This window comes from Ictidomys tridecemlineatus, unplaced genomic scaffold (genome assembly GCF_052094955.1).
Source record: "Ictidomys tridecemlineatus isolate mIctTri1 unplaced genomic scaffold, mIctTri1.hap1 Scaffold_417, whole genome shotgun sequence".
Taxonomy (NCBI): domain Eukaryota; kingdom Metazoa; phylum Chordata; class Mammalia; order Rodentia; family Sciuridae; genus Ictidomys; species Ictidomys tridecemlineatus.
The window spans coordinates 1-288,358 of NW_027522702.1; the positions used below are offsets into that span (position 1 = coordinate 1).

Below are 288,358 nucleotides of genomic sequence, written 5' to 3' on the forward strand. Positions count from 1 at the left end.
TGCAATATATGTAACCCTAAAATGTCATGCGACAGTGAATTTAATTCTGTATCAATAAATCTATAGATTGCTTTGGAATGAAAGTGACCACCTGTGAACATCATTGAATGAGATATCTGTAACAGCTAGCTATTTAAGCAAGGTAGCATCAGTCCTGCTCAGGAGTTTCCATGGTGTTAATACAACTAATACAACTAATAGGTATAACAGCAAAGCTGGAACCCAGGTTATCTGATTTTTAAATTTTTTTGTCAGAGTTTTTAAATTTTACTATTTTTGTCTTTTTTAATTTTTTATTTATATATGACAGCAGAATGAACTACAATTCTTATTACATATATAGAGCATAATTTTTCATATCTCTGGTTATATACAAAGTATATTCACATCAATTCGTTTCCTCAAACCTGTACTTCAGATAATGATGATCATCACATTCCACCATCATTTATAACCCCAAGCCCCCACTTCCCCTCCAACCCCTCTGTCTTATCTAGAGTTTGTCTATTCCTCCCATGCTCCCTTTCCCAACCCCACTATGAGTCAGCCACCTTATATCAGAAAAAAACATTCATCATTTTTTTTGGGGGGGGGCATTGGCTAACTTCACTTAGCACTATCCTCTCTAACTCTATCCATTTACCTGCAAATGCCATGATTTTATTCTCTTCTATTGCTGAGTAATATTCCATTGTGTAGATATGCCACTTTTTTTATCCATTCATTCACTGAAGGGCATCTAGGTTGGTTCCACAGTTTAGCTATTGTGAATTATGCTATGTCAGAAGTTATTTTAATGATAAATCTTCCAGCACCTGATAGAAGGTTGCCTTATTCAGGAAATGCAACTTTTCTGAACAGGTTTCATTTTTAGATGATATAATCTCAAGTCAAATAAATGTTAAATTCTGCTTTCTTCAATTTCAGAAAAAAAGAAATGCAAGAAATGGCAGAGGTGGGTGGCAAGAATGACCTGTGAAGGGCGTGGGGTAGGAAGAGGAGTGGAAATAAAGCCAGAGACTTTCCACTGAACAGAATGGGCGGGGCTTGTAATGGCTAATTTGAATTGTCAACTTGATTGCATTAAGAGATACCCAGGAAGAAGAGGCTTCTGGGTGCATCAGTGAGGGTGTGTCTAGGAATGATTGGCATGTGGGATAGCCAACTGGAATGAAGACCCTCCCTAAGTATGGGCAGCACCATCCAACCCATGGGAGGTTTGAATGGAATAAAAACTGAAAGAATAAGGAAGCAGCACCAGATGCAGGCTGCATTCTTCTTGAAGGGATTCTTGATTGCTGCTGCAATCCCCTGAGGATATCAGACTCTCACTTCTTCACTCTTCCAAAGTGGACTCTGCCAGTGATTCTCCAGAAGCCTTTGGTCTTGGGCTAGGGTAGCACCATTGATCCCTCTTGTTCTGGGGCTTCAGCCTCTTGGACTGAGCAGCTGCTGGTTCCTCCAGCTCTGCAGCCTGCAGATGGCCACTGGGGACTCTCCAGCTTCTGGTCACTTAAGCCAACCTAATAAGTCCCCTTTCTATAATCATACCTCCTGTTGATTTGGTCTCTCTAGAGGACCTTGTCTAACACAGGGCTCCTGGATTAGAAGCAACCTCAATTTCTCCATAGTTTTCCTTTGATAAAAAGGAAAGTGTATTTTTACTCTAGCAGACATTACCTTTTGTGTGGTCTAGCTTTTAGCAATTTGCGATGTCTGTTCTCTCTGTCCCTTCATGACTTTTAAAGCGCCACAAAACCTACTTCAGCTTTCTCCTTGAACACACCGAGATTCATTTCTTCACCTGCCATTCTGGAAAATTCCTTCTTCATTCTTCAAATCATGGCACCACGCAACCCTCACTGGGTTTCTGCTTTTTATAGCCTGTCTTCTCCACCAAGGCCTGAATGTCACTGTTACAATCCCCTTTCTCGCTTGTCACTTTGGCTGGGATGTCACTGATTTCCTGTCTCTGCCTAGCTTTCTCTGGCTCTGCGGGCCAAGTCGCTGTCATGCCTGGCTTCCACATTCAGTGGGATTCGCACTTCATTATTCTCCTCTCTGCCCCCTGGACCCTTAGAAACTCTCTGTTCCCAGCCCCCTGCTTCTGTCCTCTCATGCAGATTTCCTGCTGTCCTTTCTCCCCAAATTGCAAGAATCTGTGGTCCTCTAGGCCCACATTCTCCTCTATTCCACGTCTTTGCCACCGGTGCCAACTCTTGGCGCCACCTGCTATCATTCACTTGGATTTCTAACTGGCTTGTTAAGCAGAAAAACTCATTGACTTAAAATGCAAGCTTCATTTTGTTACTGTAAATGGAGCAGCAGTGTCAAAGGTAAAGGATGGAAAGGTATTGTAAACATTCAGATGGTAAAAGGGGCCCGGGGTCATTAACTCCTTGCTAGGAACACTTGACTGCTGTAGATGCCAGCCCTGAGCCCTACTCTGTCTTTACAAAGTGAGGTAATTGTAGAGTTGAAGTGCTGGTATTGATGTATTGGAATCTGCCTGAGAATTTCAGTATTCTCTCATCAGAGAATGAAAAGAGATTTCATAGGGAATGCCAGTCCCCTGGCTCACTTGCATCCTGCCCAGAGCCCATCCTGAGGTCATTTCAGGGCAGCTGGTCCTGCTCACAGAGATGTGACCTGGAAGGAGGGCAAATCACTTACAAGAAATATTGATCAAGCCTGGTGCAGTGGCACATGCATGTAATCCCAGTGGCTCAGGAGGCTGAGGCAGGAGGATTTCAAGTTCAAAGCCAGCCTTAGTAAATTATTGAGGCCCTAAGCAACTCAGTGAGACCCAGCCTCTAAATAGAATATAAGAAAATATGGGCTGGGGATGTGGCTCAGTGATTAAGCACCCCTGGGTTCAATCCCTGGTATAAAAAAAAAGAAAGAAAGTAAGAAAAATTCACCACTCTGCTCTGCACCCCATTTTCCTGCCTTTACCCCTCTATATTGAATCATTAAATGAAAACCTGTGATGTTCCTGCTGTATGAAAATCACTGGGATGAGTAGATAAACTCAGTTGGCCTGAAGATACTAAAAGTCAGTGCTTAATATATGTTCAGAAAAATATCACCAGTATGAACGTTTATGCATTTTCTGGGTTCAGCACCCCAAATGTTATGCATCTCCAGCGTAGTGAAAGAGCTGGGAAATGAACTCCAGTATAACCCAAAACAGGGGGTGACAAATACCATAGGGAGGTCTAGCTGAAATGTTATGGTGGTCGGACTAGAGAAGGGTTCTGTCTGTCAAAGAGGAGTCCACTATGATGAGGAGCAAAGGAAGAGGAATTCCATGGTGATGACCCTCTCCCTGAAGCAAAAGAAGTGTCCAAGCCCTATTTAGTGAACACTTAGTTTTCAGCAGTATTTATCCCAGTGTGATCTGGTGCTATTTGAGAAAACCTGATGTGATGAAATGTGGTTTAAAGTTCATTCAATCAAGAGCCCTCCCCCCCTCTCTCTTTCTTTGTGCCCGGGATTTAACTCAGGGGCACTCAACCACTGAGCCATCTCCCCAGCCCTATTTTGTATTTTATTTTTAGAGACAGGGTCTCACTGAGTTGTTTGGTGCCTTGCTTTTGCTGAGGCTGGCTTTGAACTTGTGATGGTACTGCCTCAGACTTCTGATTCACTGGGATTACAGGTGTGCACCCCCAAGCCCAGTTAAAGCCCTCTTTCTCATTTAGAGTCAGGGTGGAGAAAGCAGGATGTAGGTGGGAGAAGGTGTGAGATGGGTCCCTTCAGGGCATCTGTCTGAGGGTCTTCTTCATACTTGCTTGGTTGGTCGAGGAGAGGTTGGGGTGTCTATCTCTACACATCTTAGAGATGTTTGGCTCCCATGATGACTTAAATGCTTCCCAATTCTAAGATGACCAAAGAGTCAGCTGCTCATGGCACAAAATGCAGCACCTGCTTTATTTTTTTAGATGGGTTAAGTTCACCTCTGCATTAGGAGGTCTAGCTAACTCTATGCTATCTAGTTTCCTCTGAGGCCTGGATCTCAGAGCTGGAAAAGGCGATTTCTGTGGTTATTCTTCATATGTATTTCACATGTGCAATGCAAAATAATAATAATACCAAGGACCTCAGTTATTAGGGTCTCAGTATGAAATGTCAAGGACACTAACTCTCCTTTATATCTGTACCCTCTTTCTACCTTTTCCAAGTGAAATTATTTTGCACCATTTTCTGAGAGGCTTGGATGGTATGTGCTACGTTATTATTTCCTTATTGATATTGGAATCGTTTTCTAATGATTAATAACTGGGAAATGATTAGTAATGAGCTAGAGTCTTTTTTAGACATTGCATTTTAATACAATTTACAACTATAAGCCATTGGCTTCTTTTAAACAGTTACAAACATGAATATCAGTGTCGATTAGGAATGGGTTTCTTAACTTCGGACAGCTCTTAAATGACATATCCATTTGTAAGAGTGCTGTGGCTTTCTCATTTATACCTAGAAATACAGAAAATCTAACTTATTCAAAGTTTATTAGATGAAGTACTTGTGTTTTTGAAGTTTTAAAAGCAGTAGCTACAGTGATGTGAAATATTCTAACTACACCTACTAGAATGACTCCTTACAAAGATTAATTATGTGCAGCTAATAAGAAAACAGTAACAAGGTGGAATTTAGAAACTAAAGAATTGAGAATTTAAACACATGGTGCAGGGAATGTTCATGCACACACATATAGCTGCCTTTTTTGTTGTTGTTGTTGAAAATCCACATTAGAGCACTTGTGTTGAATTATGTCTCTTAGGCCATGCTTTATCATAAGGCTTTCATCAACAAAGTGAAAATCTCTTAAAATTGTCATGGATTTACTGTATGTTTATTAGTATCCCAAGTGGCATCTCTTTCTTGACCACATGCTAGGTGATTAATTATACAATGATTCTGTGCATTAAGGCATCTCTCTCAAAAGCTTTTCAGCTTTTGAACAAATGAATGTTGCTGTCTCTTAAAGGATTCAAGGATGACATTGACTTCTGAGTTTGCCATTTTATGAGTAACTAAAGAGAAGAATGTATTGATCAACTCTGATATTAAATGTCTCAGACTTTAGAACAGTATAACAAGTATTTTAAAAGCTTTTCTCGTCTTTGTTCTACCACTTCATATTAAGATGCTGAGTATAATATAGAAGTACATATGGAATATAAATATTATGTGAGCATATTATACAATTATGTATAATTGGGCTTCCTCAAGTAATCTTTTTAACATACTTTTATTATACATACAATATACTATTATTATAGAAATGATTATTTCTGCTTAAAGGTGATTTATGGTTGGGAAATGCAGATATATTATGTGTAAAATTAAATATTTTTCTAAAAAAGTATAACATCAGATGTTCATGAATTTCGGAAATAAAAATACATAATGCCTAGCTAGTTCCTAAGAGGTAGGCTATATCTTCTGTTTGTCAAAGTATTTACTCTGAATTGTTGGTGGAGCTAACTTTTACTGAGGTTTCTCTGTTGCCAGGTACTTTATTACCAAGGTTGCCATCAGAACCGGGAATGACATTACTCACTATCAGGATTGAGAAAATTGGTCTGAAAGACACTGGACAGTGCATCGATCCCTATATTACAGTTAGTATAAAGGGTAAATAACTGGCAAATTGCATTATGTTTTTTCTCATATGGGACAAAGTTTTTGACAGGGGATGGTCTTGTATATGTGACAACTTACTTTAATGCATTCTATAATGAGGCAAAATCCTAGAAGAGATCATAACAGAACATAGTTCGAAAGACTTACAAAAAATATTTCCTACTTATACACTCACTTTTGCTTTTGAGTTTGTATAGATTTTTGCTCTTCAGATTCCATCTAATGTGCAGACTAAACATACACATTGTCCTTAACAGCAGCTACAGTCTTCAGGATATAGATTAACAATAGCACCCCTCACCTTCTCCTATCCAGTCTATATTCATTTCTCTCCACAAAGCCCCATTTCCTATTTTCCCATCTCTCCTGCTTCAGCCCCTTCTTCTTCCTGTGCTACTGAGGTATCTACTTAGGTGAATCCTACAGAGGCAGATGAAAATCAGGGGACAGGGAAGTAGGGTGCAACCACAACATCCATGCCCTGAAAGCAATCCCGTGGGATGATGATGTGATTAAGGAATAAATTATACCATTTTACAGAAATAACTATAGTTAGTACAAACGGCTTATTTTAATCTGTAGTTTTGCACCAAAGGAACAGATCGGTGCTGAAATTAAATGGAGGAACTTTTATCAATTGCAGAAATAAAGTCAGATCCATGGGTTCATTAGTGCTAATTAAAAGAAAAATATGACCACAAAGAAAAACATTTATTTAAAGAACATAATCCACAGCACTAATACTGGTACACTTTTAAATTCCGAGGTTACCAGTTATCAAATATATAGTGTACCGGAAAATATTTACATTGTTTGATAGGCCATTTATAAAACTGCATACTCATTGAGAAAGTATACTTAAAACACAAAAATATTTAATGATGTTGTAAATGTTAAATTACCTTTGCATATGTTATACTGAAATATTTTTATGTAAATATTTTTTTAATTATTAAATGTACTAAATTGTTTTTTGAGCTTTTTGAGACACATAAATGAATAACACATAAACACTGAGGAGTTATTAAATGAGTCCATGTTGAATTTGACTAAACTGAGATTTTTAAACCCGGAAAATTAAAACTATATATAACGTGCCATCTGGTTGTTGTAAATTCAGGGTATGTTGTAAACAGTATAACCAGAATTTAGATAATATATATGAAAAATTATTCATTAACCAAAGGGTTTTTGTTGGCTGTTCTCATCCATTTTTGGTTCTTAACAGGGAAATTATGATAAGGTTAGGTTTAAAGGCTTTTCTAAATAAGTCATATACTTGATCAAAGTTAGAAATTGGTGGCAGAGCTCCATTGTGGCAAATTATATACTCCAGATTTTTTTTGGCATAGAAATATATAGTGGGATATTCCCTATGGAAAAAAAAAACATGTTTGTTCTTTTTACCACTTCACTATGAAGATCAAGTTTTGTCCACTTGGCCATGTAAAGGCTTCCTACCACTTCACTATGAAGATCAAGTTTTGTCCACTTGGGCCATGTAAAGGCTTCCTTGTCCCCTTCATGAGGTCTCCTATCCAGTCTATATTCATTTATCTCCACATACCCCATGAACTTTAACAACTCTCACATACTTGCTCACACCAAATAGGAATCTCTTAGCCTGAGAATCTCCTCTCAGCTCTTTCCATGCCTCTTTAGGAACTGTAACCTTTGCAGTTTCTATATTTTCCGTCTGTATATGTGAATGCTCATAAGCAGAAACTTAATTGTTTCTCCAGATCTGAATGACATAGATTTAACTCCTGTGCAAGATACTCCTGTGGCTTCAAGAAAAGAAGATACATATGTTCATTTTAATGTGGACATTGAGCTCCAGAAGCATATTGAAAAATTAACCAAAGGTTTGTAATTATCAGTTACTGACTTCTTAAGGACACAGTACTTATCTGGGTTTGTGTTCATAGTATACTTAACACAAGATCTTATGTCACATAGTTATGAATATTGACTTAAAGTCAAATCAAAATTTTTTTTAAAATATGAGAATTAGCAGTTGCATTATCTAGTTGTGTAATAAATGTGGTTAAATATTATTTGATAGGGAAGTTTTTCTCATAATACAGAGTTAAGGAAGCAGGTTCCCTAATAATTACCTTAAGTCCTTTTAGGAACCTAATGATTACTTTCTAACAGTTAAAGAATTATTTTTTTTTCTTTCAATAAGATGCATTGGGTAAAAAGATACTATAACTGGCAGTTAGTTTGTAAGAATATGGAAAGGACAATCTGGGCGTGGTTTCAGGAGGGAGAGAAATGATATAAGGTAGAATTTTTTTTAAAGGAACTCTTAAATTTCTATTCTATCTAATACAGGTGCTTATTGAAACCATTTCTATAGGTACTGCTGATACTTAAGTAACTTCTGTTTTTCTTGTGGTATTTAATATTTTATATTCTTTGGTAGTTTATGATTCTACCTGTGTACATAACTTACATTCTTGCTATACATTTTTGTTGTACTTTGTAGAATTAAATGATATGGAGAAATGTCACTCAGACATGCTAGTACCAGAGCTTGGAGTGACAGCCACAGTGAGTTATCAACAGTTGTGTCATCAGACTGTTTGACACATGTTACTTTGTAAAATCATAGGCTTCTGGTGACACATAAGAAATGTGTGGTCTCTGGCTTATGTTGTTTGTTTTAATTCCTTAGGTGCAGCTATCTTCTTTGAATTCAAACACTACAAGCCTAAAAAAGGTTTACCAGCATCAAGTGTTTTGCTTTCATGGAGATGGATGAGATTAAACCTGGGCCAACTGTAATAGAACTGTAAGTGATATACATATAGGATTCATACTGTTCTAATGGTTACTAGTTCATGTTTCTTCTTAGTCCCTCTTATCGAGAATGTAACATTGGAGTAGATCAATCATCAAAGTATTTTAAATCTATTGTGGTTACAGATACAAGAAACCCACTGACTTTAAAAGAAATTGCAGTTATTGACCAAGAAACCACTTTATCTTCATCTACATCAAACTTTGCACAAGGAATGATTCTGACATGAGTAATGTGGAATTTCTGTGAATTTTACCACTCAGTAGAAACCATCATAGCTCTGTGTAGCATATTCATCCTTCAGGAGGCAGGAAGTGAACCATATCTATAGGCCAGTGAGTCCATTGCAAAGCTGTACCACAGAACTAAAGTCCAGCACCTCATTGTTATGACTCCTTTAGATACAGATTTATTGTAGATTTTGAAACTTGTTTTTACTTTTCTATTAATTGTGCAATTAATAGTCTGTTTCCTAATTTACCACTGTTCCTACCCTGCTTCCTGGAACAATATTGCTGTGGTAGGTATGCTCATCTTCAAACTTAATACAGCAATAAGAATGTGCTAGAGTTTACACATTTGCTCACTTTTGCTCCAATATGGTCTTTTGATTTGAATTAACTTCAAACTTTTGAATTGAAGTGGGTAGGATAGTACTAGATTGCTTTGAAAGGAAATTGGATCAGTTATGGTCTGTCTTTTAGGCTGTTCCTTAGAGCTGGCCTAAATTCACCCTCATCTGATAGTTCTACTTAGAAATAGTGTGCCTTGATCAGATCAATATCTTATATGGGAGTGTTCCCCAGATTGTAGCTGTGATTTTTTTCCAGATGACCAGATTGTTTTTCTGAAAGTGAGCATATTTTTAGTCATGTTGATTAGTTGTTCTATATCACATTGCTATTGTTTCTACGGTTAAAATTAAATGATTCTAGGGTTAACATTAAAACTATCTCTCTCAGAATAATTACAAATTTTTGAGTGGGTTTACGTCGTCTAAATCATGTCATCTAAAAATAATTGAGTCAGATGCTAATGAGATACTGCAGGAACAACTGCTGTTTTTCTGACAACTGATTGTGAAACCTTAAAACCTGCATACCTTGTCTTTATAAAGTGATGAGTATGCAAAATTTGGAAAGATATTCTATTTTTTTAATATAGGTAGATACGACTGCCATTTATTTCCTATTTAGATATATTGACATTCATATGAAAATAAGCACGTCATTAGCCTATTATAATTTCACTATTTACATTACTTTTAACTTGATGAGACATAAATAAAACTGTCATAGTACACAAGGTGGATATTTGATACACAGAAAATAAAGATTTGTGAGGAGCTTTTTTGTGGGTTACATGTAGAACCCATGTATTTTAATATTCACTATTTTAAATGAACAATGCATGAAGGGAATGCAATACTTGACCTATTTTTAAACTAGTGTAAACCCTAATCATACCATCAATTTGCTTTTTAAAATGAATAACAGTTATTTTAGCCCTTGCACTTCAAGAGATCTAGTCTTTAATTTTTCAGTTGTCTGTTAGGTCAGTTTTGTTTACTAGATGAATGTTAATAAAACTATATGAGCCTGAAAGAATTCTCAACCAAATTTAGTCTTTTCTTTCATCTGGATTGGGTTAATTTCACAAGTGCAAAAATAGTTCAGTATACAGTAGTTCTAGGAAATGAAGAATTTGCATTAATAAAATGTTCACTCAACCGAAACTCTGAGTAGTCAAAATTTCCAGACTGTAAACTTCTCAAGAGAAGGGCCTCATCTTCTCCATGTCATGTAAACTTTCCAAGGTGCTTGGCAGCACTCTACTCTGTACCCTGTGGAGTGCTCAGTACCTTTTTGTTTGATGTTACTGATGTTTGATGTTGCTCCCTTAAAATCTACTATTAAAATGTAGCAAAACTGATACATTGTTCTTTCTGTTTTCTCATACTATAAAATATGTATATCAAAGTGATAATTTAAAAAAACAAACTTTTTTTGGTTGTAGATGGACACAGTACCTTTATATTTATATGTGGTGCTGAGGATCAAACCCAGTGCCTCACATGCAACCCCAGCCCCTCAAAGTGATAATTTATATGAAGAAATATTTAGCATCCTTCACATAAGAATGCTTTTTTTTAACCTCGATTTATTTATGTGGTGCTGAGGATTAAACCCAAGGCCTTGCCTGTGCTAGGCAAGTACTCTACCACTGAGCCACAACCCCAGCTGCCACCAAAGAATGGGGTTATATGGAAAAAAAGAGGATGCTTTATATGAATGTCTTTCATCAGCATTAAACAAACTTAAATTGAACATTGTCGTCAGCTTAGCTTTAATTCAGACCTGATTGACCAACCCCCCCCCCCCAAAAAAAAGGTGATTTTATCTTGAAGCAGTTAACACAAAGCAATCTGTATCTCACAAATTAGTTGTTTAAATTTACTTTCTAGTGTGGGAGGGGATGAGTCACTGGACAATAATTACAACTATAGCAGTAATACTTTCAGGTTGAAACACTACTGCTTCACAAATTAAATGATTTTAGTAACTAAACTGAAACACAATTTGCTGGAGAGGACTTCTAAAACTTTTGAGATACAAAAGTATAATTGAATCAGGGGACAGTATTCTCTACACAACCTGTATATTGGCAGATACCTTGGGCTTTGCTACAGAAGTGGTACAATCAGATGGATGTAAGGAGAGGCAACTATAGGTGGGTTCAGAACTGCTCAGATAAACTACGTAGAATGCATTATAACTTACTAATAGAATAAATACAAAAAAGGCTTTAGAGGGAAAACTACTGTTGCTTTGAATAAAATAATAAATCTGCCTTTCCTTGAAAATCTATCTTCCTAGCTGACATCACCTTTATTTAAATGCTATTTTAAAATTAGAAGTTTTAGTAACTTCAGCATTGCCTTGTGTCATGTAGAGGTTGAAAGATACATTCAAAATTGGTGTTTGTGACTTAAATTTTATTTTACATGGTTAAAAATGGCATAAGCTATTATATGGTTTTCCTCTTACACACACAGCTGCTGCTTCTAATATTAAATGGAGGTTATGTAGATTGAATTCTTCCTAAAGGACTCAAATTCTTTTTATTCTGAGTTATCTTCAGTAGTTTAGAGATTTTGTTTCACACTGAAGCTTTTGCCCCTATTTTGAGAATACTTAGGGGACATAAAAAGAACAATGATATGTTATGTTCTAGGTTTTAACAATCCTATTACTTTCTAGAATTTAAAAGAATGGAAGAATATGGTCTAGCAGTAAAAAAAAGTACTAGGCTTTTATAATTTTATTTAAATCTTAAACCTCTTAAAATGTACTGTTAAAATTGCCGTAATTAATATTACAGTTCTGGAGAGCTAGTTCTTAGAAACATTGCTTTAAAGACAGTAGTTACAGATTCAGGATTTGCTTTAATTGATTTTTAAATAAAATATATTTGAGTATCTATCAAAAAAGAATTTAATTCAGCCCATATTTGCTGATTATAGACATTATAAGTTTATGAGTTTCATTCATTCTTAGAGGATTATACTTTTCTAATTTTTTTATCATATTCCTTGAAAATCAGTGGCAAGGTATGGGAAAGAGAAGAGTGTGTTGTGTACATTTTTAAAAAGAAATTTCCTTATTTTATAGACACAACATACCACCTTATATTTTACTGTTATAATGCAATAATGGCAAAAGCAGTAGAACTTCAGGTCAAACAACTCTTGCTACTAATGTAAACTCATTCTCAGAAAACCATTCTCACATAGACAGTGGTTAGAAAAAAGTACAGGAATGTGCTACAAAAATAGAGCCACAAGACTTCTCACAAGTAAAAGAAATCCTCTATAGAAGTCCACAGTTGACCAAGGTCCAGCCTCCTTAACAGTGAGCAACAGGGAATATGCTGCCAAGTCACCATCTTCAGTTCTGAGAGTGAGTTTACATGCTTCCCCAATGGCACAAAGTCTCATGACGATCCAATGAATCAACAGACACTTGGGAAATATTAATAAACAATTTTTTATGAACTATTACAACAAAGAACTTCAGCAAGAAGGAAAATGAAGTTTATGATCTTTGAGTAAACATTTTTAGCGTAACAGTCTCTGCGACCAGATATTGAAAGAGAAAAAAATCAAGCTTATAAAACACCATTTCTCTGTTATCAACTGCAATACACTAAAAATAGGATAATGGAAATACATGTTCTTAAAGCATTTCCACAAGAAATGTCCATAATTATGACATTCTAAATCATTTAGCAATTGTATATGCTACATTAACTAAAACAAAGATATTCCTTATTGCACATTTTAAAATTGGAAGAATACTCTAGCTTAAGTGGGGATATTTAGGGGGAAAATATTTTGGCTCAAAATATATACTGCGCCAAGGCAGCTTTATTCTAAAAACATAAATCTTTTAAAATAAACTTTTATATTTTGAAGCCAATAATCCTTTAACTCGATGAATAGTTCATAGTCCATTTTCTGACTAAGTATCAGAGGTTAATTTTACAGGCCCTGTTTTAAGGCCTGTGAACATCCCTCACACCTGAGAATCAGGTGTAGGTGGAGCTTCATCTTTAAAGCCTGAAGGCATTAAGTCTTTTGCAGCAGGTGGTGGCCCATAGTCTTGGGGACCATGAGTTGGAGGTGGTAATGGGGCACCAGAAATGAAGTACTCTCTTGGGCCAAATGAGCCTAAAGGTCTAAATGGTGCTGGTGCAGGTTCTGGAAAAAAATCACGAGGGTCAAAAGGCAAATCCCGTTTTCCAGGTGAAACACCTGGTGCATATTCTCTGAAGCCTATTGGTGGATGAATACCAGGACCTGGAAAATAAAAAGGAAGTTATGTAAATACCCAGAAATTTCTGAACTAGGGTGATTTCAAGTATGTTGATATTATAGTCTTTAATTTCTCTCAAGCCTAGAACATCAACTGGTGAACATCCTGACTTGCCAGATGAGGCAAACTGAAATGGAACAAGTTTAGGTTATAGACTTTGGCCAACCAGCCATGAAGCAACATATTAAGGATTTAAATAAGGCTCTACCTAGCTCCAGGCTTGTCGTTTTTCTTTTCCTACTATATAATTGCAGAATTATTTCTATCTCACAAGAGCTCCATTTATATTTGGAAGTACTATATTACCATGAAAAGATGATAGATTATGAAATAAGAACTTTACTACATCAAAGAAATTTTGATAAAAGGAAATCCCACTATTTATTACTCTATCCATTAAAAATTCATGAAGTATTTCAGCATGGACTTTACACATGCCATCAGAATCAAGGTGCAGGCCCTCCAGGAAAAGGCCTTCCACAGCCACCTAATTAAATCAGCAACATTTATTAGATCACTGTTAAATCCTCCTCTTTAACACTTCCCTCTGACTTTTCTCAAGGTAAGGAGGGTTTGACTTTTCCTTTTCTATATTCTATAACCTACTGCTTATGCTTCCATTATGGGTGATTACAAACTTTATGTTGTAGGATTTTCATATCTGTGACAAAATTTTAAGTTATGGCATGCATCTCATCCACCTTTCCATCTATTGCAGTGCATATCAACAGATTTTCAACAAACATCTGCAGAAGTAATATTTCTGGCTTTTCTGTATATAGCCCCTTATCCTTGTCTATGAGAGATAGCTATTGCCTATCTCAGTATAAGATTATGTAGTGTCCCATATGTGCCAGAAAACTTGAGGAAAAGTTAAAATGTACTCAGCTTTATCCTTTCATTGTTAAGACCTGAGATAGCAACCAACTGTTTTAGCAAGCAATAGAAGTGGAAGATGAATGTGATTTATAAGTCAATCACTACTATTCAGATCATCATACCAAAAGGTGGAGGAATTGGCTGAGGCCCAAAAGGCCCACCGAGCTGAAGTGGCAGTCCATACCGAATGGGAGGTGGTGGAGGCCATCCCATTGGGGGTCCCATGGGGGGGCCCATGAAGGGTACCCCTGAGAAAGGAGGGGGCCCTTTCATAGCCATATGAACCTGCAATTTAAGATTTGAAAGAAGTTAAAAGTTTTAAAATTCCTATGTATTAAGACAAAGTACCAACACCGATAAAAGCTAAAACCCAAAACAGGCACCTGTCCAGAGAACACCATCAGTGCAACAAAACTCTACCCACCCCTCCTGTGTATTCCCACTGACAGCTTACAGAAGTTGGAAGGATTCCACAAGAGGGACCAGTTTGTTACTGATTATATCTGCACAGGAAAGGGAAAGGCAAGAGGACTGGCAGAGGTTGTTAACAGAGGTGATTTCTGACCAGTATGTCATGCTGTATTCACTAAAATCTATTTCAAAGGGACTCCCCCCCTCCCCATCACTTCCCTTTCATCACAATAGCTCATTACTTCCATATTAAGAATGAACAGAATAAAATGAAAAATCCATTCTCTACCCATGTAATAATAGCTACTATTCAGAGTATCTTCGGTAAGTCTTTCATATATTATTCAACCTCTGAGATCTTTAAGTAGACTGTCTTGTTTTAAATAAGAGGGAACAAAAGCAAATGGAATATCATAATTTGTTGAAGACCACACTGCATATTAAAGAAACTCAATCCCAGGTTTGCCTCCCAAGCCATGCTTTTCCCACCTCTACTCCTCTCTAACAATGGGTCTTTGCTCTCTTTTAAATCTTCTACTACAAAGGGGTTTGGGGTCTTATCTAAGCTGCCCTTAGATTTCTCCAGAGATGTATATTCCTAGAATATATATACACTGGAACTTGAGAAGTATTTTCCATCACAGTGCTATATACACAAATTAGGAAGAAAAGGCTTTAATATTTACTTTCATTTACTGTACACCATTTGAGATATTGATTTATCATTTCCTATGAGTAGTGGGTTTGAAACTAAACAATTAAAAATTTATTTTATTATAGAGCTTCAGAAGACCTACCAGATATAATAGCAACACAGTTACAAGAGAATACACTTATGTGAACAAATGAGACCATTGCTTGGGACTGGCTCAAGAGGTCATTTCAGATTATCATTGTTTCACTGAAACAGTATTTCACTTTCAGAAAATCTGATACCAATCTAATTCAAATCACTCAAAATAGGGTTTGCACAAATGGAGGAATTCTTAAATAACATTCTTCCAAACAAAAATAAAAATGATGAATTATATAATTTATAATGAATTTACTTTGCCTTAGAAGATTCAACACAAAACACCATATAAAGTTAGAGTGATAACTTTTTACATTCTGTAGTTCATTATAGTTGTACACACTTAAGCAACATTCCCAAGTTAAGGAGAAAAGTAAGCTCAATATTGCATGCAGTTTAAAGCAAACAAGATCAGTGTCATGCTCTGAATATCCTTCCCAGAAATGCACAGAATAAAACCCAATTCAGTTCTCAACCTCTAAGTACTTACTCCAACTGGATGCTCAGTCAAAGAAGTAATGGTGGAGACTGAGGGGGTCTCAGGTTCTTGGGGAACAGTTTGCTTTTTAAAAAACAAATGGGATAGTACAAATAGAACACAAAGAAGGATAAAGCAAAGAGAAAGTACTGTAGGAAAGCTACATGTTCCTGCATGACCACATGATTCACAGTAACTACAAAACTTACCTTGCCCTCATTCGTCACCTTAGCTGGAGAAGAACTTCTGGAGCTGCTGTTCATGTGAGCTGGACCACATCCTGGGTCTGCTAGAGATCAAAGAATGGATTCAGACTTATTCTAACATGAAAAGAATAAAAATCCTCCATCCACAATTACAGATTCTTTGAAATTACTTGGTCCTTTACCAGAGGCAACGGGTTTCCCAGATGCCTCAGAAGACCAGTACGAGGTAAAGGTCCATCCATTGACCCTTAGGAAAGAAAGATCAGAGCCCTTGTATGTATTTTTCAGAAGAAATAAACCACTGGTGGACAGGTCAGGGTTCAACAATAACTGGAAAGCAACATTAAAAATGGGTTGCCCAGGGGTTGGGGTCATAGCTCAGTTGTAGAGTGTTTGCCTAGCATGTGTGAGGCACTGGGTTTGATTCTCAGCACACATTTAAAAAATAAATAAAGATATCATGTCCATCTACAATTAAAAATATTTTTTTAATAAAAATGGGTTGCCCAATACATAAATCACAATTTATGAAGAGATTTAAGTAAAATAAAGAACTGCCTTGGGTTGATAGAACAGCAGATTAATAAGTACTGGTCCTAAACTTTAAGCTATAGACTTGAAGTATGTGTAGGCTGTTTTTTCTTTAGTCTGTATAACCTGACTTCCAATCTTACCAAGACTACAGTCCTATTTAGAATTGGAAATAAGACTCAGTATTTCATGTTGGAAATATGTATGCTACATAAAGTTTAAGGCTACTTTTATAATATTTTGGAAAGGAACACCATAGAGATTTAATTTAAAGATAAAGGTTTACACTTCACAGTGTAAAATTTAAAAGAAAAAAACAATACAGGGACCTCCAGGAAAAAAAAAATGTTTTCTATTCTAGAACAGATTTTACAGAAAACATTCACAAAGATAACGTAAGAAATTATCTTCTATGTATTGTACAGGCCCAAATTCTATGTTTTTATTAGAATATTCAAAAGGGAAAAAAAAACAAAACCTTGAAGCAGTTTACTATAAAGCAACATGTGAATGCTCACCAAATCCGTTTCTGGGCATATCTTTTTGATTAAGAGTAGCAGAAGGAGGTCTTCCAGCTTGCTCTGCCATCAGTGGAGGGGAACATTCTCCACCACTCACTGGGGATGGACCAAAAGAGCCATTATGGTTCAGTGGACCTAAAGACAACAATGCCGTGTTACTACTTTAAGGTAGCCTTCTCCCTGACACCAACCCTCACCTCCTGCTTTAGCAAATCATTCAGATTATTTCATAACCATTACACACAGAAATAAAAAGTAATTTACATACATTCTGCACCAAGAAATAAAATAGCTCCTTTTACAAAGTGCCCCCTACCTCTCAGAGGAGGATTTTGTAAATTTGGTCTTCCCAGCATAGGTTTTACAATCATGGGTTCATCTTGCTGCATTGCCATCTTTTGGGTCATTTCCAATAGTCTTGAATATTGAGAAAGAATGGGCTGAATTATGAAACAGCAATCTATTCCTTCATAGATAATATCTAGCATAACCTTAAAACACTATAAAACATATAGTAAGATACCAAAATCACATACTTCTGTCTCAAATTAGCAGCTTCCCTTTTCTCTTCAGCTATAGCTCTTTCTGCAGAACGAGCTTTGAGCTATTAAAGAGAAAATATTCAAATTCAGTTGCTGTAGGCTATGCACAAAATGAAGAAAAGGGGGAAAAAAATCTTACCCAATTATCATGAGCTTTCTTCTCCTGCACAGCAATCTGAAAAAGACAACACATTAAAAAAATATGTTTTTAGGGACTCATTATAATAGCCTATAATTGTCTGTATTAGATACAAAGAATTCTGCAACTACAGGACAGTATTAATTACTACCTGGTTTTTAAATGAGCGCTCGGTTTTCTGTAGTTCTTCTTCCAGTTCTTCAATTCTCCACCTAAGAATTACAACAATTGAATAACATTTGAAACATTCTGACCATTTTCCCTTTATTCCATCAGCTATACTTTTAAAGACTTTATCATACATAAGAAAAACATTTCTATAGTTATATGAATCCAGTGTGATCAAAACTAATACTACAGACCAGGTGCAATGCCACATGCCAGTAATCCCAATGATTGGGAAGCTGAGGCAGGAGGATCACAAGTTCGAGGTCAGTCTCAGCAATTAAGTGGAAACCTATGCAACTGAGACCCTGTCTCAAGGGAAAAAAAAGGTCTAAGGATGTAGCTTAGTAGTAAAGCACCAAAAATAAATAAATAAATAAAATAAAAACCTAATACTAATAACTTCTTTATCATTTAATTGCTAAAGATTCTGAATGATAAATTATAATTTCTATAACTGTTCATCAGTGTGTTCTCAAGTAATTCTGCTAGAAATATCTTCCTCCTTAAAACATTTTTTATTTTTTTCAAATTATATCCATAGAAGATTTCCAAGGTCTATCAAATGCCACACTTTTGTGGGTCTTGATACATCACACAGCAAACTGATTTCTTAAAGAATTACTACAACAATCAAAACCCCCAGAATTGTTTGCATTGACCAAGTTCCCTATGGTCTTTCCCATTGGGTGTAAGTAAATTTTTTGTTAACATTTTTCATTTGTAAAGTTGAAATTTATTTTTTCTCCTGTGTGAATTGAATGTATTCATATCCTCTCGTTATTTATACTTCCATGCTATTTTCTTCTATCTACATAATGTAAAAAAAGATTAAAAAAGAAAGCTAACACTAGATCATTAGACATTGACACCCTCCTTTAGAAACTGAACTCACTTGTAATTTTTAACTTCCTGTACAGCGGAAACCACCGTTTCATCTGCAGCTGACAGCCGCTGCTCTTTTTCTAGTCTCTCATATTCTTCGTGGCTTAGTTTCCTAAAATAAAGCCAGTTATCAAATCAAAAGTTTCTCTTTGTAAATATCACTTCCCACAATTCTATAAAATGCTTAGGCACATAAAATAGAAATTCAAACCTGCAATTTCGTAAATCAAACTCTGGCAAATCACTTACATTTTCTAACTTCTCCTCTTAATTCTCTACTTACCAGTAAATAAAATAAATGTGAAAACAACATGTGCCCCAAGGGCAAGTATCCTGTGTGTAAGATAATAAAAACTCACTTTACTTTACTTCAATGTGGAAGATCAGGACTGATCAACCTAACATAATTAAACATATTAGGATAAAGCAGGGGATAATTCTTTTCTTGTTTCTGCCATGGGTAGGACACTAAGTATATCTTTGTCATGGAGGAACTCTTTTCTCAATCCAAGACTGGTACCATAATAAAGATATAGTCAGTCAAAGAAAAAATCTTCTAGAATATGTCTTTTTAGCTATGCAATTAACGACAGAACATTTTTCACACTTTAGATATCTATTTCAAAAGAATTGCAATTAAGCAAAAAGACAAATCTGAGTTTTGATAATGTCTGAAAAGAAGCCAAACTGACCCACGATCAGAGTATTATCTACTGACAAGTTTTAACTCTGATCATGAAACTCAAGATGTTCATCTACTGAGACAAAGGTAGCCACATTTAATGATTTAAAAAATACTATTTTCTGCTATCCTTGTATTACTTTAGCCATAGTTCTAATTCAAAAGATAATTAAATTGAAACTTAATTTTCCATAAATCAGAAGAACTATAGTAAAAAAGGATTATTGATACCAAATAGAAAAAGGGGATTATATATTCTTATATAGCTTCTCATTTAATTCTTCAGCAAGTATTTTATGAGTGGCTATAATATACTAGTTACCTTGTAAGATGCTAAAGAATAAAAGAGCTCACTGTTTCAGGTACAAATGACACCTAAAGGAATATAATAATTTTCCCCACTGGCTTAAGAAGGAATATGGAGAAAACTGAATCTTGAAGGACAGAGAGAATTTTGTTTCCAATTATCAAAGAGTTAGTCTGAGAGTACTAAGAACAATCAAAACATCTTTATAAGAATATAAAATTGTGTTTGAAAGGATCCAAGCTAAAAAGGCAGTGAAGATATATGTATGTGGCCAAGATCCATTAGAAAAAGGAATCTCAGAATTACAAGTAAGGCTGGCACTTTAAGGTACTTTTCTCCTAGGTTTACTCACATATTGAAGATAACACAAAGATATAATGAGTCTGAACTAAGCCTTCATCAAATTCCTGGGCTTAGGGGAAAAAACAAGTGTTTGGGGCTACAAATAAAGGGACCCTTAATAAAAGCCCTAGCCTTTGAGTTTAGATTAGAAAGTACTGCACACTTAAGTGATGAACAGGCAAAAAATCCAAAAGGAATAATACTGAAACATTGAAAAGACAAGTCATTTTTGAATTATCTTAATTGCTGACTAAGTTTAAAGTGACAGACAATCTTACTCAAGTAACCTCAACACTTTTCTATAAAAAGATAACTTCATCTTAGTCCTCAAATTTCATCTATAATTATCACAACAATGTTAGCCAATCAAAACTGATCAGGCACTCCATAAGACAAAATTCTGTGAGAAAAAAATCCCACAGAAAAGGAAACCACCTAATGGGGTTATCCACACATGTTTTAAAATCACTGTGCTTTATACAGTCAAAAAAGTAAAGTCAAGATTATGAATTTCAGGTTTGGGAATATAGTTTAGTTGTTAGAGTGCTGCCTTTCATGCACAAGGCTCTGAGTTCAAACCCCAGCACCACAAAAGAGGAAAAAAAAAGATTATGAATTTTGTCAAAGGATTAGAAACTATAAAACCAAGAAATAGTTGAGTGTGGTGACCTACCTACAATCGAAGATACTCAGGAGGCAGAGGCAGAATGATGAGATTAAAGATAGCTTGGAAAGCAGTAAGACACTAGTCCCTTATGAGAAAGAGCAAGGAGTCTGGGGAGGTAGCTCAATAGTAGAGCACATGGCTCAAGGTCCTGGGTTTGAGCTGTAGTACTGAAATAGGACTGGGGTTGTGGCTCAGTGGTGAAGCACATGCCCCACATGTGTGGGGCACTGGGATCAGTCCTCAACACCACATAAAATAAATAAAATATTGTGTCAGGCTGGGGATGTGGCTCAAGCAATAGTGCGCTCGCCTGGCATGTATGCAGCCCGGGTTCAATCCTCAGGACCACATACAAACAAAGATGTTGTGTCCGCTAAAAACTAAAAAATAAATATTAAAATTCTCTCTTTCTCTCTCTCTTAAAAAAATTCTATAAAAAATAAAATAAAATATTATGTCCATCTACAACTAAAATAATATTTTAAACCCTGAACTTTTTAAAATCCTAAACTCAATGAATGATTTTAGCAGCAGATTTGGGAAGTAAAATAAATCCTAGCGCTTTTAAGACAGGTCAGAAGAAAATATCCAGAAGAAGTAAATCCAGAATGTAGGAGGCAGGGGAAATCAAATTCTAATATGCATTATTATAATCGAGAGAATGAGGTAAAATCAACATTTAAAAAAAGACTCAAGAAATATTTAATGGTCCCAAACAACATAACTGCAAGAGGAAAAAGTGGGTGGGGTGGGGAAAACTACACCTAGGCACTTCCCAATAAAACTGTTAAAAAACCAGAGAAATGACTACAGGAACTAGGGGAGGGATAAGACCAAACAACAATGATAATGGACTCCTTAAAGAAAAAATTTAGAACAGATGGTAATTAATTGGATATTTTTAAATTGCTAAAACTAAGTAACAGTCAAAATTCAGTAGCCAAAAGAGAGATCCTTTAAAAATGGAAACTGGTTTTAACTCTAATCATGAAGTTCATGTCAACCTAATACAGATTATAAAGGTAGCAATATTTAGTGGATAAAATACTATTCTGTTTATCCTTGTACTACTTTGATACACTAATCAAATCTATCATTAAAGGACAATGTTCAAATAGAATGAAAATAATTTCAAATATGAAACCAACAGTGTAGAATGCAGAACTACAGAAACTTTAAATATGTGTATAAATTGAATGAATGTCTTATGGAGTTCACAGTATATGAAGTACTAACATACAATGCCACAACAGTTATCTGATTCGGGAGCTACTTAAAGCCCATAAAAAAAATAATAATAAACCTATTAATCTATGTCAGGTTTTTATTAAATCCAGAATATATACCATGGCCTTTAAATTATGAGAAGATGAATAAAATTATAATTATAATTATATAATTACAATTATATAATTATAATTCCATTATAATTTATGATTACATCAAGCTTATACAGGGGATGAGGAAAATAATTAAAAATATTTAAACTATTAAAAAGATACAAGGAAGAAAAAAAGAACAGGTCATCAAATAGAAAGCAAATTCTTCATAAACCACAGGCACATATTGACATGGACAGACATATTTTAGAAAGTCCACTCAAGCAGCTATAGAGAAAATTACTAAGAATTTGAAATAAATTATATAAAAATATAAATAATGGAGAATGAAGACAGATGACCTAGGTTAGAAACAAAAAAGATGACACAGGCATGAACTAACATAGTACCTGGGGATGAGTAAAAAGAGTACAAACTACAGATGATGACTGAATGAATTTTGGAGGAGTTGAGAAAAATAGTGCTATAATTTAACTGCATTACAAAGAAAATTAATTGCCATTTAGGTCATTCATATTACTAGTAGGGACAGAGAAAACAAGTGTTCTCAAATAAAAAGTGATAAAATGAGAAATGTTTCTTTGAAACAGGCCAGGCATTTAGAACTGGCCTGAACAAAAATTTGAGATTCTAAAAAGGTCGCTTGGAGATCACAGAATTTTAGAAAAGTTAATGGAAAGGTTTTAATATTTAATGCATTAATTAGGCAACAGAAGTCAAAATACCTAAAAATAGTTAGGTCTATAAGAAGGTCTGTCTTTGCTTTAACAAGATATATATATATATGCCGAAGAGTAAAATCAGATGCAAACAAACAAAATCTGACACAAAAAACCTATTTTTAGAGAATTCAAGTATTTTTTGTGGATTAAAAATTTCAAATGAACTTTCAAAAAATAACTAGCTCCACACTGAGAAGATTAATATATAAATATATACTACAAACAAGTACTACTGTAATCATAACTCCTAAGGTCCTTGCCACAGTTCAATTTTTAGTGTGAACATCTGAGATATTCAAGTCCAAAACTTGTACCATCAATAAGTAAATATTATTCCTTTTTGAAGTTTTTATTCTACTAAAACATGTCATTCCAAATCACTCAGTATTTTTAAAGGTCCAGAGTTAGAGATAAAAGTTCAAAACATTAGAATTACATAACTGATCACAATGAAAGGTAATTAAAATAAATAGTGGGATCATAGAAAGGGCCTAGATCTTTTGAGAGGTATTTCCACATCAGTGACTGTTAATACCAGTTTACCACTTTCTGCCTTCATATGAATTTGACAATTGATTACGATGTCCTCACAGCCTTAGTTTATGGTTCCAACTACCTCAGGACTCTTAAGACTGATGATGGAAAGAAAAATGCAACTTATAGGAAACAAAACACAAAGGAGAAAAGACAAATCTCTACTTATTACAACTAGAAAAAATTGTAAATAATCTTAAGAAAAGATAAAATTATCTGTTAGTTCACACAGTGATAACAATAACAAACAATGAAAATCTTACTTTTGGAGTGCCATCTCATTTTGCTGGTAGAGTTCATTTAAAATCTCCACTTTCTGCCTAAGAGTTTTGCATTCCTCTTCCAGTTCAGCTTTAGAAGACCGTAGTGAATTGCAGTCACTTTCTAATTTCTTTATTTGGTCTGTAAAGGATAAAACAGCTTATCTCTATATGTGTACAAGGACTTAAGAACTTGTTTGAGGGAGTAGTGCCAAGAAAAGTAAGAAGCATGAAAGCAAGAAGCCATTCTTTATCTTTCCAATAAAATTTTAAGTCTTTTCAACATGGCAATTTCTTCTCAAGAAGAACCCACCTTCTAGATTACATATTGTGGACATCAAGGTGCTTTGCTTAAGTTGTAAAAGTTTTAGATCCTCTTCAACTACTGATATTGTAGTTTGTGTCTAAAAATTGCAGAAAAGAGAGGTATTCTTAAAAGTGAGGCACAGGAAGAATTCACAGGCACTATGGGACTCTTACAAAGAACTATACCCGAGAGACATCCATCATCTGCTTAATTTGATCTTTGATCTTCTCGTTCCGATCACCTAAAAAACAAAAGACTTTTAGCTTTTCTTTTCCTTACTTTTAACTCTATATTCTCCTAACTTCCCCAAACTAAAAAATGATTGTGTTCAAACACCGGAAGAAAAAAAAATCAATTAAATAATTAAACTGATTAGACTAATGACTTTTAAGAGAATTGCAAGCTTAGATTTAAAAAAAAAAGAAAGAGGTGAATTTCAGACTGGGGTTGTGGCTCAGTGGTAGAGTGCTCACCTAGCATGTGTGAGGCACTGAGTTTGATCCTCAGCATAAAAATAAATAAAAGTACTGTGTCTGTTTTTTAAAACAAAAGGTGAATTTCTAGTTTGCACAACTAAAATGTTATCTATGTTATTCTTGTAAGATAAAAGCTTTTCTTCTCTCTCAGATCTATCTTCACCTGGGCAAGTAAGTGTCTTGTTTAGAAAGATTCAATCCTCTATTTTCTCCCTGAATCTACTACCAGGTGTGGTTTGAAATACTTGCTATGTAAGCAATATCCAACTTGGGAGAAAACATCTGGAAATATTTTCCTCATCAGTAAACACTGTTACACTCCCTCTCTAGCTTTCTGATAGTCTCTAGCCTCTGTTCTCACAGCCTTAGTTTATGGTTCCAACTACCTCCGGACTCTTTTTTTTTTTTTTTTTTTTTTTTAAAGAGAGAGTGAGAGAGGGGGACAGAGAGAGAGAGAGAGTTTTAACATTTATTTATTTATTTTTCTTAGTTCTCGGCGGACACAACATCTTTGTTGGTATGTGGTGCTGCTGAGGATCGAACCCGGGCCGCACGCATGAGGGCGAGCGCGCTACCGCTTGAGCCACATCCCCAGCCCCTACCTCCGGACTCTTAAGACTGACTGTGGACTTAAAACCACAGAGCCATAGAGATGATGAGTATCAAAATCAAGTATCATCTGCATAAGTTAAGAAATAAATTTCTCTTACTGTACAATGTTCAATACTTAGAGGTTTAGGATGTGACTATTGTAGCTGCAGTGTACTTACTAGTTTTCAATGGGATAGAAAAAGTCAAGTGTTCTTCACATGCCTATTGCTACATTATACCCCAGCAACCCACCTCTGCCAATGCAACAGACATATCTATAGATCCAGTGATATGTGTCTACAACCCTGAAGCTTAAGAAGAAATTCAGCCAGCTGAAAAGTGGCATCTGTATACTTAATTAAAGACAGGAAAGCAAAAAAGGATTCAACCTCCCTGAGACTGATCTTACCTGCTAACTCTCCATTGGTTAATTCATCTGACTCATCTCGACTTTGATCCTCAGATTCAGATTCACATTGTAACCGATTCAACTGTGTGATGTAATTAGTTAGAGCCTAGAAAAGAAGCAAAAGGTTGGAAGACTCTCAATTTTAATTCAAAGATTTCAGGAGAATTCATGAGATGAAACATGTATTTGGAGTATAAACTTACATTAATAGTATCATCTTTAAGACTAAGCGTTACTTGTAAATCTTTCTGTGACTTCTCAAATGATTTCATTTGTTCACTGAGCTCAGCGTGTGATGTACTCCAGTCTTTCACTTCCTGCTGCAACTGAAAAGTCAAAACAAATGAATTCCTATGGGTTAGGGAGGGGTTTCTGCACTGGATACATCAGGACTACAAGACTTAGACAAAGAAATACAGAGCCATACTCCTCGGTGGCCTCCCTCAATCGAGGAGGTTGAGACCTTGGTTAAGGAAGAGGGCAGAGTGGCCTCAACTCTCACAGCTGCAGTAAGAACATCAGAGCTATCAGGAAGTTGAGCCTGTTTATTGCATTCCCCAGAAAATTGCTGCCAATTCAAATAATTTATCTCCAGCAGGAATGGCTGGGCACATATGACTGTCTCCTAAATTTAGATTCCTTATCATGTAATCTTCCCTTGGCCGGTGAATCAGTAACTACTCAAAAGAGGATCATAAAATACTTAATTTTCTGGTTTAAAAAGTTTCTTTGAGGCTATGCAAGTTAATAACTGATTGACATTTGATAAGAAAAGCAATAATCCAAAAATCCAAAACAGATGGAGACCATATATATGCACTCAATTTGGGGAGCATTGTTTAAACTTTGCATATCTAGAAAAGGTCCTACATGAATATTCCTTACCTCAGAAACAGATCCAAAAAAGATACAAGATAATGATATTCACTTCTCTAGTTTACATTATGTATGACATCAAATTTTATTTACCTCCTCTTTCTTCTTCTTAAGCATGGTATTTTCTTTCTGAAGCTGACAGCATTCCAACTTCACCTTCTCTTCACGAAGCTTAGCTTCATTAAGGACAATGTGAAGCTAATGCAAAACACTACAGTTAGTGAATTAATTCCAAAGAAAAAACAAAGTTATATTTTCCCAAACCACACATCATACAGTTCTCATTTTTTGCACATTTTAGCACACCTCAAATTTTTGGTCTGCAACAAAACTAAGATATAGTATTAATATCCGTTAGCAAGAGTTGGCAGCTTTACCTCTGAAAGTTCAGAAGTATTCACTGAAATGACATCTTTAAGCTTCTCTATAGTTTTCTTATTTTCCATTATCTGCCAGGTGAAAACAGAACACAAAATATGCATTAGGATTTCAGTAGAAATACTGATATATATATGTGTGTGTGTGTACACACACATATATATACTAAAAAGATAAACACAACAAAATTTTTGTCAAGCCATCCCATTACATTTCAGGTAAATGCAGGGGATCCAGCTTTGGACTAAGCAAAAAATCAAGAACTGAAAGAGATGAGGGAAAATGAAGTCATAAATATTTCATGGCATCCACAACCTTACTGTTTATGAGATAACCAGAAAAAAAGGTCAAAGTATAGAAAATCATAATGCAATAAGTAAATAAAATGTTTTAAAGCATAGAAAATTAACTAATTAATTACTGTTTCAAGTAAACCAGTTCAAATTAGTAATTTTTTTCTAGTGATAGAGAAAAAAATTTCCCAAGATCATTTTTAAAATTTTCTTATCTGAAGTAAAAAATGATAAAATTTAAGGAAGAATAGACTAATCTCACATACAGAAGAAATACAAAAAATTTATAAATATACCCGCTCCTTAAGGAAGTGGATATAACTCTGCAATCTTTGTTTGCAATGCCTGGGATTGAATCCTGGGCCTCATGTATGCTAGGCAAGTGCTCTACCATGAGCTGCATCCTGAGCTTGTAACTCTTCATACTTTAACTGTGGGCTGTGCATGGTAACTTCCAAAGAATACAATATGAAAAGGATTGGAAAGAATTTTTACAGTGGAGAAATCTGATAAATACTACCTCAGCTAGGTGATCAAGCTTACTTGGGGGTAGGATATTTTAGAACACACTCTCTACTATCTTTTGCAACTTTTATGTAATTATAGAAACTTATAAAAATTGAAAATGAAATAAATTTTTTTAAGTACAGAAAATTGATTAATTCATTACTCTTTCAAGTAAAAAGTAAACAAATACTGTTCAACTGGACAATAGTTTTTTAGTTGTTCTGCATGTTTCCAAGGGTAGAGCAAAGCAATATGAAAATTATCCAAGGTTGAGAATAAAAATATTTCCTAGGCCCATAAAAATAATTTGTTGTATCAGTACTTAAAAGTTCCACAAAATGGGCAGAAGTGGGTTCAACTTCCTTGGCTCCTAATCTTACTTTAGTTAACAGCTAGACTAAGTTTAACTTAACCAATTTTACAAAATATTCCAAAAGCCAAATTGCAGTAACACTTAGCAGCAAAACTCTTACCAAGTCCTGATTCTTAGCTTTCTGTTCTTTCTCAGATTCTAACATAACATGAAGACTTTTAGCTCTCTCATCCAGAAGTTCATTAGCTTTTTCAAGAAGCTTCATTTTATCCTGGAAAAAATAGGTGTCAAGATTACTCACTCATTACATTTACTTTTGAGTTTAGAATGTAATTCCCCCCAAAAAAGGGATTTTTACCTTGTAATTAGTTGTTTCATCAGAAAGAATCATTTTTTGTTTCATGGTTTCTTGAACCTGTTTCTTTGATTCCTTCACCTATGCAAATAAAGCATTCAGAATTAAGATACACAAATTATAGTGCTACTATACAAGTTACTTCCAGACAAGTGACCCTTTCCAGAAGAAAGCAGTACTTAATACATGACTGCTTATAATTTGGATGATTTGTAGGAAATAATGAAAAAAATTTTAAAATACGATTTTTAAATTAAAACAGGTAGAAATGATTCAAGCTAGAACCAAGGGAGAAAGAAACAAAAAAATAATTATACCTTCTGTTCATAATTTGACAATTTCTGCATTAGTTCTTCATTTTCTTTTATGAAATTGTTCACCTTTTTGGAAATTTGCTGTTCATTGACTAAAAGGGGGAAATATACAAGATTATTACAATCACTAAATGAAATTCAATTATTCAATCTACTAAAAGCAAAGACATGTTATATGGTACTATGAGGAAATACTTCTTAGCATAGCTATTATGCTTTTAAAAAGAAATCTATGCTTATTAGCAATAAGAGTATAAAAATTATTAAAATTTAAGAAAAATATAAGAACAATGATATTTTGCTGGGCGCAATGGTACACACCTGTAATCCCAGTGGCTCAGGAGGCTGAGCTAGAAGGATCCCAAGTTCAAAGCCAGCCTCAGCAAGAGCGAGACACTAAGCAACTAAGTGAGACTTGGTCTCTAAATATAGGAGGTTGGGGATGTGGCTCAGTAGCGTGCCCCAAAGTTCAATCCCAGGTACCCCTCCCATCCAAAATGATATTTCAATTTAAGCTTATTTCACAGATGGGAAATACAGTAAAGTGTTGTAGCTTGATATTCCTCCCTTCTCAAAACACTTTCTTTTCAGAAAATGGAATCATTTAATTCTTTGCAAAGAAAAACAGAAATGAAAACATACTGATTCACATTACCATTCTTTAAATTATCTACTCAATTACTTTATGCATGATTAAATCATTAGCATAGAAATACTCTTCAAATGTAATACATCTGCATTATATCAATATTCAAAGTTAATCTGCCCCAAATTAAAACTTATCATCTCCCTATCCACAATTTGTTCCTCCTCTTTATCTCCTATCTCAGAGTTGGAACCATCATCATCTACTCTATTATCCATGCTAGCAACCTAGGAACAGTAAAATTTTCAGGAGGTAAAAAAGATAATAGACATTAAAAGTCACTGTATCTACTTCTAACATACATAAAACACACATCAAACACCAATACAAAGGGTTATTACAAGTTTAAGAGACCTAAAAATTTACCTTGATATACTCTATCTTTTACCTAGAAGAGAGAAAAAAGATTAAATTTGATATCAAACATCTGCTCAATAGAAACAGCATTCCTAAAACAACAATCAGAATCATAACCAAGTGAGAATTTAATAACATTCTGGTTCAGGATAATAATTTATAGGATTAAAAATAAGTAAAGGTTAACAAGCCTTTTAAATTTAATTGGTAGTGATATTTCATAAATAGCCTCTGACATAAAAACACTAAGATATGCACCTTATTTCACAGTAAATATGTGTGTGTATGTGTGTGTGTGTGTGTGTGTGTGTGTGTGTGTGTACTCAAAATCATTTACTTGACAATTCTAAATAACCAGGATAAAGTCTAGAAACAATGACTATTCAAAAGGAATCTGAGGAAACAATATTAAAGGCATAATCTTTGTACTAAGATATGCCACTTTCACTCACCAGAAAACATCTTAGAACTCCAATTTAAATTTGGCTATTGGCTGAATTTAGAAACTAAGAGGCTACATCATCTTATTTCTGCAAACCACTAAATGTATAGCAAGAATTCTGAAAGGGAAGACTGCTAGAAGAAAATGCACAAGCAACAAGAGAAATGACAATTAACATATTCTGGAAAGGACAAAAACAATCATTTCCAAAAGACAGCAATAAACTACCTGATAATAAAACGTAAGCAGAAATTTTTTTAAAACATCACTAAATTTCTTTATAACTTAGCATATTACTTGTCCTTTCAAATGTTATAAATGGTGATGGGATACTCAGATGTGTCCATGGATCATCCATGGGATCTTCGTAATAGGAAATTGCATTCAGAAAACTCCAACACAGAAAGAAATGAACATTTCTTTAATGTCATAGCCTTGCTAACCTTTTACTCAAAATGACAACAGAGGAAAATGGGAAGTAGCATAAAAGCATTCATCTAAGGTAAGGACTAAAGTTCCAAAGTCAAATGCTGAAACTGAGGAGCAACAAGCTAGGAACCAGATCCCACATAACCTAGTGAAAAGAGAAACAGGTACCAGGGTTTTTGAAATGAAAGAAACAAGAGAGAGAAATATAAAATGTTGTCATGTTTTTCCCTTCTCTTTATCCTTCTATTTCCTTTTTCCTTTTAGCTGAGAAAAAGTTCAATGAGATTAGAAAATTCCTCACAGGAATCCAGGCAAACGATTCTTCTATTTAAGAAGGGAATACTTTCTAGGAGATTTTACACTCAATTGTACAAGGAGAGGAAACTTATCTTAACAATGATATGTCTGATATAATTAAGAAATCAGAAAAAGAACAATCAGATTTGAAAAGATTTGTATCCAATGCTTTTGACCTCTTTAACTGTTAGGCTTTTCATATGCAAAGTCCATTTACCTAAAATAATTTTCTTCCAATTATGTTAAATAACTATGAAACAGAATGACCTACAGTACAAACATAAGTATGTATAAGCATATATATATACACACACACACACACACACACACACACACACACACTTATACATATATGTACACATATACACAGAGATAGACTAATTCTGCTCAGGAAAAAAAAAGACTTAATGAACAAAACATTTAATGGATTTTTGGACAACACATAATCTATACTTCCAAATAAAAAGGTATTTTCTGAACATATGATCAAATCATAAAATCTGGGAAAAATTTATATAAAAGACTGGAAAAATTATCTCATCTCCTTTTTCTCATTTTACTGTATTTCTTTGCAGCATTTCCCCCTGTTTATATGTGTTTATATTAACATACAGTTCATCAACATTTAAATCTTAGTTTCTGCTTTTTTTCCCCACTTCACATTTAATTGTGAGCATTTTCTGTACCTCAAAGCTTTGAAATAAATACATCTGCCTACTATTCCATTAATTGAACATACAATAACCCCTAAATGAATTATGTTGTGCTAAGTCTTCAATCTAATACACTGTTCCATTGAAAAACATTACCAAAATCTTCAAAGCATAGTTATTTCTTTAAGATAGATTACTAGACATATATGCTACATAAAAGGATATTTATCTAACCTATCCCATCTTTTATCCCACTTTTAAGACTTCTGATACATATGAAACTACTGGTCAGGATGGCTGTAAGAATTACCAGTTCTACCAACTGCACCCACACTAAATTATTTTATAAGGTTAGTTTGACTTAAACCACTAATTTGTGTTTTAGCAACTGAAAAAGAAAAAAAAGGGGGGGGCAGTGACTATATAAAATAATCCTTGTGCTTATGTGCTGAGGTATAAGTAAGTTAATTTACTCACAACAAGAACAGTTCTCCAAAAGAAAATGACAAAGGATACAATCCCAAAGAAAACAGTGAAAACTACAGGCTTCCATGGTAGTCCATAAAAATCAGGCCCAGGTTGAGTATCATCAGGCAATGTAGTAAACAGCTGAAACAGACAAATTAGAAGAAATGGGAAACCTTAAATTTATTACAAAACAGTCACAAAGAATCATGGCAATTCTAAACCAACCTCCTCATCAGAAATCAACCTCCTCAATATTTTCCAATAGCTTCTTCAAGAGAGAGGATACTGGCAGTCTCACATTTTTTGTTGGCTTGCAGTGTTTTCAAGTATAATGAATCTAAATACTTTTTTAAAAAATATTTATTTATGTATCTTTAGTTTTAGGGTGGACACATTGTTTTGTTTTTATATGGTGCAGAGGATCCAACCCAGTGCCTCATGTATGCTAGGCAAGCGCTCTACCACTGAACCACAACCCCAGCCCGAATCTAAATACTTTAAATTGAGCATACATTTCCAGTTTGTAACAGGCCCTATATCATCACATTGTCTAACACCTGGCTAGAATCCCTCTGGATCATTCTTTTCTCTTAGATAACCTGGTTTTTATAATTTAAAAATTCATTTAAGACAAAAACTTAAATATATGAAAGAACTAATTAATTTTATGGCAACAAATAAAAACAATGATGATATAAGATTTTAAATCTTACTTCCATTCCACTCTTATATAAACAGATAAGTGACATGTAATTTCAGACAACTCTTGAAAACTGGCTTAAACTTCTCTGAATTTAACATCCTTCTATAAAATTCAAAGCCTAATTTTAAATGGTTGCTCAAAGGCAGTGCAGTAAACACCTGCCTACTCTTCCCTGTTTTCACCGCCCTCTACACGTAATAGGAGATAACTGTCATTTGGGCCCAATTCCCCAGCAGTCTCCGTAGGGAAAACACCTGTAGTAACCTTAGCTGTTTGGATTGTTGGCTGCATTTCGGAACATACCATGAGGTTGTCACCTCTATTCCATCAAAAAAAAAAAAAAAAAGTGCAAGTGGGGAAAGCTCAAGTACACTCTCACCGGCCTCGCTTAACAATACACTCAAGTCCTGCCTGCCTTGGGCCCGACACACTCCATTTCTCCGTTGCCACGACAGTCAGTGCACCCACTCCGCCAGAACTCAGCCACCCGCCTGCCAGAGCTGGGGTCCCTCCCTGGGAATGGGACCGTCACCTCCAGTAGCTTGGCAATGAGGGCTGCGTAGAGCACCGACAGGGGTCCCAGGAGCTCCGGGTCCCCCGGGAAAGCAGTGACAGAAGGCACAGTGGCAGGTACTGAGTCCATGGTGTAGGGACAGCTGAGCGGAAGCAACGCTTCCATGCAGAACAGCACAGGACCCTCTTTCACCGTTTCCTACTTCGGTAGGACCCAGCGCAGAGGGCGGGTACTGGGAGTGAACTTTGCCTTCCTCCACCGCAGGCGCTTTCCGCCCAACGCAAGTAAAACGCGTCATCAGAGGAAGCCCCTGGGCCCACAGCAGTGAGAGGACAGAGGATGCAGAGGGGCGGGCAGGGAGCGGAAAGAACCAACTGCGGAGCCCAGCGGGGGACAGCGCAAGGAGAGCCCAGCAGAAGAGTCCAAATGAAAGGACTCCAGAAGGAAAGAGGCTCACCTGTCCCCGGAACTGGGAGAGGACCAGCGATTTAGAAGGCCCTGGAGGAAGCCAGGGAACTAGCAAAAGGGGATTATAGGCAGAGACTAGGAAAAAGGAGAAAGTCAGGCCTCCCAGCTCCTCCCAGAGCAAAACCCTTTTGTCAACGTGTTGAGACACCAGGTACCTACCTGCCCCAAAAGTGCAGACAGAAGAGGAGAAGCTTCTCCTGCTCCCTTATAAAGGACTACTGCTTGGACTGGGCTTTCCTTCCCTGCTCAATCCAGTCCTGTTACTTTCTCCAATTGTGGATGACACTCTTTTTAAAAAGCCTTACCCTAAGGAATCATGTCATTATCACCCCACTCCGGTGGCTTCATTTCTGGATGCCACATTTTAAGGTTGCATGACTTGTGGAAAAGAACAGAATCATGAATAGCCCCCAAAAATCACGTGCTAAAAATTGAAGAAACTGGGGACGTTTAACTTGGGGAGGGAATGAACATATGTGGATCTTTAAAAATCTGTCATCAAGTTGATTATAGTCAATTCAAAAGAACAAGAATAAGCAGGAAAGCACTGAAAAAGAAGAGCAATGAAGGGTACAGGGAGGGCAGACTATATAATTAATTCATGTACCCTCGTCCAAGCCCAAGAATACATAGAGATTGTGGGACAGAATAGAGAATCCAGAAACAGAACCAACTGGACACTTGGGGTACAATAAAAGTTAGTTTGGGGAAAATAGACTTTCTAATAAGTAGCGTTACCACATGGAAAATTATAAAATTGGATTTTTCTCTACTTATTCAAAAGATAAACTACAAATGGATAAGAAACATGAATGTAAAAATAGAAAATAAACAAGTACTAGAAAATATTGGGTGAAATTTTCTATGTATTATGAGTGGGCAAAACCTGCCTCATTGAAAAAATCTTTCCTGGCTGTATCTAAACCTGCTACACACACACACACACACACACACACACACACACACACACACACACAGTTTGACAATGACAACCTGAGAAAAAATATTTGCAACCTATTATTGTCCAAAGAATCATGTTCCTGAAATATAAAGAACATTATAAATAAAATGGCCAGCAAACCTATACAAAAATGGGCTGAAGAAATAAACAGATCTCAGGAAAAGAAATGCAAATAGCTATAACATATGGAAACATGCTCTGCTTAGCTCATAATGAACAAAATACAAATTAAACCACACCAAGATACCATTTCTCACTTGCATTGGCAAGATCCAAACGTTTGACCACATACTCAGTAGGTGAGAGAATGTGGGGGAATACAAATTCTCAGATAAGTATACAAAATGATACAACCCTTATGAATGAGATTTGGCAACATCTCCCAAAACTGCTTATATATTTACCTATTAACTCAACAATCGCACTTTTTTTTTTTTAACTTTTTCAGTGCTGGGGAAGGATATCTAGGGCAAGTGCTCTACTGCTGAGCTATAGTCCCCCAGCCCTAACTTCTAAAGATACTGGGAATACAACAACAAATGTTTAAAACTTGTATTTACAAAACTATGTTATTCAAGCATTAATTATAATAATACAAGATGGTCACAAAAGGCTGAAACAACCGTCATCAATGAAAGTTGTTGAATAAACCAAAGAAGAAAGAAAATAATTTTAAATACTGCTAAGAGCTGGTTTCCAGAATATATATTTTTAAAATGAAGTAGAGAAAAATATTTGTAGAATACTAATTGTATCTTAGAAAGTGAAAAAAGATGAGTATATTATTTCTTATAGCTTTGAGGTAAAATTGACATGCAATAAATTACATGTATTTAAAGTGTGCAATTTGATAAATTTTAACATGAAATTATGAAATCACCATTATAATCAAGATAATATACACATCCTTTACTTCCAAAAATATTCTCATTCTCTAGGTAATTCTGCCCTTTGTCACCCTTCCTTCTTGCCCCCCACTTTCCCATTCCTCCAGCAAAATGTCTATCTTAATAGATTGCTTTGTATTCCTCAAGTTTTATGTGTATGGGATAATGTATTTTCTATGGCTTCTCTTATTCAGCATAATTTGAGATTCATCTACATCAGTTTATCTATCATCTATTTTTATTGCTGAGTAGCATTTCATTATATGTACATACCACAATTTGTCTATCATCTATTGATAGACATTTGGATTTTTTTCCAGTTTGGGGCTTTTACAAATATAAAATTCCTCCTATTGCTATATAACTTATCTTTTCTTTGGAAAAGAATGGTTGGATATGACTGGTATATGTTTACCTTTTTAAGAAGGTGATTCTACCACTTTATATCCCCACCAGCTGTGTACCCATCCAGTTCCTCCATCTCCAACCACTCAGCACAATTGTCTTTAATATTAGATATTTAATAAGTGTGTAGTGGTAACTCTTATGCTTCAAAATTGCATTTCCCTGATAATTATGTCAAGCATTTTTAATGTCTTTATTTACTATCTGTTTATCTTCTTTGATGAAGTGTTATTTTACAGGACTATATTTTTTCTAATGAGTTCTAAGAGTTCTTCATATATTCTTGATGCAAGTCTTGATAAATGCTTTACAGTAATTTCCTCCCAGCTTGTGTTTTGTCTATTTCATTCACTTCAAAGTGTATTTTGAATTACAGAGGTTTTAGTTTGATGAATCCCACATTGTCAAATCCTTTTTAATGCTTTTGTTGTCAAATTTAAGAAATCTTTGCCAAACCTAAGTTCAACAAAAATTTTTCTCTTATTTTTTTCCTAGAGGTTTTGTAGTTTTGAGTTTAATATTTAAGTCTGTGAGTTAATTCAGGTGTCTAATGCAAGGCATGGATCAATATTTTGCATATAAATATGCAGTAATTTCAGTACCATTTGCTGAAAAACTTCCCATTCTCTACTTGTCTTTCCATCTTTGTCAATGACTGTTGCCATATATATTGTGTATCTATCTCTGAATTCTTGGCTCTGTTCCAATGTTTTGTCTGCAATCCTGATTACTGTAGCTTTAGAATATTTTTTTTTCTTTTTTTCCTCTTCGTATGGTACTAGGGATTGAACACAGGACCTTGCATATGCTAGGCAAGTGCTCTACCACTGAGCTACATCCCCAGGCCTAGATTAAGTCTTGAAGCCACGTATTCTAGGTCTGTTGCAATCAGCTTGTCATTTTCTACAAAACTCTGCAGGAATTTTGATTGGAATAATGTTGACTCTGGTGATTAAACTGGGATGAATGGACACCTTAGTCTTCTGACTCATAAATTAGGTATATCTCTCCATTTAGGTTCTCTTTAATTTTTATCAGCAATATTTTATAGTTTTTAATATATACATTTTAGTTTTTGCCACGTTTATGTTTAAATACTTCATATTTTTATTCTATTGTACATGGAAATCTTTAAAATTTCAATTTCTAATTATTCATTGTTAATATATAGAAAATATAATTGCTTTTAGATGTAAATTTTATCTGTCAACCTTACAATAGCTTTTTTCTAGATCATACCAGATTGTATCTATATATATTCATGTTATCTGAAAATAAAGAGAATTTTATTTCTTTCTTTCCAATCTGAGTGCATTTTATTTCTTTTTCTTGCCTTAGTATACTAGCTATTTCCTTACTGCACCCCAGTACAATGCTAAATAGATGTAATGAGAGTGGACATCTCTGTTTGGTTTCTGATCTTGGGGAAAAGTATTCAGTTATCAACCATTAAGTATGAGGTTAGCTGCATTTTTTCAGAGGATATTTTAAGCTCCCTTCTATTCCTAGTTTGTTATTTGTTTTTCTACATCAATAATAAATGCTGAGGGGCTGGGGTTGATACTCAGTGGTAGAGCACTTGCCTAGCATGTGTGAGGCAATGGGTTCGATTCTCAGCACCACATATAAATAAGTGAATAAAATAAAAGTCAATCAAAATCTAAAAAAAAATTTTTAAATAATAATCAGGGCTGATTTTTTTTTACATGTCGATGGGATTTATTGTCACCTACTTGTACATGCACACAAAATAACAATATAATTTGGCCAATATTACTCCCCAACATTTCCCCCCTCTGCTATATTTTTTAAATGCTTGTTTTGTATCTCTTGAGCTAAACAAGAGTATGGGATATGTGTATGGAATAATGTATTTTCTATGGCTTCTCTTATTCAGCTTTTAGGTACATCAATGTGGTAATTTTCATTGATTTTCAAATGTTAAATAAATTTTGGATTCTTGACATAAATCCCCATCATCAGTCTAGTTTTTGTCTATGATGTATTTTCCTTTTACATATTGTTGTATTCGACTTAAATTTTTGTTTAGAATTTCTGTACAGATTCATTGGAGATCTCTTGAGAGGTATGTGATTTTCTTTTCTTGTTATATCTTTGTCTTGGTTTGGTGTAGTGATAACACTGGCTTCATAGGAGAAATATTTCCTTGCTTTAATATTCTACAAGGGTTTAGTATTACTAATACTATTAGGAATTAGTATCATTTCTTCCTTACAGGAATTGGATCACCAATAAAGCTATCTGGGTCTTATATTTTTTTCTTTGTAGAAAGGTTTTTACCTATACCTTCAATTTCTTTAATAGTCAACAAGGTTTATGAAGTTGTCTGTTTTTCTTGAGTGAACTTTTGCAATTTGTGGCTTAAATAGAATTTCTTCATTTCATCTAAATTGTCAACTTAATTAACATAAACTGTTCATAATATCCCCATTATCAGTCTAGTATCTGTGAAATCTGTAGTTATATCCCTTCTCTGATTGCGGATATTGGTAATCTGTGTCTCCTCTTTTATTTCCCTCACTAGATGTTGATCAATTTTATTCATCTTAAAGAACTAGCTTTGGGTTTCATTGATTTTCTCTTATTTTCCTTTTTTAAAATTTTACTGACTTATAGTCTTTATTATATCTTTTTTTCTTGCTTACTTGGAGATTAACTTATTTTTCCTTTTCTAGTTTCTCATAGTAGGAACTAAAGTCAATGACTGGAGACTTCTTTTTTAATAAAGCTATCTTGGGCCTGGTAGTGCTATAAATTTTCCAATAACGCTTTAGTGACATTGCACAAATGGATATGTTGTTTTCAGTTTTATTGAACTCAAAATATGAATTTCTTCTTTGATTTATTTGACTCAAAAATTATTTAGCAGTGGGGGCTAAGGTTGTAGCTCAGTGGTAAAGTGCTTGCCTCACATGTGTGAGGCACTGGGTTCGATCCCCAGCACCACATAAAAATAAATGTACTGTGTTGTTCATTTATATATATATATATATTTAGCAGTCTGGCACTAAAGTTTTCAAATATTTGAGAAATTTCCAGATTTTTCCATTATTGATTTCTCATTTTATTGTGTTCAGAGAACAAGCTTTGCCTGACTTTGAATACTTTTATATTTACTGATAATTTTTTTAAGATCCAGAATACAGTTTATCTTGGTAAATGTTCCATGTGCACTAAGCTCCTTGGGAGTTTTCTATAAACATCAATTAATTTCAAATGGATGGATTGATTATGTCATTCACACTTTCTACAATCTTACTTTTATTTTTCATTTTCTGCCAATTGCTGAGGAGAGGATATTAAAATCTCTAAATGTAATCTATAGGATTCATCATTTTCCTCATAATTCTATCAATTTTTATACTTCATGTATTTTGAAGGTCTAATATTAAAAGTACAAGCATTTAAGTTTATTATATAATCTTGACTGATTCCTTTATCATTAGGAAATAACTTTCTTTAGTCCTGATGATATATTTTGCCCCACAACCTCTTTTGGTTTAATGTAGCTACTCCAGATTTCCTTTGACTAGTGTTTAACATGAGATACCTTGTTCAATCATTTTAATTTTGACTTCTTTGTGTCTTTCTTTGTGTCTTTACAGTGTTATTCCCTTAGACATCTATTTGGGTCTTGCTTCTTTAGGCAATATGACAATCTCTGTTTTTAACTGATGTATTTAGATACTTTCCACTTAATAGGATTACTGCTGTGCATAGGTGTAAGCTTAATATAATCTTCTATTTGTTCCTTCTGTTCTTTGTTCTTTTTCTTTTCTTTCTGTCTTCTTTTGCAGAAATACCACTATCGGTATTTTTAGTGATTCCTCTATTGGCTTATTAAGCTATAACTCTGTTTTCTAATCTTAGTGCTTCAGGGTTTAGAATGTACATCTTTAATTTGTCACAATATACCTTCAGATGATACTGTATTACTTCACATATTCAATAAGAACGTTACAATAATTACTACCCTTCTGAGATTTATACTGTTGTCATGTATTTTACTTTACATGTTTTCTAAATCCCATACCACACTGATGTTTGTCTTTAAACAGTCAATGACTTTTTAAAATGTTCAAATAAGAAAAATTATTTTAAATATTTATGCACACAGTCACCATTTTCAGTGTTCTTTACTCCTTTATTCCATTATTTCCATCTGCTGTCTTGGTGCAAGTGTAGGGTGAATTCTTTCAGCTTGTATGTCAGTACAAGTCTTCATTTTAGAAAGATATTTCACTGGGCATGATATTATCGGCCAACATTATTACTCTTCAAATATATTAAAGGTATCACTCCACTATATTCTTTTATGCCTAATTTCTGACAAGAAATCTGATGTCATCCTTAGTTCTTCTCTACATAAATGTTTTCTCTAACTGCTAAGATTGCTCTTTATCACTGGTTTTGAGCAATTTATTTATGATATAATATACCTTGATATAGCTTTATTCATGCTTTTTGTACTCTAGTTCCTTTTAATATCTTGGATCTGCAGATGTACAGTTTTCACAAATTTTTGAAAATTTTTGGCCATCATTTCTTAAAATATTTTTCTGAATACCTCTCAACGCTCAACTTGAAACTGTCCCACAGCTCACTGATGCTCTGGTTCACTTTTCTTTAACAGAAGAAATTTTCCCTGTGTTTCATTTGGGGTACTTCTCCTGTTATGTCCTCAAGTTCACTAACAATTTCATCACAAATGCTTATTCTGACATTAATCCCATCCACTGTGTTTATCATATATTTTCAACTCTAGAAGTCTGATTTTCTTAAAATGTATCTTCTATATCTCTTTTTACCTTTTTAACACACGAAATATAGTAGTAATAACTTTTTAAAAAATGCCATTACCTCATTCTAACATCTCCGGCAGTTCTCGGTTGGCTTTGATTGGATGATTCTTCTCCTCATCATTGTGGATTGTATTTTTCTTGCTTCTTTGCATGCCTGGTAAGCTTTGATTCGATGCCATACATTATGAATTACTATTCTTAATATTTTGTATACAATTAAATTACTGGAAACAATTTGATTCTCTTGGGTCTGAATATTTGCTAGGTATTACATAAATTGTAATAGTCAGTCCGAGGTAACGCCCTTCTGATTATTCTACCCAACTTCCTTAGATAGTTTTTTCCAGGTGCTATTCTGGTCCCTGTGTTAGGACCTGTTCCTTCTAATCACTTAAGATTGTTTCTATGACTTGCTAAGCAGTTTCATCACACTTATGTGCAGATCAATACCCTGCTGAACACTCAGAGAGCCTTTCACAGATTTCCAGAATTGTCTCTCAATGTAGCAACCTTCTTTTGGTACTCCACCCTGTGAATTCTAGTCACTTCGGTTTTCCTGGAATCTCAGCACCATCTCTCAATTCATGGTATCCTCTGGTTCTGCCTGACTTCCCCTTCTTTGTCATGGCTTGGGAATCTCTTAACATAGTAAAAGCTGGGACAACTAAAGAGCTCACAGCATTTGTTCCTTATGTTTCCAGAATCATTCTTTGTTGCTTGATCTTCAATGTTGCTGGATCTTCAAATTTTATCTGTTTGTGGGTTTTTTTTTCATATTTATTTTAGTTGTTTCAGTTGGGAAGGTGAAGCCAGTACCTATATAAAGCTATCATAGCTAGATGTAAAAATCATTTGCTTTTCTTTTTCTTTTTATGGTGCTGGGGATTGAACACATGGCCTCATGTATGGTAGGCAAGTGCTCTACCACTGAGCTACATATCCCTTTTCTCATTTGCTTATTTTTTTAATAACAGAATACATAATGAAATAAATTTTAAAAGTTAACTATAAAAGAGAGTAACATCAGGGTAGACAGAACTGGGACAAAAGCTAGAATTCTTTCAAAATCAGGCAGGAGAATCACAAGTTCAAAGCTAGCCTCAGCAACTTAGCAAGTCCCTACGCAATTTAGTGAGAACTATCTCTAAATAAAAAATAAAGAGGCTAGGTATGTGGCTCAGTGGATAGGAGCCCTGGGTTCAATCACCAGTACTAGAAAACAGAAACAACTTATTTTTACAAATTAACTTTGGCTCTTCTAAATATTTAAATAATTGTAAAATAAACAAAAAAATCTTTATAAAGTAATACCTAAATATTGAAAGCAAAAATGAAACAACCTGTGACATCAAGTTGGTGACAAACCACAGAAATGAATTAGTTCAAACATACCTTAGTGGGATATAGCTTAAAGACAAGAGAATTTCATTTCAGGAATACATTCCTGAAAGTATTTTAAATAACATAAATATAGTCTTGTGTTGCTTAATGATGGGAATAAATTCTGAGAAACACATCTTAGGCAATTTCAGCATGTAAACATCATTGAGCATACTTATACAAACCTAGAAAATATAGCCATTTCCACACGTAGGTATTCATATATGGTATATCATCGCTTTGGGGATAAAAACCTATAAGATATTATTATACTGAATTCTGTAGACAATTGTAACATTGTAAATGTTTATATATCTAAACATATCAAAACACAAAAAAGATATTAAAAATACTAGGTGACAAGAATTTTTTAGCTCCATTATTATGCACTAATGACCAAAATGTCATTAAGTGGCACAAGACTGTAAACAATTATACTGATGTCATTGAAAACTGGAACTCCAACATCAGAGAAAGAAAACACAAATCTAAGATAGATGAAGTGAAGTAAAATCTTTCCTGAATTTTCATGGGAATTATCTAAATGACATGATGAAAAATCCCCACATATTTCTGAGCTTTGTTCACTAAAAAGGCCTACAAATGACAGTCAATTTGAGCAATAAGCAATCCTGGTACTTGGAATGTAGCCTCTAAATATCATTTCCTATTGAAAGGAACCAAAGTTCTTTTAGAGAAATAGTTCCTTCAAGGTCTGGACAGGGAATGTTTAAGATGAACTTGGAATATCTCATAGTTCAAAAGCAAGGGAAATAGGTAACAATGACCACTAAGTGGTGGCAAAGGGTCCCAGGAGCCAAGATAAAGAGGCTTCTACAAGGCAAAAGGGGGAGAAATTGAGCATCAGGTAAGAACAATTACTATTCCTAACTGGATTAAACACACCAAATATTTTTAAATGCATGACGTCATATTGACTCTTAAATAAAAGTTAAAAAGATTTCAAAAGCCCCTTTGGGTATCATTTGATAATGCTAGAATACCACCTTACTATTCTGAAAAGTAATGAAGAAAAGGAATCAAATGTTTATCTCCTGCCTTAACTATACAAACCAAATATCTGTGTAAAGAATAATCAATCATAGCCAGGCGTCGTGGCACACACTTGTAATCCCAGTAGTTCGGGAGGCTGAGGAGGGAAGATAGCAAGTTCAAAGTCAGCCTCAGCAAAAGCGAATTGCTAAGCAACTCAGTGAGACCCTGTATATAAATAAAATACAAAATAAGGCTGGGGATATGGCTCACTAGCCAAGTGCCCCTGAGTTTAATCCCCAGTACAAAAAAAAAAAAGAAAGAAAGAAAGAATAATCAATCATAAATTTTTATTTGTATAGGCATCCCAGCCTTTAAATGAAGAAAGAAAAATCCCAGCAACTCAGACCATTGCTATTTTGCAACCTGTAATATATTAGCAAATCTCACCAAGGTCACTGTTGACTAGTAGTCAACATCAAAGGAGAGGACATGCAGATGTCAATGCAATATTTTATTAAGTTTTCATAAGAAACAGAATTGAACCTAAACCTGACTACCAATTTCCAAGAAATATAAAGCAACAGAGAAAGGCTGAGGTTGTTAGCTCAGCACTTGCCTAGAATGCATGGAGCCCGAGGTTCAATCCCCAACACCACCAAACAAACAAACAAACAAAAAAAAGGCAATAGAGAAAACAGGTTAAATTGTTGTACCAGGGGGATGTCATTTATTCACCAAAGCTACAATATATCCTAGAAGTCCCACAAACATATTTTTTTCAATTATCGCAAAAAGTTACAACAAAAGGATAAATCAATAGAGAGTAACTTATATGAGACTTGTTCTCCCACTGAAAGCAACCAGAAAGTTGGAATATATATATATATATATATATTTTTTTTTTTTTGGTATCAGGGATTAAACTCAGAAGCACTTGATCACTGAGCCACATCCCCAGTCTCAGCCCCATTTTGTATTTTATTTAGAGACAGGGTCTCACTGAGTTACTTAGCACCTCACTTTTGGCTTTGAACTCATGATCCTCCTGTCTCAGCCTCCCGAGCCACTAGGATTAAGGCATGTGCCACCATGCCCAGTCAAAATATATTTTTAAAGAGCTATTTTTCAGATAGAAAGCCACAAGGGACATGAAACTGTCACCCCTAAGAGCAGGAGAACAAATAGATGAGCATTTCACCTGGAGGCACCCTCTAGACCTCAGTTTGGGAAGGGGAACCCAAATAGGGCATAACAGTCTCACTGAGGAGAGAGAGACCAGAGTTCCAGGAGATTAAGCAGCCAAAAATATGTAGAGAAAACTACCAGAAAGATGGGAGCCACAAAGAAAGAGAGTTCCAGAAATCTGCATGGAGGTGGTCTTCAGTTTGTGGCTACATTCTAAGCAGTACCTGCGAGGGCCAAGAACAACTATAAGCTAACCAATCCCACAGTTGGCACTGAGCTGGGAGAAGTCTGGATTCCAGCTAGCCAGAGAGAGTTGACATACAAAAACAGTATGGTCAACAAGCTCATGAAGAAGTATTTGATCCAGGCATCATGGCACATGTCTGTAATCCCAGCAACTCAGAAGGTTGAGGCAGGAGGATCCCAAGTTTGAGGCTGGCAACTTATCAAGGGCCTAAGCAAGTTAGTGAGACCCTATCTCAAAAGAAAAAAAAAAGTTCACTCAATATCATTAATTATCAGGAAATAAACTCACAAAGACATACCCACTAGAATGGCCCAAGTGCTAGTGAAGATGAAGTCAAGTGGAAGTCTCCTAAATTGCTGGTGGAAGTATAAAATGATTGTGGTCATTTTTTAGCATGGCTTGACAGTATCACATAAGATAAAAACATACATTAAACGTAGGAGGCAATTGCACTCCTAGATATAAATGAGTCAATTTATAGTGGCATATATATGAAATAGTACTGTAGGAAAAATGAATCTATAGTTTAAAAAAAAAAGTTATCAGTGGTTGCCTGGAACAGGTGGTGAAGGAACTCACTGGGAAGGATCCCAAGGAAACCCCTTTTCTAGTGAAAAAACTGTTCTATATCTTGATTATGGTAGTTTTTACATGGGTATCTACATTTGTTAAAACTCAGAGTGTGCTTGCTTTGGCAGCACATATACTAAAATTGGAACAATACAGAAAAAATTAGCATGGTCCCTGAGCAAGGATGACACCCACATTTGTGAAGCATTCCATAGTTTTGTGGAACCAACCCTTCAACAGATGAATGGATAAAGAAACTGTGGTACATATATGAAATGGAATATTACTTATAGTCTTAAAAGAGAAAAAAATTACGGCATCTGCGGGTGAATGGGAATATCAGGTTAAGGGAAGTAAGCCAATCCCAAAAACCAAAAGCTGTATGTTCTCTCTGAAAGTGGATGCTGACCCATAATGGGGGTAAGGTGGGTGGTAAGAGGCATGGAAAGAATGGAGGAACTTTGACTGGGCAAAGGGGAGGTAGGACAGGTGACGGGGCATAGGGATAGGAAAGATGGTGGAATGAGATGAACCTTATTACCCGAGGTACATGTAGGAATACAAATGTGTTGTGTACAACTAGGAAAAGTTTTGTTCCATTTATATACAATGAATCGAAATGCATTCTGCTATCATGTATAACCAATTAGAACAAATTAAAAAAAACTCACTGATATTAGCTATCAAGGAATTACTGTTAAGTTGGGTGATGGCCCGTGGGTTCATTATACTACTCTCTGTGCTTTTCTTTAAAGCTTTTCTAATTAAATTTATTTTTTAACTAGTACATAGAAACAAACATTATAATTATTGAAGTAGGTAACATGACATTTTGATGCATGATTACACTATGTAACGTTTAAATCAGTTAAATATATCTACCTCCTCAAACATCATTTCTCTATGGTAAAACTTTCACAACCTTTTCTTCTAGTATTCTAAAATGTACAGTATGTTATGGTTACCTATAGTCCCCTACTATTCTCTCTGCTCTTATTTGAAAGTTTCCATGATAAAAATACTAAAAATAATTTTTAAATTAAGATATAACTTCAAATATTTAAAGGATTTCTATGTAGAAAAGAATTCAGTTTTATAGAGGAAATCATGTGGAGGAAAATTTGGAGTCAATACAAGGATGAACTAGACAACAGAAGAACATATAGCCTTGTAAGAGAGTGACTCATGCTAGGAAATACTGGTGTACAGGCCTCATAACTACTCGTCAGGGCCACAGTAAAGAAAATAACAGCAATGAGTGAGAAACTAGACTAACAGCCTTCCAAGGTTTCTTCTAACACTAAGATTCTACTAAGATTCCATTGATCAATGAACCTGATTGGTGCACATCTCCCAAACACATCAGAGCCTATTACTCTCCAGTCCTATCAGATATCATACTACTTGTTTAAGATTTTACATTGATTTGTTCATAATTTTTGCATATATTTGTTAAGTCCTTTTCTTAAGGCTTTCAAAAATCACAATCATGCCTTACACCTGTTAGACTCTTTTAGTCCTCACACAATGTCCTGTACATACAGGGCCATCAAAATGCCTTTTTGAAATCTCCTTTCAAATCAGTCTTTTAACATTGTGCCTCTTCTTTGCCACTCACGTCTATGTCTTACCTATCACTGTACAATCACTGACACACCTGCACCACATTCGTGTCCCCTGACCTAGACCTAGAGGAGGGCTCTGTGCATACCTAAAAATATGAATAAAGAAATCCTTTCCATATCGTGAGGCTGTTAACTTTCCAAGTGATGCTGATTCATTCTGATAATCAAATTATGACTGTGGAAGACTGCTTTAATCACTGGAAATATCATTATTCTAACTGCCTGGCTTGTACATACCCCTTACCCAGGTGGCTGCCACCATCATGAACAAACATGGAGCCAACTGAAAAATGATTTGTTTCTCCCCACCACATCTTTTCCACCCTGGTGGTCTTTCCTCCCCAGGTATTCATTGATTTATACCACCTTCTGACTGCCTACATGAGAATTAGGGGGTGCGTAGGGGTAAAACCCTTCAAAATGCCAGACACCTCACCAGACATTTTACCTTGTCAAATCATTTAATTCTTATGATTGGAGTAAGCATTATCTACATTTTTCAGATGAGGAAAACTTTTTTTCAAAAGTTTACTTATTTGCCCAAACTTCTAAATGATAACCTTGGGATTTGAAACCACATCTACCTGGCTTCAAAATCTATACATTTTACAAGGAAAACAACAACATCATCTTTCTTACACAAGCCTTGAAATAACACAATCTACAGGAAACAACTTCAGTTGAGGAGGATTACTGTCACAAAGGCCCTAGGACCTCCAACCTCTAAAAGCTTTCTCATTCCTATAATTAAATTCTAAAAGTCCAATATCAACAAATACCAATGGGGGGGAGGTAAGTCCTAAAATGCTTAGATAAGCTTCTAGACAGATTAAATGTCTTGTTTGAATCATGATTTTCTTTAGAAAGATCAGCCTTAAGTGACTCTTTATAAGAAACAGATCTAACCTAATTCCTTTTCATTCTTAAAACTTTCTAAGGATCCCCACTATTAATGGTCTAATGCTACTTTGGCTCATGACTTCAGTTAAGATTTGCTGGCCTCTCCAACAGGCCCATCCCCCTCCAACTTCACACTTTACAACACCAACTATTCACATTCTCCTGCCCTCCCCAAATATCCTTTCTTCATGTTTCCATTTCTCTGAACACATTTCTTCTGACTGCCAGCTTCCCCCACCACCCCAGCCTGTCTAATCAACAACAAACCACATGTCAGACTCCTGTTTGCCCTTTGCCTGTGCTTCAAACACATCTCAACCACTTTCTGACCTTATTGATCACCCTTCCAACCATAATAAATGCATTTATGGACAATAATGTTCTACCATTGAATAAATACCTCTCTTTCTGCCATTATCTTACTGTGTTTCAAGTGAATGCTGTTATCTCCCTGCCAGAATGAAAGGTTCTGAGGGGAAGAACCAAGTTTTTATAGGTGTGCAAATGTCCAGCCTTGGTAGACAGCAAATCTTCCTCATGTGCTAAACCAAGTAGCCATTAAAGCCACACCCCTATGGCTTTTGTTACAGGAGCTATCTACTCAAAGGATCAGGAGTAATTTTCATAAAGACATTTTAAGTTCTTCACTTCATGACCAGAAGCCACTTAAAAACTAATAAATAATCAACATTCTAATTGAAGAAACTATGTCAAACTTACCATCTTAGACAAATAAAGCAAGAATGAATGTAACAAGAAAAGTATGGTGGTGGCATCTTCTGGCTCTTCCACCTTTATCTCTAGTTGGTTTTCTGTATCAGCAGCATCAACAGGAGTACCTTCTGTTATAAGTAGCTCTAAAATTGAAAGGGGAAATGGCTATTTTATTTTATGCTATAGAATAAGAATTGTCTCTCTTCAGTTTCAATATTCATCGAGTGTTTCACTAAATATATGAGTCACAGTGCCTGGAATATTTGGCTCTCCTAAAGACAATTAACACAGAGAAGAAAACTTCATAATCCTAATTAGAGCTATTAGACCCTTCAATTATAAAATGAACAATCTCTAGTCTACTCTCCACTACTTCAATGGCCATAGAACTGCTACCAGAACAATATTCACTCAAGGGAAAATTTAAAACCAGAGATATATAGACCAGGGTCACATTCAACAAACATGGATTTAGTGCTGGTGAAACCTTGTGTTTAAAATTTTAGGAAAGCTGAAATAGAGGGAGTCTTGGTTTGCAGATTTGCAGGTGGAATGAGCCAAGGCTTAACACAGTATCTGGCACCTGGCAGAGATACTCAACAATTATTTATTGAATGCACAGATGACAGCTATTTAAAAAGAAGACAGTAATATCAAGAGAGACTAAAGGGAATTGGATACAGACCTGCATTGAGGCTCTGTGAATGAGGTAGAATACCAGTAAGAACTGAGAGCTTGTAGTGGTGGAATTTCAGTATGAGTTACAGCCTGGGGTACGTTTGATTAAAAAGCAGGAGTCCAACATGCAGTTATTAAGAAGTTGGACCAGTTGCTTCTAAGGTCTTTCTCAACCCTGAGATTCCCATTCACTACTATTTTTTTAAGCTTTTGCCTAATTTTTTTTAGTTTAGTTTTTGATGGACCTTTATTTTATTTATTTGTATGCAGTTCTGAGAATCAAACCCAGTGCCTCACATGTTAGACAAGCGCTCTACCACTGAGCTACAACCCCAGGCCCTCCATTCACTATTGGTCTATGAATTTGACTGCTGGTGAAGTCTGCACCATAGGCTCAGCATCTCAGCAAACTGAGCGGGCTGGCTGAGGCGCCGGCAGAGCCGGAGGGGACACACGCAGGGTCCTGAGGCTCTGTCACTCCTGCGCCCCACCCGTCATCCTACGACCCCCTAGCCCAGCCCACGGGGCAGGGGACCGGGGGATCAGAGCCCCATGTGGCCCCAAAGAGCCACCACGGAGACCCTGGGCTGCCCGCCCACCTGTGGACTCACTGCTGCATTCGTCGTCTGCACAGAGTTTGTGCTTCCACAAGGGCCAGCCGGTGCTCGGGTCCAGTTGGCCCGGCACTTGCCAGGTCAGCCACAGCACGAACAGCAAGAAGAGCAGCACTGGCGCTGCAGCCATGTTGTGGTCACCTTGGGGAGTCGGTGACAGGGTGGAGTAGGCTGTGGTGGGCTTCAGGGGGCGGAGGCGGGGCTCAGGGGGGCGGGTGGGGTGGGTAGCAAAGCACAGAGGGGTGGCGCCCGGGGAAGGCTTAAGCCTTTCCCGGGTGACACCTCAGCAGGGATATCTGGGGGTCAATCCACAGACTCTACTGGAGAACACACGGAGCTGGAGCTCCGTCCTTCTCTAGTCAAGACCTTCTCATGGACTGAAGACCTTCTCCTCTAGTCGCTGCCTTGGCAACTAGAACTCTCCTTCTCATCCAATCACCTGCCTTTGCTCCTGTGACCTCACAAGCGACCCTCCACATGATTCTAGTAGTCACCCCCCCATCCCCCCCCCTGCCAACTGGTCCTTTCTGGCTTTCCTTAATGTCTCATTTCTGGTCCATCCTAAACTAGCCCACTCCACTTCACCATCACTCCCATCCCCCATTCCTGGTCTGGTACCTCCTTTTCTGAACTACCAAATCCCACCCATGACTTGTCACAGCTAGTCTATGGTTCCAGGCTCCCTCCCCTTCAATCTCTTTGAGGTTCCTTGAAGCCCCACCCCAAGATCCCTCTGATTAGGAAAGGGGAAGGTGAATAGAACTGTGAGTGAGGGTGTAAACTGGAGACAGTGGCCTGCTTTTTTTTTAAGGTGGGGACAGGTGGGGGCAGAGAGATGGACATTAGTCTTCAGGCTAAGATCTTGAGATTCTTATCTTTATCCGTAAGGGAAGAAATTATTTAATTCAAAAGCATATTTTTAATTCTCATTTTGTGCTACCAAAGCCCTAGCATGGTGTGGGAGTGGATGAAAATCAAAAGACAAGATATCTGGTCCTGGTCGGAAAAAGTCCACAACTTAGTGGGAACCAACTGACAAAACCGATTGTCAGAGAAGAAAGCTAGTAGCTAACATTTCTTGAAAGCTTTATGTCCAGTTGTTATTCTGAAGGAAATTTTATTTTATTTTTTCTGACCTCTAAGAGGGATCTTACATTTTTCTACTTCCCTTTCCAAGACTATTCCCTCTTTTGCACTGTGTAATCTTGAATTTAAATCTGAATTAGTTGCATTGATTTTCCCTTGTGTTAATAGTCAAATTATGATACAATTTGAATTATTGAAATGCATATGGAGGGGTTTCTTTTCTTATTTTTAATGAAAACTCACGTTTTTTAAAATTAGCACCTAGGGGACTATAGGTGGAGACTTAATATGTAGAGTCATCAGCATGATAATTGTGATTAAATAAACACAAATCAGTTCATGACAGATGATTTCACTTACTATTATAATCAGCTTTCTCCTCTATAAAACAGCACAATTAGTCCTAAATTGACATTCACTAATTGTATATTAGAGTTTCAAGGAAAACAATGAAGAGTTGGTAACTAGCATAATGATTGAGATGTGTTTTGACATCAGTAATTATTATTATTTTTAAGATGGGGGTCTTGCTATGTTGCCTAACCTGATCTCCAACACCTGGACTCAAGCAATCCTCCTGGCTTGGCCTTCTGAGTAGTTAGAACTACAAGTCACCAAACCAGCCCAGTAATTATTGTTTAGTAGATCTCTTTTTGGACACTAAAATCACTACTAATATGATTGTATATGTTTGAAATTGGTTTTAGGAGCAACATACAGATTTGATGCAATTCCCATCAAAATACCCATGAATTGGTGTGAATATACTTAGTATACAATGAGAGATATGAAAAATTGTGCTCTATATATGTAATATGAATTGTAAAGCATTCTGTTGTCATATATAAATTTAAAATAATAATAATAATAATAAATGTCATTTTTCCAGAACTAGAACAAACAGTCCTGAAATCCATTTGGAAGAATAAAATATTCAGAATAGCCAAAACAATTCTAAGTCAATAAAGCAAGCTGGAGGCATCATCACAATACCTGACTTCAAATTGTACTACAAAGCTATGGAAATAACCACTGCATGGCTCTGTCATAAAACCAGATACATAGACCAATGGGAAAGAAGAGAAGACACAGAAAAAGATCCAACACAGTTAACACTCATCTGATTCTTGACAAAGATGCCAAAAACATATTGGGAGAAAAGACAGGCTTTAAACAAGTGGTGCCAGGAAAATTGGTTATCCATATGTAGACAAATAAGATTAGACCCTGTACAAACTTGAAAGAGATCAAAAGCCCAGGAATTAGACCAGAAACTATGCAAATCCTTGGAAGAAAATATACATTTGAGACTCCAGCATATAGGTACAGGCAATGACTTTCTTATTAGAACTCCTAAAGCTCAGAAAATAATGACAAAAGTTAATAAACAGAATGGCATCAAATTAAAAAGCTTCTGCACAGCAAAGGAAACAATTAGTAACATGAAGAAAGAACCTAATGAATTGGAAAAAATATATTTGCTAACTACTCTTTTTTTTAAGAGAGTGAGAGAGAATTTTTTAATATTTATTTTTTAGTTTTTGGCGGACACAACATCTTTGTTTGTATGTGATGCTGAGGATCGAACCTGCACTGCATGCATGCCAGGCGAGCGTGCTACCGCTTGAGCCACATCCCCAACCCTGCTAACTACTCTTTGACACAGGATTAATATCCAAACTATATAAGAAACTTTTAAAAACTTAACACCAAAACCTCAAATAACCTAGCTTAATTGGGCAAATGAATTAAACAGATACTTCTCAAAAGAAGAAATAAAAATGGACAACAAATCTATAAAAATGTTCAACATCATTATCAATTAGGGAAATGCAAATCAAAACTACAGTGAGCTTTCATCTCACTTTAGTCAGAATAGCAGCCATCAAGAATATGAACGATATGGGGCTGGGGTTGTGGCTCAACAGCACATTGCTTGTCTAGCACGTGCAAGGCCCTGGGTTCGATCCTCAGCACCACATTAAAAATAAAGAAATAAAAATAAAGGTATTGTGTCCAACTACTTAAAAAAAAGAATATGCACAATAATAAATGCTAGAGAGAATGTGGAGAAGAAGGGACACTTTTTTCTCTGTTGATAGGATTATAAATGAATATAACCACTATTGAAATCAGTATGGAGGTTCCTCAAAAGACTAGGCAGGAGACCACCATATAACCCAGCTATACAACTACTCAATGTTTATCCTAATGAATTAAAGTCATAATACTAGAGTAGTACATGCATACCCATGTTTATAGCAGCACAATTCACAGTTGCCAAACTATGGAACCAAACTAGGTGCTTATCAAGGATGAATAAATAAAGAAAATGTGGCATATACACACAATGGAGCTTTATTCAGCCATAAAGGTGAATTATGTCATTTGCTGGAAAATGGATGAAACTTGAGAACACACAAAATAAGCTAAACTCATAAGATCAAGGGAGTCTATGTTTTCTCTCGGATGTGGAAGCAAGAGAGGAAAAAGGAAAAAAAAGTGAAAATCAAATGGAGATCAGTAGAGTGTAGGAAAGAGACCAGGAGAGGGAGGAGTGAAGGGAAAATACTGGGGAATGATATTGGCCAAACTGTAGTGTTATATTGTGCATGTGGAAATATGTAACGACAAATACTGCCATGATTTACGACTATAATGTATCAACAAAAAAATGGAAAAAATAAAAGAAAGCAAACAAAAGAACAAAATTGCTTTCATGTATATATGTATGTATGTATGTATGTATACAGCCTAGCCAAACATCTATTGTGAGCATAACATTAATACTCTGGAACAGTGTTGAGCAAATCATACCTGTAAGCCTGACACTGTTTTTTTAAATTGTTCCCTTTATTCCTTTTTTCTTTCTTTCTTTCTTTCTTTCTTTCTTTCTTTCTTTCTTTCTTTCTTTCTTTCTTTCTTTCTTTCTTTCATTCATTCCTCTCTCTCTCTCCCTTCCCTCCTTCCCTCCCTCCCTCCCTCTCCCCCCCTCTCTCTCTCTTTCTTTCTTTCTTATTTCCCAGGCTGGCCTGAACTCCTAGGCTCAAGTAATCTTCCTGCCTCAGCTTTCTGAGTAGTTGTGACTGTTGGAGCACACCACGGTGTCCAACAATGACACTTGCTTTTGTAAACAAAGTTTTATTAGAACACAGAAGCTTATATTATTTACCCATAGTCTAGGCTGTTTTTGTGCTACACTGGCATTTGAGTGGCAATTAAGACTTGCCTACAAAGTCTAATATGTTTATTATCAGTCTCTTTTCAGAAAAAGTTTGTTGATCCATGATTAGATTATAGACTAAAGTCAGAAGAATGAATACATAAACATTTCTTTTCTTACGACTAAAATTGGCTGTATGAAATGAGATAAATGATCTATTAATTGCCAAGATATATGTCTCTTCCCTATAGAAAGTGTGTATTCAGGACTAGAAATCTTGGCACTGTGTCATGTCAAATGTAGGAAAAAACCTGGCAGTTCATTTTGATGAGACTTAAGAAATTTCTTTTCCAGGGCATTTTGAGGTGTATCTAAAATTTGTAGATAATACAGGGAAGAACATTTTAATCTGCAAATAGATTATGTTCATTATTAGTTTGTAATCATTTCACAACTATCATATAATATTAAAGCATCATAAGAGACTGCCTATCATAATAGAAACTTTTATGACTCTAGCCATTAACTTGTATTTTTCTACTTATTGTAGACCCATACTTTTAAGCTAGTGCTATTGGTAAAATATATGATTATTTAACTCTGATTGCCTTACTAATTTTGACCAGTTTATTTTTCAGATATCCATTTTGGGGTTTACTCTTTCAATTAATTTTGGGTTCCATGGGCAATGAAATTGTTGTTGAGTATGTAAGATGTTGCAGTTTCTATGTAAGTTCACCTAAGTTCTTCTACCACTATTGATGGGCAAGGATATAACTAATTTAGTACTTTTACTTGAAACTGTTATAGTTCTACTGTACGGGATTTGTTTTCCTGACACAAAAGAGTATAAAACTAGAAAAACTAAACATTTTCAGGTATTAATTTCAGAGAGATGAAGCTCAAGTAAGATGGTGGTCATACTGAGTTAAGGAGAAAATTATCAAAGTGCAAGATTATCATAGTGGTTGGAATTTTGTGGACAAGAATGTCTGAGCTATTTATGGTGGGTGCAATGTGATTATGTGTGTGTGTTAGAGAGAGAGAATACTAAAAGCCTGGAGGAAATTTATTTTTGATATGAATGTACCAGATGAGACTCTTTAAGTCTTAGCAGAGTTTGACTGCTATAAAGGAGACTGAAGATGATGCTAAATGGCAATGTTGGAAGAAATTAGGTTTTCAGCAGAGTCAGGTTGCAGCAGCTTCACTAATATATCAGGTACTTAATTAAGAGTTCATAAATAAGCCTTAGCAAAAAGAACCACACAAAAAAGAGTAAAGGGAAAATGGTAGACCTAAATTTGAAACCAAAATTGATTCATGCTGAAAATGTATGAGGAAGCCAGAAAGGAAAAAGGAAAAGATAAGTGTGTGTGTGTGTGAAAGGAATCTGAGGGCAATCAAAGGGAGATCAGTAGAATAGAGGAAAGGGATCAGGGGAGAGAGGAAAGCAGGTAAAAGAGAAATACTCAAGAATGATATTGGCTAAGTTTTATCACTATATTGTACATATGTATGAAAACATAACAACAAATCCCACCATTATGTACAAGTATAATGCACCATGAAATATGGAAATAAAGAAAAATACCAAACCTAGTGAGGCACGGAATATGCTTATAATCCCAGTGACTCAGGTGGATGAAGCAAGAGGATCACGAGCTCAAAGCCAGCCTTAGTAAATAGAGGTGCTAAAGCAGCTCAGCAAGACCCTGTCTCTCAATAAAATACAAAATAGGTCTGGGGATGTGGCTCAGTAATTGAGTACCCTGAGTTCAATCTCTGGAACCAAATAATAATAATAATAACAATAATAATAATAATAATAATAATAATAATAATAATAATAATACCAAATCTAATATGATCAAAACAATTCACCAGTAATTAGCCTGCATGACACATAAAACAGAATATCCTTTATAGGAAGAAAACATAATCCAGACTTCCTATGATGTATCATCTATAAATGACCAGAATATAATTTAAAAAATTTTTTTGGTACCAGGGATTGAACCCAGGGGTGCTTAACCATTGAGCCACAACCTCAGCCCTTTTTTGCATTTTATTTAGATACAGGGTCTCATTGAGTTGCTAAGTGCATCCCTTAGTTGCGGAGGCTAACTTTGAACTCTTGATCCTCCTGCCTTAGCCTCCTGAGTCGCTGGGATTATAGGCATGTAGAATATCATTAAATTTTGCCAGAATGCAAAGAAGATAGAAAAATGAGAACCACAAGAGAAAATATCACATATAAAAAAAGTTCCGTGAGCTGACCCAGATGTTAGGATTAGCAGAAAAAATTTAAATAGTTTTTATAACTAATTTCAAGGAGTTAAAGAAAAGCTTAATCATAATGAATACGTAGATATGGGTGTCAACATATAAATGAAAAATTTCTTTTTAAAGAAATAAAAAGTACGGTATTGGAAACGAAAAATTCATGAAACAAATCTATCATCAGATTGTATAGTGCAAAAACAGCAAAAAGTTAACTTGGAGATAGACCAATAAAAATTATCTGGTCTAAAAATTAGAAAGAAAAAAATAGAGACTTGGTTACTATCAATACAAAGTGACCTAACATACATATAATTACATTTCTAGAAGAATAGAGGCATAAATTGTACAGAAAAAAAATATTTAAGACAATGATGACTAAAATTATCCCAAATTAACAAAAAAGATGTCAAGAGATTTAGGAAACTCAGTGAATACTAAGGTTAGTTACAAAGCAAATCACATCTAGATGCATCAGAGTCAACTGTAAATGATCAATTAGAAGGAAAAAGGTCTTGAAGGCAATTAGAAAAAAGTGGTGTGTTATGCATTGGTAAAAATGACTAAAATGATAGCTGACTTCTTATCAGAAATGAGAGGTTAAAGTTAATGGAAAGGTTTAAGGTGCTAGAAGACAAAAACTGCTAATCCAGGATAAATCTCTTCAAAACTGAAAGCAGAATAGACATTTTAAAATAAATAAAAAGTAAGAAAATTCAATACCAATAGATCTCTACTATTAACAATGCTAAAAGAACCTCTTCAGGATAAAAGGAGATGATCCATCAGGTAGAAACAGATGCACTGTGTGTTTTAGTTAACTGTGTAATAAACTTAATGGTTTAAAATAAAAATTCTTTGTTATTTTTTCCTTATTCTATGATTTGGCTTTACATAACCTGATGAGTCCTTTGCTCTAGGTATTTATTACTGCTTATGTGGTTTCCTTTCGCAGGGATTGTTTAACCAAAGGTAGAACTGACAAAATCCTCCTACCTCAGCCTCCTGAGCCACTGGAATTACAGGTGTGCACCACCACTCCTGTCGGAAAGCGAAGCAAAATCCAAAGGACCACCAGGTAAAGTGACATCTTACTCCCCTAGTCCAGCCGCCGTCCCCTCTCCACAATCTCTATTTGCAATGGAAATCTTACACCTTCTGGATGGGACAGAATGATGCAAATCTCTGGCCAAACAAATGGGAAGGCAGCATCCTATAGTCAGTTCTTGGTTCACTTCCGTTAGCCGGTACCGGCTCAAGGGGCGGGCAACTTCGTTCCAACCTTCAAAGGAGGAGTTGGGGCGGGGCTAGGTTTTGCGCATGCTCCCAAGGCAGGTTTTGGGGCATGCTCAGAGCAAGCCCACGCTCACAATTTCCGGTGAGAGCTTTCTTCTGGAGTGGAGGCGGTTTCCTGCGGAGCTCCGGCGGTAGGTGGGTGAGTGCCGCGAGTATAATTGCGAGCTTACTTGTTTAGAAGACAAAAAGGGTGTGCTTGGATTTACCCGTGTTTTCCTTCCGAGTTTTTTCCCCTTATGCTCTAAAACCTTGGGTTCTGGGAAATGTGAGCCAGCTGGAGAAGCTTTGGTTACTGTGGCAACCATGTGTTACTGATTCTGGTTTTTGAGGATTTGAAAAGAGAATTTGTGTTATAACTCCTCAAAGTACATGCTGGGTCGCATTCAGAGTCACATATTATTTCAAACTTAGGTGTTTAACCCCGGAAATTGACTTTAAAGGATTTAATTCTGGTAGTAATGTGGAAAAGCAGTACTTTAGGCAGGGTAACTAGTTAGAAAGCTAATGCAGTGATTAACACAATTTCAGGGTGTTGTAGAATTCCAGAGAAGAGGAAATATTGTAGAAATTCTAGGTGGTAGGATCAGAAGCTTTAATGCTTGGGTCGATGTGGGAAATGAGGGAGAGAGACACTGAGCCTCTTGAGGATTAATTCCAAACTCGCTTTTGCATTTGTATTTCTAGTTTCGTTTGCCACCTGCAATATCATTGCCTCCTACCTATCTCTTGTCCTAGTTCTAGTCATGCCTAGTAGTTTTATGTTCTCTGAATTTCCTTGTCCTCATTTTGTGTGTGTGTATGTGACCTTGGACAAGTTTCATAATTTCACTCCCTTAGTTTTTTCAACATAATGTGGAAGAAAACAATTAGTATGTAGTGTGAGTGTGTGTGATTCTGTGTGGGAGGGATAGAACCCAGGGCCTCATGCACACTAGTCAGGCACTGTACCACTGAGTTACATCCCTAGCCCCAAATTAAATAATAGACCAGGTATGTAGTAAAGATCCAATAAATATTAGCTACTACTATTTGTATTGTATTTGTTATTTGCATTTTATTGTTTCTTTCTCTAGGCTTGAATTTTTTAAAATTAAGGGGAAATATCTTTATGTGCTTGAAACATAGTAATAGTTGAGTAATGGATTATTTATTTTGGCTGCTTCTGACATAATTAAATGCTTTTTGGGTATGTGGGGGGGTACCAGGTGTTGAACCCAGGGGCACTTAACCACTGAGCCACTTCCCCCAGCCTTATTTTGTATTTTATTTAGAGACAGGGTCTTACTGAGTTGCGTAGGGCCCTGCTAAGTTGCTGAGGTTAGCTCTGAACTGTGATCCACCTGGCTTTAGCCTACTGAGCTGAACAGATTACAGGCCTTGGCAAATTTATTCTTTACTTTAAAAGAACTGCCAGTTGCAGGTTGGAGTTGTTAAATGGGTAGAGTGCTTGCTTAGCATGTGTGAGGCACTGGGTTCAATCCTTAGCATCACATAAAAATAAATAAATTAATAAAGGTATTGTGTCCATCTACAACTAAAATATATATATAATTTTAAAAAACCTACAATGCAGTTAGTTAGCTTGTCCATTTATACAAAAAGATTCCCTGTGGTTTTGATAGGAATGATAGGACTCTGTAGACTAGTTTAACAATAGTGGTCTTCCAACCTGTGTATCTGAGGTGTCTTTATATTTATTTGGGTCTTTTGAAATTTGTTTCAACAATATTACTTTTCAGATGGAACTTTTCATCTCTTTCGTAAAACTTACACCTTTTATTTTTAGTTTTTGATGCTTTTACAAATGGCATTGTTTAGCTAATTTCATTGTTTGCTTCTTCATTGTAAATTCATTTTTTGTATTTATCTTGTACCTGGCAACATTGATGAATTCATTTATTAATTCTAATAAATTTTAATGGAATTTTAGAATTTTCTAGACAGAAAATATAGTTTTCCTTTTCAGTCTAGATGTCTTTTCTATAATTTGCTGAAAGCCCTAGCTAAAACCTCCAGTATAATGAATAGAAATAGTGAGAGGGGACATTCTTATCTTGTTCTTGATTTTAGGGAAAAAAAGCATCCAATCTATCACTATTAAATTTCATGTTTACTGTGGGTTTTTCATAGATACTGTTTAATCAGATTGTGGAAAGTTCCTAGATTGTCCATGGTCACAAGATGATCATGTAGTTTTTGTTTTTTGGTCTACTGATTTGGTTTAGATCAGTAGATCTTTATTTACATTAAGAGATTTTCAGTTGTTAAGCCAACCTTGCATTCCTAGAGTAGATCCCACTTGAGCATGATGTATTATTCTTTTAACAATAGCTCAGTTTACTATTGTCTTAACAGAAGTTCTCAATACTAAACGACTTTTCTCTCTTTTTTTTTTGTGATGCTGGGTATTGAACTCTGGGCCTTCACCAAATGACTTTAAAATTTTTTTTATCTTCGAGCAGATGAAAATGATTATGCATACAGTTCAGCAACCCAAAGTATGCTCAGTGACAGCTGAAAGACATCTGTAAATATTTGTGGATTGATTAAAACTCCTGGAGTTTGGGACCCTTTTGTGAAGAGTTATGTAGAGGTAAGTAGATTTTTCATAAAATTGTATTGGTTTTATTTTTGTCTTAAGCCTATGCGATATTGCATTTCTAATTATCTTTATTGATCAGGAGGAAATTTAATGAAGAAAATTGTTAGGGTTAAGGGTTAGGGGGTTAGGGTTTAGGGTTGGTTAGGGTTAGAGGGTTAGGGTTAGGCGTGAGGGTGGGGGTGAGGGTGAGGGTTTAGGGTTAAGGTTAGGGTTATGGTGGTTAGGGTTAGGGTTGGGGGTTAGGGTTAGGGGTTGGGGTTAGGATTAGGGGTTAGGATTAGGGGTTAGGGTTAGGGGGTTAGGGTTAGGATTGGTTAGGGTTAGGGTGAGGGGTGGGGTTAGGGTTTAGGGTTGTTAGGGTTAGGGTTGTTAGGGTTTAGGGTTAGGGTTGTTAGGGTTTAGGGGTAGGGTTGGGGTTAGGGTTAGGGTTAAGGTTAGGGTTAAGGTGTTAGGGTTAGAGGGTTAGGGTTAGAGTTAGGGTTAGGTTTAGGGGTTAGGGTTGGGGTTGGGGCTAGGGGTTAGGGGCTGGGGCTAGGGCTATGGCTTAGGGTTGGGGTTGGGTTTAGGGTTTAGGGTGAGGAGTGAGGGGTGAGGGTTTTGGGTTAGGGTTAGGTTTAGGGTTTAGGGTGAAGGTGTAGGTGTTAGGGTTTTGGGTTGAGGGATGAGGGTGAGGGTTTTAGGGTTAGGATTATGGTTATTGTTAGGGTTAGTGTTAGGGATTAGGGTCAGGGCTTGGGTTTAGGGTTAGTGTTAGGGTTCGGGGTTAGGGTTGGGGTTAGGGGGTTAGGGGTTTGGGTTAGGGTGGTTTTGGTGGTTAGGGTTAGGTTTAGGGTTTACGGTTAGGGTTAGGGTTAGGGTTGGTTAGGGTTAAGTTTAGGGTGAGGGGTGGGATTAGGTTTTAGGGTTTTGGGGTTGGGTTAGGGGTTATGGGTTAGGGTTTGGGTTTAGGGTTAGGGTTTGGGGTTAGAGGTTAGGGGTTCAGGTTAGGGTTAGGGTTGTTAGGGTTAGGGTTTAAGGTTTAGGGTTAGGGTTGTTAGGGTTAGGGGTAGGGGTAGGGTTGGGGTTAGGGTTGGGGTGGTTAGGGTTAGGGTGTTAGTGTTAGAGGGTTAGGGGTTAGGGTTAGGGGTTATGGGTTAGGGGCTGTGGCTAGGGCTAAGGCTTAGGGTTGGTTGGGGATGGGGTTGGGGTTAGGGTTTAGGGTGAGGGTGAGGGTTTGGGGTTAGGGTTAGGTTTAGCTTTAGGGTTTAGATTGAGGGTGTAGGGGTTAGGGGTGAGGGTGAGGGTGAGGGTTTTAGGGTTAGGGTTTTTGGGTTAGGGTTTTTGGGTTAGAGTTAGGGTTTTTGGGTTAGGGTTTTAGGGTTAGGGTTAGGGTTTTGGGGTTAGGATTTTAGGGTTAGGGTTAGGGTTTTAGGGTTAGGGTTATTGTTAGGTTTAGGTTTAGGGGTTAGGGTCAGGGGTCAGAGGTCGGGGTTAGGGTTTAGGGGTTAGAGTTTAGGGGTTAGGGTTTAGGATTTAGGGTTAGGGTTAGGGTTGGGGTTAGGTTTTAGGGTTTAGGGTTAGGGGTTAGGGTTATGATTTAGGGTTAGGGTTAGGGTTGGGTGTTAGGGTTAGAGGGTTAGGGAATACTCTCATGGACAAAGCAGATAGCAGGCAGTCTTTAAAAAATTTTTAAATTGAGTTATAATTAGTAAATTGGAATATACGGACAGAATGTGTCAAAAATGCATTTTTGGAGATCTGTCAAAAAAGCAAAGTATAATTTACTGTATCAGTTTGAATTTAATCTTGATTTTTCAGATGATGTCTAAATGTTTATTTTCATAATAAGCTTCAGTTTCTCATTTTTTGTTGTCTATGTGAGGGGAAATGCTGAAATATTTAGTTAAGAAAAACACTTTCAATGGAAAAATTGTAGACAACCAGTTTGGATGGCATGCATGTTTTAAAACCAATATTGACATGATTCTTGGACATAAAATGATTCAAGCATAGAAACCAGAACTGTTATTACCCAGACAAGGGATTTAAGTGCATACTTCCCGTGATACTTCCTAAGAAGTATGACAACTATTTGTTTTCAGCTCTGACCCAGTGTTCAGGAGTGCCTGTTTCTTCAAAAAAAAATCTCCCCAGCCCCTCAAGCAAGAGAATGTTGACCATGAAGGCAGCAAGCAAAGAGCTCAGAAACACAAATTCAGGACCCGAAAGCCCTCAGTTACATTACTCCCAGAGTGCTAAATACCTGGAGGCCTTTAGGTTACAGGAAGAAAGTTCAGGAGGGCTGCATCCTTTCAACAAGACTGTCAGCAGCATATTTATAACCTGGATTTCTAGTTACTGTAGACCAATAAATAGACTGATGATTTTTTGCAATTAATTATAAAGACCCTGATATAGAGAACAGAGCAGCCCCATATTAGACAGCACCAGACAAGAATGGTTTAAGACACACTGAACATAACCCTAGACCAGAGTCAGTTAAACAAAGACACAAATCCTAGCCCAACCAGAAAAGATACAAAAATATTAGTACAAAGATGTGATTGTATATCATACAGACGTCTCCTGAAGTGGAGGTATTGTAGTGCACTAGTCTGAGCAGAGTTGGCTCAGATCCCAGCTTTGGCATTTTCTAACTATTGAACCTGAGAACAGGAAACTAGCTATTGTGTGTCTCACAGTGGGACTTACTTTATTTGAAAGCCTCTACTCTGGTACCCACCAGGTTGCAAATGGACAGCAAGTAAGACCTATTTTTCTTATGTTCCTCATTCTCTTGTTGCCCTAGTTACTCCTTTGAGATGAACGAGTAAGATACTGTATATGGTTCTCATTCTGCTGTGTCACGTTCAAATAACCTTTATGTTTTCTTCCTAACTGCAGAGTTTAAAAATCTCCTCTGGTCAAAGTCAAGAAGCAGTTTGTGGAAGGATCTTCCCTTTGTATTTTCCATGAGAATGTGTGTGGTAGAAAATTCCTGAGCACATGCAGAGCACCAACTGCAAAGGAGTCTGAGAGATGTAGTTTTCAGCATTCAGACTATGAACCAATCCCAGGTATTGTCCACCAAAGTCTGTAAAGATAGGTCAAGTTGGAATGGTCACCAACTGCTGGAAAAGATTAAGAAATTATTAGAAGTGCTAAGGAAATTAGAATCATGCTTTCAATGTCTTAAGAATTTGATTTTCCCTCAAAGATCACATAGATTGTATACTACTACCATTCTAAAAATTTATGTGTTTATTTTACATTGTATTACACTAACTGCCTGTTATGGTTTAGATATCAAATTCTCCCAAATTCCCATGTGATAAAGTGCCTTTTGAGGGGTAATGGAATCTTTAAGAGGTGAGGGGCCTAGTAGGAGGTCATTGGGGGTGTTCCCTTAAAAGATATACTAGGACCCCAATCACCTTCCTGCTCTCCAGCTCATCAGGAGCTAAGTAGTTTTGCTCCACCATGCACTCCCACCATGGTGAGCTGACTTGCCATTGGCCCAGAGTCTTGGGGCCGACTGATCATAGACTGGATCCTCTATGAGCCAAAAAATAAGCCTTTTTTTCTTTATAAGTTGATAGTCTCCAATACTTTTTTATAGTGACAGAAAGCTGACTAAAATACAGTCCTTTTACTTTTTTTATATTATAGGTCTTAAGAATGTGATTCAAGAAGAAAATTGAAAAACAACTACATGAATGCTTTATCTAGCTGTATAAGAGATTCTTTTTCACTTCATGGGTGAAAATGCTAAATCTGAAGACCAATGAGTCTTTAAGTCAAATAACTATTTTATTAGTTTTCATACAAGGAATGATGGACAACCTGTGGTCAATTATGATCAATTTAGCTTAAGCCATTTGGAAATAACCACAATTTCCTATTCAAAGTTATCTGTTCCAGAAATTATGGAATGACATTATCCACAATATGATATGAATTAGATGTCATAAACTTGAGATTTCATAACCTATGAGTAAACATTTGAGAGTAAGGCAGTTGGATTTATAAGCAGTTAAAACACAAAATAAAAATTTAAAGGCTGGTCTACAAGTTTTAGCTGGTCATTCACGTTTCCCTAATGTTTCTTTCTACTTGCCAAACAAACATCATAGCTCCTTTCTCATATCAAATGTCCTCTGCCATTTACTTAGCACTAGGACCACACAATAAACGAGCACTGCATTCTCACTTTCCAATCTCATCCTACTGTTATCACTAACAGAAATCCTTATTAAGATTGATATGTTGCTTCTGGGACCCATGACAAGCAATCATTTACATTTACTTAAATAGGGAAAAAGAAAAAAAAACTCTATTTATAAAACTTAGGAGTGGAACACAATACCCTCACCCCTCAGAATTGTGATTATTCTAAACCCTAGGTCTTTCACATATTTTTTCTTCCCATTTATGTACACCACTTTGTCAGGTGTTTTAGTCATCATTTTTACTGCTTTGACAGAAAGACCTGACAAAACAAATTTTAAAGGAGAAAGAATTTATTTAGCCTTCAATGTTTGAGAGGACTTCATCCATAAATGGCTCTGTTCATTGTTCTGGGCCTAAAGTTGAAGCAGAAGGGCATGGTAGAGGAAAGAAGCTCAGGACTTAGCACCAGACCTCAAAGAGACTTGTTTGAACCTACAAGTGTCTAGTGACCTACCAGTTATTTGTGCCCAGTCAGACTGCAGCACCCCAAGGGCATGAACCGGTGATCTATTTCCTTCAGCCACTCTCCATCTGATTATGGTGATAGCCAGATTAATCCATATCAGTTGTCAGGTTAAAGCTTTCATAATCTATGGGCTGGAGTTGTTATTCAGCAGTAGAGTTCTCCCTACCATGTGTGAGACACTGGGTTTGATCCTCAGCACCACCTAAAAATAAATTTATTATTTTTTTAAAAAAAAGCTCTCATAATCCAATCATTTCACCTCCACATTTCTTTGCATTGTCTTACATAATAGCTTTGGGGGGATACCTCATATCTCAAACATAACCTCATGCTTCTCTATTTGTAAAGTATCTGTGAAAACTAGAAACATAAGTGCATAGTAAAGAAACGTTCCCTCATCCTTAAATGTCAACAAACACAGACACACACACACGCACATACACAAATGAATATTTGTGCTTCTTTTTTAAAAATTTTATTTTTTAGTTGTAGGTTGACACAGTACCTTTTATTTTTTTATTTTTATGTAGTGCTGAGGATCAAACCTAGGAGGATCAAACCCAGTGCCTCAAGCATGCCAGGCAAGCGCTCCACCTCTGAGCCACAACCCCAGCCCCTTGTGCTTCTTAATCTCAGTTTATTCAAACAACACTCATTTTAAAGATATATCTGGCTCCTAATTTGAATGTATTCCTGAATTTATTTCATTTAAAAAAATGTGTTTACAAGGGATTCTCTCTTGGTAGTTGCAGAAATGGAAACTGGACATAGTTTCATTGGGTGTATAAAAATAATTCAAATGTCATGCAGTGATTCTGTTTTTAATTGGACAACTGGGAGCCTGGGATGATGAACTTTAAGTAAAGATTGCTCAGCATCAGTTGTTACATAAAGCTGCCAGAGAAGCAAAGGAACATTGTAAATGAGTCCTACTACCTCAGGTCTTAGAGAAAATTTTTAAAATGTCTGATCAGGGAAAATTAAAGAAAATTAAAAAGAATGTATGGACAAATTACAAAAGAATACATGTAATTAAGTCAAGTCATAAGGAGTTTAATGCACATTGGTATGTTGCCTTATAGAGCTATTTTCCTTTGTTTAAATATCTGCTTTCTAGTGTGTAAGAGAAAAAAAAAGTAACACTTTTTGGAGCTTGCAATGTTTGCATAAGATTGCTCATAGGTTTCTTGCACCAAACCTTATAATAGCAAAGTATATTTAGTTTTATAAATTACTTATAAAGCAAAGTATAATAGCAAAGTATATATAATAGCAAAGTATACACATAGTTTTATAAATTACTTATAATAGCAAAGTATACAATATCAAAGTATTGAATATTTCTAGTATTATGGTGGTTTACATCAAGAAATCAATGATTCTCCAAATTCTGAAATTTATTAAGATTTAAAATATGATTTTGGAGAATATTACTTCCTTAGAAGTTTCTCTGATAGTTGGGAAAATAGAAATTTTACAGGACATGAAAGCTATAAGTGTCCTTGGAAGTCATCCAAACCAATACACTTGTTTTATAGCAGAAAAACAAAAACAAAAGCAAGTTACAAAGAAATTCAGTTGATTGACTCAGGATTGGGCAATTAAGTAGCATAATTACATGTTTCAAACTTATGTGTCTAGATCAGAGTTTTACAAATAAACTTCACCTTAAAACAGTTTAAAATGTTTAATGTATTCTTAGCATATTCATCAAAAGTAATATGCATCAAGATTTTTTAAATTAGGAAAAATAATTATTATATTTTCTCAAAATATGATACATGTTTGAAATAAGAATTTAATACATCCAATAATGTATATATAACATCATACTGATATAATGCATTTTAATATGGTTAACATTTTGAAGTGATACATAGTTGCTACCAATTATTCATTGCCATTTTCATCTCTATTCATAACCCTCCCCAAACCACTTTCCCCACTCAGAATAAATTCCAAAGTCTTTGCAATGTCCACCATTCTCACTGCTCTGAACATCTTTAGCTTCATCTTCTAACTTTCTCTTCTCCTCCCCAAGCCCACTGGACTCCTCAACCATCCTACAGTTCCAAGGTCATTAACACTACTGGCCCTTATGTTTGTTCTTTTCTTGACTCGGCCACTAGGTAGTCCATGGCTCACTCACACGGCATTACATCTGCTCTAACAACTACTTATTCGAGAGACCTTCCAGTAATACACTGTGTAAAATTTTATCCACTCATGTCATTGCACTCCAACCTCCTAAACTGCTTTATCCTGCTCTCTACACTTATCATAATCTAACCTATTAAGTGTATGTTCATTTCTTTGAGATGGAAGTCCCTCAACATCAGTTACACAAGGGCAACTACCTTGTCTGTTTTATTTCCTGCCAGACACACAGTGTTGCTGAGAATATATATTGATTCAATATATTAGGATTTCACCTAAACTCAAACACTTCATGGAATTCGTTTTGAGAACTGCATCTTCAAGCCATTTTCTAAAATAAATAAAACAATTTCAATTTTATCTTGTTTAGTCATATTTCCACTAAACAAAACTACTCATCCTGACTAGTGATACTTAATCCATATGCAAAATATTTGAACCAAAAAAGGTTGATATATATAAAAATAAACTTTAATTAAATTTTGATAAGAAATATTTGAACCTTAGCTAAATGGCTTAAACATATCCATGTTTATTTGTTTGAAAATGTCATCTAAATATACCCCACAATGAGGAATTATATTGTTTACCATATACATTAGCAATATTTTAGAAATATAAATACTTTATGTAAACTTAATGTCACTAATAATCCTTACCATAGGCAGATTCTGCTTCTTGTAGATATGCTCTGAAATCTTTCTTGGACATCTATGCTTTTAATAGAATAAAGCTTCTGAGCATTTAAGTATTTTGAATATTCTTGCTTCTCATCATAAATTACTATCTCAAAAGAGTTTAATTGGAATAGATTTTAACTACCAAATGTCACAGAATGGAATGATAATTTAGGAGCATATTTGTACCTTTAAATACATTTCCACTCATTATGTCCTCTATCCGATATTGCATTAAGCCACAGAAAAGGTGACTCAGACATGCCATTAAGATTGCCAAGGCTTAAAAAGCAGTACAATGGATAAAAAATGTATTACTCAAATGTGTCAAAATGGAACCCAATTATGCTTGATCTTAATAAGTCCATTACAAGCTATATTAATTAATAAAGCTTGTCAATCATTAAAAGACATTGCTTAGAGATATTTAATGTGTTGGGTTATTTTAAGATATGAACAATTGAAATAAGCTGTCAGCATATGTTCAAATGACAGTCAATCAACTACTGTTTATTGAGTAAAGTGCTGAGTGAAGGACCATTATAAATATGAAGATGAATAAAGATAATTCTTGCTATAAAGGAACCAGAATTCAAGTTGACTGTTAGTCTTGAATTTTTTTTTATTTGTAATTAGGTAGCTAATCTAATTTTTAAATTTATTTTTGATTTTTCCTCTCTCATTTTTATATTGCATATGTATATTTCCTTCATTTACCAATTAAAAATAAATTATAAAACATGCTTTTCCTTTCTTTTCTACATCTACATAGTATTTTGTATTTATATATGACAGCAGAATGAATTACAATTCTTATTACACATATAGAGCACAATTTTTCATATCTCTGGTTGTATAATATTTTAAGTGTTTATTCACCCAAGCTCATAAACTGGATAGAGGAGGTGTAAGTTCAAGTTGCAGTCTAACCCATGTGACTGACAGAACAAATGTACAAAATAAAGGCTCAGACCACATCGGCATGTGATGTTCTCATTAATGTGCACCTTTCCTTGCTGAAATAAATATGAGAAGCAATAAGTTAGTGTTCCCAACTCTCAAGTAATGATTCTTATCATTTTCCGGGAATCTATTAAGGCATGAAGATCTTACACACATTATATAATTTTCAAAGTAATTCTGAGGCAGTCATTTAAAATAATTTAAAGCTGATTAAATTGATGGAGAGAGATATTAATAATTTTTGCCTAAATTACACAATTAGAAATTTTTATAAAGATCTATAAAACTCCAAAGAATATAGGCAGAGCTGCTCCCCAGATATTTCATGTACAAACTCATTCACTCTCACAAAAATTTAGTGAGATATGAATATGATTTCTAAGCTCACTCAATCTTTGAAGGTCTAGCTCAGTTTACTCAAATTCTTTACAGTGGCAGTTCTGTGTTCACTGATATCAAATGACCTGTGAGTTTCCACAACTTCTCTCTTTTCATCTTCTGATTGACACTTATATTTTGGGCCAGATAGATCAGAGGTATAATATAAGAAATTCTAGTTCTTCAGACACACTATAAGCATTATTTAATGTGGTAGTGATGTGATATCTCCAGAAAAGTGTAGGTCAAATTCAATCATATTCAATAAATAATCATTGTGAACTTTATTAGTAAACTTCAACTCCCTGATAATTTTACTTTCTCATGGATAGTTCCCTGAAGTATATCCCCTGAGTAATTTTATAAACCTATACCTTGAAAATTGTTCTATGCAATAAAAAATTTTAACTATGAAGTAAACACATTAAATTACTCATATTTTCCATTATATCAAAAATTAAATTACTCATGTTTTCCATTATATCAAAACAATCCAGCTGTTATATTAGTAAGTGTACTAAAATGTATAATTATATATTCTAATATATATGTTGAACACATATACATTCACTCACATATTTTCAAAAGTTACCTCAACTTTTTTAAAAAAAAAACATGGTAGTTGTCAATTGACTTTTATTTTATTTATTTATATGGCATGCTGAGAATCAAACCCATTTCCTCATGCGTGCTAGGCAAGCACTCTGCCACTGAGTCACAACCCCAGCTCCTATATGAGCATTTTTAAGATAATGCAATTTAAAATAGAGTTGTAAGTTTCATAGTTTAATAAAATAACAAAAGGCATGCTTTATACGGGTCTTTGTGACATATGTGTCATTAGGTAGAAAACAAGAATGATGAAGGAAGTCTTGAGACTCAGAATGTGGGTCCAGAGCCTAATGGTTCTTTGAGAAGCGTTCATTCCTTTCTCTAGGAATCCTCCATTCTCTGATACCCTAAGCCAGCAGATACACAGTATAAAAAAATGGCTTAACATGAAATTCTAAGATACAAGAGCTAGTCATCCTAGGGGCTTAGTATGGGCCAGCAGCACTCTAGTCTTTGAGACATTGCCTGTCAGGTCCTACTATGGTTTCACTATTAGATGTCTCAAAAAGCTCACATGTGAGACAATGCAGGAAAGTTTAGCAGTGAACTGACTGGGTTATGAAAGCCTTAACCTAATCAGTGAGTAATCTCCCCTGATAGGGAGTATCTGAGTTGTGACTGTAGGCAAGTTGGGTGTGGCAGGAGGAGGTGGGTACTTGGAGGTGTGCTTGTGGGGTATACATTCTGTCCATAGCAAGTGGAATCTCTGTGTGTGCTTCTCAGTAGCCATGTCTTGACCTGAATTCTTCTATCATATCCTTCTGCTGTGATGTCGTGCATCCCCTGGAGTCCTGAGGAATGGAGTTCACCATCCATGGTAAGAGACATCTGAAACTGTGAGCCCCCAAAATAAACTTTTCTCCTTTAATTGTTCTTGTCAGGTCTTTTGGTCTCAAGAATGAAAAAAAAAAAAACAACTAAAACAGTTCCTTCTGACAGCATTGGAAAAGCAGCCCATCCTTCATCAAGGAACAAAGAAGGAAATATAAAAGGAATTTATTTCCAGGTGTAGTTCTTGGTTCTCCTGTTAGAAAGTTGAGGGCACCTTGTGGACTGAGTGAAATGGTGGCTGCTGTAGTCAGCTCAGGCTGCCATAACAGCATACCACAGACTGTGGGACTTAAACAACAGAAATTCATTTTCTCACTGAGAATTCCAAGATCACTTTGCCAGCCAACTCAGCTTTTCATGGTGGTTTTCTTCCTGACTTTGGATAACCATTTTTTGCCTCTATCATCACATAGTAGAAGCAGGCAGGAGGGAGAGAGGAGAGAGAGGAGATAGAGAGACAGACAAAGAGAGGGAATTTTGGAGGCTCTTATTATAAATACACTGATCCCACTGGATCAGAACTCACCTTTTGACCTCACTAAAACTTAATTAAAGGTTAAATAAATCCACTCAACCCACAGAAATATGGTAAAAGATGATAAATAGTTGTTTTAATCCACTGAAATTAGAGAAAATTTTTTACAGTAATAGATAACTAGATACCCCTATTCCAATTTGTCATGTATATATAATAATATCAGACCTGGCCACCACATGGGTGACTGTGTCCATGAAGGAACAATTCAAAATTCCCACTCTTCTTTGCGCATCCATTTTACCATCTGTGAAACATCATAATAGGACTAAGTCAGATTTTTTTTTAAAGAGAGAGAGAGAAAAGGAATTTTTTAATATTTATTTGTTTAGTTTTTGGTGAACACAACATCTTTATTTTTGTGTGGTGCTGAGGATGGAACCCAGCGCATGCCAGGCAAGCATGGTACAGCTTGAGCCACATCACCCAACGAGGATTTTTTTTAAATTGTATTGATTAAAAACAAATGACACTCTGGGGGATAGCTCATGTCATTGCAGTTAGATGGTGGCTGGGGTTGCAGTCATCTGAAGACTAGACTGTCCTGGTCATCCAAGATGGCAGCCTCTTGTGGCTGGCAGTAGTGGTTGTTGGTCAATCAGTATGCCTGCATGTGGTCTCTCCTCTTGGCTTGTAAATCTCATAGCACGTTGTTTGGTTTCTCAGATGGAACAAGTCAAGACTAAGTGATCCAAATGGAAGGATACAGAAGCTGCTAGGCCAGTTGATGGCTGAACCCAGAATGGACACAACTTCTTTTCTGCCATATTCTAGAGGTCTGTGTAGTTGTAGATCACCAGGATTCAAGGAGATTAAAAAGACTTCATTTCTTGGGAAAGCAGCAGAAAGTAGGTGACAAAATCACATTGTGGAAGTGCATGTGGGGTGAGAGATATTGCAGATGTCTTTGAAAAGGGGTAAGACCTTCTGATATGCCATCTTTTATTATCTTCCTCTAAAAGAATTTGCAAACATTTGTGGTAACCTGCTGTGGGAAGTGAATGAAACTGTAGCCTTTCCTCTCCAACTCTGACAGTCCTGGGGACAGGAGGAAGAAGCATCTTAGTTTACAGAATCATAGAAAGGGTGAACAATGCTTCACTCTCTGGCAAAGCAGGAGTATTAAATATTTTTAAAAATATTGGTTACTGGAGCAAGCATGTACATACTAATAATGGAATTTTTTAAAACTTGTATTTTGGAAATGTTCATAATAAAACATCCTGTACTTGAAATTAAAAAAAAAGTAAAGCCCCTCCAAACATTGTCAAATAGCAGATTTGTCAAATAGTCAAATTTAGAACTTCATTACATGAATGTGGGAAAACACAAACATTCAACCCACAGAAGGAACTAAATTAATGGATGGGGGGAAGTTGTGTGAAGATGGAGGTTTGGGATTTCCTACTAGTTGGAACTGTGGGAGCAACAAAAGTCATAGAAATCAGAGTTATAACACTGTATTAGCATGGCAGGAAAATAGTATTACCTATACTATCTACATATTTACAAAAATTAAACAGACTTCAAAGTTATTAATTATAAGTTGATGAAATTAAACAGGTATTTATACAAATAAGTCTATTTAACTGTAGATAAAATACATAATGGGTTTTATAGTAATCCAATGTTTTCATTTGCATTAGGCTTTTGTTGTTGTTGTTAATCTGGAAATAGATTCTAAGAGTAGTACATTAACAAAATATTTTAACATTCACCCTTATAAAATGATAATAAAGGACCAGAATTACTAAGGAAGTAAAGACCTGCTTATTGTAAAAACAGACTAATTTTCCATGTTTATCTTTTCAGTATAACATCATCCATCATTGTTAGAAATCTTATGACCATGTGCCCACCAGTTAATTCATTGACATGCAGACCTTTGACATTTTTATTTTTCTTCACATAATCTTTCCATTCCAAATTGTCATAAACAGTTTTATTGGTGATCCTATCCTTTGAAGAGCATCTTTTCTCCCCCATAATATAATGAAAGTAAAGACAGATTACTGCCCAGAAAAGGTGGAAATACCCTGAAAGCCAAGAATGAATAAAATGATCTCAAAGAAGGAAAAGTGAAAAAAATACAAATGCTTTTTATAAAAATGTTTAGCTTTCTATAAAGTACTTGAATTCTATATAAATAAAAGAATTAATTATACATAAGTACAACCAAAACATTCAAATTAAATTTTTTTCAGGATCTATATATCCTAATATCTTCTACGTGGTCATTAAAGATGAATATCAAATTTTTTTAAAGTTAAAGGAGAAAGGTAGAAAACATAATGTCATTTAATATTCAACTAACATTGTCACCTATGTCAATCCTGTTTTGGTAATAATCATCAACTATATAACAAGAGAATTTCTATTCCAATGTTACATAATATTCTATTTTTTTATAAATTTTACGGAATCAATGAAATAATAATAACAGAAGTATCATTATAATAATAGAAATATCATTTATTATAGATAAATAATATTTATTTCATATTACTACTAAAAAATTTCAAACTTTTTATTTAACTTTGCTTGTGCTAATTTTACTAAGTGTAACAATTATAAGATTTTCCTTTTATGTGCTTCAACTTACTTAAGACACCATATGCCGTGTGTATCTTACTCTGGAACCATGTTTATAGATTTTGTGCTCCGGCCCTAAATAACACTTAATGAAACTAAAATATGTGCTTTGCATTTGGCTAGATGTATACAAGGGTTATACTTCCATTGTACATGATTTTGAAAGAATATATAAAAAAAAACATTTTCTAAGTATAAATACTTTGTGATTTTTCTAGGTATAAATATTTTGTAATATTTATGAGCTGAACACAATGAAGATGGGATGATTCATTGAGCTTTGGTATTTTGAGGCTAAGAAAAAGCAAAGATAAAATAAATAAATAAAAGAACTCAAACCAAAGATTTATACTCTTACACTTATCCACTGAAATAAAGACACATCATAATTCAAATATGTCAGTTGACAAGAAATAAGCTTACACTTACAAAAACTGACAATATATTTATCTTAGAGAAGTGTAAATTAATTAAAAGTTTTAAATATGCTCATAATTATCCTTGACAGCTTCTTAAATGACTTCCAGTTATCCCTGCATAGGGTATTAGTACTCTTTGGTAATCTCTTGAGTATGGAGTGGACCTAATGATTTGCTTCTCAGGAATTAAATACTGCAAAAGTGATGTAGTCCCAGCAACTTGGGAGGCTAAGGCAGGAGATGATGAGTTTAAAGGCATCCTCAGCAATTTATCAAGGTTCCAAGCAACTTATTGAAACCCTGTCTCAAAATAAAAAATAAAAAGGGCTGGGGATGCGGCTCAGTGGTTAAGTGCTCCTGCATACCAAACAAAGAATCAAACAAACAAAATTTTTAAAAATGGTGTGGTACTACCTGTAATAATAGATAATCATTTTTAAAAAAGTGTCCTAATGTCTTGGAGCTTCTTTTGCTCATTCTGATGAAGCCAGCTGCTGTGTTTTGGCCTGTCCTATGAGGAGTCCACATGGCTAGCAGCATCAATAGCCACCAAGGAACGAATTACCTTACTCAGCCTGTGAGACATGAACCTGATCAACAGTCACTGAGAGAGTTGGAAGGGGAGCCAACCCATATTCAAGCCTGAGATGATGCTTCAGCTCAACTCTTGCATTGCAGCCTGTAAAAGAAGGATCCACCTAAGTGACATCCATATTTTGGATCCACAAAATCTATGAAATAATATGTGTGTAATATTTTTAGCAATTAAATTTTGAATAATGGCATACAGCCATTGATAGCTAATATAAATAATATTTTACGTTAGAGTCAAAATAATGTTCTATTTCACAAAATGGTTATAATCTGCCATTTTTCAATATTTCTATTCTCTAGTCCTTTGTTACAAAATCTGAGAATTTGGGAAGAATGTAAATATAAGATTCTTTATTATTATTTCTTTGTTTAAATTGTATCTCACTTACTTCATTGGATTACTAAATTAATGCCTAGATTTGATATTAAATTAGTAAATAAGAATTGTAAATATTACATCATACATGCATAGACAAGTACCTAGCTCAGTGCTGTTCACTATTAAAAATGTTAGAAAAGAGGAGGAAACAGATGTTTGTAGGGGATGGAATGCAGGGAAAGCAAGCCTGGAGTCTCAGCTTAGCTACTGTTTATTGGCCCATTTGGGATTTTCAGATGGACCAGAGGGGAGTGCTTGGGGGCTAAAGTTTTCATACACTCCAATAGAAAATGTTCAATCTCTCAGCATCTTTCACAGATTTTTATTTTGTTTATACCAATTTATAAATTTTGTTCAAGATCAATTCTTAAACTTTCTGTAGGAAAATGTTTAGTATGTCAGAATAAAAATAAAAGTGTGAAATACACATTCACAGCCATACATTTTCAAATTTAATAAGCACATGATTTTGACAGGGCTATAATTTGAAAATCTGAAAACAAAGGTGTGGAATGATGAAGGAGCACATACTCTGAGTTTTGTATATTAAAATTCAAAAATTTAGGAGCAATAGAGAATACTGATATGAAGCATCATTTTGCCAAATTATCATAATAGATTAAAGATATTGGCAAATCTTTTGCTACTCCTTTCATTGAGAGTGCAGGAAAAATTCAATTCCCCTTTAAACAAGCTGGATTAATTAATTAGCTTGGCAAGTGGAATAGGGTGAATTGGTCTAGGATTTTCAAAGAAGAAAGGGCTCTTAGCTTTCACCAAAACCTCTTATAATGCCAACAACTATATGAAGCCAGCAGCTACTTAAGAAACTCTGAAACCCTGAGATCATATAGTGAAGAAGCTGCAGGTAGGTCAACAGTGTGAGCTGAGTCTAGCCTTACAGCTATACACATTGTGTGGGTGAAGTCATATTGGATGCTGCAGACAACTCTTAGCTAATTGAGTGTTATAGAGTAATGACATTAGAAGCCGAACAATTACCCAGCTGAACTCTCCCCCTAATTCTTGATGGGTCATAATAAAATGGTGGTTGTTTTAAGCTACTTAACTTTGGAATAGTTTGTTACATAATAATCAATAACTGGAAATATCAACATACTTGCCTAATTTATTAACATAGTAATTAATTTATTAATTAAATAACACCCCCAAAAAGAGAAAAAAACATTTTGCAATATTATCTAGAAGTGACAATTAAGGCTTCTCAAATACATGAGATTAAAAATGTCATTGGAGATCTAGAAGAAAATCACAATAGATAAATAAATAAGACAACGGTAGTCTGTTCAATATGCTAATTGTGTGACTTTAGAGAAATTCTATATTCTGCTTGAATTCTATATTCTGCTATGTAATTAAATATGAAAATGAATAGAAAAACGTGTGAATACAAAATACATATGTGATTGTGTTATGATTATTATATTTGGATATAGAAGTTATGAGTTAAAGAATACATTCATTTTGTTGTTCCATGTAGACTGCTACATTGAATGAAAAAAATTTCATGCCTGCTTCTAATAGACAGGATAGACATAAATAACCAGATCAAGAATGTTCCTGAAAAGATTCATAGCTCTTTATATAGCATGTATGTTAGTACAGAAATAATAACCCCCTGACCCAAGACGAGAAACATGAACATATCTTTCTTCAGGTTGATACTGAAAACTAACAAAGGTATTAGTTTGGTGTACAAATTCCTACAGCATTTTCTTTTTAAAAAACCTCAGTTCACAGAACTATCTTGTATACTGAGTAGGACCCTATGATAGATATATTCAACTTGATAAAACTCTATTGATGATTTTCCATAGTGATGCATAAACATGGTTTTCAAATAAAGGAAAGAAAAACCTAGGCATATAGAAGATTTAATGAGAAGGATCCATCTGGTAGCTGCTTCAATCACAGTTTTTCTTAGTGGCAACCACATTTACTTGTTCATTTCTCAAATCTTTTTGTGTTTCCCTCATGTCCCCAATATTAGGCTTATACTACTACTTCATGATTTATGTTTCTTGGATAATGAAGACATTTAGACATTTTCTGTTGACAGTTTTTCAGTAATGATTAGTGATGAGAGATAGATTGTGTTTCTCATACTGTTCCATTCCCTTGCCTTTCTCCTTAATTATTCTTAGTTTCTTAATTCTACTATTCAAATTCAAATGGTACACTTAATTTTTTTATCCTTAAACAAATAATATTAAATTTTAATACAAAATACTTACAAAATCCTGATTAACTCAATTGCAACAATTCAACATAATATTTAATAATTTTCTGAAAATGTATCAGTTTTAAAATTAAAGTTTTTAGGTATTTTTAAAATTATTCACATGTGATGACATCAGTTTTCCAGAATGTACTGATCAGATATGTGTATTTTAATCCAGATCATTTCCTTTAACACCCAGTAAAAATTTTTTTCAGTGAGGTGTTTGAAATATATGTATTTTAGAAGAATCATATTGGAAAAAAAATAAAAGAGATTTTACACTGAAGAAAATTCCTCGGTGTGGCTTGTTAAGAAAATATGTCTCCTCAGTCTCAGAGGCTGGCACATCATAGTGTGATGCTTTCTCTCTACTTGTATGAATCAGCATGATGCCTCAGCACAGGAAATCTATAATGTCATAATGTTCCTTAAATACCACCAAAAAGGTAATTTTCAAGTTAAGAAAGAAACAGGCACTTTTTGTTAGGAAAAAAAATAATTAAAATATGTTTAAATGTTTTTATTTTTATAGTAATTAACAATAGACAAAATGCTTAAGGTCATCTCTACAGAATTAAGTATTAATTACAGAATTTGCACAATGAAAGTGTTTTTGTTTTTTTCCTTATTCCAATTACCTTGTTTGCTTCCCAGATGTTATGGTTTAGATATGCAGTGTCCTCCAAAATACTCATGTATGAAACAACACAAGAACATTCAGAGGCTAAAGTATTAGATTATAAGAGATGTGGCTTAATCAGTGAATTAATCCACCAATATGGATTAAGTGGGTGGTAACTCTAGAAGGAAAAGTGTGGCTGGAGGAGGTAGGTCACTGGAGCCTGCCTTTGTGAATTATATTTTGTCCCTAGTGAGTAGACTTCTCTCTCTGCTTCCTGATTGCCATATCCCCTTCTTACCCTTCTGCCATGATTTTCTACCTTACCTTCAACCCAGAGTTATGAACTCAGAAAACCATGGATTGAGACCTCTGAAACCCTGAGTCAAAATAAACCTTTCCTTCTCTACATTGCAACCAATAGCTGATTAAAACGCCAAATAAAGTTTCTTCAACAATCTGTAGAGATATACCCTTCTTTTCTTTCACATGAAAGGTGAACATTTAATTTTGAATAATTAAAGATAAGGCTTTGTCCATATTACATTCAGTGGTTAATATTTTTCCTTCTTTTCAGTAGATAGAGGCAAATGTGTTTCTATTTGTTGCTCACAAAATGAAGATGAGTTTCCTTTGCCAGATTTTCTTTCTGAGCTTTTAAATGCATGACTAAAGATAGTATCTTCTTGGAAAAGTTATATGTGTTTGATTTCTCATCTACCTGTGGTGAAACTCTTAAACATTTCTCTTGTTTTAGTTTTCAAATAATATATTTCCTTAAATATTTCTGTTATATCACCATTTCACACATGTTTTATAAACAAAATAATTTCCAGTTTTTAATTTAATTCATGAAACTTTAGTATCTAGCAATAAAACACATTATATGTCCTGAAAATATTCTCATTAAAAACACCAAAGTAAGATAAATGATATGGAATAGTCACAGTTTAAATGTGTAAGTAGATCACTAATAATTAAAATAACTCTATTTGGGGAGATTCACAAATCTTCCAAACGGTGTCACATGACAAAGAGAAAAACTCATCCCTTGACACATAGAATTAAAACTATAAAACACAAAAGATGCCAGGGAGATTTTAAACAGTGACAGAAAGAAATAAAAGATGACCAGGACTAACACCAGAGTTTTGAAAAGTCATTTTCAAGAAAGAATAAATAATACCTTTCAACCTATGAGAAAAACAATAATTGAAAACCTATAATTTTGTACATGGTCAAAGTATTATTATAGAAAAAAGCAGCATATAAACATTCGCAGAGAGGTAACATTCAAATCTGAGAAAAATCTCAAGCATGTCTTTCAAAAGGAAAACAAATACTAAAGGATAAAAATGAGTTATAAGGAAGAAAGATCTTCAAGGCAATAATACATTAATTTCAATGCAAAAAATAAGAGAAATGTGTGATTCTGGGCAAAAATAAATGTAAAAATATAGGAAAAACATCCTCCCATATGCACACTGACATAAAGTTTCACTAGCTATACTGGCATCCCCTACCCAATCTGTAGACATGAAATTTGTCATTCATATTAAGGATATAGAAGAGATTTCAAGTGATATGAAAATACAATGACTTTCCCTATATGGATGAATGTAAAATTTGTATGACTTGGAAAATTTCTTCTAATAGTAACTGAAGAAAAAAAATATCATATAACAAGTAGAAAATGTTTCATCAGAACTTTCAAATCTATCCCCCAAAAATACACACCAAAAAAAAAAACTATAAGGAAAAAAATGGTGATTTAATTTTAATTGTCAAAACATTCAAGAAATTGATAAGTACAAACTAAATAAGCCTTTTAAGAAAAGTAAGGGAAAGCTGTTACCAAATTAATTCTGTTAATACTATGTAATAGAAAATGCTTCTTGAAATAGCCAATTAGCTGATTGTTGTTGATCAGCAGTTGGATTAGAAGTTTATACTAGAATGTAAATCAACACACTGCTTACTTCCCTGAGAGAGGTTGGCTTCGAATGTCATTTCAACTAAATTGGCATGCTTAGTTATGTAGTTGATTTACAAAGGAAGGAAGGAAGGAAGAGAGAGGGGGAGGGAGGGAGGGAGGGGAGGAAGGAAGAAAGAATGATGAAAGTGGAGAAGGAAGCAGAGAGGGAGAGAAATGAAAGTAATCCAATAATATGAACAAAATACAGCTACAGAAAATTGAAGGAAGAGGAAACGTGATTTGTGTGTAAAAATATTTAATCTCAACAGTAATATGAGGATTGCAAGTTAAAACTACTATAAGAAACCATTTCACACTAAGAGATTGGGAACGTTTAAGTCTGACAATAACATGTTTTGACAAGGATATGGAGCAAAAATATTTCTGTGTCCTGTTATTGGGAATTTAAATGAATACAACCAATTTGAAGAGTAACTTTATGATATCTAGATAAACTTAATATGTATGTGTGTGTATATATATATATATATTTTTTTTTCAAAACCCAACAGTTTTTCTCTAAAGAGGCAGCTGTACAAGGCCATATGCTCATAGAATCACTTATAATAAAGAAAATTTAGCAGCAACCTTTAAATTTTTATATTTAAAGGTAATTTATATTTACCTTTATATTTTCATAAAGTAAAAAGGTTCATACATAAGTGTGTGTATATTTATATGTATATACACACATATATGTAGAATTTATTCAATATGTGTGAGATGGATGATCATTAGTAAGATAGTCAAGGTGTATTATTCTCAAAATGACATTGAAGAAAAATTAGCAATTTGGAAAACAATATAGACAATAAAACATTTGAATGGATTTTAATAAAATAGATATAAAGTATATTTTAGAAATAAAGCATAATGTAAGTTCTTACCAAACTGTAAGAATACTGAATTAAGCAAAATGATTACTATTTAGAGAATATTTCAATGGAATTGAAATATTTTATTTCTTAAGTGATTGAACCACACTTATTCTTTTAAATATTTTAAGACTACAATTTTTGAACAAAATTGCCATCAAATTATGCAATATTACACATATTGAGCTCAATTCAGTGGAAGTGAGAAAAGTTGGTAATATTCTAATGAAGAAAATGTTGATATTAAGTGGACTATGTATATGGGAAGGATCTTCTGAAAATTTCATCTGCCTAGTAACAGGAGTCTAATTATTGTGCTGAATCAGAATTTCAGTAGTAGAAGCTGACCTTTATGAGAGGAAAAAATCTGCTTATGACTAAAGCTATTGAGATCTTCAGGAAGACAAATAAAACAAGATTGAGAATAATGGAATTTGAACCTTCAAACTTGATCTCAGCTAAGCTCAGCTTTATTAATTTCAGCACTTACAAAACCTACACTACTAAAACTCAATATTTTATATGTATGCTGTATCTCTTTAAGTCTTTTAAAATGTTTTTACAAAAATTTCAATGAGAAAATTATTAGTATCTACATGTATCTGCATGTTTGTGTGCACATACATATGTATTATATAAGCACATATGTGTTTACTTTCTAAGAATGTCTAAGAGTACACAAAATTGTGAAATTAACTAAAATACATGAAAACAGAAAAGTTAACCCACAAAATTGTGAAATTAACTAAAATACATGAAAACAGAAAAGTTAACTAAGTTAGAGATAGAATACCTCTGTAAGTAACCTGAATCAGATCCTGTAACATTTGATTCAAATGTATGATATGTCAAGATCATTGTATTGTCATGAGCAACTAATTAAAAAAAGAAAAATAAATAAATAAATAAATAAAAAGAGTAGAAAAGAGGAAATGAATATCAGTTCTGCCTATTTAAGCAAAGTTTCTAAAATCATCTGGTGCACTCTATACATTGCTAAGAAATCCATATGTAGTAGCATTTATAAATCTTTTACACAGTGTTTAATAAAATCAGTAGTTTTTAACCACATTATCACTGAGAGAATTGAGCCCAATGTAGGGCAAATATATGATCTTAGTTCTGGATAGAAACTATGTGTCACATTGTTAGTTGGAATTACCTACTGGTATTCCCAGGACAAAAGGTCTTGTCAGGGCATTGTTTCATCAGAATCTTCATCATCATTAGTACTACCACCACGATTAACACAAAAAAGTTATGTACAATTTAGAAAACATTTAAACATGCTTAATAACTCTTATGTATGAGTGTGTGTGTGTCCAGGTGGATGGATAGGAAATATCTTTTTAAATTATTTTTGATCTGAGATGGATTGTATTGTTCTTGCAGCAGGATTGACTGACAGGTCTTTTAAGCAAGAAATCAGTAGTTACTTATACCTTTTGACAAAGTCAGTCTAGTTGATTTGAGGAGAGTAGTTTGTAGAGGAAACTTAAAGAGTCTCAGCTGACAGATGATGATGGTTTGTACTTAGTTGGAAAATAGTTACCAAAGATGTTGATTTGAGATTTACTACCATGTAAAATGATATCTAGAACCATGGGATTTAAATGACAACACCTAAAACATAGGAATTGAGTGGAAAGAGAAAAAGTGAGGGATAGGATCCTAGTGGGTACTCCACTACTTACAGGATGATTCTAGAGTGAACCTCCAATAATGGTGCATCATCTTTAATGGAGGATGGTGTGGAGTAGCCAATTAAAGTGTTCTAAGAGGTAGATAAGAGTTGGATAATTTTAATACTGCTTTTTATCTACGTCCTTGGAAAAGTAGCAACCATTGTCTGATGTCACAGGTGCTGACTTTCAAAATACTGCTAGTCCAATGAGGTCCACATTGTTCTGGGAACAAAGCTTTCTACTTTGTATTCAGGGTATTTACAACTAGATACCACAGCATTTCCAATGTAATTCACTTAGAATTGTAACTGCCTGGGTTTTACTTCTTAATAACTTTAAGTCCAATGATGAGTCCTAAAATTTTTATTTCAAGTATTACTGTATAACACATGAGAAAATTTTCAATTAATATTCCATCAACAGCTGGGGGTATGGCTCAGCAGTGCTCACCTAGCACATGTGAGGCCCTGGATTTGATCCTCAACACCACATAGAAATAAATAAATAAAGGTATTATGTCCAACTACACTAAAAAATAAAGATTTTTTTTAAAATCATTCTATCAAAAGTTTTGTGATGTGTATGTGAAATTTTATTTCTTATTTATATATCAATTAAATGATAACCTTTAACAACGTAATTCCTTCTGGAAGAATTTGTGCATAAATAAGAAAATAGGCAAGTAAATAAATCTGATTCTCATTATCTGTTCACACATTTTGGGTATATTGAATTTGTTAATGAGATTTATTTTCTTTAATATAATAAACTGTAATTTAGATAAGTATTTCATTACTATTATAAAAGTAATTATGGGCATATTAGTTTGTTTGGGCTACCATAACAGAGTGCATTAGACTGTGTGACTTATAAACAACAGAAATTTGTTTCTCACAGTTCTAGAAATACAGAAGTCCAGGCTAAGGCACCAGGCTTGCCTGATGAAGACTTGCTTCCTCATTGACATGCCTTCCCACTGCATACTCACATGGGGAAAGAGCTAGCTCTCTGGGGTCTCTCTGGTAAGGATAGTCATCCCATTCACGAGGTTAGAGTCCTCATGACCTAATGCTATCATATTAGCGATTCAGGGAATCCAACATTCAGACCATAGCATATGTAAGTATAAAGAGGGTAAGATCATATCCTTATCTTGATTATTTGTCTCTGTTTATATCAAATGTACAGTATCATTGTAATATTTTATAAATTTGAATAAATTTTTGATACAATTAGCAATCCTACTTTTAAAATTTGATCCAATGATATTATTCTTTTATAATATAGTAGACACCCCCCACCACCACACACACACACATACATAAATAATAAACCATCATGGCACATGTCAATGTGCTGAGAGGTAAACCACACTGAAATGATTTATTTTATTGAAGTTTAGATATAAATTGATAGAGCACTGATAAAGCACTCATTAAATGTCTATGCTTTTACACCTCCTTCAATTCATCTGACACTTCAGAATATCACTATTGCAAAGATTATGGTTGGATAAAACTCTGCAAAGTCTGAAGTGTGCTCTGTATAATCTTCCTTCTGATTCATTTAATGTAACCTTTATGCAGTTAATTAAAGATAGAACATGTTGACATGGAGAACATAACATGATTCAATTGAGAGTGTTGCATATTATTAATGTTTAATATCTTTCTCTTCAGGCAAGAGCCATACTTGCCTTGCTAGACTAAAACTCTTATAACACTCCAAACAGTATGTGTGTGTGTGTGTATGTGTGTGTATATATATATATATATATATTTGTTTTTCTAATTTAAACAAGCATTTTATAGTAATTTAGGAACTATAGTTGTTAATTTAAAACTATGAGTTTAAAAACTACCATTTATTATGTGTATAATATGTGTAAAGTGAAAGTTTATTGCATGCATTATTTCATTGACTCCTACCGATTCTATAAGGTAGATGCATATCATCAAAATTGGTATATGAGAAATTTGAGTCACAAGTTTAATAACATTGTTACCAAGTTGGTAAGCAGACCACAAATCTAAATCAATATCAACATTACTTTAAAAAATAATCTTTTGTGTTTGCATGATTTTTGAAACAAATACTCTGCCAGGAGAAGAAGTTAAACTTAAAAAAAAAGAAGAAAAAAGGAGAGGGAAGCTTGTTAAAAGTATAACTGCGTTTGTGTATAGTAATAGTAAAAAAATAAAGTACACCAATTAATGTTTATTAACATCAAATTTAATGTTAATTAAATTGACCTATATTTCTAGATTACAATTGTTAAGGGAAAGATGAATTGCTAATACAGTCACCATTATAACATGGTTGAATCTTTCTGTTAGTATAAAGTTAGTTTTAGTAGTAGTTGAATGTCCATTAAAACAGATGATAATAACAATATTGTGTATTTTAAACACTCCCTATAGCCAGGGCAGTGGCACACACCTGTAATCCCAGTGGCTCAGGAGACTGAGGCAGGAGGATTATGAGTTCAAAGCCAGCTTCAGCAGAAGTGAGGTGCTAAGCAATTCAATGACACCTTGTCTCTAAATAAAATGCAAATTAGGACCCAGAATGTGGCTCAAAATCAAGCATCCCTGATTTCAAACTCTGGTATCCAAAAAAAAAAAAAAAAAACCTCCCCTTAGTGTTTTTTTCAATTTTTTCCCACCGTTTAAATAGTCAGAATGATTACTAACCCCATTTTTGAGATAGGATCTTTGTGGTTCAGAGATGTTAATCGTCCAAGGTCACATATCTAGAAAACAAGAGACCAAATGTAAATATGTAAGCTGTGTGAGTCATATATATGCGTGTGTGTGTGTGTGTGTGTGTGTGTGTGTGTGTGTGTGTGTACAGGTAGGTGCCTATATTAGGTGCCTATATGTTTGTATGTATATATATATATATAAAATATATATGAGTGTATGTATATGAATGCATATATATATATATATCAGTATGAACCAGGAAGTGAGCCTTCACCCAATGCCTCGATTCAAGCCTCCAGAATTATGAGAAATAGGTTTTGCTGTCAAAGTCACATGGTCTGTGGTATTTTTCTTATAGCAGTCTGAAAAGATTGAAATATACATACACACATCTATTCACAAATACTAGACCCTTTTTTTGCTCCTTTTAAGTTAGTATTTCTGAAAACAATGATTACTGTGAAAGTGTCTTTTACTCCCATAAAGAGTAAATGGAAATCTTAATGGGTGATTCATTTCCAGCTACTAATACATTCTTTGAAAGACATATTGCTAAGCCTTTATTTGTTATATTTAGAACTTAATCACCAAAGTAAATTTTATGTATGAAAATTATGGATGAAACTCTGTTTTAGCTAGCATTGAATCCTCAAACATTAAGGAATTTGTTTTACTCCTGTTGGTCTAAAAAGATAAGAGATTTACTTTGTCAGTAAGTATAAATTAAAAAATATTGATAGCAAGGATATATTCTAGTGGTAGAATGAAAAATCTGCAGTGAATTTTAATAATATAACCATAAATTTTAGAGGATATTTTCTTTTTTTTTTTTTTACTTCTTAAATTCATCTTGTTTAAAAACCATGGAACACCTGATTTAGAGAGTAGAATGCATATGACTAATACTCTGACCCCATAAAAGCAAGGGAAGAACTGTCAGAAGTGGAAAAAAGGAAGGAAGAATGAAGGGAAGGAGTTGGGACAAACTACAGACCTCTGTTCATTTACTCATGATCTGTAAGTCAGCATCAAGATGATGAATTGAGAAATACAAATTAAAGCATAACCTCCAAAATTATAAACATAATTTACAATGAATTAAAACTCTGCACCTATCAAATTCAGGTGGTGGTAGGAAAGAAGCAAGAAGGAAATTGAATTTAGAATAAATATAAAGATATATTATTTTCAACATTACAATGGCAAGCAAAAAAAGAAGTACCAAAATAAATATTTTAGTTCTAAAGGATAAACTAATTTTTCTGTTTATCTTAAGCAAACAGCTCATATGAAACTAAAAATTTCTTGGGTGCACAATCTACTGCATCCAGGTTGTTAGTAGTAAGCAATTCTACTCAAAGATTGAATTGTCAAAGGATATGTTTTGCAGTTAACTCTCCGTGGTAGACTCATTGATTGCAGTTTTGCACGAAAGTATCCTTTAGGAATCATATATAGGTTTCTTTATGACAGAGGCAGACTGGCTCCCACCCAAAATAACTCCCAGGATAAGATAATGTCTTGCATGCTTCTGGATCAGAAGTCTAGGACTACATCAAAGTATGTGTTTGGAAAATAAATATAAATCAAACTGTTTTTTGAGAAACTGACAATGACTTTAGATATTCTTGTGTTTAACCTCCATATTAAATAGAGGACTCCATCTAGACTTAAAAGTGGTATTTTTATTTAATTATATAACAAAATGTTAAATTTGATATCTGTGTGCTTTTTACATAAAAAATATGCTTGGCTTTAAAATATTAAAAAGACTCCCCAGTTTAGGAATCTATCAAAGTCAAAGCCATTGATAATGGTCTATTATTTCTCCTGGAAAAACTCCACTTAGCCAATTGATAGTAAAGTGGGAATAATATAAAATATGTCAAGGCAAACATTCATTTCTCAATTTTCTCTACATCCCAGCTTTGTATCTTATCCAATTACCAGCAAAATATATTAGCAATATTTTTGCATATTAATGGTAGAAAAGGCTTCATAGAATTATAGATTTATGATTCACAATTATGAGTTTGGTAATTGAGACAAGTGAGGCTTAAATAATACTCATAAATAACACATGTGCAAAGTAGTTTTTTTCAAAATATCCCCTATTAAAATAACATTTGTGCAAAGTTATTTTTAAAAATTTAAAATTTTAGGTCATGTGTCAGATTATATGAGACTGAGTATATAATGTTTTATGAAGAACAAATAGGATTTTCAAATCTTCTCTCCTCTTTATTAATTTTTAAAATGAAATAAAGCAAAAAATGATATAGCTCTGTCTCTTTGTAATGATTTACGGTAAGACCTGATATGAATATATTTAAATATGCATATACATATATTTTTTTAAAATATATAGGGTACATAGAAGCTTTGTAAATGTTCTTGCAAGGAAAATTAGTATTTTTAAAATAATGTACTTTCTTGGAAAAGTCTTAGGAAGTTCATAAAATATCCTATTCCTCTTCAATATGTGTGGTAACATTACTCACATAAAAGTTGTTGCCTTGGTTTTAGAGTCTCCTCACCATGGACAAAATGTATACACCAAAGCACACCCCCAATGACTCACATCCTTCAGCCACACTCAACTTGCCTACAGTAACCACCCAGCTAATCCCTATCAAGAGACGATTCTGATTAATTGGGTTAAGACTTCCATAACCCAATCATTTCACCTCTAAGATTTTTGCATTGTCTCACACACGAAATTTTTGGGAACACCTCACATCTAAACCATAATACCAGGTATATTCTACTTCAAAATCATTTTGTGGCTAGGAGTTTATCATCCTGCTAGTGAATGCCACAAGCTTGAAGGCTATGATATATGGTCACTAATTTGTTTACAAGAAAGTTTTGATTTCAACCATTCTTCTGACAGGTAGTTTTCAGTAGAGAGAGAGAGAGAGAGAGAGAGAGAGAGAGAGAGAGAGAGAGAGAGAGAGAGATGCAGACATGTTGTCAATTATGTTCTACTCATTTGGATTACAATAAATTTAATAATTTGTTTGCCTTAAAAATATTTAAGAGCATGGTTACTCACTGCAATGACTGGAGAAAAATATTTGAAATGCATATATCTCACAAAAACTTTATATACAGGATATATGAAAAACAATAAATTAATTAAAAATGACAACACAGGAAAAAAATAAACATTCAAAAGAGACCACTAAATAGAACAACTAATGGATAATAAGCCTATGAAAAAGTATTAAATTGCAGAGAAATACAAATTGAAACAATAAAAAAATACAATTACACACACAAAACACAAGAATGGCTAAAATCGAAACACACACATAAAAATGCTAGTCATTTGTGAGAATTTAAGATTAGAAATCTCATACACTTGTGCTATTAGTCTATGCAAGTGCAACCACTTTGGAGAGCTGCCTGAAAGTATTTATTAAAACTGAACATATGGGGACTGGGGTTGTAGCTCAGTGGTAGAGTGATTGCCTAGTATTTTGCAAGCACTGGGTTCAACTCTAAGCACCACAAATGAATAAATATAATAAAAGTTCATAGACAACTAAAAATACATATACATATATTTAAAAAAACCTGAACATGTGTATGTCACCCAGTCTCCAGAATTCACTCCTAACATACACCCATCAGTAATGTGTGTCGATGTTTACAAAAAGCCAACAACAACTTGAAATTTCTCCCAAACCCCATCAACCATTAAATAAATAAATTCCTACAACGGAATATCAAATAGCAAAAAAAAAAAAAAAAACTAACTAAATATGTTAACTGCGTACAAGTAGCCAGACACAATAAAGCACATACTGTATGGTTATTTAGAAGAGAACTATATTGACTAGTTCTTATCTCTTACATATTTCTTTTAAAAAGAAAAGAGATAAAAAGATAAAGTTCATATCTACCATATTAATTCAGAGGAGTCATTAAAGAGGTAATGGCCAAAGGGAGAACATATACTGAAGCTTAGGTGATGTTCAGTTTCTGAATCATGTTTACCTGGTTTTGTTTATTTTGTGAAATTTGATACCATGTTTAAGAGTTTTTATTTAAAGAATACAAATGTCCACACATGGTGAAACACATACGTACAGTGCAGAAAAGCAAGTTTCCTTTGTGACAGCCCTGCTCTATCTAACCTAAGTCTCTGCACTCCAAGGGTAATATAAATAAATATCTCTTTATTACTGAATTTAAATTTATGTAACACCTTCTCACATTGGGGACACTTCTTAATAAGGTAGAAGACAGAGGATAAAATATTTTTATGGATATGTAACTGTTTAAATTAATTGCCACAGATAGCATTGGGTTCAGGAAAACAACAAAATTTAGGGATTGTGTTTCCCACAGAAACTTAGTTTGAATTACTGTTTTCAAAACTCTGAATTATTTTTCTATTGAAATATCTTTTCATGAGGTTTGAAATCTACAAATCAGTCTTTTAGAGGCGGAACAAAGATATATTTTTTAAATGAGGGTCAAAACTAAAAAAATAATATACTTTTAGAATTTTAAAGAAAACAAAAGACAAAATTCACTAACTACAAGAACCTATGTCTCAAATGTGGTCTATAAAATCAAATGTTGCCTTATCATAGCTCTGGGTACAAATGAGAGAATATTCCCCAACATACCCTGATCTACTTAAGCAATTTAGGTTATGTTTAACTATTTTAGCCTAAAGAGCCATAATGATGCAGCTCCAAATTGTCAAATTCTTATCTTTGAAAAAACTCAGATCTGAGCTGAGGAAAAAAATTTCACACAGATACCATGATTGCATATAGATCATGACATTAATAATTGAAATATTTCTTAGAAATTGTGGTTGAAAGCCAAAAGAATCTCTACTAAATTATACCCATGCCTCCTAAAAAATTACTTTCAATCAGAATGTCAATATAGCTATTAATAATCTTTCAGAAGCTTCTTTATACTTATTGAGGTAACCAAGCAGCTGTTATAAAAAAAAGAGTTTAAATTCCCCTGCCCCATTCTTTTGCTATGACAGAGTAATCCAAGTCTCATTAATCAGCAGTGATATCTTCCTGTTGTCAACATGCATGGGAGAAATGGTTTTAGTCTGGGCTAATATTAGAAGGTGGTGGTAGAGACTGCTCCCAGCTCCATTTAGTTTATGTGTACCACCTTGGTATTTGTAATTGAAGGCTTGACCATTCTTTTATTAGAAGAAACATGAGAACCATCCATCAGTGCCAAAGGCAGGAAGTTGATATCATAAATCAAGTGTCATTTAACACTTGCACATCATAAAGAAAGATCAATTATTACAATATTTATTATAAACTTCTCAAGTTATATGCACAAAAGTAAGACATCCATCTTTATCAGTTACATACATACCTTTTATTCCTAACATTGTTAACTGGATATTGCGTACCACTGCCAGCCACTCTCTGAATTCTGAGAAAGTAATAATTTTTAATTTCATTTAGACATTTCTCAATTTAACTTCATCATTCCTCTTTTTGAATTCAATAAGTTATTGTTTTATGAATCCAGTCTGTAAGGCCTTGCTGAATCAACTGTAATAACTGCACAGTGTTGTTAAGTGAGAAGTGACTCTGCTACCTCATTATGTAAAACTGTGGGGAAAAGGTTGGGTGGAATAAGTTTTCCTCAGTAAAATCACACTTGGACTCTTGGAATTTACACAGAATTTTTTATTGACAACCAAGTCTTGTGAATAAGAACCAGTAAGGAAAGAAATGAAAAGCATTTGTAAATAAAGACTAAATTTCTAGTGACCGTGTTACCAGTTTCATTTCCTTAATCTATTTAAGCCTCCCCCAGTTGTGCTTTATGTAGAAAGTTGGGATTTGGTGCCAGGGAATTGCTAGATTTGATCTTAATGATTTATAGAAGTTGGCAATAGATATAATCACTCTAAGTGTTATGGGAATAGTGGCTATGAATAACTTAAAGTCTAGAATGAGGATTGGGTATAGAGAACTAGCTTTCCTATTACATATTCAAAGTATCCTTATTTACAATGCAGAATGAAATCTGTTCTCCTAAATCAAACAAGAGATTGGTGATGAATTTGCATTTAACTCTACCAAGGAAATGGACAGCTCATGGAATTTAAACTTAAACACTTAAATAACCCATTCAAAACAGAGAGGCAAATAAGGGATATGGGGGTAGGAAAGATGGTGGAATGAGATTGATATCATTACCCTAGGCACATATATGACTACATATATGGTGAGATGCTATGTTGTGTTCAACCAGAAAAGTGAAAAATTGTGCTGCAATTGTGTACAATGAATCAAAATGCAATCTGCTGTCATATATACCTAATTAAAATTAACTAATTAATTAATTTTAAAAGAAGACATAACAACAACTTAAACAAAAATAAAATAGTCATAGAATAAGAACATAGATGTTATTGTGCAGTTATTGCTGCACATGAAAAAATGTCTATTAGATGCAGTAAGCAACATTTTATGATTTTTCTGATTTCACAAATTTCTTTTCAATATTTTCATTTTTCTGCACAATTTCTTCAAAAAATCTCTAAAAGTAATTGTACTTAGCATTTAATATTTATCTTCAATTCACTTTGAAGTGTTCCTATCATTAACATTATCTTGACTAGGTATTAACACTATTCTAGTTTTGGGAAAACTCTCAAACTAAATCTTGAAAGAGATGAACTCATTGCACTAATATCATAAATATCAACCCAAGGTTTGTGCTACTGACCTCTACTTGCCAGTCCCTGTATTTCTCCTTTCTATATCAACTTGAATTTTACTTAGGTTCCAATCCCAAACTATTGTAAACTTTTTTCATTATCCTAACTGACTTTCATACTTTATTACCCAATAGTTTGGTTTGGTGTCTGGTGACTGAAAATTTGCTCTGAAATTTTACTGCCCATGTTTAAATTTTCCTCCTTCAATCATTGGCAATGCCAACTTGAATAAATAACTTTTCTTTATTTCACATCTCCATGTGTAAGATGCAGATAATCGTATCTTCTTACAGAGATGTTGTAAGTATCCAATGAGGTAGGTGATAACCCATATGAAACTCTCAGACATGGTGTACAGAAAGCAAAGAATAATATAAAAGTAACTATTTTTATGGCAATGTACACTTTATGGATTCTCTCCAGTACACACATTTATAAATTTTTTTTATATGTGAAAATATTCAATTCCATATCCAACCCTATGAAACAGAACTAGTATTTCCATTCAGAAGCACTGGATTCTATAAATCTTGCCCAAGTCAGAGGATGTTTGCTGTTGTAATGTGCTTTAAGCTGCTCTACATTTAGATCTTTCATTTCATCATTTGTAACTAAAATACACAGAGAGAAATTATTAATAAGAAGTTATATGTAATAATTCTGAAGCATCCAGATTCAGGGTGAGTCAGTCTACAAAGTTCATTGTATAAGATGATGTATCAGGTAAAGTTCTCATAGTTATTTAATATTACCTGTGAGTTGAAAGACACTGTCTAGCAACTCTTCAAGTACAAAGATTAGACATTGATCACCATAGAGAGCAAATAATTTTTCAGTGCCAATGAGCCTACAGATGGCATGGCCAAATTTGTATTCAGGAAATTCCAACTCCACATACCTGACATGTCTTCTAAAGAGAATATTTAAAATTTCTGCAAAAGTATGATAATACGTAGGAAACTCACAGTTACCATTTCCCAGGACATTGCCTGGTTTTGCAAAATCCCACCAAACTTCTAGTTAAGGAACATAAGACATAAAAAATGTTGATGGGAAAACTGTGAGAGAGAAACAGAAAAAAAACAGCTGAAGTTTCCTGTTAAAGGAAGCCCAAATCTAATAAGTTCTAGCTAGGAGTAATGAGAAGGCTATGACACAGCCTGGCAGAACCCTAAGGTCTCCAGTTTTGTAAACCAAGTTGGCAAGAGAAAGGGAGGGTTAAATTAACTGTGAAAGTTAACTAAACCATCCAGTGCCACACACATTCACTGTTGCATGGATAGATACCCACTCTTACATAGACAAACATACATACACACACATACAAACATGTATAGGACATTATACAAGTTTATTCACCATTAAAAATGAAATATAATAAACTATATTCTTCCTCTTTGAAAAATGAAAAGCATACTCATTTTCAAGTGAAATGCCTAAACACTCAAAAGCAAAAACTATCTGTTCACAAGTCCCACCATAGAAGCAGAATTAGAAGTTATTATTAACCATTAATCTTAAATATAACTTATTAATATGAGACTCATAAGATATTTGTGGAATTCCTCCAAGTAAAAACAAAAAGACAAATGGATAAAATTACCTCCAGAAAAAAGAGATGTGAAAAAAGTATATCCTCATAACAAGATCTAGCATAAAGAAAACAACAGAGAACAGATTTTTACTTTTTTAAACTTAAATATATGCAATAATTATAAAAATTTTAAATTCAACAAATAGAATCTAGGTGATAAACACATGGGTTTCAAAATACATTTATTTCAACTGTTTTAGGCTGGAATTTTTATAATAATATGTTAGAAATAATTATTAGGAATATTATGGAATATTTGATATCGCTCCTAAATAGGTGAACACAAGAAGATGTTAGACACTGGGCATGATAATTCAAACCAGTAATCCCAGCGACACAAGAGGCTGAGGCAGGAGGAATTCAAGTTCAAGGCCAGTCTCAGCAATTTAGTGAGGTCCTTAATAACTTATTGAGACCCTATCTCTCAATAAGAAAATAAAGATGGCTGGGAGTGTGTTGACTAAGTGGTAAAGCAATTCTGGGTTCAATCCCTAGTGCCAAAATGAAAAAATATATTAGAAAGATGTGAGAAAAGTAAAGGTCATAAAAAGTAAATTCAGAAGCTCTAGTAGTAACTAACAGGTGTTTCAGAAAGTCAAGAACAGCCAGACTAAAGAAAGAAATCAAATAAATGTGTAAGACATACTCTCCCCAAAAGCCTCTAAATTAAAAGAGTCCTTTAAGCACAACAAATGAAGGAAATATGCATTTAATTACAACATAACTGAGTTTCAGAATTGGTACAGTGATCATATGTGTGTGTGTGTGTGTGTGTGTGTGTGTGTGTATATATATATAGAGAGAGAGAGAGAGAAACAAGACCAGAAGAACATGACTCTTAAGAGTGATGCTGAATGCCAAAAGACAAGAGAGAAATTCCCTTCTATTTTTCTCATGGGAAATTATTTTTATCTTAGAATTCAGTTCACACTCAAATGATCAATCATGTATGAAGATAGGTTTCAGCTGCTTTCAAATATGCAGGATCTCAAAAAAATAATCACCCCCAAGAAACTCTTTAGAGAGTTACTTGAAAATGCAGTTCTTTAGCTCTGGCAAAACAAATAAACTCAGGATGAGGTTCCAGACCAAAAAATGGATTGAATCCAGAAAAGCATTCAATGGAATCAATCCTCTAGACACCTGCAGTTCAGAAGGGTCCCAATAAGTCAGTCTTTGGAAAGTTTGAGGATATATAAAAGTATTACAGTGACCAAATGCAAAAATAGCATTTAAACATTTGGACTGGTGAGGCACAGAAATTTCAAGACCAATATAATCAACATTTATGATTTTCTCTACAAGTGAACATGTGATATGTAATTCAAAGAATGGAATTTTTATTTATTTATTTATTTATTTATTTATTTTTAATTGATTTTTTTAAAAAAAGAAATGATAGCAGAATGCATTTCAATTCTTATTATACAAATATGGCAAAATTTTTCATATCTCTGGTTATATATAAAGTATGTTCACACCAATTTGTGTCTTCATACATGTACTTTGATTAATAATGCCCATCACATTCTACCATCCTTGCTAACCCCCTGCTCCTTCCCTTCCCCCTCCCACCCCTCTTCCCTATCTATTCCTCCCATGCTCCCCCTCCCTACAGAATACAAATATTTTTATGCTTACCTAGAAACTAAAAATACAGAAAAAGGACAGAAATATGATGAAAGAAAAAGGGAAAGAGTACAGATATCTTCATCTTAAATATTTTTGATAAAACACAAAAATTAGAGTAAGCAAAAGAGTAAATAAAATATTATGGTATAACTATTCTGATAGGTTCGATCCATGACATGTAGGAGAGTTCAACTGAAAGTAAATAATATTTTAGTAGTGTGAGCTTTGATCTGAGGATTCCATGTCTGTGGATTCAACCATATGTATTCTAGTAAAAAATATTGTTGTAAATTTTATATAAAGCATAGAACATGTGTGGATTTTGGAGTGGGCTAGAATTATAGAACCATACTTTCCTCTAGAGATGACTATATGATGGCTCATGTAACATTTGAGACATCATATTTAAAAATAATTTATTGATGATGCTTTACAACTATAGAGACATATTTCTGAAGATGATGTTTTGGTTAATAGGAAAACTGAATTGAACATCATATGTGTTTGTTTAGTTGGACGGAAGCGTAAAGATGAAAATAAGTGTAAACTAGCTAAATCTTTGCCTTTAAAAAAAGAAGTAAAGATGAAAATAAGTGTAAACTAGCTAAATCTTTGCCTTTAAAAAAAGAAATATATCATATATAAAGCAAATAAATGAAAAATCGTGTGGAAGCATGTTACCTGATATTGAGGTAACAGCAGCAAAAAAAAAAAAAAAATACAAAGCTGTACATGCTTCCTCTAGAGACAAGATTGGACAAGAAGGATTCAGAATGGTGCTGCCAGCTTACCCTATGCCTCTGATAACTGAATAATACAGCAAACCATGAAGAGTTAAGTAATCAGGAGGTCACATTTTACAGAATATATTAATTAAGCAAAACTGCAATGATGAACAGGGAAAATTCTTGATAGTAAAATTGTGGGCAATTATAGATCGAAAATGAGGGTAGTTAGGACTAAGGATCCCAAAATTAGAAAAATGCTTTTCCAGAGTGTTCTATCAGGGACAAGAAAAACGTAGGGCATAGAACTAAAGCAATAAAGCAGATACCAAATTCAAATCAGCATAGATTTTGGACCAAAAATAAAACTTTCCTTTAGACATACCTGGAAACTATTCACTGTGTTTGTAATGAGGATAATACACGGCTCCTCATGTGTAATTACAATTAGAGAATTTTTTGTAATTGGTATACACTTTTCATCATGTTTTGTGAATTCCGTCAGCCACCCTATAATCTTTCTCTATACATAGCCCTGGATGAACATTCTATTGGGCATTTTTCAGGCAAATCCCTGACCTGAGGGAAGTTGGCATCTTGATGTGTAGGATAGATAAACCAGGTACCGATTAGAAGATTGCCTGTGCCAGAATTACATTGGAGCTATTCATAGAAGAAAGATGTTAGAAAAATTCTTCTTGCCTACTTTATTAATACCTGAATAAAAAGAATAGTATCAGTAATTAGGAGTCTGCCACAGCTATGTGCAATCCAAAATGTAGGAGTTCAGGAGAAAAAATTAAAAAAAATTTGCAAAACTTACCTAAAGTTTAGAAATAGTTGAATTAAGGTACAAAATGCAAGCATAGCAATATTCAAACCAACACAGATTCTAAATTTTCAGCTCTTTTTGGGGCATACCTTCATTTCTATTGTAGATCATTGATGTGGACAGTTTAAAAACATCCCCTCTTGTAAGATCAGGACTTCAGATTCATTGATACCTGTTTTACTTGGAGGACCTTATTGAATTAGAGAACACCAGAGAAGATACCAACTGTAATAATCCCTAAAATTAAGGAAAGTTTTTAAGAAAGGCAAATAATACATATATACTCTCATATTATGTTTTCTTCTAATTCATAAATTGGTTTATTACTGATAGGTTTCTAATTTATAACTCATGTTATATGTCCAGATGTTCTGAATGTAGAAGTGACAGTATCAAGATCTTGTTCTACAATACAAGAAGCAAATCAATCTATCATACCTACAAGGTGGATGATAGGATATAATACATGATTGTTTTTTCTTCACAATGTTATCAAAAAGCAAATAAGAGATTATACAGTGAGTCAGCAGAAGAAAAATATACCAAATGTATTTTTTAATTATGCAAGATAAAACAACTTCTACTATGTTAAAATAAAGAGGAAGTCTTCCCATCGTATATATTAATTGTCTAAAAACACATTTAGAAAATAGCTGCAATTTTCCTTTCTTATAAGAGAAAAGAAAATTATATAAGTACTAAATCAAGCAAAAAATTTGAAGGCAAGGGCAGCTGTACAACCACTTAGAAAATGTTTGGTGATTTAAAAAAAATAAAATTAAGGATAGATATTCTATATAACCCAGTAATCCTACTTCATAGGTATTTATCTAAGAGAAATGAAAACATTGTTCACAAAAAGACTTGTGTAGCAAGAAGCTTTACTCGTAATGGACAAAAATTGAAGACAATTCAAGTATCTTTCAGTGGATAAATGCATGTGCTATGGTACATCCACACAATGGTATGTTAGCAACAATAAGGAAAATACCTATTAATTCACTCAATACACACATAAATGAACTTCAAAAACATTACAACAAGGGAAAGAATCTAGCTTCAAAAGATTATAAAATACATAAGTCTATTTATTCTGGAAAAGGCATACCATAGAAGAGAACAAAGATCAATGATTGCAAGGGCTTGGAGTGTTTTAGGGTCTCAATATAAAAGAGCAACCTGTGGAAATTCTTTGGGATAATGGAAGTATACTGTATTCTCTCAGTACTAATGGTTCCAAGAATGTATGCATGTATGAGATCAAATAGAAACTAATATCAAAAAGCAAATTTTACTGTATTTTAGTTTTTAAAAAGTAACATCCAATAATATATTCTATCAAGGTGAAATTAAGGGTGGTAGGATAAGACAGCTTTCATAAAGATAAGAAAAGGAAGACCAAAATAGCAATATCAAGCAAGATTATGTTTGGAGAAATCTTCCTCAAATGAAAACACAGATGGTCCTACCTAGAGATAAATATGAGGCTAAACTAGCAGTGATATATACATATATATGAACATTCTATTTTTATGTATTACTTACTCCACTCAAGTAAAAGATCCAGAGAACCAACAGAGAAAATCATAAGTAAACATTGCTCTCACAGTGTGCACTCTAAGTGAAGTATTCAAAAAGTTGCTTTTTAAACTATGACTAAAGTTCTAAAAGCATGCAATTATCCATGCACAACAGAGATGTACCCCTGTGTTGCTAGGAGAAGCACTAAGGACACCATGCTTTAGTAGATGTGGTTAGCTGTTCAGAAAGGAAGACAGAGCACAAATGACAGGCTGCTCTTTATAAACCTCCAAGAAAAGCTAGGGAAGATGTAGGGCAGATGGAAACCAAGATGTTCAATAATTAGTATGTGATAATTTAGAGAAAAAATTATGTTCTTGACACCTGGCAAATTAATTTTCTTTAACAGTAGTGACATTGTTTTTTTGAAAATGATACCTCTGCCAAATAAATACAAGAGTCAAGAACCTGGGCTTAGAGAAGGTCCTTATTTTCCTAAGGAAAAGGGAAGAAAAATTTAATATTTTTAAATTTTTAATTATTTTTACCTCTAAATTGTTACATTTTCTTTTCATTTTGCCCCCTCACTATTTGAATAAGGTATACTCTTAATCTTATAAAAAGAATTATTGTTAATAATGCTCCCTATTTTTTTGACTTTCAAAAATGTTGGCTTTCTTTTTTTAAACTTGTTTTCTAAAAGCTTGCCAGAAAACAAGAGTGTAATTAAATAATAGGAAGATTGGCTTGCCAGAAGGGCATGATTATTTGTCCCTGTGGTCTAAAGGGAACTTTGAAAAAGAAATGGTGTGTGTCTCATTCATATTTATTTTAAAGTGATGCTATACTTTATTTAAATTTTTGTTGAGTTATAACTCACATACAAAATAGCCACAAAATTCTAGAATACATGGAAAACTAAAAGAAAAGAACTGTTCAGTACATCAGTTAGCATGAGGTTGAAACACAGCTGGCCCAGGAAGGCTGGAGTACAGCTGTTTGAGTTACCTAAATATTTGAATGGTTTCCGCCAACACTCTGAAAAAAAAATCAATAAATAAATGACTACTACAACATTTCTGTAAATTACTTTCTGCAGCTCTCCTGATGGATTGTACCAGGTGAAATATATAACCACTCTCTTTTGGAGCAATGTGGGGGTGGGGGGCTTTTCCAGGAAGAATTTCACATGGAAGAGTCTCTTGTACTATTCAGAAATCCTTTTCTCTGGGGATAGTTCTTATCTTTCACCACCAAACTCCTCCAACAGCAGCTTGGGAGGCTAAAAGAATTTTGCAGCCTGACTTGGTCAGGGTATTAATCTATGTTTTGTCTTTGTTCCCTGTTTGCCATTTTTATATTATAGTGCCCAACTAGGCAAAAAGAAGCAGCAAAATAATACAGCAGGCCTTCTTATTACCAATTAAAATGTGAGAAAATTGAGGGTCAAGTATCAATGCATTCAGGGTCACACTACTTGTTATAGGCAGAGGCACAAATTAAATTCAGAGTTTTTCCCTTTTTCTTTTTTTTCTTTGTTGCAGGTGTTTGCTCTGTTTTAGTCACATCAGAAGAACATTCAGTTATGGGCAAGCTTTTAGAAAACAAGTTTAAAGGAGAAAGCCAACATTTTTGAAAGGCAAAAAAAATAGGAAGAGTTATTAACAATAATTCCTTTTATCAGATTAACGATATACCTTATTCAAATAGCAAGGGGCCAAAATGAAAAGCACATATAACAATTTAGAGGTGAAAATAATTAATGACATAATTATTACTTTAAAATAAGGAAAAATATCATGTTTGGATTTTAACTTAGCAAGCGAATATGTTTGCTGTTGCTTTCATTTTAACAGTGGAGCAAAGGATCTGTTTTTGTATAGGTAATTATTTAAATCAATATTAGAACAATTTTAAATTATTCTATGACTATTTCAATGTTACTTATTTTTTCAAGAGAGTTCCTTTCAGATTTTCCTTGAATATATGCATTAGCATTTATAATTGTGTTATTAAATATGAAAGGACATTATTAAACTGTCACAAAAATCCTATTTCAATTTGTTTTGTGCTATTTCATTGCCCCATTTTTTTCTTTTTCTTGACTATTCTAAGAAAATATAAAATATACCTTACTTGGTTTAGGTTTGGAGACACTTATTTTTTTTTTGTCTTCCTGGATGCTACTCTCTGAGATTGTGTTTCTTTTGAGGAACTCTGTCTCCCAACAAGGTGGCTCTAAACCAGCGAGTTAAGTTCTCTCAAAAGCAGTCTTTGCAGAGATGTGGTAACAGACTGATGTGTCAAGATTAAGTCATTTTTTCAAAGAGAATCATGATGAGAGAGAAAAGGAGAGAATTTCAGTGGTGTGCAACTCTCTCAGAACACTTATAATAAATACTTTTCTGTTTGCTTCAGTCCAAAGCTGTGCTCCAATTATAAATAAGCAGAGAAGAACCAAGAAACAGAAAAATATAGACACTAGCTAGGCTTTGCAGCAAAAATGTGGAAACAGAGATAAATTATATACCACATTTAAACCCAAAAAGTTTGGGAGTGTTTATTTATTTATTTTTTATATATTTTTTTATTTTTATTCATTTTTTATTTTTTAATGTATTTTATTTATTTATTTATCTATCTATTTATTTATTAGTTCTCGGCGGACACAACATCTTTGTTGGTATGTGGTGCTGAGGATCGAACCCGGGCCGCATGCATGCCAGGCGAGTGCGCTACCGCTTGAGCCACATCCCCAGCCCCGTTTTTTTAATTTTTTTATAATTAAGGGAAGGGGGTGTGTGGGGTGAGAAGGATGGTGGAATGGAGTGTTTAAATTTAAGCTTTTATTTATAAAATAATCTTTTCATTTTTATTTGCAAATTTACTTGAAAAATTTTTTTCTACCTTTTTATTTTGAAATAATTTTAAGCTCTAATTAAAGCTGAAATCTAGTATAAACATCGAATATAACCTTCACATAGCTTCCAGTACATAGCTGGAGGCCCAGATATTGCCATGAGACTCTAGGGGTGGTTTTCTAATTCTTTAATTCCTTTTAGATATATGAATTGGAAATTTCCCTAAGAGGGACCTGTCCCTTTTCTCTCTTAAATGATCATTTATTTACTTATATTATAATTGATCATAGATATATTTTTGTATATTATCATGAAAGAATACTAAGTACTTTGGTGCTCAAATTACAAGAGCCTTGGCCATTAGAAATGCCTTTTGGACTGGATTGTGTCCCTTTCAACTTGTCCTTTATCTTTCAGTTACACTCCCTGACTATTTGGATATAAGGTGCCTTACATTACTGTTGGGTTTTTCCTTCTCCAGCCTTAGAAACCATCTAAGGGAGTTCTGTTCTTCCGATTAGAAAATGATTTTAGAACCAAAGTTTTGGCCAATATTTCTGGGGTGCAGCTGCTACTTAGCTTTCTCAATATACAGAACCAGAAAATATATCTGCACACCTACTCTATTCATGTGCACATTTATATTTATTTCTGTGTCCATATGTATTCTGTATCTCTATGTATTTGCATTTTAAAAATGAGCTGAGTCTCCAATGAAAACCACAGGTTTTATTCTAGTCTTCAAGATGTCTTTATTTGTATTTTCTTTTCCTGAGAGTGAGAAACTTAGTTCTCGGTTATCAACAATATACTTACCTAAGTCTTCAAACTTAACAAATAAAGTAATATTAGAATAGTTAAAATAATCTTAGTAATTATGGAGTACAGTGTTTGTGGGCTATAGTTCTTTTTGTTGTCATCTATAAGGATCCAGCCCAAATGTTATTCTCCCAAATTGACTCTCACATATCAATTTAGTATCTTATGGCTATGCCATTGCTTAACTCATTAATCTTTGTTGTTGTTGTTTTTTTATATACTTTGGTATTTTCCACATAGCCAATCATGTTGTATGCCAATAGAGACATTTTTTTTAACTTTCTGCTCTGTATGCCTTCATTTTTTCTTTGCCTATTCAATAGTTAGAACTATTTTTTAGGTTTAGTAGAATGTTGAATAGAATTATTTCCAGTCTTAATGAATTCACCTTGTCACTATTGAGTATGATGTTACCTTTGATATGTGTGGACACCTATTACTGTGTTAAATAAATCCTCTTCTATAAAGATTATTCAGGTTTGATATTTGAAGTGACTCAAAGATTATCACAGAATGTACTCAGGCAAAAGCTTTCCATAAAACAAAGCATATGATACAGGAGAAGAAAGTACAGACAAGCACCAAGGGTTTGAGAGACATCAAGGAGCGGTTCCTCAGGGTTCATTTTAGTCACACAACATGCACTTTGTCTCCAAATTACACATCCAAAATTTGTGCAAGGAATCCTGGCCTCAGGAGAACTCATGATGGAAGTTCCCAGCAGGGTCTCTAATGGCCTACTGGTCATGTAACCAAGTCCACCTGGCTAAAGGATTACACAAGTTAAAAGCCATGAACAAACATGCTGGCTGCCTGTGTCTCCGGGGTACTTTTGAACTTTAAACAGCACTTCATAGATCAGTAGGTAATTGGTTAGTGGGCCCGTGAACTTTATCTTAGCTAAGACTCAAAGTCAGATATCCAGGCATCCCCAGAGAACTGTCTCAGTCCAGGTGTAAAAGTGATGCATCCTACCATCAGTGTGTTCCTACAATAGACATTTTTAATATGCTGAATAGATGTTAAATTATTCAACCATTTTCTAAGTCTATAAAGATGGTCATTTTCATTTTTTTTCTAAACTTTTTGTATAAATTATAATAATTTATATTTTTAGAAATTCATGGTAGTAGAAATCAAATCCAGAACCTTGCTCATGCTAAATAAGGCCTCCACCACTGAGTTACATCCCCAGTCCATGTTTGTTAATTTTTGAACAATAAAACAGATTTTAGTTGTTGAGATAAAAACTACTTATATGTGATATGTTGTCAACTATAATATATGAATGTTTCATTGATGGTTTTATTATCTATATCCATGAGGATGTCAATCTGTACTCTCTTTTCATGTAATATCTTCATCCAATTTTGGTAGTGTGATAATCACATCATGACACATGGATTTGAGAACAAGCTTTTTCTATTAGAATTTCCCTTTTAAATGTATACTAAAATTCTCCAGTGAACCCATTTGTTTTCTTTTTTTAAAAAAAAACATTTTGTTGTTACTGTGATTTAAATTTATTCAATAAATATAAAGCCATTCATATTATTTGTTTCTTGGGTTAGTTTTGGCATTTGTTTTTGTTTTTGTTTGCCTTTCAAAGACTTGTCCTTCTCTCCTAAATATTGGATCTATGGGCATAGAGTTGTTTGTAGTATTGACTTGTTATTCATGTAGTATCTATATGGGCTGAAATGATACCCACTCTTTTACTCATGTGATTGATAAATTTAATATTCTCTCTTCTTTCTTATCTCAGCTAGAGATTTATTAATTTCACTGCCTGGTTCAAAGAATCAGAGTTTGGTTTTATTTATAATCTGTGCTGTTTTTCTACTTAACTTTTCTTATTTCTATTCTTGTTTTCCTTCTTTCTTTCTTCACTGGGTATTTAAGTTTTAATTTAAATTATTTATTCATTTATTTTTTGTTCTTCTTTCATTACTTTGTTAAAATAGATACTTAGGTTACTAATTCAAGCCTTATTCTAATAAAATCATTAAAAGCTATTAATTTCACCATACCTCTATTCATCTTCTTGCCTCTAGTCTTATGTGCTATTTAATTTTTTTTCAAAAAAGTACAAATATATTTTAATTTCATTTGAGACTACTTATTTGTCTCTTCAGTTATTTAGAAGTGTGATATTTAATTTTCGGTTGAAGATATATGAATATTTCTCTATCACCAATTTCTAGTTTAATGCCCTTGTATTATAAGAATATATTTTGTGTAATTTCTATTATTTTAATTTGTTAAATTTTGATTTAAGATCCAGAATATGGTCTCCTTTGGTACATGCTCATTTTTAAAGTGTAAGTATTTTGCTCCTGCTGCATGGAGATTTTTATGTCAATTAATTCAAATTGATAAAGTTTTTCATTTACTGAAAAACTTTTATCAATCATTTTGAATGGTTTTATATCTATTGAATTTGGTTTTAATTCTTACATTTAGATCAGTTATTTCCTACTGCTTTTGTCTCTCTTTGTTAAGTCAATTAAGAAAAAGCAGTTTTGCAGTCTTCAGCTATAATTATGGATATATCTCTGTCATATTTCTGTCTTATCAGTTTTTGCTTTATTTATTTTGAAGCTCTGTTGGTAAGTGCTTATACAATTATACCTGTTATAGCCTCTTAATTGATCTTTTCATCATTCAAATTTCTACCTTAACCCTGTGATATTGTACTGAAATCTATTTCTCTGATATTAATCTAGTTCTTTTCATTACTATTTAAGTAGTATATCTTTTTATTTGAACTTTTTGAAACAAGTTTATTGAGATATGATTGTCATCCATGTAATTTACTTGTAGAACATCGAGAGTCTAGTGGTTTGAGTATACCATAAAACTGTGTGAATATTTAGAATATTCACTACAATCAACTTTATAATATTTTTGTTTTTCCTAAAAGAAAATCTGTATTGAATAGAAATATCTCCCTATTCCTATCCCCATAACTCAACCCCAACCAAACACTAACCTATTTGTTGGCTCTATGAACTTGCCTGTTATGAATATTTGACATAAATAATGTCATATAATATGTGATCTTTGTGATTGGCTTCTTTCATTTAGTATAATATTTTCAAAGTTCATGTTATACCATGTATATGTATTTTGTCTCCTTTTTTTTGGATGAATAAAATTCCAGTTGGTGGATATATCCCATTTTATTTATTTATTCACTGTGTGTAAAATAATGTATATTTGAATGGGAATATGAATATTGGGGATGTATCCATTTTCTGTCTAGTATGAATAAAATTTTCATAAAAATTTCATGTTTTCTTATATGTATGGCTATGTATTTTTTTTTCTTGGACAAGGACCTACATGAAGAATTACTGAATTATGCAGTAGCTCTATGAATAATATTGTGAGAAATTTCCAAACTGTTTTTCAAGGCAGCTGTACTATTTTACAATCCTACCAGCAGTGAATAAGTTTCTGGTTTTTTTATATCCTCACCAACACTGGTTATTTATGAATTTTTTTTATCTTGTTTTACCTTCCTGGTGGGTGAAAAGTGGTATTTCTTTTGTGTTTTTTACTTGCATCTCCAGTAATGTTGAATATCTGTAATAAGGTTATTGTATATATTGAACATTTGTCTATATCTTCATTAAAAAATATCTATTTCAATTTTTCCCTATATCATTATTATTTTTTTTAGTATTTGAGCTCTAAATGTTTTTGAAGTATTCCAGATGCAAGTCTCTTATCATATTTTCTTTCTTGCAAATAGACTCTCCATCCTTTGAGTTATCTTTTACATCACAAAGATTTTCATTTAGATGAAGTCCAATTCACTTGTATGTTTTTGGTTTTGTTGCTTTTGCTTATTGGCATCTTACTCAATACATTGTTACTAACCCAATATTGTGAAAAATTTCTTGTATTTGGTTTTTTTTTCTTTTTTTGGTTTTAATCTTGCATTTAGATCTATAATCCACTTTTAGTAACTTTTTGTGTGTGATGTGAGTTAGGGATCCAATTTCATTCTTTAGCATATTATAGTTGAACTGACACCATTTATTTCTTTAAAGTATGTGTTGAAAATCATCCAGGTATAATTTTTTATATTAAAGTTAATCTAATGATACACTTGTATCATATTTTTCTATTCAGTCTGAAATATTCTTCATTCTAATTGGTAGATTTATTTGGTTCACATTTAATGTGACATTTTAATATTATAGAATCAAAATTTAATATATTTTAGCAGTTCTCTATTTATTCATTTTGCTTTTTCTCACTCTTCTACCCTGTTTTCTGTTTTTCTTTGGACTGATTTAGTATTTTTCCCTCTTACTTCCTCTATTCACTTTTTGCTTTTATCCCTTTTCAAATTTTATTGGCTATCCTATGATTCAAACATATATCTTTATTTAATACATCAATAATTTCTAATAAATGAAACACTTTATGTGTTATACAAGAATTTTGAAAACTATATGCTTAATTTCCCTTTTTAATCTCTTATGTGTTTCATAAAAAAATTATGAAAAAAGTATACTTGGCCATTATTCTGCTTCACACACTCAGTTATTTTTCAGAGACATTATAAATATGAAGGCCAATAAAGTTTACTTTTAATTCTCATTTATTGTATTTTCCAACATACACAATTTCATTGTGAATATTAAAATTCCAATACAGTGTAGCATTCCTTTTATGAAAACCTTTAACAACTTTGTAAATGAGATCCTCTAGTAGTGAGCTCCTCAAGTTTTTCTCTGATAATGCTCTATTTCTACTTCATTTTTTTTAGAGAGAGAGAAGAGAGGGAGGGGGAGAGAGAGGGAGAGAGAGAGAGAGAGAGAGAGAGAGAGAGAGAGAGAGAGTTTTTTAATATTTATTTTTTTAGTTTTTGGCAGACACAACATCTTTATTTGTGGTGCTGAGGATCGAACCCAGGCGAGCGCGCTACCGCTTGAGCCACATCCCCAGCCCTCTACTTCATTTTTAAAGGAAATTTTACTATTTAAAACTCTAGGTTAACTTTTTGCTGTTATTATTGTTCAACACTACAATTTAAAGGCATTTATAGATTTTCTATTGTATTTTTTATATTTGTTTCTCTGTATGTTGTCTGGCTTTTCTTTTCTGGTTGCCCTCAAGATTCTCTCTTGGTCTTTGTTTTTAAATATTTAAGTATTATATTTATATGATTTCTTTCATTCTTGCTTTATTTGGTGTTTTTATGACTTGCATGTATGATTTGATACCTGTCCTTCAATATAGAGAAACTTTGATGGGCTAAGCACAGGGGCTCTTGCCTGTAATCCCAGCTTCTCAGGAGCCTTGGTAGGAGTATCACAAGTTTGAGGCCAGTGCATGCAACTTAGTGACACCCTGTCTCAAAATAAAATGGGTTGTGAATGTAGTTCAATAGGAGATTATTCTCCTGCATTGGATATCCACTACTGAGAGAGAGAGAGAGAGAGAGAGAGAGAGAGAGAGAGAGAGAGAGAGAAAGAAGGAGTAGGAGGAGGAGGAGGAGGAGGAAAAGGAGGAGGAGGAGGAGGAGGAAAAGGAGGAGGAGGAGGAGGAGGAGAAGGAGGTGGAGGGGAGTGGAGGAGAGGGGAAGGGAGGGGAGGGGAGGCGAGGGGAGGAAAGGAGGGAAATTTTGAAATTTGGCCTTTATTTCTTCAATTATTTATTTTTTCCTCATTTATCTCCTCCCTTCTCATTCTTTCTTCTTGAGGAGATGTCAGTTATATGTGTTAGAACTTTACTATTAATATATGGCTATTGTATTCTCTTTTATTTTTCACTTATGAATTTGTTTAACCTTGTTCATTTTTTTATTCTTTGTAGCTTTTCAAAGCTAATTTCTATTTTCAGTGTCTATCTTTGCATTCACTGGTTCTGCTTTCAGTTATTGAGTTTGCTCTTGAGCCTATAGAAGAAAGTCTTCATATCTGTGTAAGTATGGGACTTTATAATTTGTATTTGAGTTTTTCTTATAGTTTTCTTGTCTATGCTAAATTTAGCCATCTGTTATTCTATGCTCTTGCACCCCTCCTTTTTTTTTTAAATCAGAGGACTTCATATATTAATTTTGGTTATATAGGCCTTTCCATTTACATGGATTAAAGAGAAAAGAAAAAAATCTATAAATCCAAAAACATTGATTATACAATGATCACATTTTTATGTCATGCAAAATGAGAATTCAGCAAATCATACTCTGTAAATAATTGTAGGTGCAAGAAAAATAGGAATTATTTTAATTTTTGGAAAATTAGAAAGCATGTTTCATGGGTAAATCTGGAACTGGCAATTGTCACATGGAATATAGCTAATTAAGGTAGTTGTTGGAAATATAAATCATGATTGCTGGGGATGTTTTCTCCCCAAAACTGTGAAAAATAGATTGAATAAGTCAGAAAAGCAAATCAAAATCATTTGAACTAAATAAAAGAGAATACCAGGAAATTCTCCATACTCCAAAAATAAAAAATATGGAAGATAGAAAAGTGAAAAAAAAAAGAAAAAAAAAGGAGGATTAATTTGGGAAATCTTTTCTATAGGAATCCTTATGGTTATTATAGAGGTAAAAACTGAGAAATATATTTTTTCCTGAAAGTTTATTATTTATAGTCTATTTTCTTTGCAAACTTTGTTACATATGTATGAATACTATATATATATATATATATATATATATATATATATATGTACACACATACATACACACATATTTAAGTTTCTAAGTATAATTACTTTTTAACATAAAAAATATTAAGTGTGAAGTGTCTGGCAAATAAGTCACAGTCTTATGAAATGTGTAAATTGCAAGAGTGATAAAAATTGTCATAAAAATAGGTTATATATAAAGAGAAAATACTTGTAGACTAATTATCTACAAAATTAAAGCTTAGAAAAAATTGGGACAATTTCAAGCTTACATTAAGGCAAAAAGTGTGCCATTCACATTCTCTTTGTGTAAATAATGTATGTATCAGAAAATAATTATATCTGCATTTCCCTGATTAATAATTTACACAATTATAATTCATTTTAGACCATCCCCTCTATGCAGTGCATGTAGAAAACTCTTGGCATATTACATTTAGATTTTTATCATTTTTGTATATAGACTCATGAGAGGTTTTCACATGTTCTGGAAGTGTTTTGCATTTATTATATATGGGGCATGTTTTATATTTTTCTTGTATATTTTGATATATAGAAATTCCTTTCAAAGGTAGCCGCCTCCAGCAATTCCTTTTTATGATTTTCATCTGTGTTTTTTTTGTTTGTTTGTTTTTTCAATAAAGAAATCCATTCCTTTTTTGCGGTTGTAAAACTATTTTGCCTTCTTAAAATTCTACGTTTTTTTTCATATTTAGATTTTAAATCTATATAGAATTAATGTTTGTTTATAATATATAGAAAAAATTTAATTCTCACTTTACAAAAAAAGAATGGATGATAATCAGTAACTCCAAGGCAACATATTTAGAAATATCTTCCCCATTGACTCCCTTATATGTGATTGTGTAGGAGTGAGTTCCTTGTGTATTTGTTCAGCTACATTTGTCTATATATCTTTGACCAACCCGTACTCTTAATAATTATAACTGCATCATAAATCTTGATATTTTGTACTGAGATTCCTCCCTGTGTATTCTTACATAAAATTAGCTTAGATACTGTTAGTTCCTTTTACTTCCCTTTAACTTTAGGTTAAAATAATTAATTTAAGTAAATATACATGTATACACATAAATTCACATACTATTGGATATTACTATTAAACAAGTTTGGAAGAATTTTTATTTTGATTATTGACTATTTGAGCAATGAACCTGTATGTCCACCATTTATTTAACTTTTTAAATTTTTTTAGGTATATTAAAAATACATTTTTACAGCTTTTTATAGTAAGTTTTCTAGACGACTTGTATTTTTGCTGTCATTCAAACTGGGGTATTTTTTCATTATTTTTAATTCCATATATTTTTGCACTAGTGGTTTTGATTTTTGTTAAGCCCATATCTAAACTCTGTGATTAATTCTAATAATTTATTTATGTATTCTATCAATGTGTCTTCATTCATAATGATCATGATCTATACAAAATAACTGAATTTTGGTTGTTGATATTTTTGCTTTCATGTGCGTATGATTTACTTCTTTGCCTCTGTACTGAATATCTAATTTTGAACAGTTATTGGAACAGTCACATATTTCTAGTTCTTAACATTAAAGGGAATATTGTCAAACTTTCACTATGAAATATTGCTTATTAAAGTTTTTTGTAGATAGATTTTATCAGATTAATGTATAAAATATTAAAACATTTCTTCAAAGAAACGTGGAAGCCAAAATATAAAAATGACCAATAAATCTTGAGTAATTGTGTTTCTGCCAGAATAGAAATGATAAAAACTATATAGTTGCTATAGTTACTACTTTAAATGATAGATTGTGAAAAATTGTTCTCTCGTTAATTGGTTTTTAGAAATGACATGGACAAATCTCTAGAAAGTATACCTGTAAGTATGGTTTCTAGTGACTTAAACAGGTTTTTCAAAAATGACTTCTCAAAGCCTCATTGAGATTTCTTTATGTTAAACAATTTAATCTATACAATTTCAGGTTCTCGTCCCTAGATTAGGGGGTCTTCCCACTTGAATAAATGCTGGCAGTAAGCAGGAAACATCACAGAAACTCCGATATCCTCTTTTGGAACCTAACATTCCATATATTTACTAATTAAAAATACTTAGAACATCACTTTTTGTTTAAGTCTTTACAAGGTTTTGGGTGAAGTCCAGAATCTAAGAATATTTTTAAAATCTTTAAATAACTTACAAACTAAACTTCTTGTCTCCAAGAAGAATAATTTAAGTATAGGTGATCTCTAAAGGAAACACATTATTGAAAGTGGAAATTTCTGTTTGCCTAATGAAAATAAATCAGAGTGTACTACTACTAATTGTGTCAGTGATGACTGTGTCAAATAGATCTTTAAAAATACATAAGCAATCTACTCCTATTAAGATTATTTTTGAATACTTCTAGCAGGAGCACTTCTGTTTACACTTCTGTTTAAACCACAGATACACCCATGATTATTACTCCTAGCATAATTTTCTTTCTGTTTGGAGTCTTTATGAAATAGAGGTTAAATAAGTTAGTTATGGGAGCAAAAAGGAAAACTACTTTTTGGAACACAGTAGCAGAAAAAGAATCTGCTTCCAGCTACTTCACTTCTTAAATTTATTTCATATGATACTGCACTCTACTGAATTTCCTTCCCAAAAATGTTATTTGATGCTGCTTGTCAATTCTTTAGAACAATCCCATCTCAGGTTTCAATTTGAGACAGAGTGAATTTCTGTTTCTTAAAAAAATAAAAATAAATAAATAAATAAATAAAGGAAAAAAAAGGGAAAAGCTTTTGGCAGAATACACTCTATGATACTTATTTAAAGTATATGCCATGTTGAAATTGTTCTTATTGTGCCTTGAAATTAGAATGAGTAGACTAAAATATATGTAGAATATACTTTTAATGATAAAATAAGTAAATGGTAGTGGGCTGGGTTATAGCTTAGTGGTATAGTGATTTCCTAGCATGTGTGAGGCACCGGGTTTGATTCTCAGCACCACAAAGTAAAATAAAAATCTACTGACACTAAAAATTATTTTTTTAAAAATAAGAAAATAGTAGTGCCTGGTCAGATTTGGTATCTTATAAATTGATCATGGACTAATAAATAACAGTGTTTTATTAGAAGGAAACATTCAGGGAATATGATAGAAGCCAATTAAATTTATTTATTCTGCTTGGATACTAAAAACCCTACTTTTAATATTTCTAATGTTTTGATTATTCTCCTACAACCTCTCTGCCCTCTTCATATAACTGATCTGATGTTCTAAATTGTAATTTCTATAGCCAGGGTCTTAATCAACATTTAAGTTTGTTTAGACCATTTTCAAATTACAATGAAAGTACCTTCTTTACATTATTAGGTTTTTTATTTCTTTTTGTGATACTGGAGATTGAATCCAGGGGCACTTAACCAATAAGCCACATCCCCATCTTTAAAAAAAATATATATATATATATATATATATATATATATATATATATATATATATATATATCAATTTAAATAGATCTCTGTATGTATATTTTAAAGATAGGGATGTATATATATATTTTAAAGATAGGGATGTGTATATATATATATATATATATATGTGTGTGTGTGTATGTGTGTGTGTATGTGTGTGTATATATATATATATTAAACATGGGGATGTATTTATATATATATATATACATATATATATATATATATATATATATATATATATATTATCTAGAGGCAGAGTCTCACTGAGTTGCTTGAGATCTCTTTAAATTGCTAAGGCTGGCTTTGAACTTGTGATCCTCATGCTCAGCTTCCTGAGCCACTGGGATTATAGTAATGTGCCATCACTCCCAGGAAGTTATCAGTATCTTTTTAACAAATGGTTCAGATATTCATGCCATTGTGTTTTATCTAGCTCAAGAAGCCAATATTTACAATCCACCCACACCACCAGTAGCCTACCTAATCTTTTAAAGCATGATTCTATACAGACTTTCTTTAGACTGTTGTCAGCTCTTTGATGACTCTCACCCTTCTCAAAAAAAAAACTTATAATGAGATTAAATAATGCCTGAAATACAGTAAGCATTCAGTAAACTGTGGCTATTAATAGTAATAGTGGTACCATTTTCTTCTCTTCTAATAAGTTTTAGAAAGTTCAGAGACTTCACCTATTTGAACTTTTAAACCACAGATACACCCATGATTATCCCCTTGTTTCCTCATTGGAAAGCTCATTTCATTGTGTTGTGTCCATACTCATTAAAAATGAATAAGTAAAAAAGAACTTTTGTGTTTTTTGAGTTAACTTGACTTCTTCAATATCTGTACTTTTGTCCTAAGTATAGGCTCTGGTATTGCCTGTTAAAATTTAAGGAATCTATTCTGCTCATGACATGGCTTTCTTCATTTGAAAACAGCCATGATCATATTCCTGAATCCCCATCAATCAAATACCAACAGTACGTACATAGTTTCAACATTGCTTGTTGAAAAATTCAACAATAAAGTTGACAAGATATAAATTCACCAGATTGTCTGCTTTCAAAAAATTAGGATCATACAGAAATAATAAGAGTGAATTTCCTTGATCAATGTGGGATATTTCATCTGTGCAGTTTGCTTCTCTATTAGGGAAAACCATGTGAATTATTTTCTGTAGCTTAGTTGTTTGTAGCTGACTCTCACATTTGTGTTCCTTTAACTGTCACTCAAATTCTCTCTACTTGCTTCTACCATCTGAATTTTCAAATAGTATTCAGTCTCCATAACATTCTTCTATCCATTATTTCCCTCTGACTTGTACTAGTAACCTATTTTATTATAATCTTTCTTTTCCATTTCAATATAATTCATTTATTCATCAAATCTATCTATCGACCACTCCCTTCTCTTTTCCCATTCAACTTAACACTCATTCAATTGGCAAAGTTTTCCAAATACACTCTTCTTTAAGATATGTTGTAATTCTTGGTTATTTTGTGAATTCTGATACTTTAAAGGTCAAACATCATTTTATGAAAAAACAACTCATGAATTCAACTAAAGTATGATTAAATAATCAAGCTTTTAAGGTGATACTACTTCACTTTACCCACCACAGGGTTTTAAGTTAATTTACTGAGCAGATAGTATGTGGAATGCAGCTGTACGAGAAGAAATTATAAGTAAGGTACTAGAAATTTTAGTCAAGCAGATGTGCTTCATCTAAAAACAACCTTGAAACTGCAAACAGGTTGATTTTATTTTTAAATTTAGGTTTGCATGAGTCTTTGGGAATCTGAAATGAATTTCTCCCAAATGAAAGATCGCAGCTTGTTTCTTCAAATTAGTTCACAATTTACAATTTAACCTATTCTACATGTGAAACACTGTGTAATTCCAATAAGAAAAAAATAATAATTTAATTGTCCAGTCACAAAATTATTTACCTGAAAGTAATTAATGTAAGATTGATAGGTGTCTCATTTTTCTCGTGACTGAAATCTTTTAAGCCACAGAGTTATACTGAGATACATGCCTTGAACATTGAAATCATTTATAAGACAAACAGATCACTGCAGCAATGAGGAACTATGCACCATCTAAAACCAAGGTGTAGTAACAGGCTATCCTCGATATTGCAAGTGCCCTGTCAGTTATGTTCTTCCAGAGTGGCAGCAAAACAGAATCTCGGTGGTAACAACAGACTTGGAATAAGAAGAGGAAATTTCCAGCATGCCTTGTACTCATGGGCTACTACATAGGCTGCTCTATGACTTACAGTTTAAGCTCTATAAAGAAGGATCACACAGCAATGGGAGGGGTCTCCTGGGCACAGAATCAGAGGCTCAGAGTGAAAACTGAGCACAAGTAACAAGGGATGCAGAGAGAGGAGCCAGGTGTAAGGAAGGAAAGCCATATTCTCCAGCTCTGAGCTGCTGTGCTGCATGCTGAGGGAATGGGCTAAACTATTGCTGATGTGACCAAGGAGAAGGCAACCTTCTCTCACTAATTAGACTCCACCCTTGCGCTGAAACTCTTAGGAAGAAGGAATGCATTTTTCAAAACAAAGAGGCAACATCCTGTGCAGAAACAGAAAAAGAAGAATGAGAGAAAAAAAATACAAGGGATGTCCCAAGGTCCAGAATTGATTTTTAAACATATTTTAGTTGTAGATGGACATACTTTTATTTTGTTTATTTAGTTTTATGTGGTGATACAGATTGAACGCAGTGTCCTACATGGCTAGGTAAGCACTCTACCCCTGAGCTACAGCCCCAGACTTGAGAATTGATTTTTGAAAGCTGTGTGATGTTGGGAATATTTCTTTTTCTTAATCTCTACCACTTCCATAAAATATAACTAACTATACTGCTTCTGTGTAACTTGCAGAGTTATGAGATTCAAATGAGATGAGAAAATAAATACACATGTTATAAATGTAAATCACTATAAAAATATAAGATATACACTGAAGAACAAAGTTCACGTTTCTGATAATATCTTTTGATACATATATACACATATATATATTAAGCAAATTTCCTTATGCAGCTAAAACCAACACAATTTATTAAAACAATAATTATATGCATGTACATTTTAAGCATACCTATTTTATAAATTGGAATTATTACTGCAATTGTATAAAAGAATGATACTTATACGTTTAAAATTATTCACTTACTAATCTGAACTATGGCTCATTTAAACTTGATTATTTAAATACTAATTCTTAGCCATAAATATTAGTTTTTTATTTCCATCTCTCCAATACCTGTACTTCAGTCAAAACCCTACATGAGGCCAGTTGGAACTCAAGATTCTGAACTATTCTTGATTATAAGAAGGAATGAAAATCAAAACTACTCTAAGATATCATCTCACTCCAGTCAGAATGGCAGCTATTATGAAGACAAACAACAATAAGTGTTGGCAAGGATGTGGGCAAAAAGGTACACTCATACATTGCTGGTGGGACTGCAAATTGGTGCAGCCAAGATGGAAAACAACATGAATATTCCTTTGAAAACTGAGAATCGAACCACCATTTGACCCAGCTATCCCTCTCCTGGGTCTATACCCAAAGGACTTAAAAGCAGCATACTACAGGGATACAGCCACATCAATGTTTATAGCAGCCCAATTCACAATAGCTAAACTGTGGAAGCAACCCAAATGCCCTTCAATAGATGAATAGATTAAAAAAATGTGGAATATACACACAATGGAATTTTAAAGAGAATAAAATCATGGCATTAGCAGGGAAATGCATGGCATTGGAGAAGATAATGCTAAGTGAAGTTAGCCAATCCCAAAAAAAACAAATACCAAATGTTTTCTCTGATATAAGGAGGTTGACTCATAGTGGGGTGGGGTAGGGGAACATGGGAGGAATAGATGAACTCTAGATAGGACAGAGGGGTGGGAGGGAAAGGGAGGGGGCAGAGGATTAACAAGGATAGTGAAATGTGATAGATATAATTATCCAAAGTACACTATGAAGACACAAATTAGTGTCAACATACTTTATATACAACCAGAGATATGAAAAATTATGCTGTATAAGTGTAATAAGAATTGTAATACATTCCACTGTCATCTATTTTTTTAAAAAAACAATATTTTTTTAAAGAAGGAACAGCCCTAATACATGTTTTTTTGTTTAGATGTCTTGGCTTTCCTTTTCTGTCCTTCAGCTGTCCAGGGAGAATTTCTTTGTCAAGTTTTGGGCATAGAGTCCTTGGGACCTGGCTGTTTGCTCCCCAATCTCGGGGAGCTTGCCTCTTCCATTTCCGGGTGTTTTCTCCTAACCTGTTTTAAATGCATGTTTAACCTCCTACTCCATCAGAGCACCCAGTATCAAGCACTCCATAAATCCCCAAGCTTTCTGTACAATTTCCATAACTTCTGATGAGAACTAAAACACAGCATGTTTGCTAGAGATTTTCTTGGAAGAAAAAAGTTTTACCTGAAACCTAAGTTTTACACTTATTTACCTTGTACTAAATTTTTGAATCTTTTTGTGTAGAAGGACATAAATGACAACCACATAGATTCTGATGCCAGGTACAATCCCTGTTTTTCCATCTCAGACAGAAATAATTAATGTTTCCTTCTGTATTGACCAAACTTCACAAAAGTTAGACTGTCTTGTCTTCATTTGTTCCAAATTCCACTGTCAGCATCTTTTTCAATTCCTTTGATCTCTTTTCTGATTCAGTGCTGATTCCTGCAATCCATCAGCCCAGTCTTTTCAAACAAATCATTATGCTCTTACAGTGTTATTAGATGTAATGCCTAAATCCATCTAATGCAAAAGGGATGTAGGGATATGTATATATACATATACATTAACATGTGAATATACATGTCCATGCACATAAACATGAATATAATTATATAACTATTGCACATAGATGCATTTTTTATATTTACATATGTATGTATGTGAATATATAGATATACATGTTATATTCTTTCCTTAGAAACTTAGAACTCTAAAGATAAAACATCATGTATTGTAATTACTAAGAGAAGCACAAAATTCAAAAATAAATTTTAAATGTCTGCTGACCCTTAGAAGAGCTGTTCTTGGAAAAGGGCCAAGTACAAGCCCACATTAGTCTTGGCAATGACAAATGCTGTCTGCTTGTCATTTTGCAAAAATTAGAATTGATTGAACCTGCCCTTTTATGGAAACAATAATGATAGTGTATCCACCAAGGGCAGATGTATGTAAAATTGTAGTTTGAAATTAGCAAAACTCAGTTTTTCATTTTTACATTAGATACACATAAAAAAGTGAAAATATCTCAGTTTCTTCTCTGAAAGTGCTTTCATAGCAAAAGTTAGCTGTTTTGCTTTTTATATCTGATAAATGTAATGTCATCAGAATAAAAACCTTCTGAATATTTTACATAGATTTAGCCATCTGTTGCATAGAACACTACGATCTCTATTGGTCTATCAATTTAGTTTGCATGGTTTTAAAAATAAATAATTGTCATATATTTAAGCAATAAGTTCAACAACAAAAATAAGCAGAGAAAAAGTGTTGGAGGACACTAAAACGACTGTGTCTCAACCAGGCAATGGTCATGATTTATTACAGGGCTCTGTCAATCTGGAGACCTCTAGAGATGGAGTCACAACTCATCCATCTTCCTGGCACATGGAATGTGAAACTGCTCAGAATGAGGCACTGGAGAGGGGCAGAGCCTATGGTGAACTGGACAATGCACACCCCAACAAAAAGATATTCATTCCCTTGATTGTTTATTTGTACATTTATATGCAAAAACATGAACATGGAGACAAATACCAGTTGTTCTAACCAAATAAAATGCATCTGTGAACCAGATTCAATAGATTTGTAACAAAATTAAACAGAAAAATAACGTACGAAAACACAACAGAGTACAGACACAGATCCTTTTCTAAATTTGGTATTTTAAAATGAAGATGGAGCAGTAAGATCTATCATATGGTGATATTAAATTAATGATGAAAAATACAGTTATTTTTCCCAAGTAAATCAAAGAAAGTATGAAAAAATAATGAATACCAAAAATGTTCGGAAGGGTTATTTTGTGATTTGATTCAGAAGTGAATATGGCATAGGTTTGAAAATCTACTTTAGAGATACTAAACATTTTTTTCATTAGGAATAATTTGTAAATCTATTAAAAGTACATCATGAGGGCTGGGATATAGTTTAGTTGGTAAAGAGCATGCCTTGCATACAAGAGGCCCTTGGTTCTAATCCCCAATACCACATTAAATAAAAGAACATAGATGCCCTTCAATAGATGAATGGATAAAAAAAATGTGGCATCTTTACACAATGGAGTACTATGCAGCAATAAAAAATGACAAAATCATAGAATTTTCAGGGAAATGGATGGCACTAGAGCAGATTATGCTTAGTGAAGATAGTCAATCCCTAGCTTCACTCTATGAAATATTTGTTTATTTTGAAGATTTCTGTTTCTCAGTTTAGAAGGGGAAGGGGCTTAGCCACATAAAAGTGCATATTTTATTTTGGAAGTATGTGGGTATCTTCATGAGCAGTATACCTTCAGTACTGATTCATAATGTCTCATAAGTCCACATGAAAATAATAGAGATTTGATTGTAGATGATTTAAATGTACCAAAATGTACATATCTTAAAGTTGTATGTCCAGTTCAAGTTCCTCGATCCAATATTTAAAGTGCTGCATCTGAAAATATTAAATGAAATGAGGTGAGTATGTTATGTACTTCAATGAATTTTCCTGGTGACTGGCCCATATCCTCCTTGTCAATGGGCACACTAGTTCCATAGCTGCTGTTGCATGTTAGCTGATAACCAACCAGATACCTTTTACCCATAGAATTTCACTCAACAAAACATAATCTCAGAGATGTTTCCCTCCTCCCCAAATAAGCTGATGACATACTGATAGGGAGTCCACAAATGTGGTCCACATTACCTCAAAGTGGGGCTAAATTTGCCTTGTAATCTGGGCTACAGAGTGCTGCATACAGGAGCCACATTCTTGTTTCATTTTTATCCTGTTCTTTATTCCTTTTCTCCTAAGAATAGGCCCCAAGAAACAAATACTTGTAATGAGTTTGTATAACTCTGACCCAGTACACCCAGTCTGAATATCTTTGACTGATATTAAGGACTCCTGTATTATATATATATATATATACTTGATTATTTTAAATTCTCTTATGAAAAAAATTGCTTCCAAGTTAGATCTACAAGTCAAAAGCAGATTGAGAATGAATTAGTTCTCCTGTTAAATCCAGGGCCATTTGTGTAGCACAGATGTTGAAGTCTGATTAATGCTAAAAATACAATACCTAGCTTTCTATTTTAATTTGTACAATGTCAGAATCCATACAGAGTTATATCCAATATTGATAAATAGAACTACATAGATATTTAAATTACCAGTTTATCAGAAAGTACCCTAGTCTGTAAATTTTCTTTCCAAAGTTTATTTTTCTTAGTTTATTATCAACCAGTGGTGCAATGGAGCCATGATGTTGTAACTGAACCACTGGAGCACTTTGTCACTGGGCCTTCTGTAAATGATGCAATTCTTGCAAGCTTATAAGTAGTCAAGCAGGAAATCAGTTGTGATAAATTTTATATACTCTTGCATACATTCCTGGGCTTGATTTGGGTAAATTTTCAAGGAGATTCACTTCATATTAGTGTATATCAATTTGCTATATGTTAGGATCCCTTAGCGGACTTTTAAAAAAATTGTTTATAACATTGTATTAGTCAACTCTCTGTCACTATGATAAAACACCTGAAATGATGAAAGGAGAAAAGATTTAGCTTGACTCAGGATTTCAGAAGTTTTAGTACATGGCCACTGCTCCAGTTGCTTTATGCTCATGGGGGCAAAGTGTGTCATGGCAGAGCTCATGGAAGATGTGGCCTGTTCACCTCATCCAAGCCAGAAAGCAAAAAAAGAAGAGAGGAAGGAGCTTTGCTTCCAATTGCTCCTTCAAGTTCATGACCCCTTGACCTAACTTTCCTCAACTAGACCCCCTGTCATTATGGCTCTACCCGCACCCAGTATTCCCATGGCCTAGAGACCAAGACTTTATCACATGGACCTTTGGGGAACATTTCAGTTCCAAAATATAGCAACCACCAGAATTTTTAATGTAATTCATCAAGAATGTGGCCTGAGAATCAGTATTATTTTAAAAGTCTAATGTCTTAATATCACTGTGCCTCCACAGTTAAGAATCACTTCCTACCATGGCTTGCTAAGTAAAGAGTATGCATGCCAATTTCCTAAGGAACACCAAAACTGAAAATTCTTACACTGGTAGAAATTTGTTCTCTTAACCTTATTGAGCACTGTGAATGGAATGTGTTCTACTAGTCCATTGTCAAGAAGTCCCTCTTTTATCTACCATGGTAGGTCCATTCAGTGCCTTTCACCACAGTCACGTGTCACTTAATGGTGGGATAAAGCCTCAGGAACATTGTTGGACAATTTTGTTATTATCCAAACACCATGGAGTGTGCTTACACAAACCTAAGTGATGTTGCCTGTTACACACCCAGGCTCTCTGATACCACTTATTGCTCTTAGTCAATAAGCCTGCTCAGCATGTTACCATACAGAATACTGAAGGCACCTGCCACCCAGTGCTAAGTATTTGTGTATCTAAATATGTCTAAACATAGAAAAGTAACAGTAAAATTGCTAGCTGATAGAAATTTTCAGCTCTGTTATAAGATTATGAGAACACCATGGTATAATCATATACATGGTCCATCATTGACTGGAGAACATCATCATGCAGATATAAATAGCAGATCTCTAGAACTTATTCATCTTGCATAATGGAGTACTGGCAATATTTCTTCCCTTGGGGATTATTCAACAATAACTGGAGATATTTTTGTTGTTGTTATTGCAACATCTTTAAGGATGCTACTGATATCTCTTAAGTAGAAGCCAGAGATGTAAGTAAATTTTCTACAAGAATTACATAAGACACTTTCCATACATTAAGAAAACAATTATCTGCCCTCAAAATTCAGTAGTGCCAAAGGTGAGAAATTTTGTTCTCACAAAACATTTACTTAAGAGGCTTATCTTTAAATTTCTCTAGTATCTATAACAATATGTCTAGTCAAAGTCCTTCTTAGGGCACATTAAATAACAACATGATCCAAATTAAAAACCTCTTAACACTCATAAAATAGATGACACCAAAGTAGCAGCAATTTAATTATACATTATATTCTGTTCATAAAATTTAAACTTCCGTGCAGTGACTGATAGTACCATAAGAGTGGTACTTTCAAAAGTTACCAGTTTGACCAAGCAAAAAAAACAATATTTGAATCCTTCAAACTCTCTGGAGTATACTTCTATGCAGAGTCTTTCATTTGATTCAAGATAGAAAGAGAAAGAGCCACGTAGAATGAATCTGAGATAGACTGTTACCCACAAGAGAACCCTCGAATAATCTTGAAAGCAGAGAATTTGTTCAGGTTCCAGCAGCAAAATCAATCCTTTCATTACTGTGGTTGTACATTTACACTGCCCGCTGCCACCTAGCTCTGCTCTTCTCCTCTAAAGAATCGGGGTCTTAAATGGACACCGAATTTAATTCTTTTTGAGCCCCTTTCCTTGCCTAATTCTGCTTGCCCAATCAATCCATGTATTTGTAGTGAGGCTTCTAATCAATGATCTTCCACTACTTTCTCATGCCAATGAAAAACACAGGAGTAGACACTTGCCCCAAGCTGCACCAAGATAGTTTATCTTCCAAACTTTGAAGGTAAAGACACAGGAGGGAAAACCTGAAATAATCTGAAGATTTCTCTAGGGGGCCAGGTGTCACAATTCTTAAGGATTCCTAGCTCCTGTAACTCTTCTTGATTCCTACCTTCTATGTTCCAATCAAGCTTAATTTTGTGATCATGTAAGTCAAATTCCTAGAAATTAAATATTGTATTTTATATGAGAGTAGAAATATTTGTGTACTGTTCATGTGTTACTTACCAGTGTTGTAATCTTGGACTGGTTTCATGATTTCTCTTTGCCTCCATTTTCCTATCTGTAAAATGAAAATAATAACATCATAAATATATCATAATACTGCTTTGAGATAATCTATGCAAAGCACTTTATTAAGTAAAAAGTAAGCACATAGTAAGAGCCAACTAAATGTGATCATTATCATTTTATGGATGATATTAAATCTTTAAAGTATTTTGAAACTAGAAATTTAAAGGAATTTTCTTATTAATTCAAGTATTCTTGGTGTTCTAAGTAGAAAAATCATATTGTATATAATTAATGGTAATTTAATTCTATTTTTAACTTTTATTTCTTAACTTTTCTTGTCTATGTGTATTTTTGAGAATTTTAAAAGTCAGAACTTTAACTGATATATTGTAAAAGAGTCTTCCTGGGGCTGGGGATGTGGCTCAAGCAGTAGCGCGCTTGCTTGGCATACTTGCAGCCCGGGTTCAATCCTCAGCACCACATACAAACAAAGATGTTGTGTCTGCCAAAAACTAAAAAATAAATATTAAAATTCTCTCTCTCTCTCTCTCTTAAAAAAAAGAGTTTTCCTGAGTTCTTTGTTAAATTTTATTTTCTAAATTTCCCAGGTTTCTTTAAATTCTTTAAGGTTTTAATTGAGGTAATTATTATTGGTTGATTGCTACTTTTTCTCTATATATCCTGACCTATCACCCTACATTGGGTAATAATATTAAATTCATAGCTGTCTCTTCATCTGTGTCTCAAGTCTGTTTTTCACATTAATATGATTTAGTTTTATTTTTATTATAAGAACACTTAACATGAGATCGACCTTTTAAAGATGTTTCAGAGTACCATGTAGTATTTTTTTTTAGTAGGAGCACAATCCAATTGAGTTATATTCACTACCGTCAGGTGTCACATAATGATAAAAATGTATTATTAGATGATTTTTACTGTTGTGCATACATCACAGACTGTACTTACACAAACCTACATGGTAAAGCATTCTACACACTTAGGCCATATGAAATAATCTATCACTCCTAGGCTATAAACTACATAGCATATTACTGTACTGAATATTATCAGCAATTGTAATATAGTTACATAAACATGCATGTTTATTTTTCTAAACATGTCAGAAAAATACAGTAAAAATACAAGGTAATAGAAAATTTCAGCTCCATTAGAATTTTATGAGATCTCCATTGAATATGTGATTCATTATTGACCAAAATGATATTGTACAGCACATGATCATTATTCAGTAGTTGTCTAACTTATTCACTTTGCATAACTGAGACTTGATACTCTTAAATTATCAATTCCCCATTTTCTCGTTTTACCAACCGCCTGGTAATTATCATTATACTCTCTACTTCTATAACTCTTAGAAACTCACTTAGAGAAATCATATAGTATTTGTCTTTCTTTGACTGGATTATTTTACTTAGCATAATATCACCAAGGTTTATCCATCTCATCATATATTATAGAATTTTCTTCTCTTTAAAGTAGAAAAATTCCATGTATGTATATACCATATGTTCTTTTTTTAAAAAAGAAAATGCTTTTATTTTTTAAATACATGGCAGTGGAATGCATCACAATTCTTATTACACATATAGAACACAATTTTTCATATCTCTGTTTGTATATAAAGTATGTTCACACCAATTCATGTCTTCATACATGTACTTTGGATAATGATGTCTATCATATTCCACCATCATTGCTAACCCCCTACCTCCTCCCTTTCCCTCCCACCCCTCTGCCCTGTCTAGGGTTTGTCTATTACTCCCATGCTTCCTCTCCCTACCCCACTATGAGTCAGTCACCTTACAGCAGAGAAAACATTCGCCATTTGTTTTTTGGGATTGGCTAACTTCACTTAGCATTATCTTCTACAGCTGCATTCATTTGTGTTCTTTTTACTTTGTTGGGAAATGGAGAGTAAAATGGTTTCCACATCTTGACCATTGTGAATAGTGTTGCAAAGAACATAGGAGTGCCAATATTTCTTCAAGATCATGATTTAAGTTATATTTTACATAACCCAGAAGTGGCATTGGTAGTTGATATGGTGCTCTATTATTTTGAGAAAACTACATATTGTTTTTATAGCATACATATAATTTTACATTCACAGTACAAAAGTATACACAGTTTACATGTCCTCCATATCCTCACCAACATTTGCTATCTTCTTTTTTTCCCCATAAGATAGCTAACCTAACAAATGAGAAGAGATATCTTATTCTACAATTTCATAACAATTCGTGAAAAGGACATCTTTCCATATATTTCTTGGGAATTTATTTCCCTTTGTAGAAATATTTATTCAGCTCTTAGACCATTTTTAATTGAATTATTGTTTTTTTGCTATTAAGTTGTGGGATCTTTTTATATAATTTTGATTTTAATAGCCTACCATATGGTTTGCAAACATTTTCTTCCATCCTATAGCTAGTGTTTTTGCTATATTTATTGTTCCTTTTGCATTGCAGAAATGATTTGGTTTTATGTAGTTACACTGGCCTGTTTTTTTTTTTTGGCTTTTTTAAAATCTGTGCTTTTGGTGCCATATCCAAGAAGTCAATACCAAGACCCATGTCATAAAGGTTTTCCTCCATATTTTTTCCAGAGATTTTGGTTTCTGATTGTAGGTTGAAATCTTCAACTAATGGTGAGTGTTTTTTCCACACAATATAAGAAAAGTGTATAATTTCACACTTTGTATGTGGATATCCAGTTTTCCCAACATTATTTGTTGGAGACTATCCTTTTCCAATTGTGTATTCTTGGAATCTCTCCTGAAGACTTACCATTTAAGTATAGGTTTATTTCTGCTCTCTGTTCTATTCCTTTGGTACATCTGCTATTAACATACTCTTTGGTTGTTGTAGCTTTTAAATATATTTTGAAGTTATGAAGTACTATACCTCCAGCATTGCTATTTCTTCTTAAGATTGTTTTGGTCATTTGGGATTTTTGTGATTCCCTAGGAATGTTAGAATTTTTTTTTCTGTTTTTACAACAAAAACACAAACATTATTTATAATGCCGAAGAAGTCCTCAGCATTTTTGTGGGGGCGTCTGTAAATGTCCTTGTCTTTCCTTTCATTTTTGAAGGACAATTTTGCTAAGTATAGTAATCTTGGTTGTTATGTTATTTTTTTTTTTCTTGAGGTGCTTTGAATAAATCATCCCACTTCTTTTATCTTGCAGGATTTTTGCTGAAAATCTGCTTTTAGTCTTAGGACAATCTCCTTATACGTAGGGGTTTGGTGTTCTACTACTGTTGTTAAAATTCTCTGTTTTAACTACTGGCGATATGATTATATCTCAGTTTGGACTTCTTTGAATTATCCTTCTTTCTAGTCCTTTGGAATTCCTGGATTTAAATGTCATTTCCTTCCCTATTTGAGACAAATTTCCAGCCACTATTTTACTTTATTCATTTATTGTTCTCCTGTTCTCATTGAACAATTTAATGGTAGTTATTTTAAATTCTTGTTTTGGAGATTCATATATTTTTGCTTAATTTGGGTCAGTTTCTGTGATTTTACTTTCTTCCTTGTTTCAATACTGTTTCTCTTTCTTCATGTCTTTTACTCTTTGTGTTCATATGCACACAAGAGAAAAGTTGCTACCTTTTCTATTCATAGATTGGTTTTTCACAGGAGAAGATACATCATTGATTAAACCAGCCAGAGATTCTGTGGACCCCTCAAACAGTTGTGATGGTCAGAACCATAGATTTTGTTCTTAGTGGCACCTAGTTATCTAGATCAGGCCATGTTGTCATCAGTGTTCAACAATAGATAATACCAAATCCAATCCCCCAGGTATGACTTGGAGAAATTGGAGTGTTTTATGCTACGTTCCACACTTTTCCTTCGCAGGGAGCATTTTGATTATTTGTTCTCTCTTTGCTTTGTATTGGGCTATGAACAAAAGCTATGATGAGTGCCATGCTCCTTTGTTCCCTGCTGATGGATCCTGTCAAAGGCCCAAGCCAATCTCTCAGGCAGCACTAGGAAAAGTTCCAATATTGGATGTGTAATCAAAACCTTTTCCTCCTTAGAGAGAAACCTGGAGTTGAGGTTTTCTTCTGTTACATGGTGCCATGCAAGGGAAGGGGACCACAGGGTGTCTCCAGTCTCTCTACTACTTTTGATGTGGTTGATTTTGCTTTCACCTGGATGCAGGGAAATTCTGACTAGTTTGTGGATTTCTCACAAATGTCATCAATTTAGTTACCACTAGTGAAACAGTTTGTGTATCATGGAAAGGAGAGTCCAAGGCTTTATATTTCATCATTTTCCTCCTTGTTATAAATTTTCCTACGTTTATTTTCTAACCCCTGTAGTGTGCATTGGAATTCTCCAATAACCATTTATTTGGAAAACTATGTTGTTGTTTCAACATGCTTTTTTTCTGATAAGTTATTGTTCATGTTACATAATTCCTTCATATTCACCCATGTGCTGTCCTTGAATAGTCGATAGAGAGCCAGATTGTTCACTATTTTCCAGTAGAAATGAAGTCATCCCCCATTGGTGGTAGTGGAGGAGCAATAACAGGGCACTCCTGTTTTTCTTAATCACTAGTAGTATCAAAGGGGCCCAGAGGAAAACCAGGCATTCTTCCCACTTCAGATTGAGAAATCTGCATGTCTACTCTACCCTGCATATAATTAGATAGGACAACCCCTTCCTCTGTGAGAGTAGAATCTGAGAAAAACAAAATAAACTTTAAGATTTAAATAATCTCAGGAGTATAATTGTATAATACCCACATATCCAAATTTTAATTAAAAAATCTATGACCAACAACCCAAATAGTCAAACTAAGCAATATTTCAAGTAATTACCAATATAAGAAAATGACATATCAATAGAATTTCAAAATATACCCAAAGGAAAATAAAGCAGTACAATGAAGAACCATACATTCATAAATTGGACAACAGGATGAAACAGATCAGTGTTTTTTAAAGGACAACCACGCCCATCCAATATGAAATACATAATTTGAATAAATCTGTAACTCTCAAGGCCCAGATGGTTTACTGGAAAATACTACCAAATGGTCAATGAAGAAAGAATAAATGTCTTATCCCTAAGGATAGCAATACAATAAGGATGACTTCTATCACTAATCTTATTTGACATAGTTCTGAAAGATTTTGTGATAATGCAAGAAAGAAAATAGTAGGAATGTGGATCAGAAAAAATATTTGTACTTTTTTCAGTTCACTATTTATGTAAACCTGTCTGATGAATCAAAGAGATAAAATCTTCTACATCTAGTAACTGAGCCCATCAATGTTTCAGGATATAAGACCAATATATACAAATTAATTCTATATCTATACACTAGCAATAAACATGTAAATATAAAGGTTAAACATACAGGGCCATTAATAATCTCTCAGAATAAAACTGTAAATCAAAATAAATAGACAGGACTTATATGTTCAATCAATAAAATATTGATGAAACAGAGATAAACCAAAGAAAACCTAAATAAAGGAGACAATATACAATGTAGAAGGATTGGAAACTAGAGAGGAAATATAGCAATTTCCTACAAATTTATATACTTGTTTTATAAAATTTCATCAAAATCATAGCAAGCTATATAAATACGGGCACAATTATTCTTTTTTTTTTTTTAAAGAGAGAGAGAATTTTTAAATATTTATTTATTTATTTACTTTTTGGTAGACACAACATCTTTATTTTATTTTTATGTGGTGCTGAGGGTCAAACCCAGCGCCCCATGCATGCCAGGTGAGTGTGTTACCACTTCAGCCACATCCCCAGCCCCCAGGCACAATTATTCTAAAATGTTTATGAATAAACCAAAGAACTAGGATAGGCAAAATAATTTTGAAAAAGAATAAAACAAGAAATCTAATCACTTTCAAAATTTATTATATCTCTACAACAGTCAAGACTGTTTTATTATTTGCAGAACACACATAGTACAATAGAACAGAAAAGGGAACATGGAACTAATACAAACTACAATATACTCCATTTTTGACAAATTAAAAAATCAAAGCAATAGAAGAAATTTAAATTTCCCAATAAATGGTGTTGTGATATTTATACTTCCTTAAACAAAAATAAGACCTTAATATAAACTTCAAATCTCATATAAAATCACCTCAAAGTAGATCAGAGGCCTAAATGTAACAGATATAATGATATAATATTTAGAGAGAACTATAGGAAATTTGTCGCAACTATGATTAGGCAGAGTTCTTAGATTTGACACCAAAACCATGATTCAGAAAAGAAAAAAATAGTAAGTTAGACTTTATTGAAATTAAAACATTTTACTTAGAAAAACATTCTTTAAAGAAGATGAAAGGACAGGCTACTGACTTGGAGAAATGTTTACCAATCACAAATTCAGCTTAGTACTAGGGTTGAGAATACACAAAGAATGCTTAAAACTACAGCAACAGCAATAACAAACAAAGGTATGGACAGAGAATTTATAAAAAAAAAAAAAGCTATACAGCCTACAAACAACCATATAAAAAGATGTTTCACATCATTAGTAAATGGAAAATGCAAATTAATACCACAAATTAAATATGGCTATACACCAATCAGAATCACTAAAATAATCAATAGTGACAATGCAAAATGCTGTTGAGAATGTAAACTGTACCACTTATGCATATCTAATGGAGATATAAAATGGCACAATTACTTTGAAAAAGAATTTAGCATTTGCTTAAAAATTAAGCATGCAAATATCATATGACTCAGCAATTGCATCCTGGGCATTTATCTCAGAAAAATAAAAATTTATGCTCATTCAAGAATCTGAATAAATGTCAAAAGATTTATGCTGAGGGAAAAAATAGAAACAATCCTAAAAGTTATCCTACACTGTAGAGTTCCATTTATATAATGTTTTCGAAATGACAGATTTATAGAGATGGACAATAGATTAGTGGTTGTCAATGGATAAGGTGAGGGGATGGTTATAGCTATGTAAAAGCCACAGGAGAGATCTCTGTGACTAGAGAAATATTCTGTATCTTAACTGCATCATGTTGTGGTTTAGATATTACGTGGTCCCCCAAAACTCATGTGAGATAATGCAAGAAACTTTAAAGGTGAAATGATTATGTTATGAGAGCCTTAACTTAATCAGTGCATTAATCCACTTGAATGCATTAACTGGGTGGTAACTAGGCAGGTAGAGTATGACTGGAGCAAGTGAGTCATTGTGGGGAGGCATTTGGGGAATATATTTTATCCCTAGAAAGTGGAACTGCTTTCTGCTTCCTGATGGCCATGTCCTGAGCTGCTTTCCTCCACCATACTTTTCTGCCATTTCTATTGGGCCCAGAGCAATAGAAATGGCTCTCTATAGACCGAGACCTCTAAAGTTCTAAAGGTGAAGTTATATTTAGGGTTTTAAAACCATGAGCTCCATATACACTTTGTTCTTGTCAGGATTTTTTGGTTACAATATGGAAAAACTGATTAAAACAAATGTTAATATTCAGGTTGTGATATTGTACTACAGTCTGACAAGATGTTACTATAGTGGTGAGTGGGTAAAGGATAGATAAGATCTATTATGCATTAGCTTTATAATTGAATATTGCTGTTGGTTAGATGTGAGGAGTCCTGAAAATGCTCATGTGCAAGACAATGCAAGGTTTACAGGTGAAATAATGGATTATGAGAGTCTTAACCAAATTGGTGAATTAATCCCCCAATAGGGAATAACTGGGTGGTAACTAAATACAGGTGGAGTATGACTGGAGGAGGTAGATCATTGGGGTATGCCTTTAGGACATGTATTTTGTCCCTGATGAGTACACTTTTTCTTACTCTGCTTCCTGGTTGGATGTCCTGAACCACTTTCTTCTGCCATAACCTTCTGCCATGGTATTCTTACTCACATCTGACCCAGAACAATAAAGTTGGCCATTTGAAATCTTTGAAACCATGAGTGCCAAATAAACTTTTCCTCCTCTAAAATTGTTCTTGGCAGATATTTTGATCACAGCAGCAAAAAAGCTGACAAAAACAAATGTATGCTACTATTATCTCAAAATAAGTAGCTTAATGAATGAAAAGTCATGACTTTTAAGGAATATAAATTATAAATAGAAGTGTCGGGCTAGGGATGTTGCTCAGTGGTACATACTTGCCTAGAATATGTGAGACCTTGCACTATATCCACAGCACTGCAAAACTAAAACAAAATTAAATTAAAATGCCTTGATTTTTCTCAAATACAGACACCATTTATCATGGAACTTAAGATTAGTGAAAATATACTTTCATAAATTTCCTAAAGTTCACAATCTAATGACTAGAGGTAGTTTGTCCTGAAATAAGCTACATTTATATCATAGACCATAGGAATATACTTTTCTAATTTGGTTACAAGAAGAAATTTTTTGTAACATATATATATATATATATATATATATATATATATATATATATATATATATAATCACCATCCATGTATATGTTTTACCAATGATGTGCTATTTATACATAAATAAGGAGGTAATCACAGACTTGTATCTGAAATTTCAGCAGAGTTATTAAAATACTGTTGACAAAATTCAAAGCAAAAACTTGATATTTAGTAGAACAAGGTAAAATTAGAAAAGTGAAGGTACATTGTGCTTCTCTTTCTTCTATAGGGTTCAAAATACATTTATTTTTTCATTTCCTAGAGAATATTTTAGCAAGGTTAGCTATTGAATGTTTCATCTACTAATATTTACAGACAGAAAATATGATTTTTGCCTGAGTATTGCTATATGGGAAAAAGATATTGCTATTTTACAGGGCTTTTTATAAATATGCTATTGCTAGTTTTTAGCAATAGCTATTTGTAACTAATAAAACCTATAGCATCCTTATAGTTTGCAACAAAACATTACCAACATCTTATTGACTAAAGGGGCTGCTCAGTGCTCCATGATTATATATAACTGAAACAAATTGTAAACCAATAATGGAGACATGAAAGACAGCTAGATTTATAAGGAATTATTTCCAATGTGCAAAAACATAGTTAATACAACATGAAGGACTGGTGGGGAATACCAAGTGATAGATAATACAGACATTTTTCCTCACATGTACCCCTCCTCCCAAAAAACAAATCTAATTTCATTTATATTCCAAAGAAATTTTCAGAAAGAAAAAGCAAAATTGCCAATTTGACAGAAAGCATTTATCCAAAAAAAATATTATAGACATCTGCACAATGCAAAACAAAAATGATTTGGCTGCAACCAGAATTTATTTTGTTATCACTGGAAACTTTGTCTTTGGCAAAATTATCAGGTTTTTTTAATCAAATGTCCTCTAAAAAATGGCTGTTTTATATGATAGGCTATAGTTACTTTCTGGCTAAGCATGATGAACTAAGAACATTTATCATATGGAACATTAAAAACCAAGAAAAGGGACCAGAGGGCACATCTCAGTGATGGAGTACTTGCCTGGCACGCGTGAGATTCTGTGTTTGATCCCCAGCAATTGTGCACGTGTGTGTGTGTGTGTGTGTGTGTGTGGGTGTGTATTCATATATATACCACAGAGGAGAGAACTACAGATTTCCATGACTTCGAGGTTACATCCTGATAAACCCATTGTGAAATTAAAATAATTGAAGAAAAAAATGCATTTAATATACTCAATCTAATGAACACCATAGCTTAGGAATGCAGTGTAAGCTGGAACAAAGTGTAAGCTGGGGCATCCACAGTTTACCCTTGTGATTGTGTGGTTGACTGAGAGTTATAGCTTGCTGCTTCTACCTACAGGATAGTATTGCATTGCATATTTCTAACCTGGACATGATAAAATTTCAGAATTCAAAGTATTCTCAAAATATTACATATTCCATTTATACCCCATAAAGGTAACCTGGAAAAATTATAATCCTTCTTCCACTTTCAAATAATGTCCCTTTCACAATTTTTATATTATTGTTTTTTAAATGTCAATGATTGACTTTCAGGGTTAATAAGCATAATTTTTAAAAAATCTATTATAATTTGTTAATCAATCTCTAAATACGTATACAAAACCTAATTTTCATGCTCAATGGAATAATTTCCAAAATAGGTGTAAATACAACAAAAGCTTAATAGTTAATAGAGGAGAATAATCATTTCCAAATTATACATTCACGTAAACTTAAGATATATTTATTTTCATAGTATTTAAAATAACCAAAAGTTATTTTTCTTCCTGCTTTTGGCCCTTCATTCACTCAATCAAAAAAGTATTTTGTATGCCTTTAGTTCAGACACTGCCTTGTATTTGGAGAAACCTATGGTTTCCAAAATCCCCTTGATCTAGTCCTAAAGAAGACCAAGTGTCGTTTTTCTGTAATGTTACAGGAAAAGTAAAGTCACTTAGAATAGGCTCTCGGCAGGTGAGCACATCATTTTTCAGCTGATTTTTACTATCTTCTAACCAAATATTTCACCTAACTATAATGTATGCACAACCTATGGCTTAGTGGAAGAAACGATATAATGAAGTAAAATGTCATTTATGAAGTACAACTTTCTACTTACTGTCTAGAAGACAAAGGTCCAATTGGAAGTTTAAAAATGCTGAACAATAACTAAGTTTTCATACTGAAAGATAAGACCTGAATACTGAAAATCACTCTTTCTATGGAAACTGCACAAAGAACAAAGCTTGCACATACAGGAAGAAATCAAGACTAATTTTACCTTCTATAGAGAAAGGATGTGGGGTTTGGGTAGAATTTCCAAATCCTACACAAAGAAAGTATGTGTTCAGATAAGTATAACTCCTGGCAGAACCAGTTTAATCAACCATTCTTCCTAAGATGTTTATGTGACTTCTGAGAAAGAGGGCACTTTTCTAACAAAGAATACATTGCTTCCACTGTGAGTAGCACCAGTTTGTCAAATCCTGATGTGCCATGGAGGACAGGCACGGACTAAGACCACTACAAAGGGAAGGAGAAGAAAAAGAGGAACATTGATGATCAAGCAGTTAGTTGTTCACAGCAGTGATTTAAAAAAAAAAATCCCCTTCTACATCTAAGCAATGGGATGAGTCGTCTCCTAAGGATGCACAACAAAACTGCAGAAAATCGTTTACCTTGAAACAAACAAAAAAAGAGGATCATTCATTTCAAAGCAAAACTGCAGTGCACAGCATTCTACTGCAAAATTCAAATAACCATGTAAGCATTAAAGAAGATTTCTTTGCACAATAGGAAGAAAAAATATTAGCTAGAGAGTTCCACTTCTGGCCTACAAATTATAAACATGTATTAAAGGCAAGAGAACTCTGAGGGCAAGAAAAATTAAAAAGCAGAGACCAGCAATATTTGACAAGAGCTTAATTCCTTAATCCAGTTCCTGTAAGATTCCATTTAGATTTCCATATGAGCCATAAACAGCCTTGGAAATGGTTTTCAAAAATCATTAGGTCTACAAAATTTATGTACAGCTCACAAAATTTGCATTGACCAAATTCTCATTTAACAATTCTCATTTACTTCTTTAATCCTGCCTAACCAATTTTAATATCTATAATTTGCACATTGTGAAAGAACATTCACATATACTTTACATGCCTATGCACAGTAAATTCATAGTGTTTTACTAGTTGTGTTTATGAACAATATTAATAAAGCTATGATGTGTGTGAGCATATATATGTATATGTAGATGTATTCCTGAACATACATATGCTAATTATCAGACATTGTATATAAATACAGTGTAAAATATTACATACATATACAAAATATTCATAGTTATGTCTACTTATGATTTTCTATAGAAATGCACATATAAAACTTGCATGCCAGTACACACTACATGTACATATATGTACATATGTATTATACAGAGAGAGAGAGAGAGTCTATGCCCATTGAATAAGATAGAAATATTTATTTATTTAAGATGTCCATCACGATTCTAAATAGGCACTAAGGATGTCATCATGGCAACATAAATATTTAAATTGTCACACTGTGATTTACAGCTATAGATGTTTATTCTTCTGCCTCCCTATTGTTTATATATTGTAAGTAAATTTTGTTTTACTTATACATGACCTCTTCCAATATTAGATAATAAAAACATTAAAACAAATTTAAAATAATCAAATAGCATTTTGAAAAGGTATAGTTATTTTTTCTAGATCAATTTTTCCTCTTTTGCTCCACTGTGAAAAGATCATATGTGTCACCAGGAAAAAAAAAAAAAACTTTAGCCAGATGGATCTCGATCTGCTATCATGAGAGGATCTAAGGTCAATTTCATTTATGTCAAAATTGTTTATAATTTAAACTCACATAGTGGAAAGTCAATAGAGTAGATTGACAAATCACAAAAGAATTGAATAGATATACAAAAGAACTTACCATTGAAGGAAAATGTAAAATATATATTTTTTGCATTATTTAGGTACATTTAGAATATTAAAATATTAATCTAGAGAGGCAGATTTTAAGAGTAATACTTACCCAATTGACATTATTGGATTAACAGGGGAAGATTAAAATTTCTTTACAACATTTATTGATAGCATTTTAAAAATCATTATGGTTACATAGAGCTACCAATTGTAAGCAGGAGGAATATATAGCATTTAAATAATTACCTTGGGCTTAGATAATATTCTAAATATCTTAATTGCATTAACTCATTTAATTTTCAAAACAACTTTGTTAAATAGGTGTCATGTTTCAGAACCCTTTGAAAACGATAAATTTGTGTCATATAAATATGTGTGTTTATGTTTTGACCCATTTTGAAAATTATAAAATTATGTCACATGAATATGTATGTTTGTGTGTATTTTCTAACTTTACCAGGGAAGCAATTTACTATTTAATTTTAATGTTCAATTTTTGAACCTAATTCATATATATACATATACATAAACCTATATAAAATACATATATTATACACAACCACACACACACACACACACACACACACGAAGTGTGTGAAGTAAGTCTCAACATCCTTTGAAATTGGGAAACACAAATTAAGATACCATTACATACCTATTAGAATTCCAAACTTTAAAGAAACTGATGAAATATGACACACACACAAATTCATTAATTGTGCATAAGTAGAAAAGAGAATTTCCATATATATAGACATTATTATAGTGTACAGTGGATAAATTTTGACATGTGTACACACCCATGAGAGCATCTTTCAAATGGCAGGGGGGAAGAGAGCTAAAATAGGGGTGTTATTTACAACCAGTTGTTATATTCAAACATATATCCAAACATAAATATATCATATATATGTTCAGGTATGATTTTCCTGATTTATAAATTTATCATTCTTCTTGAGGTAATAAGATATGTTCTTGGTCTCTCGCTGTAAACCTGTAAACGTTGTAATGAGCATTCTAAATCAGGGTTAGCTGGAAAATATCTACTAATTCACTCTGGATATGTTTAATAGTCAACTTAAGTATTAACATATAGATATATCCATGAAACCATAAATACAGTCAAGATGAAAATCAAATCCATCACACCTAAAAGCTTCCTAACATACCTTAAATTTACTCCCTTCCCTTTCTCCTTGCCAACTCATAAAAATTAATGATTGCATTTTATCACATTTTGTTAATTTTTAACTATTTGAAATTCTAATGGGAATGTCTGTAATCTTGTGCTTTTAATATTTAAATTTCCCAAATGACAAAAATATTGAGCATTACTTCAATGGCATTTCTTTCTGTAAAAGTTAAGTTAAATGTCTTTTGTTGGTAATTGTTCATTATTGACTTTTTGTATATTTGTAACCATATATAACTTACTATTATGTATGCTATTTTGTTTTATTTCAATGTCTAATTGTGCCTAACTTAAATGCAATTTTATTGTATATTTATCTTGTATCCTGCAATCATAGTAAACTAACTTATTCACTTTTGAAGTATAATTGTGCAATCCATGTAATTTTTCTCCATAAGTGACAATCTTCTGGGCAAATAAAAGTAATTTGAATTCTTTCTTTCTTATGCAAATACCCTTCCTTCCTTCCTTCCTTCCTTCCTTCCTTTCTTCCTTCCTTCCTTTCTTCCTTCCTTCCTTCCTTCCTTTCTTTCTTCTTTCTTTCCTTCCTTTCTTTCTTTTTTGCTTTACTTTCTCAAATAGAAGCTTCAGTAAAACTTCAGTTGCTTCAGTTGAAAACATGTGAAAAAGTGAACATACCTTATTTATAATTCTAGAAGGAAAGCAGTTAGTGTTTCCTCATTAGGTGTGTGGTTGGCTGTAGGTATTTTTATCATTTGTTTGTTTGTTGGTGGTGCATGTTTTTATTCTTGCTTGTTTGCTTGGAGACAACCTTTATCAAATTGAAAAATGGTTATTCTCAAATTATTAATTTTCTTATCATGAAATATTTTCCTATATTTTAATTAAATGTCATTTTTGTTTCTGTAAAATGATTTTCCTGCCTGGGTTGAGATTATCATGTGTTTATGTCTTTTTAAATTTAATTTGTGAACATAGTAAATCACATTGATTTATTTCTAATGATAAACCAAATTTGTTTCATTACTATAAACTCCATTTGGTGTTAATATATTTTATATAATGTTCAATATTATTAACTAACTTTTTATTAAAGCTTTTTTGTTGCATGTTGATGAAGATTATTGATCTACATATTACCTTTCTTCAAATGTATCCACATGATTTTATTATCAGAGAAACAGTCCACATACAATGAATATTATGGAGTTTCTTCATCTTCAATATTTTTCAGAAAATATATTTAGACCTGCCATTTTTTTAGTGAAATTCAACTTTATAATAATCTGGACCAAGACTTTTTTCCTTTGCTTTTTGCTTTTTTTTTTCAAGAGGTCTTTATAGATACAATGTCCAAAAAGTTACTGATTTATATTGATTCTCTCAAAGAACCAGGTTTTAATTTTCCCTATCTCTATATATGTCGGTATATGTATGTGTATTTATATGCAAAGTAAGTGTGTGTGTGTGTGTGTGTATGTGTGTGTGTGCGTGCGTGCGCATGCGTGCACCTTGGTGTTTTAATTTCATTATATTTTATCATAGCTTTGTTAATTTTTTTTCAAATGGATACATGGGTTTAGTTTACTCTTCTTTTTCTTCTCTACAAGGTAGAAGCTGAGACCATTAATTTTAAACCTTCGTTTTTGCAAGTAGGTGTTTAGTAGGTGCTTAGCTATATATTTTCCCTTAAGAGAGGTTTTAACTGAATAACACAATTTTTTTGTGCTATATTTTTAATTTAACTGTCAAAATAACTTTTACATTCTCTTTTAGTTGTTATTTAACTTATGCATTTTAAAGAAAAGTGTTACTGAATTTCCAAATATTTGACAATTTCCTAGAGATCTTCTTCTGTTGGTTTATAATTTAATTCTAGTATGGTTAGGGAATTTTAGTATGATTAGAATTTTTTTTTGTGCTAGAAAAAATATTTATAGAAGTTCATATGCTTGCTCACATACAAAAATATCCATAGAAAAGGTTTTCTGTACACACAGTAGAGGGTAAGGAGTCTCTTTGGTTGTCTTTGTATAAAAGGTAGTGGCGATGATCTTGAGCTCAATAAGTTCATGATTTTTTCCACATGCTCTATTTCAAAATAAAGATTTTTTTGAAAAATATTGTATCTTCAGGAGTACACAGAAAACAGTTTTTTTTTAATTACAATGTGTATGTGATCCTGTTTCTAGAAAATTCCAAACCCCAGACAAAAAAATGCTCGTATCAAAGGCTCAAAATCTTGGCAAAGGGGACTCAGGCTACCTTCATCTAAATAGAATGCTGTTCCCAGGGCGTCCAGCCACCATTCATTTTTAATTAACATTTTCTTACTAACTCACTAGCCCACCAATAATGGCCAAGTGTTTGCAGTGTAAGGTGCCAGGTCTCTGCTGGGCCCTGGGGGGGCGAAGGCAAGAGTTACTCAAGGGACCATGCCTCTGAAGGAAAGGGTGCTAAGATAAATAAAATCATCTATTTTTTAATTTGACCACAAATGGTTTATCATATTAAAAGCTATGAAATTCCACTTTAAACCTATTTAATAAAATTCTAACAATACTTGACTACAAAATGAAATGCCCAGGACAGGAGCTAAGAGGGACAGGCTATGGTGGTCAGTTGGCTCAGCGGTCACCTCAGCCTTGGACTTGGGCAGGAGGTGAGGCAGAGCCAGTGAGCGTCTCCCTTCCTGTCCAGGGGAGCATCACCAGGGACTGCCATTTCCACCAGAGTCTCTGGTGGGGCGAGACCCAGCTCCTGCAATGCCTGCCTCCTTAGCCTGACACGGTGCAGTTGGTCTCAGCAACTGGGATACAGGTTACCAGCTCCAGCTCTGCAGCCAGGCCCAGTTCCACCATTTTCTCCCTGGGACCTCGGGCAAGTCACATCTCATCTCAGAAGTCCATGTCGCTTGCACAGACAGCAAGTGTGGGACAAGAATCTATAGCCACCCCTGTGAGGCAAGGTGGGCTAAACCCGTTGAGACTAGGGCAATGCTTGGTACCTAGGGCAGCCTTAAGGCAATCAGTAGTTACAGGTACCAGTCAGAGGTGACCTGCTGCACAATTGTAGTGCTTCCAGTGATACAAACTTTAACTGGAGGCCAAGGACACAAAGTTGGAAGTTTCCTATAAAAGGCCAAATTACCTGGCTTTTCTAGAAAAGATCAGAAAGCTGTAGGACAGGGGATAGCCAGCTGCTCCAGAGCCTTTGGCTGGTGGGTCCAACCACGGGCTTCAAGTGCTAGCTGCTTTTTACCACCTAGGGACTTCAGGGTGGGCTCCAACTGAGCACCCCTGAGCCCACCACCTGGCACAGATCGACAAGGCCCCAGACCCAGTCTCTGCCTCACAGGGCTGCAGGCTACCTGCTCCGGAATGCAGGCGGACTTCTGCCTGGAGGCCCATCTCCAGGAGACCTTTAAAAGTTTGCTGGGGTCTGGGGGTTCCCTGCTCCCTGGAAGTTACACCATGGGATCACCCAGCAGTTCAAACAAATGCAGAAACTCAGCCCCACCCCAGACCTCGATCTGCTCAGCAGTGCCTCCAAGTCTGAGAAGCACCCTACACCTCGGAGCCCTCCTGTGGGTAGATGAAGCTGTTGACCATGCCCAGGTTGTAGAAGGGGCTGCTGAAGGGGCTGCTCTGGCCCCCACCGGCACTGGCTGGGAACGGGCTATAGTAGGAAGATCGCTGGCTGCTGCCGCTGCTGGTGCCCAGCGCCAAGGTGTCTGCAGAGGCCTCAGAGATAGAGGTGGCGGGGAAGACGCTGCTGGAGGGCAGCTGAGGGCCCTGAGCCCCCAGGTGGCGGCCACCAGGGCTGGCGCGCTGGGCACTCCCACCGCTGCCGACGCTGAGACTGCTGAGGCTGCTGAAGAAGGCACCGAGGCAGGGGGTGGAGGCCAGCACAGGGCCACCTGGCGGGGACCCAGGGCTCTTGGCGCCCTCAGGCTCCAGAGACTGCGCTGGCCGCAGCACCGAGGAGGGGCCTTCTCCCTCCGGGGCGCCGCCCACCCGGGCCCCCAATCCTGAGGACAGCCCTTCTTCTGACTTGGAAGTCCCGGTGGCCACTGCAGAGCTGCCGCTGGCCTCCGAGCGCCGCTTGCGCTTCCGACGGAAGTTTCCATTATCAAACATCTTCTCGCAGTTTGGATCCAGAATCCAGTAATTACCTTTCCCTGGGTCATCCTCGTCGCGGGGCACCTTCTTGAAGCAGTAGTTGAGCGACAGGTTGTGGCGAATAGAGTTCTGCCAGCCGGCCTTACTGCGCTGGTAGAAGGGGAAGCTGTCGGCCACGAACTGGTAGATGTGGCTGAGCGTAAGCTTGCGCTCGGGCGCGCTCTGGATGGCCATGGCGATGAGCGCTGAGTACGAGTAGGGCGGCCGCACCATCTTCATCAAGTCCTCGCGGCTGGCCATGGACAGCCAGCCCAGCTCCCCGGGCGCCGCGGACCCCGCAGGCGAGGCGGGCGCGGCGGACGCGGGCTGCGCGAAGGGCCGCTGGGCGCACGTGAAGGAGCCGTTGGCGGGCGGCGGCTGCAGGAAGGGCCCGGCCGCGGCCCCGGGAGGCGGCGGCGGCGGCGGTGCGCCCAGGTAGGCGGCGGCCGCAGCGGCAGCGGCGGAGGACGGGCTGCCCACCCCAGGCCCATTGAGCCACAGGTAAGGGTTGGCGGCAGCGGCCGGCGGCGCAGCATAGTCGGCCAACGTGTAGGGCGCCCTGGAGGCCGGGGGCGCGCCCGGGGCGGCGGCGGCGGGGGGCAGGCTGGGCTGCGAGTACACGCCGAAGTTGTCGCCGCAGTAGAGGGCCATGTCGACGGCCAAGGGCGGGTGCAGGGCGGCCGCGGCGAGCGGGGAGCGCGGCTGTTCCCGCCGCTCGGTCGAGAGCATCCCTCTGCGGGCCACCCTGCGGCCCACCTCGCCTGCGCTCGGCGCCGGCTCCCGAGCCGGGGTCCGGCAGGTGCCATGATTAGAATTTTTAAAAACCTATTGACATCAATTTTATGGCCCTGAACTTGGCCTACTTAGGAATTATACAGGTATTTCAAATGATGCATATTCTCTTCTTGGGTAGAATGTTCTATAATATTCACTAGGACAAGTTGGTTTACAGTGTTACATAGTCTTTTTATTTAGTATCTTTTATTGCTCTTATTATTTGGCTATTAAAACTTTGACAGCGTTTGCAAATTTGAATATTTTTTCCTGCCATTATATCAATTTTCATTTTATACTTTGAAGTTCTCTTACTTGAGGCATAAACAAAGGATCCTTATGTCCTCTTATGAAATGATTTTCTTGTAGTTCTGGAATATTCTTATTCTTAAATTTATCTTGTTAGATTCACAGACATCCAACCATCTTTTCACTAGGTTTAGCATGGCATATGTTATATGTTCCTTTTAATTTTCACCTATTTGTGTTTTCATGTTTGAACAGAGTTCATTGTAATTTTCAGATACAGACATAGGTCTTTCATTTCTATCCAATACAAAACATTAAATGGACATTCAGAATAATGTAATTTATTAGTATTTTTATATAATTGGGCTAAAATCTACCATTTTTTCATTGTTTTAATTTAAAATCAATTTTATTTCTTTTCTCATATTAGCTTTTGAAGCAACTTTTTACTTCACAATTGATGTAAATATATAGTATAAATACCATAAAAGAGAAGACAGTTTTTTTTCACCTAAATTTGTCTTAGTCTGAGAAAAAGCACATTCTGAATGGATAATCTTTTATCACAGAGCTCCAAGAGATAAAAGAGACATTATCAACAAGCATCCTTGCTTCACATTCTGATAATTTTGTGATACCTAATGGAAGATCCATGTTTTCTCCTTGGGTAGATTTTTTCATGAGTTTTAAGAACAAAAAAAAATTACCATAATAGTTGACTCTTCAACTCTAATTAAATCCAGTTCAGTTAGGTTGTCATACCAGCTGTCAAAAGACCTGACTGACAAATTTGGAGAACCCAGAGCAAAGCAAAATATATTCTTATTTGAAGAAGTCTCCTTTATCTTCATAAATAAGAATAAATAGTACTTCATAAATAGTACTCACTATTTAAGTACTATTTACTATGTGACATTATACTAAGTATTTCACCTGTATATTATTTACTCTTCACCGTTATGTCCTGGACTATCAGCTGCTCTTTAACAAAATGGAACTTTAGATACATAAGCATTTTCAAGATCACAAATCTTGTCCTTTTAATTACAAGGCTTTGTTTCCCCTGTTTCCTTTCTGTTCCCCTTCTCTCCAACATGAACATGATTCCTTTTCATCTAAATAAAAACCAACAATTCTTCAAATTTCAGTGCCAAATACCCAAAATGGAAAAGGAAATGTCTATTTACTGAACACCGGAAACTTACCACTGAAAGGTCTCATAGTTGAGGAGGAAATCAGGTATTCCACCTCTGCTCTACCTAGGACTGTACCAACTTGCTGACCTGATTCTGGAGATCATTCCTTCCTTCCTTTTTCTGACCAGATAGTCTGTTGTAAGCTGCTAAGACAAATTTCTTCTTCTTATTTACCCTATCCACTTTTTCCCCATTGCAATTCTACCTCAAGTTCAAGTTTTACTGAGGTATCAATGATACACAAAAGCTTCAGATATTCAATGTATACAATTCAATGAGTTTGAATACATGCATACACCCATGAGACCATCACCACTATCAAGGTAATAGATGTGGTGTTCTTCATCTTCAAATGCTCCCTTGTGCTCCTCTCCCTGGTGTTCCAGAAGCAAGGACACATGAAAATGTACTATCAAAAAATTTCAGGTACAGAATAAGCATCATTAATTATAGGTGCCATGTTGTGGACTAGACCTCTAGAATGAATTCATCTTGCATAATTTAAACATTTCTTTTTCTATTAAAAATGTATTTCATTTATTCTGTCTCCCTTTTTCCTTCTTCCCATTGGACTCTGTAATTTTGAGGATTCAATTTATCACCATAGTTGGCTCATGAACCACAGTAATTACAAGGCTTTGATATTATGGGATTTAATGTGCTCACCTCTAACTTATCAGAATGTGACCTACACTGATGTTAGGCCATATGGATATAGTAACTTGAGAACAGCATGTTTCCATTTTTCTACTCCCAGCTTTTGTGTCATTATTGTGTTATTATTTTACTTCCACATGTGTTATAATCTCAACAACAGTTTGCAATTACTATTGTTTAAAACATCCAGCAATGTTTTCAAGAAGCTTAAAGAAGAAAAAAATCTATTTACCAATGCAAATTACTATTTCTACAACTCACCTTTCATTTTGTAAATCTTGGTTTTAATTCACTATCATTTTTCTTATGTTTAAAAAAACTTAATATTTCTTGCAAATATACTTGGGATGAATTCGTTTAGTTTTTTTTTATTTCTAAAATCACTTTCAGCTTTGAAAGATATTTTGATGAATAAAGTATTCTACATTTATTTTGTTTTGTATCTCAGTAAAGATTGTGCTCTACATCTTGCTTGCATTGTTTTTTGTAAAGAATCTCAAAGAAAGGATTCACAGAAACAAGGTGCAGAGGCAGGGAAGGTGGCTGAATGGCTTCTTGTCCAAGAGGTCACTTTTATTTATACCAATAGGTTACATTAGGTGATTAGTACCATACCTACATTATTGTTTAGAGTATCAGTAAAGTTGCTTATGCTTCAGTCACATTTCAAAATTACAATATGCAATGTTAGGAGCTTAGTGCAGTTCTCAAGAAAGTCCATTGTCTGAAGTTACTATTAGGCGGGAAGAGGGGAGCTTTATGAAATATTGTAGTTATCTATCAAAGGAATTCTTCTATTCCTAGGAGCTATGTGCCTAAGATCAAGGACGAAACCCTCATGAAGAGCATTGCCACAATGGCCAGACATCCCATGTCTTTAACACAGAAGTTTCCTAGTAGCCAGGGATTCTGCACCTTTGCACAGAAACTTCCCAACAGCCAGATATTTTGTACCTTTGCACAGAAACTTCCTAGCCACCAAGCATGCCACAATCATGAAGTTTATCAGAGACCCAATCTTAAACACAGAACTCCTACAGTTTTTTTAAATCTTCTCACATTCTATGTCTGTTCCTATTTATGAATTGTTTTTCCACATGTTCTAAAGATTTCTTCTTTATAACTAGTCTGAAGCCATTTGATGATGATATGACTAATATGTTATTCTTCATGTTTCCTATGGTTAGGGTTCATACTTCTTAGTAAAAAATTTATAGTTTTCCATTAATATTGGAAAATTGTGAACTATTATATCCTTAAATTTTTTTCTACTTATCATTTTTTATATCCAGACTAAATGACACACATATTTGTCACAGTTCACAGATTCTTTTTATTTTTTGTTGTTTAATTCTTGCATATATTCCATTGTTGATTGTTTCTGTCACTTTCTTCAAGTTGCCAATTGTTGTTCTGAAATTTATGTTCTGCCATTAATCTCACCCAGTGAATTTTTTCATCATATACTTTCACTTCTAAACATTTGACTTGGGACACTTCTATTTCCATGTCTTCATTTCACATGTCTAATATATCCTCTAGATTTTTCAATATAGTGTACACATAAACTATTCTTTAAATGCCATTTTTTGCATGTCTGCTAATTTTTTAAATGACTACCAACTAATGTAAAATTTACCCTGAAGGTTATTTTTTTATTGCTCAAATTTTTTTGAGCATTGCTTCAGTATCCAGTTAATTTTAAAACAGTCTGATCCTTTTGGTTCTTATTAGACCCTAGTAATTTCCTAGAATACAAAATATTGGGGGAAGGCGGGTAGCCCGGGATTTACAGGTCTCAATCTGGTTGTGGGGAGTCAGCACTCTTCTCAGCATTGTTTGATCTTTGCAGGATTCCCACATTCCTTCTATGTGGCTCTTTTCTATTTCAGGTGTTTCCTGGCATGCAGAAGCTCATCAGTGCTCAACTGAACACTTGAGGAAATCCTCTGAAAGTCTCCAGATTTCTTCTGATCAACTTTCTCTCTCCCACAGTCTGTCCTTTGAAGTCTAGCCTCCATGGCTTCCTTGAGCTCTCTATTTATTCTTTTCATTTCAGAGAGACAATGTCCAGTTATCTCCCTACCCTCTGCCCCCCCCACACACACACAAAGGCATCATGCTGGGGAAATCATAAGCATGACATTGTGTCCTGCTTGTCAAGACATTACCATCCTTCATTGCCTGATGTCTAATGACAAGAGACAACTGTTTCATTTTTTTCCAATAGTTCAGTTGTTTTAAGAAAGAGGATGAAATTTAGTAACTATAATTCCATTTCAGCTTAAGGTAGCAATAAAATGCATTTATTTTTTCAATGATGGAACTATGTTGACTATGCCAATTTGTACCCTTTTTATCTTTATAAAATTTCTTTAAAGCTAAATCACATTTGTTGACTTTTTTGAGATTTTAAAAATAAATTCTTTCTAGTGCTTTAGAAAATAGATTAAAAATTGCACAAAGTCTTTCAGTATGCATAGTACCTAGGAATAAACAAAAACAAATGTTAAAAACAAACCTATGAAAAAAATCAGTGGATGAACTTTTTGCTTTAGTTGACTGAGGCACTTCTGAGAACTACTATGATCAGTAAGTGAACACCTTTGTAGATTTCATATTCCTTCTATGATCAGAAATTTGACATTAAAAACATAGTATTCCTTTAAGATTAGGACAAAAGCAGTTTGACACATCTATGATTAGGATGGAAATATTTGGAATTGCATAGACTAGAGATTGAAGAAACATCATAGTCTACTAGCATCACTTTGAGTTCATATCAAGGAACGAAATGTCTTCAGTTCATTAGCACTTCTTCCACTGCATTAATAATCATTCAGCATGTCAAAGCAGTAAAGATTGTCGATCATAAAACCACCACTGCAAATGTGAGTAGTATAAGAATTATTACATTATAGAGGAGCTCCCTCCACAACTCTGTGCCAAAACACGTTCTAGGGAGCTGCCAGTGGGGCTTATTGTAGAGATTTTGCCTGGCATAGGTAAGACCTTGGGTTTGAGCCCCACTACAAGTAAATAAAAATAAATAAATACAAAAAGACACAATAGGTATCTATAGCACATATTAATGATAGTTTCAAAGGCATAAAAAGTCAGTCATTTTATATGGTAAAATATTTACAAGTCATCCATTGATCCATCTATCATCTATTTTCTAACTATTTTCTGTGTTTTATGTCTCACTTTCTGAATTTGTAGCTCATTTATATTACTTATTATTTTTATGTTATACCTTGAAGTCAGTGACTTAACTTCTTTGTGCTTCTATTTCCTCATTTTAGAACATGAGGAAAACAATCATTCCTCTCTGTAGAGTATAGGGGGGAAAAAAAACCCATAACCACTTTTTCCCCCCCTCTTTTTCAGTGAATGTTAGCTACTAATTTCTGTTTCTGCTGAAATCTTCATCTTAAGCATTTTTATTTATCTTTTCTTTTTACTACTCTGTCAATCCAGAGTTGAATCACAGGTGTCTTGTTTTATTTTCATTTACCCCACTTGACATGAAATTTAACGTATGCATACTTTACAGAGCTGAGAAAATCAGAAAGCATTACTTTACAGTAATGCCTAGTAAACATTTTTAAAAACTGAAATATGACTGATTGTAAAAGTCCATAACTCATTCCATCTTCTGAGAATTCTTCCAGGGTAGATATTTCAAACCAGTATTCAGATCCTCTTTCCTACCTCAGGGTTTACTGTTCCTACATACGAATTATGCTAATTTCTTCACACAGAACAGTCTAGCCCCCCCACACCCCCCCTTCATTCTTCAGTAATCCGCTTTGGTAGGTATGTTAACAATTCCTAAGATGCATTCTGTAATTACTTTTAACTGATTTATATCTTTTAACAGGAAGGAGGGAAGGTAAGGAGGAAGGAAGAGAACAAAGTCAGTCCACTTAAATGTCAACAAGGACATTTTAAGGAAATATGTTCATTTAATACAATGTAAATAATATTCCCTTTTGCAAAAGGCACCTAGCTCCAAATGATCCTTTTCACTGATTGAATAATTTTGTCAGGAACTTGCTACATGAATTGTCATCAAAGTGCTCACATGCCCAACTTCTGGCCAAAGTACCAATTGCATGTGAGTTTGTAACAAACTGATCTTTATAATGGTGCTTTGCCCAGTACCTCATTAGGGCATAGCTGGATTATCTGACCTCTAATGTTCTTTCCAATCCTGAGATTTTAAAAGGCTGCTATTTTCTTATGTATATACAAACCTTGCAAAAAAAAAAGTGTAAGGATTTTATTAGACCCTATTCAAATTCATGGCAATGGTTAAATGCTGAGGTTTGAACATTTCATTCCAATGGATTTATATGCAAATATTAGCAGAGATGTAGCCAGTCTGTATTTATTGGCTTGATGACTATTATCTATGTAGATTTCTCTAAAATATTCATTACCATATTATCTAAACAGCTTAAAGTGTGAAGGCCATTTAGGTACAGAATTATATCTGGATGTGCTTGTCCCCTGAGTTTAGAAAATGATCATTTGAAGGCTTAACATCTTTCTTAGAACACAGTGTCTCTCCTTGAATTCACCTCTGGGCCATTCAAAAAAAGATACAGTGACCTGGTTGATTTTGCCCTGGTTAGGCTCCACCAGCACTGTAGTATTCTGGTCTACTACATTTATTTATGTCTTTTACTGGGGCTTCTTTCACTAACTGTTCATATTTTTCTTCCTTTGTTATTTTGGGCCCTGTGGCATAGCTCAATCAATTATTGCAGTCAGAGCTGATGTTGCAAGACTCAAACAAAAGCCCAGTAGCAACAAAGAAAAGGAATGGCAAGAGCAAACTGTAGTCCCTGTCACTGGATCAGCTGATCAATCCAAGATAGAATTGTTTTTAAATGCATGTCAATTGAAGAACAGAGCTCAGAGATATATATTTGAGGCATGACAGAAAGGAGAGGTGTGATTTCAAAACAGTTTCCTTCATAACAGAGCAGAGCTGATCTTGCATTTAAAGAAAGAGGATGGGGGTAAAGCTATATGAAAGTGTGAGCAGTGTGAATAAGTACTGTTTATAGGAAGCTGTTTTAATACCTTTGCTAAAGCTGAACAATAGGAAGAGACAAAGCTCTGAAAAATGCATGCCTTTGCCTGTGATTGATCCTTTTATCTCTCCGTTCCTACCAGATGATAAAAAGCATTCACAGGGCAAACAAGCATCCTGCCTTTATTTTCCCCTAATATGAGAAATCTTTCTTTTTTTTTTTTTTAGAATTTTGCTATTAAAGCATTAACCACAGTATGGTTGTTTTATTCTCCCTCTCATTTAAAAATGAAAAAAGGATTTAGGGTGGTGAAGCAAAAAGCTAGAAGTCTTTATAGAAATCTTTTGTTTTGTTTTTGCAATTAATGAACTCATTCTTGGCACAAAGGTAACTGGAGCGGTGCTAAAAATAAAACAGACTTTGAAGTGATGCAGGCTTCTTTAAAATTTTGATGACACTAGATGACAATACTCAGGACCACAGCCAAGTGAAAATAAAGGCTCAGCCTATGAAGATTCCCATCACCCACATTTTTTTACTCAGCTGTTTCTAGGTTTCTCCATGAGACCATAATTCTATAAGAGTAACACATTGTATGCGAAGTAGGAATTTAGCCTTTGATCAATAGTGACATTAATTCAGGAAGTGAGTTAAATGCTTTTACCTACTGTATCACTTTGTTCTCATACTAATTCCTCCTGCTCATCCCCTCTCCCTTGCCTCAGAAAGCTGCATTCTGGAGTTATTAGTAACATACTGACTGTCTTTGACTTACACTTGACAAAAGCAAAATGTGAAAACATATATGGTTAAATTCAAGGGTCTTCTTATTTCTTTGAATCAGTGTTTCTAAAATGTTATGACAAATCAGAATCCCTTCTAGAGCTTGTAAATACACAGGATACTGAGCCCCAGGTCCAAAGTTGGTCTACAGTGGACCTGGGTGAGGCCAAATGATTTGCATTTCAGCAATGTCCCCCAGGATGTGGATACTGCTGATTTGGGGACCACACTGAGCACCTCTGCTCTGTGCTTTGTACTATGCTGCTTCTCAACAGAGAGATAAACTGGGGAGATTTTACGTTTTATTGCTGACAAGATTCAATATTCAGGACAAAATGTTTGAGAATCACTCGAAAGATGAAATGCTACATACTGAGGAATCGAATTTTATTAAAGTGCTTTACTTATGCATCTAGAAATGACATGCAATGGAAATAAAATAATGAATAAAATGGAATCCTTGACTTCCAGTAGCTCTTCATTTCATTGAGGTTAAAGTCATAGCTAAGTACTTGTATTTACCATTAATATAGCAAAAGCAGTAAATGCCTCAGCAGAGACTTTCTAGAAATGTGGTTTAGGAATATGAGGCAGGAAATTCTGTCTTAAAAAAGAACAACAAAATTCCTTGCGTTCAACTTTTTTGTCTTCAATGTCACTTTCCTCTGTCTCTTACTTTCAGATTAAAGTTCATTCATTCTATTTACTGTGGCCATTATTCAAATCCTATAGCTACCCTAATCACAAAATGAAACTTATACATCAAATACCCTAATGAAACTCAAGTTGGAAAGTTCACCATAAGCTCCTATTGCTTTTTGCTCTATTCTGAGACACTGGGTGCTAGTGGGCACCTTCTGTCCTTTTCTCCCCAACCTTGGCCCTAGGGACCCCTCTTTGTCTTGCTGTACACCTTGACCTTTGCAACATCCTCCTGCTTACTGTTGCAAAACCACTTCTGCATCCATCTACGTCTTTACATTTTCTATTTCTTTGGCTATTATGTAGTTCCTTAGCAAGAACTTTTCCACCCCAAGGAGTGATTTTTATTAAAATAAAAGTCTGTTTATCTTACTCCTCAGCAAAAACCACCCACTAGATTACAGACAAAGAAGGGTTTTCATCACCTGGTCTGACCAATGTTCTCTTTGTTATCTTTGTGTTCTCTATACTTTCTCTTACAAAATTGGCATCTGAACTCAAATCACACTCACTGAGAGAAAATACCCACAGGTCCTGCCATGGGGCACACCAATGTCACATTCTTTACCTTTTAGCATGTCCTCCCTGTGTGTCTCATCAAAAAAAAAAAAAAAATGCTCAGCTCCAACATCTCCTTCCCTAGAAAGCTTTTTCTAAGAAATTGCCATTTGCTAGCTGAATGATCTTGAAGAATTATTTAACCTTTCTATTTGGTCATGAACAAAATGTGGATAATTGTGCTTCCTTTAAGAAATTCCTATGCCCTGGTTCGTAAAGGTGCCTAGTAAAGTTTGTGATCCACAGATGGTAGCTCGTCTAATGGAACTCCAGGTCACTAGCCTCCTCACCTGTAGAGAGGGCATCTTTGGATATCCCATATCCTCCCCACAGAGTTTGCAGGATTTCCTCCTCCTCCATCTAATATATGTCTGGGCGGACATGATGGACCATCTGTGTTACATACCTCGTAGGATTCAATCAAAATAAAAGTTAAAGACCCCACTAGGGACAGAAAAATCAATCTGCCTTCCCACTGGTGGCCCCCCAGTAGATTGCAACCTCTGCTCTGGGGATATAGTATCCTGGGAAATTGCAGAATAAGAGCCACATTTCCTGTGAGGCTGCCAGGCTGGTTTGGAGGGTCGCCTTCTTGCCCTATCTCCAAGAGTCCAAAGGCAGAGCTTCATTACCTTTTTTACTCTTGACACACCTGTCCCTGGGCTTCCCCCAGGAGTGGAGGGCTTTGATGGCAGGTGAGCATACCCCTAATTCTTGTCTGGGAAAGAGAGAATCCAGGAAGGGTAGATTAGATCAGGTAGACACAAGAGCAAGACAGTGCATCACAGAAAATCTTTCCCAGGGAGGTGGCAAGAGGCAAAAAATCAGGAGAAATGAGTCTCCAAGGTCCTTGCTCAGGCTTCATTGTCTTAGTGAACCTCGCTTTCAAAAAACAAATTCAAGGATGAGATTATAAAGAATACGGTAATAGCACTGCAAGGCCCTTGTGAGTGCAGGCCTATGGAGGATACACTGTTCTTGTGCTGCCATGTAGCCCTGAAGAAGTGCCTCCTGGATTGATGACATGTGTCTGTCCTCACAGAGCACACTGGACTGAACCATGGGGAATGGGTGACGGCTACTTCTGTTCCTTCTATTCGGTGATGAATGTTCAAAATGCAGCCATCTGTGAATTGCAAACTTCTTCCCGCAAAACCCTGATGACTTATAACCTCACTACAGAGAGGAATACCACAGGGGATAGTGGGCCTCAAGGTCAAAACAGTACCTCCAGTGGGTGAACTGCGGATCTCATTTGAGTGAAAGTGTTTTTTTCCTTCTGTGTGTCTCCTGCTTGGGGAATGAAGATGACCACTAAATCTAGAGTCTGGAAGCCTCAAGATGATTATGTAGTATCTTTATATATCCATACAATTTTTTTTAAGTTTTAATAAAGTATAATTAACAAATGACAATTGTATATATTTATGGTATACATTGTAATGTATTGATAAACATATATGTTGTGAAATGATTGCCACAACCAAGCCAATTAACATAGCCACATTACATATTTATCTTTTTTTGTGGCATAAACATACAATCTGTGCTCCTAGCAAATCTCAAATATACAATACATTATTAACGACAGTAGCCATGTTGGTACATTAGGCCTTCAGAATTTATTCATTTCTCAGCTACAAATTTTTACCCTTTGACCAACATTGCTTTATCTCCCCCTAGCACACATATACCCTGGTAACCACTCTTCTATTCTTTGTGTCAGTCTGACATTTTTAGATACCACAAATAAATGAATTATGCAGTATATTTCTTCTTGTGTCTGGTTAATTTAACTTATCATGATATCCTCCAGTTTTATTATTTTGTTATAAAAGGCAGGGTTTCCTTCTTTTTAAATATATATATATATATATATACATATATATATATATGTATATATATACACACACACATATATATATATTTATATATAAACATACTCACACATATATACATATACACATTTACTTTATCCATTTGTCTTTTAGCAGACACTAAAGATTATATCTTGGCTATTATAAATAATGCTGCAATGAATATGGGAGTGCAAATATCTTTTCAATATAGTGGTTTTATTTCCTTTGGATGTCTACCTAAATATAGAATTGCTAGATAATACAATAAAAGGTTTTTTAAATTTAAATTTTTGTTGTTGTTGTAGGTGGACACAGTAGCTTTATTTATTTATTTGTTGCTGAGGATGGAACCCAGTGCCTCGCATGTGCAAGGCAAGTGCTCTACCACTGAGCCACAACCTGCAGCTCCTAGTTTTTCTGAATTTTTGAGGAACCTCCTACTGCTCTCCACAATGGTGGTGCCAATTCATTACATTCCCACTGTAAGTTTGCCTTTCCTGTGTATACTTGCCCACACCTACTGTCTACTGACATTTTTGTTAGTAGCCATCCTAATAGGTGTTACATGATGTAATTGTGTTGATTTGCATTTTCTTGATGATTAGTGATGCTGAACACTCTCACATAGACCTGTTTGTATTTTGTAAGTTCTCTTTGGAAAAAATGCCTGCTCAGATCCTTCGCTCATTTTCTTAGGTGCTTTGCTAAATTTTCCACTCTTGAGTTACATGAGTTCCTTACATACATTTCTATCATTCCTTAAAAAATATGTAACACTCAATTGGCAAGATACTATGGTAGGCAAAGAGATGATAGATAATCAAAGATATCCAAAGAACATCAATAATAACCAACTTTAAAATTTCAAAGTTGATATGATTTTTGTTATAGTTTTATATTTTGATAACTATTATCAATTTGTTTAAAAATGTTTTCTTCAAACCCTATTTTTCTTAAGAGATGTGACTATGGTTGGAATTGTATTGTCTTAAATTTGGGGAAGGGGCAGTTATTTTCTTTTAATTTTTAACTTAAAGTAATTATGAACAAAAAGAAGATTCAAAGAAATTAAAGAAATGTATAGGGAAGTCCTGTGTGGCCAGTGCTATAGCATCCTACATAATGGTGGTACAATATCAAATCCTAGAAATTAACAATGGTACAATCTACCTGCACTCAGGTATTCTGTTATGACAATGGAAAAATCATCCAATATATACTCTTCACTCCTGCACCTCAGCCTGTGTTGGTCATGTCTTCCTACTGAAATAGTTTAATGTTGCTAATTTCAAAAACAAAACATTTAGGACAAAATTTCTAAAGCCTTTTCATTCAGAGAATATGTATTTCACTCATATTTACTTGAAGTTTTGTGTAGGTAATAAGAGCAACATATATTTAATTTTCCTTGAAAAGTTGAAAGTATTATTCCACTTTCTTCATTTTAATTATTCCTGAAATATATTAAATCTAGGTTTCAAAGTTTTATATTATATATATATATATATATATATATATTATAGACTGTATATATCTTATGTATTTATATATGTGTGTGTATTCATCATATATATATATATATATATATATATATATATATATAACACACACATACTCAATATATATTATATACTCAAGGAGATTTGTAAGGAATGTTTAGAGTGAAAGGAATACAAGTGGAGTGGACATTAATATATCCCACAGCCAAAAAAAATGAAATTTGTATGTGATTAAACTCCTTCCCTTCCCACTCAAGGAAAATGCCATACTGACTTTTATGATTTTCATTCCTCTTATTTTTACTTTGTGGAGTTTACATGTCCTTTTATTCAGTAATGTATTTCATTTTCTACTTCTTTGAGATTTATGTAAATGGTACTAGCTAAATGTACTAAGGATTTTGCTATGCATTATATTCCTGGGAGTCACCCATCTTGACATCTATATATATCTGTCACTTATTTTTATTACAGTGTAACATTTATTATAGATTTACTATAAAATGTATTTATCTATCCCCTGTTGATGACATATTTTTCAAGGTTTCTCTTTTGTTCTATTTTCTTTTGACAGTCAAAGCTGCCATGAATCTTCTCACGCAGGTCCTCTGGTGCACATGTAGAAGGTTTTTCCAGAGCAAAGGCCTGGGATCAGTTGCTGGACCATAGCATAGATACAGCTTCACCTTTGCTAGATGGTGTTAGCATATTTTTCAAAGTGATTGTATTAATTTATTTTCCTACCAGCAGGGTTTTGTTGCTTCCCATCCTCAACAATATTTTATATTTCTCACCAGTTTATTTTATTCTTGCCAATCTGATGATGAAATTCTATTTTGTAGTGTTTAATTTTTACCTTTACAGTTAAACATATTTTACATTTTTTGTGTGTGGGGAGAGCATTCATATATCCTCTTCTTACATCCTCTGAAAACTGAGATTTTTTTCCCTTTATAATCCATGTAAATTTTTCTAGTTTTACTGTGATTTGATATCTATTTTTTCATATATTTTTCAATAATATAATATGATTTTTTAAATTTCACGATTATACATAATTTATATTATAGACTTTCGTGAATTTCCTTGATCAAATTAGGTGAGATTTTTTTCTAATCATATTTGCTGATCTTTTAAAATCATAATGGAATATTAATTTCTTTTGAATGACAGTTTTTGCATCTCTTGAGATTATTTAGGATCTATAAATAGAGCCCCACATAAATGGTCCAATGATTTTGATAAAGAAGCAAAGATATTCTAATAAGACAAGGTAGTTTTTCTTCCTTCCTTCCTTCCTTCCTTGTATTGAGGATTGAACCCATGGGTACCTAACCATTGAGCACATTTTTTTATATTATTTATACCTCCATCCCAATTTTATATTCTATTTAGGGACAGGGTTTCACTAAGTTGCTTAGGGCCTTGTGAAGTTGCTGAGGCTAGCTTTAAACTTAGAGTCTTCCTGCCTCAGCTTCCTGAGCCACTTGGATTACAGGCATGCACCACTGTGGCCAGCAAGGTAGACTTTTCAACAAATGCTGCTGGAAAAATTGAAAATCCAGATTCCACAATATTTAGAAAAATTGACTAATGCAAATCTTATTCCCAATAAAACATATAATTATATCATTGTTTATTGGAGTAAATATTTTGTTATGGTTTAGTTATGAATCGTCCCTCATGTGTGAGAAAATGCAAGAATTTTCAGAGGCTCGGGTTGTGGCTCAGTGGCAGAGCGCTTGCCTCACACATGTGAGGAACTGGGTTCGATCCTCAGCACTACATAAAAATGAATAAACAAAATAAAGATATTGCATCCATCTATAACTAAAAAATATTAAAAAAAAGAATTTTCAGAGGTGAAATGATTAGATCATGAGAGATAACCTAGTCAGTGTATTATTCACTAAGTGGTAACCATATGCATATAGGGTGTGGCTGGAGAAGGCAGGTCAGCTGCAATATCACATCTCATGCCTTTGTGGTTTATATTTTGTCCCCAGTGAGTAGAGTTATTTCTGCTTCCTGCCTGTCAAGTCCTGAGCTATTTTCCTCTGCCACACCTTTACCATGTGAGATCCCCCCTCACCTTAGGCCCAGAGCTATGGAATCTGCCATCCATGGGCTAAACTTTTGAAATCATGAGCCAAAATAAACTCTTCATTTTCTATGCTGTTCTCCTCAGGATTTTTTGGTCACAGCAACAGAAAAGCTGACTAAAAATAGATATCTTTGATATGACACCAAGAAAAACAATATGCAAAGCAACAAGATGAGTTGTAATTCATTAAGAACTTCTACTCTTCAAAAGAGACTGTTAAAATAGTTAAATATACAAGCCACCAAATGGGGAACATGTTTGCAAATTACACATGTGGGTAAAGACATGGAGGAGTTCAGAAAAAGCAATAGTAGTGAAATTAACATTGTTTTTAAAAATGGGCAAAAGATCTTACTATTTACCAAAGACAACATGTGAGTGAAAATTAGCATATGAAAAGTTTGACAATACTAGTCATTTAAAGAAATATGAATTCATAACCCTATGTACCACTGGTGCACATCTATTAAAACCACTGAGATTTGCAGTGATCTTAGGATGCTGGCAAGATGTGAAGCAAATGGAATTCTTATACATTGCAAATGGGAAATAAAATGTGTAACCACTTTGGAAAAATATTTGGGGTCTTTTTAACAAGTTCAATAAATAACTAATTTATGGCTTAACCATTTAACTACCAGACATTTGTTTAAGAGAAATGAAAGCAAAAATACACACAAAACCTACACATGAATATTCATAGCAGTTTTATTATAATCAGAAACTGGAAATCACTCATATAGCCATCAAAATGTAAGTTAATGAATGAAAAAAGTCATAAAACTAAACAGTGGAATATCACTCAGCCACAAAACAGTTTGAACTATTAATTCATGCAATGTGTGAAATGTTCTATGAATTATTATGTTGAGTGGCAGAAGCCAGATAATAAAGAACACATGTAGGATTATTCTATTTATGTTAAATTACAGGGAGGGTGGTAAACAAACTAATCTGCAGTGGTGGTTGGTGCTTGGAAATAAATGACAGGAGGGCTAGGGAGAATGGAACACACAGAGAAATGTTTGAGGGAGATGGATATGTTTACCAGTTTGATTGGGGTGAGGACATTACACATGTACACATGTCAAAATTTATCAGTTGTACATTTTCTTGTGTGTACTTTAATGTATACCATTAACTAAAGCTATAATAAAAAAACACTTATTGGTCAAATATGGAAAACATTTACAATAAGATTAGGGTCAGAGAAGCACATCTGGTTTCATGACTGCTTTTCAACATTGCATGGCCTCTTATAGCCAATGATAATAAGGGAAGCAAATAAATTAAAATGACTCAATGCAACTCAGTGGAGAAGGGAAATCTTTTTATTATAGAGTTCTGGGTCAATTAGAAAGCAATGTTGGGGAAAAACTAACTTTGACCATTACTTAGTCTACATACAAACAGTAATTTGAGGTGGATTAATTAATTTAATTATAAGTAATACTAAAATTTAAATATTTTAAAATTGGAAATCATTAATATCAAAAAAAGGTTGGTTCCTCAAAAGAAAGTAAAGAAATTGAAAAATTAGACACAGAATAGGAAAGAATACTTGCAATACATTTACCTGACAGTGGACCTATATAAGGATAGATTCCTGTAAACTGATAATTTAAGATAACCATTTTTTTAAAAATTGGGCGACAGATTTGAGAAGGCACTTCACAAACTACATCATATAAATAATCAATAAACACGTAAAAAGATGTTCTAATATTATTGGTTTCAGGCAACTGCAAATCAAAGCCACCACAACTACTATAAACAGTAAGCATGACTACATTTTTAAAAACCGTGTGGTATCTAATACTTGAGATGATATGGGGTGTCTAGAAAATGCCTATTATTTTTGTTAGAGTGTTAAATGATACAACCAGTTGGGAAATTGCTTGGCAATTTCTAACAAAATTATACTTGCACTGGCCATAAAGTCCAGCAATCCAACTCTGTTACCAGCTCTGGTTCAATCAGAGCTGAGAAACAGTGAGCAAATTTGGACAGGTGAAGTTTAATACAAACATAATTAAGTACAACAAGAATTTAGAGATTTAAAAGTCAAGTGAACTCTAACGGATAAATGAACAGCACATATAAGATGCAGCTACTACCCTTTGGGTGGAGATAGGGAACCAGAGTGTTGGAGAAAGTGGTTCTTGGAAAGATGCTCTTATCAAAGACACTGTCTCACAAAACTTTCCAGGTAAGTGAGCTACCAAGGAAAGATGGTAGTGACTGGTGCTGCTGTTTGACATGCCAGGCAGAACACATGGGTTGAAGAAGTTTCAAGTGTTGCTGAAGCCAGAGAGGCTAAGGAGGTCCACCTTGTACAAGCCTGTGGAGAGGCATGCAGCAACCTGCAAACGACCCCCAGTCTCCTGCAATATGTCTCTGGCGCCCTCTATTGACAAAGTTTAACATGGTGTCAATTGATAAAGAAAACATCTAAATGACCCAAATCTATTTTGACAGAGCAGGTCACATTTTTTATTTGGAACTAGAGATGTTACAAATCAATAGGGAGCTCACGTCCCCAGTTATTTAATTTCCAAACCAGACTTATATTCATTGTAAAAATATTTCACAAGGATGTAGTATTTGTAGTGGGAGGAACAAGGGGGAAAAGAGAGAGAGAGAAAGAGAGAGAGGGAGGAAAACAATACAAATTTATATTAACATAGGATTGAGTAACATAATGTGATATACTTACTCAAAGTTATGCTATACAACATGGAAGATACCATACGATATATGTGAAAATCTCAAAAACATATTGAGCTAATGAAAGAGGACACAAAACAATGCATGTTACATAATTCCATTTATTGGAATTATAGAACAGGCAAAACTAATCTTTGAAGCAAGAAATCAGAATAATGACTGAGTCTATGGAAGGAATGTGGATGAGAATTGGGGTAAGAAAGGAATTTTAAGTGTGTAACAAAGTTCAATATTATGATTGCATTTTGGTTAAATACTTTTGTCAAGATTTATATTATATACTTAATATGTGTGTATTTTATTATATGTAATTGTATGACAATTTTAAAAATCTACACAGATGAAAAGATATCCAGAGCAGTTTGTAGCAAAGTAGGTGAATAAGATTATAAGAAATAAACAAAAATATAAACAAATTCTATTTTTTCTTACGGAAAAACGCAGGCACATGAAAAAATTCAGTATAATTTAGTTCAATTTTAGTTTTAGGTCACACAGTTTCTTAAGTCAAACTGAAGGATGAACAAATTTTTTCAGTATAATCAAAAGAAATAATGATATGGTATAAACCTACTGTTTTGTAGCTTCTTATTTGCTAATTTGTAATAGCTGATATTATCATTAGAAACAAAGCAAATGAAAGTATTCATGTAAACAAATTTTATTTCTGTTGAAAGACTTCTGCCTTAGCCTTCAAACAATAGACAGTAGCAAGACTTGCTGACAAATATAAACTTCTTTAAAATACTAGGCAAAGCAGAACATGGGCCTCGTTTTTCTTTTTTCTTTTTTTCCTTTTTTGCTTATGTGAGATACATTAAAATGAATCAGAAAAGGTTATCCAGTTATTGTGACCTACATAACATACCATTGCCAGGGGGAATAAAAATGAGTTTAATCTATTTGAAGGTATTTTCAATGAAAAGTTCTTTTTAGAAAAAAAAATAACTGCTAGGCTGATAGCTTTGAATAATTATGCAGTTAATATATCAGAGACAGAGTCAGCATAATTTTTACAATATAATGATATGGCCTTTAGAATTACAAGAATATCGCCAGCATACATATTTAAAAGAAAATTCAACATATTTGTTAAACTCATTTGCTCTGCTCAGTGCCATTTATTGATGCGCAAATTGCCAAGACACCCATTTTATGGAGCAAAACAAGAATCAAGATGTACTACCTGAGTTATGATGCAAATAAGGCAGTCAAATGAAGTGAAGGTCAGACTTTGTGTCCAAACAAAACAAGAATTAAAGAGCGGAGCTGAAAGTCTTAATGTCTTTGTATTTCCTATTTTTACAAAAACGTATGACCATGATCTGGGTTTCTGTAGCAACAGGCAGCAATGTTATCAGAGTCATGCTATAGATAAATGGCCCCTCATATATCTTATTTTTTATAACCATAGAAAGATACATATGAAAAATGATATTGTAGTCATAATTAAAGATTAAAGCAGAAACCATATCACCAGTAGACCTGCAGTCTCATCAAGAGAGAAAATACTCATCAGAGCACTCATGTTCTGTAAAGAATAACCGAATGTTTATGGCTATTATTTCCATATTCTATTTTGGTTGTTTTCATTGATTTCAGTACCAGTGTCTTTCAGAAACACTAGCAAAATTTGATGATGCCCATATTGAACCCCTATAATGGAATTAGAATTTATTTAAATATGTTGTACTTTTTACAAAAGATAGAGTAAGGTTCTCACTTTGCTTTTCATTTTCAAATTTAAGAATAACTAAGCAGAAGCTGCTGAGGAATGGCCCATGTGAAACTGAAGAAGAGAGGGTTTTGTAATAGGGTTATTTTTTTAAATGGAGGAATTTAGTGTTGGAGTTATATATGGAATTTGAATAGTTTGCTATAGGAGTTTGCTACAGGAAAACTGTTGGGTAGTATGTAAAGAAGAAATTGTATTGTAGTGAGAGTCTGGAGAATTTGGGATCTACCTGTGAGGTTGGATATATCTTTTAGATTACCTTAAGATAACTTTTGGGAGGTCTGTGTCTTTATTGGGAGAAGATAGCTATCTATCCATCTATTTCTATATATATAATTATGTTTTGGTCCCTCCAAAAGTTGGTCTTGGAAGTAGTCATAAGAGAGCACGAAGAATGAGATTGAAGAGCAACAAAGGAGAAACATAAGTCTGATATTTTAACTTGCTGTGGGCAATAAGCTTCAATTCTATTGGAACTTACTAAGTAGCACATAGACTGCCACCTCTCCCAATCTTCAGCACAATGGCTGGGAGGCAGGAGTGCATATCAATTAGCTCTTGTCCATTGGTCAAGATGGGACTCTGTTCTTTATCTCCATATAAGTATGGGTTAAGAGAATTCTTTCAAGCTTCCAAGACAGGCATGGGGCAGAAAGTAAAGATATTCAGTAGGGACTAGAGATGAGATCTTATCATCTGAAGCAAATCATAAATTACTATTCCAACCTGGTCAAAATTAAATGTAAGGCTAGGTGGACATGATTCAGAGCACCTGATGTGTCTGCTACAGCTACCTAATAAATCATGTACTCAGTAAATTCTTCCAGTTGAAATAAACAAAAAAAAATTCTAATGAACCATCTGCATCTCCAAATCCTTGGGGGCTACCTAATAGGTAGCATAGCAAATGCTTAGTGAATAAAAATCTAAATGGCTATTACATGAAATTCAGAAGAAGAAAATATCTTCCCCTTTATATCTTAATATGAAAGAGTTTCCAAATCCTTTAATTCTTATGTACTATGGTATAGAAGCAGGAGGTAATTATTGCTGTAGGAACAGGAGTTTGCTATAGGAAAATTATGTGTTGGGGAGTACATAAAGGAGAAATTGTATTGTAGTGGGAGTCTGAAGAATTTGGGATCTACCTGTAATTTTGGATATATCTTTTAGGTTACCTCAAGATAATTTGGGGAGCTCTGTGTCTTTATTGGGAGAAGATAGCTATCTATCCATCTATTTCCATATATAATCTCTAATTTTCCTTAAAGTTTCTTCTAGCTCTAAGATATTATGAAAATTATATATGTAGAAGAATATTTGACTTTTTGTGAATGGCTTTTGTACTCAAATGTATATTTACATTTGCATGCATGACATGATAAGTTGGTAGACATTGGTATTGATTTAAAGATGAGCAAATCTTGATTTTTTAAAAATATAAGTTTCTTTGGTTTCCAATAAATAGTATGTCATATATGCAAGTAAACAGAAGAAATATTAATATTAAGATATGCATATGTACTATAAATTAAATCTTTTTATTCTGCATATTGTTTAGTCAAGTGAATTTTTATTCTGAAAAATGGAGTAATTAGGCAGGCAAGGATTTTACAGAAAGCAGAGATCTAGAACTTGCAGCAATATCACTAGGATGAAGAGATCAAATTTGAACTTCAGGGCTAGTGAAGGAGAAAGAACTTACAGGGAGTCAAGATCCTGAAGAAGAGTGCTCTTAAAATTCCTTACAAAATTTCTCTTCAAGGCATTAGCTAATTCCTGAACTATGCATGAATGGAGTAAAAGGCTAAGAAATCCAGAAAAAAAAATTTAAAAGTTAAGAGGCTAAAAAGTTTATCAGAGCTTTGGCAGTCTGGGGAAGAAACAAACAAAAATATAATATAGAACCTGCCAAAATAAAATTTCCAGGCTTTTAGATGAGACTTCTAAAGTGTTATGGCTGATGCTAGGGATAAATCAGTAATGGATAAGCTTTCACAAAGTCTTACTAATATGCTTCCATTGCTGGGTGTGATGGTTCATGCCTGTAATCCTAGAGGTTTGGTACATTAAGGCAGGAGGATCCTTAGCCAGCCTCAAAATAGTGAGGCACTAAGCAACTCAGGGAAACTCTGACTCTAAGTAAAATACAAAAAAAAAAAATAGGGCTGGGGATGTGGCTTAGTGGTTGAGTACCCATGAGTTCAATCACTGTACCCTCCCCATAAAAGACTTCCATTATTTTAATCCATGATTCTATCAGGGTTTCCTGTTTCTCAGGAAGAGGAGAGTAACATCTTCTCTGAAAAAATATAAGATCATCCAGAATCTCTGCCACCGTTCATGCATAATGTCAGTGCTCAATCTAAAAGATCATGGGTGCCAGAAAACAGGACCAAATGACAAAAGCTAACAGGATAAATACAAAACAAAACAAAATAGCAATAAAAATAGCTGGTATAGATTTGGGGGTTAACAGAAATATAATCTTTAATATAATCAGTAAGTTAAAGAAAGTAGATTCAAAACAAAAGAATGTCATCCAAACATTAAAATGTACAAAAACACCATTAAATGGAAATTTTATAGTAGAAAAAAACAAGAAGTCAAAATATAACTGCAGATGAGACAACAGAATAGAATTAGGGAGCTGAAAATAGAGAATCGAGAAACTGGAAGTTGGTAAGTAGCAAATATTATACTTGAAGTTCAAAGAAGAAAAATTAATGGAAAAATATAGATAATAGCATATAGAACTTGATAAAAATGTATTAAGGGTAATCAATGTTTAGTTGAAGTTCTAGAAGAAGAGGAAAGAGGAAATAAAACAGGAGAAATAGTTGAAGATATACTGGAAAAATATTTTTTGAAACTGATCAAGGATATCAGACTGAAGAGTTATGAAGCTCTATAAACCCTGAACAGGTTAAAAATAAAATATTCTAAATATAAAATAAAGGGCTGGGGTTGTGGTTCAGTTTTAGAGTGACTGCTTAGCATCTGTGAGGCACTAGATCCAATCCTCGGTACCTCATAAAAATAAATGAATAAAATAAATGTCCATAAACAACAACAAAAAAACTAATATATAAAATAAAATAAAGCCAAATCCAGATACAAATAAGAAGAGAAATAAACAAATCCATAATCTTTATAGTGAGAGTTCTTTTTTTTAATTTCATTTTATGATACTGTTAGGGAAGGAGTCTAAGGCCTCACACTTGCTAGGCAAGCACTGTGCCACTGAGCTACATCCCCAGCTGCATAGTGAGAGATTTTTTTAACTTATCTTTCTTGTCAAAAATTCAGTAAAGTGGGGTTGTGGCTCAATGGTAGAATGCTCACTTAGCACATTTGAGGCCCTGGGTTTGATCCTCAGCACCACATAAAAATAAACAAATAAAATAAAGGTTAGAAAACCTCAGTAAAGCATATAATATTTGAGAAATACAGTGAGCAAATGTGTGTATGTGTGGGGTTATATAATATTGTACAAAAAAATGCAAAGCATTTCACATTCTTTTTTATGGACACATAGAACATTTATAAAAATAAAAACTATATGCTGGGTCATCAAGCAAGTGTTGACAAATGTCAAAGAATTAAAATCATATGGAGTATATTCTTTGATGATACGGAAGTGAAATAGTACATGTATGTGAACAATGCAAGGTCCATATCTTGAGTTCATTAAAACCATAGATCAAAAAGTAATGATGTCCAGTTTTCACTAGATTTAATGACTCACTTCCATGAAATAGTGTATGGAAAGTGAAATATAATGACTTACCAGAGGAGAAGGAGCCTGATTAAACATCACCTTAACCAAGAACTTAACATCGTCAGGATGAGTTATATGGCTATTCGGTAACCCTGATGGGATAAGATGAAAAGGGCCCTCAGGCTGTGTGTGGTGTTCTTTACAAAGTCTGTAATTCCCATCTAATCACATACTCCCATCAAATTCAAATTGAGGGGCTGTGTTAGTCAGATTTACATAGCTGTGACCAAAATACTCAAGACCAAGTAAGAGGAGTCAAAGTGTATTTCAGGCTCACAGTTTCAGAGGTTCAGTCCAAGGTCGGTGGACTCTATTGCTCTGGACTTGAAGTGAGGCAGAATAGAGGGGCAAAGGAAAGCTCCTGAACTCATGGCTGCCAGGAAGGACAGGGGTGGTAAGAGAAACAACCCACAAGTAAGTCACCAGAAAAATATAACCTGAAAGGCATGTTACCCAAATCACCTACTTCCTACAGCCTACAGTTACCACCCAGTTAGTCCATTAGAATTATTAATCCATCAAATGAATTAATCCAGTAATTAGTTTACAGCCCTCATAATCCAATCTCTTCACCTCTGAACATTCCTACTCTAACAAGAATTTCAGGGTCTACCTCATATCTAAACCATAATAGGGACATTCTATAAATTCTATCAGGGATATTCTATCTGGCTAATGTGAATGCATTTTTAAATTGTCAGGGTCACAGAAAACAAGTTAAAAAAACTGAGAAGTTGTTCTGAACCAGAGGAGACTAAGAAAGAATATTGACTAAATGCAATGCAATATTCTAATTTGAATTACAGAAGTGAAGAAGAATATTGTAGTGGAAAAAATGAGAAAAATCCAAATCAATTCTGAAGTTTGGTTAGTAATGTATCAATGTAGGTTTCTAAATTTTAACAAAGGTGCCATAATATAAAACATTAAATAGAAGTGCATGAGGGGTATACAGGAATGCCCTGTATATCTGTAAGTCTAAAATATTCCCCTAAAACATTTGTTAAAAATAAAAATGAAAGAAAGATAGGTAGCTCAAATGAGAAATGGGAAAAAATACTTGAGAGGAACATTTATAAAAAGATATTTAAATGCACAGTATAGACAAGAAAAGAAGTCTAACTTTATTGTCTATGAGAAAAATGTAAACTAAAACTAAACTAAAACACATCATCACTGTAGATGCTCCATCATAGCTAAAATGGAAAAGATAGCGAATACCAAGATTGCTAATCTGACGATGTTGGAAGATCTAAACCCATACACTGCTGGTGGGAGTATAAATTGATAAAATTATTGCATTAAAATTTAGGGGTTAGCTGGGTGCATGTCTGACATCCCATCAGCTCAGGAGGCTGAGTCAGGAGGATCAAAGTTCAAGAGCAGTCTCAGCAACTTAGTGAGGCCCTAAGCAACTTAGTGAAACTCTGTCTCTAAAAAAAATAAGTAAATAAAAGGGACAGGTGTGGTGGCACAGCCTGTCATCCCAGCAGCTCAGGAGGCTAAGTCAGGAGGATCATGAGTTCAAAGCCAACCTCAGCAAAAGTCAGGTACTAAGCAATGCAGTGACACTCTGTTTCTAAATAAAACTACAAAACTAGGGTTGGGGATGTGGCTTAGTGGTCAAGTACCCCTGAATTCAATCCTCAGCACCACTCCCAAAAAAGGAACAGGGATGTGGCTCCATGGTTTAATATCCCTGGGTTCAATAGCTGGTACAAAAAAATAGAGGGTAGTGTTAACTCAAACTAGACACTTGACTAACCTACTACCCAGCAATTCTGCTGTAAGTACACATTTGCTACAAATCATGGACAAAATATTCAGTTACTTTATGTATCATATCCCTGAATGGAAACAACCCAAATGTCTATAGATAGATCCTCGTGAGCTAGAAATATGATTGAATACTCTATGTTTATTAAAAAAAAGAAAAGAAACTATTCCTACAAACAATATGTATAGATGAATCTCAGACATAAAGACACAAAGATGAGAGGGAAATCTGGACAGAAAACAGCATATACTTTTATGGATTCATTTATTTGAAATTTGAAAGTGATAAAATTAATGGGTGTTGATAAGGTTGATGGGACTGGTAGTGACTGGGAGGGGCAAGAGGGGGCCAGCACTGACTCTTGCAGTGTTCTGTATGTCCATCTCCTCTGTGGGACAGGAGTACATTCACCATGTCAGAATTCCCAGAGTGGTGCCTGAAGACTGTGCACTTAACTGTGCGAACATCAGAGATCCATGAAAGAGTCAAAAGCACAGGTCTTCCAGAAACTTGGATTTTAATATCAAAACATGTTTCCATCCTGATTTATAACGCAAACTATAGTTAATTAGTATATGTGTATTCTTTAAAAATCAAATAGCTATATAGAATGTTATTATTAGAAAACATCTGCACAATACTTTGATAAGTAATTAATTGGTTCTCTGTGCTTTGGGATTTATTTTATTCACTGCATGAAGGGATCCAGCGAGACCAGTTACAATTATCATACCAAGTATGACCAAATTAGGCAATAGACTCTCCTGATGTTCTAATATTTTGAAATGTAGAGAGGACTATTTGAATACCTAATAAGGCTTTTATGAAATTTGGGGACTTCATAAGCACAGCAGGTTAAGAATACACTTTTATAAGAATATATTCTATGTTTTAAAAATTTGCAACACCTATAAAAGATAGTTGGTATCCTCCCATTTCACAGATGGAGGAACTGAGATTGAAAGAGATTAAGTTGCCTTGTCCATTCATAGAAGGGCCATGATTCAAACTTAGATTTAGACTGACTAAAATCCATGCTTGGATTCACAATTATCCACAGCAGTGTTTTTCAAAGTATGAGTCATGAGCCATATACATTAAAATCATGTCAGAGGTCTCTCAAGTGTAAATCTCCAGGAGGCCAGGGCAGGCAGAATATTTGAAATTGGAGCCTCATTTTTTTTTGTAAAAGGCCCTGAGGATTAAGAAGCACTTCTTTTTTCTCTAATGACTTTGAATAGGAAGGTGACATCTTATTCAAAGCTAACCTTCCAAGTTTGGAGTTTACCTGTATCACACATAATAGAAGAGAGCCGTGCTCCTTGAGTGTGTACATACAGTTTGTCTTGTACAATCACTCTCTCCTTCACTATTATTTCACTTGAGATTTTAAGTGAAATAGATTCTTTTCTACCCACTTGCAAGCTGTTGATATGTTTCCACAAAAGAAGTATGAGCTGGTTTAAATATGTGTGTATGTTTCCCAAGAAGAGTATGTGCCCACTGATTCTTTCTAACACAATCTAAATATAAAGTTGAAGCAATACACTCATCAGAAGGGTTATTATTCTGTCTACATGGTTTTCTTTATCAAACCTCTTGAGACTGGTGGAAATAACAAATATGATATGGTGGCTATTTTTTTAAATATAAGATATGAGGCAAAATGTGATATAGAAATGATCAAATAAGATGTAATGGCTGATTCTTTACGTTTTAAAGAAATTTTATATATTTATTTGTTTTTGGTGCTGGAAATTAAACTCAGGGATGCTTAACCACTGACCTACATCTCCAGCCCTTTATTTTTTTTTTAATTTTTGGATAAGATCTCACTAAGTTACTGGAGCCTCTCTAAGTTTCTGAGGCTGCCCTCCAAATTGCGATCCTCCTGCCTCAGCCTCTGAAGTCTCTGGGATTATAGGTGTGCATCACCATGCTGGGCTTCAAGAAATCATTTTAGAATGTTTCCTTCTCTAAAGCTTTATTTTCTTGAAAAAAGGAGGGGAAGATAGGTAAAAGTCTAAATAGGGGCTGTTAAAACTTAAACCTCACATCTTTTCCCTCTCCTAGCATTTGGGAAAAAATATTACATATCATAACTTGAAGATATTTCACTCAATTTCTTGGTGGCACAGGGAAAGAAAAATAGTCAATAACTCAGAAGTGTACTCCTTAGGGATAGGGGATGCTGTCAAACCTGGGTTAGAGACCACCTGTTCCACCTAGCTTTTTGATCTCTGGTGCATTCCTTAGTATCTCTTCCATTTACTCCTAAGTGAGATAATGGTACCGATTTCCTAGGACTCAGAATTAAATGAAATAACACATGTACAATGTATAGCACAAGTTTAGGAACATGTAATTGTGCAAAAATTAAAAAAAACATTAGCTATTCTCATTGTTTGTTCCTATTTTATGATATCACTTACTTTCTAAGGACCATATCCTTTGATATATACTAAATAGGAAATATCATATTACAAGTTTCATGACTTTGGAAACTGGCGAATGAAAATATCAAGAGTCAATTTAGCGACCTTTCCAGATATGTGTTATTTTAAGGGCTCTTTAGTACCAGGTGCAGGCTGCCTAGCATGAGTTCCTGATGTTTTCCTGGATGGCACAACTGTAGAAGTTTTTTTCTGATTTCTTCCTGTAGCTGATGCTTCTGGTCTCTTTTCTATTGTTGGGCAACTCTCACACCACCCAGAGAGAAGTCTTGAGAAGCAAAAATAAAAGTGTCTTGTAGTATCAAGAATAAGTTGACAGAAACTAGTTATCTTGTCAGTCCAGTTCACTTTCTGAAGGGCTCTTACATGCAAAATTACTACTGATTTTGTTCTTGGCTAAAGATCAAATTTCTGGGCTCAGTTCAATGTTGCACGCCTAGAATCCCAGCATCTTGGGAAGCTGAGGCAGGAGGATTACAAGTTTGAGGCCAGCCTCAAAAAATAAAAATGGCTGGGGGATGTAGCTCAGTGATAAAGCATTACTGGGTTCAATTCCCAGTACCCTCAAAATAATAATAAAATAAATAATAAAAATAAATTTCCTACCTATGAGAAAAATATATATATATATACTAAAGAAAAATTGAAAAATATGAAAAAATAGATAATGTAAAGCTGATCATTTCTAATTCTAAATAAAATTGCATTATCATCCTAGATTGCTTTATAAAAAATCTTTCCTCCTCCTATGGAGATATAATTTTTTTTGTTAACATCACAACTGTGCACATAGTTTTACATTGTCTTTTCTCCCTAAAGTAGTATCATCAATATTCCTATCATTGTATATTTTTTCCAAGTTACTTTTTATTGACATTGAAAATGTATTTAAAGAGAATTAGAAACATCTGCTGCTCAAGTGTGATTTTATTTTATTTTGGACTTACCGTCTTGTCTATTCATTTTGTTATCAAGTATTTACAATGGCCTTCTATGTGCCAAGTGCTAGACTGGAAGTTTCTGTAGGACATAGACTTGGTTTTATTTATCTCTTGCCCTTAGTGCCTGGAACTGTGCCTGGCTTTTAGAGATGCTCAGCAGATGTTTATTGAGTGAACCCTGGTTAATATTTCTACTAACCACAACCTCAACCAGGGGTTGAGGGGTTTTGTTTTGTTTTCATTTTAGTGTCACATCATCATCATAAAAGTTTTTCTTGACCAATTCTGGGGTTGGATTCTGACATGTAGGGGTGACAGGCTTCATTCAGTGGATGCCTTCTTTTTGTTGTAAGGTCTGTGGAAAAAGGACCCAGATTTAACATGCATTATGGTCTTTGTGTAGAAAAAGGCCCTTTGAATATGGCCTATGTATATGTGTATGTGTCTTGATGTGTACTTTCCAAAGGACCACTTTTTTTTTTTAATTTCAGTGCTGGGGATCATATCCAGGACTTTATGCATTCTAGAAAATGCTCTACCACTGCACTGTACCTGTATCCCTAGATGTGTACTTTTAAGAGAAGCTTTCACAATATATATTTATTCTTCGAATAAGAATGTGTGTATATTTGGTCTGCTAAGACCTCTCAAAAAACTTCCATAACCTACCTCTAAATTCTCCCATCAATCTTCCAAATACTCCCTCTGAACTCTGTGCCTTAAAAGCAAAGTGCTCTACAAGTAAACTCAAGCTGAAGCTGGGCAGAAATGGTAGTTTCCAATCTGAAAAGGTAATTTCCAATCTAAAAAGGTAATTTTCTCTCTATGGTTTAAGAGTAAAAAATAATTTAGGCTCAGGAACAAGGTCTCCCCTGCAAGAAAAATGACTTCTTCCTTGTGATTTTGTTTTTGTTGTTGTTGTTGAAAGTTAAAAGTAAGAGTTGTCTGGGAGTGTGTGTTGGAGTCAGCAAGGGTAGTTGGAGGGTGGAGGGAGACCCAGTCCCAAACCTATGCAGATCAATTTATAGTTTTAATCATTATCCAGGAAATCTTATAGAATCAGATGAAGGGTGGGCCCTGGAAATAGTTTCCATTTTTTCAGCCTCATCTTAGTGCCTGCAAAATATGCCTGATATGCTGTGGCTTTTATGTCCATGTGACAGGAAAGGATGTAATTCTAATGCTTTGTTAACTCAGTATCGTATTGTTTTAGACTAAATACAAAAAGTTGAGTGTTAGCTCTCTTGTGAGAATGGCATAAGAGTCACTGCATTACTGCTAACAATATTTAAACAGTTTGATATTTTTATCAGAGGAATACTCATGCAATTTTTTAAAAACTATTGGCCCAGAAAAAAAGGGAAAAACAATGGAATGCACCTGACCAAACTTTCCCTGGTATATATATGAATGCACTACAGTGAATTTCACCTTTGTGTACATACATAATACACTAATTTTTAAAAATTTTAAATAAATAGAAGAAATATCAGAAGGAAAAAAGGAACAGAGGAAAGGAGGAGGAGAGGGAAAGGGTATTGCTGGGGACTGAATTGTAGCAAATTTTATTCCATGTTTTTATAATTATGTCAAGATGAACCCCAACATTATATAGAACAAAAATGAACTAATAAAATGAAACAAAGAACTAATTAATCCAGAAAAAAAACATCATGAAGTTTAGTTTCCTGTGTGTTCTCTCTGTCTCCTGTGTTCACCAGAGGGAGGCCATTTTTATAAAAAAAATCATTTTTATTTTCAGGTATTTACTTCAATATTGCTTCATTATCTCTACATGATATTCGTTTTCTACAAGTTATTAATTGATCTACTTTGTATTGATGACTGCCAACAGCTTTCAAAGATCTCCAGAAAAACTTGATGAAGCAGAGCTAGGTTTTTAAAATTTACTGCAGTGGGGAGACCACCCTCAGGCTTTTAGTAACGTCTTAGGGGGGAAAGATCTTTAAAGAGTTGAAGGTGATTTTAAAGCAAGTTTTGCAAGGCATAAACTGATGGAAACCAGGCTGAGTTTAATGGCACAATATTTGGATCAGTGGTCAAAAGGTAAAATCTTGAAGCAAATGTTGATACTAGTCTGTTTAGATATTCCCCAGTCTTATTTTCCAGGTGTGGGTCTACTTTGGAGTAAGCAGATAAGGTATATTTGGTTTTGGTCCCAGTATTGTTCATCACAGAAATAGAAAGCAGATTTGGTCTGAGTTCTTAGAATTATGTTAAAGTAATTTCTTACTATGATCATGAAGATTGAATTAAATTCTTTATATTGTTTACCCCTTAATCCTTCAAAATGAGTTTCTCTGGTTACTAACTTCTACTACTTCAAACAAGAAATGTAAACTTTCTAATTTTTGATCCGTCACCCCAGTATAAAGTCTTTTTACCATCCCTTTCCTCTACCTTCAACTCTGTAGTATTGAATCTGTTCAGTGGTTCTTAGTTATAAGGGGACTCACATTTATTTTGGGGATTAAACTTGGGGCCTTAGCATATGTGAGGCAAGCACTCTACCACTGAGCCACATTCCCAGCTCCTCATTTTTTTAGTTTGCCAAATTAAACTACCTCTGACTCAGACCTCACCAGTCTTCTTGGAACCAAGTCCCATTAGAGTTATTTGGGGCACCTGTCTCTCCAGGGCTGGAAAATGGTCTCCATAGTGTCCATTCATGGTGATTATTCTGTTTCTCCCTAACCTGAGTTCATTGAGGTGGATATAGTTTTGGAGTCTCCTCTTCTTTCTGTTCCATGCCAGACTTGGCTCTGGGGACTCCATACCATATTTTAACAATAGGAAGCTTGGCACTCAGTCTCAAGGGACCCAAATAGTCACTCCATCAAAACTCTTATCAACCAGTGGGGCTCAGGTGGGAGTGGGGTATGGGAACTTCATTGGACTCATCCACTCCCATGGGCTTGGGGGAATTCAACTTTCCATGGGGTCGGATACTTTCTTTCCCTTCAGTTTTTAAACACCTCCACAAGTGGCACAATTAATTCTAACATTCTAATACACGCAGCAGTTAAGACTTCCCAAATTGAAATCTTGCTCTTTTCAGAGCTGTCGCTGCCTCAGAGTTGCCCAAGCCTCGATTTCCAAGCAAATGGGAATGACGATTTGCAAACTAACCAGAGGGTTACAAGCAACTTGTGTACATTGATACAGCAGGAGTGGGAGCCATTTCTTGTATGACAGGCGGGGTATATATATTCCAAACAGTTTATCTTAATTAACATAAACTAGATTTAGCAGTCAACCAATAAGGAATCTCCACACTTAATGAATTGCTGAGGTTACTTCACAAACCACTCCCTCTGCAAAATGCCAGGCACCATCTTGACTTGTTTACAGACTCTAACAATGATGAGTGTCCCATTACCTAGACGTGTAGTGAGGTTGAAGTGACTGTCACATTCTTCACACCATGCCTGGCACTTAGTAAACCTTTAGAAAATGTCAGCTATTATTTTAATGATCATAATACTGCTTTATAATTTGAGGCTTTTAAAAAGACAGTCTTTACTCTCCCCTGTGTTATTCATAAGAAAGAAGAAAAATAGTATGAAAGTTAAAGATAGACCACTGAGGTTGATTTAGGATTTAAGTTTAAAGAACATTGAAATAAAAATCCCCAATATATTATTATTATTATTCATCTTATTATTATTATAATTATTATTATAATAAATACACATGACAATAGAGTGAATTTTTAAAAACAATATTTTATATTTTTAATAGAACACAATAACCTTTATTTTTATTTTTTTTTTAAATTTTTATGTGGTGCTGAGGATCGAACCCAGGGTCTTGCACATGCTAGGTGAGCACTCTACTGCTGATCCACAACCCCAGCTCAACTGGAAATCCCTGCAGGTGCTGGCAGTGATCTGTCCCCTGCTGTCCTTGACGTCCTCTCTGGAGGTGGGTGCTGCTCTCCTCACCACTGAGCCACATTCTCACACGCAGCCTTACCCTAGCTGCGGAGGGAGCCGAGTGCCCAGTGCGGGGTGAGCCTGTGGGACGTGGTTCAGAGGTGACAGTAGATCAATTTTGATACATTGTCATCAAGGAAAGTCCAAAACTGAGGCTTGCGCTGGGAGTCATTTTTTATGCTGAGGTCTCCTGAGTCACTTTCTCCTCACCTCAGCAGACAGGCCCAGCCACAGAAACACAGCTTTGGCTGAGGAGGCGTGCGAAAAAGCCAGGCCTTACTCCCCTACTTGCAGGGCATTCCCGAGCCCGATGCTGCACCCACCACAGGGCAGGTGCTATCTGCGGCCAGACAGGGGAGAGACTCACAGCCTTCTGCTTTCCTTCCTGCCCCCCCGGCTCTGCACACTGGGGTGTTGCAGTCCCTTAGTGTCAACATCCCGGAGCCGTAGCACAGTGGCCCCTACCTGAGCGCAGATGGCCTAGCGTCTGCTGCAGTGGACAGAGGTGGACGCCAGGACCGCTCTGTGAGCTCAGTGGAGAGAAGGCAGGGGACCGAGGCTTCATGGTGCGCCAGGAAGCTGCCCTCTCTCCTTGCCCTCTGCTGGCCTCTGCCCTGCCTCCTCCAGAGAAGACGTCAAAGACAGCAGGGGACAGACCACAGCCCGCACCTGCAGGGATGTCACTGATCTTGAAAGACGCTGCTATCTTCAGGAGGGCACCAAGTCGTCACAACAGTGTTTCTTCAAGTCACTTTCCAAACACTCCACGTGGCTCTTGGACACGACACGGGAGGGCAAGTGGTGGCTGTGTTCTCCACGTCCTCAGGGCCAGCCCAGGATGGCAACATGCCATCTGCAGAAGAGGAAGCTGCAGGCTCCTGAAGGTGTGGCAAGGTGAGGGGCCCAGACCTTGCCGCAGAGTCACCCTGAGAGGCCCGCTGTCAACTACCCTCTGCAGAGGTAGTAGGAAAACACTTCTCTGGTGTTGGCAGTGTGAACTGGAGTGGCTTTTTTGGGGGAGGACCAAACGTACAGATCTTCTGCAATTTCAGATGTGCATAAGCCCTCCGTGCCAGCAAGGCATCTGGTCGACCTTACAGACGCATCTGCAATGAGCACAGAAGGAAGCTCAGGGAGGCCCGCCGGCTCCCCAGGGACATGTCCCCAGGAGGGCTGGCTCTGTCCATTCCTGGGCTCCTTATAATGGAACTCTATGCAGCCCGGAAGTTAAGAGGCAGGTCCAGGCCTCAGCAGAGCACTAGATGTATGAAACAGATGCCAAAGGCCACCTCTGTGCTGGAGGGTCTCTGCTGCACACGTGCAGATGGAGCCTATCCCTGGAACCACAGACGCCTCATCTTCACACATCCCCTGGGCTTGGTTGTGGTCCTGCCTCATGCAGCTGCCTGTTCAGGGCAGATAACACAATCTGCCAGCCCTCCGTGCTCCTCTGTGATGAGCAGGACACCAGGACCTCGTCACAACAGGAACTGAGCAATGGCTTCAGCTTGAGGATCACTCCCGATGGTTCTCAGGGGCCAAGAAATCACAGCATTTACTCTGTGGTTTGTAATATGCAAACTGGATTTATTTCCTTTCATGAATTTAGAAGGCTTTCCATGTGAAGTGTGGGGCCCTGTCCTCCCTCTCCGAGGATCTGATAGTCCCATATAAGCATAAAGGGAATGGGAACTTTCCTGTGTCCCTAATTTGTCTGCAGACCCAGGTAGAACTGCTCACACCCAGTAGTCCCTCAGTATTTTAAATCAATGATGTATTTCTCTGAGAGGTAATCCCCTGTCCCTGCACCCAGGTGCCATCCCTGTTCCTGACATCTTGCCCTGGCCAGTCTAGTACTCTGAACCCAGGAGACACAAGCAAGTTCTGGGGTGAGAATGGGGGTTCTCTCAGTGGATGGAGATGCTTCAGGCAAATTAAGCACAGCCTGGAGCTTCCCACATATTTATTAAAGTCTGTGTGCGGCAGAACAGCGTTTCTCTTCCTTCCTACTCCCTGAGAACCACCCGCTGGCTGAGGGTCTCAGTATCCATCCCAGGCCACTCTGAACAGGAAATTATTAGTTACATAATGTAATATTAAGGCCATAAATCTCCCCAGTAGCAGCAGCCATAAACCCTGGTTTTTATTATCCAGTTACTGCATAGACCCTGACTGAACCCTTATCGTGGCACAATTATCCCACAATTACTGCTGTATTTTTCAGTAAACAGCATGCCAGGAGCAGCAATTCTGGTGCTCATAAATATATAAACAAACACCGGAGCGAGGCCCCACAGCTACGGGAAGGAGACAGGATAGGGTGCAGGTGGTCACAGCCGCAGCGCTGGGTTCTGTGACACTCGGTCGTCTGCCATGCAGATGGGTCCCTGGCAGCTGCCCCCTCATCCAAGCAGGGTGCAGGAAGCTGTGGGCAGCAGAAGGACAGGGTGTTGGGCTCAGGCCAGCCTGGGTCAAGCTGCAGGCCAGAGTGTGGGGGCTCGCTTTGGGCACAGCGGCTGCCGGGTGGGCACAGCACTCATGCTCATTGTCCCCCTATAGGGACTGCTGGTGGCCCTTTCAGGAGCCAGGGAATGTGAGTGTCACACAGGGAACTCAAACTCTCCTTGTTCTCTGTTCTTTTTTTTTTTTTTTAAATATCCATTGTGTCTTTATTTCTAACTACCCAAAATGGGAAACCTCCCCACAGCCCATCAGGAGGAGGGCAGAGGAGGGCACAGTCACACCAGGGAGGACTATCGGTGGCATTAAGGACAGAGCTAACAGCACAGATGGAGCTCGACATGGCGGGGGGACAGCAGCCTTGGGCCAGAGGGCAGAACTCCTAGTTCAGTGACCTTCTACAGCTGAGGAACAGAACTTGGTTTTGAGAAATCAGTCTGCTGTGTACTGGGGTAGGGGGCAGGAGGGACGTCAAGTGCTGGCACATTCTGTATCCTGATGGGGCTCCTGGGTGCTTCTGCCAACTCACCAACAGACTTCCCCTGGACTCGAGTTTCAGACAAAGTTGGAGGCAAAGGGACAGAGACCTAGTGGCTGAGAGCTTGGCAATATGCAGGCTGGTGTCCCCAGCCACACCAAGGCATGGGCTATGGGTGAAGCCAGTTCTCCTCCAAGGTCATTGTTCCGACAACTCTTGGACTTAGGCTTGGGATCAACCCACTAAACTGGGGTACAACCACAGCTCACTTCAGGGCGTTTGCACTTTGGAAGCATTTCCTTGTCTTTGATCTGTCCTCCACCCCCAGGTGACACTGTGAGGCAGACAGGACAAAGGACTTGGTTCTTGTTGAAGGAGCAGCCACCTGAAGCCCAGAGGCTAGGCAGCGCAGACCAGGCCTGAGCGGTGACCAAACCCCAGGTTGGCAGGTCCTGGCTCCTTCTGTTCATCTTCTCTTCAAAATTAAAAGATAAATAGAAAAGCAAGTCTCCTAAAGAGCATCATTGTTCTGAGGCAGAACATTGGCATCATGGTCAGCAGAACAATGAGCCCCAAATATCCACATCATAAGCCTCAGAACCCGGGAGGGTGTCGGGCTCCACTATGGGGGGCTTCAGGATGCAAAGGGAATTAAGGTTAGAAACCGGCTGACCTTGAACTGGCTGACTTGAAGCAACTAACCTTAAACTGAGGGACTATGGAAGACAAGGTGGGCCCAGTGGTCACAAGGCTCCCTGGAGATAGAAAGGGCAGGCGAGTCAGAACAGGAGAAGTAGCAGGAGGAGAGGCCACCAAGGCCTCCAGGGGAGGCAGCAGCCATAAGCCAGGACCATGGGGGCCACTGGAAAAGGCAGGTGATGGGCAGCCCTGGAGCTGCAGAAGGAGCCCCTGTCAATGCTCCAGACACTCCAGCCCACGGACCCACTCTGGCCCTCTGATCCCCGAGTCACGAGGCACAGTCTAAGTCTGTGGTTTGCAATCTCCACAGCAGAACATTCATACAGAAATCCTCAGGGAACAGGAGCCCCCTCTCTGCCCTAGGCTGGGCTACCAGCTCCTTCAGCAGGTGACACTCTAGTCCTCACTCTGGCATCCAGACCTTAATCCAGGGGTCCCTCTGTCCCACCCAGCAAGCCCTGCTGCCTTGTAACCAGAGGCTGCTGAGCGGCCTTCAGCCTCCTGATGACCTCATCTAAGGGGAGTGCCACCTGAAGGGCTCCCTGACCTGTATTCTCTGGGAGGCTCAGGTGGGGCCCCAGGGCACTCTCTACAGCTAATGGAGTATTACAAACCCAGACTCAGGAAGGCGACAGTGGCTTCTAGCAGGCCACGCTGCTGCGCATCTGCTGTGCTGCTGTTTAAATTGAACATGAGCTTTTTATAAATCCTATTTGCATTATCTCATCGAGCAATCATTCCCTGGAACATCATAAAGCAAACATTAATTAGGGCTCCAGTTGGTGCCGGGTCCTGCAGAGCTCTTAGCCATGCCACAGGCCATCCCGAGCAGACTCTCATTTGAGAGCCAGCCCAGGTCTCCCAAGCAAAGTCCACGCTGCCCGGCGCCTTTGGCAAAGAAAAGGACACCAAGAGCTGAAGGGCAACAGCCCAGGACACAAAGCAAGCCCACTGAGGGCCAAGAACCAGCCCACCATGACCACAGTTTGGGGCACTCAGCCAAGTGACCACACCTGCCCCTAGGCAAAGCACCCTATAAGTCCACCACACCAAAGCCCTGCCACACTGCCCAGCTCCAAAAGACATACACATGGTCCAGTGGCCACAGGATGATGTAGTCACTTCAGCCAAGAGACACCATGAGCAGCCCAGACTTAGGAATCAGGCGGCTGGAGGCTTCTCTGACCATCTGTTTCTTCATCTGTATTAATTACTGCCTTTTGCAGCTTCTAGAGGCTGCCTGCACCCCTTGGCCCATCCTCACCTCTGGGACCTCATCCCCATCCGCACATCTTCCCAGGCTGTGACCATCCTATGCCACACTTAGAAGGACCCTGGGGATATTTGGGCACACAGAGTGATCCAGGGTGACCTCCTCATCTCAGGCTCCTGGACTTAACCCCACTTTCAGAGTCTCTGCCTTTGAGGTGACAAGCTCACAGGTGTCAGGGATATGGGCATCCAATGGGGACATGATTCAGCCCAGCACAGAAGAGCATGTGGACGAGGTATCCTGCCCTCACTCAGCCTGCAAAGGGATGTCCTGACCCCCTCCCGGAGTGGTGCACTCAGGGGCACAGCTCTAGGTTGGAGGCCAGGGAGAACAAAATATCCCCCAGAGAGGGCCATGCTCACTTCCTCCAACAGCCCACAGAAGTGAAGTCAAATTCAGGAATATGTGAGACTAAGACGGGAAGCTGGGGGGCACAGGCACCATGGAGATGCTGGAGTGCGGGCCTGAGCAGGTGACCAGAGGCCTTGGCACCCACTGCACTCCTGGTTTTCTACTCTGGGGAACCCGTGGCATCCTGCATGAGGGGACATGGGTGCAGCCCGGTGGGCCACAGGATCTGGGGTGAGCACTCTGGGCTCTGCGGGATGGTGCCTTGGCCCGTCACTGCGGCCCTGAAGGTACACCCTGGGGCCTGTGCTTTTTATAGCAAGCACAGCCTGGGCCAATGGACAGCTTATGTGCCATTTTTGCAGGCCCACCTTGGAGAATGGAGTCTTGGGTGCATGGGCTTTAAGGGAACAGAACCAAGTTCTGGCTGCTTTTAACCATCTCTCCAGCAGGCCAGCTGCCAAAGGAGGCAGATCTCAAAACTGCTGAAGTCACTGGGTTCTGTTGGTGACAAAAGGTGGGACAAGGCTCTGCCTCAAGGGGTCAGGGTCCAGCACCATGGGCAGGGACTGATCAGCTGGCCAGAGCACCCCTCCCTCCCCTGTCGTCCCTCCACCCAGCTCTCTTCTCTTCCTCTTTCTCCTCTCTCCCCTCGTTTCCAATTGCCTTCAAGGCCAAGAGAAGCAGCTGTGAAAGGCCTGACATTGAACCCTGTAGGGTACTTACCAGTCTCACCAGCAGAGGGTCTCCCGGTGACCCTGAGTCATTAGTAACATAAATTCTGATCCTGGCTTTTGATTCCAAGGCCCTGGATGTGGCAACTGGGGCAGAAGGCAGGGTCTTGCTTGAGGCTGGCTGAGAGGTCATGAGCCCATTCCTGTGACGAGGGGACAGGGGCCCACTGCTCACCAGGGGCTGAGGAGATGGTGACCAAATGCCTGCACAGGGACCTTCTGTCTCTGAGCACAGAGGAAATGGCATAGCCTGAACCTATGCCTTGGAATTCCCCTGGGAACAGCGGCTGTGGGAGGAGGAAGATGAAAGGAGACTAGTGCAATTGGGATGCAGAACACAGGGTTCTAGAAGCCAGGCGTGGCGGAGGAAAAGCGCCAGGCAGACACCAGGAGAAGGAGACGGGAAGGGCAAGCTGCCCTTCAAGACTGAGAGAGGCCCAGTGTGAGCCCAGGTTAGATCAGCTTAAAGGGAAAGCACAAGGCTGAGCCACTTGCCCCTGCGAGGAACAGGCTTGCAGAGGGCATGTGGCCAGACACCTGGGAAGCAAGAGCCAGGACGTGCTCCAGACTGAAGAGGGGTCAGAGACAGCTGCAGGCAGCAGTGACTGAGGCTTGAGGGCCAGCAGAGTGACTGGCAGGAGGGAAGTGTCAAGCGGGCACTGTCCTGCGAGTCCTGGGGCAGCCAGGGTCCTGGCAGGGAAATTCAGCCCAAGGGCTCTAGGGGAGGACAGCAGAGGTAGGCAGTTTGCCAGGGTCTGGATCCTGGCTCTGTCACCTAGTGCTGCGGGACCTCAGCCAAGTCCCTCAACCTCTCTTGGCCTTGGTTTCTCCACCTGCTGCCCACATGACAAGACTGATTAAGGACCCCACCAGTACATGCAAAGCACACAGGAGACCCGCGCAGAGCCAAAGCCACACGTGTGTTAGCAAGGAGCCCCTGCAAGGGCGGGTCAGGCAGACAGGACACCCAAGACCAGGCCTGGGCACAGTGAGGCTGGGGTTAGACCCCTGCTTTCCTAAGTCAGTGGGGTGACCAGGAAAACTGGTTTAAGTGGGAGGTTTTTCCCAAGTGAAAGCACGTTCTCTGTCCTGGACTCAGCACAGGGCAAAGCCAAAGCCAGGAATATCCCCTCTATCCTTGCCCAGCCCCGACAGGTGCTGAATCCTGGGACAGGACTTCACCTTGGATGAACACTTCAGGGCAGAAGCAGCACTCCAGCACTGTTGGTCTAGCCTCCTGATGAGGCAGCCCCTGCTGACCCCTCCTGCTGAGCTCTGCTGCTGACCCCTCCTGCAGACCCCACCTGATGACCCCTCCTGCTGACCCCTCTTGCAGACCCCACCTGATGATCTCTCCTGAAGACCCCTCCTACAGATCCCTCCTGCTGATCTCTCATGCTGACCGCTCCTGCTGACCTCTGCTGCTAACCCCTTGTTTCGGTCAGCTTTTTCACTGCTGTGACTAAAGAATTTGACCAGAAAAACTGTAGAGGAGGAAAAGTTTATTTGAGGGCTCACAGATTCACAGGCCTTAATCCATAGAAGGCTGGCTCCATTCCTAGGGGCTCGAGGTGAGGCTGAACATCATGGCAGAGTGTGTGGCCCAGGGAAGCAGCTGACATCAGGGTGATCAAAAAGCAGAGAGAGCCACAAACATGTACTCAAAGACATGCCCCAGTCCCTACCTCCATAGCCACACCCCACCACTCGGTTAATCCCATGGGCTGTAACCCGAACATGTCTCCTCCAAACTTTCCTGCATTGTCTCACATGTGAGCTTTCAGGGGACACCTCACATCTAAACCATAACACCCCTCCTGCTGACCCGCCTGCTGACCCGCCTGCTGGTGCTGCCTGTGGACCCTTCACCTCCCAGGCTGGCCACAGACATGGCTGGAGCACTAAGTGGTTGATGACATTCTCAGATCTCGCAGTAGCTGACTGGGGGACGCAGCCAGCAGCAGTTGGAGGTGTGGTCCAGGACAGCAGTGAGGTCCTCAGCCGAGAAAATGGAGTGGACTCAGTTAACTCAGTCCAGGTCATTCTGCTTGACTCAGGGTGGCAGCATCCTGACAAGCCCACTTTAGTGGGACACGTGTGTGATGCAGCTCACCTGTGATGATCCTGGCCCAACCTCGCCTGCCTTCAACACAGCCACTCACAGCCACCCACAGCTGCCAGCAGCGCCCAACCCTAACCCTATTTTTTCATAAAATATTGGCTGTCTTGGGCAGGTCACCTTGGAAAAGGCAGCTCTTGTGTCACCGTGAAGTTGAAACATCCCACGTTGAACCCTCCCCGTGGGAAGTGGCTCTACTCTCCCACTCATCTTGACTCTCCCCCTGATCACCAGCAGTCCTAGGAGACTCCCACAGCATGACAGGTCAGCTGGGGCAAGTTGCCTCATGAAGGTCAAAGTCTAACCTTGAAGCCAAGCCCCAACTGACCAGTGGCTTAAGGACTAGGAAGACAGGTACGAAGGCCCCTCTTCCTGTTTCAGGGGTGGCATCTCCAGCTCCTGGGCTCCTGAATTTGGGGAGAAGGACTCGGGCTGAGCAGAGCCATCTTTTGCCAAGAGGCTGGACTTCATAGCAAAAGCATCCTCAGCTGACCAGGCCACTGTCCCTAGAGCCCCTCAGGCAGAGGCTGCCAGCAGATTGGACCCACCGGGTCTTTCTGATGCACTCAGTCCCAGCCTGGCTTTCACTACAGCCACGTGACTTCCCAGGGTGCACCTGGGGACCACCAGGAGGTGCAGGTGTTTCCTGTCCCTGCCACCTGCCCTCCTGAGTCCCCAGTGGCCACACCCAGGGCACCTCTATGGGCAGGATTCCTGGTCTCCTCCTGGCCTCATGGGCTCTATGGAAGACCGAGGCATTCCCCCTCCCTGATGGGCCTCACCATGACCTCTCACCATGATTGGGCCCACCCAGTGTTATGGCAGAGGCCTGAAGGCAGTAGCAGTGACCTGAACACCAGTGGGCCCAGGCACAGGGTCCCCTGCCCCACCTGCCCTTTGCCCGTGGCCTCTAGGCCTCACCGCCCCACCCTGGCTGCCTTTCTCCCTCTGTCTCCCTCTGTCCCACCCGGGCCTAGAGGAGCTGGCTCTCTACTCCCCTGTCTTCACCCAGGATAGCCCCGGGGGCTCCCTGGAGCTGGGCTGAACTGGGGGCCTTCCTGTCTCTGGGCCCCACCCTACCTCCACCTTAGCTTTTGACTAGGAAACCTGTGAATGGGACTTCTTTCTTGGCCCCTTGAGAAGTAAATCTACACCACAGAAATGAATCCTCAAAGAGCTGGGGCCTATCCCGGCCTCAGGGCCAGTCGTTAGCACCTTGAGTGGCCTAACGGGGCCCACCAGCCTCCCCAGTTCCTCCCTCTCAGGACTCAGCAGACCCAACGCCATCCTCCCAGCTCTCTGGCATGCACCTTGACTCCTTCCATGCTCCCCAGAACCTGTCCCCTGCTTCCTGAGGTGCCCTGCCTGTGCCCTGCCCTGGTGCCATGGTAACACACTCTAGAACAAGGGGCCACTGCAGAGCAGAGAGGCAGCCTGCACATCCCTGCCTCTAGGACCACTGAGGCCCCGGTGGGGGCCCAGGGAGCCTTGCCCCACCCCGATTCACCCTTTGCTGGGGTGCAACCTGCCTGCAATTCAGGATCCAACCGCCATGGAAGTCCAGCCTTGGGTCAGGCGGAGGCGGCCCAGCACAGGGCTGCTTGCTCCTGCTATTCCGATTCTGGTGGAGATATACGGCTTTCCTCCCATTCCTTCCCTGTGAGTGCCCATGTCCTCATCCCTCCCATCACCCTGGTTGCCAGTCACAGGCGATCATCGCGCCAGCCCTACCCCCTCAACCAAGGGATTTGTGCCCAGAGAGACCCTACAGAACAACCACAAGGCTCAAAGCTCACTTAAGTTGTCAAGCAACCAGGAAAAGACACCTTCCACAGAGGCAGGGTCTGTGGCTGGAAGGACAGTCCACCACCTTCCCTGGTCAAGCACCTACTCTGCACTGAGGCCAGAAGAGTGGCCCCCCTCTCAGTCCTCTCTGCACCAGTCCCGCAGCCCTCTCTTCTTAGAAGACCCCAGAGCTGTGGTCACGCAGCAGAGGCTGCTGGTTGCCTGCCGGACCCGCTGCGCCCTGCTCTGGTCTTAACACAACCCAAACTTTACTAAGGCATCATAGAGTCGGCTGAAAGTGCCAGCCCATGGCAGTTTCCCTGGCAGCTGGAGTGATCCCCTGACACACTGTGAGCCGGACTGAGCAGCAGCCATGACAGGGCTTCAGGGGAGATGGTAGGGGCTGCCGGGCTGATGTAAGGAAGGACTGCCACTGGGAGGCAGCCAGCCACAGTTCATACTCAGGTTCTGGAGGCCAGAATCCCAAAATCAGCCCCACTGGGCAGAAATCAAGGTGTTGGCAGGGCCACATTTCTGAAGGCTCCAGGGCTGTCCCATGCCCCCAGTGGCTGGTGGTTTGTACAGTTCCTGTGGCCACACAGCCCATCTCCACCTGCCCCGTGGCCACTCTGCCTGCTTCTCCTCCCTCTCCTGAGGACACTTCTGATGGTGTTTGGGGCTCACCTGTAGTGTCCTCGTCTCGAGATCCTACACTGGCCCCGTATGCAACAGCTGAGTTCCGCGAGGCCACATCTAAGGCTCTGGGGTTGGGATGTGGTGCCTCTGGGCTCCATAGTTCAGCCCACTCCAGCTCCTGACGAGGACAGGATCAGTCCACTGTGCCTTCTGCCCCTGTCCTCTCCCTGCTCTGGCATGACCACAGACACCGTGCAGAGGCCCCTGGTTGGGGGTGAGAGTGGACATCTGGGGCTGAGATCACTGGGAGGCTGTGTCCTACCGGCTCTCTCCAACCAGGGTAGGATAGTTTCCAGGGGCCTGCCTCAGGGCTCCCTGCTACAGGAGAGAGACAAACACTGGTTTTCTTCAACCCACAGCTCAGTGGGGCTTTCTGTTCGACCTGGTGCAGGCCCTTAGCAGGGGCCCATGGCCCGGTGGCCAGGTGCCTGGAGAGCCACAGGGGATGAAGCCAGGACTAGCCCTCCCCCATCACTGTCCTCAGCAGATTGCCCACCTGATTACTACTCACTCTGGGCTCAGGGCTGTCCTTCAGGAAGGAGGATGGCAAGCATGCGGGCCTGACAGGTGCCCCGAGAGGAGGGGCCCTCCTGAAGAGGGACATGCTGGGCCCTGCCAAGGCATCTGCAGGGCCTGGGGCCTGAAGCCTCCCTGTTCCCCAGACTCAGCTGCTGGCTGACAGGGGATTCAGGCATGGGCACGTACCACTGCTGCGTTGGACAGGCTCTGAGCCCAACATGGCCTAGGGATCATGGCCTAGGACGTGACACACTGTCCATCACACTGTCTCTGTGACCACTCAGAGCTATGTCTTCAGAAAATGATCTGTTCCGAGGCCTCTCACCAAGTGGGTCTCTGATGAACACTGACTCACACGGGACCCGCGTCCCCATCTGGCCTCTGCACACTGGGCCCTCCTTGGCCATCTCTCCAGGTCTCTCTCCTCCTCCCTCATCTGTGAGTGGCCCTTCCTGGTCCTTTCTGAGGCAGAGGCTCTGTGAGGTTGGCTTCACAGGACCCGAGAGGTGCCTGGTGAGGCGCGTGGCCGGGGTACGCTGGCCTCCCTCGTCACTCTCTCAGGCACCAACAGCGTGCCTGGCTTGGGCTGTCCCGCCAGAGCTCCCTGGCAGCCACAGGAGTGCTGGAGCCACCAGGCCCCTGTCACAGGAATCAGGCTGACACTGCTTAAGGGACCTGCTTCAGGTACAGCAGGCACAGTGACCCAGGTAAGGTGGCACAGTGAACACCTGAGCCCGGCGATTGGAGTCAGGAGTGTCTACTGCTGTAGTGGTTGGGCTGAATGGAGCCTGGTGGGGCTGGGGAGTGACATGTCAGAACAATGTAATAGGGTTGATGATGGCTGCGGCACGTGATGCCAACCCACATGCATAACAGATTCAAGCGACCTGCTACCCAGAGAAGGACTCTGGAGTGTCCATCAAATCCCAGACCCACACACGCATGGATGAGCACACATACTCTCTCTCTCTCTCTCTCACACACACACACACACACACACACACACACACACACACTCATACACACATGGGAACACCTGGGATGCAGGCAGAGAAGAGTTGATGATATTCCAGTCCCTCTTTCCTCGTCCATCATACGCACCCCTTTCAGCCTGGTTGGCACGACTGGGTCACCTTGGCTCAGGTCAGCACCATGGTTTGTGTATATTTGATATTTAGAAATGATTTGGATTTCCCCTTACACTGGCCACTGCAACCAGGAGTGAATGGCCGTCTTCAGCACGTCAATTACCGCTTCCTTAGAATGGTTTCCACAAGTGGAAACAAGTAAGTGAGTTTGTGGATTTTTAAAGTGGATTTGTGTCTGTTGGACCAAATTATCTTCCAAAGGATCTGCCAGCTCCCTCCCAGTGGCATCTGCACTGTCTGTTTCCTCTCTGGTGGCAGCTGAGATTTCTGTCTTTGAATTGACGTCACCAAACATGAGGTGAAATGTGTCCTCGGGGTGTGGGGTTGTTTTTATTTATCCTGCTTTTGAAAGACTGGCTTTCCCATCTGTCTGAGTCTTTCACGAGATCTGGAAGATTCCAAGCCCTGGGCTTCGAGTGCTGCCTCTTCTGAGGCTCGACCTCTCCTCCGGGCTTCCTGTTGGGTGGATGACTTCAGGAAGGCTGCCTCGGTCACGTTCTGGGTGCTGTCACCTGTCCTGCTGCTCCTGCTCGGCTGTTGCCTTGCTGTGTTCCTGCTTCATCCCCCCCCCATGTCACCCTGCTATCTTTTCTTCATAATGTCATGTTCTTGGTTTATGGCGTTCTTCTTCTCTTTATCTCCTGAAATACTTTAAACACACTTGCTTTAACGTTCCTTTGAAGTTGGCCTATTTTCTATGCTTCTCGGTGTGTAATTTATCACTTCATTACCCTGCTCTCTCCTGCGCAGGCCTGAGCTCAGCTCCCACTGCAGCAAGGACGCTCTGCCGGGCCCCCTCAGGACCAGCTCATCCACTCTGGGGACCCCGAGGACCAGTTTTCACTGCCCTCATGGAATGTTCTACTCTCAGTTTTGGGTACTTGAGGTGTTCACATGTGCAGTGAAGCCTGTGAGTGTGCACATGTGTGATGGAGTAAAATGGGACAGGAGAGGTGGGAGGATGCCTGGTTCGGTCCATGTCCTGCAGCCACCACCTCCAGGGAAAATTGATGGGATTCTGACATGTATCTGCCCATTCTAGCCACCCTGGGCCGTGGGCTTCCTTGGCTCTGCACCCCACCCCTCAGCTGCTTCCTGTCAGGACAGGGCTCCTACTCCAGCCCAAGCCACTGAAATCACCTCCCTCACCCCAGCCTGAGGCCACAGTCCTTCTGATATGAAAAATACCCCATTAACCTGCTGCAGGCCACGGGTCCCAGTGGCCTAACCCATGGCGGTTGAAGCACTCTTGAGGGTTCCACCCTTAACCAAGCATGGGGCCAGCCTCCTGCAGAGAGCCCTCTTCAGAACCCTAGTAAAATCCAGTACCCTCCTGGTCCCCTCAGGAAGCAAAGCATGCTGTTGTGGGTTGAACTGTGTCCCCAAATATTGTGGTGACGTCCCAGCCTCCAGACCCTGCAAAGGTGTCCTCACCTGGATATTAGGTCTTTGCAGGTAAAGTCCTGTTTGGCTGAGACACCTACCAGAGAGGATGGGCCTCCCTCCAGCATGACCACGGTCCTCGGGAGAGGAGGACAGAAACAGGGGGCACGCGCACAGGGAGAGGCCACATGCAGGTGTGAACAGAGTGGAGGCCAGCCTCCCCAGCCACACAGCTCAAGGACTGCTCCAAGCCACCTGCAGGCCCTGAGACAGGAGTAGGGCTCCTCGGAGCTCCAGAGGCTCCACCTGCCCACACCTGGAGTTGGACTCCTGACCCCAAAACCAGGAGGGAAATATTCCCATTATTTCATGCACCAGTTAGGGGTGCCTTGTTAGGAATCCCCTCACCAGGAGGCCACGGGGTTTGATCCCAGCCTTGCTGTGCTCAGGTGCCTGACTAAACACCTCCCAAGCCTGTCTGCAGAGACGCTGCTCTGGGAACCACAGATGCTGCTTCAGGAAAAACGAGATGAGGCAAGTTTTAAACATGTAGCACCTGAACCAGGTTGGGCAAGTCAGCCATGAAAGATGAAAAATAAATCACTTGAACCTGGAAGGACTCTAACTGAGATGGTTTTATGTATGATCTCAAATTTCCAGTCCACCTCCAAGAAAGCAAACCAGAAATCCAAAACTAAGTGATAAAGTGTGGCTTATGAGGGAGAGTCAGAATTGTAAGAGAAGGGCCAGGGGTCTAACAAAATGGTTTGTCCCTCACTATACAGTGACAAAGTAACATGACCACTACGTATTTTATCTTAAAATGAAAACATTTATGGCACCTGTGTCATGTAATGGTATGAATACAAGGGGCCCCCGAAAGCTCATGTGTGAGACATGTGAACGAGTTCAGAGATTAAATGATTGGATCACAAGAAATGACCTGATCAGTGGATGATCCCCTGGCTGGATGTCTAGGTGGTGACCATTGACAGGCAGGGTGGGACTGAAGAAGGTGGGTCACTGGGGATGTGACATTGGGGTTTGCATTTTGTCCCTGCTGAGCATAGCTCTCTCTGCTCTATGGTGCCAGGTTCTGAGCTGCTTTCCCGCATTCTGCCCTCCACCAGCCTCATCTTGGGCCCAGAGCCATGGGCGGCCCTACCATCGACAGACCCTCTGAAACTCCAGGTTTCAGACCTTTCCTCCTCTAAGTTGTTTTGTCGAGTCTCGTGGACCCAGTGGTGGAAAGCAGCCAACATCTACAGCCACTTAGTGGTTCCCATATTCCCAGCGTCCACTTAGCTGGTGATGCCTGGCAGGGTTCCACGGCATCTCCCTCTTCCCAGAAGGCTGGCCATGCTTTGAGGAGAGTCCTGAGCAAATGGAAGAGCAGAGAGCACCTCAGAGCTTTGGGTCTGTTTCCAACCATCATCCAACCCTCTTCACACACTCTCCAGTCCCACGTCCTCTGACTGGCCATTGGTCTGCTGTTTGGCTGGATTCTAGACACTCTAAGAAGGGTCCGGGAATCTGTAGAGTTCCAAAAGATCCAACAGGTCCTGTCTCTAACTCTTGTTCAACAGGAGGAATATGTTCTAACCATCCCAGACTGAAAGTCTGGCCAGAGTCAGGGCTATAACGTGGGCACCTTGCTGTAGTGCTCTCCTGCCTGTGTGTCAGGTCCTCCCTGCCACCCCTGGTCAGCTGCTCTGTCCTCAGGCTCATGGCCACCAGCCAGGCCAGGCGGGCTTCTGGTCAATGCAACTCTCACCCTGCACACATGCCCTGTGCTCCCCTTGGCCACCCCTCTGTATGAGCAGCTTTGACCTTATTGTCCCCACTAACTGCAGAACCCTTAACCCAGGCAGTCACCCAGCAGGTGTCAGTCAACACTCCCCCAGCTGTGTGTGTCCAAGTTCCAAGTAAATAAGCCATTTGTCCCCAGGCTGCTTTTTATCAAAGCCCATCTATTTTCCAAATTAGGGCTGAGTCATTTATAAAGTGTGCAAGTGTTTGGATTTTAGCAGCAAATATCCATCCATTTAGAATAAATGATTAAAAGGCACTAATTAAATTCCTCAGATGAGGGATTCCAAGGCCCTGAGAATGGCTCAGTCTGTGGCTCCTGGCCCCATGGTCACATCACCTAAGTAGGGCACTGAAACGGGAGAGAGGGCTGCTGTCCAAAGCCTGCACTAGTGGGGGATGGGAGGGTGGTGCTCAAGCCCCCTCCCCAGGGCTGTGGAGAGCCTCTTACCTCGGGTGGTCTCACCAGGCAAACCCTTGGGAGCAGGAGAACCCTCCTGGCCCCCAGGACCTGAGACAGCAGGCGTTCCTTCAAAGCGGCACACAGTTCTGCAGCCTGACACATGTTGGACTCTATCCAGAGGTTGTAAGACTGTCTTGGCTCCTGTCTTGGACAGGAGGGGACAGAAGACTGCAATAGGCCAACCCGCCAGGAGAGATCGGAGACCCTCCCCGGTTCCACTCCTTTGCTGGCCAGAAGGTGCCAACATGGGCATTTTATTGTTTCTTCCTCCAGCCAATGTCCACCCTCTCAACAGGGAACCCATGTTGGGTGCCACAAAGGTGTTGCCAGGACCTCAGACCCCTCCAACCCTCTGATGCCTCTGAAGGCCCTTGTCAACTCTGGGTTCATCATCCCTCCCTGTGTGAGAGTCTCCCAGAGGCCACTGCCACAGGAACAACATAGCTTCCCTCTGCTCCCCCAGCCTCCTGCCTCTGGCCTGCCCACCCCTAGGGCCCTACCTTGGCTCGTGTTCCTGCCAGCCTCAGGGTCCCTAACCCTCCTCTGCCTGGCAGAGCCCAAACAGGCTTCAGGCTCTGCCCTGCCACAGGGCTCCCAGCCAGGGGATCCCGGCCACAGGGCAGCGCCCTGCCTCATGCTCTGAGCTGTCAGGCCCAACTGTTGAAGGTCTTCCTGGCCAGGTTACAGGCCTCGTTTGTCCCACCCCCAGCCCTGCGTGCCACCTCAGGGGACATGGGAGGAAGAAGCTAATAACAGACCAATCAGTGGATGGTGCCTCCAGGACCCCCCTCATGCCACACCCTCTGATGTGCAGGTGACGAGGATGGGCAGTGGCAGTGGGAGAAGAGGGCCCCTGGTGGTCTCCCTCAGAAGCAGTCACCAGGTCCTGTCACCTCAGGAAGACCCAGAACACTCAGGGCTCAGCAGTGTCACCCTGAGAAAAGCTGGAGCAGGAGGACATGGCTAGATGGCAACTGCTGGACACTGGCAATTTCCAGCAGCCGCAGTGGCCACCGTGTCTAGCCTGTCCTCCCCTGGGTTGTCACACCTCTTCAGATGGCTCCCAGGAAGCCCACTAGGATAACCCGCTCCCCCATCTCCAGGAGCTGATCTGGGGACACTCTTGCAGGAACAATGTTGCAGAGATGTGTACTCGTGGACTTGACCCCAATTAATATGACTGGACAGTAGTGGTATTGTCACCAAGCTCATCCATGTGTTGTGTTGCTGGAGCCCCTGTCCGTCAGCGCACTGAGAGATCCCACTGGGGATGTGAGCCATCTGAGGGGCTGAGGGGGCCACGTCCAGAGCCGATGCCCAGCCCCCTGCCCCAGGCCGCTCCTCACAAGGGCCCTTGAGGACAGGAGCCCAACCTACCTTTCAGCCACAGGGATGCTCAACTTGATTGGGTAACCTGCTCGGGTCAGAGGGCTGAGTTCAATCCCAGGACGGTCAGAGTCCTGCGTGTTTGGTGGGCACAAGGGTTTGATTTTAAGACATCACCAGACACTGGACAGCCTCAGGCCGGAGCCTCCCAAGCTTCGGGCTTCTCAGCTCAGAACTCGGGCTCCTTATGAACACAGGAGAGAGGACAGGACTGTCCTTCAATGGGGACACTAATGGGATCTGACAGTCTTTGTAGCTGCACCCCAGGGCCCCAGTGGGAAGCTCTGCGGGCCTCACTCTGCCTCCCTGAGGAGCGTGGTCTTACAGAGGGCTCTGCCCACAAACTTACTGATTCTCTCCCTGAGGGCAGGTCCCAGGTGGGGCAAGGGGCAGCCGGGGGGCATGGGAGATGGCAGGAGTTCCATGGCAGGCCCACACTTGCTTTCCAGCAGATCTCTCCTGCTCCAAGAACCCTAGAAACCATCTCCTTGGAGTTTGAATTAAGGACAGGCCTGCAGCCCTGGAGCTGATTCTGATGAAGGAGTCTCAGCCCCAGGAAGACATACAGTGGGGAGAATGGGATGAGAAGTGGGATGATCTGAGCTCATCTGGTTCCTGGGCTCGCTGAGGCCAATACAGGCAGACAGGCTGCCCCAGAGCTGTTCCAGGTCCTTTCAAAGAATGAAACCAAGAGTGACCTAGGGTTGTGGCCACAGAGCAGGTACTGGTAGCATGACCCCTTACCAGCCATGTCCCCACAATCTTCTGCAAGTCACTGGGCCTCAGCTTCTCCCACTCAGTGGTGTTAGCACCCACTCCCTCTCCAGGGTCAAAGGGGAGGCTGCTGTATTGCCTGAGACTAGGGCAAGGCACCTTCCTTGAAGGTTGCTCTTCACAGTGTTCTAAGTGCCCAGGCTACCCAGTGGCAAGGTGCCCTCAAAAGAATCACTTGGGTTTCTGGCTTAGGTTTTGGATGCAAGCCAGACGTGGTGGTGCACTCCTGTCATTACAGGAGCTTGGAGGCCAAGAACAGCCTGGGCACCTTAGCAAGACCCTGTTTCAAACTGAAATAGAAAATAAAACCATGACCTGAGGTGCAGCTCAGTGGTAAGGCACCCCTGGGTTCAATCCCTAGGGCAAAAACAAGACAAAAATCTTGGTGCAAACCCAACTTCTGCTCCTTCTAGGCTGGAAGGGCTGCCTAGGCGTTCAGGTAGAGTGTGCAGGAGTCCAGCCGGGGCCGCGGTGGTACTCACTAGGCAGGGCAGCTCTCGCCGCAGGGACAGAGGCTGGAAAATTTGGCCTCCCCTGGCCCACTCTGCACAGGAGGTGGGTACTGTCCTCACCCAGGGGATGACAGATGGGGAACTGAGGCTCAGGGAAGTACATCACTTTCTAGGCCTGCGGCACCCATGAGGACTTGAGCAAGCACTTGAAAGTGGACCAGCTGCCCTTAACCTCACAAGCTTTTTGCTAGGTTTCTCTACCACAGCTCCACAGACCCTGGGGACATTCTGTGCAAGCTCCATGTCAGCAGCATTCTGCTTCTACTAGTAGATGCCCCTGGCTGTGACCACCAAAACCTGTCTACATTTAAAGCACACAATCAGAGGTTTAGGTCAACCATTAGCATAGTCAATGGCCCAACACTATTACGCTTTCAGGGAACTGAGTGGGAGGAGAGGAGGAAGAAGCACCCACCCCAAATCCCACACAGTGTCCCCTACCCCAACTCCTGCCCCAACCACTCACCATCTCAGGTCCTAATGCCGGTGACCATTGTCCCTGTGTAACAGTGTAACAGTGGCCCACTTTATGCTTTGAATACAACCCTCGCTGCTCTGCCACTGCAACTTATTTTTGAAATGGCCACTTTTCTGTCCCTCCTCTTCCCTTTACCCTCCCTAATCTCAGGGGGAACAGGATCACCTTTCTTCCCCATCCGAGGCGGAATTATCTGTCCTGAGTACACACCCGCCATAGGAATGAAGTAATCCAGACCTTGGGGGTGGTACCAGAAGATCTCAGAAACTTGGGACTATCTCCCAAATTAACAAGTGGATTACAACTCCAGACAGAGAATCCAAGGAATGAAGCCTTTGAGTCACCTCTTTAAAAGCCCCTGCTGATGGGCAGAATCACAGCCTCTGGGACAGAAGGCCCCTGGTTCCTCCTTTGCTAGCAAAACAATAAATCTTTTTTTCTTTTTCTCAAAATCATGTCTTCATTATTGGCTTGGCGTCAGGTAAAGGACCGAGCTTTTGGCAACACCGACACCTGCAGCAGCGGCTCTGGGTGCTGCTGCTCTTACCAGTGAAGAGAGAAAACTAAACCTGTTCTTTTCCCTCCACAGGCTGCCTCCTCTGGGGGCCCTTGAGCACCTGTTCTGGACAATTCCTCTTGTCCCCTCTTCTTTCCTGTTGAGCAAGTGCAGTGGGGGTGGCTCTGCTGGAGGTGGGGGCAGGTGGAAAGGAGTGTGTACATCCCCCGGGGGACTCCGCTGAGTCTGCACCCCAGGAGGGTCACCATGTCTCTTGTCCCAGAGCTTCCCGGGTGCTTGAGGAGACAACCTCACAGAGGCAGAGCCCACAGGACCTCAATCCTCACAGGACAGGTCCCTTGGAGCCAGCAGAGTCCTGTCACCACTGTCTCCCAGGCAGGCTCCACAGACACGCTCCCCCAGACAGCTCAGAACTTAGGTTTCCTGGACAGGTAGGAGGCTTTCTGCCTGCTCTGCTCCAGAAACAAAGGAGACAGAGTGGCGGCAGGTGCCTGCGCCTACATGAGAATGCGTGGGAGGGGAGGGAATTACCACTGAAGCGCAGCCAAGAGAGGCCGGGAGATGGAGATCAAGTGTGGCTGGATCCAAAGGCCCTGGGGAGGGTGGCCCTGCGTAGCTGCAATCCCTAGAGCACTGTGACTGCCACCTCTCTCCCTCTGTCCCCACCTGAACATGGCACTCTCCTAGTGTATGCCCATTTCAGGGTCTATCTCCTCTTTGTGTAAGGATGAGGACCCTGCCCTGATGCACAGAGGCCTCACCCTAACACCTCTCCAGTCCCCTATTTCTGCCCGAGGGCCCAGCCTGACATGGACCAGAGGACTCACTCCACCTGGTATGAGGAGCAAGGGCAGCATTGGAGGACCTGGCTCTCTGCAAGACAATGCTGCAGTCAGGTCCTCAGGCCCAGCCAAACCACCTGTCAAAGATGGCCACAGATGCCTGCTGAGTATGTGCCCTGGGCCTCTTGTCCACTGTGTACAGTCTAATGCCCCCAGCAAGCTGTCTGGCACTTCCCCAGGTCTGGGCAAATCAGTCCCTGTCAATGTGACCTTCATTTGTATTTTGAATGACAAATGGCTGCAGGCACTCTCAGCCATCACAGTGGACCTGTGAGGACAGGGTCTATGGCTCTTAAAGGATGGAGAGGAGACTCTCCACCCCTGCAAACAACGGCCAAGGGAAACGTCCAAGAACTCCGAAGAACCTGAGGATCCTTGTCCACCCTGGGAGCCAAGTCCTCATTTACTCCAGGATGCTGGGATTCCCAAATGCTCAGGTAGGAAGTAATCATTCAAAACATGTAAATTAAGTTACCCCAGGAGCTTAATAGATTAGTCATCAACTTCTCCCTCCTGTTGGATCTTAACCTTCCACAGAAATTAATCACCAAATGGGTCAAAACAGCCACCAATGATGAGCATGTTCTGTTCGCAGTGTGGGGAGAGATTCTGGCCAGCCCCTGGAAGGGGAAGGGCCTCCCCATCTGCACTCCCCTCGTCCCTCCCTGAAGCCCCCTGCCCGCCTGCCTCTTCCTTCACAGCCACTACCCGAGAGTAGGAAGAAAGCTCTGCCATTTACCAGATGCCAGCCCCTACCACTGGAGGGATAGGTCAGCCACACAGTGCTAGAGAAGGGCTCTGTCCTAGGGAGACAGGGGAGGAGGGTAGGTTCAGCACTCATGGTCAGCTGCCAGGGCAAAGAACTTCCCACAGCTATTCTTTTGTATATTTACATCCAGAACACTTATTGAGCACCTATGATATGCTCAGAGTTGCATTGGTGCTCAGGATATGGAAGCCAGCAAGGTCCAGTAACTAACTGCCCTTAGATGAGGCCCAGTCTAGTGGACACACACTAGCACCTGGTCCCAAAAAGTGCACCTGCTCCTAGGGAGAGCAGGAGGGCCCCTGGAGAATGGGCCCCTTGGCTTTGTCTGAGGCATTAATTGATGTTTGCCATGGAAGACTGGTCAGAGAAAAGGCCCAGGCCAGTTCAAAGGCAGGATGGTCCCTGGGCCAGCAGGACTCTGGTTCAAGGACAGGGCAAGCCACTCCCCAGCACCTGCCTCCCAGACCCAGAACTCTTCCTTTGCAGCAGTTATGCACAGGAGCATCTATTGCTGCTCTGGCTGCTGTTACTGCTGCAGGTTTCCCGAGGGGCAAGGCCAGAGGCCGGAGGCTGGGCTGAAGATCATCCATTCTGCCCTTGGTGTCCACAGGTTCTGCATCCACAGATGCAGCCCACCATGGAGGGACAATGTTCTGTGAAAACATTGAGTCATTCTGAACCTGGGGAGAGTTTTTCTTATTATTCTCTAAACAACACAGAATAACAACTATTTACTAGCATGTGCATTCCCTAGGCATTATACAGAACCTAGAGATTACTTCAATTGCAGGAGCATTAGTGACCATGTGCACTATTCTGTAAGGGGCCTGAGCGTCCATGGGGCACCTGTAGATGCTGGGTGAGCAGCGGGGGTACAAAGGGGAAGGGGATTGAACCAAAGACAAGACAGCCTCCTTATTCTTCTGGTCAGAGTTGTTGGGGTTGATGGTTGACCTTGGCCTGAGGCTCTCACCAACTATCCCCAGGGCCAACTCTTCACCACTGACCTCTTCACATGGAGACTTGGCCCCCCTATGAGTCCACTCTTGGTTCCTGAATTGGAGTCCTGTGGCTGTGAAGTGCATCCCACATGCCAGGCCCACAGAGGACGGGGATCAGTGGCCACACAAGGGTTTGCCAACAGCTCATCGGGGGCATAAGTGTTTTACTTTGGAGACTCAAGGGTGGCACTGGGACCCACATGAGAAGCTCAGATTCACCTCTGTGCCATATGTCTTCCAGCACAGGCCTGGGCTGTGCTCCAGCACCTGTCCAGCCAGCCGGCCACCAGGCAGGGCTTGCACCAAGCTCCAGCTGCAGCTGTTGATGCCACAAGCCTCAGAACTGAGGGCAGCAGGCAGAGGACAGGGCACATTTAGCATTTCTCCATGATGGGCCTAGGATGATCTTCAGGCCCAGGGGCCAGGTGAAAGCACCGCCTGCAGGCCCTTTTCTCCCTGCAGCCTGAGACCGGCTGCCAAGGGGACACTGCAGCAGGACAGCAGGAGCAATGCATTGATTTGCTGAGGATACCAGTGAAGAGCCAGTATTGACAAGTATGGGCAACTGTCAAGGATGGTTTTGCTTCTGCAAGAAAAAATAAATAAAAGATTCTGCTAAAATGGCAAGTATTTACAACCATATATCCACTTAAATGTATTACATTGGGATTCTGCTCTTTATACATAACAATGACATTACCAGCCCAGGAGCACTAGGTAAAATTTGCTTTCAGTTCCTTTATGGTTAACTGTTATGAACTTTTCCACAAAACTTTCCACATCCTCTTGACTAATCCTCCCTGTAACCTAAAACAAGGTTTTTTTGTTGTTGTTGTTTTTGTTTTTTTTTAAAAAGCTGGTTAATGGATATCAAGATACAATCTATGGCTGTAAAATGTACTTTTCTGTGTTCATCACATCAGTATTGGTGGAACAGGGTAAGAAAAGGGTATCCCCACTAAACTGAAGCACTGTTTGATTCAAGAACATCTTAAACCTTAGCTATATCAAGAGCCATGTTTTACCTAGAGGGTACCTCATGCCTTCCTAACCCATAAGAGCATTTGAACTAATTTGGTAAGCCATTTGGTAAGAAAAATGGCTCTGAAGAGTGGGCTTTATTCATTTAATAGTTCAGATTTGAAGATCTCCTAGGTATGATAAGATCCTGTGTGCAATGAAATTACTTTCAAACCTCAATATGTGTTGAAATCACTTGGAACTTGGCTTAAAATAGAGCTATCTAGTTTATACTCAGACTTACTAACTCAGAAATCTTACTCACAAGAGGGGGTTGGCAGTCATAGGAATCTGGATTTGTAACCAGTCACCCAGAGAATCTGTTGCAACCTGTGAACCCATTATCATTGCAAACAATGAAGAGAAACAAAGATAAATTAGATCTGAAACATGCCTTAAAAATTATAGAGAACATCAGGTCATTAGTATAAGATTTATGCATTAAGTGTTTAAGTTACATGGACCACAACAGATGTAGAGTATATATAATTAGGCCATTGATCTAAATGATACCTTGCCAAGACACCCTAAGCTAGTAAATGAAGAGAATTTTAAATGAAAGATTTGAGAAACAAAAGGAAAGAGCAAAGGATAACTTTTTCCTCTAAACTATATACCCTTCTCTAAAAAAAAAAAAACTTTTCCACAGCTTAAATGACCACAATTGAATCTGCACCTTCAATTATCTATACCTAACCCACCATTTATCCAGAGCTCTAGGTCCCAGTGTTCTATGAAAACACTTCAATTTCCATGGGTTACACATGCCTCCACACAACTTGTCAAAAATCCAATACAGTCTCCCCACTCAGCTTCCTAAATCATCATTGAGACTCCCTGATTAATAGCTGCCTCTACAGAACCCGTGACCAGGCCACAAAGCAACTAAGACCAATGAAGTTCACCCCCCATTGCTCCATTTTAGGCTCCTCGACCTGTAATCTACTGAGAATCTGACCAGTCAACACTACCATAAATTCTTCTATCTTGGCAAACCGACATTATATCACAATTATATCACAATGACTCTCCCCACCCTCGATAAAAACCAACCCTTCTTGGCACCTAACCTTTTATATTGATGCCCTTCAAATGCACTCATCTTGGTCAATCCCAGAAGCTACTTTATACCTAGACTTAAGTGTGGGGGACACATTAATATGTTGATCAATTGTTAATGTTGAATGGCCCCTATTCTAATTCACTGTGACCAACCTCAGTGGTCACAGTGAATTAACAATAAACAATCCATGACATTGGTTGTATTTGGTTTTCAGGTGACTGTTCTGAATTCCATCATTTTTGACATTATCCTTGCTCAATTCCCACATCTTCTATTCTCACCAGATGCTCTTGATATTGCTTAAGACAATATATAGATATGCATAATTATGGTTATCTTTGTCTTTGGAGTTATTTAAGCAAAACAAAATAATAGTGATCTCTCTCATTTTTTATGTTCTGTTAATTTGAACATTCATTTTCACTCAACAGTTATCCCCTATGTAGTCTTCCCCTTGCTTCAATCCTTCCCTTCCTCCTACTGGAGATTGAACCCAGGGGCACTCTACCACTGAGTTACATCTTCATTCCTTTTAATTTTTTTTTTATTTTTTAAGACAGGTCTCATGAAGTTGTCCAGGCTTGAATGGAACCTACCATCCTCCTCACTCAGCCCTACAAGTCTCTGGAATTACCACCTAGTTTTCCTATTTCTTGCTTTCCCTCTTCTTTAATTTCAACAACCTCTTCAACATGATGTTTCTAAAATACTAAATCTGATTCCTCCTCCACCCACCTCTCTCTCTCTCTCTCTCTCTCTCTCTCTCTCTCTCTCTCTCTCTCACACACACACACACACACACACACACACACACACACACACACACACAGAAACATTCTGTAGCTTAAGTGGGAACTTACTTTAAACAAATAAGCAATCCATGTCAGAGATTTCTGAAGACAGGATTAAAGAATATATCAAAGGTACTAAGAAGGAACTGCTAATCATTGGTCTCAGATAGACATCTAGGAGCAGTGGTAAAGAGAAGAAGCCTCCTGAAATGAGGCACCTCTGAAGTTATCGATACTTTGCTTATTTTTCAATAAAAACCTCAAACACTGGGACTCACCCTGCAAGGTTAAAGGGAGAGTACAGGGAAAAAGGGTGCTGGTTCTTTGTCTTAACCTTGTCACCCACTGGCACTCATGTGGAATGAAAGTCTGAACACCTAGGATCCATGAGGTTGGAAGGGAGTTGTAACAAAGCAGGACTGTGGGGTCAAGTAGCCCTGGAAGTGAGTCCATACTTCATCATAATCTGGTGACCAATGAAAAAATAAATAAATAGAAGGGAGGCCAGTACAATAGAGGATGAAAAATTGGAGGAGGGAAGAGGGGAGGTATACTAGGGATTAAAATGGAGCAAATTATATTCCATGCATGTATGACTGTGTCAAAACGAACTGATTGTAATGGGTTACAATGAACTAAAAAAACATTTAAAAGAACTATATTATAGTGTATATATATACACTATACTTTATAACATATATATGTAACTATTATATATAAAACTCTCTCTCCATATATGTGTGTTGTGTGTGTGTGTGTATGTGTGTGTGTGTGTGTGTGTGTGTATATATATATATATATATATATATATATATATATATATATATATAACCTTTGGTGAGGATTAAGTTGAACGTTATATAAATTTCAATATTATAATGTTATAATGTTCAATATTATAATTCACTCATATTCTTCAATGCAAAACTATGTCAAGACTAGAGCAGAGGTGTACAGTTAAGATCACTTATGTTATTATTTATATCTTGCTCTCTCTGATAAAAAGGCTACCACAAACCTTTTTATGTCTGTATTAACCATCTCTTTTAACTTTGCATGTCCTGGGACTTAAAAACTAACATTAAAAGTTTTAGGTATTCAACTGGTATTTTAGTTAACCTGCCAGAGTTCATAAAGGGATCTATAAATAAAGAGATGATTTAAATTATTATATGAGTTTTTAAATGTAGTCTTCAGAGTATCTGTAAATTTCAATGTAATAAACACTGATGACAGCATTCATTGAGAATAAATAATAAAATTGTTAAAAGATTTACATAAACTTAGTCTTAAGCAGATGGCACTCATTAAATAATGGTTATTGTTGTTTTATTCTTTTCAGTCACATACAACACCAGGATACACCCTGACATAATCACAAAAGCATGGAACAGAACCTGCTCCAATTCAGTCCCCAGCACTCCCCACCTCTGCTCCCTCTACTCCACCTATTCTTTTTCAATCCATTTAGAGTTTACTTTTTTTTAAATTAGCATCCTGTGAATACACCCAGTGCCAGGAACCACCATGCCACATCCATGCATGCTCATAAGAAACCTCAGTCATACTCATTCCACTGTTCTTCCCTTTTCCCATCTCTTTCTCCTTTTAAATCCTCTTCTCAATCTCAACTCTACTGATGTCTCCTATATTTTGATGAAATTCATCTTACTTTTTCCCCTTTCTCTTTCTCCTTTTTTAAATCCCTCATCCCTTATTTTCTATTAGCTTCCACCTATCAGAGAAAACATTCAACTCTTTACTTTCTGAGTCTGTCTTACTGCAGTTCCATCCATTTATAGGCAAACACCATAATGTCATTCATTTTTATGGCTGAGTATTGTGTATCTGTACACAATTGTGTTATATATATATATATATATATATATATATATATATATATATATATATACCACTCAATTGTGTACATATACCACCTTTTCTTTATTCGTGCATCTATTGAGAGTCATCTAAGTTGGCTCCTTAGTTTGACTACTATGAATTGTGCTCCTATAAACATTAATATGTTGCATTACTATAGTATGCTGATTTAAAATATTTTGGACATATACTGATGGGTAGGAAAGCTGGGTCATATGGTGGTTCTATTCTTAGTTGTTCAAGGAATTGCCACACTGTTTTCCGAAGAGGTTGCACCAATTTGCAGTCCCACCAGCAATGTATGAATGTACCTTTTCCCCCACATCCTCACCAACACTTATAATTTATTCTGGATAATTGCCATTCTGACTGGAATTAGATGAAATCTCAATGTAGTTTTGATTGCATTTCCTTAATTGCTAGAGATGTTGAACATTTTTTTCATTTATTTGTTGACCATTTGTATTTCTTCTTTTGAAAAGTATCTGTTTAATTCTTTTTCCCATTTATTAATTGGGTTATTTGGATTTTTGGTGTTAAGTGTTTTGAGTTCTTCGCATATTCTGGATATTAACACCCTGAGGAGCAGGTAGGAAAAATCTTTCTCCATTCTGTAAGCTCCCTCTTCATGCTCTTGTTTCCCTTTGAAGCAGAAACCTTTTAATTTGATACCGTCCCATTTATTGATATTTTTAGTTTATTTCTTGCACTTTAGGAGTCTTGTTAAGGAAGTCATTTTCTTCTAGCAGGCGCAGGGTTTCTGGTCTAATTCCTCGTTCTTTGTTATACTTTGAGTTAATTTCTGTGCAGGGTGAGAGGTAAGAGTCTAGTTTCATTCTTCTACATATGGACTTCCAGTTTGCCCATCACTGTTTGTTAAAAGGGCTATCTTTTTTCCAACATATATTTTGGCACCTTTATCTTACTATCAGAAAACTGTATTTACATTGATTTGTCTCTATGTCTTCTACTCTATTCCATGTCTTCCTGCCTATTTTGGTGCCAATGCCATGCTGGTTTTGTTACTATCCTTCTGAAATATAATTCTAGATCCTATTTCCTCTGTGAAAATCAAGTTGAATTTCAATTTCCAGGCATGTTATATTATCAGCCACTTTTATGTTGTCAAACAAAATAAAACATTTTTTTAGGTCTCTAAATGCACTGTATTTTATTTTTTTCTTCTCCTCTGGCTAGCTTCTTGCCATGACACTCCAGCCCAAAGTTCAACAGAGTATGAGAGCTGTCTTTGGAAGCACAAGTAGTAGCATATCAAAACACTCCTAGGGCTGGGGCTATAGAGTTCAATGGTAGAGCACTCACTTCTCATGTGTGAGGCACTGGGTTCAATCCTTAGTACCACACGAAAATAAAATTCATAAAGATATTAATAAAAAAGACCCCTAAAGTTCAGAATCAGCTCCCCTTTTTTTGGTCCTATTCGGAGTGTATCTTCTATTCATTGAATACATAAAAGTTGGAGACATGGCTGTTTACAACTTTTAAAACACACTTTGAAATAATAAGAATATATTGCTAACAGTACTCATTCATTTTTCTTCATGGAACTGTTAGGCTTTTTTCAAACAATTCGCTTAATTTGCCAAACAGGTACAATGCTTTGGCCAAATAATTCTGAGTTATATCATGTCAATGTCAATTTGCATCACATGCTGCTTGGTAAACAGTGAAGAAATGCATGTAAGATACTATTGATGTATTAGAAGATACTTACTTTTCACTAGGAGAGCCACAGGTAACATCAGTCAGCGGAGAAAAGGCAAAATCTTCAGTCACTTCTGTTAAGTGGCTGAATCCTCTTGTATCCTTGAGCTTTGGATTAACAAGAGCACAAAGAATCTCATAGAAAAGAGTTCTGCTTTTGGTACTGAAAACTTGATTTTTTCCTTCAACAGTTATCTAGAAAAAATTCAAGTATAAAAATATATACTTTAAAAATAAACTTCTTAAATTACATGTCATCTACATACTACATAAAATCTTTATTAACAGTTGTTAATGTTTACAAACATGAACCTATGAAGCATTTAAGAGAAACTGGTATTTCAAATACATACATTTGCGCTTTAAAATGCAAAAATAAACATTTAATTTTAAAAAAGACACAATAGCCAAAATATTTTCTATTTAATCTTTAATAGCCAAATGGTCACCTGGATCACTTAACTACAATAGTTAGCCTGATGAATTAAAACAAGTCCCATTTTTACACCACCCCCAAGAACATACATTCTTTTGACTAGCATATAAAGAAATAAATGCCTAGAGAATATTTTTTTATAATGGTAGTAGGATTATTTTTGTCTGTTTTTCAATGAACAGAAGCTACCATATGTCATTAAATTCTAATAATCAAATCAAGAAATTATTTTCAACCAATAGTACTCAAAACCACCTGGCATCCTTGTCTTTTTCAGAAAGTATGACCCTTCCTACTTTGGAAGACTACATTATTCATTATTGGAGGAATTAGAAAAATAGGGGGGAAAATCACCTTCATGGTTTTCCCTTGCAAGAATGAAGAAGCCCACATCTCAACTAATACCTAAGCAATGGTATGAAGCCACTGACTTATTTTGTTCCATTTTAATATATCTAATAAGTTCCTGTTAATTTTTTAAACTCCAAGTCATCACTTTCTCTATATTCTACATTATGCTCTTCCTGCCAACATACATTATCAACTTGCACATAAACTTATATTAGCCTTAAAATGACTAACCAGTTTCTCCTGCTAAAGGAGCTCATGGGGGAGTTCTCCATATTTTTGTGTGTGTATGACTTAGTAACATTCCAAACTCAAAGAAGAACTCAAGATCTGAATTTATAGTAGCCACCTCAAAGATAGAAAGGGAGAATGCAGAATGATCCACAGGGGAAATACAACGAAAGGAACAGAATAACAATTTAACAATGAGGAAATTACAAAGGAAGATGAAAGAACAGCTGATTGGACACTGAAACAAGCAAACTGGTCATAACAAATGGAAAATAAGCTCAAGAAACTCTCCTAGAACTCAAAGAAAACGTAACAGACAAGTAGGACAAATCTCTCAGACACAAGCATACGAAAGAACAGATACAAGAAAAAAAATACCACAGTTCTTTAATAAGCTAAAGAGACACTCCTGTCTAAAAGTTCAGAGATTACTTTCAATCAGAGGAAATTAAGAAAACAAAAAACACCAGACATATAATATCTGAGTGATTTTTTTAAAATATTAAAAAAGTCATACTAGAAATCAGAAAAATAAAACATAATAACAGAGAAACAAAAATTCAATCTGACATGAGGCATTTCTGAAAATGAAATGCCAGAAGCCAACAGAGACACAGGTACATAATTTTAAGAACTAAAAGTTATGATCCAAAATTTCTAGAGTTTTTCAAACTGTTATCTATGTTCAAGGAAAATAATTCCTTTTAGTAGAGTGCACAAAATAAAACAAAAAGGGCATTTATATAACGCTTGGTTATTGTGGGCATTTCAGAGTTCTTACAACTTTATGTTAACTTCTTTAATCTTCACAAGAATCCTCTGAGGAAAGTCCTAGTATGACCTTTGTTTCATTTCCAGGGAAAAAAACTGATTCAGAAAGAAAATAACTTAAGTCAGCCAGAACACAGGGTTGGTGACTGGCCAAACCCAGGAGGTGTTCCTGACAGATACCTGCACTGACTGCCCAAATCCTCCACAGGCTTGTCAAAAAACAACACAGATTGACTCAGGTCACAGACAACTTAGTTAAAATTATTGCAATTATAAAATACAAAATCAGTCAGTAAAATTCAGATTGAAATCTAAGCCAATTAGTACTATTATAAATTATAGGTACAAGATAATCTTGGCATCAAATGCATAATATTAAAAGTGTGTGTGATAAAAAATAAATAGTCTGGCTTTTTAAGGACATTTTACATAAACAGATACAAAAGAAACACCCAAATTATAGAAATTGACTTAAAAACAAGCAGAAGACTTAAAGCAACCATGGGAAAAAAATTAAAAACCTGTCAGGGTTAAAAATAAAAGAAGCAACCATTGGAAATGGGAGATGGTCTACCAAACTTGCACAAAACAAATTATTCATATGCTCTTTCAAGTTTTCCAGAACACAAAATTAGACCTCCTGACTCATGTTTTATTAACCTCCAATTGCCAGGAAATCTAAATCTGGTAAAATTAAAATTGTAATATCAAATCCAGCAGGGTTTTAAAAGACTGATAGTGTTATTAAGGCAAATGACAGCTTTTAAAATTATTTTTACTGTACCATGCGTGGGAAAATCAGAGGCCAGAATATCATGTTATTGCAAAAATATGCCCAACCCCACTGTTGGATTTTATCTAGAAGTCTTCATATGAATCATTTAAAGCTATTGCTTTTTTTAGGACAATATTTGTATCATGCAAACATGAATAAATAACACTTCTAGAGTGTGTGATCTTATCTAAGATATTGAGATTTTAGTAAAAAAAACATTATGGAAAATAAAACAAATATTATGTAGGGCGGGTTCTGTTTCAAAGAACTTGGAAACTTAGAACTTAGAAACAGTTTTACCTGCAATACAAGATTTTATGTAACCAAGTTCTATTCAGCCCTGGCAGATTTAGGCTGTAACTTCTGAAGCTGAGGTTGAAGTGTTAGTTTAACATGATATATATGAAAGTTTACTAGATGAAGTATAGGATTCCTTAAATTTCAGATGAGCACATAATAACTGGTTGCTAAATAAGTATGGCAAGTTAAGTATTTTATGATGTATATATGCTTAAAATTTAGTTGTTCTTTATCTGAATTTCAAACTTAACTGGGCATCCTTTAATTTTATTGGTTAAGTTTTATAACCTTATCCATATGTGATTATCTATATCTTCAGTGCTTTGTTTTATTATTCTTGTAGTCTAATTATATAACTATTTCTAAAAAATGAAATATTTATTTTGTGGCATACAGTCATGCATAACTTAACAAGGGAGATATGTTCTGGGAAATGGATAGTTCTGTCCTTGTGAATATCACAGAGTACTTACTACCTGGTAAGTACCTACATGCAGGATACATGGTTTAGCCTACTGCTCCCAGGCTACAAATCTGTACAGCATATTACTGTACTTAATACTATAGGTGACACATGGTAGTATTTGCAAATGTAAACACAGAAAAGCTACAGTAAAAATACTAATAGGAATTTATAATCTTATGGGAACACCATAATGTGGTCCATTATTGACTAAAATGTTTTTGTGTGGTTCATTCATGGCTGTATTTCATCAATACACCAGAATTTATTGAACTAGGCCCCCCTCGATAGCAATTTTTTGTTTCAATTTTTGTTATTACCGTAAGTAATGCTAAAATAAGCATTGCTGCCATACATGGTATTTGAACAAATGTTCCCAAACCCATTTGTTCTGTTTGAACACAACACCTATTAGGTATTCATCTAGAACAAGCTTTAAAAGTTATAACCCAAGAATTTCAGAGGTACCCAAATTTTTCCCATATTAAAAGGAAATATAAAGTTCCTTTTGGTAAAGCACACAAATAATCATAACAAAACAATCAAGATATATTATTTAATAACCACTTAAATCAGTGTTGATTCTTTTTTAAAAAATATTTATTTTTTAATTATAGGTGAACACAATCTCTTTATTTTATTTCATTTCATTTTATGTGGTGCTGATATCAAACCTAGTGCTTCATGCATGCTGGGCAAGTGCTCTACCTCTGAGCCACATCCCAACCCTCAGTGTTGAGTCTTGACCAATGGTATATAACCATCTTATATAACTTACTGAGGAAAAGGGGCAGCAGAATTTTCTTATATCTTCTGCAAAACATTTGATCTGAAGTTCTCTGCTCTACCCTACATTGTTCTCATATATGCTTTCCCTTGTCTTGGCCAAAATCAACTTGCTGATGTCCCATGCCATTTCATCATTAGAAAATTTAAGTAACATGGACGGGGGTCATGGCTCAGTGGCAGAGCACATGCCTCACACATGTGAGGCACTGGATTCAATCCTCAGCACCACATAAAAATAATAAATAAAACAAAATAAAGATATTGTGTCCATGTATAACTAAAAACAATATTTTAAAAAATTTAAGTAACATTATTTTCTGGAGTGAGATCACTATTTTCTAGAATGTTCTCTATGTGAAATAACAACCACTTCTCTGCTTTACAAGCCACTTGGCATGGCCTCTTCTTCTTACCTGTATACATAACAATTTTCTTTTTTATACTTTGAGCTTTATATTTTAAGAAATATCATGGGAAATAGAATAGACATGATATTCTAAGTCCCTGCTGTAAACATTTTAAATATTTAAAGGTCACTATGTTAGAAATATAGTATTAATAAATTCATACATATGTGATCAAAACTTTTTATACTTATATGTAAATGTGTTACTATAAAATATCTTGGTAAGAATCCCACACACACATTCTCATGTTTTCCTCTAATACTAACTCTTTTCATTTATCTATTTGCATGTATGTCCTTGGGCTCATATCTCCATTTAACTCCATCATTTGCAGAAGTGTAAATAAATAAATGGGTTTAAAACAAAACCTAGTTGGTCCACTCCAGGCCAAATTGAATGCCTAAAGTTATCTGGCCAATCCATAGCTTTTCCTTTTCTGGGAAAGTTTCCAGTGCCCAAGAGGAACAGAGAACAAGCAGTGGATAATTGTTCCTGTTTCGTGGCATTTAAACTAAAAGCACTATGTAGATGAATACCTACTCCAAGTCCTCTTTTTTTTAAACTAAATTATTTATTTATTCTAATTTGTTACACATGATGGCAGAATGCAATTCACAGAGCACAGTTTTTCAAGTCACTGATTATACATAAAGTATTTTTCACACCATTTGTGTCTTCATACATGTACTTAGGATAATGATGTCTAACTCATTCCACCATCATTCCTACCCTTCTATTCCCTCCCTCCCCATCCCTTTACTTTTCCCTTTCTAAATTTCTTCCATTCCTCTCATATTCCACTCCATCACCATTATGAGTCAGCCTCATCATATCAAAGAAAACATTCAGTTTGGTTTTTTGGGATTGGCTTGCTTCACCTAGCATTATATTCTCCAACTCCATCTATTTACCTGCAAATGTCATGATTTTATTCTCTTTTAATGCTGAGTAATATTCCATCATGAATATATACCAAAGTTTCCCTATCCATTTATTTACTGAAGGGCATCTGGGTTGGTTCCACAATTTAACTATTGTGAATTGTGCTGCTATAAACCTTGACATGACTGTGTCCCTGTAGAATGCTGTTTTTAAGTCCTTTGAGTATAAATCGAGGAGTTGGATAGCTGGGTCAAATGGTGGTTCCAATGGGAGCAAATGTTTACCACAAGCACTAATCTCTAGAATATATAAAGCACTCAAAAACCTTAACACCAAAAAACAAATAACCCAATCAATAAATGGATTAAGGAACTGAATAGACACCTCTTAGAAGAGGATATACAATTAATCAACAAACATATGAAAAAATGTTCAACATCTCTAGCAATTAGATAAATGCAAATCAAAACTACTCTAAGATTTCATCTCACTCCAGTCAGAATGGCAGTTACCAAGAATACAACAAAAATAAGTGTTGGCAAGGATTTGCAGAAAAGGGCATACTCATACATTTCTAGTGGGACTACAAATTGGTGCAAGTCCTCTTTTTATGACTGCAAAAACAATAGAGGTCAAATGCCAAAGACAAGTGAACAGCTTCTGGAGAATCAGAAAGAGCCTGCAGCTTCCAACATCTGTTCTGCCTTTCTAGACTTTGAACTATTTTTTCTGCTGCACAAGATTATGCAAATTGAATACTGAGGGTGTCAAACAGGCATCACTCATATCCAAACAAAAGTTCATTGTCAGGTATGATGAATTCTACTCTTATATTTAGAAGTTTAGTGTTATCATAATTCTATGTATGTGATTTAATAGAATGCGACTTTTGTGTTGGTTTTCTAATTTGTCAAGTTTTATTAAACCAAGTGTTTCCATTTGCAAGTTTTTCTTACCTTTTCTATTAGATGCACCACAGCACTGAGCTGTTCGTCCGTGTTCTCTGTGGCTACATTCATGTTAATGTTGTGGAGCACTCTGTTAAGAATGTCTTCATCAAGGGGCTGATGTAGCTGATCAGCAAGGCCCCAAATCGCCTGTGACTCTGCATCAGAGACAAGAGTGATGTTGGCAGTACCATATGCTTTATCAATTCTGGCATCACCTTTTGGGCCCAAAAGCACAATCTGAAAGCATTTAGGAAATGGACTTGAATACCCTATATCTGGCGTTAGGTTGACATCCAACATGGTGTTGCTCTGGCCAGGTTCAAAGACCAATGTGCCTTCATTTCTCATAAAATACTTTACAGAAACAGCTGGAGATATGAGAGTACGACCAATTGTTTCAGCACTCCTCAACTCCTGCAAAGGAAACAATAACATATAAGTGAAACTATGTTGTCTCTGAACATGCCATAAACAAAATTTTATTTCGTAAAAATAAAATTCTATTTTTGTTAAATAAACTGATGGGCAATATAGGGCTTTATATGTTTTCTAATCTAATTAAAAATTTGTAGAGATAAACATACATCATACAGTAATGGAGTTTGGAAAGACAGGTTCTTTTGAGTGAAAATATCAAAGAAGAGAATTAGAAAAGAAATGTTGCTTTTTCCCCATAAATGTCTCCCAGGTGAACACACTAAAAGTTGTGCTTTAGCTTACACATGCTGGAGAACATACGTATGAAGGAACAAAAGAAATATTAACATTTCATTCCTACCTGGAAATTTGTTGGGGAGGTAGTTGTAAAGTAGGGAGGATAAGGAGGAGGCAGAGAGAAGGAAGGAGAAGGAAGAATAAACTGGTCTCTTGCTCACGCTTAAATACAGGAATGCAGGAATGTGTTATAAGGTCCTAAGTGCATATATCTCTCATATTTTCAGTTTGGTTATTAAAAAGTATTCAGAAAGTGAAGCATGAATACTTAGTCATGGAAGAATGAAAGGAATTCACATTTATTTACAACTGAGCCAACAACTGTGAAACTCATAGTATAGCCCAGGATTGCAAAATATAGATGCAGAATTAAAGAGCAGGTCACTCATAGGAACTATTATTCTAGTGAAGACTTACAGAAAACAGAAGAGCTATGGAATTAATTATCTATTAATACATGGTGTTTTATGACCAAAAACATAGACAAAGTAAGGGAAGGGAAAGGTCAGGGCACAATTTTAGATAATGCTGGTTACAAAAGTTCTTGAGCTGATATTAAAAAAGACCTCAGTGAAGTAAAGAAATAGGTTACATGATGATCTCAGCAGAAATATTCTAGATCTCAGGAGAAATATTCTAGGCAGGAAGAAGAGCAATCACAAAGTTCCTGAAGTAAGAACCATCTTAGTATAAGAGAAGAAACCAGGAGGCCAGCGTGACTGGAAGCTCACATGAGAGGTGGAAGGGGTCATTTGGGGTGGGCACATGATTGGAAGCATGGAAAATACAAGAAAGTGGCCCACTTCATCCAATGTTTTCATCAGCGTTCAGGCTGTTATCTTTATTAGTCTTTTAACAGGAAATAAGCACAGAGGCAGGAAGAAGGCACACGTTTTTGCAATAGTTCATATGAGAAATGGTGGTAGCTTGATTTAGGGTCCCAGGAGTGGAAAGATTTGAAGTACCCAGACTGGGAATGTATTTTTAATATAGAGTTAAGAGGACTTTATGATGAATTCAATGCTGGGTTAAAGGAAAAGGAAAATTGAGGATAAAGTCTAGCAGCTGGCTTTGATGAATAAGTAACTGCATGAATGATAGAAAGCTAGGGGAAATATTGTTGAAGGAGATATCAAGAGTCAATTATCATACATATTAAGTCTGAGATGCCTCAGACACTGAAGCAAAGATTTCAAGTAAGAAAAATCAGATACATGAGTCTGGAAAAGGGGAGGCAATTGACAAAAATTTGGGAGTCCTCAGCTTTCAGGTAACACTTATAGGTCGGCATAGTATAGCCTGGAGAGTGAGTCTGGGTAGATTCCAACAGGCATCATCACCTACATTGACATCAGAGAGGAACTCCCAGTGAGGTAATATTAAGAGCAGGAAAGTACCACAACCTAGGCACCCAAAGGGAACAGCATCCTTCAGGAAGAGGAAGTAATCAACTATTTCAAAAAATGAACAGTCCATGAAGAAAGTCTTTTAAAATCATCTGCAGAACAATGATAGAACAAAAACCTTACTGAAGGAAACTACTCAAAAGCTTATTGGCTTTTGTATTTTAAATGGTTACACTACAAATATGCATTGAATATTATATAACAAAAATCAGAACATGTTGGATGGGTATTTAACAAACATTGTTGAATGAAATAAGGATGCCTCAGAACAACATGCCTCAGAACACAATTTCAAGAATTTAATTTTCATAACTTCCTAAACAGGTAGACCCAAAAAACATATGGTGGATGGTAAAACTACAGATAAAAGCAATGGAGTAGTTAAACATGAAATTCAGGAATAGAGGTTATCTGTAAGATAACCTCTTATATCAGAGAGGGGTTCATGGCCCCTAGTTTTAAATTCCTGGTAAAGCTGGATTTCTCACAGAGGTGGTGGTGTTTGATTAGTATGAACTGCATATATACATTTGTCCACTGTTTTCTGGTAGAATTTGTTTCGTAATTCCAATATTTAAAGGAAGTAAAAAAATCAAAATGTTCTTATATTTATAAAAATGTGGCACAAACAATCAGCAGTATGCTATTGGAAAGTCAATATAGAAACATTTGAATAAACAGGCATTATAAGAATAAGAAGTAAATTCACAGTGTTTCTTGAACTTGTGTACTCTGAGCTATTGCACAAATATATAGATGATTAGCATCTGTTTTGAAATTTGGTTTAAAATATAGATGATTAGAATCTGTTTTCAAATTTGGTTTAGCTATAGGCCTAATTAATTGAAGCATAACTAGAATGGGTGATCTTTTCATTATTTCAAGTAATTAGGATGGAAAATTTCTTCTTTATATTATCAAGACTTAAATATTGGAGAATATATGCTGCCTGTATTTATGTATATGGGAATGTATTTATGTATATGGGAATGCTGACCTAACAAAGTATATGGATGTTATAGTGACTATTCTAACTTCATTAATCTCTCCTAAGTAAAGTGAAAATCATTATCATCATAACAAAATGGTGACTTGGTTCATTACTGTGTTCTCATCTTGCCAGTTCTTGGAAAGCAGAATTACACAGCTTTATCTTCTAGCAATATGCCTAAAATTCAGAAAGAAAGAAAGGCAGGGCAAAGAAGCAACAGGAAGTTATGCAAATGAAATGAAACACCAGAGAGGTAAAATTATATTTTGATTTTTTAAAATCATACTTGTTACTTTTCAATAATTGTAGATTAGCATGCATTTATAAGAATAATAAAAAGAGATTTCTTGCACCCTTTATTTAGTATCCCTTATTGGTGGCATCTTGCATAACTATAATATAAATCATTACCAGGGTACTGGCATTAATATAGACAAGATTATCAAGACATTTTTTTCTTTTTCTTTTTGGTACTAAGGATTAAACCCATAGGCACTTAACCACTGAGCCATGTTCCCAGCCCTTTTTATTCTTTATTTTGAAATAGGGTCTTGCTAAGTTGCTGAAGCTGGCTTTGAACTTGTGATCCTCCTGCCTCAGCCTCAAAGAATCCTTCAGTTGACTTTTGTCTGCACTCTATGCCACCCCCTCTTTCATCTTTGGAAACCATTAAACTCCAATTCGATGATTTTTTAAATTTTAGGAATATTATATAAATGATATCATACAGTATATAATTTGGGGATTTTTTTCACTTAGCATGATCATGCGGAGGTGACTCTGGTTGTCATATGTATCAATAGATTATTTTTAATTATTACTGAGTTGTGGTTCAGGGTATGGAGACACTACAGTTTAACTATTCACCCATTAAAAAGAAAATGTTGTTGGGGCCTCAGTAGCTCAGTTGGTTGAGCATTTGCCTTGCATGTGTGAGGCACTGGGTTCAATCCTCAGCACCACATAAAGGTATTGTGTCTACAACTAAAAAATATAAATAAATAAATAAACATAAAAAAATTAAAAAAAATTTAAAACAGAGTGGATATTTTCTTTTATAAAAAATCTGCCTTGCTTTAGTTTTGTGCTATTATGAATAAGCTGCTATAAACATTGATGTGCAAGATTTCATGTGAACATAAGTTTTCATTTCCCTGGAATAAATGTCCCAGGAGTGCAATCGCACTCCTGGGTCATCTGGTAGTTCATGTTTAGTTAAGAAACCAACAAATTCTGTTCCAGAGTGGCTATACCATTTAATATTCCCATGTGCAGTGAGTAAGTGATCTGAGCTAGTATCTTTGAATCCTTCCAACATTTTTTGGTATGGTCACTGATGTAATTTTTGCTGTTCTAAGTGTATACAATGATACTTCATTGTGGTTTATAAATAGGCATTTTGATGAGAGCTAATGATGTTGAATATCTTTTAATGTGCTTTTTATTCATATATACATCTTCTCTAATGTCTCTTCATGTTTGTTTGTTTGTTTGTTTTCTCTGTTTTTGCTTATCATGTCTTCCTTCCTGGTGTTCCACATTTTTTCTTTTTATAATTCCCTTTCTAGTTAGAAAACTTTAGCTTAGCTATTCTTTCAGAATAGGTCTGTGGGCAATAAATTATTTTTTTTTTCCTTTTATAATGCCTCAATTTCTCCTTCATTTGTGAAGGATATTTCTCCTCAAAATCGAATTCAGGGTTGATGGTTCTTTTATCTCAGCACTTGAAAAATGTTGTACCACTTTTACCTGATCCCATGATTAGTAAGAAATCTGCTATTGTTCAAGTTGGTTTTGTCCCATAGATATTCATATTTTCTCTTTCTCTCAATATTTATCTTTGTATTTAATTTTCATATGTATCATATCTTGCTTGGAGTTTTCTTAGTTTCTTCTTGGATTTACAGATTACAATCTTTAGGAAATTTTGCAGTCATTATTCTTTCAAGTATTTTTCATTCCTGATTTCTCTTTCTTTCAGGATTCTAATGACACAATGTTAGATCTTCTGTTACTGTTACATTGGGAGGCTCTTTTTATCTTTTTCAATCTATTTTCCTTTTGCTGTTTAGATTGGATAATTTCTATTATTCTATCTTCAAAGATCATTATTCTTTACTTTGCTCCCTTCATTCTGCTACTGAGCCTATCAATTCACTTTCAGTTATTGCAAGTTTCACTCTTAAAATTTCCATTTTCTCTTATTTGTCTTCTATTTATTTGCTAACACTTCCCATTTCTTTGTTGAAACTTTTTACTTTTCTCATTTCAAGAATGTTTGTAATTGCTAATTGAAGGATTTTTATTGGTTCTTCTTAGTTATACACGACAGTGGAATCCATTTTCATATAGTTATACAAGCATAAATTGTATTTTATTCTAATCAGAATCCCATTCTTGTGGATATGCATAATGGTAAAATTCACTCAAGTACATCTATAAATATACAAAAAAAAACTATGCTAAATCCATTCCACAGTCTTTCCATTTCCTATTCCCTTGCCTTCATTCCCCTTTCTCTAATCTACATAATTTCTATTCTTCCACTAGCCCCTCCCTTAATGGGGGTTAGCTTCATTGAAGCCTTTTGATGATGGCTCTATTACAATGTCAGATACTTTTACTTCTGCCATCTCACTATAGGCACCTGTTGATCCTTTTTATTTTTATTTTTTTCATTCCATTTTAGGTCTCTTTGCATTATTAATAGAACAAATGATTGATAAATGAAACATGGACATTTTGGATGTTATTTTACAAGATTTGAATATTATTTAAGTCTTCTGTTTTAGTTGGCTTCTTTTGAGATTGCTCTGGCAAAGGAAGGGAAGATGTACTTTATTACTGACATGTGAAAGTATAAGCCTAATTTTCCCACTTGTTCTCTGTTGACAGAAGGAGATTCCTCATTATTGCTAAGTGCAGGTGGGAGTTTGATTCCAAACTCATCCTCAACTGATACTTCCCTGACTGAGAAGGGCATTAGTACCTTCCTACTGCCTCCCCAGAGCATCCCTGAACACCATGAGGGAGCTGGGTTCCATTTTATTCTACTAGATAATGATGAAAGTCCTGACACTCCACTTGGTCTCTCTAATACTGTGCCAGCAGAGAGCCTGAAGCCTCTGGCAAGGTAGAAATCTAGATTCCTCATCCATTCTTTGCTGGTGTGTGGAAACAGATTTTTTTCTGGGGTGATTGGCTGAAATAGTATCTATCTTGCTAGGCTACTCTTTTTCTGTTCCTTTCACTAGAGATAGCAGATTTTGTGAGGGCTTTAAAAAATCTCCTCCCATTAGTGTTTCTGTATATCATTACCTTTAGCTCAAAGTCTGGGATTCAAAGCATAAAGAAAACACTGGGAACCCACCACTGTTTTACCACTTAGATCCCCAGCTCTCTAGCTCCTCTGCTTTCTCCTCTCCAGCTTTCAGAGTCTTCTGATGTTGTTTATAAATAATTTTGATTGTCTTCAGTTGTACTTATTGGGAAAGTTACATTGACTCCATCTTCCCAGAAACAGAAGCCCTCCATTCCTAGAAAACTTTACAGATTTCATTCTTCACTTTCATTTGTGTTTGTTGAAATGGCATTGGTTTAACAGCACTGCCATGAATACTCTTTACTAAGTTTATTATTTATTGCAAGGTACTATTTGTATTTGTCAGAATTAATAGGGGGGATGTTTCTATAGATGTATGTTGAAAGAGAGAGAATTATAAGAAATTAATTCATGCAGTTATGGTGACAAACGAATCCCAAGATCTTCAGGGTGATATGGCAATCTGGAAATAAGCGAAATTTTATGGTTTAGTAATAGCCCAAGTGTGAAGGTCTGAGAACCAAGAAAACCAATGGTGTAGTCACAATTCAGAATTCAGTAGGCCTGAAACTCAGGAAAAGCCAATGTTTCAATATGACTGTGACAGCAAGAAAAACTGTGTTTGAATTCAAAGATTATTAGGCAGGAAGAATTCCTCTTTACTCAACTGAGCTTTTTTTGTTCTATCCAGACCTCTACATGATTGTATAATGCTCATCAACATTAGGAGGGCAATCTGTTTTACTCTGTCTACTGATTTAAATGTAAATCTCATCGAAAAATGCCCTTGTAGAAACACAAGAGTAAGGTTTGACAAAATATATTAGCGTCCTGTGGGCCAGTCAAATCAACATATAAAATTAATCATAATAGTAGGGAAAACTAGAAATTAATGACATATATTGTCCCATAAATGTCCTTTAAGAGCTACATGTTAGTGACAACATGTCTTACCAAGAGTCACTTATGATACATCTAGAAAAAGTGTAAAGAAATATGTTAGTGATATTGGCATCAGATTCTTCATTTGGCAACTTCAATTATTCTATCATCTATATGTATCACCAGTATAAAATAGTTTAAATGTACTTCAAATCTCTTTTATCAGCTGCTTTTCATCTCCAGCCCCCCCTCTATTCTCCCAAGTAGTGAGCATGTAGTGATATGTGTCATGGAAGAAGAGCAAGAATGAAGCATGTGCTTTTTTTCTCTCATTTTTCTTCCTATCTTAAATACTATAAGAAAAAATACTAAGATCTTCCAACTATAAATCAAAATACTTCTATCTGCAACTATACCATACCACCTCAAGGTATGTAGAATACAGTTTATTTCTAGGGTCTCATGTAACAGAATGTTGTTTTTTGTGAGTTGATCTATATTCTGTTACAAAGGTAATTACTCTGCCTGGTGAACCTGCAGGACAGCTTACTATTCACAGTGCTAGGCCTGGTCTCCCATGCATGTCTACAGCTCACTGGCCATACACACGTTGTATTTTATGCACAAAATTGGTTTTTGAGCACAGAACAGTTGTATCACCTAATAGTGATACAACCAAGCATATATTGTACAAAAATTCTAATAAAACTTTGTAATCTTGAGGTCTAGAGTCACCAAGTATGGGCTACTTAAACAGTATAAATAATAGGACTGTCTAGAATGATAGCTTTCAAACTGTGGGTTTTCTGGGGCTACAAGAGTCAAGAGGGGAAAAAAAGAGAGGGCTGAGGGACCATCTCTAATCCCACAAGCATGCCTTGTGTAAAGAAGATACATATTCTTGTCTTAGCTATTTAAGAGTTTTGCTGTTAAAGTAAAAAATCAACATTCAAAAGTATAGGGCACTGTTTGGGCTAACTAGATCTGGTGACTTGGTGTTAACAGCATTGTTCTTGGGAGCCTCCTATACCCATCTGCTCCTTGCCTTTACCCTGAAGTCACCTAATAGGATGATTGTGAAAATGTAGCAGTGAGGTCTCACAAACTCATGTATTTGAAGAAACCCAAAATATAATCAGTGTTTGAGGTTCTAAAAAATGAAATTTTCAACTACTTCAGAGATAGAACATAGCAAGTACTTTTTTCCTTCTGATCTCATATAGTTACATTCTGAAAAAACTTTAACTCTTATGAGACTTAATAGAACAGATTTATACCAGATGCTTTGAATTCTGTAATTAACTGTCAAAAACAAAGAAAAATCAAAGTTTATCATTTTAAAACATTTTTAAAACCTGTCACTGATGAGAGAAAAATTGACCTGCTGCAAGAATAAAGCTTAGTGTAATAAATAAAATGTGAATTATAATGGCATCCTCAGAAAATAATCTATCAATTATTGTCTGTTTTATTACTACACTTGTTATATATAGCTAAAGAAGAAAACCTTAATACATGTGACTAAAGGCTGTAAGCTTACCTGAGTACTAAAGTTAACAGATATCATCAGTCCTGTCCCAGAATCTCTTTCCACCTGCAAACTGATTAAAGTGGCCTTCTTCTCAGCCACTGCCAGCCGAGAGCCCACAGAAAAATACACAAGGCTTAGAGGTTCATCACTTTGTAAGAGTTTAATCTGTGCAAATCTGGCACTGTTATTTATTGCTGCTTCAGCAGTGACTTCATAGAGTTCCACGAAAAAATACACTTCAACTTGAGGTATCTGACAATGACAAGAGAAAAATATATACAACTACTACCAATTTATTTCTATTTGGGGGCAGTTCCAGCATCAAGAAATATTTTAATACACATAGATCATTATAGAAATGAATATACAATTAAAAAATAAAATTCTTGTGGTAGGTTACTAGAGAATTAGATTTACTTTTAGGGGTTAAGTAACCTTAATAAGGAAAGTGGATACCATCAGAGCATGTTATATGCATGTGTGAAAATGTTACAAAGAAACCCATCATTTTATGCACTTGATACATGCTAATATTTATACCTAAAAATAAAATAAAAGGGCATATATTTGGAAAAAATACATTTACTTTAGGTAAGCTTCTTACCAGAAGACCAACATTCAGAGACAGCTTGACATAGTACATGAGCAAAAGGATAAACAAAATGTATTCATAAAACAGAATATTATAGAGATATAGTGAAAAGACTCATAGATGGATGTCAAAATATGCTGAGTGAAAATATTGTTTTGAAGTAATATATATATATATATATATATATATATATATATATATATATATATATATATAATACATATATATATGAAGGTACATAAATAGATACTGAAAGAATAAAGTTCCAAAAATTCACTGTTTCAATATATGTTGTTAATGGATATTCATGCAAAGAATTAAAACAAATAAAGAAAAACAGAATAAAGGAAAACTCAGGACAGCAGCTGCCTCAGTTGGAGGTAGCAGGAAGAGACCAAGACAGGGTATGGAGTTGAAGAACACTGAGGATGGGGGAAAAAAAGGGTTTTAACTTTGTGAGATTTTACTTTGATATCTTTTCTTTTTAAAGAGCTTTAAATGTATAGGACCAAATATTGATAATAATAAATTCTATAATTTCATATTTTTTTCAAAATTTCACAAAATTCAATTCAAATAAGTCTAAATATATTCTGTTAGTTGTACCTTGCTTCTGTTCTACATCTTTACTTTCTCAACATTCTGAAATAATGTATTTTCTAAAGTCTGAATTCAACTTTAAAACACATTATCAGTCATTTGTCATTATGAATTATTCACTCTTATACATAATCTAAAAACCTTAGGAGTACTGTTAGCTTCCTGGCACGACTCAAAAAAGCTAAGCTGATGTGGTTTTCAACTGCTCATGAGATTGTCTAATTTGATACAATGCATCATTTTCATCTATCAGCAAGGACCTTATTCATTACTTGTGATTTTTGTGTATGTGTGCTGGGCCTTAAGCCCAGGGGTACTTTACCACCGATCCACATCCCCAGCCTTTATTTTATTTTATTTTGAGATAGGGTCTTACAAAGCTGCTTAAGGCCTTGCTAAGTTGCTGAGGCTGGCCTTGAATTTGTGACCCTCCTATCTCAGCCTCTGAGCCCTGGAATTACAGGCATGTGCTACCATGATCATTTCATGATCATTTTGATGATAATCATTATGTTGTGAAATAATACAAGAAATCCTTCATATTATCCAAGAATAAGTTGCATCTTAGTCACACAATAAATACCCTTAATTTCATTTTGCTACGTGAAGAAATGTGTTTAGCTTTCATATGGTACATATCATTCTTCACTCTTTCTGATCAACTGTCAGCAAATATTGAAATACAGAAATAACTGTATTTATTCCACTTTTGAGAAGCCAAATTTAGCAAATACCATAAAATAAAACACTAGAAAAGTATGGGTAAGTATATTCAAGAGCTATTATTCCCTAATGACCAAGTGAGCTTGAATTCACAATGATTTCTTTCAACTGAAGATTTCAGCATATTATATAAAGACTCTTTCCTTCATTTTCCAGTAAAATATTCCTTTTCATTGTCATGATGATTATAACATTACTTACAACCACTTGCAGTCAAAAAGAATATATTATAATCTAAGTGAAGAACTATCTAAAATTGAGCAGTGTACAGATGGTGCCTACACATAATTAGACCAGAGGCAAAGGTATCTTCTCTCAAAAAAAAAAACATTCTATTCAACAATATTGCTTAAATCTACTGAGAAAACAAGACACATAGATCACACCTGAGCCTCTTGAGACTCCTAGATGTGACTGGAGACCTTACAAGAACCCATTCTATGTATAACTGCTAGCAGATTTCTTTCCTAGTTAAGTCAGATGCACTCCAGGGTGATATTTTGCCCCGACTAATATAAAATTAGTTTTGCTGGGATCAGATCTGCTCAGAAGCAGAAAACCAATATACTAAGGATACAATATCTTACTAAAAGCTCTTTAAAAATTCCAACAAATGTTTAAACATTCTGCTTATTTTAAGCAGATTTCATGAGTTAAGAGCATGCTTCCTAAGTTAATTATTATCTTATACATTTTAATGTAGAGCCAACAATAAATCATCAGAAAAAATGCAAGTGAGTTGAAATGGAGGGATGGATTTTCAACAGTTAGAGTAATCAGAAATACTAATCTGGTTGAAAATGACTCAAGAATTGTTTACACAATGAGTAGCTGGGCCAGAGGACCAAAAAAAAAAAGACAAAGAAATATTGACAAGCTTATTTTACAAAAATTGAAAAATTCAAATTCTCAGTAAATTCTCAGTCTAAAATCTGTGATCCAGCAAAATGATTTTGACATTACAACTAGGCAAGATACAAAGAAATTCAACAAAAACAATATGCTTGAGTTTCCATAAAATGATTTAAAAATGATTACTTCTAAAGAAACATTGGAAGTTTACCGCCTTGTGCCTCGTCATTTCTTACATTCCCTGGCTTAAGTTCAAGGCTGATGAAGCATTGTGTTTGACCTGCTGTACACGTCATGTTTCCTGACACAGACAGAAGTTCATCCATCAGGTTCACTCCTTCTTTCTGGAGAACAATGGCTGTTTTATTAAGTATGACTCTCCAAGAGACCTGGACATCTTCAAAGGCTCTGTGAACAAAGCAAACACATGAGCAGTGTGGTACCTAGTTCATCACCACTGATAATGCTGAAAATGACCAGTTCTCCCCATGACAGAAAGGTTAAGGCTCAAGGTCTACACAGTATTCCTCAATTACACTCTATTAGTAATGAATAAGCATTTGTGGAACTATTCTACATCAAGAATGTGAAAGCAAATAATATTTTTTGCCTATCATGTACCAAAAAAGTGAAAGTAAAAAATAAAGAGAACCCACTTATCTTTTAGCAAAAATTTCTCTATGAAACAACACTGTTGTTAAAAATAGTTGTTATTACAATAAAGGGCAAAAGATGACCTACATTTTCACAAAACATTTAGGTGAAAAAAGGAAAATGTGTGTGTGTGTGTGTGTGTGTGTGTGTGTGTGTGTGTGTGTGTGTGCGTGCATATCAAATATATTTATGCATCAGAATTCAAGGCTGTTGCAATATTATTAAATGCAAACAAAATTTTGTTACTCCAAGTGTCCCTCAGAGTGTAATGGTATATGGAGTCCTCAGAGAATAGTAAATATGATGGAGTGATGACCTACATAATCTGACATCTGTGAGGTACTTCACGAAGTACGAAACATTTGAGGCAGCCCTATATTATGATTATGAGCCAAATGTGTTAAATCCCAGATCAAGGACTACAGCACCTGCACACTGACACATCAAATTCCATGCTGCCTACTATCAAGGTTTCATTCTGTCTCCACTATTGTGTGAATCCCAATTAGTGTATACACTCACACACATATCAGTCACACCTGTTTGGCTGCCTTGTGACAAGAAGATGCAGTCTCCTCATATCAGCTCCTTCCCCCAGTTCAAGTCCATCCTGGGAGTCCTCACTGAATCCTATGATTCCATTGTGGAGATCACTTCCTGAAAAGAAAAGTGGAGGCTATAATACACTTAAGAATTTACAAGATCTGCAATGCCTTAGGAATCTTGCCAACTCAGAGAGCATAAGTGAAAAATCCAGAAATGAGGAGTGGGAGCTATAGTGTTTAAAGATCTTCACTAGAAATAAACCAAATATCTACCCTAAAACATCAAGGTAGAAAACAGCTTGAGAAACAGTTCAAGAAAAACACCAAATCCTCCTCCCCACCTAACACACATATACTCATCTCTCTGATGAGACCTTCCTTTACATTTGATTGCACTTGAAATTTTAAAGTCTGTGTATCCTCACAGAAGGTACCTATCCAGCAGCAGCTGTTTCACTTACTACTATCTTCCCAGCACCAAGAAGAGTGCTCACATTTGGTAAGCATTTACTAATATCATTTGAATAAATGAGCTCCATTTAACCCATCTACCTTCCTAAAAGTGGACTGACCAAAAGGGTTCATGTTACATGTTCAGTTATTTACCCCAGAACAAAACAAAACTACTAAGGAATTCTGACTCTTCTGAGCAACATTTAAGTTTACAGGAACCTTCAAACTAAAAAAGATATAAATATATCTTTTGGAGTAAAACCAGACCCCATACTATACTAATCACTTCACATCCTGGCCAGCATATGAGTGAGCTTCTAGGACTAGAGAAATGCCCGTGTACATTTTTAGCAGCTTTCTATTTCCCAGTGACCTGGTTTTGCAAAGTGATCCCAGAAGCAATGACCCTAAAGTAGTCACCTTCAAAAACTGCTTACATCCATCACTTGTAAATCTCACTCCTGAGGTTCCCAGCAGACAGAACTTCTACAGACTAGGTTAAGTTAAGGACACAGAAACTTCTTAGCTGTCCTGATTGAGGAAAGCTTATAGTCAACAGCCCCTGCTCTATTTCCCAGGTGTGAAACGTAAGCAAATGTGGAGTCCATGTCTTATGAACAAGCACATGATGGGCTACATTGGTCCAGGTGCCCTGGTGGGTCTTGCCTCAGCCAGTCCCCATTCTCACTAACTGATCACTGCCATCATTCCTTAGCCTTGCATCAGAACCTGTGTTAGCATTTTCTGTTTTGAAGCAATGGTTTCCTCGTCACCTTCAGTGGGGATTTGGTCTCTTTAAGTAGATTATAAGCTTCTCACAGGCAGAGCCTTCATTTATTTTTGTTTATACAACAGAAGCACCTAACATTATCTAATGAAAATAATGCTTGCTTTCCTTGCCATATCTACAACAAATTGAGGTCAAGTTTCTAGTAAGATGCTCCAGACTTCTAATCTGACAAACCTGTTTTATTGTAAAAGTGCTTTCCAAAATTTAAATGTGAAAAGATAATGAAATTAAAGATGAGAGAAATCAGCAAATTAATGATCCAGTTAAAACTGAAATATTATGAAGAAAAAGAGCCAAGTGAGAAAAAGATGAAGGGTACATTTACAGGCAGAGTGAACAACTCGGGATAATATGACCATGCGGATGTGACTGGTGGCATGCTGATTTTAAATCTTTCATCCTGTACCTCAGATAGGGTGTTAGTTTACAGGATATATAAAGTACTCAAAAAGCTTTACACCAAAAAAAAAAAAAAACCCACAAAATAATCCAATTGGTAAATAGGCAAAAGAACTAAACAGACATGTTTCAAAAGAAGAGATACAAATGGTCAGCAAACATATGAAAAAATGTTCAACATTTCTAGCAATTAGAGAAATGTAAATGGAAACTACACTGAGATTTCATCTCACTCTAACCAGAATGGCAAGTATCAAGAATACAAGTAACAATAATTATTATCAACAATGTGGGAAAAAAGGTTCACTCATACATTGTTGGTGGGATTGCAATTTAGTGTAACCATTCTGAAAAGCAGCGTGGAGATTCCTCAAAAAACTAGGAATAGAATTATCATTTGACCCTGTTGTTCCACTCCTTGATATATATCTAAAGGATTTAAAATCAGCACACTACACTGGTACAACCACATCAATGTTCATAGCTGTACAATTCACAATAGCTAAGCTACGGAACCAACTTAGGTACTCTTCAACAGATGAATGGATAAAGAAATTGTGGTATGTGTACACAATGGAATATTGCTTAGTCATAAATAAGAATGTGTGTATGACATTTGCTGGTAATTGGATGGATCTAGAGAATATCATGCTAAGTAAAATAAGCCAACCCCAGATAACCAAAGGGCAAATGTTCTCTCTGATATGTAGAAGCTAACTCATAATAAGGAGATGGGGAGGAATAGAAGTTCAGAGGATTAGACAAAGGGGAATGCAAGGGAAAGGAAGGGGGATGGGAATGGGAAGAACAATGGAATGGATCAGACATAACTTTCCTATGTACATATAGGAATACGACAAGGTGAATCTCAACATCGTGTATGCCCATAAGACTGGGATCCCAGTTAAAATTAAGACATATTCTACGCATGTACAATTTTATCAAAATGGTTTCTACTGTTATGTATCACTAAAAAGAACCAATTAAAAAATATTAACTCTAGTGACTCAAGTAATTCACTGTCTCAAGCTAAACTTAAATAGATTGATCTTATTACAACTTCCGGGCCACAAAAGTACATGTTTTACCTCCATCACTTAAAAGATACCTGCAATAATAACCATGGCAAAAGCTGCAAATCCAGTGGCATCTTTTCCCTTCACAATCTGTGCTCCCCCTTGAGGGTCTGTGTGGAACACAAAGAAGAATTCCTGCCCTTCAGAATCATCATCATCCAAAATTGGAACAGATACTTTGCGTTCTCTTTCTTCATCCAGAAACATAAGGATAAGACTTTGTTCTTCAAAGTCTTCTTCTTCAACTGCCCAGGTCTGGTTGGAGGTTTCATAAATATCCTGAAAAGGCAATGCATTTGGTTCCTTCTAAGCACATCTCTTGCCAAAATTTTTAACTGTTACACTGACATTGCCTTCAAACCCACCAGTTCTTTGGATACGAATTTCCACAGTATTGAATGTGCCATTCTTCATCTCCTCTTCAACATAAACAATGGGGGGGACAAGACTAAAAGTTCCATGAATGGAAATACTGGCAGTTACAGTGGTCATGTCAGGCTTCTCAGGCATGGTAGATGAACCATGAACGGTGACAAGATTCTCAGGGGTGGCAGACATACCAGTATTCTCAGTAATGATGACAGCCATCTCAGTTGTCTGAGGAATGGTAGTTAACTCGCTTGTGCCAGGATATGTGGTAGAATCAGTTTCTATAAGAATGAGAGTGGTATCAACTACGACAGTCACAGCTGTCAAGGGGACAGAAACATCCATGCCTGCCACATCATCATTATCCAATATTGTGATCACTGCAACACTGAAATCTAGATTCAGGCATGGTCTCCAATTAGCATCAAACTTTTGTAGTCCCTGAATTTCTGCTGAAGTAAGATTAACAAAAAAAGTTTCTTCCATCTCATGAAGCTGATCGTTAATAATGGTTATTTCAAAATCAACTTCAGCTTGGAATTTTTGAAAAAACATTTCCCCTTTCTGTATAGGCTCAAAGTCTTCCAGTGACTTTGCACTTCCTGGAGTTGTCTCATAGGAAACTTTAATAAGATCACTGTGGAACCCAAACAGTCTTTGCACATGTAATCTGATTATCTGTATATCTTCCGAAACCGTGATACTTCTTGAACTAGGGGAAAACTGGAAGACTCCCATAGGTTCAATTTCAGCAATGGTGAAACCTGATCTGGAAAAATTTAAAACCATGAGAATTGATTAAAATACGACTACCACTATAGGGAGTATTCTTTTATACATTTATGATGCTGCTCATGAAGCATCTTATAAATGACATGGCCTTACAAATTCCATATCCAAGAAATGAATGAGCAACAGTGACAGAAAAATTACTTAACAAGTCTTGGCTAAATGAAGAGCTCTTAGGTCTCTGCTATGTTTCTCCATCATCCTGGGGCCACTAACAGAAGGATCTGAATCCTCAGCATTTCTCTAATGATGAGTAAAAGACCACCAAAATCTCTGTGATGCTCTAGACATCAGACAATGTTTCTGTCTACCAAATAGAAATATTAACTAGTACTAGGAACACAATTCTTATCTCCTCAAACTGTCAGTAATGGGACTATTCTCTCATGTAAATGTAGCTAAAACTCTCTATATAAATTGGAAGAAACATCCATGGTTTAAAATTTTATTCTTTTCTTATGAATTTTTATTGTGAATTAATAACTATATCAAAAATTGGAACTGGTGGCCCATCAATCTTAATTCTGACTATGGACATATTTTCTTTGACGAACAGAGTTTAACATGTAAATAACTAAATGTAAATTTGAGTGCCTTTAAAGAAGACACCCCAGGCCTATCCCTCTATATTGTCAAGCACTATCAGTACATAAATTAGTTGTTAGAGTTCAGCCTGTGACAAGACAGTCAGGGTCCAAATTACGGCCAGAACACTGAGCTGTGTAGATGCTAGGTTTATTACCTTATGTATAAATCATTCTTCATTTATAAAATGGGACAATTAGTTATATCTAGTTCAAACAGTGGCTGTTTGGAAGAACGAAGAGTGTATGTGTGTGTGTGTGTGTGTGTGTGTGTGTGTAGAAGCACTATAACACTGAAAGCTATTATTGGTGTTGCTAAAGGCATTTGAATTTATGACCTTTAAATATGTTCTCTGGACAACCATTTCTTTTTAAATGATATATGCATAATGTGTAATCTAAAGCCATGTTTTCACCAACAGATGCCTCCCACATAAATGTGTGTGCACGCACAACAGTCTTGTGCACATATTTTCTACAGTTTACAAATAAGCAAACTGAGGAACAGAAAGACCAAGTAACTTTCCCAAAGTCACATAGCAAATCAGTAGCAGAGCCAGAACTAATAAGTGTGGTTCTCAGATCTGTCTTCTGCTGTTCTGGCCAAGTGCATCTCAGGCATGAGAAAAATAAACTGCTTTTAGGCGGGATATATTTCATTGCAAATATGCTTGGTTCCATATGAATAGTTACAATAGATACATCAAAAAATGAAATAAATTAAAGTCAAAGAGCTACTTGATTGAATAAGTAACATTATTACACTACTATGATGTTTTATTCTTATTTGTTATCACTTGGGGGAAATCAGGTATTTTCAGTAGCTTTGCAAAAGACAGTTTCCTGTAAAACAAGCATATTTGACGCCACAGTTCCTACTGCAGATGGAATTCAGGGTGACCACTCTCAAGTTAAAGGTCATGATGAGTTCTGTAAAGCAACAGAGTGGTGGCTGCTGAGACCCAGCCTCCCAGGCGGCGTCTTTGGCATGCAGGCTCTATGTTGTTTTACAGTTAAATGGTTTGCGTCTGCTTCAAGGTCAGTGACCCCTGTGCTTTCCTCTGTAGTGACTGATACCCCAGACCATTCCTCAGAGAATTTCTGGGTTGAGAATCAGGTTGGTCTTACCGGAGTTGGGCTCCACCTGGAGCACTGCTCCGCACACCTGACAGGTGAATGACGAAGGCCTCCAGCCGACCAGGACTGGGGAAGGTCCACAGCAAAACTCCTTTCCTTTGTTCACCATGGGAAAATGACAGGCTCCCTGAAACAAATGTGAAAAGTGAAGCAGGCTTGCTCTTAGGTTCTTAAATTGGAATTTGACTCCTACACATGTAGTGAAATATTTTCTTTTCCAAAATTTTGGAAGATAACATATTAAAAACTGGGGGAGGGAAAGGTATATAAATAAACTTGCAGAAGCTGCCCTAACCACATAAACCCAACTTTCAGTCCCTGTCTATTCATCACTTATCTTACCCTGCCCCAGCTTAACTGCCAAATCCAGTAGTGAAAAGAGAATAGTGTTAGGCAAGAGTCGACCAGTACTCAGTGTCAAGGGTCAGGCACTGGTTCAAATACTGACCCCAGGATACTTTGGAAATGTGTCTTGAAGTAGTTTATGACAAAATATCACAATGAATGTATGTTATTTTAGGTTACTTCAGAAAAAATAAATGTTACAAATATGGTAGAATAACTTAAATCTAGTCAGTGAGTTTGTGGGTGTTCATTATATTTTATTTTCCATTTTGTTGACAAATTTATTAGAAAAACTCAAAAAAGCTAATCAAGCCTATTTAAAGATATAAATCTATTTGGGAGAACTTCTGTAATTTTAAAATAATCAAGTTATTATAAAACTTCTAAATATTAATTTCATATGTAAACACAGTAACATACACAGACTTAAAGAGCAATGTATTCACAGATACATATTTTTAAATTATCTAAGCTGTTACCAGAACAAAAGTAAATAGATAGATAGAATAGAAGGAGCTGTGCATATCACCAAAATTGACAGAAAGGGTAGGGGAGTAACAAATAAGTGTTATTACAGAAAATAGATTAAAAAGATGATGAAATAGCTTTAATTTAGGGGATGTGCTAAAAGGAAAATCAAGCAGAAGAAGTACTTGATACATTATATCAACATTACCTATCCCGTGGCTATGGAAACCCCAGTAACCAAGGCAGTTCTAATGCTATGGTGGCTCTTAACCAAGCATCTAAATTCACTCTGAACTACTGGGATTCCTGTTGGGTTGCAAGCTGGCCTGTCAATATTGTCATTTTCTGTCCTGGGCTCTCACCCTCATCTAAAGGATTTCAGGTTTTTATTCCATTTTTTGGCTGAGAACTTGAGAAAATGAAAATCTTTCCATCTTCACAGAGAGACTGTGGATCTCAGTTCTTACACAGGATTCACTACATTTATGACTGATGGTACATGGTATTTGCCTGGTGACCAGGAGGACACTGTAAATAAATGACAGGTGGAGGGGGAAGTACAAAGATTCTGAGTCCACTGAGATCTCCTTTATAACTGCCGTCACAAGGATTTGGAGTGGGTTCTGTATAACACGTCAGAGGTCAAACCATCTAATGCTTACATCTTGCTCAAAAAGTTAATGATATAATTTTTAAAATTCAGTATGTAAAGTAACCACAGTTGTTCTATTAGAAATATTCAAGTGGACATGTAAATTAATGCAAAGTTACATCTTTTTAATTACCATATGGACCAAATAAGGTACTCAGAACTACTTTTAACAAACTCTTAATGTACTGGCAAAGCATTCTGCTTAGTGACCACTGTTTTGAGGTAAGGTATGAAGTCTTCAATGTGTCTCAAAAAAAGTTTCCCTCCTCCTCACCAATCTGCTCTTACAATTCTGATCACTTACATATGGAAATACTATATTAGGAAGCTAATAGTTTAGAGTCCAGAGGAAGGATGACCCAAGAAATTGGCCAGTTACACATCTGCCTATCCTATAGGCTGATCCTAGAAACACTACAACTCACCCAGTATTGGGGTCATGTTACCAACAGTGATGAACTCAGGGATTTCTAACCCAGGAGCATATCCTGTGGTCCAGGTCACTGAGAGAGCATCATATGTTCCTGTCCTAGAAATCATAACTTGGCTTGTGCCAGCAGTGATATCCGTGAGTTGAAAAGCAGTGGATTCAAATCCAACCTGAAGAAAAACATGTTTAGATTATTTCATGTTTTATTTGAAAATTTCCAGGGAATTTGAAGTGTTAAATGTCAAATTTCCTTTTGTTTATATATTTCCTTTTTTACAATATATTCAATTGAAAAAGATTTAAGAAATAAAATCTCATATTTGAAAATTTATTCTGCTTCATAATTTAGATTATAATCTATAGCTTTCTCTTTTTGAATAAAATGCAATTCCCTCATTGGACAATATCCAAAAAATAAATAAAACCATAATTAAATGAAAGCAAAAAAAAATTAAATGGCATTTTAATATAACAACCTGATTTGTCTAAAACTGAAATCCAACCTTTTGCTAAGATGTAACAACATATTTCTTCATTTACAAAATGAGCATCATGGACTGGACCTTCTCTTAAGGTTTTCAATTTTTTGATTCAACTTGATATCTTTTTGTGAAGATCAGAAAACGTCAAAGATTTTTTTAAAAAAATAACTGTCCTTTTCACAAGCATCACATCCCAGGACATGTGATTTATAGATGAAATAAGTTCTAGTCAATGAGTTAAAATAAAACCAGATTTCTAGCTTCACATTGTGATTCAGACAGCTCAGATTACCTCTTCTGGTTTCAATAACTGTAAATTTGGAATATAATTTGATCAATGGTTTTATTGTAAGACTTACTCTTCCCTTTTAAAATTAGAAAGAAGAATAGCAGAAGAGTATGGGAGGATGCTGAAAGACAGCTTCTGGAATCACAGAGGAGAAAACAACAGTGACAACTTTTACTTGACACTAGTCTAGAGTCTCTGTCACCAAGATCTCTGGTTAGCAACTGCCAAGAGCTTTGAGTGAGATCATGCTTGCTACATGGCTAGAGGACTATAGGAACATATCCTAGTCACATCACAAGCACACATACACACACCATGTAAATACTGGCAGGAGTACAGAGGATACATTGCACAAATAATGTTGCCCTTCAGGGTGGATGGTAAAGTGTTGTGTACAGTTAAGGAGTAAGAAATACTTAGCTACTCCAAATGAATGGCTTGGGATAAAATGAATTTATTTAATAATAACCAGTGAACACAAAAAACCAACAATGTTTCAGAGACTTTCAGTTAATTCTATTCCCTTACTCATTCTTGAACAAAAGAAAACAAAACCGTTCCTTTCAATATTTTTAATGCTGGTGGATTCCACTTTAGAGGACAGAGCAAATGCACTTGCTATGAAGAAGATACCCAGGAAAGAGTAGCTAAAGAGCATTCTGTAATGGCCAGAGACTGTATCTGCCCATATTCCTACCCATTCAACCACACAGATTCCACATCAGCGTCTGGAGCCAGGCTTGTCATTTGAGCTCCCATCTGAAGGAGCAAGGAGGAATTACATCTCATAACATCTTCAAACAGATATCATGTTGCCATAGCCATAGACAGCAGACCTAGCTTTGTCTTATATGGACAGAATCAAAATAAAAGAAAGTAAGGCCTTTGTTCTTCTTCAAATTGCTGAAATGATTGGGCAATAATTTTTCCTGAGATGAACTTGGACAACTCAGATACTTGGGTGCAACCATATCACAGAAAGCCTTCTAGCATTTGTCTAAGTCAGCACAAACTTGCACAGTAAACCAAAGCCTGAATGGCAAAGACAAACATGAAAAGATCTGAAATATTCACTAATATTTCATTCTAATTTTAATTACTTAGTATAAGTAACTCAAAAGTAAATAGTTAATATCAAGGAAAGACTTGGGCATTTCAACTTTAGGTTGACTGTTATTTTAAAAATTCCACAACTTACATTCAAATTCTACAAGATAAAAAATTTTCTAAAACCCTAAAAAAGTAAACATATTTCCTAACTAGTGTTGAAAGTTGACAATTACTTTTATTATTTTTCTATTATGTCAACTTTGATATTCACAGGATTATTCAGATTGAATGATTGATATTAAGAAACTCTCTAGGAACTTGGTCCTTCTTGTGAAGCTGCCCTCTGCTGGTCGGCTGCAGTACCACACCAGGGCCAATTACCTGAGAATTGGCTGCTTCTTCAGGGACTGGAAGCACAGCAGATTTTGCTTCATGAAGAATGGTTGGCATTCCATAGACATTTCCACTGAGGAGCATCACAGTCACTAGCTGCAAGGTGATATTGGAGCCCAGTGACAGAAAGACCTAGAAACCAACAGCATCAATTACATTTTTTTAGTTGTTAAGAAATGATTTTTCGAGTAATATAGTGAGCCTTTAGCACACTGCCTGAGGTTCCCTTAGTAGCAATTTCATCATTGTGTGACCTTAGTCTTAAAAAAACTCCAGCATTTAGAGTGTGAAGTGAGGAGTAGTCGTTGCATAGTATAAAAACTTGCAAACGTTCCATGTGTACTCAAATAGTCTCAAAAAGGTATCAAGTAGCAGTGTTGGTGAAAAAATCATGTGTCAAGGGAATGGAAAGAGCACACTGTTGAATAATATCAGGCCCTGAAACCCAGCAAAACCCACTTTCTTCCTCTTCATTAATTCATAAAGAATTAATGATTTACTCAAAATGGACAATGAATTAGGTATCTTGATTATTTGAATGTTGAATAAATAAAAATTACTAACATCATGTATTAAATTACCAGTGGACAAAATTTTAAAGTCCAACAAAATAAGGGAAGTTCTGAACTTACAAACTGATGTTACACTAAAAGTATTTTTGAAACTTATAATACAATTTTACATAGAAACATTGTTATTGGTAATGGCTAACCCCAAGTTGTACAATAACCTGAACTATTCCTAAAAAATTTTGTATCTTTGTTAAATATAAAAGCAACCACTTCTATGCAGTCTCTTCTTCTTTCAAATATAATTAACTTAAACATGTGTCATTTCCTCAAATGTACAAAGGGTACACAATAGCAGTTTCAAATGATGTGCAACCTAAGGGCAAAAGATGTTTCATTCTTTCCAAATGACATTTTCTGAGCCAGGGGAGAGCTTAGTGGCAGAGCACTCACCTAATATTTGTTGGTTCAATGTCATACTGTGAAAAGAAATTACATAACTAAACATGAATTTTAGTTCAAATGTTAAGGAAACAAATCATAATATTAAACTTTAATCATGTGTACCCCACCTGTCTGGGTAGCTAGTGATAATTTATTCCCATTTTCTAAAGAATGAAGGATGAGGTGTCATCATAAACACAGAGTCCCTGATGCCTTTCCTCTTAACTCTCTGTTCATGGGCCCATCCCAGACTTGTGTGATGCAGCAGTTCTTCAAAGTACAGGAATTAAACATTAAAATTGAACTGTGGTCACAGCAGATTTGAGGAACAACTGGTCTACCCACAGAAAAGTGGTTAGATGAATTTGAAAAGAAACTTGAAAGTTTTAGGCAGTGATCATGTTCTTCAACATGGCCTTCTATATCCCTGATCCAAGACTACCTCGTCAGTGCTATTTTATATATTTCTCATCACTCTTAATGCCATTTGGGCACAAACAGAAAGAATTTATAGTCCCATGATATCCTGTGCACCCACATACTTTTTAAATTGGTTGTTAGTGAGCCTCTCTTACACTAGACAGAAGGACCAGGATGACAGGAATTGTGTCTCAATCATCTTTGATCAGTTCTGCTTCCCATAAACACCAGCACAGAGATGAGTGCTCAAAAAATGACCCAACCACAAAGGTAAATCTCCTCCTTCATTCCCACTTAAGCCCTTTAAACCTAGACATGTTCCTTCAGTGAACCAATGGTTCCTGCAGTCAGTGTGTGCCTCATCTAAGAACCCACTTCTTAGACAAGTGTGGTAACAGTTTAAACTCCATGGTCCAGGTCTTAAACCTACATCAAGAGTCTTAGCAGAAGCTTTCCTTGTTCAAAGACCCACTTGAAAGTAGCCACATCACAACAGACTAAACATGTCATGGTCTTGGTTGTCTTCCCTTTGGTTGACCTATCCTGACCTGTCTGAAATCCTAACTTTTACCCAGAAGTATGGAGCAAGGAGAATTACATACTCTGCACTATGTGCTGTGTAACTATATTGTGTAATAATATCCCAAACCTCAAAAAACAATGTGTTATATCTCGGATGGGAGGGAGGAAGTGGATCCTTAAAAAAGTCCTGCCCTTGTTTTATAAGCATGTTGCATCTTGATCCAAACATTTACTTTGAAAAACTAACTCACCAATATCTAATTATGTGCAGTTTTATACCACACATCCTCAACTATAGGAGTGAAGAAGAAAGAACCCATGCATTTGAAATAGGTTAATGAAAGAAGTTATAGTAAGAAAATATAGCAAGCTTCTCAGTATGCATGAACTAGCAAATTTTATTTCTGTTCATTGGAAATTAGAAACCATAAGAACAAACTAGTTTCAAAGAAGATTTTAAGAACACTATATATAATTCAAATGTGGTATTAGGAAATCTAAGTGTCTTCATAAACTATGCCATTATGCTGTCCAAGTAAAAGAAAGAACTACTATCATTCAAAGTGATCTAGGTACCACAAAAAGCTACCTAATAGCCAGGCATATCAAATGTCTTAGTCTATGTAATATATATCATATATTTTAGGTGAGTGCAACTTTCAACTGTACACATCAGTTAACAAAATAATACAATAATCTTCTCTGTGGAAGGCTTGTTGGCAAATTAATGCAATATATAAAATGATACAAATCTATTCATTAAAAAGTTAAAGAATAACCCCTAGTATTCATTAGCAGCTTATAATTGACTGTTCAGAATGTGATGTTATGAATGTGTTGGAGAATTTTTCCAGTTATATAATTTAGGCACAATGTATTTTTGAAAATTTCTTCTAATTTGTAAAAGAGACTTAATACAATGATTTTCTGGTTAACTTAATGTCCCACTCTTTTACCCAGTATTGCACTATTTTGGATTTGGAGTTTAGAAATTTATAAATCAGGGCCATGACTTCAAGTCAGTTTCTCAAAAAAAAAAAAAAAACTACAGGCTCATAGTAATAATTATGAACCCCACGTCTCACAAACAAGCCTCCATTTTTCTCTTGTATCAAACACCAAAAACAGTTAAAGACCTAGGTGCACAAAAGATCAAAAGCTTACACAGTAAGCATGAATTAGTGTAATGGACTTGTTGCTTATTCTGAATGACCACCTTTCTTCTATTGATTGCAACTTTATATAAAATGGATGAAACAAATAAGAAGCTACATCATTTCTCTCTTGCTTTGTGTTTTGTGTAGTCTCTTTCCACCACCCTTTATTTGTTGAAAGTAAACCTCAAAACTTTCTGTCATTTTTAGGAATATAAAAGACCAGGCATACATAAATTGAAACTGCAATCTCACATTCAATCCAAGCTCCCTGTTTATGATAGTTCTTGCTTGATTAGGATCTACAAAGAGAAAGAGGTCATACTATGATTTCAGTACTCCTCCAAACCTCAGCCCCAGGACCTTCCCATCAGTCATCTGACACTTCCAGGTTTGGGACAAGAGGAAGGCCTCTTTAAGACAAAAACCTTGTCTCTCTGCTATCCTCCTTTCTTGGCCAACACTGACAGCCACCACAGCTCCATGAAAACAGCGCCCTAATATTTAGGCAGTGATCATGTTCTTCAGCATGGCCTTCCATATTCCTGATACAACTTCATGGCCTCAATTTGGGTGTTCCTCAAAGGCTTCAGAATTCCACTCCTCAGTGTTCCTCAGAAGAGACAACTTATTCTCTTGATGACTTTGTGATTCACCCCATTTTTCACAATGCACCCTACTGATTTTTCACATGGTGACTGCAATCTGGCTACTTTTGGGGCAGTCTTTCATAATCATAAGAGAATTCAATTAAATAATTTCTCTCCTATCATAGAGACTGATGTGGTTTGCACCATCCTTGTAAGGATTAAGATAAACAGTCACTTAAATCACTTTCTGTGGGTTCAAAGACTGAGAAAGACTGCTGGAGTATCTACTTGACCCACAGGAAATTTAGGCCTTTTTATTGCTCAAATGATGGCAGAGAGATGCGCTACTCTCTCTTTCTTAATACTCTCAAAAAAATTATACTGATTTCCAAAATTTCAAGGACAGAAGCAGGTATCAGTTCCTATACTTAATGCAGGCCCTTCAAGTTCCAGAGAGCAAGAATAAGTCTCTCTCACTATACTATCCTGGAACTATGTAAGTATTGAATAATCCCTGCTATTATCTAGATAACTATACTTAGTCATTTATAATCTACAAAATCATTGTCCAATAATTACTATGCATTCCCTAAGGCCTTTTCATTGATATGTTAAAATGTCTAAGCAAGACTCATAAGTAATAATGAGGTAAGCAAAGACTCCCTAAAAGAATAATAAGGACATCACAAACCTGATTCTTTATTGGAACAATGTCAACTTTATATCTGGCACAATCTTGAACCACCAGCTGCATCTCTGCATTTTTTGTAGCAACTAGCTGTTCTTTATGATCAGATGATATTCGAAATCTAACAGCCACATCTCCAAATGTGCCAGCAAGCCTGGTGATATTAATTTGGACAAATCTAATAAGGTCCTGTCCAATAAGTATTGACTGGTGATCTGGATACAAGGCAAATACTCCATGTGGATAATCATTTGCAGACACAGAGAACAATGTGATGCATTTTTCCACATCCAGTTCTGCTCCTCCCTCTACAGAAACTAGCTGCATCACACAGTCCTCCTCTATCTCAGGTATATTATCTGGCAGCAAATGAACATCAAAGCTTGCATCAGTGTCTCCATCAGCCATGGTGAAAAATCCATTGTGGAAATAAAGTCACCAGTGATATCAAATTCACTACTTAATTCCCAGTAAATCTAAAATAAAAGGGAAAAATTCCAACAAAGTTAGATAATCCACTATATTAAACCAAATAAATTAAATATCCCTTTATAAAGTACAAAAATAAATTTTGTTGTGCATCATTACATTCAAAGCCAAATCCTCTAAGTATATGTAAGTTTGTGTAGTATATGAATCACTTCAGGCATTCATTGTAATTTGCAAAACATGATTTAAAATTCTCACTATTTGACCTACTTCTAAAATAATCAAATATTTTGAAGAAAGAAAAGCAATTTAACTAATTTTAGCGCACCAATTCCATAATTACATTAATTAGTGAACCATATATGATATTTTAAAATAAAAATAAGTAGAAAATTTGATGATTCACATCAGAATTTGATTTTGTTTATTTTAAATATAAAGGGAATATTTATAAATTATCAAGAATTTATCATTAATTCCCAAGCATTGTTGAACTCCAAACTATAAAAATTCAACTGAAGAAGTACCAGTTAATATCCATTACTGGAAGAGAGGTTAACTGTATGCAGAAATTTCACAAAATATATTTTTCTGGCAAAAAAAATACCTGTCATTGACTTTAGCCAAATACCAAGAGAACTTCTAAGAGAATCCTCAGTTTATATCAATAAACACACAAATGCAACCCCTTAAAAAACACTTGCTAACTGGAGATATCCTGTTGATAAATAAAGCCTTAAAGAATGTAATAAGTAATTTCTAAAAAAATCAAGAGGCTTACACAGAAAAGGTTCCGTATTTATAGCAAGAAATAAAATACAAAATAGTTCAGTCCTTCACAATGAAGCCTGAGAAAGGTCCTTCATACACTAACTGTAATCATATTGAATTCAGAAAGAAAACCAGATTTGATGAGATCTGCAGAGGCCAGAGGTGCTTAAACGAAGCCTCTCAATTTATCTCAAAAACCCAAGTAATTTTAGTTTTTCAAAAACTTTAAAGAAAAATGCAGGCTCTCTGTCACTCTTGACCACATTCAATAGGTAAATTGGTGTACTTGGAAAAATCAAATGAAAAATAATACTGTAATTTCTCCAAAGGTGCCCTTCACCCTTCTGACAAGGAAAATGATGACCAGTGGTCCTTCCAAATCTGGTGGCTCCACATAAGTCTTCTTAGATAAAGACTCAGGAGCAAAATGAACAACTCCATTTGGATCACCAAACTTTTGTATCTAAAAAAATAAATAAATAAAGACCATTAAAAGAGCAGAGTAAATAAACAACTATGATGAAATTATAGCATCCAACATATTAATGCACCAATAAGCCGAGAAAATAGAAGAAACATAGAAATAACATTTGACTATAATATGCTTACCTACTTGATTAAAAAAAGAGAGTAAACTACTATACTAACTGTTGTCTAAGATGAATAGGTTTTTATTCCATAAAAATAATGGGAACAAGTATGCAGAAAATTATAATTTGCAAAACCTGAAAATGATATGAATTTGATACCTAATTTTTGCTTTATTCATCTTAATTTTCTAGCTATGACATGAAGTGGACAGAGGCAAAAATGCCCTGTAATTTTGCTTAATTTTATGCCTCAAATAGGAAGGACTACACCTCCAGTTGTTTGCTCAAACAACAGTCTGGATGTTGTCAAAGGTGTTCTATAGATATGATTAACCTTAAGGATCAGCTGGCTCTAAATAAAGGAGATTAGCCTCTATAGTGGGTGGTCATTTCCAGCCAACTGAAGAATTGAAAAGCAAACACTGATGTTTCTTGCAGCAGAAGGAAACTGTGCCTCAAAACTGTAACTCAGGAACCTTGCTTGAGTTTGCAGCCTGCTGGCCTGCCCCACGAATTCCCACTCAAGACCCACAGACAGCTTCAGTTCTTTCCTGGGTCTCCTGCCTGCCAACTCCCATAATCACAGGAGACAGTTCCTTAAAATCTCTTTCTCTTTTGCAATCACTCTATGTGTATGTGTCCTACTGGTTCTCTTTCTTCAGAATACTATGACAGAAGTAGATTCTCAAACAAGAGTATTTTCCAAACACACAAACAAAAAAATCAAATAGTGCTCTCTCTCTGTACATTGTTTTCAGTAGCTTACTAATACGGGGCTACTTAATTCCCAGTAATTCTGGCCCTCATGACTAGGTGATTCATATCACATATATAGAATCCAGGTCTAATATAATACCAAATCATTGTGTTAATCAAACAAGTGCATTCTTTCTTCAAAAAACCTGATTTATAGCACATTAATAATTTTTCTTTATTTTGAAGACAAAGATGACATAACAAATACTTCCTCTGTAAAAGTGCAAATATTGCCAAACAAATTTTCTCAAAGATTGTAAAATAAGTATCACTCTCTTAAAACTTTTTAAAAATTGCTAATAATCAGGCTATGTCATGAACAAACATAAAAATAAAAGGGTTTGATCTGTTGGAATTACTATGACTTCTTATGGCTTCATAATTTTCAATTCAACACAAGCATATAGAGTTTCAAACACTATAAATGAATTTGATAAATCTATTAAATCTGAAATTTTGTAGGTAAAGTCAGACTTACAGTTAATGTAATATCTTTAGCTTCGGAGTCTAAGTTAGCGTCTCCTTTCACAAGTTTAAGTTTAATTACAAAGGTCTTTTCAATTTCAATTTCTTCATGAGGATAGATTGTCAGAATTATGGTTCTCACTCCATCTTCTCCATCTCCAAAAAAGAATGATCTGCTCACTGGGTCTGCAATGTCTCTGTTCTGTGGTGGTAAGGTTTCCTGAGAATTGGGTCCTATTATCTCCCAGTTTACCTGCAAAATGTTTTTTTTTTTAAATTTTTTAATAGAGAAGATTAGTTTTAACCAAAGGATTATTGCAGTATATGTAGTATTAGAAAAAAACTAACATACATATATTACAAAACTATTATAGGATAAATCCAGAGAATTCCTACTTCATCAGCTTATTTTTTAATAAAACAATGGCATTTGCAAATATGACCTGCATGTCTATGTAGTTAAATTCCTATTGTAAAATGAACAGAAATCTTCATAAGTTGTTACAAGTAACAAATTTTCACATTATAATAAATGTATTTTTAAATTTCAATAATTCCAAATTTCATATTTTTCATATCAACTATGAAGGAAAAAAACAGGGCACTTGTTTTTGCTTGTCACTTGATCTTCCAACAACACTATATGCTATCTTTCTTGGCTTGTATGGTACTTACAGGGCACATGCCTTCCTGGTTTTCTTCTTCCTTTACTTTCAGTCTTCTTTGCTAGCTCTCTGCTCTGAATGCTAAATTTCAGAAGCCCAGGGCTCAGCTACATACTTTCCACATCACTATCTACACTCTTTGATCTCAAGGTTTCAAACAACTCTCTGAGTGTCAGTGCATTCCTAGTCTGTGCCGCAGCCCTGACCACACGCTGTGCATGCACTCACACACTCCCCTGCCTACTTGACTCCTCCACTGGCATGTCAACTAGTATCTCAAATTAACATGGTAAAACAGAACTCCTGATTCACCCCCAAACTTCTGAATATCAGTAAACAGTACTATTTAGCCAATTGTTCAAACTAAAATTCTAGAAGGTATCCTTGATTCCTCTCTTTCTCTCAGTCTCCAATTTGAACCCAGTGAATTTTCCTCCAAAACACACTCAATATCTATTCACTGATCATCTCTTTCCACCACCATTTCTGCAGAGGGCAATAGCCTCCTAACTTAATCCTGGTGCTTCTACACTGCTTCAATGGCAAACCACTTTCCTAACAGTAGTCAGTGTGAGATGCTTTCGATGACAATCCATGACATTATTCCCATTCTTAAGTCTCTGTAATAGCATCCTATTTTCAACTAGAACTGATCTTTCACCTGGAAAAGGAGATTCTATGTGATTAAATACCTATTGAGCCCTCTAATCTATCTTGTACTCTTGTACCATTATTTGCAAGCCCTGACCACTGGGACCTCTCCTAACTCACATCAGGCTATGTCTCTGCAGGACTCCCACATACTTAACTCTCTAACAATTACATGCCCTCAGCCTTCAGCTTCAACATCATATCCTCAACATCCAATTAAAGGTAGCCAGCAGCCAGGCGTGGTGGAACAAGCCTGTGATCCCAGCTAGTTAGGAGGCTAAAGAGGATGTTTGCAAGTTCAAGGCCAAAATCTTAGCAAAATCCATTTCAAAATGAAAAAATAATAAAGGGCTCAGGTAAAGTTCAATGATAGAGTGTCCTAAGTTCAGCCTCCAGTGCCACACAAAAAAGAAAAGTAGACAGCCGGTCATTCACAAATGTATCTCCCAATTTTATAAACAGAGCCTTAATTGTAATCAGATAATGTGTTTTTACTAATTTTATTATTGTTTAATGATGTTTTCTAAAGTGAGCACTCTGTAAGAACACATAAGAGATCTAATTCACAAATATATTCTTAGTACTTAAAACAGGATCAGCACCTAGAAATCTCCCAATAAATATTTGTTGAAGCTGGGCATAGAAGCATATGCCTATAATCCCAGTGGCTCTTAAGAGGATGCGCAGGAGGATCACGAGTTCAAAGACAACCTCAGCAACTTAGCAAGGCACTAAGCAACTCAATGATACACTGTCTCTAAATAAAACACGCCAAAGGGCTGGGGATGTGGTTCAGTGATTCAGTGCCCCTGAGTTCAATCCCTGGTACCGGGAAAGAAAAAACACATAAAAATAAAAAATATTTGTTGAAGTTATTAATTTAAACAGAATCATTAACTTGCTCTCAAGAATTCCTTGAGGATAGATGTATGTCCAATACACTTTTATGTACTTAATCTTATCCAGAAACCATTTTACCCATACAAAGTAATTAATAAATACTATTTATTGATTGTGAATAAGCATATATATTTGGAGAAGAAAATCTAAAATTATATACAATCTATCAAAAATTATTTTTAAAACCAAAAAAAAAAGAATAACTCTACCTGAATCTCCCCTAAGAGTCTTCCAGTTCTTTTGAGGACCAAGGATAAAATCATTGTGGAATTGGGGTTAGGAACAGAAATGTTGCTTTGATTGAGAAATCTTATAGTGCTAAATGGAGATTCACTCTTGGTTATGGTGATTCTGCTCACTAGGTGGCGCCCAAGGATCGCTCCACCAGTAGCTCCAGTGAGAAGAATTTCAAAAGGCTCCTCAAATTCACTGCATAGCGAGAAGGAGCAATTCTGGGTCTAAACATATTAAAATGCTTGTAAAATCCAAATAACTAGTCATTTTCCAAATTGATCATACATATTCAAGGCACAGTAGTCAGACTCCAAATGGACGAAGAGGGTGCTTAACTGAAAGCATGAATGGTCAGCATCAATATTACATAACCTGGGACAGTTATTAGACTTTCCTCCTCTCTTTTCAGTTGCTTAAGGCTTAAGGCAGTGTACTGAAGGATGTTTCCACATTCTGATTAGAGTTTTTAAGTCTCCAGAAATAGAAATTATCTCTCCTATTTGAAAGGAAACACATACACAATGATGGTCCCTGGACCCCTTTCCCTATGCCCAACATCCCCTAAAGTCTTTCATCTGCTCTTTCTCAATGGGGACATGTATTATGGGTGCATGTTAGAGTCAGATCTCAATATCATGTTTTATGTGGGCCCGCACAGTTTCCTGGATTACCAACCTTTCACTGCCATCAGTGATGGAGACATTTATAAAACTTAAGTTCTGTCCATGCTAAAAGGTGACTGAACTGCTGTGCAGCATATAACTGACGCCCCCTGGAACAGCAGAGGAGCTCTGGGTGATGACATCAGCAGTCACGATGCCATAAGTTCCATGCAGCCTCACCACTGGGATCACAGTTGCTCAAACATACTCCTCCACTGTAAGGGGAACTGGGAGTTAACTGGTACACCGGAAAAAGCAACCAACTTTTATATGATTCAGACAAATTAAACTAGGTAACTAAACATAATGTGACAAGGCAAGCTATCACTTTAAAAACGATTAGTGAAAATTTCATGACTCTTTTTTTTTTTTTTAGGAATAATGTAGTTCACTAGATGTTGAAAGTTATAGTGAACAGTAAAGGTTAGAATCCACACAACCTATTTAGTCATTAGTATAGGCATTTCTTCTCTGTGTACCATGTACAAACATAAAGACTTGGTTTATAAGACAATGTTAGCTGGACTTAAGAAACTTCAAATTTATATATGGATTACAAATTTTATATGGATTAGTTCTAAATAGTTTGTTTAAAGATAATAATATAAATAAATAAAATGTATGCTACTTATATGAATACTTAAAAAATCTACATAAAAATTCTGTTATGGTTTCAGGTCCTTTAAAGTATACTGTGAATATGAAAATGCAACCTCAATGCTTGATTTCAATTTAAAAATTAATTTTAAAATCTTTATTTCTACTTGAGCTCTACTAACCTCAATATATTAAAATATCATTTCATATAGTTCACATATCTAGGGATAAATAAGAGTGCACTTACATAAAAAACTATATATAGAGAGGTATTACCCCATGATTCCTGAAAAGAGAGTGAATCAAAATTAAGAAACGGAAAAAATAGTCAAAATACTATTTCTTTCTTCATGCAAAAATTCAACACAACTTTTACTAGTTGTAGACTAAAGTTCAGAAAATTGTAATATCTTGCATGATTTACCCATAAAAGTCATTATTAACCAATTCCTTAAATTATTTTTTGTTGAACTTTAAAAATGTCGAGATAACCAAAGAATTTTGACAGAAACAATGGAGCCAACAAATTACTTGCCCAAGATAGATAACATGTTAATTTTTCAGATTAAATAGCATTTTTATTTGTTATTTTCAGATATACATGACAGTAGAGTGTATTTTGACATGTTATACATACACGGAGTATAACTTATTCTAATTAGGATCCCATTTTTGTGGTTGTATATGATGTGGAGTTCACTGGTCGTGTCTTCATATATGAATATAAGAAAATTATGTCTGATTCATTCTACTGTCTTTCCTATTACCATTTCCCCTCCCTTCCCTTCATTCCCCTTATATTCTTCCTTTGAATAAAACCATTTCCTAGAAAGGGAGCTTTCTCTTTCTCCCTAGAAAGGGATATAGCCATAATTCTCTGTACTCTTTTTCTATAGAAGGGAACTTCTACAAAGGGAAAGTGATACTCAAACTACTTCCAAAAATAGGATCAAGATCCAGACACTACCTCCACCTGCACCAATAACAAAGTCATTTCAAAGGTAATTATTCACTAAAAAGTGAATATTCACTAATTTCTTATGACATAGGAAATTAAATAATTTAGAGAAGTTTTCATTAAAATGTTTAAAACTGAAACATTTTAATAATCCTAAGGTTAAGTATAATTTTTTTTCTACAATTACTTATTTTTAACCATTTGGCTTTGCCATACACAGAATGGTTCAAGACTTCATATTGATAATTAAAAACATTTTCAAAATTAGTAAGTATAAAAATATAAAGGTATATATGTGTGTGCACACACACATATACACCAAACCAAGAAAATTTTACATATGCAAATTCAAACTGAATACTATGTTCAGGTACTTTCTAATTGAGAAGATGGTGGAAAACATACAAGTAAGCCACTTGGACTTACCTTTGAAAGTAGTATACTTAGGGTAAAATTCAATAATTCCCTCTGCATTATCATTTTTCATTATTATGATTCGAACAACAGAGGTGTTTCCTATTTCAGGAGGTTGATCTATCTGAAGTCCATTTTCTTGGATGATAAAATCATATCCTCTTTGGAAAGTCATAAAAAATAAAATTTTAAAACACAAAAAATAAATAACAAATACATAATTGCTTAGCATGAATTGAAAGATCCTTTGGGATCTTTTAGCTCCTATAACTTAGCTCTATTAAGTATTGTAATACTTTTAAGGATACTCAACACTAAGGTACTCCTTTTTTTTAATGATGTTTTGAAAAGATTTCTGTGCTTCTCCCAATTACTGGCACCTTCATGAAACCAAAACTAATATAAAATCACTAAACTTGGGCAATGTGAACATGGTAAATCTATTAGAAAATTTGGAAGCAACTGAAATAAGACAAACCTCTGGAGATCACTTCTGAGCACATGTATAGTAATGAGCCTTGGGCACTCAGAGAGTAAACCAGGTAGGGGTGAGGTTTACATTGCTAGGTTACAAGAGTTGCTTTAAAAATATAAGGAGTATCTTTTTGTTAATTAAATTTCAAGTTAAACCATCAAGATTTAAGAAAATATTTTAATGAAATTATAATTCCTCTATATTGAGGGCAGTTTACTTATATAATAACATTTCTACAAAAGACATATTTTAAGATAGATGTTATTCTCATGGAACAGGCTTTGACTTACAGGGCTTTATGACACTTTATTTTCTAAAGATAAAAAAATGACAGTGAATGATTTTAGTCCTTACAATTCTCAAATTCTGTTTACCTGATATTTATCACCTACCTTGTACTGAAAATTGAAAAGTGGTAAATAAATATTTTGTATTAGGCAAAATTGGAAAACTGAGGATTAAAATATTAAATGATAATAGTAACTATTATCAGTACTCTGAGATGGGTTGTAAATTAGCTGATTACCATACACTAGTATCAAAGTAGTAGTAATTCTAGTGAGTAGGCAACAAGGAAAAAACACTGTGCTATACTACTTTCTTTTTCAGATCAAAGGAAGTCCAGAAATTTATCTGGAAGGACACACTTCTTTCCCAGAATTAAACTTAAGTAGAAACTACTTTTTTAAAAAGCCAAGAAGGCAAAAATATTTAAGTCCCCTTATAATCAATCAATAACACACATATGATCTCACATTTAATTAGCTATTTCTTCCAAAATGAACTTATTCGATTCAAGGGGTGACCAGTTTGACTTTTAACATATTTAATATGTATAGAAATTCATTCCCATTGCCAGTCACTGAATCATTTCTGGGAAATTAAAGATTTGAATTGTAAGTAAACACAAAACATTTTTCCCCCAGCTAGGATGATGTACCCTCTACTTAAGTCACTGAGAGAGAAATATTTTGGTTTAAAAAGTTTTTAAAGCACAAAATTATGTAACAAATGTAAAACTATTTTCATATACAAAAAAAATTGTTCCAGATTCCTATAAACACAAAAGCTATTCTAGTGGAAGAACCCCCTTTGTGTCCTTTGTAAGCTGTGCAGAGGAGAGGAGCTTGCAAAGCTGCTGAACCTGTGAGCTGTTCAACCATGGGTACTCAAGTATGTGCTAAGGGTGTTTTCCATCTCATCAACTGAGCCAGTTCCATGAAAACAGAGAATGAAAGAGACTCATGATGGTTAAATTTTCATCTTCACTAAAAACATATTGCACATTAATGGCCAACCATCTTCCACTCAAAAATTTCCCCACTTTAAAACTGATGTTGGGCACCACCCATAAGAAAACAATATAGCTTTCAGATACACAATGAAAGATGCCCCTCCCTCCAGTTCTTTCTCAGGCACAGAAATAGCAGGAAGCAAATTCTGCCACCCCAGCAGACCTGTGACCTAGAGAACAGTTAGGATCTCTCCTCACCAGATTACTAGACACAGTGTCATGCTCATTCCCTGCCTGCTCTGAATGAATTCACAGATCAGAGCCACATACTCTGTACATTCAAAAGAAAAATTAAAATTCAGAAAAGTGCAAATAATAACACCTAGTCTTTTTCATAATTTCCCTTCTATGAGCTGTTGGAACATCACATAGGTTGAAAAACAGCAAGAAAAGAATAGTTGTACGCCTCAGTATTGGTGTCTACACATGTAGCTTTATTCATTCTCTCTCCCTCTTTTTTACTCATTTCCTGTTTTTCTTTACCTTCCCTGGAGTTCCACCTTTAGAATTGCTACAGAAAATTCTTCAGGGCCTTCAGGATGGTCGTCATCAAGGATTTCAACAAGCAGACTCTTCACCGTCTCTGTCTCTATGGCTTCAAAGAGGAGCTCTCCTGATGCAGAAACAAAATCTGAGCCAGCATCTGCTGTCCCGCTCACAGTCTTGTACCAGAGTCTCACCAGGCCAAAATATCCACCCGAACGGATGATCATGACATTAGCCTAGGCAAAAAGCATTTTCTCATTTGATTTGTATGTCTAATCTACCAGACAACATTATCACTAATTAAAGACTATTTACCAGGATTATGTCGAAATTAAACATGAATTTATAAAGTATATGCTATATGTTAAAATAATGTTAGGAGCAATTTAATGTGTTTGTGAAAAACTTTAGACTATGAACAAGGGAATACTTTTAAAAAGCATTCACAACATCAAAAACAAAAATAATATTAATATTTTTAAGTAAGTCACACCATACCCCCAGTGCTTCCTCTGATACTCGAAGCTGCACCTGTGAAAAGGAAAATCGGCCATAGGGAAAGTCACTGGCCACCACAGTGATGTTGGCCATGCTTCTGGAGCGACTCAGCACTCCTCCCTCGCTGACTTCAGTGAGCTGATACTCATAGAAAGACTTTTCCTCAGGAATATTATCATTCAAAGCCTAGAGAAGGATGAAAACAATCATTAACAGTAAAATCTGTAAAACTTAAACATTCCTTTTACATATAAAGCAGCAACAGATTCTGCAGTATTACCAACCTCCTCATGGCCCACCCCAACACCACACGCACACACACACACACACACACACACACACACACACACACACACAGAGTGAAGGGCATAATAAGCCAGCAACATTGATACCTGTATCACTACAATGGCTGCAGACTGTCCATCTCACATTGTCAGTTTTCCTGACGTTTGAGCAAATACCCCCACAGAAGGAGGGATGATTCTCCAGAACACTGTGACCTCTCCCCAGATTGCTGGGCCCCGAACAAGGCTACAACAATACAAAAATGTATATTCAATACATTTTGATTGCTGGTACTTTTCCTAAATGTTTACTGAATCTTTCAACAGTAACCAATTTTCATTTATTTCAAGAACTTAATACTTTTAAATAAACTTGTCTATCAATTATAAACTGCAAGAAAGTACTTAGAAAATATTGAGCTAGTGTAGTGTCAATGTATGACAAGCATATTGGCAAAAACTGAACATTAATAGTGGGAGGGAATAAAAAGAAGTTGTTACAGATTTTTAATACATAGGGCATAAAATATGAATAGCCTAACAAACTTCTCCAAAGAATAATAAACACTTCATACATGTGCATACTAATGTAAAAGGATAAATAATCATCTTTGGATAACTAACCCAAAGATAAAATATTGAGTCAAGGGCTGGGGATGTGGCTCAGCGGTAGCGCACTCGCCTGGCATGCGTGCGGCCCGGGTTCGATCCTCAGCACCACATACAAACAAAGATGTTGTGCCGCCGATAACTAAAAAATAAAATAGTTAAAAAAAAATATTGAGTCAAATCTGGCCACTTCATTGATGGCTGCCACCTCTATTCCTCATGAGAAATTTTGAGAGAAACAGACATTCCTATGATCATACTAATTCAGTTATATGATAAGTCCTGACATTGTAACACTTAGAATAAAAAATCTTTGACCTTGATGTTTTTTTAAAAGATGGTTTCCAGCTAAGGCAAACATGCTAACAAAGATGGAATATATCTCCTATATTGCACATTTAGCTACAGAATAGGGCTGAAAGCATGGACTTTTGATCTCAACGCCAGGAGCTTTCCTTGGTGTAGGTTATGCAAATCATCCATTAGTCTGAAACTTTTTTGGGATCTAATTTCTATTTCAGTCTAAAAGGTGCAGCATTTCCAAATGATGCTACATTTATGTAAAATCATGATGCATGAACACTGTATATGCACTAAGAATGGTGTACTACGACTAATCCTTTAAACAATGTCATAACCCCGTAGAAGCAAAGAAAAATCTTGAAACTCTTACCTGATGATAGCAGTACCATTATATTTAGCTGAAGGCTCCCCGATGAGGACATGCCTAAATGATGGAGCTATCCCAACTTCTCCTGGCGCTCCCCTTTCTCCCAGAATGATTATTGATGCACTACCTAAGTTGATGATGACACATAACACAAAAGGATAACTACCCAAAATACATACAGTAATGCTAGAATTTTCCTGACCACAGATTTTGCTTTTTGTCACAGACCCATGAATAGGATGGAGTTTTGATAGCAAAAAAGACATGTAACAATACAAAGTTTTTATAATTAAACTCTGGGCCATTTTTTACTGTGATTATTGTTGATAGAACACACAACAAAAATTTTCTTGAAACATTCTCTACTGATCCAAGTAACAAGTCATCACAGGAACCATATGATGCCTGTTTCTGAAGTGTCAAAATACGTAGTTTCTAGTTTCAGATGAAAACAGGTAAACACTACATATCAAACATAATGTGTTAGTTTAAAACAATGTTGAATTATAAAAATAATATGTTTCCAAATTTAGGAAATCAAAACCATTATTAATATTTCAAATAAATAATTCCAAACTTACATAAGACAAGCACATCAGAGCACATATGGAGCATGCATGAGGCCCTGGGCTTCATTCCCAGCAGAAAGAAAAGAAAAGGAAAGGAAAGGAAAGGAAAGGAATGGAAAGGAAAGGAAAGGAAAGGAAAGGAAAGGAAAGGAAAGGAAAGGAAAGGAAAGGAAAGGAAAGGAAAGGAAAGGAAAGGAAAGAAAAGAAAGAAAGCACATGACAAAAATGGGATTACATTGAGCATGTTGTTCTGAAACCTACTTTATTACCATAACAATTATTCATTTTCAATGTAGTTGTTTCTCTGCCACATCATTTTGAATGATTGCATAGCATTCTGCCACATTTAACCAGTCTCCTAATATCACATCATTTAGGAAGCTACCATAATTAATTTTATAATGTTGCTTCATAAAAATGTTTTATTTAAAAAGTCACAGCTGAGCAGTATGAAATCTGACCTGTCTTACCAACATGGGGTATTATAATGTTAATTTAAAAGTGTACTTACCTGAGTACATCTTTATGTTTTAGCAAAATTTTAGGAATTAGAAAACCTAACATTGCCTATCTATGTAACTACTAATTATCTGCTTTAATCTACTTTTTAATTTCTAAAATTTTTCTTACCTTTTGCGGGAGATATTTCTACCTCATCAATTGGTAACAGGTGAATTGTATAATGCCTGTCATTTTCCAGCATGGTGTCTTGCAGTGCATGCAATTCAATGGTCTTCTGAGACTCCATCTATAGCAAATGAGAAGAAAAATAAATCTTCCAGATTGACCAAAGTCAAACTTTGAGTGTTTTTATTAGCAGAATAAGGTTTATGCGTATAATCACTTTTTCAGTCCTTTCTGTTGCCTAGAATAAGGGTTGCATCTAGGGAGAATTATTATACAAAAAAGTCAACTCTAACTATAAATTCCATTTATGCTCTTAATAGGAAAAAATTTAAAAAATTAACTCATCTCTCATCTCCTAAATTTACTGAAAAATTTCAATACTGGAGTTCAATCTTTTAGAGGACAAATGGTTACATCATAATGTAAACTGTAAAAAGTCACAGATTTAATATCTGTAAGGGGAGTTGGCTCCATTCAAGAAGAAAAACAAGCAATGGATGACCTGAGATTATAGTCACAGCTGCAATCGATAGGCTAGAGACACTTGCTGTAGTTAATTATCACTGACATTCTTCTAATGGCCTATTGTCAATGTTAAGTTATCTCTGGCACCTTCCTGGTTAACAATAGTACCACAGGCAGCAATACAGGAGCCTAATTCATAAGGAAAATCTAGTGCTTCCATCCAGGAACCTGGAATTTTATATACACATTTCAAGGTTTTTTTTTTTAATCTTCACCTTTCAGATTTTGTTTTCCTTTGTTCTTATATGTTCCACTTGTTTCTTGCTGAATGCATCCTGTTTTCTTATAATTTTTTCCCCTTGTTGTTAAAACACAGGAATCCTATTTGTTTGTTTGTTTGTTTTTGAGATGAGGTTTCAAGGTCTTGCTATGTTGCCCAGGCTAGTTTTGAACTCCTGGGTTCAACAGAACTTCTCACCTCAGCTTCCCAAGTAGATGGAACTACCTATGCATACCACCATGCTTGGCACAGACTATTACTGATTTTATGTTTCATTCTTTTTGTTTTTGTCCTGAATCTTAGGAGCACATTTTGTATTGATCCTCTTCTGGTCTTCAGCCTTCAGCACTATTTCCATTGGACAATGGATGGCCTTTTATTTCTATTTAGTCTTTGTCCTTTATCTGTCCATTTCTTTTGTTCATTTTATTTTGCTTTTTGGCACTGGGGATTTGAACTCAGGGATACTTTACCATTAAGCTACGTCAGCAGCACTTTTTAAATTTTTGAGAAATCGGTCTCCTAAGTTTCTGAGGCTGGCCTTGAATTTGGTGATCCTTCTGCCTCAGGCTCCCAAGTAGCTGAGATTATAGTTGTGCACCACCATGCCCTGTTTGTTGTTTCTGACCTGGGGTCTCACTATTTTGCCCAGGCTGGTCTTCTGAGTTCAAGTGTTCCTTTCATCTCAGCCTTCAGAGTAGCTGGGATTACAGGTGCTCACCAAAGTACCTGGCTTCTGCCCTTTAAATACCATTTTTCAAATCCGTCCTCATCCTGTCACTCACTCTTAAATGCATTGTTTCTGCTTCTTAATTTTTCTTTCAGTATATACTATTAAAGTCATCCACATTTCTGCATGCAGATTTAATTTAACCTTTTAATTGGTGTGGACAGTCCACTGTTTGCATTTACAATATTTTCAACATTTATCTAATAAGGACTATTAACTGTTGTAAATAATATTACCACGAACATTCTTCTACATGCTTCTTTGTATTTACAGTAATTTCTCTGAGGTGCTATTGGTTGAAAATATAGTTAGCGCTCATAATTTTTGTAATCCCTATTTACACATTTGCCTGCTCAACCAGTTTTTTTTTTGTAACCCCAGAATCAGTGTTCAGGCACTTTTATGGTCATTTGCAGAGATGTGCACACTGGCAAAAACTCTGAGTCATTTTAACATATTTTTCATTTTAAATAAGCACTGCAACTCAGACTTGAATAGCTTTTCTAACACAAAACAATATTTTCTCCTTATAACATATCACAAACTCCTTGTTGAAGACTGAAGATTTCAGCTCTACACTTGGAGGCCATTTAAAACAGTGAATTCCCCAACAGAAAATTAAAATGGAAATGAAATGGAAATACATTGACAATGACAAAGACATCTGTTTACATTATGAGAGTGGAAACAAGAAAAGTCACGTCTTGTTCTACCTCAGGTGGGAATGTGCTCATTGGGCGAAGCTTATTTTCCACCACTATTTGTGTGTCCACAAATGACTGTGAGAGAAGCAAGAGTACTGATTTGGAGATTTACAAATAAATTTTAGTCAACAGGCAAATTCACAAATGTAGCGTTGTGGATAATGATCAACATGCATCATAAGAATCAAGAAGAATCATTACACAGTTATGTTGCCACCCACCTTACTACTCTAGATATAAGGCAGTTTCCATGTGGTATGATCTCCATTTCTCAAAAAAATTGACAAGAAGTAATAGGAAAAACCACTGACAGGTGATTACAAGTAGCAAATGCCAATGTTTTTGGAACACTAGTTACAAAATATAAATGTTCTGGGATAAAAGGTGATGGGGAAGTTTCATGGGGAAATATATTTAGAAGAGTTTCTCTATTAGAGATTCAAAATGTATGCAAGTAATTTTTTAATTGCACCAGGAAAGCTTTCTTAATTCAGTTTGGAGTTTCCCAACTCTATTTGAACACTCAATCTTTTAGAGCAATTATTATTCTGCAGAACAGCAGTACAGAGCAGTGGTTCAAGAAATGCTACTACAAACTACATTAGGAAAACAAAAACAGTTTCTCAGCTTTTTGAAATTTGAAGCCATTAATTTTTGATCATACAATGTAGAAAAAAGTTGAGCTTTACTGTATTAAGTTGAGGTATCAACTTGATATTTTATTAGAATTTTTCTAAATGACTTTAAAACTATTTTAAAGGTTTTTGGAAAGCATTTTCTAAGTGTTAGGGGGTTGGTTAGCCTCTTTCCAACCATAACATCATGTAATCCTTATAGTCTTTATTCAAGTTCAGCATTACTTATCCTTGGTTTGCATTAGAAAACCAAATGTGAGAAGAATTAATGAACTTTCCTGGAATCACATGCTAGCAAATGGAAGAGTTAAGATTTGAATCAAAGTTAACTAGCTATGGACTCTACATCGTTTTTTTTCGGTGGCTACTCCCAGTATCACAAGAGAATTAAGACTATAAAGTGAGTAAAGTAGATGAGTATAGGTGACAGAAAACTGCAACAGCACATAAATCCTTGAGAAAGTGGAACTAGGGAAAAGAGAACACTGAGCAAGAAATGTAAAATGCAGAGAAACAAATAAGAAATACCAGAACTATAAAAGCCATGGTGAAACAGAGGACTCTCAAAGAAAGGTGTAAGTATCAAATACTGACAGGAATCAATGCAGTGGAAAATATATAACCAATTCTTCAGTGGAGTTAATTTGCATTAGTATGAAAAATAAATGCTTAAGATAAATTCTAAAGTAAAAAGAGCAAGTTACAGAACAGATTGCAGACTGAAATTCCATTTGTGTAAGAATAAGATACATATGCTTGAATATGCACAGAAAAAAAATTGAAATGCCATATAAGAAACTGTCAATAGTGGTTACCTCTGGTAAGTAGTAAAGCAAGATCTAGGAGAATTCATGGGGATTTTACTCTTTTCACATCCATCTGTATTGATTGAGGTTTACATGAAGACACATATTTTTATAACAAATTAAAATATAAAGATGGATGGAAGGGACTTCTAAGTTAAACTGGCAGCAGGCTGATTGGGGGAGATGCACCTTCTTCAAATGCATATATAGACACCATAAGGGACCTATACTGACAACAAAGGAAAAAGAAAGTGAGAAAAGGTTTCTAAATTCAAGGCATAATTTTCTCTTATAGAGGTTTCAATCTAGGGTTGACTAAATGGCACATATACATTCCCCAGCCTGAACATAAATAACATGGAGAACCAGAGGATTAAGACCATTTGCTGAGGTCTCTGAACTCCAGGCCACAGAGACTACACCTACCACAATAACTGGCTGCCATAAAATGCAAAGCTGTTGTGGTCCTACTCTCCTCAGCTCTTCCTCTTCACATCAATTCTGATCCTACAATTTACATTATGCATAGAGTGAATGAGATGGGAGTGATGTGTTACATCCCAGGAATTACACACTTCACGTGAGTACACTTAATAAGGTCCCAAGCATAAATGCACATTTTCCTAGAAGTCCTAACAACATTTAAAAAGTGAATATATTGGATCTGAAGTAACTTTCCTATGTTCATACATGAATACACCACTATGTACAACCACAAGAATGGGATCCTGAATAAGTTATACTGCATATATGTATAATAAGTCAAAATACACTCTGCTGTCATGTGTATCTAAAAAGAAAAAATAAAAATGAAAAAAAGTTCATCTATTACAAAATAGGTACAAGTAACACTAAAGAGAACTGCATGAGTGAAGAGATGAAAAATAAGAGATGTTATTTAAGAATAACAATGTCAAAAAATGTAATTAAAAAAAAAAAACATTCCCCAGAAGCAACAAACAGTAGGATCCAAGCTGCAGAAAATTTTATCAGCGATATACAGAATAAGTTGGGATTTTTAAAATCAGAATGCAAAGGAAAAGGTGGAGATAAAAATTATTTGTGTCACAGTGATGTCTCAGAGCATTAAATTTAGTCTCTCTGTGTGTTTCCTTTCCTTTGTTCTTTATTCAGGGGCAATTTTACTTCTTCCAGGCTACGTTGAAAGCAAAGTTTCTAGGAAACTATTGAGCTAAAGGGAAATACAAGATAGGGAAGAAATAATAGTATTCTTGGGATTGAAATCTTTTGAAGAGGTAGGAAGGAAGCAGGAATGGGTAGAGGGAAAAGAACCAAAATTAGCAGAAAAATTACACTTATTCAGAGAAGACCAAGGGAAAACAGTAGGAGAGATTCTCAGAGCAAGCTTTTCTTGAGCATGGCTCTACCCCAGATCTCCATGTAGATTTTCTGATGTCCAGTGAGATCTTATCCCATCAAGAAAGGACTCATTACCCCATGTGCTGGGAGTATTTCAGACAGACAACTCTCATCTTCAGGCTTCTTTGGAAATTGGCTCATCTGAAGAAATACCTCTCCTGTAGGTCAGATCCTCTTTCTGGCATAGTTCACTCGTGGTGACTTACACAACACAAAAGTATGAAACTCAACGCTTCTAAAACTCAGGAAAACTTTGAATTGTTAGTCCCTTTTGAAGGCAAGCTATAGTGTGTGGTAGTGTCAGTTCAAAACTCCATCATAGCTTGCCTTCAACCCTGCACAATGCTGCTGCTTCTACTTGAACAGATGTTGATCTAAGGAGTACTCTCTCCAAAACCTTTAGGCCCTGAATCTCATAACTTTCTCACCAGGAAAGACCTACTGACATATCATCTGTGGACATTCATCAGTCCTGGAGGCTTGCACACTTCTGTAATAATATGAGGCTCAGATATCCTTCATGCAGAAAGACATAGTCAGAAGTGACTTCTCTAGTGCCAAGAAAGAACTGAAAAGATCACAAAGAGAATTTCCCTGTAAGTAGGGGAAGAGTAACTCTCACAGTCATTGGTACATTTTAAGGCAGTCCAGGAAGCTATTATACAGTTAACTGTGGTACCACTAGGGCTGCCCTGTAGACTAGTATCTCAATTGTCAAAGTGAGCATTGCTGTGAGAATTATTTGTGAAATTAGAGATCCACCTGTGTAGTAGTAGCCATAAGCAGGACCAGGAAAAGACTGCAGGGGTTGTCAAAACCAAATTAGAACCCCTGTCCTGTAGATATGGATACCTTAGAACTAGATATGCAAGAACAATGGTGCTGCTATACAATTGTACATAAAGGAAACTCAGCCTTCAACCTGTTTAAGACTGGTGACAATTAGCAAATAGGGTCAAATCCAGGAATAAATCCATCCTTCTTGAGGCTGTGCTCTGAAAAGGAATGGCTTTACCCAATAGGGGAAAATATAACATTATTTTCCATTTGGTATAGATGTTCAAAACCAGAAACCTTTTGTAATCACCTGAGAAGTACATCTAGCATTTGGAACCTGGTAACTAGAAAAATATGCCCTTTATTACCAAGGAAAACCTTCACAGAAATTCATGACTCATTTCTAAATTTTAAATTCTTTGTATGCTAGGTGAGAAATTTTCAGATCATAGCTAAGGTATGCAACCTAGATGTTTCCTGACTCACAGCTTATTAGATTCTGAGAAACAAAGGGATGCTATATCAGCAACACCTGAAATTTAATGCCATTAGAGCAACCAATACATCAAAAATGGTAATATTTAAGGAGCAAATAGTCTGTCAGAGGGCATCACTAATTAATTTATTATTCGCCTATTAGTATACCAAAAGAAAATTCTGTATTTCTTTCTTTGGTTGTGAAAGCTCTGAAGAAAAAAAAAAAGCACGACCCCTAGTTTCTGGTTCTACTAGTTGTAGAAACCAATCATATGGTCAAAGAGATCCTGTTCATTCATCAAAGTAAAGTAGACAGAACCTTTCACCTTCACTTGTTGTTGTAGAGGGCTGAGATACATACGAAAAGATTGTAATGGGCTTCCCATTCTTAAATTATGTATCTTGATTCAGTTTTCTGAGCAGCTATAATATCAATCTTTTTCTCAAAGTGTACAGGGATGTTAAAAATTTCAAGCATTTGTAAAGCTGAGACTATCTACGAGATTGTATTAATATGAGACACAATCAACCTATTCTCAGTATAAAAGTTTTGCATACTCAGAACTTTGCCTTTAGTCAGAGAAGGAACTGTAAGATGTTGGCTGTGGGATAGAAATAGAGTGTGAATTAACCAATCTGACAGCAGAATTGGGAGTTTTCTCCCTCTTTCTCTCTCAGAGAAGAATTTTTTAAACAATATCTTCATTTTATTTGTATGTAGTGTTGAGGATCGAACCCAGTGCCTCATGCATGCTAGGAGAGTGCTCTACCACTGAGCCACAACCCCAGCCCTCAGAGAAGAATATTTTTTCCCCACAGTGTAGGGAATTTCAAAATATTCCAGATGTATTAAATACTATCATATAAATTCACAGTAATATTATGCTAAGAGAAATTAGACAAAATTAGAGAAACTACAAATTATAAATATCAAATTAGAGAAATATAACAGGAGTCCTCATGCTGCCATTACCTCATCAAAATGAAGTGTCCCACTTAAAGGGCTGAGATTATCCTTAGCTTTCTCGTCTACAGTCCACCGAAGTCGGACGGCACCCTTTCCCCCTGGGGACCGAACAAATGTCAATGTCACATATGAATTGTCATCAGAAAACAGGGAATCATTGACCATTATCTGAAAGAAAGAAAATCCAGTAACATAAAAAGAATAACAGAAGAAAAAAACAGAATCTTCTTTTCACGATGACTGCAGTTTTCGAATTTAGAATTCAATTCATGAAATGTTACAATCATGGCAGAGAAAAATATTTCACCCCACTTCCTGTCCTTCTTAGACACTCAACAACATGGAATTTCCCATCTTCTCTTGCAACTAGATAGAGCCACTGAATTCTTGTGAGTAGATTATATCTAGGAGCAACATATGCTGCTGACACTCTGGCCATAAACTTCCACACAATCCTCCATATTCTCTCTTTTCCCATGTGTCAGGTGAATAGAGAGGATTCCTAGGACCTAAATGAGAGAAAGAAGGAGTCTGATACTTGAGTTATCAGTTAAAGACAAGGTATCCATAACAATTAGCCAACTAGGAATACTGGCATAGGACTCCTGTATAAATAATAATATTATGGGAAGGAACTAAGATTTAGGGTTTTTTGTAAAGGTGTTCAGGCTCCCCACATAATACAGACTTCAAACTGTCCTCTCAATTATCTGCAGTTTACCTACGTTAGTAAAAAGAGGTTTTTAGTTAAAAGAGATTTAACTTGATTTAAAGAGAGGAGATTCAATACATTCATTTGCCAGAATTTTTTTAAACAAGTCCTTATTAAAATAAGTAATTCAAATGAATTACATATGTTAACTCAGTGAAATAAAGTCTGAATTGAACCTACAATATCCACCTTCAGTGCAAATGCAAAATAACACAATGCTTCCATTTTTAAGGCAGATACAAACTTAACAAACATGAAATATAGGTTGGTTGGTTGGTTTTCCATGAGACTTTGCATTCAAACCAATAATAGAGATTTGGAGCTAACTGATATGTGTTGAATTTCCATTATTTGTCAGTTCTTCATACACTTTGCTTTTTTTAAGATTCACAGAAACTCAGAAATCAGATGTGTATGCATATTTGGCAAAAAGGGGGCCTGGAAAGTAGTTTGATATTTAGACTGATATTTACTAAGAAAGAAAAAAGAAAGGAATCCATTATAAATCAATTGTATACCTGTGATGGTTTTGATTCCACAGATATAACATTAGTTTGGGTTTCATATGTAGATTTCTGTAGATCTCTGATATTCCTAGTGTCTTGGCATATATACTGCATTATTCTATGAGCAGCTTATGAACTTTGACACATTAATACTAATCTTTCCTCAATATTCTTCAGTTCTCAGTCTAATCTGTGGCACAATTAATGCTAACAGAATGTTTACTATGTGTGCAATGTTGTATGTTTATATACATGTTAAAAGATAAACTCCATGTTATTGGGGACTTTCTCAATAAAAAAGATGGGATATAAGGAAAGCAGCTGGAAAGAGCTGCCAAGAAGCTATTCATTCTACACAATAAAAATAGCAACTGAGACTTAGTGTAAAGAAATCCCAGGTACATGAACTCATTTACTCCACATAACAGTTATGAGGAATTATACACTGCAGACTTAATAACCTGAATCTCACTTGTGAATCTCAAGACAAATTGGAAATTTAAGGCTATTTCGATAAGATGTTATTTCCAGGCATGATTCAATTAGGTTTAGAGCACAAAAGTTTATGTTAGCAGTTAAGATAAAATGAATAAGCAAAAATTACTTATGAATAGTAGCATAGCTTTATTTTCCATATAGGGAAGAGAAACTTAAAAACGCAATATCCAACATCCAACTCCAAAAGTGTGATGAACTCCAAAGCAAAAACATTAAGGTTTTACCACCTGAAGATTTCAACACTAAACCTGAAATTTTAACCTAAGCTCATAAGCTAATAGAGGAATTTTATTAAAAAATTAAGTTACTTATTCATACATATTAAAATATGCAAAGAATTCCACGTGGTTGAAAATACACAAAATATTAATGCTGTCTCTCTTAGGATACTAATATTATGGAAAATTTTACTCTCCTCTTTAAATTTGTTTTATTTTTTTCAGACTTTAATGCTGTCTGAGAGATAATCACAGCTATTCTTTTGCCAACCCATCACTCCTTGGAAACACTTGTGCAGTTTTTTGCCAAGGAAGAAAGAGAGTTTCATGGAGCCACAGCAAAACTGTGCTCTGTTCCTTTTATAGTTCCTATTTCCTAATGAAATTGAAATTTCATTGACCAAATCATTAGGTAATTATTAAGCTCTATTTTTATTCTGGAGTGTATGAAAAGCCCAGCTCTGAGAGGTAAGTTGTAGGTCTAGCCTTTCATGCACAGGACAGTAAAGACAAGGGGCAGTCAAGCAGTTTAATCACTGAAAATTATCCACAATGATCAAATATAAATGATTAAATAAAGGGAGTGATGACATATGTAATCAGGAAAGTTGCTAAGGATCTTTATGAATATTTCATCTGGGAATTTCCTTTAAAAGATAAAATCATAATAATTATGGCCCAGAGATCATGTAATAATAATAATTATGATAGAGTCATAGTACTTTCAGATGTGGTGATACTTTAATATTAGTTGCCAAGCTATGCCACACAAATATTTAATTCTTATGATTAACCAATCATAAGAATCTTTTTTTCCCTCCCTCAGAAGATGAACCAATAATAAGTGAACTCCCTCTTTCAGGTCTTGGAAGAAAACAGCCAAGTGAGAAGTGAGAAGTGAAAGGGAAAAACATGACAGCATACCAGAACTGAGGGAAAATTCCCTCATCAACTAAACCCATCCTGGGATGCCACATTCAGGCCATGACAGTCCTGTTATGTGGCCAGGATGGTGATCTGTAGAATAGACAGAAAATAAAAGGTATGGACAAAAAGTACTTCTTGTTCTAGTATACTCAATAAATAGGAAATCGCATTCCCTCTGTAATTGTCCGGTGTTAGGAGCTCACATTATATGAAGCTGTATGTATATGTTGGAGGATTGGCCCCTAAATTAACAGCAAACTCAAAAGATAATTGAAGAGAGATTTGTAAAGGAAGAGTAATGAAGAATTTCAAAACAAAAGTAACAGACACTTTTCTACTTAAAACTATATGAGAATTTCACACTCCCCTGATATATTTAACTTACAGTCTGTTTTTCAAATCCAAATACTCCAAGTGGGGAATCATTCTGTGGAATAATTACAGTTACCACAACATCATCCCCCAGTCTGCCACCTCCAGCCACATGGATTAAGGAAATATTGAACAACTCCTTGAGTTCAACCTCAGCATCATCAATTATGGTGATTTGTATCATTGCAGTAACCTACAAAAGAAAGGAAAAAAAGGAGAGAGGAAGAGAAAAATAGAGATAGGAAGGAAGAGAGGGAGAGGAGGGGAAGGAAATATTGCAATAATTTTTCATTATATATATTTCAATAGAAACTTAGAAACATGACACAAAAGAAAGAAGTAATAATTTTGCCTGTTAGATTTGTAATACTTTTAAAATCATGATATTTATAGTAGTTGAAAGTCAGAAATTTACAGTCTGCTATTTTTGAGATAAAACATTATAAATGTAATAAAATATAGTATTTTTACAGATAGAAAGAAACAAGAACTTTTTAATCTTGAAAAAATATTATAAGTGCTATGAATGCTCTAACAACTATTGTACAAACATAAAACCTAGTGTGCTTTGTTTTATTATATGAAAGCAAATGAAAGAATAAAAATTATCATTGACTTCTGCAATTCATATAAATGCTATTGATTTCAAATATATATATATATATATATATATATATATATATATTTAATGTAGGGGAAAAGAAAAGCAGGAAGAAAGGCCAAATTTGATTTTGGGGTTTTTTTAAAGATTTTTTAAAAATCAGGATTTAGTTCATTTCTCTGAGTTTATGTTAAAAGTTTTATAAACTTATAAATAAACTTGGTTCACCTTGTGATTTCCCTAGTGGTCATAAACCTATACTAGGTATATATTCAATATTTAAAGTCTCTTTTTGTATGACACAGGTAAATTCCAATACTTTGATATAGATCTTTACCAGAAAATGAAGTTTTCTACCTAAAACCTTTAATTTAACAACAAGGAGAAGCAAGAAATCTGGATGTCACACTCAGATAAACGAAAGCTTGAACAAAATCAAATGGTAAAATGGAAGCGCATTAAAATGTGTGCACCTCAAATTGGTACTGCAGGATACAGACTGTCTTCCATATTGATGTGGACTTCAAGGATCAGGATGATACTAAGGATGTTGGAAAATGATGAGACTTCAACTATGTGCTCAGAATTACTACTGATGACGTAACTAAAGTTGGAAGGTTGCTTTGGTGAAAAATCAATTTTTAGTTTCTGCTTTTAATGTAAAAATTTCATGTACTTAACATTTCCTCCTCCATGTTAATAGGAAATGATGCAAATTTCTAAATCTGATAATAGAAAACAAAAACTCATGATTTCAAAAACATTAATTATAATAGGTCTCTATGTGTAGAAAAATGTAGATTTGCATGCTTATTTTTTAACAGAATTTCCTGAGCCCCTAGGGGCAACCAATAAGTTTATGAATACTATGCAGATTTGTCAAGGCAAGAATAAAGCTACCTATAAATTCTGCTATATGAAGTTACTAATATTTTCATGGTTGTGCATATGCCTTTTCCACTTTTCATGGAAAATATTATAAAGATATCTCATTCTTATATATTACAAAACACCCAATTTAGAAAATTTATAATACTTTGGGAATATTTTGTAATTTTTAAGCTTGGTAGACCTAAGTCTAGAATGTCATTTATTTTTCAGGTTTTAGTAAAATAAAGTAAATTTGAGACATTAATTTAATATTTAAAAATTTTATTGGAAATTCTAAATTAAAATATGCATTTATAAACATTAAGAAATAAATAGAGGGGGTGAGGTTGTGGCTCAGTGGTACAGTGCTTGCCTAGCATGCATGAGATATGGGTTCAATCCTCAGCACCACATAAAAATAAAATAAAAGATATTGTGAAAAAATTGTCCTTAACCTTTATTAAAAATAAGAAATAGAATAAAAGCATTTGTGATCATAAATACAGTCAAGTTCATCACGTAGGTTTTTATACACTGCAGGCACCTCTAAGTCAATCATTATACTGTTTTAGAATTTTTGGTTTTTTAATGGAATCAGGTGGGGAAGTTCAAAAAAGGGTGAGCTAGGCACAGTGCCTATAATCCCAGTGGTTCAGGAGGCTGAGACAGGAGGATCATGAGTTCAAAGCCAGCCTCAGCAACTTAGGGAGGCACTAAGCAAGTCAGTGAGACCCTGTCTCTAAAAAAAAAATACAAAATAGAGCTGGAGGTATGGCACAATGGCCAAATGCCCCTGAGTTCAATCCCCAGTATTAAAAAAAGGGGTGTAATTCTTGCTTCTTAAATTTCTCTTCCTAGGCCCACATTTATTAATAATATCTGTGTTTGACTTGACACAGAAACATTCAGAGTTATAATACAACTGGCAATCATTAATGCATGCTCATTTGGTAGATACCTATAAAATTCTTGAAGAAGAATCAAAAAATACTAACATGTTCATGACAAACTTACTTGCCCATCTGCAAATTCAAGAATCCCTTGAGATGGATTAAAGTCTTCCAGGCCAGCAGTGCCTGGTATTGCTTTCCAATAAACATTTACTGTCTCAAAACTTCCAGCCAGCCGGACTACAGGAACCTGAAGAAAGTTCAAGGGTGGAGGCACCTCATGAGCAGTAATAACTCCACCAACATCCTCGAATAAAGAACACATGTTGAAAAGTAAGACAAAATGAGCAACTATCCTAAATCATCATCTTGTAACTTTTTTGCTTCCACTTATATCTCATACTTCACTCTTCAAATTATAAGTTAATAGAACGGAAATAGGCATGACAGGTTTTTAGAACTTTTACTCTGAAATTTCACAAAAAATAAACTTGATGAATCCTTTGAGCTGGTCAAAGAGAACTAAGAATTAATTTGAAAGACAAATTTGGCTGTTCATCTATTTTAAAATACCTACAAGCAAAGCCAATTGTTTTGCAGAAAATACAAAAACACTGAACAAATCATCAGGGATGAGCTTCTACATTATTATAAATATATGAAATTCAACTCACCCTAGTAAAATGAAATATAAAAATTCCTCTGGGATCATCATTTTCCTCAGTCGTTATCTCAGCTGTTTCCATTCCTGGTCTCTGTACACTTGGCTGCTCTGCAGAGAAGTCAGAGTTCACCAGGTTTACCTCAGTGATGATGATGATAAATCCTTCTTCCAACTCAGGAGCATCATCCTGGGAGGTGGGGTAAAAGAAAAAGTGCTTTTCTGTTTTTGGTTGTGTTTGTGAGGTGAGGTCTCACTATGTAGAGCATACTAGTCTTGAGCTCCTGGGCCCAAGAAATTTTCCTGCCTCAATCTCCCTTGTAGCTGGAACTACAAGAATTAACAAGGATGGTAGAATATGATAGACATCATCACCCAAAGTACACGAATTGGTGTCAACATAATTTATATACAATCAGATATATGAAAAATTATGCTGTATATATGTAATAAGAATTGTAATGCATTCTGCTGTCATTTATTTAAAAACACAATTACAAAAAGAATAAACCATCACTCCCAGCTAATTTTGAAAGAAAAATATTTAATTTGCATTGTAAACTTGATATTTTTCAGTATGGAACAAATTAGTTCATCTACATGAATGGGCAGCTCTATCACACACAAAAAGACTCATATTCAACTGTATACATTCTCACTGACAACTTCAGGATCCATGGGATGTTCAAGGTTAAAGGCAATGTTGCTATGAAATGCTCATTCTCATTAGCAAATAAATAAGTTTTCAAAACCTATTCCACAAATTTTATTGTTGAGGTACCAGGGAATGAACCCAGGGACATTTAACCTTTGAGTCACATCCCCAGTCCTTTTTTTAAAATTTTTAATTTTGAGACAGGGTCTCACTAAGTTGCCTAGGGCCTCACTAAATTGTTGAGGCTGCCTTTGAATTTGCAATCTACCTGCCTCGGCTTTCCAAGCTACTAATATTACTGGTGTGCACCACCATGCCTGACCTATCCCTCAATTTTAACATGTATTGAATATGCCTTTAATATATAATATTCCAAGAGAAGTTTAGTAAATTTTACTTTTCCTTTAAAAATGAAAGTTTTAGACTTGTAAATCTAGATGTAATACTATATTTAATTCATTCTTAAAGGTTTTTATTTTTTTGAACATGGAATAAAATTTCAAAACATAAAAAGAAAACATGTAGAAAGGGAAAAGAAACCACCTTCCTACACTATTCCTGTATCTTTCCCAGACAGTCCTCTTCAGAAGTCACTACTAGTAGGAAAACTAATGACATTTACTAATAATATAGACATTTATAATAATCAACATATAGTGCTATTAATATTACAATGTACTATTTATTAATACCTTAGCTGATTTAAGTGCATAGTGTTGGGAATCAAACCTGCCACATGTTAGGCAAGTGTCCTGCCACTGAGCTATATTTCCAGCCCCAATAATTATAACATTAATACAACTATTGCCACTTTCAGTTTTTTTGTGTACATCATTATAGATTTTTCCGCATTCTCTCTCTCTCTCTCTCTCTCTTTTTCTCTCTTTCAATATGTAAATATAGATATACAGAGCAAAAAGTAGACCTAAGCCATCTGAATATTAATCTGGATTCAAGTAATTGTACCCTGAAATGAAATTACTCCCCTATCAAGCCAACAATAAAATTAACTAAATTGTTCCATTTTTTCAGATATTAGTTTAAAGCAACTAAACAATCAACATAATAGTACAGACAGTCAGGTAAATAATTAATCCAAATACAATGTTTTAAAGTTCACTCAAATTTGTCATTTTTGTAAGCTAGTTATAAAATATTTATTTATTCATATTAAATATTTATTTAGGTGGAAATATTACTCACATTTTCTATATTAAAAGGATCATTAAAAATGATTTTTAGGGCTGGGGATGTGGCTCAAGTGGTAGCGCGCTCGCCTGGCATGCGTGCGGCCCGGGTTCGATCCTCAGCACCACATACCAACAAAGATGTTGTGTCTGCCGAGAACTAAAAAATAAATATTAAAAATTCTCTCTCTCTGTCTCTCTCCCCCCTCTCTCACTCTCTCTAAAAAAAAAAAAAAAAATGATTTTTACCTGTAAGAACATCACAATTTTACATTGAAAAGCATTTTCTTTTCTTTTCTAGTATATTTATTGCCATCCATACTTACTGGCAAAATGGCAACATTCACATGAGTTTCTTTTATGTTTTCTTTCATTATTATTGTTGTTTCTTGCAGTACATAATCTTCATTTTCAATAGCTTGATTATTTGTGTGTAGCGAGAAATTGGGTTTCGCCTTCAAGTGAATGGCAATGTCCCCAAAGAACCCTTTATCTCGAACAATGTACAACTGCAGATTGGTGATGTTCTCTATGAGACAAACATGCCTCTAGTCAGTATGCTTTTCTGTTTGCTGTCAATGTTGTTTCAAGTACTCACAGTGGAATGTTCTGCACTATCCTTTTAAACAGGTAAGCAAACAAGTAAAACAAATACAGTACATACTCCCAAGGAGTATTCTGTCCATTGTCCCCAAAGTTGTGCTGAAAATCACCATCCATTCCTAGCATTCTGTCTAATCCCTCAGCTCTGATTCCACACGTAGCTTCCTGTGTTGTACGTGTCATATTGAAATTGCTGAAAGTCTTAGGGAAGTGCATATGTAAAGTTGAACAGAGGTTATATGTTTAAAAGATTCTTGAAAATAAATAGTGAGATACATAAAGACATCATTTAATGACTAATCATTAGAATAAGAGTGATCCATGGGATGTTCAAGAGTAAAGGCAATGTTTCTATGGAATGCTCATTCTGAGCATATACTGAAGTTCATATACTAAGGTGTCTATCTCAAGGTTCAAATTATTTCACAACACCTACACTTTATTTCATTTCTTAGATTTTTAAAAAATTAATTTGTCATATAAAATGCAGTAAAAATGCCTGTCAATATTCACCTGCAGGTCTATGAATTTCTAATGAATAATGCTGTGTCTTTCTTTCCAAATTCCACAGTGAGATTCCTGGCAATTGCTAGGTATTTCAAAAATGTGTGTTAAATAAAAAAAATAAATGGCTTATTTTATCATAAGTCTATTGTTTCAGTTCTGAACACATGGAAATATAAAGACCCAGGAAATACTACATGTCATTTTCTTTCCCCATCAACTCTTCCAATGAAAGATATTTGAAAGTTGGATATCCACACTGTTATCTGAAAATGTTAGAATCATCTCACAGTGTATTCTAAATACATATTATGTTTAACCCTTTTTAAAAATACATCAAATGACCTTCATCCATAAAATTATATTTATCCAACAATACAAATAGTTATTTAGATGAAGATTTCAGCACTTAAAAGAAAAATAACAAGGACTGACCAATGTACACCTCACAGTATAAAATTTTTTCTCATTAATTTTTTGGATTAAGCAATTTATACATTGATACAATGTGCTTATCACTATGTTGTCAGTGCACCATACAAGTACTAAAAATGTAGAGAGAAAATGTGAGTGAGGAAAACAAACAATGAAGAGAAACTCAAATATAAAACAGTTACCTCTACTGCAATGACTTCACTAAACTGTTAACATTTTTACTATGATAGTATATCTTTAAAAATTGAAGGTATTTTTAAAAACCTTATTGCTAAGTAGTCACATGATCATAAAATTTGAAGAACAAAAATGGCTATGACTTGTCAAATTGGAAAAGTCATATAAAAATAGAAATTTGCATTTTTGTAAGCATCAAAAGTAAATTCATTTTTTACTAAAGCCTGAAAAATATGTAACTGAATTTACCTTTAGGCTCTGCTACTCTGGTGAAGAGAGACTTGGCATGCCAGCCCACGAAGCCATAGGGAGAGTCACTGGGCAGAGTAGTTATTACGGACTTGTTTCTTTTCTGATCAATAGTAGCATCTTTTGATGGGTCCTCAACCCCTTCTGTGGCAATTTGGGTTAGTGTTATGATCACAACCTCTGATAACTCTGGTATATCATCAGCAAGAACAGTTAGAGTAATTGTAGACAGTGCCTGGCCTTCAGTAAATGAAATCTAAAATTTTAGAGAAAGATTTTATTTATCCTGTCATTATCACTCTGCAGTAAGGATATTAAAAAGTTTGATTTTCTTTCAATTATGATATAATTTAACAAAGAGTTTAGCAACAATATGTTATTATACAAATAAATAACTTTTACATTAAAAATAAGAATGTTAGGAAAAAGAAAAAGTAAACCATTTCTAAACCTAAGCTAATAAATCATATAGTCAAGTTGTCATATCCTGGAGCCTATATTTCTTTCTAATTTAGTGTACAAAGTCTTTCTGAAAATCTGCTAGATAACACATGTAAAGTTCTATAAAAATAAAAGAAGGCGCCATGCCAGCTTAAACATTTTTCTCTATAGAATTTTTGTCAGGATTGCTACTCCAGATAGAAGCAACATTTAACAATGAATCAACCTAAGGAAAGAGAGAGAGAGAGAAAGGGAGGGAGGGAGAGGGAGAGGGAGAGAGGGAGAGAGGGAGAGAGGGGGGAGAGAGGGAGAGAAGGAGAGAGAGGGGGGGGAGAGAGAGAGAGAGAGAGAGAGAGAGAGAGAGAGAGAGAGAGAGAGAGAGAGAGAAATACAAATCATAGCATTTCTCTCCTTCTCTGTCTCCATTGTCTAAGGAGACAGATCCTAATTTGCTAAAAGGCATCTGAAGTCCCTGTTGACCAGAATTCTGTCAGCTTCTTGAATGCTATTTCCCATTATGCCCACTTCATACCCACTCTCCAACAATATGGCTACAAACCACAATTATTCAAATTGGTATTACAAGCCTATGCATCTACCCCTGTTGACGTGCACCTTGCCACTCAGGGAAGGCACTGGAAGATATAAACCCAAGAACTTTATTAATAAAATCAGGAGTGAGAAAACTACTGCCTACTGGCCAAATCCATTTTTCATAAATGAAGTTTTATTGAAACACAGCCAAGCTTATTCAATTGCATGCTGTCTATGACTGCCTACATTATCTACTTTATATCATCTAGCACAACTGTGCAATAAAGGCAAACTAGTTGTGAGTGAGAACAGATGGCTAAGAAAGCCTAAAATATTTACTATCTATCCCTTACAGAAAAAAAGTTCTTATTCCTGAGTAAAATAATTCTTTCAATAATATAGCATACATTTTGGGTAATACTATGCACTAAATTACAAATAATTTTAATCATGCTTTTATATGAAATCTTAATTGGAGATATGTAATTCAGAAATATGACTTAGAGTCTTGGTAGCTTGCATAAATTAAATATGAAATTCAATGGAATTTGCTGTAACATTCCTTTTTTAAAGATTTTTTTTATAATATTTTTTAATTGTAGATGGACACAGTATCTTTATTTTATTTATTTTTATGTGGTGCTGAGGATCAAACCCAATGCCTCACACTTGCTAGGCAAGTGCTCTACCACTGAGCCACAACCCTAGCCCTGCTATAACATTCTTAATACACTGAAATTCCACTCACCTTTCAAAATAAATGAAACTAGAAATGTGGACTATAATAATCAATTTTCCTTTTGGGGAATATTGCCATAAAAGTTTTTTAAAAATAATTCTTCAGAGAAGCATTTGGGCAAAACAAAACAAAAAACTTGACTAATCTATAAAACCCAAGGCAAGCTAAGGAGACAACCCATCTTGTACATCAGACAAGAGGCTTCCTGAAACTTGTTTTTGTGAGTCATCTACTTCTGGGGCCATCCTGATTCCACTTTTGCACCTGAGGTCCTAATTTATACTGTCCTCCAGTTAATGCTAATGTGATCCTCTACCCACATCTCTTCTAGGGACATACAACCCCACAGCTGCGGGGAACAACAGCTTCTGTGCTCCTCATTGGGAATGGTTCTTACATGCAGCAAGATTATGCCCACTAGAAGGTGGCATGAAGTAAAGAACTACAAAAATGGGGAAGACAATGGTTCAGCCCTAAAATTGGAATGACTCCAAAGGATCAGCTTGACTGCAGAACTCTCCCACAGGATCAACTTCAATTATAACTGCCCATAGATCAACTTCTCCCCCTCCACTTTCTTCTCTTCCTCTTTTTCTTATGAATGCAACTCAAAGAAACCTTCTGCCCATGGTTCCCAACCTCTATCACTATACAACGTTGATATATCTTTTCCAGAAGGTTGATTATTTTACCCAGGCTTATTCATACTTACCAGCCCTCCCATTTTATCTAAACATTAATAACATGTTTCCATCCACAGTTTGGGTGGCTTTATCTTTCTGACAATGTAATACTAAAAATTTGATATATTGAACCTCAAGAGGGATAACTATTTACAGATATTTTAAGTTTTGTAGAAAAAAGGAACAATAACCATAGCAACAAAATGAACTTCAAATTGTATTTCTCTCTGTGGTAATTTGTAAGAATTCAGTGTTGACATTTCATCACTGAGGCAGGATCTGGTCTCATATATCAACAGTAATCATAATTTGTATGTGTCTTCTACAATTTTTGAACATTACATACCACTCCCGAGGTAGGAAATATATCATCAATACTTCCATCAGCTTCCCATACTACAGTTATATGGCCATATGTGCCTTTTAAGTGCTCAACATTCAAGGTTACGAGGCTATCTTGCTCCATTTCTTCTATTTGCTTAAATAATGAATTCTGAAAAATACGCCAAAAGTCACAAGGATTGACTTGAAATCACCTAAATATAGTCTTTTCTTTATTTCATGTTATTATGCTTTTGTAGATTTCATGGTAATAAGCAATGTGAAACAGTAAATTAAAATAACAGTTAAAAATAGTAAAGTAAGAATGACTATGATTTTATTTGTAAACATACAGGATTAAGTAAATAAACTACTAGACAATAAAGATTTAATTTTATAGGATTATTTTTATTTTTGTTCTATATTTTTTCAAATTTTGTTGAGTGAACATATTATTAAATTGATAATCAGAAAGCATGTTCTTTTATAAAATAGTACTTATAACATGTAAAAATTTTGTAGAATGGAAAGGACATGGAGTCAGGTGAGTAAGAAGCCTTTCCCTCAGAGTAAGGTCTGGCAATCCCTCTAGGTCTGTTCTTCCTAATAGTAAAATCTGTTGGACCTACAAGGTCTCCAGCTCCCACCCCAGTGCAGCACATCATAAGAATGAAGGTGCTCCTTCCAATCATTTGCAAATGTAACTTTATACTTAAATTCACATCCTCTTACCTATTTCTGTTCATGGTGTTTCATTTCTACCTCACAAACCTTACAACTATTTTACCAGCCAGAAATCTTCCTTTGCTTTATATTAGAATTTCTTTCTTCTCACCTATGCTTCCTAGCCTCTTACCATTTTTCCAAATTAATTTGTACCTCTGTGACTTAATATTCTTCACTGAACACACAACAGAAGATCTCTTGCCAGCCATTTAATGAAATTTCCTTCAAATGAATATTTTAGATAATCCCTTCTTACAATATATCCTTGGCTTCTCAAGGGTAATAAGAAAAAAATATGGAGTTTTAAAGATTTTTTCTTTCCAGTAAGATTTTTCATGTCTTTTTACTATGATAATCTGAAAAGAGACTCCCCCATTAATTTCTTAAAGCTTATGAAAGCTTCTATTTAGAATGCTAATTTCAGTAAAGATCCTATCCTACAGTGATACTTCATACAGTATTTTAACAAATTGTTACAGATGTTAAAGAGTAATAAAATCTTGCTCAAGGCAAACATTCCTAAAGAAAATGCCTTGATTTTAAAATATGCATATAATTTATTCAGAAAAGACAATGCCTTTTTAAAAGAAAAAACATCCTCTCTGGCTCTATATTTTCCATAAAGGAAGGTTAGTTAAATGAGGACTTCATGCAGCCAGAAATATTCAAGATGTTCTTGTCATCTACTACACCTCATCTTGAAAGGAGACTGTCCAGACAAAAAAGAACTGTGTTGAGAAATTCTGAAAGGACTAAAGGAATCCAGGGTACTTACCCTGGCATGGTGACACCACATTGATTTAGTGTCTCTAGACAATTTTTAAACAAGGTTCCTAAAGTGGAATCTACCGTGCCCATACAATTGAGGATAGTCTGTGCTCTCTATCTGCAGAATAGCTTCAAGGTAAGAAGATGGACACACGCTGCAGAACATGAGGGTTCTTGTCCCAGTAATGCAGCTCTGCTCTACATACTTGTCTGTTGTCCTGCAAAGGCTGTGGAAATGTTCTGTACCCCTCCACATGCAATGACATGATCATTGAAGCACCCTTGCAAACAACTGACTGAGGACATTAGAATGTCCTAAGCTTGTCATCTTACATCCCCCAATCTTGCTCTTCTCACAGTTGTTCATATCTTGGGGAAGGGTAAATTCATGCTTCCCATAGCTCTGCTTATTTGCTGAATTACTGCAATAGTCTCCTGAATTACTGCAATAGTCTCCACACTCCTGTGGGAGTGTCCTTCCCACTCACAGTATGTATTCAATATTATAGTCAAAGCATTCTTTTTACAATGAATCAGGTCACACATTTCTTCTACCCTAATCCCTCCAAAGGCTTCTAAGAGGGCAAACTCAGTACGATACTAAATAAGGGACTTGTGTACAAAAATATTGACATAGCAGTCCTGATTGTTGTCCCTAAAAAGGCCAGCTCACAGGCTGGTCCTCAGCTAGTGTTTGGGAATATGAATTTCAAGAGGGTTCCCACCATTCTCAGAACTTCTGTTTTTGGTACTGGAGGATGAACTCGAGGATACTTTACCACTGATCTATGCCCCAAACCCTTGTGTTTTTTTATTTCTAGAGAGGATATCCAGGAGAATCTTTGTCTTTTGATATTCCTGCCTTAATCTCCTGAGAGAATGATAAGATATGCACCACCACACCCTTCTCTATTCCCAGAGCTCTCAAGTTGCTCCCTGTACCCAAGCTATTTGTACAAATAATGTGATTAACTAACATCTGTTTTCCTTCTGGAAGTGTAGAATTTTGGTATGTGCCAGGCAGATGGTAACCACATGACCAACTGCCAATTAAAACCTTGGGCACTGAGTCTCTAGTGAGCCTCTGGTTGCCAAAATTCCACATGTTTTAACAACTGGATGCTATGGAAATGAGTATGTCCTGTGAGACTCTGCTGGGAGGGGATTCTTGGCAGTTTACACCTGGTTTCCTCTGACTTCACCAATGAGCATTTCCCCATGGAGAATTTTGAGTTTGTATCCTTTGCTTTCATGAATCATAGCTATGAGTATGATTCAACATTAAGTATATGAGTGCTCCCAGTGAATCATCAAAACTATGCATGGTCTTGGGATCACAGGCCCCTGACTAGCCTCCTGTACCTATCTCCCCCTCCTACACTGACTGTAGCCAGTGACTTCCTTGTTGCTCTATAAGGACAAGAGGGCACTGCAGGCCTCTCCTCTTGGTAATGGGTCCCTGTCTGAACTGTTACTACCCCAGATGTCAATATAATTCAATTTTCAACCCCTCCAGGCCTATGCCCTTCTGTAACTCCATACAGCCCTTCCTGACCATTCTATTTTATATTTCCTATCTACATCACATACCCCTTCTTTCATGCTCCATATGCCTTCTCTGCCAGATGCTTCTCAACAGCACTAGCACCGTCAGATATAGTACATGTTTTATTGTATCTTTGCCTATTGTCAGTGTCTCCTTGATCCCCTCTAGGATAATGAAGGTAGAGATTTTTATTGTTTCATTCTCTGACATCTTTAACATCTGGCAGAATATCCAGAACATAGTGTTTATTAAATATCTGCTGCATTTATGGAATAAATGAAAAACCAACTGATCAGGTTTGTTGCCCAGTTCTGGTCAATGAGAGATAAGAAGTTTTTGAGAGGCTTTGGGAAATTTCTTCTTTAATCAAAATGGGATATAAAGTATCTTTCTGTCCCTAACTGGACATGAATAAAAAGCAGTAGCCCAAATAATAATATCAGTTTTCAAACAACCAATGAAGGATCCATTTTGAACTAACAAAGTAGAGAAAGGGAAAGGACCTCTATTGACACAGTACAATCTCCAACTTCTTTCTCTGTGGACATGCTCTTAACATTTAAGCTAATATAAATTAAGTTTTCCTTATATGTAGAAGATTTCAGAGGAAGAGAGATAATAGCTGTACATATAACTCTAGTTCAAAAGTCAGAATACACCTAGCAAATATAATACATGATGCAACATGAATGGCTGTTCTTTTGCTCACTGGCAAAAGCTGATAAAGGCTGTGGTGGAATATATTTAAAAAGATTAGCATGGCTGGTTTTCCTCAAGACAAGACATTTGCATGTGTGCAATGCACATATACTTATATCTCTCTTCCATCCTCCCCACAATAATAAAATTTTATGTGATATGTATGACAAAACACAGTGTATAGTGTATTAAACAGTCTGTCTCACCATTGCCCTTTGGTAAAAAGGCTAACAGCAGAGCCAAACTCCTGGACCAAGAACAATTAATTTCAAATTGAAATAAAAAGAATAACTACAAAAAAATAGGACAAGTTGATCCAGAGGCCCCATTGTGTAAGACAGAAAATTCCAAGATGCCAGCAGAATTCACCTTAGAATGCAGAACAGGGGATAAAGCCATGGCAAAGGAAAAGAGAACAGCTGCAGGGAGTATGACTCACTCACCAAGTGCAGAAAAGTCCTAATTTATAAATGAGAATGAACAAAATCACTTTGACTTATGAGTATAAAATTCTTAGTATCATTACCTGAGCAAATCCAATAACTCCATAGGCATCATCATTAGACAGAATAGTTATTTTCACATAGCCATTGCTACCAATCTCTGCTCCACCTTTGGGATTTTTAAGCTGAACTTTGAAGGATTCTTCTTCTTCTGGAACTATATCATCAAGAATATTTACTGATATTGTAGCTTCTCTGTCCCCAGGTTCAAATATCAGTTCACCTGAACTAGCATAAGAAGCGTACATAAAATAAGTTAACGACAACAAATTTAAAATACACACATGCTAGATTACTCATGAAACACATTACACTGAGTAATATTAAAGTTTTGGAAGAATCACATTTCATAAATAAATTTTTAATTAAAATTATGTATATAGTACTGAAGAACTTCATAGAATTCATATTAGAGATATGAATAACATTTCTATTTCTGGCTTAAAAATAGCTGTTATATTTTATATATTCCTCAGTCATTGAGACTTAGAAATTTGATGCCATATGAAATTTTAGTGAGCATACAGACACCTTGCATAAGTGTTGGACCTACCTAAGAATAAAGTCAGACTAGCTGGAGATATAGGCCAGCTCATACATGTGTGAGTGGGCAGCTGCCACAACAGCAATTAATTTCTTGCTTGAATTAAGGGACTTTACTGTAACAGAATATGCATCCTGAGCAGAACGTGCTTCCAGAACAAATGAGAACTGATTCAGCTCTGAATTCCAGCAGTAAAGAGCAGACCCTTCTTGGCCAAGTACAAGTATGTGGACTGCAAGAAAGAAAGAAAAGGCATCTTGGGATGAAAAGTGAACTCTTTCATACACTGTCTCCCCCATTTCCAAAGCAAAACTTTTCCCAAATTCCATTTGGACATCTCAAATTAAGTAAATATAATGCTATTTCTAAAAGTACCTAAATATAAATAATAATTTATGAGTGCTGTGGAATGATCAATCCAGCTGGACAATGCACCCACATGCATTTAAGAGAAATGGAAACACTGTCTGGTAGCACTCACATGGGTTTTGTATTCTTAAATCTATCTCAATATCTATTTATAAGTACTTTTTAAAAAAATATATATATATATTTTTAGTTGTAGTTGAAAACAATATCTTTATTTATTTATTTTTCTGTGGTGTGAGGATGGAACCCAGTGCCTCATACATGCTGGGCGAGTGCTCTACCATTGAGCCACAACCACAGCCCCTATAAGTAATTTTTTAAAGTAAAAAATATCCATAATCACACCAGTAAATGTTTTAATTTTTATATTTTCCTCTCTAGTCACTATATTAATTTATATCTGACAGTTATAAATAGTAAAAAATTGTATAAAAAATCTAAATTAAGAATTTTATCCCATATTTATAGTTTTACACAGGATTATATGTTTATATGTTGCTGTGTAGTATATAAATTCATAATTTTAATGCATAGATAATAATATGTAGGGTTGATCTTCAAGATATATTTAATAATTTCCCTACATTGGCTATCTGTTGTTTTACATTTCATTTCCAATATTAATAAAGACAGAATTTTTATTATTTCAATAGATAAATTATTCAAGGTTATTAGGCCAAAGTGTATGAACAAATTCATGACTCCTAAAGTATATTCTGCCAATTCTTTTTGAAATGTAATAAGAAAAGTGTATTTTTATTAAATTCAAAGCAATGGCACACATTTGTATCTACAGAAATTGGGAAGGAAGAGGGCATACATGTTGTATATAATACTAAACAATCTTGAGGCTTAATACTGGCCAAGGTGGGTAGGGGGTCCATATAGAAACATCCAAATTCCAGCACTTAGAGAAACTCAATGGAACATAAACTCCCAAATAAAACTGATTGAGTGTTAAAATAGCACATGAGACCAGAAATTATGAGGGTCTTCTAAACTGTTAGCCCATAAGTTATAGTGGCAAACCCCATATTCTTACTCCTACATATCAAGAACTACTGACCATATTTGTTTACAGCAATTAATTTAAGTACTATTATAGTTTGTAAATGTTGTGTAAAAGACTAAGAAAAGTCTTATTAACACACATTAATCTTTAACTATCCATATATTTTGCATAAAGCTTTATAAAACTGGAGATATTCAGAAAAAAATAAAACTCAAATGGATCTGAAAGCCCTCAAATTTAGCTGACAGTCTCAACCAAGAACAAAACTAGAGTGATCCGAGCACCACTGATTTTGGTTCTCCACCTTCATAGATATTCCCTATTCACTTCTCAATTGGATTGGTATAAATAGGAAACAAGTTGATAATGTGATGTTCACATTAAAAATATGGGTGCTCAAATCTACTTACAGATACTCTTCAACTTGTAATGAAATTATGTCCTGATAAATCCATAATAAGTAGAGAATAGCATCAGTCAAAATGCACTCAATACTGTTAACCCACTGAACATCACAGCTTAGATTAACCTGCTTTAAATGTGCTCAGAAAAAGCCTCCAGTTGGGCAAAATCCTCTAACACAGAGTCTATTTTATAATTGAATATTGAATGTCTCATATAACTAGTTGACTACAGTACACCACACAGAATGCAATCTCTGCTGTTTGCACCGTGATTATGGGGCCAACTGGAAGCTGCACTCCTTGCTCCTGCCCAGCATTGCAATCATGCTGCATATCACTAGCCTTGGAAAAGGTCAAATTTCAAAATATACAGTATGGATTTGACTGAATATATATCACTTTCACACCATCATCAAGTCAAAAACGGAAAATCCTAAGCACAGCCATTTTAAGTCAAGGACCATCTATATATACATATAATGAGTATTTCCTCAGAAAGTAAACATTTATAACATTTCAAAAGCAGGAAATTGGGTCAGAGGATTGATAACAAAAAATCTTACATCTCTACTCTGGGACATGGAAGTGTAACTAGTACTCATACTCTTCTTCCATTTAGCAAAACAATAAAAAAAAGTAGAAGTTATCTCAAAGAAAGGCAACCAGATAAGACAGTTTAAGAAGTGTAGATAAAAAGAAGTTTGAGTACTGAATGGTAGAAAGTAAGTATTCTTAACATTTACAGATGTGAGACTTTAAGAATGAAGACAGTAAGAGACAGTGTGGCCAGGAAGAGCTACAGAGGAAGCAGCAACATCAGGAGAGAACTGAGTTCCCGCATAAGGAGAAGGGAAGATTTTGAGGAAGGTCTGAGATAACAGTCTATCTGTTCCACAGGGCCTTATGGGAGCATGTGGGGAGTTGAGGGAGGTGAGACAGGGCATCTGGCCTAAACATCAGGGTTTGTGTGATCTACAGGATGTACAGACCAAATGAGGATGAAAGTCTCTTCACCTCCATGTGCCCTGGACTTTTCATGAAGACTAAACAGAGATGAAGAGAGCAACCATCTATTCCAGATGATTTCCAAAAAGGATGATGTCCAGAGGTCACAGTTTTGATGAAGCTAACAGTTGGGGGACTAGGAAAGGAGGGTTAAGGAGCCTTCCAAGCAGTATACAGAGCTTTGAGGTTTAAGTGAGATTTAAAAGGGGGGGGGCTGCTAACTAGGCCCTGGAACATAATAAACATTCAGTCTTTAAAGGCTATAGATTTCCTTATGTTCTGAATCCCTTACCAGCCCTTTAAAAAAGTCGAGTTCAACAAGGTTCAGTTTGAGTTCTTTTTCTCAAACTACATAGTCTCTTTCTAAACCATTCTATCTCAGCCTATACTAAAATGATCCTCTGTACTTAGTGACTTCCACTGTTTATTTGTGACTAAGGATTCTCTTCTAAACTCCAACCACTAATATTTACTCAAAGGCATCTCAAACTCAACATATCCCAACCAAATTTATTATGTTTGTCCCAGAAAGGCACAGTCCTCCCACATGTCACCTCCATGATAGTTGTTGTATCATGTTTCCATTACCTGCAGAAATGAAGGCTATTGACAACCTCTCTCTCACCTACCCCAAACATCTTGCTGACCATCAACTCTTCCGGATTTAACTCATGAGATATCTGAATCAATCTACTCCACCTGCATCACCAACTTATTTTCCACCTGCATCACCAACCTATTTTCCACCTGCATCACCTACCACTTTCCAAGCTAGCCTAAAGTATGTGTCTCCAGAGTGTCTTCAAATACTTTTTCTTAGTAGCCTCTAAGTTTTTCTACCATGACAGCAAAAAGCTCCCCTTTAAAACAAACACACAGTCTCTCTCTCTCTCTCCCTCCCTCCCTCCCTCCCTCCCTCCCTCCCTCCCTCCCCATCCCTCTCTAACTTGTCTCCCTATATTTCTTCATCACCTTCTCATAAAAAGTACCCCAATACTTCTAGAAGAAAGACATAACTCTTTCAAGTCCCCATATGATTTATCTGTTTAATCTTTGGTTACACCCCACACTAATGTCTCCTCCTTGCCTGTTTTGGGTCACACTGGTCTTCCTGGTCCTTCCCTCAAAGCACCACTCACCCTCACCACCTGACCTCTGTACATGCTGCTGCCTTTGCCTGGAGCCCATCTCATGCTCAATTCTTTGTCTCATGAACTCTTACTCAACCTATAGTTCTCAGCTAAATAATTCTTCACTAAGAAAGTTTTCTGGTTCTCTCTTTAGACCAGGTCAGTTTTTCCCCATTTTGTATTATGAAAGTACAATATTCCATTCTTTTTATTTGTTTATGGATAGAAAATTGTGTGCTATGTATGATGTCTCTCTTCCCTACTACGTGCTAAACTTCTTCAGGATAAGGACAGACTATATAATTTTGCTTACCCTTGTTTCCCTAGGTTCTACCTCTGTGCTTGGCACATAATTCGCATGTAAAATACATCTATTAACTAATAAAAAAGAGAAGGGTAAAGGGGAATATGAGTTTATATGTCCTTGTATTCTTTGTTATATTCATTCTTCCCCTTCCATATAAAGAACTCATTACTACCCAATAATCTCTGTCAAGTCATTAATCAGAATAAAATATGTGATCCTTACAGTCATGGCAGCAATCTAATATTTTTAATAAAATATTTGACACATACAAAATAAGAAAGTCCCCGAACATTCGTTAATGCATAATTTCAGCTTTCAGGGGATCTATAATAAGCCTCTCTGAATAATTACCTACAATCTTTTCATACTTCTACAACCTCAAGTCACAGAAACAAAAGAAATAAAGAGACCTCACAATGGGTCCCTTAATAAACCTCTGGCAGAATTTCCCACAAATTCTTTTAGAAAGTTTGCCTATTATATTTTTAAAAAATCTTTAAAGGCAATTCTATAGCTTTAATTAATGGCCCATTCATGCAGCACACTTCATCCTTAATTTATTAGACAACTATTTTCAATAATAATAAGTGCCTCAAGTAGACACAGTTAAGCCATTTGAAAACTTGAGGTATAAGAGAAGCAAAAATTAAAAGGCACAAAATTAAGGGACAACTGAAAAAAGACAAACAAGTATATGATGAAAGAAACATAATTTATTCAGCAAATCCATACTGAGCAAATACGAAAATCAATCAAGCTGTATATCATAAGAGAGTGCAGCAACACAGGACTTGCATCAGTGTGTGGACAATGTAAAGAGATAATCTGAGGAGGGGATAAGGAGAAAACAGAAAGGCACAGGATTTTGACAGCAGAATGAAGACAAGTCTAGAGACCTAAAAGCCATGCCATAGTCCAGATGGAGAGTGGCGGGGTCTGGGAGAATATATCATGGATGCAGAGCTGAGGAGGAAGAAGTGGAAAACACAGAAACGAGATGCAGTGATGTGTGTGTGTGTATGTGTGTGTGTGTGGTGTGTGTGTGTGTGTGTGTGTGTGTGTGTGTGTGTGTGTATTAGAAATGAGAGGTAAATAAGCTGTGATTCCTGGTTAGTGTTGAGGTGACATAGGGTGACAGTCACAAAGCCTAACAGAGAAAAAAGCAGTCAGGCACCTAAGAGAAAAACTGCAAATATAGACTGTCTCCTATATTTGCACCAAATCCTCCAGTCTTCTCAATATGCTTTACTTTATACGTTTTAACTTTTGTGAGTTAGATTATCTTCAAAAATCAATATCTCTGAAATCCAACCCTCTAACAATCTCTCTATCCATTATTCAATAGTGTCTTCATATTTTTTATTGCTTCTTTACTCAGACATTAAGACTATGAAGTTAGAGAATTCTTCATATCTACATAACAATGACTTACATATATTATTTAATTAGTAAAAGTGTGCTGTTTTATTCATATGGAATTGGTATGTCTCAATCCAACAGCAGGACTGTGATTCATTTGGACTAGCCTGTGTAGCCCCTTGGGCTTGGCTTCCAAGTTCCTCTGGGCACCTCAGCAGCATACATGATGATTCACCAATTGTGTGTTGTCCCTGTACTGTTGACACCTACCCTAAAGGCAACCTGACCAGCTCACATGGCAACTGGACTCAGCTGCTTCTCTTTCTCTACAGCCTGCCCAAGTGATTCCTCCAGACAGCAGATATACTACACATATATCCAACTTTCTGACTTTTCAAAAAATCCTTAAATGCTAATGTTTCCTCTCTTCTTATATATACTTTCATATTTAAATATATATATATATTTAAATATATATATATATATATATTTTAATGTAATTTTCATTTTCTCTAAATAAAAGAGACAAGAGACAAAAGAAGTATCCTATCTTTCTTCTTCATTAACATTTTCCCCTATATTTTAGTCACTTATTCTCAAGGAGCCTTTTGAAATTCTAGGACTTCTGGAAAGATTGTTGTACAGATATTGATTTTATACTCTTTTTAAAATACCCAGGCTCTGGAATGTGACAATTTTATGTCTAATTCAATGAGATTCAAATAATCCTGCTTCACACTGCCTTTAGGATGACTAGTTAGCAGTTGAAAAGTCCTTACCTATTCCAGAGGCTGGCGTGAAGGAATGAATTCTGTTAATGGTAGGAAAATCCAGGGATTGGAAATATCTGAAAGAAGACTGTCCTATCTCCCAGAGGAAAATATCAATGGAATTCTGATCTCCTACAACAATAGAGTAATAATCAAATCTTGAAGTAAAAGTTACAAAAGGAAAATGGCAAAATTGCCTAGTAAGACTATAACAAAATGGTAATTCTAATTTAAGAAACAAATTTCATATGAATCCATTTAGTTCAACAAAAACATAACTTTTTAGATAATGTTTCAAATGTCTTTGCATTTACCACACAAAGTATATATATAATAGTTAGTTAGTTAGTTAGTTAGCTATTGTCCATGACCAAACCATAAAGAAAGAAAAGAAGCAAAATATTTTTTTTTAACATTGTTGAAATTTTATCTAAATTTTGGTAAGCAAAAGAAATCATATGCTTATTTAGAAAACATTTTTGAAACAATATTGTCAAAAGTTGCTGAACACTTTTTATTAGTACTATAAATTATTAATGACACCCCAAACATATTCAGATAAAAGTTACCTGTTTGCACTTGTCTATGAAATCTTCATAGATCATTCTATTCTACCAACCACCCCTTATTTTATTTTAACATAACTTTAAATTGGTGGTTCAGGGCACTACAAGAGTACTGGCATAATGCTTATTTTTTCCTCAAATTGCATTTATACCTGATAATTAACATTATCCCTCAAGAAATAGTCTATGGATTACCTAAAAAAATTGTTACAAGAGCATGTTCATATAAAACAAACATTATGAAGGCTAGACAATTTGGGTAATAACTATAGTTGCATTATAAACACCATGTCATCTTATCTAAAAAGGTATTTTTGGCAAAAATTAAGTAAATATCATCTCCTGAAGACAAAGCTTCAATTTGTGTCGTTCCACTGACTGGCACTTCTTCAAAGTAAATAAATGTGCTGCCAGACCATCTGAATAAAAGGACATATAGCCTGACATTAGCCTGGGAAATTGCTAAGAACAAAGAGTTGCCTCTGTTGAATAAGGCCATGGTCAAAACACCCTGGACAGGAAGATTCTGTTGCAATGCAAAGCTCTGTCCATTCCATCTGAAGACCTGTAGGAAATGTTCAAATATAAAAACCTTCATGACTAGGAATTTAGCACTAGGAAGAATTTAGCCAATGTCACATGTCTATTCTCCTGTATCCTTTTATTTAGTTAGGATGATACTTTTATTAAGTGGGAAAGTACCAAGCCTAATGCCTTCTCCCCTTTTTTATCTCTGTGTGTGTACACACATGCATGCAGAATAAATGAAAGAGAAATTATTTGAAAATAAATCTTAGAAGTTAGTACAAGATCTTCTGATGCTGCACATCATTTCCAATATCTTGATCAACAGCATATAGAGAAATGCCTAAACTATTTTCATCCTCATGGTGGCAATGCATACAAGGCCTCAGGGTAAGTGTTCATAATATTTACAATTAAAAGAAAGTGTATAATTGACCTGGTTTCCTATATAATTTGAGCGCTTTCACAACAAATTATACTTATTCAGGAGATGGAAGATGGTGGAGGAGACAGAAGATAGCGAAGTAAAGGAAAGCTACTTTCTAAGCTGCATCCTGGTGTGGTAGGAGCCCTCTTCAAACAAAGAGGCACAGCACAGCTAGTAGATGTGTGCACATGCAACTCTGTTGAACAATGTGGCGCCTTTAGTAACCAGGTATGCATGTGTTCCCCAGAACAAAGAAAAGCAGTGTAGCACACTAAGCATGCAAACGCCACTCTGCTAACACTCAGAGCACATGTGCAACTCTGCCAACACCCCCAGTGGGCCTGTGCAGCTCTGTCAAAATTTCCTTATAGAATAACCACATGAAGTGTATTTTTCCATACAGGGGAGCAAAGAAGCTAATATGTAACAGGGGAAAGGGAGACTAGCAGTGGCTATATAAGGCAAATCCCTGCTGCAATAGGGGCTTGGCTTTTGGATGAAAATCCACCCAGTCTGTCCTGGCACAAAATAAACATTACTCTTATTAACCACCTTGGTGTCATGTCTCTGTGTGTGAACCCCACAACAGTGGCCTGGGACCAAAGAAACAGGTGTACAGCTTCTTAACAAGGTGGGTAAAAGAGGAATTTCAATAAAATTTAACATTAGACACTGAAGTGTCTCAGAGACTCAGGAATTTGGGTACAGTAACTGAACAAGAAGGAATACATTGGAGCAGACCTGGCAGCCCCACCACCTATGCAGAGTCACCACAGACAGAGGCAACAGAACACAGTCTTCATAGAGAGAAACCTGAAATCAAAAATGCTACCTATTCTTAACTGATCCATAGGCTGTACTGCATGCTAATGCTTGAAAAGCACACTCTATATTTCAACTGGTTACGGAGAGATGAGGCAAGTCACAATGTCCTGCACACAGCTTTCCGGGGACCTAGGCTAGGCCAGATGGAAAGTGAGTAAAACAGTGACTACACCCAGAGCAAAGGGAGCCCAATTCACTTGTCCTTTGTCTCAGGCAGCTCATGTGACCAGCTGAAGTCTGAGTTGGCACGGTGAACACACTAAAGGACTAGACCAGAGAAGACAGTGCTCTTGAGCAGCAGTGAGTAAAGGATCAGCAACCCCCTTTCCCATGATTGGATTTTTGGGAGGGTCTTGAGAACCAGACCTGCAGATGACATTGGCTATTGTCTAATCTAGAAGTGGGTCCATCTAGTCTTTCCAAAGAAGCCCCAGCCAACAAAGCCCAGGAGGCCTAATGAGACCTCAGCCTTACCTGCTGGAACTTTCCTCACAGGATGCTGCAGAGGCAGTTCCTTAGGAGTGCACCAAACTGGTCCAGATGGACAAAACACCAGCTGACAGTTTGTCCTAACCCACGCTACCTCATACTAGTGAGAAGGGAAGCTGAGTCTTACATACTACATCAAACAGCTTCAATCTTAGGCTGTTCCAAGTGGCAGCTCAGAGAGCAACACAAAACCAGGAAGGACTAAACAATCCCACCCTTTTGCTCTCACTATCTGTATACAACTCAGAAGAATTGAAAAGAAAGACTGTTGACATACACAAAAACCATCCAATGTCATCAATTATTTTGTCTAATTCAATGGAGAAGTGTCCTTCACTATTCATTCTTCATTGCAATTTTTAAAATTTCTTTCTGGGGCTAGGGCTGTAGCTCAGTGGTAGAGCACTTGCCTAGCATGGGTGAGGCAGTGGGTTTGATCCTCAGCACCACAGTAAAAAATTCAATAAAGTTATAAAAAAGTATTAAAAAATTATTTCCATGTGTGCATCATAAACAATATTATAAATCAAATGGATCAAATGTACATCTACAGAATATTCCACCCTATAACAGCAGAATTTATCTTCTCCATTGCACACAAAATTTTTTCCAAAATAGACCATATTCTGGGCCATGAAACAGATCTTAGCAAATACCAAAAAAAAAAAAAAAATCAACATATCCCATGTATCCTATCAGATAATAATGGAATGAAACTAGAATCAAAGCAAGAAAAATAATAGAAACCACAAAAAGCTGGAGATTTAACAATACTCTCTGAAGAAATGAAGAAAATATCAAAGAAGAAATAAGAATAGAAATTAAGAAATTCTTAGGAAAAAAAGAGAAAAAGATACAATAGATCAGAATCTCTGGGACAGTATTAAAATAGTTCTAAGAGGAAAATTATAGCACCACTATAAAATTAAAGAATTGTCAAATAAATATGCTTATGCTTCACCTCAAGGCCTTAGAAAAAGATGAACAATCTAACCCTAAAACCAGTAGAAGACAGGAAATAATTAAGTTCAGAGCCAAAATCAATAAAGGTGAGAATAAGAAAACAATAGACAGGAACAAGAAATAAGATTGACACTTAGCCAAACTAACCAAAAGAAAGAATGAGAAGAAGCAAATCAACAAGATCTGAGTTAAAAAAGGAAATACCAGCAAAGACCCTTTTGAAATCCAGAGAGTTATCAAAACCTGTTTTGAAAATTTGTACTCCAATAAGCTGGAAAATCTTAAAGACACTGACAAATTTCTAGACACATATGGACCTACTCAAATTGAATCAGAAAGATGTATAAAAACCTAAATAGACCAATACTAACTAATGAAACTGAAACAGTAATTAAAAGCCTTTCAAAAAAGGAAAACCCAGGACCTGATGGATTCTCAACTGAATTCTACTAGATCTTTAAAAAAGAACTAATACTCTTTCTTAAATTATTCCATGCAATTAAAAGAGAGGGAACACTCCTAAATACATTTTTAGAAGCTGGTATAACCCTGATGCCAAAACCAGATAAGATGAATCAAGGAAATAAAACTACAGAATAATATCCCTGATAAACTAGATGCAAAATTCCTTAATAAAATTTTAGCAAACACCATTTAAAAACACATCAGAAAAGACAATACACCATGATCAAGTGGGTTTCATTTCAGGAATACAAAGTTGTTTCATCATAAGCAAATCAATAAATGTAATTAATCCTTTAACAGAATTAAGGACAAAAATCATTTGGTCATCTCAATACATGCAGAAAAGGCCTTTGATAAAATTCAACACCGATTCACATGAATAAATGCTGGAGAAGCTAGGATTCAAAAGAACTTACCTAATCATCATAAAGGCCATTTATGACAAACTCAAAGCCAACATCATACTCAGTGGAGAAACACTAAAAGCATTTCCTTTAAAAACAGGAATAACACAAGGCTGTCCACTCTCACCACTCCTACTCAATATAGTCCTCAAAACATGAGCCAGAGCAATCAGGCAACAAAAGGAAATGAAAGGTATACAAATAGGGAAAAAAGACGTCAAACTATTTGTTTGCCAATGATATGATTCTATATCTAGAAGACCTAAAAAAACTCCACTAGACCACTTCTAGAGCTTATAAATAAGTTTAGCAAAGAAGGAGAATACAAGATCACTACTCATAAATCAATAGCTTTCTTACACTCTAACCATAATTCGGCTGAGGAAGAAATGAAGAAAACCATCCCATTTATAATAATATCCAAAAAAGTGTTAAAGAGTTAATCTAAAAAAAAAAGGTAAAAGAACTCAGCAATGAAATTTATAGCACAATGAAGAAAAAAACTGAATAAGACCTTATCAAATAGAAAGACATCCCATGTTCTTGAATAGACAGAATCAATATTGTCAAAATGGCCACAGTACCAAAAGCAATATAGAGATTCAAAGCAATCTCATTTAAATAAAAATGATATTTTTCACAAAATTAGAAAAAAAAATTCTTAAATTCATTTGGAATAATAAGAGAAACAAAATAGCCAAAGCAATACTAAGCAAGAGAAGAGAAGCAGGAGGTATCACAATACTTGATCTGAAATTATATTTCAGAGCTATAGCACCAAAACCAGCATGGTATTGGCATCAAAATAGACATGAAAACAAATAAAACAGAATAGAAGACGAAGAGACAAATCCACATACTTACAGCCATCTGACATTTGAAAAATATGTCAAAACTATATTTTAGACAGACAAAAGACAGCCTTTTTAACAAATGGTGCTAGGAAAACTGGATAGCTATGTATAGAAAAATAAATCAGACCCCTCTATTTCACCCTATACAAACCCAAATCAACATGGATCAAATATCGGGAATTAGACCAAAAACTTTACAACTACTAGAAGAAAACATAGGCTCCATAGTCCATCATATAGATGCTGACAAGACCCCCAAAGTGCAAGAAATAAAATGAAGAATAAATGAATGCCATAAAACTAAAAAGCTTGTCTACAGCAAAGGAAACAATTAAGAACATGAATAGAGAGATGACAGAAAGGGAAAGAATCTTGGCCAGCTATTCTTCTGATAGGGGATTAATATCCAGAAGATTAAAAAAACTTAGCACCAAATATAATATAATAATAATAATAATAATAATGCAATCAATAAATGGGCAAAAGATCTAAACAGAAACTTCTCAAAAGATGAAACACAAATGGCCAAAAAATATACGAAAAAAATGTTCAACAGCTATCAGGAAAATATAAATCAAAATTAAAATACAATGTAATCTCAACCCAGTCAGAATGGCACTGCTCAAGAATATGAATAATAATTGCTGGCGATGTTGGGGGGGGAAGGTACACTTGAATATGGTTGATGTGACTACTAAACCACTCTGAAGAGCAGTATGGAGATTCCTCAAAAACCTAGAGATGGAACCACCCTATGACCTAGCTATCCCACTCCTTGGTATTTTTCCAGAGAGACATAAGATTGACACACTGCAGGGATATAGCCACCTCAAAGTGTATAGCAGCAAAATTTCAATAGGTAACTTATGGAATCAACCCAGATGCCAATAAATAGATGACTGGAATAGAATGAAAAAAAAATATATATATATATACACACACATATACATATACATATATATATATATATATATATTCTTAATATGTATCACAATTATGATACATACACACACACACAATGGAGTTTTACTCAGCCATAAAAAAAATGAAATGATGGCACTTGCTGGTAAATGGATGAAAATGGAAAATATCATGTTTAGTGAAATTAGCCAAACTCAGAAACTCAAAGTTTATATGCAGAAGCTAGAGTAAAATAAGGAAAGGAGGAGGTAAGGAAAGGATAATACAAATGAATCAAATATTAAATAATAGACAAGTGAAAGGAAGTCTAGCAGAGTGGAGGAAAGGGATGGAGAGGGGAAGGACGATGGAAGGGAAAAAGAGGAGGGAAAAATGGATATCATGAACTAAAATAGATTTCCATGCATGTGTGAGTTTTTCAGGATGAATGCAACTACTATGTATAACTATAAAGCTCTAATTTAAAAAAGAAAAAATAATAATTATGCAGTCAACAGTTAGGACTTTTGAGACAAGCATTAAGCTAGAAGCCTAGGTACACTGACCTCCTCCTTTATCACTCTTATTAACGATGAGGAAAAGGCAAAAACTCACATAGCAATAACTGAATAAATGATGACCATAAATTAAAACTGATACTGAAGCCAAAAGTCAAGATAATATGATGAAAGAAATGTATGTATTAGGGGAATGAAGATAGAAGGAATGACATGACAGTTTCTAAGATACAGATGATTATGATGCTCTGAATAAAAACTAGCCCAGAAAGCTGACAGTGCTAAGAGGTTGAACAGTCAAGACAGGAAAGGGGAACTCATGAAGTATCCTTTCTTGGGTGACCATATAATTACCATTCATGTAGGGGTTCTTTAGAGATTGAAATATTAATAATAATTATACAAGGACATGGCATGATCCAGTGCTATCCTGGGCTAGAAGAAATATGGTTATCCTACATATATAGCATACTAACTAATGCTAAATTTATTATCATTTGGAATCACTAAATTTTTTAAATGAGTAACATGAATCAATATTTTTAAAAGATTACTCCTGCTACCAATAGAGAATGAATCTGAGGAGATCAGAGAACTTCAGAGACTAGCTTGGAGACTAGCAGTTCAGGTAAGAAAAGATAAGAACTAGGCTTAGATGGAGATGAGCTGAGGTGGAAAGAAATGTCTATACTCAAAAATATTATGGAGACACAGATTCAAAAACACTTAATGATCAATTAGATGTGAAAGAAAAAAAGGGGGTAATTCAACAAAATATATCACAGAATTCTCCCTTGAGCACTTGCATTTCTGAGGTTACTATTTCCCGAGATAAAAGAAAATACTCAAACACAAGTTTCATAGAGAAAATTAATTACAGTTCAGCTTGATATACATTATAACACACTCCTAAAATATATTTAAGTGGATGCATCAATAGGCAGTTAGACATTCAAGTCTGGACTACAGAGGAAAGGTTACAGATATGATATGAAAGACATTAGCCTATAGCTGATATGTAAAGCTAGACTAATGTTCCTATGAAGAGCTACAGAACTGATGAAATTTCCCAGAGTAGGTGAAAAGAAAAAAGAAATATGAACTAAAACTGAATTATGGAATACTCTAAGACATATTGATTCAGAAAAGGGAGGAGGAACCAGCAATGGAGACTGAGCAGACAGAGTTCTTAAGAAGGAAAGCCTTGTGGTATCATAAACCAAGAGTAGAGGGGGTTGAGATTTGGGTATGACTAAGTCTCATGCTGGTGGGAAGTTGTATATGACAGTGATAAACATATTCACTGGATTTGGCAATCCAGTCGCCATGGGTGAGCATGAGAAGTAGACAAAGCTAGCTGACACTTCTCTCACAACGTCCTACCACAAAGGAGAGACAATAAATGAAAAAAAAAGAAATTAGAAAGGGAAGAGATCAAGGGATTTTGTTGTAAACTGAACAATTCTCAACTATTTATGCCAACTGTAATAATTTCGTGGAGAAAGAAATGCCAGCTATGGAGGGAATAACTAAACCTTATGAAGGCTGAGGGGCAGCCATGTGAAAGGAAGGACTTCTCCAGAAGGACACTCCTCCGCTGCAGCAGGAGGGAGGGGCAACACTGGCTTTTAAGTGGGATTTTGAATTTGGTGTTGGGAAAATAAGTAATCTCCCTCTAGTGACTTTCATTTCACTGAGGTCATTAGTTGAAAATGAGGCGATAAGAAGCATGTACAGAAGCACGAGAGACAAAAATTATCAATTAAGCATTAAGGAGATTATAAAATGTAGTGTGCTAGAAAAATGTGAAATTTCTGGGGTGATGCTGAGTGCCCAATTGGCAATGTTAATCATGATTTTTTAGTGATACCATCAGTCTAGCTGTGTGATTTTTCTCCATAATGTTTTCCAACTCAATTAAATTCTGATTAAATGTTCATGTTTATGATTACATTTGCTTTGGTTCTTGAAGAACATATAATATTCATAACTGTTGTTTAAAAGTTAATTGGGACCAATCAATATTCATATTCTCCTTTACTACTTTACCACAAACTATGGTTTTCTTTTATACCAAATCTCTAGACCCTACCTCATAACTTTCAACTACAGTATTTTTCGGAATCCTCTCTTTGACTTGCAACAATTAAATAATCTTGACTGTCTGAAGTAAAATATCTTACTTGGGAACTCTCAGAAATAATGACTGTTTGCACCTGCAAGGAAGACAGAAAAGTGGGAATAAAAATTTAAAGAGTTTAAATCAGAAAGGCACTAAATATTATACTAATGAGTTAGTATTTGATGTTTAAGACTCGATGTTTAAAACTATTCTGATCACTAGGTATGCATATATCATAAGCATACATCATTTCAAGTGAAAAAAAATAGCCCCAGGTTAAGATACATGCTACAATTTGTATCAACTTGCAAAAAGTCCTGTTACTCATTAACATAGAATATACATTGTCATCCATTTAGATCAGTCTTACAAATCTGAATTTCTTTTAGGTAAAGCAATATAAAATGAAGATTTTGTTTTTACCAGG

At 36.2% G+C, this 288,358-nt stretch overlaps 3 protein-coding genes, 1 long non-coding RNA gene, 1 other non-coding gene and 1 pseudogene across 14 annotated transcripts in view; 3 read left to right on the forward strand and 3 right to left on the reverse strand.

The window, feature by feature from the left end:
* The first annotated feature begins 5,351 nt into the window (after positions 1-5,351).
* Positions 5,352-10,390, forward strand: LOC144373492 (axin interactor, dorsalization-associated protein-like; annotated as a pseudogene).
* A 2,098-nt stretch (positions 10,391-12,488) lies between these two features.
* On the reverse strand, positions 12,489-121,768 carry LOC144373491 (transport and Golgi organization protein 1 homolog). 9 transcript variants are annotated; one of them, XM_078036540.1, is made up of 23 exons: positions 121,726-121,768; positions 48,232-48,368; positions 31,857-31,988; positions 29,568-29,589; positions 28,559-28,647; positions 28,245-28,322; positions 28,047-28,157; positions 26,773-26,844; positions 26,489-26,593; positions 25,723-25,845; positions 25,520-25,625; positions 24,229-24,284; positions 24,050-24,140; positions 23,740-23,878; positions 18,893-18,994; positions 17,984-18,044; positions 17,833-17,868; positions 17,688-17,755; positions 17,468-17,568; positions 17,149-17,286; positions 16,103-16,179; positions 14,334-14,496; positions 12,489-13,316 (listed from the first exon to the last, which is right to left on the reverse strand). In XM_078036540.1, exons 1-23 carry the CDS (start codon positions 121,751-121,753, stop codon positions 13,033-13,035), a joined length of 2,319 nt encoding a protein of 772 aa, XP_077892666.1. In that variant the 5' UTR covers positions 121,754-121,768; the 3' UTR covers positions 12,489-13,032. The 9 variants fall into 9 exon arrangements, with proteins under 9 accessions (XP_077892666.1, XP_077892665.1, XP_077892668.1 ...); XM_078036539.1 differs by having other exon boundaries at positions 16,103-16,182; XM_078036542.1 differs by lacking the exon at positions 121,726-121,768 and adding an exon at positions 57,046-57,318 and having other exon boundaries at positions 16,103-16,182.
* LOC144373494 (U6 spliceosomal RNA) lies at positions 45,099-45,205 on the forward strand. The gene has a single exon (XR_013433156.1). It is a non-coding gene; the product is annotated as a U6 spliceosomal RNA (small nuclear RNA).
* Positions 57,375-72,853, forward strand: LOC144373493 (uncharacterized). Of its 2 annotated transcripts, none has more exons than XR_013433154.1 (5): positions 57,375-57,480; positions 59,808-59,938; positions 62,831-63,003; positions 63,596-70,226; positions 71,442-72,853. It is a non-coding gene; the product is annotated as an uncharacterized LOC144373493 (long non-coding RNA). The 2 variants fall into 2 exon arrangements; XR_013433155.1 differs by having other exon boundaries at positions 57,376-57,484.
* A 17,095-nt stretch (positions 121,769-138,863) lies between the features above and the next one.
* On the reverse strand, positions 138,864-140,108 carry LOC144373490 (forkhead box protein I3-like). The gene has a single exon (XM_078036537.1). It carries the CDS (start codon positions 140,106-140,108, stop codon positions 138,864-138,866), a length of 1,245 nt encoding a protein of 414 aa, XP_077892663.1.
* Positions 140,109-194,126: 54,018 nt separating this feature from the next.
* Positions 194,127-288,358, reverse strand: part of LOC120890492 (adhesion G-protein coupled receptor V1) — a 101,893-nt gene continuing 7,661 nt past the window's right edge. The window contains 35 exon segments of the mRNA XM_078036538.1: positions 194,127-195,032; positions 200,937-201,121; positions 207,285-207,692; positions 216,134-216,376; positions 219,128-219,299; positions 220,085-220,202; positions 222,841-223,946; positions 225,679-225,814; positions 227,578-227,752; positions 229,785-229,928; positions 234,127-234,545; positions 234,548-234,599; positions 235,637-235,786; positions 237,148-237,387; positions 239,560-239,779; positions 240,260-240,461; positions 242,228-242,376; positions 244,468-244,706; positions 244,969-245,154; positions 245,361-245,499; positions 246,535-246,658; positions 247,731-247,848; positions 254,955-255,116; positions 258,195-258,374; positions 260,667-260,849; positions 261,217-261,393; positions 263,372-263,574; positions 265,014-265,269; positions 267,757-267,903; positions 271,997-272,201; positions 272,527-272,749; positions 278,883-279,008; positions 279,743-280,012; positions 287,926-288,025; positions 288,355-288,358. The exon segment at positions 288,355-288,358 is cut by the window's right edge and continues 143 nt beyond it. Of these exon segments, the coding sequence (XP_077892664.1) occupies positions 194,855-195,032; positions 200,937-201,121; positions 207,285-207,692; positions 216,134-216,376; positions 219,128-219,299; positions 220,085-220,202; positions 222,841-223,946; positions 225,679-225,814; positions 227,578-227,752; positions 229,785-229,928; positions 234,127-234,545; positions 234,548-234,599; positions 235,637-235,786; positions 237,148-237,387; positions 239,560-239,779; positions 240,260-240,461; positions 242,228-242,376; positions 244,468-244,706; positions 244,969-245,154; positions 245,361-245,499; positions 246,535-246,658; positions 247,731-247,848; positions 254,955-255,116; positions 258,195-258,374; positions 260,667-260,849; positions 261,217-261,393; positions 263,372-263,574; positions 265,014-265,269; positions 267,757-267,903; positions 271,997-272,201; positions 272,527-272,749; positions 278,883-279,008; positions 279,743-280,012; positions 287,926-288,025; positions 288,355-288,358 (7,339 nt within the window). The 3' untranslated portion in view covers positions 194,127-194,854.

What these genes read in the sequence shown, in the direction of transcription:
- LOC144373491 (XM_078036539.1), bottom strand. Translation starts at nt 121,753, where the DNA reads ATGAAACCAGTCCAAGATTACAACACTG. An exon ending in TTAAGAAGAAGAAAGAGGAG is followed by an intron (nt 25,846 to 26,488) that starts GTAAATAAAATT and finishes TTGACTTTTCAG; the next exon opens with TTGCAGCAGGAAGTGAAAGA. An exon ending in AGATGATGGATGTCTCTCGG is followed by an intron (nt 24,141 to 24,228) that starts GTATAGTTCTTT and finishes TGCAATTTTTAG; the next exon opens with ACACAAACTACAATATCAGT.
- LOC144373490 (XM_078036537.1), bottom strand. Translation starts at nt 140,108, where the DNA reads ATGGCCCTCTACTGCGGCGACAACTTCGGCGTGTACTCGCAGCCCAGC.